Source organism: Anolis carolinensis, chromosome 3 (assembly GCF_035594765.1).
Source record: "Anolis carolinensis isolate JA03-04 chromosome 3, rAnoCar3.1.pri, whole genome shotgun sequence".
NCBI lineage: Eukaryota > Metazoa > Chordata > Lepidosauria > Squamata > Dactyloidae > Anolis > Anolis carolinensis.
This window is the reverse complement of record NC_085843.1, coordinates 231,092,879-231,361,073: the sequence shown is the minus strand read 5'-3', so window position 1 is coordinate 231,361,073 and position 268,195 is coordinate 231,092,879. Positions and strand designations below refer to the sequence as shown.

The window sequence follows — 268,195 nt, the reverse complement described above, 5'->3', positions numbered from 1 at the left end:
AAGAAGTCAGTTTAGAGACTTCAATAGTTGCTTATTTTAGAGACCACATCCAGCCCAACCCCTTTCCATGCAGGGAAAGAACAATCAAAACACCCCTGACAGATGGCCATCCAGTGTCTGTTTAAAAGCCTCCAAAGAAGGAGCCTCCTCCACACTCAAAGGCAGGGATTTCCATTGTTTAACAGCTCTTACAGTCAGGAAGTTTTTCCTAATGTTCCGGCTGATTCTCCTTTCCAGTAATCTTAACCTATTGCTCCATTGAGGGCCCTTCCACACAGTCATATAACCCAGAATATCTGCTTTGAACTTGTTTATCTGAGTACATACTGCCAAATATTCCAGTTCAAAGTAAATAATGTGGGATTTTGTATTGTCAAAGGCATGAAATGGCCGGAATCACTGGGTTGCTGTGAGTTTTCTGGGCTGTATGGCCATGTTCCAGAAGCATTCTCACCTGATGTTTCACCCACATCTATGGCAGGCATCCTCAGAGGTTGTGAGGTCCGTTGGAAACTAGGCAAGTGTGGTTTATATATCTGTGGAATGTTCAGGGTGGGAGAAATAAGTCTTGTCTGTTTGAGGCAGGTGTGAATGTTACAACTGGTTATCTTGATTAGCTTTGAATGGCCTTGCAGCTTCAAAGCCTAGCTGCTTACTGCCTGGGGGAATCCTTTGCTGGATTTTATTCATCTGTGTGGAGGGGGCCTGAGTCAGAGTCTCCAGGGCAGCAGCAAACAAGCCTGCTCCCTCTGCCTTATCCTTTCAGATATTTAAACATGGCTATCATGTCTCCTCTTGACCTTATCTTCTGCAGGCTAAACATGCCCAGCTCTTTAAGCCACTCCTCATAGGGATTAATGGTTCCTAGACCTTTGATCATTTTAGTCACCCTCCTCTGGACACCTTCCAGCTTGTCAATTTCCCTCTTGGATTGTGATGTCCAGACACAATGTGATTCCAGGTGAAGTCTGACCAAGGCATAATAGAGAGGAACTGGAAACAACTGGTTGAGGCTCAGCTCGGTCCGCTCTGGAGAGTGAGGGATGAAGTGGCTGATGGAATATGCTATAGCTAGCAAACTTGCTCTTCTTCCTTGTATCTGGATGCTTTGGTTAGAACATATGGATTAAACACAATGGTCCTTAATCCTTCTTTAGAGTAGTTAGGGCAGGCATGGGCAAACTTTGGCCCTCCAGGTGTTTTGGACTTCAACTCCCACAATTCCTAACAGCTGGTAGGCTGTTAGGAATTGTGGGAGTTGAAGTCCAAAACACCCGAAGAGCCAAAGTTTGCCCATGCCTGAGTTACAACAACTGCACGTTTTAGATCAGGGTGAGCAATTTTGGCAGGCCCAGGTTCAATATTTTGTCCTTAGAACATTCTGGGGTAGCATAGACTGCAAAAAAAACTGGGAGGGGAAAAACGAAGTGGCAAAAAAACCTGTTTTTTAAAAATGTGTAAAACAACATTTTTTCTCCATGTTAAACAACACAGGGATGCTCAGGATCCTATATCTAGTATGTATCATAGTGTTGCCTGTGAATATTGTATCTTATACTTTATTGTACTTATAACTAACTGATTGATTGTATTGTATAATAAAGCTTATAACACTACAGCTGATAGAGTAGAGAGCTGCATTTTTTAGTTAATGAGAAATTGGCACCACTTGTTAGTATTAGATATCTGGGAGGAAAGGGGAGTTCAGTCTGGGAATATGAATGTCCTGGGATCCAAGGTCATTCTCATGATATTCAGACAGAATGATAATATAACATTTAGATTAATTGGCCAATTACAAAAAGGCCACAAAAGGAATAGTGCAGGGTGTCCTCTGGGCAAATGGGATTTTGATGTGCAAAATGTTTAAATGCTAAATGTGTGCTCCTAGCAATCCTTAGTTGTGACAACAATAGTTGCAGTACCTGTATTGTACTTTTCAATAAAGTTCTGTTGCCAAGTTGGATTTTTTTCCAGCTGACATCTATGGCCTAATTATAAGATAACTTGCTGTTTTTGAAGTTTCCAGAAGAAGCGTTTTACACTTTTGCTACGAGAAAGAAGTGTCATTGCAGGAATGGAAAGCAGGTTTTTTTAAAAAAAAAATTGGTTTGAAGGCTGCATATACCCTGAGCTAATATTTGCCCACCCTGCTTTGAATGGACTATGAACCCTTGGTGGTCTTGACTAAAAGGAAGCAGTGTAGACTATTGGTCAATGTCCTCTAATAACAATGACATTTGATCCAGAACTCCAGAATATGTGCCAGAAAAGAAGTTAGTCATAGCTGATATTTTGTATTAAAAACCCACAAGGCAAGTAAGCACTTGCAACTTGGAAAATAATGTTAATATATCCCTGCTTTGTGAGGTATCTAGTCTGTAACTGTTTCATTAGTCTCACCAGGATTCATAATCTGTATATTTCCATTCACACCCTCCATGTGACTTCATTCTAAGTGTACGATAATATTTTCAGGATTTTTCAACTAAGGTTCTTGTTCCCTATGCACTTTGATATTTTAAAAAGATAATATAACCGTTTTTGCCTTCAAATATTATGATAGGACACAGGAGCCTATAAAAATTGGCAAGGAATAAGGCGTTCTCTGCCTTTGCTTTACCAACCGGATTTATCAGAAGGACCTCCTGGATAAGAATAAGCATTATTCTTATTAATTGCTGTCTGTTGAACTTCAAGTTATCACAACCTTATGAATGAGAGACATCCAAATCATTCTGTTATCAAGTGCCCTATTCTGGTATTCAGCCAAGAGCCAGGGCTTGCTTGTTTTGTCTCTATACAATGCAAAGGGATCTTGCAGCACCTTTGAGACAAGCTGAAAGAAGGTGGTAGCGTAATCTTTGGCCTTGGAGTTTCTTCCCCAAGAAAGTCTGTATAGCAATGTCTCTGTTGATTTTAAGAACATTCTGAAGTATAATTATAAATATTTATGTTTATCCCATTTTAATCACTTGATTGAGATGCAAAGTGGCTGACAACACTACAAAAATGCAATTTAAAACCCACAACATGCAAATATATCAAAAGGTTTAAACAAATCCAACATTTCAAAGGCTCCAGGATTCCCATACATGCTACGTACATTTTTTTCTGTCTTCTTGCTCAAAATATACACTCCTTCTGGTGGTTTTACACAAATAAATTGATATACAGTAGACTCTCACTTATCCAACATTCGCTTATCCAACGTTCTGGATTATCCAACGCATTTTTGTAGTCAATGTTTTCAAAATATCATGATATTTTGGTGCTAAATTCATAAATACAGTAATTACTACATAGCGTTACTGGGTATTGAACTACTTTTTCTGTCAGATTTGTTGTATAACATGATGTTTTGGTGCTTAATTTGTAAAATCATAACCTAATTTGATGTTTAATAGGCTTTTCCTTAATCCCTCATTATCCAACATATTCGCTTATCCATCATTCTGCCAGCCCGTTTATGTTGTATAAGTGAGACTCTACTGTATATGCTTCTGTATCCAGTTTAACCACTAGGGAGTGGTATAAAACTCTGTACAGATAATAAAGCAATACTTCTTAAGCTATTTGTTGCATAGTAGGGCTTCCCCCCATATCCAGTATAACAGGCACTGGCACCATATTTGTGTCCAATGGCTCCAACTGTTTCTTTCTGTCCTGGAAACCTGCCACAGATAAATCTTTGTGCAGTTAAGCCAATAGTTATTAAATACAGAGTTGGTCCAAGATATTTTACTTCCTAAATGACACCATCACATAGTTGGTGTGGACTTGCAAATTTACTTGAACATTTCTAGTTGAATAGGGTCTACCATCACAAATTTAGGAGAGATTGTATGTCATACACAACTTTGTCCTAACAATTTGGAGAGTTGAGAAAATATCAAACCACTCTGGAACCCCCAGCGGCGCAATGGGTTAAAGCCTTGTGCTGGCAGGACTGTTGATCTGAAGGTTGCTGTTTCGAATCCAGCCTGGGAGAAGAGTGTGGATGAGCTCCCTCTGTCAGCTCCTGCTCCATGAGGGGACATGAGAGAAGCCTCCCACAAGGATAGTAAAACATCAAGAAACATCCCAGCATCCCCTGTGCAATGTCCTTGCAGATGGCCAATTCTCTCACACCAGAAATGACTTGAAGTGTCTCAAGTCGCTCCTGACATACACACAAAAAACACTGAAACCATCCATCTGTGCTCCATTAAAACATGTTTTGAATAAAAAATATTTATCTGGTTGGTGAGAAGAATAAAAAAAGAATTAAGGGAACGGAAAAATCCTGAAGGTGAGGAATAGCCCAAAATAATTGTTACAACCATGTAAGCCTTGCTCTGTGCCTTCTCTTAACTCCAGAGGAAGCTACAGACTTTTTCGAACTTTATTCAATGGTTGCTTCTCCTAATCCCCTATGAAATCAACTAGTCCAGGATGTGTTCCTGCTATTTAGTTCTGGATATATGACTCAGCCCTCCACATTCACTAGGATCAGGGGCATAGGTCTAATGTGCATAATGTATATATGAAAAATATGTGCATTCATTCATATTTAGATATGGGCCCCACCTCCAAAATATCTATATGAAAGAATTAAAAAACCAAAAAATATATATCTAAAATATAAAACACTTCTAATCCTAAGCATTTTGGATAATGGATATTCAACCTGTACTCCAGACTACCTAAATACTGTTTCTGGCAGCAAAATGAAATATAAAAAACATTTCATATAACATTTGATTAATCAGCAGTCCTCTTCAGTATTAATAAGACCCTTTCTATCATACTTACTAGGAAGAAAGTGCCATTCAGCAAAAGTCCCTTCTACTGGTTATCCAAAGCTTTTTACATGTACTTCTGTTGCTTTTATTGCTGATTGCTTTTGAAATTACAGCAATTACGTAATGCCCCCTTTTTACCTTTTAGTGCTGGTTCTTGTTTTTGTTGCTGTAGGAATTAATTGATTCTCATTATAAAATAGAAGGGAACAGACCCAGCAAAATGGGACTCATTATACAAAACCATGTGTAGGACTTCTAACAAAAGGTTGGCAATGTGATTTATTCCTCTTGAGGGTGCCAGTGAGTCAGCCTTAAGGATACTCAATTCAACGCCCTCTATGAACAGTCAGTGTTCTGCACCCGATGATCATCCTTAGCCCTCATGACATTACTCTTGCAATAGGCTTGCCTTGGGGTTGCCATAGGTCAGAAACAATCTGATGGCACATAGTAACAACAACAATGCTGATGCTGCGTTCAACTGACAAAAGTATGTATTTCTAGTCAAACAAGTACAGGAGATGGTATGTTTTACACTAGCAAATTATAGTTGTTTGATAGCCTGCAACTCCTATGGTGAGAGGTATTAAATGTGATAAAGGCACCAGAACCCAATTTCATTCTTATTTGTACTGTATGTTGTGTTTATATTGGCTGTTTTGATAAGGCCAATTGACCAATCAATGAAAATCATTTGTTTGTTTATTCGTACAGTAGAGTCTCACTTATCCAAGCTAAACGGGCCGGCAGAAGCTTGGATAAGCGAATATCTTGGATAATAAGGAGGGATTAAGGAAAAGCCTATTAAACATCAAATTAGGTTATGATTTTACAAATTAAGCAGCAAAACTTCATGTTATACAACAAATTTGACAGAAAAAGTAGTTCAATATGCAGTAATGCTATGTAGTAATTACTGTATTTATGAATTTAGCACCAAAATATCACGATATATTGAAAACATTGACTACAAAAATGGCTTGGATTATCCAGAGGCTTGGATATGCGAGGCTTGGATTAGTGAGACTCTACTGTATTTGAGAACTTTGGGAATTGGTCCAAATCTTTTAGACAAAAGGGGAGAAATCACCAAAGAAGAATTCAAACGTATAGCCAACACCTGCAGGGAAAAGGTTCGCAAGGCTAAAGCGCAAAATGAGCTCAGGCTTGCCAGGGACATAAAAAACAACAAAAAAGGCTTTTTTGCTTACGTTGGTAGAAAAAGGAAGAAAAAGGAGGCGATAGGGCCACTGCAAGGAGAAGATGGGGTGATGGCGACAGGGGACAGGGAAAAGGCAGAACTGCTTAATGCCTTCTTTGCCTCGGTCTTCTCACAAAAAGAAAGCCATCTTCAACCTCAGCAACATGGAATGGACGAAGGATTGGGGGAAATCCAACCCCAAATAGGGAAACAAGTTGTCCAGGAACACCTGGCCGCTCTAAACGAATTCAAGTCCCCAGGGCCAGATCAGCTACATCCAAGAGTATTGAAGGAACTAGCGGAAGTTATTTCAGAACCACTGGCAAATATCTTCAAGAGTTCTTGGAGAACAGGAGAAGTCCCGGAACATTGGTGGAGGGCGAATGTGGTCCCTATCTTCAAGAAGGGAAAAAAGAACGACCCAAACAATTCCATCCGGTCAGCCTCACATCGATACCAGGAAAGATTCTGGAAAAGATCATTAAGGAAGTGGTCTGCGAACACTTAGAACCAAATGCGGTCATTGCTAATAGTCAACACGGATTTACCAAAAACAAGTCATGCCAGACTAATCTGATCTCTTTTTTCGATAGAGTTACGAGTTGGGTCGATACAGGGAATGCTGTGGATGTAGCCTACCTGGATTTCATTAAGGCCTTCGACAAAGTCCCCCACGACCTTCTGGCAAACAAACTAGTAAAATGTGGGCTAGACAAAACTACGGTTAGGTGGATCTGTAATTGGCTAAGCGAACGAACCCAAAGGGTGCTCACCAATGCGTCGTCTTCATCATGGAAAGAAGTGACAATTGGAGTGCCGCAGGGCTCCGTCCTGGGCCCGGTTCTGTTCAACATCTTTATTAACGACTTAGACGAAGGGTTAGAAGGCACGATCATCAAGTTTGCAGACGACACAAAACTGGGAGGGATAGCTAACACTCCAGAAGACAGGAGCAGAATTCAAAACGATCTTGACAGACTAGAGAGATGGGCCGAAACTAACAAAATGAAGTTCAACAGGGACAAATGCAAGATACTTCACTTCGGCAGAAAAAATGGAATGCAAAGATACAGAATGGGGGACGCCTGGCTTGACAGCAGTGTGTGCGAAAAAGACCTTGGAGTCCTCGTGGACAACAAGTTAAACATGAGCCAACAATGTGATGCGGCTGCTAAAAAATCCAATGGGATTCTGGCCTGCATCAATAGGGGAATAGCGTCTAGATCCAGGGAAGTCATGCTCCCCCTCTATTCTGCCTTGATCAGACCACACCTGGAATACTGTGTCCAATTTTGGGCACCGCAGTTGAAGGGAGATGTTGACAAGCTGGAAAGCGTCCAGAGGAGGGCGACTAAAATGATTAAGGGTCTGGAGAACAAGCCCTATGAGGAGCGGCTTAAAGAGCTGGGCATGTTTAGCCTGCAGAAGAGAAGGCTGAGAGGAGACATGATAGCCATGTACAAATATGTGAGGGGAAGTCATAGGGAGGAGGGAGCAAGCTTGTTTTCTGCGGCCCTGCAGACTAGGACACGGAACAATGGCTTCAAACTACAGGAAAGGAGATTCCACCTGAACATCAGGAAGAACTTCCTCACTGTGAGAGCTGTTCGGCAGTGGAACTCTCTCCCCCGGGCAGTGGTAGAGGCTCCTTCTTTGGAGGCTTTTAAACAGAGGCTGGATGGCCATCTGTCGGGGGTGCTTTGAATGCGATTTCCTGCTTCTTAGCAGGGGGTTGGACTGGATGGCCCAGGAGGTCTCTTCCAACTCTACTATTCTGTGATTCTATGATTCTGTGATCGAGGTGACCACCCTCCCCCCCCAGGACTTTGTAAAAGATAGTTCAAAAATCAAGACTTTATGTTCTATATTCCATATATTTATAGTAGAAGGTGATTGAGACTTTTTACTGGAGTTTACTGTGGATTATCCCTGCACTCTGAGGCTAAAACTCCACTTTTATGAATTTCCATGCTGGGTTCTCCAGATGTTATGAACTTCGTTCTTATCAAATATTTTCAATTGTTTATATCATTCATGATTCCCCTTTATGCAATGTAACTCACTTTTATGGATTCTCCCTTATTTCCATGAAAGCTATCTATCTGCCTATATGTATTTGTACTCTTTGGGATCCCCGGAAAATATGTATTTTTCCCAGCATGGTTTATATTCCAACTTTATTTTATTTTTCATTTTATTTCATATAATTGTCAAATCATGAAATCAAATAGGAAATATTTTGAACTCAACATGAACCCCATTTCCTATAACCCAGGCTTCCTTTCCCAAAAACAAAAGGATAATCTGCCACCGCTAAACCCAATCAAATTCAAATTGCATGGACAATATAGGGCTTGAGTCGCCGAATTCGGAGTGTTGACCTAAAGGTGATTCGCCCCAAGGCAAACATTGTCATATCTCACCCAAAGGAAAATCCAGGACACCTCAGGAAGGCGCCCTGCAGAGCCTGTCAATATGGCTCATCACCACCCATCTTTTCTTCCACCTCTGACACCCCAAGGCATATCTAAAATCTGTATACACCCTTGATCGCTGCCATTAATAAATTAAGCACCCTTTTAGAAATCGGTCTAGCAGGACTTAATCCGATAGTTCCTGCCCTGTCACCTCATTGTTTCAATAACTCCCGCCTTCTCTTTCCTGATTGGCCCGAGTAGAGACAAAAGGCAGCTTCCTATTGGGCCAACGGAGCAAGGCGGGAAACGAAAGCCCGCCTCGTTCAACCTTCTAGCCTATCAACGATCAGATGGGCGGGGGAGCAGGGCGGGAAATTCAAAGGGCTGTCAGACTGAAATTTTGTATAAATATGGCTTTATTTTGATTGTATGGTACCCTAGTAGACCGAATGATCGCTACTAGAGTCCTCTTCATCTGAATTGCTCAATAAAGACTCCTTGGCGGATTTTCCTTCAACTTTGGCGGACCTTCTTCATTTCGGCTTCAGGTTGTATTGCGGCTCATATTTTCCTATTAGCTCAGCCAAGGTCCGTTCTCTCAGGACCGGATCGGGTCTCTCCTTAAGGGCCCCGATCCCCTAAAACGCGGTCGACAACAATTCTATGCCATAGTCCATTTGAAGTAGTGCAGGGATTCGAATCCTCTTCTCCATAGCTCAATGCTCAGATCACCAAGCAACACTGTTTTTCAGATTTACAGGTATAGGGAGAGCCATTTACCATATCTAAATACACTAACGCTTCACCAAACTACAAATCCCAAAATTCTGTAACACTGAACTATGGTAGTCAAACTGGACCAGTAGTGCTGCAATTGTGTAGTCTGTCTTCTGGAAGTATGGATTGTAACATGATTACTATTTGTCATTTCCTCAGTATTATTTACCCAGCTCTTCACATTGCCCTGTTTGTAATCTCCTCACATTTCTGATATGCCTCCATACTTTTTGAGAAATAGGAAATTTCCCTTTCTCCCCAGGAGTGGCAGTTCTTAGGGGAAGATGTTGGAATGATGTGTTTTCCAGGAATCCATAGCAAGCTGAAACAGGAGTTTGTTTTTTTAATGTACCTTATCTTTTAAAACAGTAATCCACATATTAACTGGCATCTGGCTGGGTGGTCCTGTAGCGGAACCTTTGTGCTACGGTCCTTGTGAGCGCAGTGGGAGGAATTGAAGACGGACAACTGGAGTCTTTCCAAGAAAAACAGTTTATTGGCAAGCGGCCGCTGGGGTTCCCCCTAGCACAACACGGTGCTTCCCAAGGGAGAACCCCCAGCGGTGGGCTGAGTAAATATTTATACAAATTACAGGGTTCGGGTTATGCCCGCCCACAAGCAAATTCATTGGCTTAGAGTTGTGACGCGGCTCGACTTGTATCCAATCAGCGCCGACCAGCAGCCCGGGCGCACTCTTTCTGTGTCATGTTCACAATCACTCAGAGCACCTGCGTGCGCACGCGCAGTTTGTCTATTCTTAGCTTTCATTTCTTCAGAAACACGTGATTTCCCAGAAATCACATGTTTCTGTGAGCTTATGCACCCGGCTCACTAGCCGTCGCCATCTCTGCCCATATATGGCATTTCCTGGGGTTCTTTAACCTCCCGCCTCAGTCCCAACTGGGATAGACCTATCCAATACATTGTTGAATTGTGAGCCAACACATGTGTCAACACATGTGACTGAATGGAACTACTCTCATCAAGATTAACAACAGTAACTAAAGGTGAGGCATTTGGGTCAGGGTGCATCTGGAGCTGAGAAACCACCAAATAACAAAGTCTTAGGGAAAATGTTATGTTAAATGAACCACAGAAGGGCAGATTTGGCCCCAGGGCTTGAGCTTCTCCAGGTCAGCACAGAGAGCCAGGGGGACAAAATAAATATCAAACAGGGTTATTGGCAATACAGTTTCAAGAGGAAAACAAAACTCATTGTTCTGTTGTTATCTGATGGCTAATGTCAGCCCAGGTATGAGAGATAAACACATGCACACACATTTATCCCACCTTTTCCTTTGATGAGATGAACTCAAAGAACCTCTCAGGATGCAATATATAGAAACACATCCAATATAAAATTATAAATAAAATTACCAATAAACCCAATCCATTATAGAGTTAACAGCATTGACAAAGGCAGGAGAAAAATCAGTTGCAGGTCAATGTTTTGCTGAAGATTTTCACATCTTGAGGAATGACTAATTTGCCTTGGAAAAGCTTTCTGCAAAGTCGGTGGACTCTGTCCCAGAAGACCTCTTCCAAGTCTATGATTCTATGGCTGTATTGAGTCCAAAAATGAAGAGGAAACCAATGGAGATCAAACAAGATGCTCCTAGTATGTTCTAAACACCAAAACCCAAGTGAGTAACCTGGTGGCAGCATATTGCACTATGAAGTGCCTAAATACTTATCAGGAACAATGCTACATAATACTGGTTTACAATTCTTTAACACATATTTAGAGCATAGATGGGAATGGTGAGGTCTGACTTTCTCAGGAAATGTTATAATTGGATCAAGTACTATGTGCCCTGGTGACGCAGCAGGTTAAACTGCTGAGCTGCTGAACTTGCTGACTGAAAGGGCGGTGGTTCGAATTCAGGGAGTGGAGTGAGTTTCCAATTTTAGCTCCAGCTTCTGCCAACCTAGCAGTTTGAAAATATGCAAATGTGAGTAGATCAATAGATACTGCTCCGGTGGGAAAGTAACGACGTTCTATGCAGTCATGCCGGCCACATATCCTTGGGAGGTGTCTACGGATAACACTGGTTGGGTTGCCGACCTGAAGGTTGCAGGTTCGAATCCAACCCGGGGAGAGCGCTGATGAGCTTCCTCTGTCACAGTGGTTCTCAGCCTGTGGGTCTCCAGGTGTTTTGGCCTACAACTCCCAGAAATCCCAGCCAGTTTACCAGGTGTTAGGATTTCTGGGAGTTGAAGGCCAAAACATCTGGAGAAATACAGGTTGGGAACCACTGCATCAGCTCCAGCTCCATGCGGGGACAACAAAGAAACCTCCCACAAGAATGGTAAAAACATTGAAACATCCAGGCATCCCCTGGGCAACATCCTTGCAGACAGTCAATTCTCTCATACCAGAAGCGACTTGCAGTTTCTCAAGTCGCTCCTGACACACAAAAATCACATACGTTATTCACATTTCCTGTGCAATTCTTCACTCATTATGCACAGCAGAAGCATTTCTGGTGATGTTACAAAATCTATATTTTTTTATTAACTTGTCAGTCTTAGGAAAAATATGCCCTCTTTATCTTGGCATTCCCAACACTGATATGAAATATTTTTAGGCATTTTTTACAGTTTATTTGTTGTTAAGTTCCATCTGTACATCATCTTATACATGTTTTATTTTATTGCACAAAGTAAATTTGCTATCTTTGGTCCACATTTTTCCTATATGTTCATGTGAACATTTTCATGTACTCTTTGATAGGCTTCTGTCTGTAATTTATAGATAGATACAGTAGATAGATAGATAGATAGATAGATAGATAGATAGATAGATAGATAGATAGGTAGTTCGTTAGTTAGTTACATGGTCATCTTTACACAAATTTAAGTACAACTCATTTTTCTAGACTCTATTGCTGCATTTCAATAAGCTGCACATAAACAAACCAATAAAGGAGGCCGGGCTTTAGCACAGCAGGTTAAACCGTTGTGCTACAGAAAAATTCTGCCAATTGAAAGGTTAGCAGTTCAAGCCCGGATTGGGAGTGAGCACCTGCCGTCAGTCCCAGCTCACTTGCCCACCTAACAGGTTGAAAGGAGAAATGTGAATAGATAAATAGGTACTGCTTTTAGTGGGGAAGTAATAAAGGCACCCTTAGGACATTGATTGGAGGAAAGCTTCTCGGCCGGAAGATGGAGCAACAGCACCCAGCCCATGGTCGGAGTTGAGCACAGCCTCTAAGATGCTGGAAATAAAATGGGGAAAACTGCCTTTACCTTTTTGTGTTGGGTATCCTTGTTAATAGTATAATATGCATGAATGTTTGCTGTATGTGTGTTTTGTAAGCCGGTCTGAATCCCCTTCGGGGTGAGAAGGGCAGGGTATAAATACTGTAAATAAATAAAGACCTTTGCCTTTCTTAAGAAGCATTTCTCTTTATTTAAACTCCCAGCTGATCAAAATACAAAAGGTAAGTAAGTAAGTAAGTAAGTTTTTATTCTATTTTAGTTCATTCCCGAAAAAAAGACTTCTTGCAGTAAAGTAACTAATATTATTTTAGGAAAAAGTCTTTACCGTATACCACACTTGGAGAATAGCCTTTCTAATGCTGTACACAATTACAATTCACCATGTGCTTTAACTTTATCATACTAAGATAACCATGCTAGTTCCTTGAACCTCTCATCTCTAATATTATCCATTCCTTCATCCACACAAAACAGCATAATGCAATGTAATATTTGAAATTTCCAAACCACCGCTTTCTTTCACAGCATGCAATGTTTTAAATTTTCTTCTGTGTTGCTTTGCCTGCCAAGCAAATCTGGTCATTTATTTCTGCCCTTGAAGAAATTATATTCCATTTCTTAGAACAAGGATTGCTTGAAAATAGGATAAAAAGTCTTGGCAAAGCGTTTGCTTTTATAACGGCGATCCTTCCCACAGCAAAGATATTTTAGAATCAGGGGTTTTCCATAATGACGCAATGAAATTAAACCTTCAGCTCAGATCTGCACAGACAGGGTTTTCAGTGTTCTTGCTCATATCCCATCAGTAATAGAAGCTTTACAAAAAAAAGTTAGACCATAAAAAATTAAAACATCTTAATTAGACATTGACATTTTGATGGTTTCTATTACACTTACTAAGTCATACCTTATTCCTTAAATCTCTTCATCAGACAGGATGGGCAATGTCGTGGAGGGTTGGTGCTAAAGCCATCTATACAGCAAAATTCCACATTGAACTGGGTTATATGGCAGTGTGGACTCAGATAATCCAGTTTAAAGACGATATTGTAGATTATCTGCCTTGATATTCTGGGTTATATGGCTGTGTAATCTGCATTGGTCACATCCTTAACACATGGCAATGGCCCATTCTACAGTGCCATATAGAATCCAGATTATCTAGTTTGAACTGGATTATATGGCAGTGTAGACTCATATAATCCAGTTCAAAGCAGATAATGTGGATTATCTACTTTGCTAATCTGAATTATATGGCAATCTGTAAGGGGCCTTAGGAAAATCAATGAGCAATATATACAACAACAACGTCAACAATACACACAATAATAATAAAATTACAAAATAAAAGGCACAAAAATACCCAAAACATAATGATCTGTAAATTAATATTCCAAACATTTAAATGTCTATTTAAAAAAGGAATGTTTTGATATTCTTTTATGTTTATCTTATCTCATTTTGGAGGATATATCAAAGAACCTAATTAGGTTACCCTCTTCTGGGTTATAAATTAAAGTGGTGAAGTTATCAACTGGAGACATATTGAATAGCATTACCTATCACAGTGTTTCTCAACTTGGGGGTTGGGGATGTCAGAGGGGTCGCCAAAGACTATAAGAAAACATTTGGGCCAAGTTTTGTCCAGATCCATAATTGTTTGAGTCCACAGTGCTCTCTGGATATAGATGAACTACGACCCCAAAACTCAAGGTCAGTGCCCACCAAACCCTTGCAGTATTTCCTGTTGGTCAAGGGAGTTCTGTGTGCCAAGTTTGGTCGAATTCCATCGTTGGTGGAGTTCAGAATGCTCTTTGATTGTAAGTTAACTATAATCCCAGCAACTACAACTCCCAAATGATAAAATCAATCCCGGCCAACCCCACCAGTATTGGGTGAATCGGGAATTTGTGCCAAATTTAGTCCAGTGAATGAAAATACATCCTGCATATCAGATATTTCCATTACGATTCATAACAGTAGCAAAATTACAGTTATGAAGTAGCAACGAAAATAATTTTATGGTTAGGGGTCAACACAACATGAGGAACTGTATTAAGGGGTAGTGACATTAGGAAGGTTGAGAACCATTGACCTAGCGGTTGGAGAGAGTGTTTCCTCAAAGAGCAAAATTCCATTTTAGGGACCAAAAATCCTCTTTCTCTAGTTTCAGGGTTAGAGGTTAGCATGTTTGAGGGGTACTTCACACATTATGCTAAACGTGTTCTAGATCTATCTTAAATAAACAAAAGTTCGGCCCTGGAACTCTCTGCCCCAGAGTGTGGTTGAGGCTCCTTCTTTGGAGGCTTTTAAGCAGAGGCTGGATGGCCACCTGTCAGGGGTGCTTTGAATGTCATCTTCCTGCTTTTTGGCAGGGGCTTTAACTGGATGGCCCGTGAGATCGCTTCCAACTCTATGATTCAATGATTCTATGTAACAGAAAAATATCCTGTTAGATATTTTATTGAATATTGCTGGGCTTCGTCCCCATGTGAGCCGACCCGAGTCCCCTCGGGGAGATGGGGCGGGATACAAGAATAAAATTGTTATTATTATTATTATTATTATTATTATTATTATTATTTTATGACACAGCAAACAAGATAGATATGCTGGATTTCGTATCACAAAATCACAAGTCGAACACTTCCCAAGTGTCTAGGAATGTGTGATGTATTTTCGGATGATGCGTGCAGATCCCAGTAGGGTGGCCTTTTGCAGTTGGCAGATCTTTCCCTGCAATGTTTTGATCATTGATATTGTTGTTGTTGTTGTTGTTGTTGTTGTTAGAGCAAACATGTCTTGGTTCTCTTTTTTAAATACATAGAAATATTAGTGGACAACTTTTTGCTTTTTTTCATTTCAAGAATGACTTGAGAAACTGCAAATCACTTCTGGGGTGAGAGAATTGGTTGTCTGCAAGGACGTTGTCCAGAGGACGCCCAGATGCTTTGATGTTTGTGTCCCCGCACAGGGAGTTAGAGCTGACAGAGGGAGCTCATCTGTGTTCTCCCTGGATTCGAACCGGCAATCTTCAGGTCAGCAACCCAACCTTCAGGTTAGCAGTCCTGCAGTCACAAGGGTTTAACCCATTACTCCACTGAGGGCTCCTATTATTTTTTTACTATTAAAAGGCAATACGGTAACTGTTAAACAGTCAACTGCCAGAGCTGGTTTGATAAATCTTGCCATCTATGGAAGCAAGTTCTATTCATAAAAGAATAGCAGAGCAAAGGTACATAGCATGACGAGAAATGATTGTTTTAACAAAGGGTAGCCTCCTTCCAGTTCTCATGTTGGATCTTGCTGCCATTTGAAAAGGTTCCAGCTTCATAATGCTGGTTTTGGTAAATGGGATCAATCATAGTCCTCCCTTCCTGTGCTGTCACAGCATTTTCATGTTGCAATTACCATTTCCAGTTCTTCCTTAAAGGATGAATTACACTGAAAAGAAGACACCTTTACAAAAACTTCTTGGGTTTTTAAAAATACTACATATCCAGTGACAAATTGAACCTCAATCGCATAATTGACTACCGGGGAGAGGATGATAAGCTAAAAAGACTAAAGTGCTACTCAGCATTTAAGAACCCTGGGTCAAATCCTTGTTTGCATCACATTTCCCATAACCTGATGTCTTGCAAAAAAAAGTTGTAATACTCCCTAAAACAGTTACTTGGAACGTGTTATTCAGCATTGTGGTTTCCTCTCTACCAGACTAGACTTCTTACAATTTTTTATTAGTTCTTTGTAAGACTTAGCAGCTTGCTCTTTTAATTAGGGGCTGCTCATGATTGACCTCTTAATTCCTGTTTTAGGAATTAGTAAGGGTTCTTGGTTTTGGAGCCAAACTACATACTACATGGAATTCTGATGACTTTTAGTAATTAAAAGCAGCTGCTGAAGGATACAATGTGGATAGGAGGAAAGGTTTGCTTGAAGCTTTCGCTACAGAGGAAAATGCTGCAATTGCTTGAGTATCTGGGTAAAAAATGTAAACAGATTTATCTCTACCATTCCTCCTCTCTGTGGGTGAACAGCAGTTGGAAGTGGAGAGCAGACAGGGAAACAGCCTAAAAGATAAAGTGAACTGAATCCTTTCCAGCTGTGGTTTCTCTGGTCCAGCCTACAGAAACTGATTATTATTATTATTATTATTATTATTATTATTATTATTATTATTGTAAAGGTTTCCCCCTGACATTAAGTCTAGTCGTGTCCGACTCTGGGGGTTGGTGCTTATCTCCATTTCTAAGCTGAAGAGCCGGTGTTATCCGTAGACACCTCCAAGGTCATGTTGCCGCCATGACTGCAAGGAGCGTCATTACCTTCCCGCCCGAGCGGTACCTATTGATCTACTCACATTTACATGTTTTTGAACTGCTAGATTGGCAGAAGCTGAGGCTAACCGGGAGCTCACCCCACTCCCCGGATTCCAATTGCCAACCTTTCAGTCAGCAAGTTCAGCAGCTCAGCGGTTTAACCCACTGTGCCACCAGAGGCTCCATTATCATTATTATTATTATTATTACCTGACACACACAAAAAATTATTATTATGTTTATTTATACCCCACTTTATCTCTCCCGAAGGAGATTCAACATGGCTTATATTAAAAGTATAACCACACAATTTAAAATAAGCAAATATGCAAACATTAAAACAGAATTAAACGTAACAGTATTTTAAAAATCACAGTTAAAAATCCATTAAAATATATTCAAAGCTAAAAAAAGCACCCCCTGACTGATCTTAAAAACCTTCAGACTACGCCAAAATGGGAGGGATAGCTAATACTCCAGAAGACAGCACTGGAATCCAAAAGATCTTAACAGTTTAGAGAGATGATTGGCCGAAACTAACAAAATGAAGTTCAACAGGGACAAGTGCAAGATACTCCACTTGGGCAGAAAAAATTAAATGCAAAGATACAGAATGGGGGACGCCTGGCTCAACAGCAGTATGTGTGAAAAAGATCTTGGAGTCTTTGTGGACAAGTTAAATATGAGCCAACAATGTCATTTGGCGGCAAAAAAAAAAGCCAATGGGATTTTGGCCTGCATCAATAGGAGTCTAGTGTCTAGATCCAGGGAAGTCATGCTACCCTTCTATTCCACCTTGGTCACACCACACCTGGAATCACACTGTGTCCAATTCTGGACATCGCAATTGAAGGGAGATGTTGACAAGCTGGAATGTGTCCAGAGGAGGGAGACTCAAATGATCAAGGGTCTGGAGAACAAGCCCTACGAGGAGCGGCTTAAAGAGCTGAGCATGTTTAGCCTGCAGAAGAGAAGGCTGAGAGGAGACATGATGGCATGTATAAATATGTGAGGGGAAGTCATAGGAAGGAGAGAGCAAGCTTGTTTGCTGCTGTCCTGGAGACTAGGATGTGAAAAAACAGCTTCAAACTACAGGAAAGGAGATTCCACCTGAACATTAGAAAGAACTTCCTCACTGTAAGAACTGTTCAGCAGTCAAGCTCTCTCTCTGCCCTGGGGTGTGGTGGAGGCTCTTTCTTTGGAGGTTTTTAAGCAGAGGCTGGATGGCCATCTATCAGGGTGCTTTGAATGCAACTTTCCTGTTTCTTGGCAGGGGGTTGGACTGGATGGCCCACGAGGTCTCTTCCAACTCTTATGATTATATTATTATTCTTTAAAAACCTTCTTTAAGTTTTGCTGCTGTTGTTGTTGTTGTGTGCCTTCAAGTTATTTCTGACTTATGGCAACTCTAAAATGAACCTGTCATGGATTTCTTAGTAGAATTTGTTCAGAAGCATTCATCTTGCCTTCACCTGTTGCTGACAAAATGCGAATTGCCCAAGGTGACCCAGTGAGTTTCCAAGGTTATCTAGCCTTTGCAGGGCAGAAGCACTAAATTTACAGGATCCTTTCAATGCTTGTTCAAATTTCTTCAGTTTTTAAACGCCAATTAAAAACTTCTAGTAGATTACTGATGATTAAACATGATCAGTGGATGAAATCAATATGTGAAATAGAATTCATGGGATTCTGGATTTAAAAGGCAGAGATATTAATGTAGGTAGCCAAGAAACATAACAGAAAAATCAAATAACAATCAAATTGTCTCCACTTATTGATGTAGTAGGACATTTGGCCGAAATATTCTCCTGCAAGAGCCCACTAAAAGTAGTGGAAATTAAGGTTCTTGCAGTTCCATGGATCTGCTCTAGGTCAAATTGGTGTTTATTCTGAACTCACTGATGTTATTCTCCCTAAAGTCATTTTCGACCTATAGTGACCTTATCACAGGGGTTTCTTGGCAATACTTGTTCAAAGGGGTGTTGTCTTTGCCTTCCTGTGAGGATAAGAGTCTCAAAGAAACCCATTGGATTTCATGGCTGAGTGGAGATTTAGACCCAGGTCTGCAGATCATATTCCAACATTGAAACCACTACACCACACTAGCAATCTCTGGTCCTCCTACTGGTGGCCAAATCTGCTATGGAAAGTGACCACTTCCCTGTACCTCATAATAGAGCCACTACCTGAAGTCAAATAATAGTGAACCACATTCTGAATCTGCACACAAACTAATTTAGGAACCCAACAAATAAACACTTGCTGCACATAGTACGAAGACGATAACTTTATGACATGTAACATTTTTCACAAAATAATTTTAGATTTCATTTGTGGGTAATTTTTCAGAATATCTATTAACCAGTATTTGAAATTAAAAAAACACAATAACATGAGGAAAGATACTTCTGCTTTAAATTTTTTTTTAAATACGATCTCTGAAGGGAACTGTAACAAAGGAAAGTAAGGTGGAAAACCCCTGTTCTTCCCCTTCACTCCAGAATAGAGCAGAATAGCTCTGCTTGAAGCAACCTGTCACTCTCTGTCTATTGTGGTAAGAACCGATTTTGTGAGCAGTTTCCTCTCTTTTAACAGGTCAAGAAAGTCTCCTTTTATATACACTAATTATATTAATTTCAGCATTAGATGAATTCTGTGGTAATCACAGCTAGAGTCAACCTATTACATAAATTATATTTACTGGTACATAAACATTGAGCCTGAGTCAGTGGGTATACACTGTTTGAGACAATTAATGGGAATCATACCATAGACTATGTTGCTGTGAGTTTTCTGGGCTGTATAGTCATGTTCCAGTAGCATTCTCTCCTTATGTTTCACCTGCATCTCTGACTGGCATCTTCAGAGGCCTGTTAGCAGTGAGGCAAGTGGAGTGTATATATATACCTGTGGAATGTCAAGGGTGGGAGAAAGAACCTTTGTCTGTTTGAAGCAGGTGTGACTGTTGCAATTAGCAAGCTTGAATAGCCTTGAGTAGCCATGAAGCTGCAAAGTCAATCGGTGGAAGTATCTGCGTAGAGGTAGCCTGGGTTTTATTGTCTGAAGGTGCCCTCTGTTTGGGAGTTGTTAACTGGCACTTGATTGTTTGTTGTCTGGAGTTCCCTTTTCTCAGTGGTGTCCTTTATTAACTGTCTTGATTTTAAATACTGGTAATTGGATTTTGTTGATTTCATGGTTTTCTCATTTCTGTTTAAATTGTTCACGTGCTTGTGGATTTTAATGGCTTCTCTGTATAGTCTGACATAATGGTTCTCAGAGTAGTCCAGCATTTCAGTGTTCTCAAATAATAATCTGTGTCCAGGTTGGTTTTATAGTTGATTCTCTGGTTGAATTAGTCTGCAGTGCCTTTTATGTTATTTGATTTGTGCTTGGGCGCTGCATTTTGTGGTTCTTTTTCTCTACTTTTTAAACTTGGAAACGGATTGAGGGAGGCGGGAAAGGTGGACAATCCCATCTCTTGACCTCACTTCTGTGCCGGAGTGCTAGCACAAAAGCATAGGCAGTTCATTGCACAGGTAACTCCAGAAACTATGGCACAATCAGGATCTATTGATGGATTTTGCCCATCTGTAGCAGCATAAACTATGGATGAGAGAGCCGGACCATAAAGAAGGCTGAGCGAAGGAAGATAGACACTTTTGAACTGTGGTGTTGGAGGAAAATTCTGAGAGTGCCTCAAGAAGATCAAGCCAGTCCATACTCCAGGAAATAATGCCTGACTGCTCACTGGAAGGAAGGATATTAGAGGCAAAGATGAAGTACTTTGGACACATAATGAGAAGACAGGAAAAGATAATGCTGCTGGGCAGGCCCGTAACCAGGATTTTGATTTTGGGGGGGGGGGATTTTGATTGGGGGGGCTGGGATTTTGATTCGGGGGGGCATGTCTGAGTGAGAGAGGATCTACCCTAGCACACCTTTTGTATCGTTATCCCAATACCCCCATGCATATTGGATATATTGAGCATGGTGATCAGATCATGATATGAATAAACATAACAGTTTAAATAATAAATGTAAGACCTTCTCGCGGACCACCCAGAGAATTTCGGGGCGGGGAGGCTGAAGCCCCTCAAGCCCCCCCCCTCCCCCCGGCTACATGCCTGATGCTGGGGAAATGGAAGGAATAAGGAAGAGGGGCTGATCAAGGGCAAGATGGATGGATGGCATCCTTGAAGTGACTGGCTTGACCTTGAAGGAGCTGGGGGTGGCGATGGACAGGGAGCTCCGGCGTGGGCCGGTCCATGAGGTCACGAAGAGTTGGAAGTGATTGAATGAATAAACAACAACAGCAGCAGGGATTAGATTTATCACAGGGACATGGTGGACTAGCAATGAGTATTGCACAACATTGTACAACAGGGATGGTCCTGCTTCCATGCCTGCATAAGTTATTGACTGACCTAAGAAACAAGATTAAACAATTACTAGACTATTAATGTCCCTATTTGCCAACTACTTCATTTTTTAAACTACCAATTGGGTGGGAATTGGAATGGTGCAATTTGTAAAAAAAATTGTCTCAGGAACCAACATTGCTTAAAAAAACCTTTGCTCTAAAATCCTGGCCTGATGTTTCCCAACTGACTGGCCTGTGTTACTGCTTCTGTATCTTAAATAGCTTATGTAAATCATGTGGTGGTAAGTGTGGGGAAGAAATGTGAGTGTTTGCTGATATTTCTGTTTCTCATCCACCCCTCCAAAGACTGGTTCATATATGTGTATGTTCTTGTTCATACTTCCTAGTCTGATAAAAAGCTCAGGAGTACTTTAATTTCTGTACAGTCTTCTGCCATTCTAGTTTGTTATCATGAAACTATTACTTGACTTTGAATTTTGTTTTATTAGAGTTCTATATTTCATAAGAGTGATTACATAATTTGATTTTTTCCCAATAGCATCACTCTACATTTAAAAAATGACTCATCTGAATGCTACTCTGAAGATCTGTTATCAAACCTCAACTATATATTATGTACATAGTAGTACATAAAACTGTGGAGGACACTGTGAGCAAAAAAAAAAAGTTGCTGTACATCTTCTATCCAAAATTCAGAATACAAGTTCTGAGGAACCATGCCCTTCTCAACCCAAGTGTCACTGTAAAGCATCAGAATTCTTTCTCTACTCATGATACTCTTTCCATCCCGTCTTGAATATTTTTCTTGCCTCCATTCAAACTGTTTCTGTGCTTCCTCTGAACTAGATTCCAGGAAGTTTCTAGTTTTCTTTCTTCGATAAACAATAGGCTTGCATCCTTCCTGAGGAAGGTCACTAAATGAAGGTTATTCTTGTAGGATTATTCTTGTCTTCATCAGATATACAAGGTAAGAAAAATATTAGAATGGCTGTCATGCAAGCTAGCTGTCCTTAATCTGGTTCCTCCTTTTAGATGTAGCCATTCTCAATATTATAATAAATATATCCCCTTTAAGGCTCGGTCATCTTGGCCCATAATCAAGATTTATGGGAATTACAGCCCAAAATATCTGCAAGGCACTAGATTTTTTATTCTTTTGTGGATTGAAACGTTAGAGATAAACATATAGAATTCCAGTTGTAGTCTTACATGTCATTGTAGACCTAAGTTAGGGCTAAAGAATCCAGAAACAGTTGAACCTCTACTTAGGAGAGACCCAATAAGTGTTTTGACTTAAGAGCTGCATTTTGAGTCAAGAGCTAACAGCAGAGGGAGTGCTGGTGCGAGAGTACAGAGTTTTAGGGCTTCAAGGGAGCAGCCTCTGTGCCTCATGCTCTTGTCTGCTTTGGAAGATTGCTGTCTGCTTTTCTCTCGTCCACTTTGAGGAAGTTTGGGTTAGTTGATTCCTACTATGTTTAGCTTCATGAAGAGAGAGAGGAAAAGAGAGCAAGAGGGAGGAGGCTGGAATGAGTACAGTATGAAGAAAACAATGCTTCTGCGCTTTGTGCTTCTACCATTGTGCCACAACTGTGTGCTTCTACGATATTAAAGTTAATCTTTCTTTTTTATTGTTCCATGGGATGTGCAGCTTTTGCCTTGCTGTTGCACTGGCCAACATACATTTTCTGCCTCAAATGTGTTTCCTTGCCACAACTTTGTACTTCTACAATTTTAATGTTGATCTATCTTTTTTGTTGTCTCATGTGAATGTGCATTTATATGTTATTTATTATTTATAAAGTACAGTTTCTTCTTTAAAAACACATAACAAAAAAGGGGCCGTGGGCGTTGGGGTCTGGAACAGATTAATAGCATTTCAATGGGAAAATTCACTTTGAGATTAAAGTGTTTTAAGAGCTCAATCAGGGAATGAATTAAATTCTTAAGTCAAAGTTGGAAACAGCAACCTTCTACAAACCTCCTACAATAGTTATTTGTTATTAATATAATTCAGATTGCTTATTGTATTGTATATGTGTATATTGGTATGCAGTTTTTCTTATTTTTGTCTCTTGAGAGCATGATTTAAAGCCAAGATATTTTATGGCAGAGTAGATTTTTTTTGTGCAACTGAAAGAACACTTCTGAAACTCTACTATATATGTATGTGTGTGTATGCACGTGCCTTTTGTGCATCGGTATATCTTTGATCCTAAGCGTTCAAAGAGATATCCAGGTATATCAGTTTAACAGCTGAGAAACCTACTTGCCTTGAATGAATACTAGTGGATATTTACCACTAAGGAGAAGGTTGACTCAAGCAAGTTTTTAATTCTAATTAGGGAGATTCCTGATTTTCCCAAATGGTAATGAATGCTATTTTCCCAAAAGGTTATGATGTCATTTTTCCAAAAGGTTATGTTTTCTAATAAGATCATGCCTTTCTAAAGATAATAATTTCTCCAAAAGGTTATAGAGATTTCCATTTTTCCAACAAAAAAAAAAAAAAGGTATCACTGTAGTTGGCAAGGAGGAAGTCCATGTTTCTGGTGAAGCAGACCTAAAAAGCGTGTCAATATTAAGAAGTACAGTGATCTACAGCAGTTGCACCGTTTTGGAAATGTGTGTGAGAAAAAGGAGATGCAAAGCTCAGTGAGATGACAGGCGCTGCCAAGGCCTGGAGTGATCTTTCTTTCCCAATGAAGCAAGGCAGGCAAGAATGCTTTCCTTAGCAGAAGTGTCTCACTGCCCTCCTGCTCACCTTTCTGTTTCAAGCGTGCTTTTGTACTCATCTGGAAGAGGCAGCTGCAATGACAGGTCCAAGAAGTTTCTTGTGAACTGGATCCTGGCAGCCTCTCTTCTGCGGGACGGGACGCTTGACTTGCCCTCCTACGCTTTCCTCATTTCTCAGAAAAGCCTGGAAACGGGCAACGGTTGAAAGGAGGGGCAGTGGAAGTTGCTCAGACCATGTGCAAGCCTCAGCAGTCCAGGAAGAGAAGTGAGTCTATCGCTTGTCATATTTAAGTGGCTCTGGCAGTTGCCTCCCCGCAGTCTAGAAAGAAACAGCTGGAGTCACTGCAGACAAGAGCCGAGAGGTTAGTGCTCTTTCTGTATCATTATGCTTCTGATTCTATTTTGCAAGATACAACTGGGAGGGTGGTAGTGTTGGACAGCACTGTTCAATGGAAATCCTTGTTGCTAAAGACTTTTTAACTTTTTTTGTTTGAACTAGACTTTGCATGTTTAAAATCTGGTTTGGGGTATTACTTTAAATACTTTGAAATGCAGCTTAGGTCATGAAGAAAGACAGTTTCAGATTTCTAATATTTGGGTGTGGGTGGAGTTTCCTTTTTTTATTTTATGAGCAGTTAAGGATGTGTTGTCAAAGTCTTTCATGGGCTGCTGTGAGTTTTCCAGGCTGTATGGCCATGTTCCAGAAGCATTCACAACCTCTGAGGATGCCTGCAATAGATGTGGGTGAAACATCAGGAGGGAATGCATCTGGAACATAGCCATACAGCCCGGAAAACTCACAGCAACCCAGTTAAGGATGTGTTTGGGAAGCTGAGATCTGTTGTTTTCTGTGGACAGTAAAGGAAGGACAAGAGGTGGGGTATATTTCAAATTCAGGAAGACAGAAAGTTTAGGTTAAGGAGGGAGAAATCTACACTTCCTGGCTGTAGAAAAAGTTAGACTATGGGATGCCTTGACAAAATGAAATTTAAGTAGTTTGCATAAGCTTCAATTATGGAAGCTCTGGATAATGGATATAACTAATTCTATGACGTAGTAAACCTCAATGAAAAGAAGAATTTGTACTTGATTTAGAGTTCAAATACGGTCTCTGTTTCAGCTCTGGTTGCTTATTGCTTCCGGCAGGCCGACCCAGTTAATTTTAAGTTGTGAATTTCAATCTGGATTTTAACTTGTATTTTAACTCTGTGTATCTTGTTGTGTGTCTATTCATAGTGTTTTATCTCTTGTTTTAATAATATTATATCCCACCTTATAGCCACTTTATTCTTAAAGTGGCTATAAAACAGTAGTTATATATTTTACGGAAGCAGTTTAGTCAAATAACCATTATGCAGAACTTTAAACACTGGGGATGTTCATGTGAATAATCACATCCTTTCCAAACATACGAGAATGGTTTAGTACACATGCATTTTTAATATATAGGGAAACTTTATACTAATGGAACTGATGCAGCAGTTATATAGCACTCTGCTATATAACTCAGTATTGGCACAGTTATATAAACATCTAAATCCACATTCTTCTAATTTCTATACATCGTTAGTAGAGGAAGCATATCTAAATTATGCTGCTTTTATCAAAAATAGAATCGCTTTTGAAAGTATCATGCCAATGCCATCCTTCATTTAAATAAGGTTAAAATACTTTTTGCTCCACTCCCACAAGGGAGATCCATTTGTAGAAACTATGATGGAAGATGTTAGCTACTCCGAGGTCATTCTAGTTCAGATTTTCATTGTACCATCATCTTGCCTTATTCAGAGAATATTAGGAGTGGTTCAGATAATATCTATCCATTTTTAGCTCACCATTCTTTTAGTTTTGTTCCTTTCCAGCAGAAGATCCAAAGGGAACCACAGAATAGCAGTAGTACAGTCGTTTTCAACCTGTGGGTCCCCAGATGTTTTGTCCTTCAACTCCCAGAAATCCTAACAGCTAGAAAACTGGCTGGGATTTATGGGAGTTGTAGGCCAAAACACCTGGGGACCCCCAAATAGAGAAACACTGCAGTAGAATGCCTTTTGACTGGCCGAGCCAGGAGCTATCCAGATTAGGCAACAAAGGAGTCATATAGTTGGATGTAGGGTATACATACAGACCATGTCTCCTGATGTAGAAGCACCCCAGGTATAGAACTAAGGTATTACTGACTGTGTGTATGCATCTGGATATGTTAGGAGATATGGAATTTGCCTGAAATATAATGGACCCTTGGTATCCCATGGTTCTAAGACCCACCCCATGGATACCAAAATCCATGGTCCCATTATAGACACTGCTATCATAAAATTGTATTCCTTACGTAAAATTCAAAATCAAGATTTATGTTTTGGTTTTGTAAAAAATATTTCAAGCCATGGAATCCGCTGAAGGCATGGCAAGGATCTTGTTTTAAGCTATGTAGAGACAGGCTGTGGTATTTTTCAACTGGAGACTATGGAACTCGCGGTGACGCAGTGGGTTAAACCCTTGTGCCGGCATGACTACTGATTGACAGGTTGGCGGTTTGAATCCGGGGAGAATGGGTGAGCTCCCTCTGTTAGTTCCAGCTCCCCGTGGGGGACATGAGGAAAGACCCCCACAGGATGGTAAACATAAAAACATCTGGGCGTCCCCTGGGCAATATCCTTGCAGACAGCCAATTCTATCACACCAGAACTGATTTGCAATTTCTCACATCGCTCCTGTCACGAAAAAACAAATACAAAAACTGGAAACTCACTCGGAGTTACTTCAAGCACTGTAATCCTAAAGGACACACTAATCTAATTCTTGAGAACCTTGTTTTCTTACCAGAAGCAAAAATGGGAAAATTAGGATAATTTGTGATGCCCCTCAACTTATTTCTATAGAGTGAATGAGGTTCCAAGTGCACTTCAACCATTATAGACAGCATAATGAGAATTAATTAACATGCTCATTTAAAATCATATTGTGAGCAGGGTCTCTCTCATGGAGCTTTATTCCTTTCCAGCCAAGTTCCACATTAATATTTCTGCATTACCAAAGTAGAAAAGAATTTCGGAAACCATTTTATTAGATCAGCCTTGTTAAAAGTATGGAACAAATACAAAAATTATTTTTATACAAAAACTCCCCTGTGGTTATCACCCTTAGAGGCCAACCAAAGAAGGCTTTTAGGTTGGAAAATTGGCCAACCTACAAGGAAATCCTGAACAGAGCCAATACAAGAGAAGAAACTCCCCCAGTTAAAGACTTAGAGGAAATTAGGAAACACCATAAAAATCTATCATGCCTGCAATATAAACAAATCAAGGAATTCTATAAAAAAGACAAAATAGTAGGTTTTAACCTGGAGAATGGATTTTGGGACAAACGCCTCCTAATAAAGAAAAAAAATATCAATATTATATAAGAAATTATTGGAATGGGCAATAGAAAAAGAAGCAGTTACAAACTCGATGATCCAATGGACAAAGAACATAGGGAGGCCCATAGGCTTAGAGGAATGGGAAACAATTTGGAAAAAGAAAATGAAATATACATATGCCACTGACCTCAAAGAAAATTGGTTAAAAGTAATACATAGATGGTATTTAACACCGAAAAAATTAGGCCTAATGTATAAAAATATAACGAATAGATGCTGGAAGTGCAAAGAGCCGTAAAAAAACTGAAAAATATTGGAGAATAATGCATACAGAATGTAATAAGATTCTAAAATTAGACTTGATAATGAAACCGGAACTCCTTCTGCTAGGGTTATACAATCCCTTAGATAATATTCAGGCAAATAAGGACAAATTGTTTACCTTCCTTATAACAGTAGCCAGAATTACGCTGGCAAAATTTTGGAAACTGGAAGAAATACCTACTAAAGAACAATGGTTAGATAAAATTATAGAAATTAAAGATATGGATAAATTAACATTTTTAATAAGAAAGAACTCTGGCAGAGCCATGAAGGAAACAGATTGGACAATTTTTGAAGATTACCTTAAAAAAGAATACGAATGAAGAAAGAAAAGAGAAGAACGGAAGAGAAGAACGGAAGTCACCCCCCCCCCCCCATACACACACCAATCCCCCTTATTTTTTAGGTTTTCTTTCCCCTGGCAGGTTGGATTATGGTTGTATGTGTATGAAATGTAAATCAAGTGTTTTCTGCTGTTAGGCAAGAGTGTGTGTTTCAGTAATGAAACAGTTAACAGCAGGCTAGTTTTGACTGACAGTCTGCTATGACCTATCAGGCATGATTTCTGGCCTTGGAGGTCGGGGATTTCCTTCGGACTGAGCTTTCTTATCTCTGTGAGTGTTGAGCTGGTGCTTGCCGAGGCAAGAAGCTATAGAAGAGAAATGCCAGCTCAGAGCGATGGCTTTTGCTGTGCTTTGTAAATATGTATTATAGATATTGAATAAATGTTTGGACTTCAGACTACAGATGCCTTTGAGTCTGACATTGAACAGGAATTGGTGAGGCAGACGATTGCAACCAATTCATCAGGGTGCTGGTGTGCAGAGGATCGATAGTGCTTGAAGAAACCCACCTGGCATGCACCCTGACCTCCACGCCGACACTTTTGTCCCATCCCCCATTCACCCATTAGCTATCCCCTCCCCCATTTCCCCCCCTTCCCTTCCCCCCCCCAGCCACTATCCAATGTTTTCCCCCTATCCTTACCTGACTATTTTTTCCTTCCCCACTTATCTTTTAGCTCTTAGTAGCAATGTATTAGAAAAGCATCAATAAAAATTTATTTAAAAAATATTTTTGCATTACTTCCTCAAAGAAACAGAAATATTTAAAACTGTTTTCTCTGACTTCTGCCATTAATCTCTAATTAAAATGTTTCCATAAGGCAGCTTGCTTAATTTGTTTAAAGGTTTTACCTATACATTTAATATTCTTGAAAATAGAATAAATACCATTATTTGAAAGTACTGAGGGATATTCAACTTTGTCAGCAGTTCAATGTTCTCTGATGGAAAATGCCAACTCAAACTCTTCATGGCATCACTGGAAAGAACTCCAGCATCATGACTAACTTGATAACAACAACAACAACAACTTTATTTTTATATCCCCCACCATCTCCCAATTGGGACTTGGGCGGCTTACACATGGGTCAAGTGCCCCTAGATACAAGTACAAATATCCATCAAAAACAAAAACATAGATAAGAATAAAAACAATAGAGGTAACAAAATGGTTAAAAACACTATTTCAATAAAACGTAAGAATATCAAACAGCCATGTGCAGCGAAATTGCCATAATGCAATGGGCATGGTCAGGATATACAAGGGCAAAGGCATGACGTAGTGCAAGCACAGTAGATAGGGCTGGGTATTGGATGAAGTGAGCTAGTAACTTGCATTTCTTTTTCTCTGATAGATGGTGGCTTCAACCGGGAGGAGACCTACATGGTTGCCTAGCTCTGAGAACTGAATTCCATAGGCTTTAGAATAATTGAAACGCCCCGTGGATTCAGTTCTACAGCTAGGCAGCAACTAAACTCCAGAATGCTGCCAAGCCACACATATCCTCATGTGTCATCGATGGCCATCAACAAGACTGATTGCTCTACAGACCCGCCCAAGCTGAATATCTGCCACTCCTCTGAATCACTTGGGCAACAACCGCTATTCTTCAATACTTACACTGGCTTTGTTTTAAGCACTTACATGTACATATTCCATTTCAGGCCTCTGCAGGCTAATGTTCTAATTCCTTGCACCATTTCGATTTAGTATATCCAGGTTGACCTTATAGTTCCAGTCAGCTTCTGAGCTCTAATAACTCACCTTTACCTTTTGCTTTCAGGATCCCTTTCTGGATTTGATATCACATGTCAAGGGACCTCTAAATTAAACAAGTAGATGGATTGACTATTGTGGCAATTCACGAGGAATATTGTGTTGTCAAAGGCTTTCATGGCCAGAATCACTGGGTTGCTGTGAGTTTTCCGGGCTGTATGGCCATGTTCCCAGAAGCATTCTCCTCTGACATTTCACCACATCTATGGCAGGCATCCTCAGAGGTTGTGAGGTCTGTTGGAAACTAGTCAAGTGAGGTTTACATATCTGTGGAATGTCCAAGGTGGGAGAAAGAACTCTTGCCTGTTGGAGGCAAGTGTGAATGTTGCAATTGGCCACCTTGATTAGCATTGAATGGCTTTTCAGCTTCAAAGCCTGGTTGCTTCCTGCCTGTTGAGATTCCTTATTGTTTAATGCCAGGGAAATTCCAGGTATAAAACAATCAGGGCCAGTTAACACCTTCCAACAAAGGATTTCCCCAGGTAAGAAGCAGCCAGGCTTTGAAGCTGAAAGGGCATTCTATGCTAATCAAGGTGGCCAACTGTAACATTCACACTTGCCTTGGAATCAGATAAAGTAGCACCTTAGAATCAGATAAAGTAACACTTCCCCTGAATCCTCTCCAAATTGACATATCCCCAGACTCTATTTAGTTCTCTTCCATTCCTCTCTAACTCTAACTGCTCCTATCTAACATTTCTATAGACAAGCCATTGGGTTTTATACGTTCCCCCACCATAGGTCTCTGCCCCCAGATTTCATGACTTGGGATTGGCTGGCATTACCCAGCTTCTTGCTTCAGAACGACACACCAACTTTCCACAAATAAAATTCCCACACATGTATGAAGGGCATTATGGTGTAGCAGAAAGCATTTCTTTGAATACTTGAGGATCAGGACAAGCCAGATGCGGAACTGCTCAGTCGCAAAAATTGTTAGAGGGCTTTGGAGAAATCATTCTATTTCAATCTAACCAACCATCAAATAAGATTTCAGGATTGTAGAAGTATGATTGAATGTAAGCTTCCTTGAACACTCTTGTATAAAACACCCTGCTTTACCAGTTGTTTAGTACATCATCCACAATGGATGTGAATCATTGTTTATTTAAGGATCACCCAACTTGCCAAAACACATAAGAGTTTAGTGTATGAAACAGTCAATGCCATTGTGTGATTCCGTACATCCTTAAGGCGGGAACTCAAGAACTTAAAGAACTACCATTGTTCACTAAAACAAAGTATTCCAATGCAGTGCTCCTTTAGATGTACACTCAATCATTTTCAGGCTTATTTAACTTATCACTATTGCTATATAACAAATCAGGCCTGAGCTCTCCCCAGAAGCTAAGATGACTAAACTGTGACTGCTATACTTTAAATATAGCATAAAAAGACATGAATTAATAGAAAAGACAATCATGCTTGGACGTAGGAAAGGAAGATCAGGAGATCACATTCCAGACTCTATCAATGAAGCCACAGCAGTGCGTTTGCAAGTGCGAAGCAGGGCTGTTGAAGACAGCATGACTTGGTGGTCTCTCATTTAAATCAAGGTTAAGAGCAGTTAACAAAACGATCATTCAGATATATTCAGCCTTTTAGTACAGATCAGACTTTCTCCAAGCAACTGCCCTCTGAATGTGCTGCAGCTAGAAGGTATGATATGGTTAGCAGGCTGTAATAGCAAATTGGTCATCCAAAATTTAGTTCCAATTCTATTCCAGCATTTTCCACTACCAATCTTTCCTGCTCCCCTCCACAACTGATGCCACCCTGATTCAAGCTATTGTTTGAGTACGTTTTAATGTATTATATGTTTTACGATTTTATGTTTTTATGTTTTACATGTATTTATGTGATTGTATTTTATTGTGTATTGCTGGGCTTGGTCCCCACGTGAGCCGTTTCGAGTCTCTTTGGGGAGATGGGGTGGGATATAAGAATAAAGTTATTATTATTATTATTATTATTATTATTATTATTATTATTATTATTATTAATTGGACACACTAAAAAGGTTTTTCCTGAAAACTGTCAATAAAGAAGTGAGGGTTTTTTTTGTTTTTGAAAAACAAAACATAGAACCAAAAAGAAATTATTTCAATGTGTTCTTTTATGTTGGAATGGAAGTGGGTACAGAATTTAAGGAGCCCGTCGGTGGCACAAATTTGAGTAGATCAATAGGTACCACTGTCGGGAAGGTAACAGCGCTGCATGCAGTCATGCCAGCCACATGACCTTGGAGGTGTCTATGAACAATGCCGGCTCTTCAGCTTAGAAATGGAAATGAGCACCAACCCCCAGAGCCAGACACAACTAGACTTAATGTCAGGGGGAAAACTTTACTTTTCCTACCTTTCAGACTTTAATGCTTATTTTTATTTAAAATGTCCCAAGTTGTGCGTACATACTAACATTGTAGCCTGATTACCAAGCACAACTCTCATGAGCCTCTACATTACTGGTTTCACTCACAGACTATAAAAGAACCAGCAGTTGTGCTTCCATGTTGTATGTTTCTTTCAAGATCCAAGTAATTTCCATTTGTTTTCTATAGTTACTTAGTTAAATGGCCAGTGATTTCTCATTCACCAGCATGTGGTAAAAGAGATCCTCTTCTGAAAGGAAATAGTGAAAATTTACACTGTTGTATTGTAAAACAATACTTCACAAGAATTCCAACTATGAACATACAGTTACATATTGAGCTGAAAATATGCAATGAGCCAACAACTGCTATTAACCCAGAATCAATGAAAATATCCTAGAATGCAAGACAAACTGTGTATATCCATACGTGTATAAACCCAAACAACATTTTGATCAATAGCTAGTAAAAATGGTTTAAAAAGCTATAAAATATTAAAGAATATATTTCCTATATTTCTGTCCCATGCATATAATTCTATTTGCAGCATTTGCCATCTCTGAATCTTTAAAGCTAAACAAAATGATACCACTTCATGCAGTGTTGTTTAAACCAGTTGTGTTATCTCTTTGATTTCTTTTTTCTCTTCCTGCTGAGGTCTTCACTGCTTTCTTCAGCTTCACTAGCAGTTGGAGTAGGTTGTTTTCTGATGATTTTCTTCTCTATCTTGTATTCTTGTTCTCCTACTTTAGGATCCCCCTTCACAATGAATTCCCCATTGTGATAAGTGATGGAAATATCAGTCCTTGGATAGGTACCATAGACCCTCCTGAGATCATCTCTCACAAACTCTGGCACGTCCCTCTTAGGTCCTACAATCCTCTCAAGTCTGCCCCAATGAAGCTCCCCTCTTAGGGTGAACCCTTGCGGCCATACATCCCAGCCAGGTCTCTGGTATGCCACATAGGGATGATAGTTAGCATAGGGGTTGTACAGAGGAAATGGGCTCATCTGAGAAAACTGCCAAAAGGGATAAAAGTTGGGGTTTGCACCATAGACATGATGGTACTCCATTTGGTGTACTGAGTTGTCACTGTAATTGTTGTTATGGTCCATTATTACAGTGAAAGGTCTAGTGTAGAAGTTGGTCATCTGGACAGGAGGGAACACAGTGGCGTGAGGTGTTTCAGACACATGGCTTGTTCCTAGGGGCAGATACAGAGGAGGAAAGGTCTGCATCATGCCTGGGTAGTATTGAGCCATAGTGGTTGACAGGCACACATGCAGTTTCTTCTCAAGCTAGTGTCACTTTCTCTTGTAGCATGTCATTTAGGCGTCTCCTGAGCTGTGGAGACAAAATAAGAGCTGCTGAACAACGCCAAAGATAAACATGTAAATGTCTATTTATACAGCAGAAACATTTGCATCACTAGTTTTAAAAGTCAAGGGCTATATCTCACATATACTGTAAACAGAAGGAACTGGTCTTAGATTTATCCACAAGACATCTATTTCTATATGTGAGCTTCAATTGTGAAAGACTGAGAAATGCTTACACTGGGTAATATATACCTTTTCTACAGCAAATTATCAAATTATCCTTGACTTCAGATTATGTTAATGCCATTCCACCTTGGCTGTTGAGATTTTTCAGACAAGGGCAGATACGTGCGCAAATCATGATAGGTACAGGACGTCTGACATCATATACTGTACAATTTGTATATCATTCTCACAGGGATCAGGTCAGGATCATGCTAGCCCCCAAGACTTCCAGGCCAAAACCTAAAACCTCAGCAATGGTCCTTTTTGATATCCTGGGACAGATCCTGGTGATGTTGGCTGGAATTTTGTATAAGCTACTTAATTAAGTATATTATTGCTGTGTTCAGGCATTGAATGTTTGCCTTTTGTATTTGGAATCCGCCCTGAGTCCCTCCAGGGAGATAGGGCGGAATATAAAGTTTATTATTATTATTATTATTATTATTATTATTATTATTAATAATAATAACAATAATAATAATAACAATAATAACTTTATTTTTATACCCCGCCCCATCTCTCCGAAGGGACTCGGGGCGGCTTACATGGGGCCTAGCCCAATATTATTATTATTATTATTATTATTATTATTATTATTATTATTATTTAAGGACAATTTACTCTGTTTGAACTGATTTAACTATTCACAGCTTTAAACCCACCCCAATAAAAATTAAAAAAACAAACTTTGATTTTATCTCAACGACATAATACACTATTATTATGCCGCTGGATATAATGGGACTTGAACATCCACTAATTTTTGGTATTTTGGAGTGAATGGGTGGGTGGGAGGTGTTTATGCAATCAAACTATGGCAGATACCAAGGACTCTCTCTAACATCTCCTGGTCTGACCCAAACCCAATGGAAACATTCAATCCTGCTCCAATTGCCAAAGGAATGGACCTTCCTTTTGTTATGCAGCTGAAGCTCAGTACAGTAATGGCAGGGTGGGGCTATGATCATGCCAATAATGTTAAAATCATGATTTAGGCTGAATCCATAGGGAGGCTGTATCCCAGCTCCAGCGTTATCATGCCTCAGTTTGAATCTGCTAATAACATTTATCTGCTTAAAATCAAACTTAAAGTGATCTTGAAAGCCACACAGTTCCCCTTCCTTGAAGCCACCTCAGCTCAGAAAAGAGTATTTAAGGCATATTCACTTTATTGGATTACTATAGGTCAAATTATCGTAGTTTAGGTTTTTTTTCCATCCTGTCTTGCATGTACCTATCAACCAATAGCATTTCCAGTTTTCCTGTCAATCTTATCACCCATCTGCACTCCCACTCGATGACTCTCCTGTCTGATCCCTTTCCTCTTCTACCTGTGTAAGTGAACACGGGAACCTTAAATGATGTGTCCTAAACTGAATGAGGAGCCTTTAATTCTCCTGACAGCCACAGACCCATGGGGCCGAGTGTGGGTGGTATATGGATTGACAGTGAAAGGGCAATGGGAAGAGACTTCAGAGGTAATTCTTTGTCTCCCCATCACCTCCCTCCATTGGTCCTGGAGAATCACACACCTCCTTCTCTCCCTTAATCTAATCCACAATGAGTCAGCGAGCAAGCTAGTGGCTGATGGAGAAGCAGAATTGCCCATTTGATTCCCTTTTCCCCCTGCCTGCTTATCCCAGTGACTGAGTGATTGAGTGAGTGATTGGGCCAGTATAATTTCTGCTTCTGATACTCTTGCCTTCACCCACCTTCCCCTGTGAGTGAGCAAGTAAGTCAGTGATGAGTTGGGAGAGTAGTATTCCCTTTTCCACATCCGCTTGCTCCAGTGAGTGAGTGAATGATGAGTCAGGAAAGCATGATCTCTCTCCCTCTGATCCCCTTTCTTCCTGCTTGCCCACCCACCAGAGTGAGTGAGTGATTGTAGGAGTGGGCACATGTTCTCCTTCTTCCCAACCCCATCATCTAATCCTTATTACCTCTTCTAGGCATCCACCCTATTGAATGAGCTGGGGCCCCCTCACCCGAACAAACATGAAGAAATGCCTGTATATAATAAAATGTAAAAAAATGCAATCAAATGTAAAGCATACACCATTCACCTTGCAATCAGAATACAGCTGAATGACATTTGAGTCCCCACCTATTTCCCAGAGGTGATTCATGAGAAATAGGTATTGCTTTGAAATCTGGCAACCCTACAGTATGCAATCAGTGATGAACTCCCTGAAAAAGGCCATTCCTCCTTGGCTCAAAAAATGCAGGAGATGCTAACAATTTTCTGCATTTCTCCCTGGAAATGCAATGTGTCGTCTGCCATAAGGGCAAATTTGAAATTTATCACAGTTGGTCAGAGATAAATGCATGTCACAAATCTGTATTAGCACAAAGTGCTGAATTAGCCACTAGTTGTATGATGTGAAACTTGGGTTTTTTAAAACTATTAGTAAACTCATACAGTTTTAGAGATTTGTATGAATAAAATAAAGCCAATTATCATCATCAAAAACATTATCTCTATCCTGCCTTTCTTCCCATAGGGACTCAAGGCCGCTAAAATAATCATATAACACAACCTACTAGAAATATAAAATAAAACCAATACTAACAATTTTAAAAAATCAATATTTGCAAGTTTTGGAAAGCCATGACCTTTTTAGAGATCGTAACCTTTTGGAAAACCAGAATCTCCATAGCTATTTGGAAGCATGACCCTTTTTGGAGATCATGGTATTCATACTATTTGGATGAATCATAACCTTTTTGTAAAGTATGATCTTCCTGAGAAGAGCTCAAAACTCATTGAGTCAATCTTCTCAGTGGTAAATATCCACTAGTATTCATGCAAGGCAATTTAGGTTTCTCAGTTGTTAGACTGATTTCCCTGGTTTTCTCTTTGAACTGCTAGGAACAAAGATGTGCTAATGCATAAAATACATAGCAGATCTTCAAAAGTGTTATTTCAGTTGCCCAAAAAGAAACATCTACTCTCCCATAAAATATATTGCTTTTAAATCATGCTCTCAAGAGACCAAAAAATAAGTAGTCTTCATTAAAAGTTAACATATAGTAGTTTGTTTACTTACAAAACTTCATGTATTCAGCATACAGCTACAGTACTGTACTCAACTGACCACATACTGTATACAACTATACTGCATACATACTTAACTATATGACTTCTTAACTTAAGACTTCATACTTAACTGACTTCTGCAGCACACTTAACTGTACTGTACTTCTAAAATGGAGTTTCAGTCTGAATACTCCCAGATCTGGTCACATGGTTTGTAAATCTGTAAATAGTATGTAAATCCTCCCACAACCTCAAACAACATAAAGTTAAGGGAAAAACTGCGTAACAATATATACATACAATATAGTAAGCAATCTCAATTATATACATAACGAATAAATAGTATAGGAGGCTTGTAGAAAGTTGCTACTTCCAACAGTAAGTGGATATAAAGTCAAAATATAGCCAAAATACAATAAATAGAATTACAATTACATCTAACCCTCACCATCCCCCCCCCACCCCCCACCCCCCAAATCTCACCCATAAATAACCTCATCAGCAGTGTGCCCCTCATCCTCCTCTAAATGCCTGCTGGCACAGAAAGGTCTTGACCTTGTGGAAGGCAAACAGGGATGGGGCCATCCTGGTCTCTCTTGAGTGGGTGATGGGACAGAGAGAAGGCTTTCCCCAGATGACTGTAGATTTCTAACAGGTTCGTAGAGAACAATACAGTCCTTCAAGTAAATTGGACCTAAGCCATATAGGGCATTATAGGTCAAAACCAGATGTCTTTCTCTCATACACACACCACCTTTTCCTGCTAATAAAGATGACTGACAATAGCTAGTTAATCTATTTATGTGATATGTTTTTTCCAAAACTCACAATATATCATACAAATATAAAATATCACATGCTTAAAATCATTAAAACACAACATTTAATGTTGCAAAATCAACAATTAAAATAGGTCAATGCACACATTTAATCTATATATATAAAAGAGTGATGGCATCACGGCAGTGGACAAAACAACAAAAGTAAACACCCCACATCCTCGAAAATTGACAGTACAACCTCTCATCCATGCCTCTAGGTTGATACAACAAAAAGAAAAGAAAAATAAAGTCCTAATTAGAGGGAGAGGAATAATTGTTTTTATCCAATTGCTGCCAGTTAGAAGGCTAAGCTCTGCTCGCTTGGTCTCCTTGCAACACACTCAGCCCAGGGGACCCTTTACCTTAACTACCACCAATTCCTCAATACTTTATTTCCCATACCACCATACTTCACCACAGCAACGCGTGGCCGGGTACAGCTAGTGTTATAATAAAATAGCTTCCTATAGACCACACTGCTAGTCAAACAGCAACATATTGTTGTTCTTTTCTAAACAAACTGATCTCATACATGTTTAAGCAAATCCTACTGAGTTCAATGGGACCTGTGAGTGAGATGCTCATGTTGCATATCAGGCTAAGCATTTCTTTGTTCTACTCTCAAGAACCTGCAAAAGTTAGCAAGTCAAACTGAGAAACGAAGGCTTGCTGTTTTGCTAAAAGAATGTGATGAATACCAGAGTGTATCACATGCTTAACCACAAAAGACTATGGAACACTTTTGACAAACAAAGCTTTCACAATGACATGTCCCATACAATATATTACAGTATTCAAGTGACCGTGGAACCCGTTGGGGCCTGTCTTGCTTACTCCTGTTGGCTTTGACTGATAAGCAGAAACTAGGAAGCATTCATAAAAGCATGTTTTATACATCAGCCTATTTACATTCACCTGCTTTGCCAGGATACAGGGATTGCAATAAGACAATGCACAGAGATAACTCATTTTAATGTCAGAGAACACAGGCACAGAGCCAAACTAAACACAGCTTTTATTCTGTGGTCTGACATAGTGTAGCTGTGTTGTCCTTAACTAATAGCCATTGTGGTTCCCACCAAGCGAGACTAAGATCACAGTAGAGGGGAACTGGCTTGCAATCTTTTGCCCTCCCAAGCCATTTTCAGTGGCAGATATTAATTTGAAATAGCAAGTGTGAGGGAGCCTGAGTCTGGCCAGGATGAAATGGAGACTAAAATGTATAGCCCTTTTCCCTCACTCTGGCCCCTCCTACACTCAGGGGCGGTTCAACCATTAGGCGAAGTATGCGGTTGCTGAAGGTGCCATCCTCTAGAGGGTGCCTAGGGGCACCGTTGAGGCACCTCCGCCCAGGCGTGGCCTTCCTGCCGCCGTGGCCGCAGCCTGGCCTGGCCTCTGTGGTGGCCGGGCCACCATGGCAGTTGAAAGTGGTGCCGAGGTGCCTTCACTTTAAAGCAGAGGTGCAGAGTCACTTCCTTCAAGTGCTTCCCAAGCTTTGTGGTGACTCAGTTCCCACCAAACTCAAGCATCAGCCAAAGCAGTGAGGCTATTGGGAGTTGAAGCCTCCTCCCTGGGGGCGTGGCCTGAGGAGGAGGCCACTCAAGTTCGGGAGTGGTGGCCGCAGCTTGCTCCCAGCGCTGGCGAGGAATGGAGGGAGGCGGCATGGAAAGCGGGGGCCAGGGCGACGGGGGCACCTATGGAGCGGCCAAGGCGGGCAGCCCCTTCGACTTGTGGTGCTTCCTGCAGCAGCCCCAAGTCCTCGCCCGACTCCTCAGGGCCATAAGCCGGGACTCAGGGCAGGTGGGGTGTTCAGGAGGGGGTTGAAGGAGCTCTCCAAGTGCTTCCGAAGAGGGCTGAGGTGCAGCCTCCTGAATGGTTGCTTCAGATACCTGGGCTTGAGGGAGGGAGTCACCAGCCCAAAGGCCTTTTGAAACTCCCAGGATTTTATAGCATTGAGTCATGGGAGTTAAAAGTACTGCCAAGTTGCAAACTTCTGCCCTCCAGTTATTTTGGACTTCAACTCCTACAATTCCTAACAGTGAGGAGCAACCATGAAAACTATTTGCTCAACTATCTATGGCAGGCATGGGGCAAACTTCGGCCTTCCGGGTGTTTGGACTGCAACTCCCACAATTCCTAACAGCTGGTAGGCTGTTAGGAATTGTGAGAGTTGGAGTCCAAAACACCCAGAGGGCTAAAGTTTGCCTCATGCCTGATCTAAGGCAAACAATTGGCATAATAAAGCATACTGGGTTCAAAGAAGCAAAGAAAATGGGATGATGGTCATATGGGGAGTCAAGGCTCTTCTGGACTCTTGGACCGGTTCTTAAACACGCTTCATGTATTCCAAGTAGACGGAAACATACTTGTGGATTATCTGCCTCAGGGCTCTTCCACACAGTCATATAACTCAGAATATCAAGGCAGAATAACCCACAATATCTGTTTTAAACTGGGTTATCTGAGTCCACACTGCCCTATATCCCAGTTCAATGTTTGGTGCTAAATTCACAAATATAGTAATTCCTACATAACATTACCATGTATTGAACTGCTTTTTCTGTTGATTTGTTGTAAAACATGATGTTTTGGTGCTTAATATGTAAAATCATAATGTAATTTGATGTTTAATAGGCTTTTCCTTAATCCCTCCTTATTATCCAACATTTTCACTTATCCAACGCTTTTATTTTTCAGAGATTGGTTTGGGGGGGGGGTGCTAAAATTCTGTTTGCTTACACTTGAAAATTACCTAGGGCCGGCCCTGTCTACACTGCCATATTAAATCCAGATTATCTGCTTTAAACTGGATCATATGGTAGAGTACACTCATGTAATCCAGTTCAAGGCAGATAATGTGGACTATCTGCTTTGATAATCTGGTTAATATGGCAGTGTAGAAGGGGCCTTAATCTCCCTCCATTGGCAGCTTTTCACTATTTAAAACCATCTATGCCACACCAAAACTATTTTACAAAAGTCATATCTAGCTCCATTGAATAACATGCTTTTTGAAGACTTCTAAAGACAGGAAATTCAGCAAATGTGTGGTAACTAGTTATGAAGGCACATACTCATTATTACACCTGTACCATTAAAAGACTTATGTCATTACAAGTTCAGAATATCAAGGCAGAATAACCCACAATATCTGCTTTGAACTGGGTTATCTGAGTCCACACTGCCCTATATTCCAGTTCAATTTTTTTAAAGATCTTTGGGCAATACAGTTAGCTTTTCATATCCATAGATTCAACCATCTATGACTTGAAAATATTTTTTTAAATCCAAAAAGCAACATTAGGTACTTCTTAATTGCTGTGAAAAGAAAAATTCTTAAGCTTCTTTGTTTTGAAAGTAGCAACTGAATCCCAATTTCACCTTCTGGAATAATCTAGGATCGCCATATGATGCTAAAGAGAAACAAATACCTTAGAAGTAACCTTAGAGCCCTGGTGGCAAAGAACATTAAAGCACTGAGCTGGAGACCGAAAGGTCCCAGGTTCAAACCCCGGGAGCGACGCGAGCGGCCACTGTTAGCTCCAGTTCCTGCCAACCTAGCAGCAAGCTTTGATTTTGCCATTTTATATAAGGACCGTAATTTATTATGCCATTTTATATTTATATAATGGGATTTTAGCATCCACAGATTTTGGCATCCACATATTTCAATTCTAGAACCAAACCCCAGCAGATATCTTTTCTATTATGCTAGTCCATTATCCTGTCCACACTCTATATAGGACCCACATGCAGAATAATAACTTTACCCTTTTTTCTCTTCTCAGTTTGTTTCCCTCCCTTTCCTCAAACATACGTTCCATCTACTTTCCTCCACAGAATGATTACTCTCATGGCTACAAAGCTTCACAATTCCAATTGTGTTATAATATTAAAAGTCTGCATCCTTAAGCTTTCTGGCAAAAAGTAGTGGCCACACGAGGCTGAAATTCAACACTGAAAAGTTTACCCAACATCATCCAAGTAGTGTTTGCAACTTTAATGGAGATTCATCCTTTTTTGGGCCCAAATACAACTCAAAATCAAATGTTAAGATTTGTTGTCAAGAGAATGGGATACAAAAATGGATAGGAATAAGGGAGAGGACTGTTCCAGCTAGGAGAATTTTGAAATACTTACATTGCCTTTTAAAGATAGTAGCTTACCTCTTGTTGAAGGACTTCTAAAGAATGGTGTTGAATGCGAGACTGGTTGGACTGTAGTAATTTACTTAACTCCTCCCAACCAGGCCGTGTTCCAACTAGGGTTTCTAGGCAAAGAGGAACACAAATCTGATAAGGCACTGGTAGCAAGAATAGGTCTAGCTTCTCCTCACTCCATCCATGATTACCTAAAAAATAATGTCCCTCTGCTAGACAAGTGCTCCCCTTGAAAGGTAAAGACAAACAGAGTCTACGGTATTAAATTGTAATATTTTTCTCTATTCACATTGGATTATTTGAAATAAATTGGACCTTCTAATTTCTCCCTTTTGTGCCTTAATCTATGCATCACTGTCAAATGAAAAAATTCTTTTGGAACTTGATTTTGATTTATTATATTTAACAAATTACTGATTACAAACATTTTGATGACCCTCTGGAAATTTTATGACATTTTAATAAGAGAATGATATGGATAATAGTAATGGGTGATAGATTAGAGCTCCAAAATTACTAGTAGCTTCTCACTGGAAGATAAATCTTCCTCTTCTTTTATCAAAAGAGGTGGATCATTAACACATCATGGAAGGGTCAGCTAAGGAAAATTCTTATTTATCATGATATGGATACTCATTTCTACGCTATATATATGTGCATGTCATCTATTTATTTATATATATTTGTGTCAGGAGTGACTTGAGAAATTGTAAGTTGCTTCTGGTGTGAGAAAATTGGCTGTCTGCAAGGACGTTGCCTAAGGGACACCCGGATATTTGATGTTTTAGAATCCTTGTGGGAGGCTGCTCTCATGTCCCCGCATGGGAAGCTGGAGTTGACAGAGGGAGCTCGGTCACCAGCAGAAGGGTTTAACTCATTGTGCCACTAGGGGTTCCTATCTAGTATTTATATTAAATGTTGTTTTACATTCATAAACCAGAGACGAAGTGGAGCTAGCCTGTAATTTCAGCACTGCTGTAGAAGCACATTTTGAGCACAAGGTGGACCTCTTGAGAAGGAAAAGGTAATTATAGGAAGTCCCCAAGTTACAAACAAGATAGGTCCTGTAGGTGTGTTTTTAAGTTGGATTTATATGTAAGTCGGAACATGTACATTGGGTTGTTGTGAGTTTCCTGGGCTGTATGGTCATGTTCCAGAAGCATTCTCTCCTGATGTTTTGCCCACATTTATGGCAGGCATCCTCAGAGGTTGTGAGGTATATTGGAAAAACTAAGCAAGGAAGGTTTATATATCTGTGGAAGGCCAGGGTGGGAGAAAGAACTCTTGTCTATTGGAGGCCAGTGTGAATGTTGTAATTAATCACCTTGATTAGCATTAATGGTCTTGCCAGCTTCATAGCCTGGCTTCTTCCTGCCTGGGGGAATCCTTTGTTCGGAGGTGTTAGCTGCCCCTGATTGATACAGTGCAATTCAGCATAAACAAGAACTAGGTTTGGTTTTGGCTAACTACCTACAACCTCCTTTGCCCCACGAGTAAACCATATGGAAGAAGCACTCTTCCCATTATCCCAGCAACTCACCTGAGCTGCGGTGGTGCAATGGGTTAAACCCTTGTGCCAGCTGAACTGCTGACTTGAAGGTTGGTGGTTTGAATCTGTGAGACGGGGTGAGCTCCTGTCTGTCAACCCTAGCGTCCCATGCAAGGACATGAGAGAAGACCCCTTGCAGGATGGTAACACATCCGGGCGTCCCCTGGGCAACATCTTTGAAGACACTGATTCTCTCACACCAGAAGCGACTTGCCTCAGTTTGCTTCTGACGCGATAAAAACACAGGAGAGATAACAGCATATATGTTTGAATTATCTTGTATTTGCAGAAGGGTAACCTTGACATTAACAGCTACATCAAAAAAAAAAAAAAAAAAGAGGAGGAAAAAGAAGCCTCTGGCATCTTAACATCTTAAATTTATTATGGCATAATGACACTTCCACGAACTAGAGTCTACTTTGTCAGATGAAATGTTATCTAATTTATCAAGGAGGAAAGTTAAGAAAATGATGAATGTATTACTCAGGTTTATTTTGACCCAGAAAACTCTTAAAATGTTTTGCTTTGATTACAGATCTGATTATGACTATGACTACTCTGAGCAGCAAACACCTTATGCCACATAATAAATTTTATTCTGTGAGCCCAGTGAAAGTAGTGTGAGATTACGATTACGTTCTATCTTGCCACATCAGGGTGTATATGCCCCAGAGTGTTTAAAAGCCTCCTTATTTGGAGGCTTTTAAACAGAGGCTGGATGACCATCTGTCAGGGGTGCTTTGAATGTGATTTTCCTGCTTCTCGGCAGGGGGTTGGACTGAATGGCCCACAAGATCTCTTCCAACTCTATGACTCTATAACTATATTTTCTCCCCAATTATTCTTTCTCATCTTTTTAAAGTTTAAAGGCTTTATACACAAGCAGGAGTTGAAACGCCAGTGAACTCTATTAAGATCATAATGTTTATCCAAAATACTTTGGGAATTTGCTATAGTCCCTGGTTGTGACAAGTTGGGTGAGTATGTTTTGAAGAAGAGAAGACTCAGGCTGGATCTACACTGTCATATAATCCAGACTATCAAGGCAGATAATACACATTATCTGCTTTGAACTGGATGATATGAGTCTACACTGCCATATAATCCAGTTCAAAGCAGATAATCTGGATTTTATATGGCAGTATTGAAGGGGCCTTATTTAAAAGACAAACTGATACTCTTGGAAACTTTAAGCTTTTCCATAGAAAAGAAGAAGGGGAAACCTGGGTGTATTTTTTGGGTCAAAAACAGTCTTGTAGGACCACACTTAGTTCCAAGGTTGTCCTCTGCTTGCTCCTATAATAAAGAAAGGCTGTCTCTATCTTCTTTGTAGATCTGAAACAATGGATCTTGTATGGCAGTAAATATGAAGTTTGCCAAAGAGCTTATAATACTTCATATTTCTAGTATGTTAATAATGTTTAAACCATTATCTCAATACTTTATTAAAATACAATCTATCAAGTTATCCCTAAATTAACACTTAACTATGTTTTATAACTTTGTATTCTGACTCTATTCTTCCATGTCATAACAACACACAAACTTTTATGCTTCTATAATTTTAAAATAAAGCTAGTGTTTGTCTTATCCTTTGTAATCCAGCAACATCTGTAATTTTTCCATCCTCAGAGTCAAAAGAGAGAATGATGTCTTGAGAAACACAAAGCTTAAATATGTTCAAATACACAATTTATTAATACCAACCATCAAAGACATAGGCTATTAAACTACAAAGTAGCAGACTTTCTGTGACTTCTTATGGGTTGGTTTGAGTTATGTGATATAGCCTCTCCGTGGCTGTATTTAAATGATTGTCACAAAGCAAACGTATGACACCCCAGTTTGGGGAAATGGAATATGTGAGTCACTAATAACAGCTGATAATAAAAACATACCAAAACAATATTCATGGGCCTACGCGAAACTTCCTCTGACTCATGCATGATGCCAAGGTTTCAGGAAAAGCTAATAAACATTCAATAGGGCTGTTATTTCCTTTACCATTGTCTCCCATCCTTTTCAGGCTGTTTCCAAACAGTTCCATTGAGTTTATTTCCACATACATCAGTGTGATTCAAGAATATTTCTGACTCTGTTGCACTGTTTACTAATAGATGGGTAACATTGGCAACAATTTCAATAATGGTCAAATAAACTTTGATCTTTTGTTTTGTTTAAAAAAGATATCATTGATGGTGAGTGAAAAAGTAATAAAATAATTTCAATCAATCGGTCAAGACATATATACAGCACTGCTCGGATTAAACAATTTGTAAAGTTATTTATTGGAAATACCCATTACAGTAGAGTCTCACTTATCCAACGTTCTGGATTATCCAACGCATTTTTGTAGTCAATGTTTTCAATATATCATGATATTTTGGTGCTAAATTCGTAAATACTGTAATTACTACATAGCATTAATGTGTAATGAACTACTTTTTCTGTCAAATTTGTTGTATAAGATGATGTTTTGGTGCTTAATTTGTAAAATCATAACCTATTTTGATGTTTAATAGGCTTTTTCTTAATCTCTCCTTATTATCCAACATATTCACTTATCCAACATTCTGCTGGCCCGTTTATGTTGGATAAGTGAGACTCTACTGTATTTGCTATTCAATTTTATGAATAGTCCTCATTAGAAAATGAATGTCCATATAATGGGATCTTTTATAAATGTATAAACCTGATGGTGTACACATACTGACACAGACTGCAGCCAGGAAATCAGAAGACGTTTACTTCTTGGGCGGAGAGCAATTATCAATCTCAATAAAATAGTGAAGAGTAGAGACATCACACTGGCAAGGAACATCCACATAGTTAAAGCAATGGTATTCCCTGTAGTAACCTATGGATGCGAGAGCTGGACCATAAGGCTGAGTGAAGGAAGATAGACACTTTTGAACTTTGGTGCTGGAGGAAAATTCTGAGAGTGCCTTGGACCGCAAGAAGATCAAACCAGTCCATCCTCCAGGAAATAATGCCCGACTGATCACTGGAGGGAAGGATATCAAAGGCAAAGATGCGCCAGCTGCGCCCGTTCCTTGGGAGGTCTGACTTGGCCATGGTGGTCCACGCTCTGGTTACATCCCGTTTGGATTACTGCAACGTGCTCTACGTGGGGCTGCCTTTGAAGACGGCCCAGAAGCTCCAATTTGTACAACGGACGGCAGCCAGATTAATAACTGGGGCGGCTTACAGGGAGCGCACAACCCCCCTGCTAAGCCAGCTCCACTGGCTGCCAATATGCTACCGGGCCCAATTTAAAGTGCTGGTTTTGACCTACAAAGCCCTAAACGGTTCTGGTCCAATTTACCTGTCTGAACGCATCTCCTCCTATGAGCCCACGAGAACCTTAAGATTATCCGGGGAGGCCCTGCTCTCGATCCCACCGGCCTCACAAGCATGGCTGGTGGGGACGAGAGACAGGGCCTTCTCGGTGGTGGCTCCTCGGCTGTGGAACTCCCTCCCCAGTGACATCTGGCAGGCTCCATCCCTTCTGGGGTTCAGGAAGAAGCTGAAGACCTTGCTATGCGCGCAAGCGTTTAATGAATGAACTCAGTTAGCATTGACATGGATTGGATTTAGGCTTTTGCACAAGGTCTGATGGATGATTGGTATATATATTTGGTGTTGCATTGTGTTAAATTTTTATATATTGTATTTTACTATGTTATTTAATTATTTTAACTGTTTTATTCTTATTGTATTGTATTATGATGTACTAGTAGTGATCCTACCAGTTGTGTAAGCCGCCCTGAGGCCCCTTGGGGAGAAGGGCGGGGTAGAAATATTGGAAATAAATAAATAAATAAATACTTTGGCGACATAACGAAAAGACAGGAAAGCTTGGAGAAGACAATGATCCTGGGGAAAATAGAAGGAAAAAGGAAGAGGGGCCGACCAAGGGCAAGATGGATGGATGAAGTGACTGGCTTGACATTGAAGGAGTTGGGGGTGGCAATGACCGACAGGGAGCTCTGGCATGGGCTGGTCCATAAGCTCACGAAGAGTCAGAAGTGACTGAAAAAATAAACAACAACAAACACCTGATGGGCTGTAACTCCCATTAACCCCAGATCTTGCCAGTAATGAAAGGACGAAGGCATAGACATCTCCGGCCCATCCTCTGTTTAGGTATCAGCCAGCATGCCAATGTCTTAAATCAAGAACTAGCTTTTTAAGATCTACAGAGATACTCGCAGGAACACCTCAGAAAGCGAGAGTCCAAAAGTGGCATGCTAAAACCCGGAACCTCAATCTCGGTTTTGGAGGGTATGTGTTCCAAGTTTGGTCCCAATTCACCGTGGGTGGGATTCATGTGGATTTCCAAATGTGGCTGGACTACAGCTCCCATCCTCAATCAGTCCTGCCAAAATCCACCAGTTTTTTTTTTAACTGTTGGATCATGATGGGTATTTTTGGTCCAGATCCAACAAACTATGTAGGGGTTTTTGTGAGTCAAACATACATACACACTGTGGCTTTTATAGATACATACACACATATAGTAGAGCACCCATGGGCAAACTTTGGCCCTCCGGGTGTTTTGGACTTCCACCCCCACAATTCCTAACAGCCTACCGGCTGTTAGGAATTGTGGGAACTGAAGTGCCTGCTGAAGAGTCTTCCTACAGAGCCTAAAGACAAGTAACTGAAACAATAAAACTTAATAATAAGCAAGATAATACAAACAGCTGAAGACAGATCAAAACAAGCTGGTAAAGTCCCACATTAAGAAACTCCCATAGGAACCAGCTTCTGCTCCTTATTCTGGCAAAAATAAATGAATCGCTGAAAAATCTAACTGTCCATGCAAAATGATACAGGAGTGATGCAACCATCAACATGAAGCCCAAAGTGGGCGTCCTGAGTTGTTTTCCAGAATACAGATGTTTTGCCTGGAAATGGTACAAGGAGGTGGTTCCTGTGGAATGTTTGTGGCTTGTTTCATTGCGGCTCTGTAATCTTGCAATGTAAACTTCTGGATTTGGAGAACATGACTATTTGGGAAACAGACATTTGGGGCCTTTTAGGGGCATACAGATGGCTGCAATGGATGCTAGAAGGCAGTTCCTTGGGTCTCTTTTTAGAGAGATAAAATGGGATATTGTTATTATCATCATCATTTGGGGGCTTGTAGCATCACTTCCATTTATTATTATTATTCCATCAATAATAATAATAATACTACAAAACTCAGCATATACATCATTTGCTGTGTCATACTCTGTCTTTGTGTCAATAACAATAATAATAATAATATCACATTTTAAGACCGAAATGCAAAGTGGCTATCAAGGCCCCTTCCACACAGCTGAATAAAATCCACATTGAACTGGATTATATGGCAGTATGGACTCAGATAACCCTGAGCATTTCCACACAGCCATATAACCCAAAACATCAAGGTAGAAAATCGCACAATATCTGTTTTGAACTGGGTTATCTGAGTCCACACTGCCATATATTCCAGTTCAAAGCAGAAAATGTGGGGTTTTATTCAGCTGTGTGGAAGAGGCCTCAGTTGAAAGCAGATATTGTGCATTATCTACCTTGATATTCTGGGTTTTATGGCTGTGTGGAAGGACCCTTAGTGTTGTGCCTCAGATGAAATTTTCTAAATGTTAGTCTTTGGAAAATGGGCTGTTTTTATGGAATAGATATCATAAACACACATGCAATAGATAATGGAATGTGGGTCCTGTACAATTTCAGTAGCTTGTTGCATCACTCTCTACATAGGATTATGTCTTCTGAATTTAGTATATTTTAAATAGGTTTTAACTATTCAACTTTATTTTCAGTAGCTTGTGGTTTAACTATATTTTAATGTTTATATTCTTTAGGTTTTAAATTGTATATTGCATTGTTTTTAACCACTGTTCACCGCTTTGGGTTTCGTTAAGAGAGAAAAATACAGTATACCAATAATAAATGATAATGATAGAAATATGTAACAATTTTTTTTAAAAGTTCCTGGTTTAAACGTGTTATTTTTATTTATTTGATTGTTTGTTTGTTTATATCCCGCTTTATCTCTCCATATGGAGATTCAAAGCGGCTCACAATCAAAACCATTACAATTTCAAATATACAAATATACAATAATAAAACAGTGGGTTTTCATGGTTTCCTTTTTTCTGTTGTAATTTTCCACATGCTTCCATAGGGACCAGCAAACGCAGCATTGCCCAAACACAAATCGAGGAACATGAAAGGGACTGCACACTAACTCAACCAGAGAAGTCAGCTACTGCAGAGCATTTGATGAACCAACAGGGACACAGCATATTATCTGAGAACACAAAAATACTGGACCACTCTAACAACCTCCATGTCAGACTACACAGAGAAGTCATTGAAATCCACAAGCCTGTGGACAATTTCAACAGAAATAAGGAAAACATGAAAATGAACAAAATCTCATTACCAATATTAAAAAAAAAACTCTAAAATCAGGACAGTAAATAAAAAACAACACCCAGAAAACAGGGAATTCTGGACAGGAAACAATCAAGGCCAGCTAACACCTCCCAACAAAGGATTCCCCCATATAGGAAGCAGACAGTATTTGAAGTTGAAATGCTATTCAGTGCTAAACCAAGCTGGCCAATTGCAACATTCATATTTGCCTAGAGTTCTTTCTCCTACCCTGGACCTTCCACAGATATATAAACCCCACTTGCCTAGTTTCCAACAGATCTCACAGCCTCGGAGGATGCCTGCCATAGATGTGGTTGAAACCTCAAGAGAGAATGCTTCTAGAACATGGCCATACTGCCCGGAAAACGCACAGCAACCCAGTGATGCTGGCCATGAAAGCCTTTGACAACACAATAATAAAACAGTATACATATTGGGTTGTTGTATGTCTTTCGGGCTGTGTGGCCATGTTCCAGAAGCATTCTCTCCTGACGTTTCGCCCACATCTATGGCAGGCATCCTCAGAGGTTGTGAGGTATGGAGAAAACTAAGCAAAGAGGTTAATATATATCTGTGGAAAGTCTAGGGTGAGAGAGGTCAGTATGAATGTTGTGTAGTTAATCACTTAAATTAGCATTGAAAAGCTTATCTGCTGTCTTCTTCCTGCCTCTGGGGCATCCTTTGTTTAGAGTCGTTAACTGCCCTTGGTTGATTCATGTCTGGAAATCCTCTGTTTTTAGAGTATTGCTTTTTATTTACTGTTCTGATTTTTGAGTTTTGTAATACTGGTAGCCAGATTTTGTTCATTTTCATGGTTTCTTCCTTTCTGTTGAAGTTGTCCACATGCTTGTGGATTTCAATGGCTTCTCTGTGTAGATTTTCTTCGTGGGTCTGTAGATAGTTTGTAGGTTGTGTAGGTAAAAAGGGACACCACATCAAAGCTGATCAGGATGTCCTTGGTGCTTGGTGCAACCTCAATCTAAGCACCAAGGACATCCTGATCAGCTTTGATGTGGTGTCCCCTTTTTACCAAAGTCCCAGTAGCTGACACCCTCACACTAATCAAACAAAACTTCCCAGAAGACATCACAGCCCTGTTTCACCATTGCCTCACCACTAGCTACTTTCAGTGGGACACTGGATTCTATGAACAGAAGGATGGAGTGGCCATGGGGTGCCCTCTCAGCCCAGTAGTAGCAAATTTCTATATGGAATACTTTGAAAAACAGGCCCTAGAAACAGCACCAAAAAAGCCAACTGTTTGGTTCAGATACGTAGATGACACCTTCACAATTTGGAGCCATGGAGAGGAAGAACTCAGCAAGTTCCTGGACCATCTTAACAGCATCCACCCAAACATCCAATTCACCATGGAAAAAGAAAAGGAAGGAAAACTGCCATTTCTAGATGTTCTGGTCATCCGCAAACCCAATCAACAATTGGGCCACACAGTTTACAGAAAACCTACACACACAGATAGATACCTTCATAAAAACTCCAACCATCACCCAAGTCAAAAAAGGAGCACAATCAAAGCCCTGACAGACCGTGCACAAAGAATCTGCGAACCTCACCTCCTCCAAGGTGAACTCAACCACCTTAACTGGGCTCTACAGGCCAATGGATACTCCACCACAGACATCAGAAGAGCTGCAAGGCCAAGAACAAGCCATGAGAGTCAAGACAAAGATCCACCCAGAGGAAAGGTGTCCTTACCATACATCAAGGGAACTACTGACCGCATAGGGAAACTGATGAAGAAGCACAACCTACAAACTATCTACAGACCCACGAAGAAAATCCAACAAATGCTACGGTCAGCGAAGGACAAGAGGGATCCTCTCTCTTCTGCAGGAGTCTACCGGATACCATGCAGCTGTGGACAAGTCTACATAGGGACCACCAAACGCAGCGCCCAAACAAGAGTCAAAGAACATGAAAGGCACTGCAGACTAATTCAACCAGAGAAATCAGCCATAGCAGAGCATTTGATGAACCAGCCTGGACACAGAATACTATTTGAGAACACAAAAATGCTGGACCATTCTAACAACTATCATGTCAGACTACACAGAGAAGCCATTGAAATCCACAAGCATGTGGACAACTTCAACAGAAAGGAAGAAACCATGAAAATGAACAAAATCTGGCTACCAGTATTACAAAACTCAAAAATCAGAACAGTAAATAAAAAGCAATACTCTAAAAACAGAGGATTTCCAGACATGAATCAACCAAGGGCAGTTAACGACTCTAAACAAAGGATGCCCCAGAGGCAGGAAGAAGACAGCAGATAAGCTTTTCAATGCTAATTTAAGTGATTAACTACACAACATTCATACTGACCTCTCTCACCCTAGACTTTCCACAGATATATATTAACCTCTTTGCTTAGTTTTCTCCATACCTCACAACCTCTGAGGATGCCTGCCATAGATGTGGGCGAAACGTCAGGAGAGAATGCTTCTGGAACATGGCCACACAGCCCGAAAGACATACAACAACCCTGTGATCCCGGCCATGAAAGCCTTCGACAACACAGTATACATATTATATATTATTATATATTATCAGTAGTATCATATCTAATATATTAGTATTGTTATATTACAATATTATTATATATTATTATATTGTATTATTAGTAGTATTATATTGTATTACATTATTATTTCCTGTATAACTGCCTGGTATTTACTTTGAAAGTAGTTGTTATATTCCAAAACCCTCATTTTTTGGCTGCCACAAATTAAGTTGAATTGGTTGAGACTTTATAAAATATTCATTGAAAAACCACAGCAAAACATGCTGCATGATATCTCCCCAGCAAAAATGTTTTTGCAGTTTAATAAACTTTCCCCATGTTTTATGGTAGAATTAAATAGGAAATGACTTTTATAACCCAGGAACAAATATGGTGTTATAGTGTAATAATTGACTCATAAGTTGTCAGATATGCCAGTTTTATTCTCATTTGGATGGTTTCTGAATTTTAAAGGGTTAATAAAAACAACCTATTGGGTTTGCTACAGTTGTGAAATTGGGGTGCCTCTCTACACTGTAGTATTAACAGAGTTTGACACCACTTTAATGGCCATGGCTCATTTCTATGGGAGTTGGGAGTTTCATTAAGAGTTAAGTGCCAAATGGAGGAAGGTAAAAACTTTCAGGGAAACATCTATTTCTGTTTCATTGACTTTACTAAAGCCTTTGACTGTGTGGATCGTAATACACTGTGGCAAGTTCTTGGTGGTATGGGGATAGCAAGTCACCTTGTCTGTCTCCTGAGGAATCTGTATAACCATTAAGTAGCCACAGTAAGAACAGACCACGGAACAACAGACTGGTTCAAGATTGAGAAAGGAGTACGGCAGGGATGTATACTCTCACCCGACCTATTCAACACATCATGCGACGTGCGGGACGTGATTAATCCAAGGCTGGAGTTAAAATTACTGAAAGAAACATTAACAACCTTAGTTGTTAGATATGCAGGTGATACCACTTTGATGGCTAAAAGCGAGGAGGAGCCGAGGTGCCTTATAAACAAGGTGAAAGAAGAAAGTGCAAAAGCTGGGTTGCAGTTAAACATCAAGAAAAACAAGATGATGGCAACCTGACTGACTGATAAGTGGCAAACAGAGGGAGATAATGTGGAGGCAGTGTCAGACTTTGTATTTCTAGGCGCAAAGATGACTGCAGATGCAGACTGCAGCCAGGAAATCAGAAGACGGTTACTTCTTGGGAGGAGAGCAATGGCCAACCTTGATAAAATAGTGAAGAGTAGCGACATCACACTGGCAACGAAGGTCCACATAGTTAAAGCAATTGTATTCCCGATAGTAACCTTTGGATGCGAGAGCTGGACCATAAGGAAGGCTGAGCAAAGGAAGAAAACCGCTTTTGAACTGTGGTGTTGGAGGAAAATTTAGGGAAGATCCAACCAGTCCATCCTTAGGGACCGTCTCTCCTTCTCCCACCATCGGAGGTCGCAACGACCATCCCAACGGGACTTACTTTATATACCGGGTCCTAGAGAAGTGCACTTGGAAAGGACCAGACGCAGAGCTTTTTCTGTTTTCTGCCCCTGCCTTATGGAATGCCTATATGAGATCTAGGGCCTTTTACCCTAGCACTTAAGACCTGGCTTTTTACTAGAGCTTTTGATCTATGTTAATTTTATCAGTATTTGTATGTATGTATTTTTATCCTTTCAATTTAGCTTGTAAATCGCCTAGAGCATCTTGGATGGAGGGCGATTAATAAGTAATTAAATGATGATGCTGATGATGATCCTCCAGGAAATAATACCCGGCTGCTCACTGGAGGGAAGGATACTAGAGGCAAAGATGAAGTACAGTAGAGTCTCACTTATCCAACATAAACGGGCCGGCAGAACGTTGGGTAAACGAATATGTTGGATAATAAGGAGGAATCAAGGAAAAGCCTATTAAAAATCAAATTAGGTTATGATTTTACAAATTAAGCACCAAAACATCATGTTATACAACAAATTGGACAGAAAAGTAGTTCAATACGCAGTAATGCTATGTAGTAATAACTATATTACGAATTTCGCACCAAATTATCACACTGTTTTGAAAACATGGACTACAAAAATGCGTTGGATAATCCAGAACGTTGGATAAGTGAGACTCTACTGTACTTTGGCCACATAATGAGAAGACAGGACAGCCTAGAGAAGAGAATGATGCTGGGGAAAATGGAAGGAAAAAGGAAGAAGGGCTGACCAAGGGCAAGATGGATGGATGGTATCCTTGAAGTGACTGGCTTGACCTTGAAGGAGCTGGGGGTGGCGACGGCCGACAGGGAGCTCTGGCGTGGGCTGGTCCGTGAGGTAAGGAAGAGTCGGAGGCAACTGAACGAATAAGCACCAACAAAGCTTGCTTTGGAAGAAGCTGGAGCCCTATATTCTTGGGAATGCACAGCCCCAAAGGAAAAGAGCGCTTCCTCCAGCCAGAGTTCTCTGTTTCAGCCATGATTGACTGATTCAAACCCAGACGGGAAGGCCAACATGGCGACCACGTGGGCGTCTCCTGAATCTGTGCCGGAGGGAGGCTGGGCTGCCTTTGATAGCGGAGTGCGCATGCGCACAGCTGAGAACCAAGGGACTGAATACAGAGGCGCAGGTAAGGCTCCGCGGAAAGAGAGAGGGAGCGGGAAGAAAGGGGGGCTATAAACAGAGGAGCAGAAGGAGTTCTCCCTTATGTCCCCGAGTTTGGTTGCTCTTCCTCCCTTTCCCCTTTAGCCTGCTTTCTTTTGTGTCACGCTGCTTCTCCATTCATCGACCATGCAGGAAATGCCACCAACCTCCTTTGGGTTAGACGCTGTGTTCCCCGAACTCTCGCCCTCCAGGCGGTTTGGACTTCAACTCCCAGAGTCCCTGATCGTTGAGCGAAAGCGCTGAGGCTTCTGGGAGTTGAAGTCCCAAAAATCCGTGGAAGGGCAGGGTTTAGGTTCTAGGAAAACATCACGGGAGATTTGGGTTTGATGGGGAACAAGCACTCTTCGACAGCGAAGGCTCAAGACCTTGTAAAGCTACAACTCCCATGATCCCATAGCATTCGGCCGTGGCAGTGAAAGTGGTACCAAACCGAATTAATTCGGCAGTGTAGATGTACCCGAGCTACAACTCCCACGATCCCATAGCATTGGGCCATGGTAGTGAAAGTGGTATCAAACCGAATTAATTCTGCAGTGTAAATGTGCCCACATGTGTTTCATCTTTCCAGAGCTTGAGCTTGGATAGGAGCAAGCAGTGGAGAGAAAGTCTCCTTCACTTGCATTGCATCTACACTGCAGTTTGATACCACTTTAACTGCTATGGCCCAATGTTATGGGATCATGGGAGTTGTAGTTTCACAAGGTCTTTGGCCTTCCCTTCCATGTTTGCTGGTTACTGTATACCAAACTACAACTCCCATAATTCCATAGCATTGAGCCTTGGCAGTTAAAATTTTGCCAAGTTGAATTCTGCATTGTAGATCAAGCATGGGCAAATTTCAGTCCTCCAGGTGTTTTGGACTCCCAACTCCCACAGTTCCTAATAGCCTATCTGGCTGCTAGGAATTGTGGGAGTTGGAGTCCAAAACACCCGGAGGGCCGAAGTTTGCCCGTGCCTGCTTTCGATGCATTGTTGTGTGCCTTCAAGTTGTCTCTGACCTATGGCAACCCTAAGGTGAACTTATCAAAGGTTTGGCCTGATTTGTTTGCCTTTGGCTCCCTCTGAGGCTGAGAGAGTGTGGTTTGCCTAAGATCATGCATTGGGTTTCCATGGCAGGCTGGGCATTGGAATCCTTGCCTCTGGAATTGTGATCCAGCATTCAAACTACCACCTCACCTGGGTTCAGTTTCTTGTGTGAAGAAATAATTGCAGGACGAGTTAGGTGACATGGCTGAGAAATAAGGGAACCTATTTATTTGTTCATCCTTCTCGGTCGGTCTGTTTTGTAATCTTCTGATCTCATATTTCGTACCAGCCAATTTGACGTGTGAATCTTTAGTACATAGGAAAAGAGATTCCACCTAAAAATCAGGAAGAACATCCTGAGGTAAGAGCTGGTTGACAATGGAATATGCTGCCTGGGAGTGTGGTGAAGTCTTCTTCTCTGGAGGTTTTTAAGCAGAGCCTGGATGGCCATCTGTCGGGAGGGCTTTGATTTTGTCTGGCAGAATGGGGTTGGACTAGATGGCCCTTGAGGGTGTCTTCCAACTTTATGTAGGAAAATACTGTACATTTTTCCATTATCTGCATGTTAATGTCGTTTTATGTGCTGTCGAAGGCTTTCATGGCCAGAATCACTGGGTTGCTGTGAGTTTTCCGGGCTGTATGGCCATGTTCGAGAAGCATTCTCTCCAGATGCTTTGCCCACAACTATGGCAGGCATCCTCAGAGGTTGTGATGTCTGTTGGACACTAGGCAAGCAGCAAGTGTAAATGTTGCAATTGATCACCTTGATTAGCATGGCCTTTCAGCTTCATAGCCTGTCTGCTTCCTGTCTGGGGGAATGCTTTGTTGGGAGGTGTTAGCTAGCCCTGATTGATTCATGTCTGGAATTCTCCTGTTTTCAGATTGTTGTTCTTTATTTACTGTCCTGATTTTAAAGTGTTTAATACTTACTGGTAGCCAGGTTTTATTCATTTTGATGGTTTTCTTCTTTCTGTTGAAATTGTCTACATGCTTGTGAATTTCAATAGCTTCTCTGTGTAGTCTGACAGAGTGCATGTTAGAGGCAGGAAGCAGCCAGGTTTTGAATCTGCAACGCTATTCAATGCTAATCAAGGTGATCAGTTGCAACATTCACACTTGCTTCCAAGAGACAAGAGTTCTTTCTCCCAACCTGGACTTTCCACAGATATATAAACCTCACGTGCCTAGTGTCCAACAGAGCTCACACCTCTGAAGGTGCCTGCCATAGATGTGGGCGAAACATTAGGAGAGGATGCTTCTGGAATATGGCCATACAGCCCGGAAAACTCACAGCAACCTAATGTAGTTTTACGTTGACTATATAGAATTGGAGACTAAAAATGCACATGAATTTTTGAAAATAATATTTCTTCAAATAATGATTGATAAAACTGTCTGTGTGAATATTTCCAGCGACTATTTCCAAGACACTGTGCTCTTTTCTGAAGTTCCAAGATGCTACACAATGCAAGATTGTGTTCTTCCGATGTGACCAATCTAGTGCCTTTGGTTTAAGAGAGTGACTACTCTGATGTGCATCAGATCTTCACTGTGTCTTCTCTGCAAGGTCTTGTATCTCATTTATTTCATTTAATTTTTTTCTTACCCGTACTGTGTGCTGCTAAATCAAGGCCTAAAAATAGCTGCTCACTGGTGGGAATTGAGATGTCCTTGGAAGCTGTGCATGAGATTGTTTCTCTTTCCCTTCCCTGAGAGTGAAATGGCTCTGTGGAAGAAGCAACCTCTTACCTGAAAACTATAGGCTGGGCCCTGTGCTGAGAGTAGGAAGGAGGAAGTGGGTGAGATAATGAGCCATATGATGTACTCTCTTTAGAATTAAACCTTCTTTGCAAACTGGGAAAGATACACTCCAGTGGAATGCTTTTTCGTTCTGTCCTTCTGCCTTGCACAAACAGATTGCAAAAGAAATCCAGTCCAGCCACTCCCGGTATGTTCCCTAAGCAATTGGAGCAGATTTGGATATCTAACCCTTCTGAGACTGTATAATAACAACAATAACAACAACTTTATTTATATCCCGCTTCCTCTCCCCACAGGGATTCTGAGCTGCTGAGTGGATCTACACTGCCATATAATGCAGCCATATGGTCAGTGTATCTAGACCCATATAATGCAGTTTGAACTTAATTGAACTGCATTATATAGGTCTACATTGAACATTTAATGTAGTTCAAACTGCATGATGTGGCAATATAGATCCAGCCTAAGCTTTATTCTTTCAAGGACCAGGCTGTGGTGCAGCTGGTTAGTAGCCAGCTGCAATAAATCACTATTGATCGAGAGGTCATGAGATTGAGGCCTGGATCGGATTAAGCTCCCAACCGTTAATAGCCTAGCTCACTGTTGACCTAAGCAGCTCGAAAGGCGGTTGCATCTGTTGAGTAGAAAATTTAGGTATTGCTTTATGCGGGGAGGCTAATTTAACTAATTTACGACACCATAAAGCCTCCCAGCAGCATGTGGAAAGGAATGAGGAGGTAATCGATCAAGGACTCGGTGTCACAAGTGGACAGTGAAGCGGCAGCTCCCCCTTTGGCTGGAATCGAGCATACCCTCATGAAGCTGGAAGCTGGAAAATGTTAAATTGCCTCTGTGTCTGTCTATATGTCATATGTCTAATGGCAATGAATATTTGCTATGTATATGTGCATTGTGATTCTCCCTGAGTCCCCTTCGGAGTGAGAAGGGCAGAATATAAATACTGTAAATAAATAAATAAGAACCAATTTAAAACTTTCCTTTTTAGACAGGACTTTAGTGAAAGAAACTAATCTGGAGTGTTAAGAAACACCATAATGTTTACAGACTGGAACAAAGTGCAATATAATCTAACATTATGCCACAAGAATGTGAATGTATATTATTGTTATTTTAAATTGTTTGTTTTATGATGTTTCATGCATATTATTGATGTCTTTGGATTGTTGTTTACATGATTTTAATATATTATAAGCTGCTTTGGGTCCCGTGAGGGAGAAAAGCAGGATATAAATAAATAAATAATAATAATAATAATAATAATAATAATAATTATTATTATTATTATCTATATATATAAAAGGATAGAAAAATTTCGGCCTAGGACAAAAAAAAAACTACATGTCCCAGAAACACTAAACTTGGCAACACAACCCCTCATCCATGCCTCTACGTTCATACAACAAAAAGAAAAGAAAAATAAAGTCCTAATTAGAGGGAGAGCAATAATTGGTTTTTATCCAATTGCTGCCAGTTACAAGGTTAAACTCTGCCCACTTGGTCTCCTAGCAACCTACTCAGCCCAGGGGACAGCAACAGTTAGGCCTCAGGCCTCTTCCACACTGCCTATAAAATACAGATTATCTGATTTTAACTGGATTATATGGCAGTGTAGACTCAAGGCCCTTCCACACAGCTATATTACCCATTTATAATCTTATATTATCTGTTTTGAACTGGATTATCTTGAGTCCACACTGCCAGATAATTCACTTCAGTGTGCATTTTATACAGCTGTGTAGAAGGGGCCTCATATAATCCAGTTCTAAGCAGGTAATATAAGATTATAAATATACAGTAGTCTCTCACTTATCCAACATAAACAGGCCGGCAGAACGTTGGATAAGTGAATATGTTGGATAATAAGAAGGGATTCAGGAAAAGCTGATTAAACATCAAATTAGGTAATGATTATACAAATTAATCACCAATCATCATGTTATACAACAAATTTGACAGAAAAAGTAGTTCAATACGCAGTAATGCTATGTTGTAATTATTGTACAGTATTTACAAATTTAGCACCAAAATATCACAATGAATTTAAAACATTGACTACAAAAACATTGACTACTAAAAGGCAGACTGCGTTGGATAATCCAGAACACTGGATAAGCGAATGTTGGATAAGTGAGATTCTACTGTAGTATGAAATAATTACTGTGGTAATCCAGTCCAACCCAATTCTGCCATTGGACGATACAGTCCAAGCACTCTCAACAGATAGCTGGCCAGCCTCTCAATAATAATAATAATAATAATAATGAGAAGAAGAAGAAGACGAAGAAGAAGAATATCATACAATCCTAAGGTTAGGAGACACCCCTAAGGATCATCCAGTCCAACCCAACTCTGCCATTGGACGATACAATCCAAACACTCCCAACAGATGGCCAGCCAGCCTCTCAATAATAATAATAATAAGAAGAAGAATATCATACAATCCTAAGGTTAGCAGATACCCCTAAGGATCATCCAGTTCAACTTCCTTATATCATGCTGGAGGACAAAATCCAACCACTCCTGACAGATGGCCATCCAATATCTGCACAATAATAATACACATCGAATCATAGCATCAGACAGTTAGGAGACACCCCTAAAAGCCATCCAGTCCAACCCAATTCTGCCATTGGACGATACAATCCAAGCACTCCCAACAGATGGCCACCCAGCCTCTCAATACTAATAATAATAACAACAACAACATCATAAAATCCTAAGGTTTGAAGTGACCCCTAAGGATCATCCAGATCAACTTCCTTCTACCATGCAGGAGGACACAATCCAAGCACTCCTGACAGATGGCCATCCAGCCTCTACATAATAATGATGATGAAGATGATGATGATGATGATGATAATAATAATAATAATAATAATAATAATAATAATAATAATAATAATAATAGAAGCATAGAATCCAAGAGTTTGGAGAGACCCCCTAAGGGCCATCCAGCCCAACCCTTTCTACTATGCAGCAGGACACAATCCAAGCATTCACAACACATGGACAATGTATAAATACTATACAATACTACACAGGGACATAGACCCCCCTCTACCCTCACCACTTTCACAGTACACAAACAACCAAATGCATACTAAACATAAAGACAACCATACAACAGACATTCAATACCACCACTACCTCAACAAGTTCTCATCAACACCACCAGACAAGCCACAGCAACGCGTGGCCGGGCACAGCTAGTGGTCCTATAAAACTTAAATTCACTGAAGTGGCCAAGCTATTTGGCAACCTGTGTTTACAATGGCCTCTTGCTCTGCATATTCATTTAACCAATGGTGTACTTTCCCCCTGAAACACGAGATGTTTAGACTTGAGCCTGCCTGGCATCCTTCAGCCAGACGCAGCTTGATCAGTGGGCAGGAATGATAGGAACTGGTCCAGAACATTTGGAGGCCATCTGGGCATCCTGATGTAAATCATGACTGCAAATCCTTTCTTTTCTAATTATTTTGAACTACACTACCTTCTCCATTGGTTTTGCTAGCCAATTCCAAAACTTTTGAAAGGGGAAAATGCAGGCAGCAACAGGCTTACTTCAATCATTAGTAATAACCCTCTTTACTGAGCAGTTCATGTTAACCAAGGTATAGCTCTGTTTTCTGCAAGCCATATCTCCATTCAGGCCTTTTAGTTCTGTTTTGCCTTTTCACTTTAGGCCAAAGGTATCAATTTATCTTGGTCTTCTACAAACAATGAAATGTTGGCAGCATATCAAAGCACTGAGGGCATTTGTTTCAGTGCATAGTACAACCATGGAAGTGTTGTAGCCTGCTGTGATTGTTGTTGCCATACGATAGCTTGGCTTAGTAAAATTACTTTGTCACTGTAAGACAGCCTTAGCCTTTAAATCCTATTACAATCAATCCATTTTGGTATCACGCACCAAAACTGTCTGCTGTGGGATTTATTTTTGAAAGCCAAATAGATCCGATTCTTTGAAGGAAGTGCAAGAATGAGTCAAATCTAGAAACGGAACCATCTATATTTGTTCTTGTTGATTCTCTCTAACAGAGGTAACAATGATTTGGCCTCAACCACGAACTTGCTGGTGTTGGCAGGAGAGACCCAGTTGGAACTGGAGGTGATGTGGGCAGCCAAAGGATTCTGAGCCAGCCGCCATGGGTTTCAGGCTTTTAGCCTGTCTCTTCAACCTGCCTGTTGCTGTCATCTATGGTTCCTTGTCGCTTTTTATTTCTATTCTGCACAATGTATTTCTCCTTTACTACGTGGACACCTTTGTTTCTGTATACAAGATTGATAAACTTTCCTTTTGGATTGGAGAGGTAAGTTTTGGATCATGGGAATAATCGTTTGATCTTGCATGCCAGCTGTGCCAGAACTATGAATTAACTTGTGACATTTCTGAGAGAACTAAATGTCTAGATTGTATAGAAAAAATAATCCAGTATCAGATGTGTGAACTGATTTATTTAGATGGTAGAGGGGTGTGTGTGTGTGTGTGTGTGTGTGTATATATATATATATATATATGTGTGTGTGTGTGTGTGTGTAAATAGTTAGTATACACATATAATACACACACAAACAAATACACAAAATATAGTTACACATATATTTGTTGTTGTGCACCTTATCATTTCTGATTTATGGGAATCTCAGGGCAAACCTGTTGCAGGTTTTCTTGACAAAATGTATCCAGGGGTGGTTTGTCATTGCTTTCCTCTAATGCTGAAATAATGTGACTTACCCACCCCATTGGTTTTTATGACTGACTAGGAATTTGAACCCTAGTCTCCTAGGAGACTTAGGCACTCAGAAAATTGCATTGAAGTAAGCTATCTCACATATGTACCTGCATTTACTCAAGTCTAATGCGCCATTGAATCTATTGCACATTTTGTTAGAGTTTAGATATAAATAAATAGAAGCATTACCACAGTTACTGAGCCAATTTACAGTATAATAAAGTGTCACTCAGGTTGTACAGTAAGTAACAGTAACTTTTCTTGAGTTCAAAAGGTCAAACAGGGCAACAATATATACAGCAGTCTCTGAATTCACACAGAAACTGAGGAATGAACAGTTCCATTATATAGTTTTTAAATATGCCTCATTTGCCTTATAAATGATCAGTTGGCAGCCATTTCCTTCCTGACAGATTTCAGTCAGTCCTTTCTTCACTGTCCACAGTGAAAGTGGCAGTTAAAACCATTTGTTTCAGCACTAAGCTAGAGATAGCAGCCAATCAGAATTCTGGCGCCTGGCTGGCTCAGCCAATCAGCTGTCTCCACATGCCTTTCCAGTCAATCCATTCTTTTCATGGCGCCTCCTTACAAATCCTCACACATCTCAATTTTAAAAAGCCCGAAATCAAAAAAGGTATTTGCTGCCAAATGTAATGCTCAGCAACAAAAGTGCGCTCTTTGTAATTTGTCCAAAAAAGGTGTGCATTACTGTTGTTGCCTGCTTATAATTCCTTCATTATAAACAACTGTGTTAGTACATCAAAGCTTCCAGCGATGGAAAATAAAACTTAGGGGTGCATCTATTCTGTAGGATGAATCCACTTTAATTGGCTTGGTTCAATGCTATGGAATCCTGCGGGCTGTAGCTTGACAGGTTTTGAGTCTTCTCTGCCAAAAGGTGTTGGTGCCTCACCAAACTATACATCCCTGGATTGCACAGCATTGAACCCTGGCTATTTTATTAGAGATGAGATCCCTCAAAGAGGGGTTCCTGGTACACCTCCTGAAGCAGCTCCCCTTTTGCTTTGCCTCAGCATGAAATTTATCATATTACACAAATCTAATGCCTCAATTTTGGCAAGGTCACTTAGCCAAAAAAGGTGAGCATTAGATTTTAGTAAATACGGTATATTGAAATATACACACATATGTATATTGAAATATGTAGAACAATAAAGTGAAATAGTAATGATTGTCACGACCCAGGCTACAGAGCACCAATAACCATACGCAGAGGCCAGATTCTATCTAATATCTTTATTAAGGAAATATATAAAGTTAGTAAAAGCAAATGTAAAAGTTAGTCCAGAAGCAGACCTTTCAGGAAAGGTCACAATTAGTCCAAAGAAACCATGTCCAATATGAAATATTAAGGTCCAAAGTTGTAATCCAATAACCGAAACACTCACTTTGCCAGGCAAAGTGAGGGGAGATGACAAGGTCCTTTAGTCCATGAACTTGAGCAAGGCTAGGAAATAACTTGATACTTGAAACAAGGCTTGAAACGTGGAACAAGGTAACGAGGAACAAGAACAAGGTCCGTGAAATAACTTGGTAAAATCCGTGAAACAAGGCAAGGGTTAGTCCTGGGAAACAAGGCAAGATCCGTAGGTAAACAAAGGCTGGGAAACAGGAGCGAAGGCTGGAAACAAGGCAAGGCTTGAGCAGGAACGAGGCTTGAATCGGAGCGCGCTGTCCAGACACAACTCGCTCCGGAGGCTGACGAATTGACTCCGCGAAGTTACTACGCGGGTAAAACACCTATATAGAGTCTAACTTTCCCGCCGAAGCAGTTCTCTGGGAACCAGAAACGAAAGCTAAACTCTGAGACCAGATGTCTGACTCCTTAAAGATTCTCACGAAAAGCAGACTTAATTGGGTACATTCTTAGCTGCTATCCTCGCACTCCTGCGCGAAGCTGCTTCCAAACCCCTCTGTTGTTTACAAAACTCATGGCGAGAGAACACGGGAGATGTAGGTTCAGGGTTTGTTTGACATACTTCTGGGACACAACTTTCTTGCAGGTGCAAGGTTCCCAGATCTGCCTGGGAAAGATCTGGCTGAGAAGATTCCAGTTCTGACTGGGAAGGTAAAAAACCCAAGTTTTCTTCTTCATCAGGCATTACAATGTCATGAGCAGGACTACAAGGCCCATGAGTCATCACAATGATATACAAAAAGTACAGTCTGTGATCATACTATGTAAAGTTTAAAATGAATGTTGTTTCACTATAGCAAAAACTAGTGTGGAAAAAATAGACAATAATATGCATAGAAAAGCTGTTTATGTAGATGGGCATTTCAGTTATTGCTTGTATATAGTTGACTGGTAATAATTTCCAGAGAGTTAGACTATCAGGCTGTAATAAAAGAAAGCAATGAGTCATTTTTGTACCTTAGCAGACAGTTTTATTACAGCATATATTTAGAAAATTGAGTTTGAAAAATGTAACCTCAGTTTAAATCTCACTGGGTGCCTCATTTTTTCCTCTAGACAGTGTTCTTGATCTGGAATAGCCTCAATGACCCTCTCTTTGGCTGGCTGAGCGACCGAGCTTTCCTTAGCACACAACAGTAAGCAGAATTTTCCACATTGACAGTTAACATGGTATAATATTTACAAATGGAGGAGCAATCCCATTTAATGAACATGTGCAAAAGAAATGGTTCATAAATGAAGGACATTTCTCTGGATATGAAATTCACTTTGTAACTTGTCCAGTCACTCAGATAGAGTGTACTCAGGCAACTGTTCTTGTTACATTTCATTTCATTTCTTTTTTTTCTATTGGATACCATCTAATTCAGCCCGCGGTGGCACAGTGGGTGAGCTGCTGATTTTGCTGACTGAAAGGTCGGCAGTTTGAATCTGGGAGCGTGGTGAGCTCCCGCTGTTAGTCCCAGCTTCTGCCAACCTAGCAGTACGAAAACATGCAGATGTGAGTAGATCAGCAGATACTGCTCTGGCAGGAAGGTAGCAGTGCTCCATGCAGTCATATGACCTAGGAGGTGTCTGTGGACAACGGCGGCTCTTCAGCTTAGAAATGGAAATGAGCACCGACCCACATAGTCGGACACAACTAGACTTATGTAAGGGGGAAACATTTACCTATCTTACCATTTATGTGTTAGATGTTCTGCCTTGTTGTTAAAAAGGTAGTGTAAACAACTAAAAATATATATATGAAATAAATTGATAATTAAAAATACGATTTAAAGGGCATTATTAAAAAAAGAAAAACAACGAAAAAGTGCTGCTAACTTTCTTCAAGAGGAATGTGACCCTACTGATTACATGTTAAATCTATGTTTCCTGATCTGCCCTATGTTAGGTATAATTTATTTAATAGGTTATGTTTCATTTAAATTTTGATGCTAAGTTATAATTTGATTTTATATGTTAGGTTATTTTTTTCTATTACATTTGTATTGGTTGTTGTAGTTAGGGATCGAATGTTTGCCTTTTTGTGGTTGGAATCCTCCCTGAGTCTCTTCAGGGAGATAGGGCAAAGTACCAATAAAGGTTTATTGTTATTATTTTGTATGAATTAAGATTACTTTTTGTTTTCTCAGGCTTTGGTTCACAACCAGAGCAGCTTCCTTGGATTTGGGTGGGATGGAGATTTGTGGAAGCTTATTTGTTTTGGTAGCTATTTTAATTACCTTATGTTCTTTGTTCCAAAAGTGGGACTCGAAGCAACTCATTGCAAGATAGGAAAGGGTGTAACTAAATATGGAAACTGTTATACCATTAAAACAGGATTAAACAATTATATGGTTATTGCATGACTGAATTGTCAACAGTGAAACAGCACATCAATGTAAAGCACAGCACTGTGTTAAAATCCCCGTACCTTAACAGGCAGCTGGTTGAATAAAAAGGCTGATGGAGTGGGAGCAACAAGGAGGAGGCTAGGCGAGTCTACATTGGAAGGGAATCCCATAGACTGAGGACTCACCCTTTTTAAAGCTGACCTTACATATTCTGATGAGATTGTGCAAAAAAGGAAAATGCAAAGATGGATGAGTAACACACAGTTTGCAAGGAGGAAGTTCACCAAACTGAAGGCTTTTGGGTGCTCTGTTTTAATGGACAATGTTTGTTTGTTTTTTTGCTTGTAGATCTGGAGTAGAGATCTCCAATCCAGAAGTGATCTTAAAGAGATTGAAAGCACTGAGCCAGAATGGACCCCTCTTTGCTATATCATTCCTGGCTTTTTGGATTGCGTGGGCCCATCCAGGCTTGCAATTTCTCATCTGTCTCTGCCTGTATGACAGTTTCCTTACTATGGTGGATCTCAACCAGAATGCCTTGCTTGCGGACCTTGCTGTATCTGCGAAGGACAGGACTGGTCTCAACTTCTATTCTTCACTCTTCAGTGCCATTGGTTCCCTCTCTGTATTCATGTCCTATGCTGTGTGGAACAAAGAGGACTTCTTCTCCTTCCGAATATTTTGTGTGGTGCTGGCTTTTTGCTCGGCCATTGGATTTACAGTGGCCACATGGCTGCTGAGACAAAGATTTCAGACTGAGGGACGAGTGAAGTGGGATGAAAATGCAGCTTTAAAAGAGTGAGTGATCTGGTAATGTGTTATTCCTGTCCTTGTTTTTAAATGCACTTCTTAATGAGCACAATGCACCCATTGATGGTTATACGAGCCATGTGACCCTGAATGTTCCCAGTCTGTTCTGATTTTGTAAACTAAACCATGCAGCTAATTAGTATTTGGAGGGAAAACCAGCAGAGAATACCTGGGGATCTCTAGACAGTGCTAGGATGATTTCTGTTTAAATTCCTGGAGAGCTAAATATGTGGATAACTGCCAATCTCTGTTGGCAAAACTGGACCAGCTGGATCAATGGTCTGACAATTAAAGGCAGCTTCCTGCATTCCTGAGGTATCAATTGCAGGTGGATGGCATCTGCTTTCTCAGCCATTTCTGGAATTTGTCTGGATTTCTGTTACTTGTCTTTTGAAATAGTTAGCACAAATTATTCTGACCTGGCATACATTTTTCAGAGTATAGGGAAGCACCCAGGCAGCCTTCTCTGTGGTGGCCTCCTGTCTCTGGAACACCCTCCCTAGGGAGATTAGGCAAGCCCACACATTGTCTTTCCTTCGTAGGTACCTGAAAACCTGGATATTTCAGCAACTTTTTGGGAATGACTAGTCCCTAGCCCCAGTCCTTGGGTAACCAGGTAGCACTCTGCCCTGCACTTCATCCATTTCCCCAGCCCTTTGATACGCTGTTGCATTATCCCTTACCCAGCCCTTTTATAGCTGGCCACGTTCATTTTGTAATCCTGGCCATTGGTTTGCTGAACCTCTACTGCTGAAGCTACAGTGAAATGGGCTTTTTAATATTTTTAATTTTTACTATGCTTTAACAGGATTTTGGTTTTTATTATTTTGTTTAAGTTAAATTAGGTTGTGTCATATTGTTTCTGGCAATTGAATATTTGCCTTACATTTTGGAAACCGCCCCGAGTCCCATTATTATTATTATTATTATTAGTAGTAGTAGTAGTAGTAGTAGTAGGAGTAATAGTGGTATTATTATTATATTACTACTATATTATTATTATTATTCTTCAAAGGCGGCTTGCCATTGCCTTCCTCGAAGGCTGAGAAAGCAATTTTCTCAAGTTTGCCTAGGGTTTTCCATGGCTGAGTGAGATTTGAACCTTCGTGTTCAGGCTTAAAGCGCTATACCACCTTGATTCATCTAAGAGTTACTCCATTTTTGAACAAATGTAATGTAACTTTTGTTGTTTTTAATTTTGTAACGTGGCTTAAAGTACACCTTCTTATGAAAAAGCAAGTGATTTCCATGATGAACTTCTGCTATTCATTCCTTTCCTCCTTTTACAACATGTGGCTTTCTCTTCATTGTACATTCAGACTCAATAGGGGGAATTAGATGGTGAGAGTCACATGCCAACAACAATCTTATGAACTTTGTAGATTAGAAATTTGAATTCGGTTCCTTATCCACTACAGTATACTGGGTGATTTAAATGTGGCCATTACTTCCTCCAGACTGTATGTTGACCATCCCTCTGGACATCAAGAGAAGAGGATCACTCTGGCTGAGTACCTCAAGCAACTGTCCAAGCACCACAACTTTCTCTGGTTTGTTTCCATGAACCTTATACAGGTAAGTAGACTATGGTCTTTCTGTAGTAATCCTACAAAGTTCACCTAAAGTCAACAACCATACCCCTCACCCAGCAGAATCTTGGTGACTTTCCACGCTACTCAATTTGTTTGCTTTGATTGGGAGGCTAATGACTTACCTGCTGTAGCCCATAAGCATTTGGCAAGGTGTATATTGCAGAATGAATTGATTTTTTTTTCTCATGTCAGGAGTGGCTTGAGAAACTGCAAGTCGCTTCTGGTATGCAAGGACCAGATGTTTGATGTTTTACCATTCTGTGGTAGACTTCTCTCATGACCCCGCATGGGAAGCTGGAGCTGACAGACAGGAGCTCACTCCGCTCCCAGGATTCGAACTGCCGACCTTTCGATCAGCAGTCCTGCTGGCACAAGGGTTTAATACTTAAGAATTAGTATCTTCTTTAGAAAATTTTTGCGACACAGTTTCTAGAATGGCTAAGGAATATGCTAACTGGGGGATTCTAGGAGTTATATTCCAAAAATAATTTTTCAATTTTGCATCTCTCTGTCTAGGCTACAAAAATGCTTAAGAATTATGTGAAGTGCCTGAATTTATCTCATCTAGAGCAAAGCAAGGCCTTTTTTAATTTGGTGCTTTCTTTGAGATAGGATATGAAGCCATCCTTTCAGAGGCAGCAGCACAATCTCTTTACCTGTTGTCACTATAGCTTTGATACAAGAGGGAAAAACAATGTCACTATTGGTATTTTCAAACATGAGTGTATTGTGTAGTGTGGTACCAGTTCTGTTGTTGATATCCTCCAGATTTTATCACAATGACATTATTTGTTGATTGAATGGACTCAGTGGTGATTTTTTTGTGTGCCGTTGCAATCTATATGGTGAAACAAGAAACCCATGTACTATGGAGTGAGATGTAACTGCATCTTAATATGTATTGAAACATTTTAGTATGGAGAGAGTGTGATACCAAACCAGTGGCCTGTAAGAGAGCAATAACATCCTTCTATCCTCCAACACAGTGGTTGTTTTCTTCCAAGTCTCTGCTCAGGATTTGTTGTGCATTTGAGCATCCTGGCAGAGCATCCCCAGATGATTCCTTGTTTTAAAATTCCCTCATTAATTATCCTTGTAGTAAATTGAGTCGACAAAAGTACCCTTTAATAATAGCAAGGGCTTGATAGATTGGTATAAAACATTTTTTAAAAACTGCTTTTCCAACTAACAAATTCCATAAAGCAGCTTATGTGTGTATGATTACTTTCATGCTTCCTATTTATGATATGATATATAATTTGTTATTCTGCTTACTGCAATTTTAGCAGCCTCTGGAATTCCTTCTTTTTGCAGGTTTTTCACTGCCACTTTAACAGCAATTTCTTCCCGCTCTTCCTTGAGCATCTGCTGTCTGATCGCATCTCACTTTCAATGGGATCATTCCTGCTAGGTGAGTCCAAGATGGCAACAAGGGGATGTATTACTCGGTTTTGGATTCTTGCTTTCTGCAGCTTAATTAGAGAAAGCTTGAGACTGGTGGAAATATATGACCCTCCTCTCAACTGGAACATGGCTCTGGCTTGTGCTACCATTTTGTGGAAGGAATTTTTCTTGCTTCTATAGAGGGATGGAATGTTATTTCTGTTCAAAGGGCTCATACTGTATGAATTGAATAGATCCAGAATACAGATAAGATGGCTACTGATGCAACTCAAACTGACATGTTCTCGCCCTCTTTGAAGATAAATAGCAGTGCAGTCATTGGAAAGCAGGGCTGTGTGTGAAATCATGTTGCCTAATTGAAACATGTAGAACCTGCAACACATCACCATGTGGAGTGCTCCTGTTAGTACACAGAGAGCAACACGTATGTATGTTAGCAGAGATGGACAGGTACACACTTTCAGGACTTACTTTGTCTTCTTTACTAGAACCCAAGATCCGCTAACCAGACACAAATGAAATCTGAGCCCAGCTGGTTGTTTTGAGCACAATAAGTAGTTCTAATTAGAATAAAATGAATTCACTAAACCAACAGATTCAAATCACAGGAAAATAGATTCCAAGTAAATATTGAGGAAGATTTCAGTGACACTAAGAGCTGCCTGACAGTGCCTTGGAGGGTGGTAGACTCTCCTTTGGAAATCTTTAAACAGAGGTTGGATGGATATTTTTGGAAGTAATTTGTTCTGCCAGGGATTGAAGGAGGGCCCTTCAACAGGTAAAATATGTGCTTTGTCACCGAGTAATGCTCTCCAGTCTCCTACCTTATTACTACAGCAATGCACTGCTACATGTTTGATCTTCCTGTAATTAATTTGCCTTTTTTTCTTAGGTGTTTCCTATGTTGCTCCTCATCTCAACAACCTCTACTTCCTCTCTCTTTGCCGGAGGTGGGGAGTATATGCCGTGGTGCGAGGACTCTTCTTCCTGAAGTTGTTGCTTAGTGTGATTATGCTCCTTGCTGGACCAGACTCAGTTTACCTGCTTTGTTTCTTCATAGCTAGGTATGCCACTTTGCTAGTATATCACTGGGAACAGAGAAGGGAGTGGACATTGGACCATTTGTATAGCGCTGTGATTATTGATGCCATCTAGCAGAAGCTAAACTCCAGAGTCCCAATTCTCAGCCTTGTTTTGGACTATCTGCTGAGAGTCTTGTTTTCTCTTGGGAACATCCAGAAAGATTCATCAGAGGCAGTTTATTCTTTTATCAACAAAGGAGTGGCTAGATAGAAGTATGAACACATTTGAGCATGAATTCTGAAAAGCTTATGTTTTAAAATCAAATTCTACTGGTACTTCTTAAAATTTGGGGAATAACTTTAGAAAAGAAATCTGAAGTGGTGTGGAACCCGAGTGAGAATTTAGGTAAGACAGGACATGGCCTTTTGCTTCCATGTTTCTCATTGTGGATTTATTCTGCATATGAAAAGGAGCCAGTGTGGGACAACAGTCTGAGCATTGAACTATGACTCTGGAAACCAGGGCTCACATCCCATGGAACAAGTTACATTCTCTTGCCGTCGTAGAAAAGCAAATCTGGAATAGGTTTGCCTTTGTATCATCTAACAATGTAAAGGAGGGGTGTCCCTACACTGATGCCTCCAGATATGCAGTACTATACTTCCCATTATCTTCAGTTAACGTAGCCTATGCAATCTGCTGTGTTGCATTTTTACTAGTTCTGTATAGAGCACTGAGTTAGCCACTGTTTGTCTGCAGACCTTCAGATCTGTGTCTCAGCTTAGTATCCTCACCTCCCCCATCCTTTTCTCCCCAGCAACCGTGTTTTCACAGAAGGGACGTGCAAACTGCTGAACTTGGTGGTTACCGACCTGGTAGATGAAGACTTGGTGCTGAATCGTAGGCAGCAGGCTGCCTCAGCCCTTTTGTTTGGCATGGTTGCCTTGGTAACAAAACCTGGCCAGACCTTTGCCCCCTTGATTGGCACCTGGCTGCTGTGTTCTTATACTGGTAGGTGCTGGGCAGGGCGACAGTATGGGACTGGGCTTGAGAATTACTGCTCATTTCTCTGGCCTGAGAGAATTGGCAGACAATTGCTAGTAATTTAGGTGATGATAGATATTAGAGGAGGGCCCAAATCCTGTTTTATCTGTTTCTTTCGTGGTTTTGTACTGTTCCATCCATTTGGGTAGCATGATGGATGGTCCCCTGAGAATGAAAGAAGCAGTGAAACAAAAGAAAAAGGGGAACGGTAGCCATTTGGTCAGCTGAATTTCAGCGCTTGGCTGTAGGCCCTGGCTGGCAGGGCCTATAACCAAGTGCCGGGTGCTTGACGTTCATAGGCCCAGCTTGTAGGGTCCTCGACTGCAGGCCCTGCAAGTTGGGCCTTCGAGCCATTAAGCACTCAACATTCGTAGGCCCTGTCTAACTGTAAGTCAAGAGATGTTGTTTAAAAAATGATCCCCAGTCTCCAAACAAGCCCCCACAAGCAGCTTTTAGCATAATTCGTTCTATGTTTGGAAAAAAGGTATTATCTTCTGCCTTGCAAGTGAAATCTTCAAAGATGTCTTCAAAGGAAATGTTCTCACTAGTGGCTAAATATAATGGGCAGAAGGAGTGAAAAGTAAAAGCTATTGTGGATGTCTGGCTTAAGTATAAGAAAATTTGCAAAATGAGATGTTTTCAAGGGGTTTTTAAAAGCTTAATTGAGCCTGTTTTGTTTTCTCAACCACTTCCATTGTTGTCCTAGGTTACGACATCTTTCAACGGCATCCCCTGAGCAACACGGTGAGTGCTCAACCAAAGCTGGCTGCCAATGCTGCCTGGGAGCCAACGCTACGTCAGGGGTGCTTCTACCTCCTTGTTTTTGTCCCCATCACATGTGCTTTACTCCAGCTTCTCAGCTGGTCACAGTTCACTTTGCATGGTAGGCGCCTCCAGACAGTCAAATCTCAGCGTCAAACCTTCACAGAAATACATTCCCAAGAGATTAAAACCATCTAGCTATGAGTGAGCAGCATGGTGATTCTAAAAAGAATGGTAAGAGCAAGGAGAAAAAGGATAATAGATGCATTCTTAAAAGGTTGGGGCTGATTTGAGAAAAATAAAAACTCAAGCTATCTTGAACTCCCTGAAATGCAGGTATGCCTGGGGTCAGCCTTGAAGAGTTCCTGGTGACTTAAAAGCTTGCAACTTTTGATGCCACCCAAAGGTGGTTCAGACAGTTATCTCCTTGCCTTAAAAACCCATGTCAACAGGTACTTGCTAATCATGCCAGTATTTATTTGTTTCCAGAGACAGCTGGCTTGCAAGAAAAGTGACCAGGTGGCAGAATATACATACAATGTGGGTGGGGATGGGTCAGTAATGTTTTAACCCTTCGACCATATCTTTTTCTAGAACTGTTTGCAGATAGGAATTGCTTGGGATGGGAATAGTACTCATGTTCCCTCCTCTTACCACACTTACTGTATGTTGTACTCACTTTCCCTCAACTTCTTTTCTATTTACTGTGAACACAACTAGACTACCTTCAGTATGTTAGACAACAAGAGTATTCTGTACTTGCAGAACAGGGTCACTGTATGAGGAAGAGACTTGCAGTGCTTTAATTTATCCTTTTTCACAAGAGTATAAACACCATCAAATTCTTTCAGCACAAATACAATAATGAAATTGTGCTGGAAGGGTAGACTTTGGAGCATGTTTAGGACTGGGAGGAATCCTTCTCACATTGAAATCTGAGGCCAACAACTGGCCAATGCTTAGATTAAACATGTTGTGTAAATTGCAGTTTTCAATAACTGTTAGATTGATTGACTTTCTGAAAAAAAAGTCTACACTTCTTTATTTGGGACTGTCATCTTTTAATTCCTGCTGCAGCAGTTTTTAAAATGGCACAAGAAGATCTAACTGTGCATGCAAGAGATCAGTTGTATTTATACAGGTGGTCTAGTTTTGCTACTTTTCCATGAGAGTACAGTATGGGGCTCACTCACCCACAGAAACCTCTGGGCCTGGAGGAAGGATTTATTGCCTGCAAGTTCAGGTTAAAGCACAGTATCAGGTACAAGTAGCAGTTGATCATTTCCTCTCTCATAGATTATGACCAATTGAGGTATTAGAAGTCGACTGTGTAATTCTTGCAGGCTACTCAGGGGTCAGTTTACCTGTTTTGGCCTACTTCTGCAAGTAATGAAAGGTAAGCCAAAAATCCTCTGCTTGTTCTGTTCTCATTTGCTGACGAGAGGATTTATAGAGTTCCAGGCTTCCTAGATGTGATTTTGGTGTGTCTCTAGGGAACTGAGAATCATATACTACCATCAGCAAGTTGAGACCAGGAAGACATCTTATACTAAATCCTTTAATGAAATAAAAGGGGAAACAATATGTGACAACCCTCATTCTTTGCTCGTAGTCCAATACCCTTTTCAATGTTATTATAGAAAAATGAACAAATGAACCAGAGCACCTTGGGACCAAAATACAACCATCTCTTTGTATGTTGAAGCACATGTCACTTCTGGAGTTTTCCATTTTGTTAGGCAATTACTTGGGTAACAGCTGAGAAATGATTGAGGTAATGATGGTAAATTGTTTACAATCTAAACTTTTGTGTCTGTTGAAGACTAAACTGTAATTTATTCATATCATTTCATTAAAATTTAATTCTTTTTTTGAAACTACTTGTGGTACTAAATTATGAAGATGTTTCTAGGAGTATCCTAAATATATACATCACTACATCCCAAAGCTTACCTATGCCTATCCATGCTGGCTGGGAGATTCTGGGATCTGTGGTCCAGAAGACTAATATTTCAAAGGTCTCGTTTTACTTACCCTCCAAGCCAGTTACACATAGAGGTCTCCTGTATTAAACCATATCAGTGAGCTGTGCTGGAATCTGCCAAATGTTATGAAGTTTCTCCAGCCAACACCTGGAACTGACCAATATAGCTGTAGGAATCTTCCCGTTAGAAAGATCATCTAGTAATTACTGTTTTCACACATGTAGTCTGTGTATGTAGTGTCAACCTTGTTGCCCGCTGAGACAGGACTACTCGTGATGCTTTCTGCTTCCCCTTCCTCATTTGTTCAATGACAACCTTCTCCCCTGGAAATCTTGGCATTGACAGATGAAAGCCCAAGTGAACCAACTCAGAGACTTCTTACAAGGTGAAGATGAACTCTATTTATGTAGCACATTAGTGAAGCAGGAACTCTGGCTTTTGAGATTTAGTTGGATGACTGGTGCCGAGTACTTACCAGGTTATTAATACAAAGCTGAAATGGCTAGAATCCAGGATTATCTTTGACTATTGAAAAAATAGTTTACATTTCACCATCTTTGTTTTCTCACTGGGGTCAAGTTAGCAGAATAATTTTGCTTTCTCCCTTGACTATGCCTGTAAATCTTCGGAATGGTTTTTTCCCTTCTTCCTAAATTCAACCTTTTCTGTAGGTAAGGGATCTTGCAGTACTTTTGAGACTACCATAAAGAAATTGTTGCAGAAGTTTTCATAGACTTGGGCTACCTCCTCAAATGATGCATTTGAGGAGGTAGCCCAAGAGTCCCCATTGGGGAGATGGTGGCGGGGTATAAATAAAGTTTTATTATTATTATTATTATGAAAGCTGATGCTACAGATTGTTTCTCAATGGTAATCTCAAAGGTGCTACAACAGGCATGGGTAAACTTCGGCTTTCCAGATGATTTGGAATTCAACTTCCACAATTCCTAACAGCCAATAGGCTATTAGGAATTGTGGAAGTTGAAGTCCAAAGCACCTGGAGGGCCTAAGTTTGTCCATGCCTGTGCTACAAGATTCCTTTGCATACAGCTATTCCAGGGTATCATGGTTATGTCTTTGAATATGACCTTTTCTGGTTTTCAGTTGATCCCCCTTCTTGACCATCTTTCACCCCTCTTTTTAGGATTTTTACCATATGTTTTCTGAAATTCCCATCTCTGGCAGAGTAAACATTGCATCTAGATGACTGTATCCTCTCTTCTGTTAGTGGAAGGATGTCTGTACTGAAATCTTTTTCACAATGAGTTGCTTCTTTTTCACAATGAAATACTTCTTAATTAATTTATTCCTCAATATTAGGCCTCTCAGGCTTGGACTTTAAGAATTCCATTTATACTCCCATCCACAATTTGGGGTTGTTCTTAGTTAAATGCACCTACTGTATCCTCCTCTCCTGCAAGTTTGAGCTACCATATCTTCTTACCATGTTCTCGGACACTTGGCTGAAACTGGAGAGATTGTGGTCCAGAGTAACCTTAAACAGAGTAACCTTTAAACCTTAAAATGCTGTGCCATGCAGGTAGTAGTTTCCTATTTCAACTGAGGCAAGAAGGGTGACTCATGATAGAGTAATCGTATTCTTGTTCCTGCTGTAACAAAGGTAGCTGCACCCACAAGAATGAAGAATAGCGTTTCTTGTTCATTGGTGCTTAAAACCTGGCTGATTTTGGGGAGCTATTTGGCTAGTTTTGGAAGACTTCATCTGTGTGTGTACTATTCAAATTGGAACTTTCAAAGAAGCAGTTGCATTTATTCCTATATTTTTGCTACTATTTCTTCTACATCAGAAGCTGCAATTTTAAATTTAATTTTTTAGCCTACTAGAGGTCCAATATGTAGAAGATACAACTGATTTAAATTCCATACAGTGTGCTAAATTCATTAAAGCTAATATCAGTACTTCATATAAAAAGCATCACATATGTGGACTGCACTCATTGTTATATCAATCAGTTTACTCAAAATAAAAGGCAAACATCCTGGTTTCCCTCATAGGAAACTTATGGTTCCATCAAAGAGAGAGCACACTGTATATCAACAACTTTTATTTTAGTACATTGGGCAGCACCCAGCATTACTGTGCACATATGTGCAAAGTATACCACCAGTCTCATAGAACCAACATTAGGTTACAGAAAGCACCTGTCAAGATTGTTTGATACTGCTTCTGATAACTCATGTCAAGCAAGGAAAAAATCAACACAGAATTTTAAAAGAAGCCCAGGAGTCAACCTGGAGATATTTATATCTCACATCTCTGTCCTCGCACATAATCACTGCCCTAAACGCAGACCACACACAGCTAGGAGTTACCTACGGTCCCCTCTATCAGTAGAAGCTGCTAACACTGGTTCCCTCATTCCAGAATTTGAAAATATTTTTGGTTATCTCTCAGAATCTTCCTGTGGCTGGGTTTTTCTGAGAGGTGGCAGTCCACAAATAAATTTCCCAAACTGTTCTATTTCCCCATGATTGCAACTGAGTTGTTGCCACCCTCCATGAAGCAATTATGAGAAAGTCTATCAACATTACTTTAGGCCAATGATTCTCAACCTGGAGTCTCCAGATGTTTTTGGCTTTCAACTCTCAGAAGTCCTAACAGCTGGTAAACTGACTGGGATTTCTGTGAGTTGAAGGCCAAAACATCTGGGGACCCTAGGTTGAGAACCACTGCTTTAGGCAGAAATCGAGCAAGAATCAAGGCCTCTGCAGTAATAACCTGCCCTGGGCATGCATTTCAAACAGTAGACGGCTCAAAACAAAATAACATTCCTGTAACATAAGGCAAGAAATATGGGTCAACATCCTTTCCCTGTGGTAATAGGTTAGTTGTGTGAGCTTCCCTAAGTCAGTCCAGGCTACCCTATATATACCTTTACCAGAGAAGACGTTAGTAGTGAAAGCTACTGTACTGGTAACTGATCAGTCTGTAAATATCTCTACAACAGAACTCATTCATGTGTCTCATAATTATACTATGTAAAACAAGTTTAGCCTCAGGCTGCTGCTAAATGACTAAGCAAAGACTCATCCTGCACGCAAGTTGAGATCGATTGCTCAAGTCTTGATCTCCATGACATCAAAAGCTGCTTGAGCTTGGGCCAAAAATCCAAACAGTTAAGACTAATAGGAAGCAGACCATCTTACCAAGATCTCAACTCAGCATTGCAACAAACTTTTAAATCTAGCATCAGCAGAGTCTGGAGTCGACTCACGACAGTAAGCTGCTGGGTTTATTCAGTGGAAATGTCATCTCACTTGAAGTGAAAACCAAAATGATTTGATAGAATTTCTGGGTTAGAAGACAAGTATCTAAATTATCAACAGAAGATGTGCTTTCCTTGTAGTGCCAGCTGACATAGTTGCACATCTGAGACAAGCAAACCCATGGCAGCTAATGAAAACAAGTAATTTTGGGAAGGAAAACCCAGAGGGCATGTTCATTCCTACATGTTAACAGTATCTTACACTAATACAAAATGGCCTCTTACTCTCAGTGCTTCCACAATTCATTTTCTATGGAAACTTAGGACACAGACATTGCTCTATGCTACCTTTTAGTGATCAAGTCCTAAGACAATAATTGTACATAATGCCTTAGCATTTCCTGCCAGGGTAGAATCTCTCAAACTTCTGTTTGGGAAAACTTTGCAATGTACTCATGAGCCATGTTCTTTAAAACAAAAAATAAGGATATCTTGTTCAAATTCTGATAAATGTTAGCATCATCCATCCATCCAGAAGTCTGGAAATTCCCACTGAAGTAGCAATTGTCTTTCTAAACTCCAGACAGAACTAGCATATATAGCCAAAGGAGAACTGAACTACTTTTGCCAAGCTATGTCAGTAATTTTCATCCCAGATAAGTCACCAGAGGTGCATCTGTTCGTACACGAGGAAGGGACAAGGGAAAGCTTACACAGACAAAGCTGCTATCTCATATGTTCATTTGCATGAATTACACACTGGTTGTCCTCTTTAATACTATGGGGATATTGCATAATACACAAGATTGCATTGTATTTTAACAACCTATCAGTTCTCTATTCCTTGGGGAGAGCGGGATCAGAATTTTCCTGCTTTTGCATGAGACACAAGTCTTTCAGCTCAAACCACTGAAACAGATGCAACATACTACTACATATCCAATTTGCATACTCTAGTCCCAAAAATGCTCTCGGAGAACACTGATCCTTGAGCCAAACAAAAGACTTGGATCGAAAACACAACTGGACCACGTTCAGAATAATTCAGCAGCAGTGAACAAGACAAGACTTTTGCCCCCACAATCAAATCCCTCAGCTCTCACTTCCTACTGCAGTTTCTTCTTCTGTTGTTTGACTACTGGCAGAGGCAAGGCACATTTCCTGTTGCCATGTCTTCTAATACTTAAGCGGCCAAGGATGTGAAATATTTGGTCTTCAGCAGCAGCATTAACAAAACAAAATATTTAAAAAACCCTGAAAAATAAGCACCAAAATGCTTTAAAAACCACAATCTTATTTCAAAGTAAACTGTTTTTTTCCTTTCTGTAACAGTACAGAAGCAGTTGAAAAGGCATTAACACTATGTCAGAATTACAGCTTCTTTCTGGAGGTTACTACTCTTGACACGCGCTAATGGAGTTTATTGTTCGTTTGCATTGTGGTGCCTTCACGAAAACAACCACTTCAAAGAGTGGAGATGGTTTCAGGGCTGGCCCAACTGTACCACATTAAGTGCGCTGTTAAAACATCAGTGCTAGTGATAAATATTGGAAAATGTAGTGAAGCAGGACAAAAAGACAGGGTAACTAACCCTGAGCCCCAGTTAGTAGTTCAGTTACCACCAAAACGTATCAATAAATAAAGTTAATACTAAAAACAATTAAGCAGCTTCCCAGCAACCATAGCTGGGCAACCCCTACAGCAGTGCTTATGATGTCGGCATAAAGCCTTCAGCTTTCAGAGAAAGTCAACATGTAAACCTTTAGACGATGGAGGGAGTGGGGAGACAGCGATAGGCAGATGGAGAATAGAATGGGCCTCAATACTCTTTAGAGTTGCCCCGGGGCACTTGACTGTATGACAGCTGACTGCCTCACTACTACCAAGTGCCAAGGCGAGGACTGTCTAGAATAGAATAAAGGAAGTGTTACTGCTCTACACCATGCATCACAAACTAATTCCTAAAATTAATTGCTCTAACTCTCTTGCCATGGTCCAGATTCTCACACACCAGCCTAAGGATTTTTACACATACACACACATGCACACACACACGGGGCTTTAACAGCTGAAAATGTACTTATTTTCTTTATACGTTGGGTTTAAAAAAGTAGGGGAGAGAAACTATGAAGTGGTTGTCTAAAAAATAAAACTTTTGCTAGGCAAATGACCAGAAATTAGGTAACAGCTGATTTCTGTGCCCTGAATTTTTATGGTAACCTTCAGAACTTCAGCCTGGCCCATTGTCTTTACTCAGACCTTCTGTTTCAAGCCCAAACATGGGCTGTTTTACCAGATGCTCATTTCCATTCCACTAAGTGGCTTGGTTTCCAAGTCATACTATTTGCCGTCGACACAGAGGTAACGTCAAAAGTTCAGTGACCCAATGAAAAAAGGAACAAATCTCTCCAACTGGTTCATTGCCAATTTTTACCTGCCTCTCACAAAACCAATCACCAATCAAGTCAAACTTCTAGACTTCCCATTGGCTCTGGGAAGGTCTCAAACATGCTGCACTCACCTCCTACCCATACACAGACACACACAAGGGAGCACCCCAGACACTCTGAAAAGTGAGTTGAGGGAAAGAAAGAATCCCCAAGGAGACACCAGGATGCTCCCGGACTAGAAGGTTTTTCGATGGATGGCCCGGGCGCTGTCTTCCTCATATTCTTTCTTGGAAACCCACATTTTCTTAAATGTGTCCAGTGAAGCCAAGATGGAGCCACTGCGGGGGAAGAAAGCCAGAGTTAGATATCCAACCAGAAGGCAGCTAATTCCCTTTCCTATTAGGTACTGAAGTATAATTATTTTATCTGCACTGAAGAGCAGGGCTATTGCTAAAATGTTCACTCAGATATAAAAGGTTCTGAGTGAACTAGGGCCAGGCTTTAGCACAGCAGGTTAATCACCAAGCTGCAATAATCTTGCCAACAAGAAGGTTGACAGTTCGAAGCCTGGTCAGGGTGACCTCTTGACCTTTAGTGCAGCTTCTGCCAACCTAGCAGTTCAAAAACAAATGTGAGTAGATAAACAGGAACTGCATTAAAAGCAGGGAAATATTTATTTAGGCTCCACATTTTGATCAGAAAAAGGAGGAAGTTTACGAACAAAGAAGCTCTTCGGCAGGGAGAGGGAGCCACAGCATCCCCTAGTGGTCAGAACCAAGCATAGCCTCCAAAGATGCTGAATGATGGGCAAGCCTATATACCTCTATCTGTTGTCTGTCTTGTCAATGTTATAATTGGCATTGAAGGTTTGCCATCTATGTGTTCAGTGATCTGCCCTAAGTCTCCTTTGGGGTGAGAAGGAGGGAATATAAATGCTGTAAATAAATAAATAAACTACTGTATGGATCCCAGTGATCCGTATATATGATGCACAGGGTCCATGAAGAAGAAGCATGCAGTTCTTCCTAGGCTCCTAAGAGTAGTGGTAGAGAAGAGGGCCACTGCAGTCTCTTCATGTAATGCCTATGTGCCTACATTTGGAGAGAAATAAGGTCGAACATTGTGAAAGCCACCCACTGCATGACTATCAGCCTCCTCCCACCAGACTCAAATCAAGGAAGGGCTTCATGAGAACCACCACTCCTCTTGATGTTCCTCCAGCAACAGCAAGAGTGTCCCTCTGGGCAGCTAAACCAGGCATTTCTAACTGGATGGCCCCCCATAAGGGTCTTCCTCCAGGGGCAAACCAAGAATGGGCAACTTGGAAGTCCCTAAACAGACTCAGAAGCGGAGTGGGCAGATCAAAAGACAACTTGGCAAGGTGGCACTACCTGGAGGAATCCTCCACCTTGTGTGATTGTGGAGCAGAACAAACAACTCCGCATATGTATGCTTGCCCACAATGTCCTGCCTCATGTACGGAGGAGGAGTTGTTTAAAGCTACGGACAATGCGGTCGCTGTTGCCTGCTTTTGGTCTAAAACTATTTAGTTGCTTGTGATTTCCTTTATTTCATCACTTTTAAATTTATTTATTATGCAATGCTTTTGACACGAAATAAATAAATTTGGAGTTTGTTTCCAAATCCAAAAAAAATATATGGAAAATGACTTATAACTAATAGCACATTGTTAGTTAGAAGTAGAATATTTTGTGCAATCAAAACTATCAAAATGTATCAAATCACTTTGGTACAGGGCTTGGAAAATGGCATTTTATAGCAAAAGAATGCACATTCTTTCCGAATCCTGTAAAATTTGTTCAGGTGGATTTGGTATCTTTTGGAAGCAAGGTCCACCAATTGTTTTCCATATTAGCTGTGCAAAATCCCCCAACAATTCTACATCATACAAACACTCTTCAAGAAACATAACAACAGGTATAGGATTCTCTCAAGGCTCATAGTGTGAAAAAGAGTAGGAGTTGCTTATGTCACCACCATCAAGAAAAAAGGCAAATACTACGCTAAGCTTCCAATTTCTTCACCCAGTATGGTACCAACAAGTATGCTCCAATGAACAACTCCATGAGTGGTACTATGTGTCAGATACAATGAAAATTCAAATTCTCTTCCTATATCATATCTGAGTCATTTCTTCTCTCTGAATTAGTGGGAACAACAATGAAAAAGACAACCAAGACTAAAGTTTCTGGGACAAAAGGAGTTAACTTGTACACACCCAATCCATGTAGAATACAGTCTCTCTTGTGGAGCAGATATCTGGAGATGAGAAAGAGAAAAGGGGTGGAGAGGGGAGCAACATTAATTCTTCATGCACTAAGCTCACAGAGTTTTTCCCTGTTATTTTACATTCCATCCGACTGGTCTGGAGACAAAAAAAAACAAGTACTGTGCGGATTTCATCTAGAGTACAGTCACTTCAAAGGATATGTACCACTTTGCATCCAAAAAATGAGCTCTGCCCAGAAAAACTTGTCACATAAAATTGTAGCCATCTTTCAGGTGACAATCCTTTCTGTTGGTTTTTCTGCAGTGGACAAACAGGGAAGACATTATTCTGAATATGTTAGAGCAATGGTTCTCAACCTGGATCCCCAGATGTTTTTGGGCTTCAACTTCCAGAAATCCTAACAGTTAGTAAACTAGCTGGGATTTCTGGGAGTTGTAGGCCAAAAACATCTGGGGACCCCAGGTTGAGAACTACTGGGTTAGAGCAAAAAGTGGAGTGGGCAGTTACAAGGCACTCTACACATCACTGTAAACATTTGCGGCAGATGAGAGCACTCAGAGAAACAAAGAGAAGCATACATGATAAAATGCCATTACCCTGGGCAGACAACTGTTTAGGTATTGTTGAAGGCTTTCACAGCCAGAATCACTGAGGTATTGTGTGGTTTCTGGATTGTATGGCCTTGTTCTAGCAGTTTTCTCCCAGTGTTTCTCTGGCATCTGTGACTGGCTGGGCCGTAGCTTGGGAGGGGGGGATTAAAAGTTCAACCCCCCCTCCAGAAATGTGTCAGTTTTTAAAAAGTCTGGTTTACTCATAAATTGGTTAACCAGTTAAAATGCATGAGTATACCAGGTTGGGGGGAGGGGGTTGAACCCTTAACCCCTCCCCCCCCCCCCCCCCCCCCCCAGCTATGGCCCTGGTGGCTGGGGTCTTCAGAGGATCTTCTGAAGATGCCAACCACAGATGCAGGTGAAATGTCAGGAGATAATGCTGCTGCAGCATGGCCATACAGCCCATAAACCACACAACACCCCAACTGTTTTTACATTTTTATTGTCAGGTGTTAATTGATTTTTTTGAGCTGCCTTGAGTTCTACTCTGGGAGAAAGGCAGCATCTGAATGAGTGAAACAAAACGAAATGAAACAAAATAGATGCTTCTTTCAGAGTCAGAAGGCAGAGGAAATTCAACTTACTCTGATTTTGACATCTTTGGGAGCTAGTTTCTTCACTTCAGTAAGAAGCCTATCACCAAAACCTAAATGGAAGGCAAATACCAACATCATTTTTAAAAGATCACAGATAAAGTTAGAGTTATTTTTCAACTTGCTAAAGACACTAGATTTCTTTTTATTTCTTTTCCCAACCACCAGAGGTTTGAAGGGGGACGTCAAAAAAGAAACATTAATATTTGGGTTAGTGCTATAATTCATTTGTTCAACACATGCATTTCAAATCTAAACATATTACAGCAAACTTCTCTAACCTATGGTCCTCCAGATGTCACCCTCCCCAGTCGGAATAGCCATTGTACTCTAACAATTCTGGAGGTTCTTGGTTAGGAAAGATAAGGGTAAAATAAGTGTCACCTGTCTACAAATTTCAGTGAAAAAAACAGTGAAGTGGGATACACTTGAATGGCGTCTTTTTTTCTTTTAAGAGAGAAAGCAGCATAGCTAGAAGCGATCACACTATATTCCAAAATATCAAGTTTTTATATGTCTGTTTCTCTCTGCGCTGCAGATTTCCACCCATCCATCATCCATCCATCTCGAGCTATGGCAGAACAATGTCTCTGGAAACTCAGATTCTCCTGCTCTGCCCAGAAGGCACTTGAAGGCAATTGTGCCAAAAAAAAAAACCTCAAACATTTTCCAATGTTTAAAAAAATAATGATAATTATTATTAATTACTTCATTTATATCCTGCCCTTCTCACCCCAAAGGGGACTCAGGGCAGCAATTCAATTCCAAACATACATAATATAGAAAAACAATAACTTTAAAATCACATAATTAAAGCATATCAATCTTAACACCATTATTTTTTTAAAAATCACACAATCCAAGGCAAATCCCTGGAGCCATTCCAGTGGTCAATTGCAAAAGAAGCTACAGAAAAGAGCTTGAAATCATTTCAGATAACAAAATGTCTCCCAAAAAACAAAGAAGCAAACAAACTGATGGAACCTTTGAAGAGTGTTGAGCCTCCAGAGAGGACAATGTTAGAGAAAAGCGTTCGCCTCAAGTCCATATCAGACTTCTGAATTGCAAAAACCAATACTTCATGTAGCCCCTCACACTCTTCCCCAATCAGATCTGGACGGAACAGCAACTCTGGGGCACGGAACCGAGCTGGGCCAATCTGCAAAAATGACAAAAGAGTCAATCTTTTTATTTCTGCAGAAGTGAACTTTATACTGCCACAAGAAAACTGTATACTATAATATTCATGTATAAGTTAATGTATAATAAAATGCAGATTTTGGGAACCAAAATTATGGATCTTTATGTGACTCATGGCGAGGAAAAGCATTAATGACATCTCACTGCCCTTTCTCTGCTCAGTCATTCAAAAAGGCCATGGCAGATTGCACAGAGAGGAATGGTGATTCTTTTAAGTGCTACCAGGATATACTAATCTCTTTCCTTTTGCCACTGAACTCAAAGAAGAGGATTGTCCCTTTTTTGTGTTAAAGTACAGTACTCATGTTGATCCATGGATAAGTTGACCCAGGTTTTGGATATTGATTTTTAGACTAAAATTTCCATACTTATCAAGGAGTATATAGGGTGCATGCAGAATCTCAAAACTGAAGTCATCTGACCTCCATCTTTCTGAACAGCCAAACTCAAAACACATTTGCCTTATAAAAAGTAAACTACAGAATCCTGTCTAAATTATAAGAGAAGGCTGCAAAATGTTTCACCTGCCATGAAGAGTGATTGAAATGCCATGCTCCTCACTGATGCCCCTCTGGAATTCCTTAGCTCACTTTTTAGTTAGATGAAGCCAGGGGTATGTGTTTTCTGTGCTAAAATACAACATTCTGCAATATGTACACAGTTTGCAAGTGAGCATAGTTATGTTTCTTTCCCATAATTTGCTTTTCTTCTATACAATGTTTAAAAAGGAAGAAACTATCTATGGGAACTTGGAAGTTACACCACTTAATTGATAGATGTCAAATTTAGTTCACTTCCTTTCATGCTTATTTCTGCTGATAAAATGAGTAGGAAAGAGAGCATGTACAATCTTTAAGGCTTGTTCAATAACTTTAAGGCTTATTTAAATACAGACTGCAGGTCTGTACATATTTCATTCCCAAGGAAAACACCCCTATGTTTAAGAACCAAGTTTATAAAACAGGTATTGCTTAAAATATGTTTTAATAAAGTATTTATGAAAACATTTAAAATACTTCCATGAAATATATTTTATGTTATACTAGCTGTGCCCGGCCACGCGTTGCTGTGGCGAAGTATGGTGGTATGGAAAATAAAGTATTGAGGAATTGGTGGTAGTTAAGGTCAAGGGTAAAGGTTTTCCCCAGACATTAAATCCAGTCGTGTCTTACTCTGGAGGTTGGTGCTCATCTCCATTTCTAAGCCGAAGAACCGGCGTTGTCCGTAGACTCCTCCAAGGTCATGTGGGATGACTGCATGGAGCGGCGTTACCTTCCCACCGGAGCAGTACCTATTGATGCACTCACATTTGCATGTTTTCGAACTTCTGGGTTGGCAGAAGCTGGGGCTAACAGTGGGGGCTCTCTCCGCTCCCCAATTCAAACCTGTGGCCTTTCGGTCCAGAAGTTCAGCAGCTCAGCGCTTTAACACGCTGCGCCATCAGGGGATATTATTTCCTAAAGGTTGTGAATATACAATATTTCTGATTGTTTTTTTTGTTTGTTGGAGGCAAGTATGAATGCTCCAATTAGGAAAAATGATTAGGATGTAATGGCCTTGCAACTTTAAAGCATGGCTGTTTCCTCCCTGAGTGAATTTTTTGTTGGGAGGTGTTAGCTGGCCCTGATTGTTTCCTGTCTGGAATTCCCTTGTTTTCAGAGTGGTGTTGTTTGCGATATTTTATGTGCTTCTACTGTCTGTGGCCCTGAGAAAAGAGGATTTGCCAGACTTTGATGATGGGAATACTTTGTTGGGAGGTGTTGGCTGGCCCCGATTGTTTCCTGTGTGGAATTCCCGTTTATTTACTGTCCTGGTTTTAGAGATTATATTGTTCTGCATTATTCTATCCCAGTAATTATTTCATATTAAAGAAGAATCTCACTTATCCAACATTCGCTTATACAATGTTCTGGATTATCCAACGCAGTCTGCCTTTTCATAATCAATGTTTTTGTAGTCAGTGTTTTAAATTCATTGTGATATTTTAGTGGTAAATTTGTAAATACAGTACAGTAGAGTCTCACTTATCCAACATAAACGGGCCGGCAGAACGTTGGATAAGCGAATATGTTGGATAATGAGGAATTAAGGATAACCCTATTAAACATCAAATTAAGTTATGATTTTACAAATTAAGCACCAAAACATCATGTTAGACAACAAATTTGTCAGAAAAAGTAGTTCAGTACACAGTAATGCTATATAGTAATTACTGTATTTATGAATTTAGCACCAAAATATCACGATATATTGAAAGCATTGACTACAAAAATGCGTTGGATAATCCAGAACGTTGGACAAGCGAGAGACTACTGTAAATACTACATAGCATTACTGCGCATGGAACTACTTTTTCTGTCAAATTTGTTGTATAATATGATGTTTTGGTGCTTAATTTGTATAACGATTACCTAATTTGATGTTTAATTGGCTTTTCCTGAATCCCTTCTTATTATCCAACATATTCACTTATCCTGCCGGCCTGTTTATGTTGGATAAGTGAGACTCTACTGTATATTGATAATCTTATATTATCTGCTCAGAACTGGATTATATGTGGCTCCTTCTTCACAGCTGTATAAAATGCACACTGAAGTGGATTATATGGTAGTGTGGAGTCAAGATAATCCAGTGCAAAGCAGATAATATAAGATTATAAATGGGTTATATAGCTGTGTTGAAGGGCCTTGAGTCTACACTGCCATATAATCCAGTGCAAATTAGATAATCTGTGGAAGAAGCCTAAGTAAGGCCTAAATCTGCCTGTCCCCTAACTGAAACCTGGCTGTCCCTTGGTTGCTAGGCAACCAAGTGGGCAGAGATTAGCCCTCTAAACTGGCAGCAATTGGATAAAAAAAATTATTGCTCTCCCTCTAATTAGGACTTTATTTTTCTTTTCTTTTTGTTGTATCAACCTTGAGGCGTGGATGATGGGTTGTGTTGTCAAATTTTGAGGTTGGGGGGCCTGTACTTTTGTTGTTTTGTGAATTGCCATGATGCCATCACTCTTTTATATATATAGATCTATATTGATTCATTTACAAACTCCTTTGAAGTTCTGATTTTAAATACCTTGTTTTAAGGGTTTTGTTTCTATTTATAATTCTTTAATCCATTTTATAGCACAATTCCACTTAAAAACAAAGGTTTCACTCCCCTGCTTTGTTTTCAATTAAAATAATGGGAGGTTGGGGTGTGGCAGCAAAGTTAGTGGTCTCCTCTATTGGGCTGGAGGGAGACCTAATTTCATGCTCCACAGATGTGACATTGTGCATCCCTCACCTAAAGCCTTTGGACAGTAACAACAGTGTCAATCTGCAGGAGAACAGTTAAGGACTTATTTAATAATAATTTGCTTCCAAACAGGCCTTCACAAACCTCAATGGTGCTTCCATCTGGAAGGTAGTACTGAGCCTTTTCAGTTTCTAAGGTCTCATCCTTCTGTGGGTTTATTGACAGGTAACAAGCCCGCTGTCAAAGAAAGACAAGAAGAGATAAGACAATCATGATATCTCAGGGAATACTGCTGTTAAACACAGAATGTATTATTCACTTCTGGTACATTAGGAGTACCACTATCTCCATGCCAAAGCCTTGTAATCCTCAACCAAACATGAGAATGAAAAACAAGCGAGGAAATGTATAAAAGAAACCAATGAGCTCTGGCAGAGAGTACTGATCTAGTACAAGTATTTGTTTGAAGGGCAGTTAAGTTGTTAAGTTATCTGATTTCTTTTGTAATTTATGAAGTCTTTTATTTTGTAGAATAGGATGCAATTTTCAATCCAGGCGATAGATAAAATTTGGGAGTGATAAAGGTTTTAGATACTCCAGTCTATCAAAAGAAGCATCAACAGTACTATAATAAAGCACCCTATTTGACCTTTACAGGTGACTTTGTGTCAGGTGACAGCTTGGTGTTATAAGCTATTAGGTGAACTCAATGAATTAATGATATGCTGGGAATGTGCAGTTCATTAGGTAGGTTAACCTTTGCCAAACTGGCACCTCCAGAATTGAGCATCCCAGTTAACACAATCCTTGGCTATTGAAAACCAAAATCCTCTTTGATATTTGGTAGAACACCCCTGGACACAACAGAATGCATGGGGCTGATGTTGGAGGTATTCTTTATGTGGAAAAAAAAACATAAGACACATTCTCCCCAGAGTGGATTTTTATGGAGACACATATATTTGAGACTCATGTGGTGAAATTTTCTTGGAATTCTACCAGCTCAGAAGGTGGCATTTATGGAGAAACATGTCTGAGCATGTCCCATTTCATTACAGTAGAGTCTTGCTTATCCAACCTTTGTTTATCCAATGTTCTGTATTATCCAATGCAGTCTGCCTTTTAGTATTTAATGTTTTTGTAGTCAATGTTTTCAATACATAAGTATGTTTTGGTGCTAAATTTATAAATACAGTCATTACAGCATAACATTACAATGTATTGAACTGCTTTTTTCCTGTCAATTTGTTGTAAAACATGATGTTTTGGTGCTTAATTTGTAAAATCATAACATAAATTGATGTTTAATAGGCTTTTCCTTAATCCCTCATTATCCAACATTTTCGCTTATCCAACGTTCTGCCAACCTGCTTATGTTGGATAAGTGAGACTCTACTGTATTTTGAAAAAGCTCTCCTTGTCTATGGAAGGCTAGTTGTTCCATTTATTTTTTCCAAAGGCTAATTTTCTTAATGCTAATTATTTTTGTCAAGGCACAACGTTTCTCCCAGCCAGTTTACCAGCTTTTAGGAATTATGGAAGCTGAAGTCCAAAACACTTTGAGGACCAAACTACTGAGTCAGAACCTTTCCAATTTGAATTCTTGCATTTACTTTCTGAAGTAATAGCACAGTTCAAGAAGAATCTGCGCTAGGATGTATTGTGCAATTTTCCAGAATATATTATTTGAGATCTTCCCTTTCATTCTGAAAAGTGATTTCAGTGTGATGGGACAGGGTTGTCCAAGAGATGAGAAAATATGGTTTTGCATTAGAGCTTAACGTACATCTTGAGCAGGTATCTGGAATTTAAACTACCCTCCCTCCTCAGTCTGTCCTGTACTCTGGACTGTATATATATCACTGATAATGCCCATATGGGATGTGTAATTTACAAAATACACTTTCCCATGCCCTGCAGGTATCTCAAGTGTAGCAGCCCAGGCTACATTCAGTTCCCTCACAACTGAAGACACCCCAAATCAAAGACAAAGAGACACCCAGGCACCTCTTTGATAGTTTTGACGATCTCAAACTCAGAAGATGTATGGAAGTCATAGCCTTCCTTCCGGAGATAGAGCCGAAGGAAACGGGAGACATCGCGGCCAGCTATATCAATCCGCATGATGGAGTGGGGCATGGCAAACCCTTCATAAATAGGAACTGCGTGTGTGACCCCATCTCCAGAGTCTAACACCACTCCTGTTGTTCGCCCAGTCGCATACCTACAGAAAGGGTGATATCTTTCAAAACAACTCACACAAATCAATCTTGGAGAAAATCAGCATTATTTGATGGGCAACCAGCAGCTCCTCCCAAGGAGGATCTAATTTGAGGACAAACAAGTTTATCCTGAGTTATCCACATACAATTAAACAAATACTCCAGACTCCCCAAGGGATGGTAGCTGTTCCTTCACTTAAGGGAAACATTTACTATTGTAGATCGAACTCTGAATAGGAGAAACTAAGAAAGATAATTCATTTAAAAATTACAGGTACTCTACTAATACATAGTCAACAACGATCATTTATACCAATAATACGAATCTAGGCATGTAGTTAACATGCAATACATTCTTGGAGGAGACAGTTTACATAACTAATATTCTAATCCTCGATATGTTTCTTTGGGAGTAAAACTCCATTACATAAAATAGGAATTGTTATTAAATAAGCATGGAGATTTGTTTTCTTTAAATTACTCATCTAATAAGTATAAGCAGTTCCCAAACAAAATGATGTTTTGCACTAAAGGCAATGGATGCTCCTCCAAGGTGAGTTCCTAAAACATTGGAAGTCATATCTGTCTGTAGAAATTACTCACAGGCTAAGTACAGCTTGCATGGAGATGAACAAGGCAGGCACATTGAAAGTCTCAAAGAACACTTCAGCTGCTCGCTCACGGTTCTTACGTGGATTCAGCGGCGCTTCTGTCAGGAGAACAGGATGCTGTGGGCAAGAAGGCAAAAGATTCAACTATCTAGAACAAGTGTAGGCAAAGTTCAGTTTTAGGTTCTCATGTGGCTGTTTTTGTGGACCTTAAAACCCTAACCAATTTGTTTTGGTCAATTCACCTTTTAAACAGACTGGACCCCCACTCACCCTTTAGCATTTTTAAAAATACACATTCTTCCAACGGTTTCTGATCATTTTTCTTTTTTGGTCTTTTTAATAGCTCATGTGGCCCACAGATGTTTCTAGCGGAGAAAAGTGGGTCCAAAATTATTGTCCACCCCAGTGTAGAACTGCACCAGGGACAGCCCATAGGGACTTGGCCAGTGAAGAAGTGACTAATTCCTGAGTGACCACAATATATTTGCAGGAATCTGTAAAGGGAGGAAAAGAATTAGCCACCCCAGACAACAGGTCCTCAGCCTTAATCACTGTTCAAATTGATAAGTAAGGGAAGTGAAGGAAGGCAAATTTATTGTACTAAATAGCTGCATAGGAAACATCTGGACAAAAATATTTGGCCAGGAAACTGCCTTGAAAGGATTTGATAAACTCAGTCCTTGGGAGAAACACCAGATGAGAATCATGAAAACCACTCAGAAGAAGAAACAACACAGAAATTAGTTGTTGTGAGTTTTCTTGACTGTATGGCCATGTTCCAGAAAGCTCACAGCAACTGAGTGATTCCGGCCATGAAAGCCTTCGACAACACACTGAACACAGAAATCCTGCCCGAGCATCCCATAGCTGAGTTTTTCTGCACTGTGATACATAGAAAAGAATATTTAAGACGAATGACATCAAAAGCCATCTCTTCAGAGTTGCAATGACCTCACAGAACTGCCATTTCTGAAAGGGATGGATTTTCACAGAAGCACCAATGCGTCATTAAGTGTATCAGTCCACAAGACTAAATGGCAGAAATGGACACAGAGAAAAATACCTTCTGTTCAAGTACATTTTCAAAATTTCAAAAGTGTAATTCAGTAAATTTTCTTTAATTTAGTGAGTATAAGCAGTTGTAGGCAGTAAAAATAGCCATGGAAGGCAATGAAAAGGCTATCCAGATGTTTATAATGGAGCATAACAGGACTCAAAAGCAGCTGTCCCAAACACCAATGAAAGAGCTTGCTTGGCATTTGAAGAAGCCAGCTCACCTCTTCCGAGAAAGTCTGGAGTTGGTCTTTGGAGTACACATACTGCCAAATGCGTTCCATGTCATTCCAGTCCTTCACGATGCCATGTTCCATAGGATAGCGTATGGAAAGAAGACCCCTATGCTCCTAGCCAAAGTAAAGAAACAAGGCAGCAAAGCAGTCAAAAGAAGGGCCAAATAAATCACTCATTACAGTAGAACCCCGGTACTCCGAGCTAAACCGGCGGACCGCAACTCGGTCAACCGGATAACTCGGATTCCCAGGCGGGACGAAGGCTGGACTGGGAGGCGCTGCAAACGCCTCCTGAATCAGTCCTCGTCCCCATGGAGAGACCTCTCCATGGGGACGAAGGCTGGATCGGGAGCCCCTGTTTGCAGCGCCTCCCGGTTCAGCCCTCGTCCCCATGGAGTTTGCAGCGCCTCCCGGTCCAGCCCTCGTCCCCACGGAGAGGCCTCCCCGCGGTTGGGAGAACCCCCGCAACGAAGGGGCTCTCCCTCCCTTTGGCGGAGGCCTGGAGCCAGGGAAGTGACTCTCACTTCCCTGGCTCCAAGCCTTCGCCAAAGGAAGAAAGCCCCTTCGTTCGGTGGGTGGGTGAACATGGAGGGCCACAAAAGCCCTCCCCGTTCACCCCCCCCCCCGCCCGTGCCTCGGCTCCTTTGTCCCGCCGGGGCGGCAACACCCAGCGAGGCGAAGGAGTCGGACGTGCGTGTTGCTAGGTAGATAACAAGCTACCTAGCAACACACACAGGGCACTCGCCCCTTGGGAGGTGCCTCCTGCGTGTTGCTAGGTAGCTTACTATCTACCTACCAACACGCAGGGGCCACCTCCCAAGGGGCGAGCGCCCGGTGCATGTTGCTAGGTAGCTTGCTATCTACCTAGCAACACGCACGCCAGCGAGCAGGTGAACGGGGAGGGCCTTTACGGCCCTCCCCGTTCACCTGCTCGGATTGCACGGAGGCTCGAACGAGCGGGGCTCGAACGAGCGGGGTTTTACTGTATTATAATCTGGATCCAGGGAGGTTTTTGAGAAATGGTTGCAAAATTGCAGTGGCCAGCTCCACACAAGTAGAGAAGTATTAACCACCCTTTGGCTCTACCCATACAACTCCCGACAATGAACCTGAACAAATCAAGTATGATAACATCAGGAGATGTATTTGGTTGCATTGCTGAAAGTATCTTCTCTAAATCTTCATGCTACATCACTACAAACTGATCCCACAAAATCTGATAAGACGGCCGCATTTGGACTCATTTCAAATTTGGTATCAGAACTGGCGTGGAGACAAATGCCTCTATTCTCAACATGCCTAGCAAATTAAGTACAGCAGGCTATGTACATATTAAGCAAATAAATATTATTTAGTTTTGCAGGTAAGATACTCGCTAATCTTAATACAAGTCGATCATTTGACTGACATCCAGTTCCTAAACCTATACACTAAGGTGACAACTAAGTGGTTTTCCCAATATTGATGGACTGTAGCTCCCATCATCTCTAAAATGACAAAAGATTGGTAGGAACTGCAGTCCAACTACATCTGGAAGGCTGTATGGTTCCCATCACTGCCTAATACACATCAGGCATTGGATGTACACTGGAAATTGTAACACAAATTAAACAATATAACTACAAGGATGATCTATCATTTAACACCACTGTGCAAACTTTTTTATGTATGAGGATGAGTCAAAAATTACCCACACTCTGGCTGTGGAATTTATTTTAATCAATTTTCAGAAAATACATCACTTTTGACATATTCTTCCTTTTTTTCAATATACTTTGTCCAACTATCAACAAGCTTTCATATTCCCTTATTAAAAATGTTTTAGGCTGAGCTGCGAATCACAAGTGCACTGCCGTCTTCAGCTCTTCATCAGACATACATCTTCATCCTCATAGGGTTTCTTTTAGGTGACCAAAGAGGTGATAGTCCAATGTGGCAAGATCAGATAGGGAGGAGCTTTAACGTTTCAAAATGAAGTTTTTGGAGAATGTAGACCAGGGGTCCCCAAACTTTTTAAGCAGAGGGCCGGTCCACAATCCTTAAGACTGTTGAGGGGCCGAATTATCATTTGAAAAAAAATACAAACAAATTCCTATGCATACTGCACACATGTCTTATTTGTAGTGCAACAACAACAATAACGAAAGAACAATGCAATATTTAAAAATGAAAACAATTTAAACCAACATAAACCTATTAGGATTTCAATTGAAAGTGTGGGCCTGCTACTGGCCAATGAAATAGTCAAGTTAATTAGCATTGTTGTTGTTGTTGTTGTTGTGTGCCTTCAAGTCATGTCAGATTTTGGCCAAGCCTAAGTCTAAAATTAATTATTTATTTACTGCATTTATTTACTACATTTATATCCCACCCTTCTCACCCCGAAGGGGACTCAGAGCAGCTGTATGTACATACAATATATTATATTATTAGCATAACACAATATTAGCATTGTATATTACTATATTGAACTATACCACTATACTATTATATAATATGTAATATATAACATATAATTAATATTATTATATGGTATTATTAGTAGTATTATATTGTATAACATAAGATTATTATCAATATTATATGTATATACAATATATTATATTATTAAAACTGATATAAAAATATTATATTATAAAACTGAGGGCGGGGGCCAGGTAAATGACCTTGGAGGGCCGCATCCGGCCCCCGGGCCTTAGTTTGGGGACCCCTGATGTAGACCTTATGGGCAGCAGCATGCAGGTATGCATTGTCATACAATAACAACGCCCTTGAATAGCATTCCTCGTGACAAAACACTTTATCCAAACTATGCAAAAAGTCTTTGATAAATATCGGCATCAGATACACCCTCAGATTAAAAAAAACAAAAACCCTGAATCGCTACTATTCTTTTGTGCACATCGAAAGGGGGACAAGTGATGTAACACTTTCAAAACTGCACAGTACTGACTGGGGAGGCAGCTACCTCTTACAGAATGTGGTGTTAAGACAGTGTGGCCAACATAAGTTTCAATATAATCAGAGTGTGGATAATTTTTGACTCAACCTCATATATACCGAATAATCAGATATGGATCCCAGTAATTACATTTCACATAACTCATTGTTTGGATGAAGTTGCCCTGTCTTGTTAAGAGAAGGAAATACAATCAAAGATTAGAACTAGATTGATAATGTAGACAGGTGGGGTTTATTAAATATGGTTGACATACCTCTGCTTTTGGTCCTATAAAAATGTCACCTTCCAAAGCTCCAGCCATAACACGAACATGCTTTGGTCTGCCCACACTGAAAGAGATTGTGCACAAAATGAAGGCTGGCTCTTGCAAGATAAGGCATAGAGCAGAGGTCCCCAAACTTTTTAAACTGGGGGCCAGTTTACTGTCCCTCAGACTGTTGGAGGGCCGGACTATAGTTTTTAAAAAAACTACGAACAAATGTATATGCACACTGCACATATCTTATGAGCCTGCTTTTGGCTAATAAGATGGTCAATGTCCGGTTCAATATTTGATCCCCCAGGCAGGAATCAGCCAGGCCTCGAAGCTGCAAGGCTTTTCAATATTAATCAAGGTGGTCAATAGAAACATTCACATTGGCCTTTAACAGAGAAGAGTTTTTTTCTCCCACCCTGGACCTTCCACAGATATATAAACCTTCCTTGCCTAGTTTCCAACAGACCTCACAGCTTCAAAGAAATTTAGCAATGTGTTTCCTTTAGGAATACTGCTGTATGACTACTATTACAACAGCAGCAGCAGCAACAACAACAAATACTAATAATAGTATTTTAAATGTATGATAAAGCTCAACTCAGTATTTCTCTTTTTTCAGAGGCCCCTTCCACACAGCCCTATATCCCAGAATATCAAGGCAGAAAATCCCACATTATCTGAGTGTGGACTCAGATAACCCAGTTCAAAGCAGATATTGTGGGATTTTCTGCATTGATATTTTGGAATATAGGGCTGTGTGGAAGGGCCTGTAATATGTGAAGAAAGGTGACTTAGGCCCCTTCCACACCGCTGTATAAAATCCCACATTATTTGCTTTGAACTGGGTTATATGCCAGTGTGGACCCAGATAACCCAGTTCAAAGCAGATATTGTGGATTATCTGCCTTGATATTGTGGGTCACATGGCTGTGTGGAAGGGCCCTTAGTGGCTAAATGCATTGCGTAATTATAGCAGAGTGATGTCACTTTACCTGCCTTGGTTCCATCCTATGAAACACTGGGATCTATAGTTTGGTTTATAACCATTTCCCATGTTGATCACCTTTGCCTGGACACCTCCACTGTGTCAATATACTGCATTTCCTGGATTGACTTACTAGAAGCAGCTTTGTTTAACCCAGTCTGGGAAAGACGCATGTGGCTTTTGTGGCTTTCCCCCAAAAGTTTGATTTCATATTATTTTGTTTTATCCTATTTTCCCTTGCAGTTTTTATATTAATTTTCAACTTTTAATTTCCTCTTAATCTATTGCAGTGTGGGAGGAGAATTGTATAATTATGTTATACAACCAATTTTAAATTACTTTATAGCAATTTTTGACATGCTAAATGCCCCTAGTTGATTCCTGTCTGATATGGGTTGAAATTCTGTGTTCTTCTTGAATTGGAAGGCTTTTAGTGATTGTTAAGAAAGGTTGTTGTGAGTTTTACAGCCTGTCTGGCTATGCTCCAGAAGCATTCTCCCCTGACATTTCACCCACATCTATGGCAGGCATCCTCAGAGCCTCTGAGGATGCCTGCCATAGATGTGGGTGAAATGTCAGGACAGAATGCTTCTGGAGCATGGCCAGACAGCCCGGAAAACTCACAGCAGCCCAGTGATCCCAGCCATGAAAGCCTTCAAAACAATGTTTGTCTTGATGACTGAAGCAGCGGGCGGGGGAGGGACTTTAGGGGCCCAATCGCCGTTCTCCTTTTCCTCTCCTTTCTTCCTCATCTTCCAAAGCGGCGGGCAGAGGAGGGCCCGCTCGTCGTTGTCCTCCTATTCCTATTCCTCTCCTGCCTTCTCTTCCAAAGCGATGGTGGAGGTTGCTTCGGGAGAAGAGGAAGGAAGGCGAGGAAAAGGAGGAGAGCGAGCAGGTCCTAAAGTCCCTCCTCCGCTCGCCTGCTGCCAAGCCAGCAGAAGCAGCACCGCTTAAGAAGAAGCAGTACAGTAGCAGCAGCAGCCTTCCTCTTCTTGGCTGTTCCTCCCTCCCGCCCAGGGTAGGCCGCGGGCCGGATAGATGGCCTCAGAGGGCCTCATGTGGCCCGCGGGCCTTAGTTTGGGGACCCCTGGCATAGAGTAAACAATTAATGGAGAGACATCACTCATGAAACAAGAAGGGAACAGTAAGGAAGCTGCTGGATTATTGCAAGGTAAATGAACAAAAGGGCTGCAGTTTACTTACAGTTTCAGGGAACACCTAATGAAGAGTAGCTCAGGGTCCAAAATATCTCAGCGTTGAGGGAATGTATTTTATAATATAGACAAATTATTAGGTCATCAGAATTACCACGAAAAGCTTGCGTGCTTAAACCAAGCACAGATTTAGGGACCCAATGGCTCCAAATGCATAATGTAATACACACTTAATATGGAATGCATGTCACACCCATGAAATCCCCAAGTAACACCAGAGTACTTACTAGTTTGGAAAACAGTACTTGGGTATTTGATCACCTGCAAAGCCAGCTTTAATCATGCCAGACCCCTGCCAAGAGAGAGAGAATAAAAAATAACCATCATGTTAAAATCACTCTTTCATTGACCATGAGGTTACATTTCTACAGCTGTAATATAAAAGTTTGCAGAAGGGACCTTATTAATCCCTCAAACATTGTACAACTACTCAATCCCAGAAATATCAGGCTCAAAAATGTTGGTTGGAATGTCAGTGTCTTTCAAAGACTACTAGAGGGAAGACATTCAGCTTTTCACTCTTTCCCCAAGTGTTAGACCACACAAGCAGAATAGTTCCTTTGAACAGCTTGTTAATTCTTTTTCATATCAAATAATCGAGAAACTTCTGCTGGCAACCTGACAAGGCACAAGAGAGATTTATAAATAAGTTCCAGAGGAGATGCAAAGAACAAGGACAATCCATATTTCTGAGAAAAAAGGGCTTACTACTCCCCACTCTGCATTTCGCTTTTAGAAGCCTTTTGGAAAAATGTCATGTAAGGCATTACAGAAATAACAGAACTACCCAGACTTTAATCTGTTTTCCTTTGCTCCACCCTTTATTCCCTGTTTGATCTCCCCCATGATATCTCATTTTTTACTGGTTATCAGTGAATATTCCTCAGTGTGAAGATTTTGGCATGAGAAAATGCTTCTTTCAACAGTATCTTTCAATAGCTGTCAAAAAAACCAAAATAGAACTCTTTGGTTCTGCAGATGTTTTGGATTTTCATTTTGAGAAACTGCAGCCAGCGCTGAAAGTGGTAAAGAAGTAATCCAAACATGAGATGGGGGACATTTTCCAAACACTAGAATAAGGAACAAAAGAAAGTATTTTCAGCTCAACTAAATTCTGTTAAGTTATACTGAAACCCCTTTGAGTGCTATTTTGGGAGAAAGATGGGATATAATAAAGATAATAAAGAGAGCCTTGAACACAATTGTTACTTTGAAAATATCTGTCACATGAACAGCATGCAAATTGAGCTACAGTTAGATGGAACAAGTTGGACACATTCAGAGGTAGAGAAGAAGAAATTTAATTTGTAAGGTATATCTTTCAAAGCAAGCCTTAGCTATGTGCTTATTCCTTGCCCCCCACCCCCCCACGCACAAAAGAACTCACAGCTTTGACAATGGAGAGATGGCATTCTTGTGCTGTCCTCTGTTGCTGATAAGCTCTTTAACCTTCTCTACCAAAGTATGCTGGTGCCTTAGCAATTCCACAGCATTAGGCCATGGCAATTAAAGTGGTGTCAAAGTATACAGTGTAGATCAGGGGTCCTCAAACTAAGGCCCGGGGGCCGGATGCGGCCCATCGAAGCTATTTATCCGGCCCTCACGGCACAAGGACAGAAGGGGTTTGGACTAAATGACCCAAGGGGTCTCTTCTTCTCTTACAACCATTATTATTATTATTATTATTATTGACACAACGACGTTGTATGACACAGCAAACAAGATAGATATGCTGGATTTCATATCACAAAATCGCATTATTATTATTATTAATATTATTATTAACATTGAGGCTGGGTGGCCATCTGTCAGGGGTGCTTTGCTTGTGCTTTCAGTGCACAAAGGCAGAAGGAGGTTGGACTAAATGGCCCAAGGGGTCTCCTCCAACCCTCTTTATTATTACTCTTTATTATTACTCATTATTATTATTATTATTATTATTATTATTATTATTAACATTGAGGCTGGGTGGCCATCTGTCAGGGGTGCTTTGCTTGTGCTTTCAGTGCACAAAGGCAGAAGGGGATTGGACTAAATAGCCAATGGGTCTCTTCCAACCCTGTTTATTATTATTATTATTATTATTATTATTATTATTAATTAACATTGAGGCTGGGTGGCCATCTGTCAGGGGTGCTTTGCTTGTGCTTTTGGTGCACAATGGCAGAAGGAGGTTGGACTAAATGGCCCAAGGGGTCTCTTCCAACCCTCTTTATTATTACTCTTTATTATTATTATAATTATTATTATTATTAACATTGAGGCTGGGTGGCCATCTGTCAGGGGTGCACAAAGGAAGAAGGGGGTTGGACTCAATGGCCCAAAGGTTCTCTTCCAACCATCTTTTTTTTAATTATTATTATTATTGTTATTTATTATTATTATTATTATTATTATTATTATTATTATTACTCGGTGGCCAACTATAGTCCGGCCCTCCAACAGTCTGAAGGATTGTGAACTGGCCCCGTTTCAAAAGTTTGGGGACCCCTGGTGTAGATGCACTCCCAGTTAAGACCAGTGAATTTCAACACAAGAATATATCACAAAGAACACTTGAGCTATTATGCAGATTTTTAGGTGTTCTACACAGTGCTGCATGGAAATAGTCAGGCTTCGTTACTATTTAGAGTGCATCTTTACTGACACTTTGTCCCAAAAGAGCAGGAGGAGCAATCAGTTATGTGCCAGTTAAATGATTTTGCACTGAAGTAATTGGGGGAGGGGAGCAATAGGAAGAGAAAAGTAGAATTCACATCTAATGACAATAAATCTGTAAATATCTTGTTGTTAAGTGGTTATATATCCAATATATATATAATATTGGAACTGTATCCAGAAAGAGAATGTAGAAATTCATTCTGAATTATTCTTTGAGCTTTGAAGGACCTAAAGACACAAACCTCCTTATTAGTATCCACCTTATCGCTTCTGACTTAGTTGTTGTTCCATCTCCAAGTAATTTCTGACCTATGGCAACCCCGAGGTGACCCTATTACAAGGTTTGATTGGTGAGATTTGTTCGAACAATATTGGGGATATGTTACTGAACTACAATTCTTATTAGTTGCCCAGCAGTAACAGACTATGTAAATTAAAGATCTAAACATTTGGAGAACTAAAATTCCCCACCCCTAGTTTCTCTAAGAGATCAGGTTGAGCATTTCTTATCCGGAATTTTGAAATCCAAAATTGTGACTGAGATAGCGAAAGATCAGAAATCCAAAACACTTCTGGTCCCAAGCATTTTGGATAAGGGATACTCAAAAAGCAGTGTGATGAGGCTCTGTTGTACAAAGTATTTTCTCAAAGCAATCATGGAAGAAGTACAATAGTTTATGATTATTATATATATTTATACCTTGTTTTTTCTCTGTCAAAGGAGACTCAAAGTGGCTAACACTGAAAACCGTATATGTTTTTAACTGATGCTTTCATTGAATTATATTTTACTAGCTGTGCCCGGCCACGCGTTGCTGTGGCTTAGTCTGGTGGTGTTGGTCAGTCTACATTAGGTTGTATTTATGCTGTGACCTCCACCTTCTTTATACTCACATTAGTAGTAGTATTTGAAGTCTGTTACCTTCTTCAATTTTTGTGTTGATTGATAATTGCTTGAGATCCCTGTTGTCTTTGGTTTGTTGTTAGTTGTAATGTCTGATTCTGCTGAGTGCGGTTTATATTTTTATTGTGGTACAATAGTCTTTTTTTTTTGCCTGTGTAGGTGTTTATTATTATTGTTGTTGTAGTGGTCATGAAGGTTGGATAAGTTAGATGCTACTGTATTTTTTGGAGGCCCAGTGTAGCACTGACTGGCCTCTCAGCCTCAGTGCCTGGCTGTTTCTTGCCTGTGATGGTGTTGATTCTTATTGTTGTTGTTGTTGTCATTGTTATTATTGTAATTGTTTTTTTGGAGGCCAAGTGTGAATGTAGGGATTGGGGAGGTGGATGAGTTGTGTTGTCAAATTTTGTATTTGTTATACTCACAATGCGTTGTTGTGAGTTTTGTGGGTCCGGATTGTGGTTTTGTGGTGTGGTTGTGTTGTTACAACTGAGAGGCAAGGCTTTTGTGTTGTGTTGCCAAGTTTTGTATTTCTGGGACGTTTAGTTGTGTGCCAAGTTTTGTATTTCTGGGGCGTTTAGTTGTGTTGTTATAGTCACGATGCACTGTTGTGAGTTTTGTGGATCCGGATTGTGGTTTTGTGGTGTGGTTGTGTTGTTACAATTGGGAGGGAATGCTTTTGTGTTGTGTTGCCAAGTTTCGTATTTCTGGGGCGTTTAGTTGTGTTGTTATAGTCATGATGCGTTGCTGTGAGTTTTGTGGGTCCAGTGTGGTTTTGTGGTGTGGTTGTGTTGTTACAACTGGGAGGCAAGGCTTTTGCATTGTTTTGCCAAGTTTTGTATTTCTGGGACATTTAGTTGTGTTGTTATAGTCATGATGCATTGTTGTGAGTTTTGTGGGTCCGGATTGTGGTTTTGTGGTGTGGTTGTGTTGTTACAAATGGGAGGCAAGGCTTTTGCATTGTTTTGCCAAGTATTGTATTTCTGGGGCGTTTAGTTGTGTGCCAAGTTTCGTATTTCTGGGACGTTTAGTTGTGTTGTTATAGTCATGATGCATTGTTGTGAGTTTTGTGGGTCCGGATTGTGGTTTTGTGGTGTGGTTGTGTTGTTACAAATGGGAGGCAAGGCTTTTGCATTGTTTTGCCAAGTTTTGTATTTCTGGGGCGTTTAGTTGTGTGCCAAGTTTCGTATTTCTGGGGCGTTTAGTTGTGTTGTTATAGTCACGATGCATTGTTGTGAGTTTTGTGGGTCCGGATTATGGTTTTGTGGTGTGGTTGTGTTGTTACAAATGGGAGGCAAGGCTTTTGCATTGTTTTGCCAAGTTTTGTATTTCTGGGGCGTTTAGTTGTGTGCCAAGTTTCGTATTTCTGGGGCGTTTAGTTGTGTTGTTATAGTCACGATGCATTGTTGTGAGTTTTGTGGGTCCGGATTGTGGTTTTGTGGTGTGGTTGTGTTGTTACAACCGGGAGGCAAGGCTTTTGCGTTGTGTTGTCAAGTTTTATATTTCTGGGGTGTTTAGTTGTGTGCCAAGTTTCATATTTCTGGGGCATTTAGTTGTGTTGTTATAGTCACGATGCGTTGTTGTGAGTTTTATGGGTCCGGATTGTGGTTTTGTGGTTTGGTTGTGTTGTTACAACCTGGAGGGAAGGCTTTTGCATTGTGTTGTCAAGTTTCGTATTTCTGGGGCGTTTAGTTGTGTTGTTATAGTCATGATGCGTTGTTGTGAGTTTTGTGGGTCCTGTGTGGTTTTGTGGTGTGGTTGTGTTGTTACAACTGGGAGGCAAGGCTTTTGCATTGTGTTGCCAAGTTTTGTATTTCTGGGGCGTTTAGTTGTGTTGTTATCGCATGATGCGTTGTTGTGAGTTTTGTGGGTCTGGATTGTGGTTTTGTGGTGTGGTTGTGTTGTTGTAACCTGGAGGCAAGCCTTTTGCATTGTGTTGCCAAATTTCGTATTTCTAGGATGTTTAGTTTTGTTGTTATAGTCACTGCGCAAACAACTTTATCATTTTATATATATAGATAACAGATTGTGGGTTATGCATTTATAAGTGATGGTATCCATTGTATTTTAATACATTGTTGTTGTCTTCCTGGATCCTTGAGGAGAGATTAGCAAATAATAATAATAGTAATAATACTCATTACACCCATGTAGTAGGAACCCCAAGTGGTGCAATGGATAAAAGCCTTGTGCCAGCAGAACTGCTGACCAATAGGTTGACGGTTCAAATCTGGGGAGAGTGGGTGAGCTCCCTCTGTCAACTCCAGCTCCCCATGCAGGGACATGAGAGAAGCCTCCCACAAAGATGGTAAAACATCAAACATTTGGGCGTCCCCTGAGCTACGTCTCTGTAGACGGTCAATTCTCTCACACCAGAAATGACTTGCAGTTTCTCAAGTCGCTCCTGACACACATAAAAAAAACTCATGTAGTGATGTTGACAGATATACCTGCCCAGAAAATCAGGAGGCAGAGGGCTCCTGCAAGTGAAACAAATGGTAGAAGAAGAGAAACATGCACTGGCAGATTATGTGAAATACAGTCAAGAACCAACATAGATGGGAGTCAATAGTAGAAAACTGTTAGAAAAAGTAGAAACTGCAAAAGATAAAAAGTGAATACTGTAAAAATACAGTGCAGAGTGGAAGAAAAAACTGGCAAAAGAAGCCTCTCCATGGACAGTTCCTGGGAAAAATTGAGAGCAAAATTGACAAGGAAACAACATGGATCTGGCTCCCAAATGGAACTTTGAAAAAGGAGACTGAGGACCTGATTCTTTGCAGCCCAAGAACAAGCAATTAAACAAATGCCACCAAAGCCAGAATTGAAAAGTTGACTGCAGATTCCAAGTGTAGCCTCTGCAAGGAAGCAGACGAAACAATGGATCACATACTCAGCAAGATTGCACAGATGGACTACAAGCAGAGGCATAATACCGTTGCTGAAATGATCCACTGGAACTTATGCCACAAATACCATCTGCCTGTGACAAAGAACTGGTGGGATCACAAGCCTGAAAAAATTATACAAAATGAACATGTAAAACTACTCTGGGACTTCCGAATTTAGACTGACAGAGTTTTGGAACACACAATACTCCTGACCTCACGATCATGGGGGAAAAGATCAGCATTGTGATCTTGTTTGCTGTGTACTAATCTTGTTGTATATCTAATAATCATCATCATCTTGTTGTGTATCTAATAATAATAATAATAATAATAACAACAACAACAACAACAACACCACACACGGAGATAATAGACAACAGCTGCCTGGGGAGCATCTACAGCAGGCATGGGCAAACTTCGGCCCTCCGGGTGTTTTGGACTTCAACTCCCACAATTCCTAACAGGCTGTTAGGAATTGGGGGAGTTGAAGTCCAAAACACCTGGAGGGCCGAAGTTTGCCCATGCCTGAACTACACTGTAGAATTAATACGGTTTGACCTCAACTACGGAATCATGTGATATGTGGTTTGGGGAGGTAACAACACTCTTTGGCAGAGAGGGCTAAAGACTTTGTAAAACTACACCTCCCAGGACTCACTCCATAACAGTGAGTCCTGGCAGCCAAAGTGATGTCAAACTGCGTGAATTTTATGGTGGAGATGCACCTTCGGCTGTTGCTAGACTCGGAGAACTGAGTCACACCTTCTTTTGCCTGTCTACAGCCAACCAATCATAACGAGCGACGCAAAATTCACAGGTCAAGAGCACCTATAAACACAACCAAAGAGCCAATAACCGCCTACGGACGCCGAAGAGGCGGGCCAAAGGAATCTCGAAAGGCGACTAGCTCACTGGAAAAAAAATGGCAACAGGAGCAGCCAATCAGGAAGCGGAGAAGCCTGAAAGGCGTATCTTATAACTCGGGATTTTATGCCACTGCACTTCAGAGAGAACGGTTCGTTACTGAGTGACAAAGCAATCGGCCAATGAGAGTGTTGACTCAGTCATCGAGAGGGAGAAAAGAAAAATCAGCCTCGGCTAGCCAGTGAGTAGGGAAGAAAGGCCGAATGGAACAGTTAGCAAGGCAGCCTCTCCGGAGGCAGGGCTTTGAAGCGGGAAGCACGACTCCCCATAGCGATTGGGGCAGCCCTCCCCTCTCCCACCGCCTCACAAGACGCCCCCCTTTCTGGGGGATGGACTCACATTGTCAATCACCACCGGCTGGTTCGCGATCACATCATAGGACTCCATGGCGAGCGCCCGCGCCGCCACCGCCGCCTCAGTCGCTGCCTCAGTCGAGCTCGGAAGCAGGGCGCATGCGCGGAAGGGACGCGGCGCAAGGAATGCCGGAGAAGCGAGTCTTTGGGGGGGAAACTGAGCCCCGCCCATTTCCCCGTTGCCTGAAACAGAGGCCACCATTTCATTCTATGTCATTTCGGAGTGATAGGAAATTTCAGAGTATACAGAAAGTAAATATAAACAGAAAGTTAAGATAATTAAGGAAACTACTGAAGTAAAAAATACAAATAACATTAAAGATACTACTAAATGAAGTGGATGAACCTAGTCCACTGTTACTGATTTATTAATGTTCAGCTCTATTTTTGTCAGCAGCATGAATTGCCGCTTTAAATACTGATTGGTCCACTATTAACTGCTTGTTATACAGTTCAGAAACAATCTTGATAGGGGAATTCCAGAGAAGAAACAATCAGGGTCGGCTAACACCTCCCAGCAAATGATGCCTCCAGGCAACCAGCAACCAGGCTTTGAAGCTGCAAGGCCATTCAGTGCTAATTAAGGTGGCCAATTGCAACATTCACACTTGCCTCAAGCGGACAAGAGTTATTCTTCCCACCCTGGACCTTCCACGGATATATAAAGCCCACTTGCCTAGTTTCCAGCAGATCTCACCTACAGCCTCTGAGTCTGTCTGCCCTAGATGTGGCGAAATGTCAGAAGAGAATGCTTTTGGAACATGGCCATACAGCCCGGAAACACACAGCAACCAAATCTAGATTAGATTTCATACATGTCACCTATGTATAGTATTGTATTACAAAGAGGTCTTTACACAAAACACATTCCAGTCAATGCATGTGGGGCTTGACTACTGATGGGCTGTAACTTGAATTTTGTCTTTTCAGTTGGAAAATAAAGTAATCTCTACAACCTTAACATTGTGTTACACAACAGATGAAACGTGTAAACGGTTTTTCAAAAATACCTTCTTAGACTCATAATGTAGTGCCATGCAATGAAGCTTGAAACAGCATTATATGGTCAGCGTAGACTCATATACAATGCAATGCAGTGCCATGCAATGCAGCTTGAAACAGCATTATATGGTCTGTGTAGACTTGTATAATGCTGTTTCAAGTTGTATTACATGACACCAGTCAACGTAGACTCATATAAAGCAGTGTCATGTAATACAACTTGAAAGGGCATTATATAGTCAGCGTAGAGTCATATTGAGGCGGGAGTTTAAAGAACCCCAGGAAATACCATATATGGGCAGAGATGGCGACAGCTAGCGACCCGGGTGCATAAACTCACAGAAACATGTGACTTCTGGGAAATCATGTGTTTCTGAAGAAATGAAAGCTAAAGATAAACAAACAGCGCATGCGTACGCAGGCGCTCTGAATGATTGTGAGCACGGCACAGAAAGAGTGCGGCCGGCCCGCTGGTCAGCACTGATTGGGTCCAAGTCAGGCAGCGTCACAACTCTAAGCCAATGAATTTGCTTGTGGGCGGGCATAACCCGAACCCTGTAGTGTGTATAAATATTTACTCAGCCCGCCACTGGAGGTTCTCCCTGGGAAAAGCACTTATTTTGTGCGAGGGGGAACCCTAGTGGCCATTAGCGAAATAAAACTGCTTTCTTGGAATTATTCCAGTTGTCCTTCTCCAATTCCTCCACTGCGCTCAACAAGGACCGTAGCACAAAGGTTCCGCTACAATATATAATGCAGTGCCATGTAATGCAGCTCGAAATGGCATTATATGGTCAGTGTAGACTCATATACAATACAATACCATGCAATGCATCTTGAAATGGCATTACATGGTCAGCCTAGACTCATATATAATGCAGTGTTATGCAATGCAGCTTGAAACGGCGTTATATAGTCACTGTAGATTCATATACAATGTCATGCATCTTGAAACGGCGTTATATAGTCACTGTAGACTCATATACAATGCAATGCCATGGAATGCATCTTGAAAGGACATTATATGGTCAATGAAGACATATATAATGCAGTGTCATGCAATGCAACTTAAAGCAGCATTATATGGTCAATATAGACTTATATGTAATGCAGTGCCAGGCAATGAAGCTTGTAATGGCATGACATGGTCACTGTAGACTCATATCTAATGCAGTAGGGTTGTTTTCTGCTGCCCTGGGGACTAGAACACGGAACAATGGGTTCAAATTACAGGAAAGGAGATTCTACTTGAACATTAGGAAGAACTTCCTGATTGTACAAACTGTTCAGCAGTAGAACTCTCTGCCTTAGAGTGTGGTGGAAGTTCCTTCCTTGGAAACCTTTAAACAGAAGCTGGATGGCCATCTGTTAGGGATGCTTTGATTGTGCTTTTCATGCATGGCAGTTGCTGTCAACTGTGAGAGAAATAAGGTTGAACACTGTGAAAGCCATCCACTGCATGGATATCAGCCTCCTCCCAGTAGACTCAAATCAAGGAAAAGTTTCATGAGAACCACTACTCCTCTTAATGTTCCCCCAGCTACAGCAAGAGTATCCCTCTGAGCAGCTAAACACGGAAATCCCAATTGGATGGCCCTCCCATGAGGGTCTTCCTCCAGGGACAAACCATGAATGAACAACTTGGAAGTCCCTGAACAGACTTAGAAGTAGTGTTGGGAGATCAAAAGATAGCCTGTCTAAACAGCACTACTTATAAGAATCCTCCACCTTATGCAACTGTGGAGCAGAAAAAGCAATTCAGCATTTGTATGCTAGCCCACAGTGCCCTGCCTTACGCACAGAGGAAGAACTGTTTAAAGCTACAGACAATGCAGTCGCTGTTGCCCGTTTTTGGTCTAAAATTATTTAGCCGCTTGTGTTCCCCTTATTTTATCAGTTTTATACTTGTTTATTTATGCAATGCTTTTGACACAAAATAAATAAATAAATGCATGGCAGCGGGTTGGACTAGATGGCCCATGTGGCCTCTTCCAACTCTATGATTCGTGTTGGGGGAAAGAGAAGATTTAATATACTAACTGTTGCATTGACCCTAGACACAATCTTCTGGAAGCCCTTTTGGAAGAAATGGCAGCATGGCAACAGTCAGCAGTTATCTCTGACCTGTTAGCAGATACTCCAAAAATATAACATTAAAGGCTGTGACATTTGCAGCCGTCGCCAAAAAAAATCCAAGCGAAATTTGTAAAATCCTCAGCGGAGGCTAGAAATAGAAATGGAAATAGTTTGCGATAGTATAAATCAGATATTGTTATTGTTATCATGCCTACAGAGATTGTCACTGCTATTGCAATTTTAAAGAGCCAGTTTGCAGAATAAGTTGGAATGTTTACAGTGCTTCCAATTCCCAAACCCCCCAGGTGTTCCAGGATACTATGGTTGATGGTATCGAAGGCCACTGAGAGGTCTAGAAGCACCAACAGGGACACACTCCTCCTGTCAGTGTTGAGACGGAGATCATACGCTAAGGCAACCATAGCAGTCTCAACTCCATTTGCTGCTCTGAAGCCAGTTTGAAATGGGTCATGGAAGTGTGTGTCATCCAAGACTGCCCAGAGTATCTGGGCAACAGCCTCGTCAATCACCTAGCACAAAAAGGAAGGTCAGAGACTTGTCTGTTATTATTAAGGATTATTGATAATTAAGATGGGCCAAATGCTTGCTCCAAAAGCCAAGTTTTCACATTATTTGGTGTCATGGCCTATGGGTGGTACTATAAAAAATCAATTCATTCAACTCTATAATTTACACTTGAGAGATAATTTTCTTCATTTCTGCCAGGGATCTTCTGTGCCATGGGAGTACAGTAGTCTCCCTTATCCAACATTCATGTATCCAACATTCTGGATTATCCAACACAGTCTGCCTCCCACTCAGATCCACAGCTGTTTCTCTAAGTAGCAAGGACTGAACTTTTTATGGATTTCATTTCCAACCAATTTACTTAATTACTGTAAGTTCATCTTAAGCAATTCTATCTTTATTTGTAGTCAATTTGTTAGTAGTCAAATTTTTTGTAGTCAATGTTTTCAATACATTGCGATGTTTTGGTGCTAAATTCGTAAATACAGTAATACATAACATTACCATGTATTGAACTTTTTCTGTCTATTTGTTGCAAAATATGATGTTTTGGTGCTTAATTTGTAAAATCATAATGTAATTTGACATTTAGTGGGCTTTTTCTTAAGCCTTCCTTATTATCCAACATTTTTGTTTATCCAACGTCGTGCCGGCCTGTTTATGTTGGGTAAGTGAGACTCTAGGTAAAGGTAAAGGTTTCCCCTGACGTTAAGTCCAGTGGTGACCGACTCTGGGGGTTGGTGCTCATCTCCATTTCTAAGCCGAAGAGCCAGCGTTGTCCATAGACATCTACAAGGTCATGTGGCCAGCATGACTGCATGGAGCGCTGTTACCTTCCCGCCGGAGCAGTACCTATTGATCTACTCACATTTGCATGTTTTCCAAATGCTAGGTTGGCAGGAGCTGGGGCTAACAGCGGGCGCTCATTCCGCTCCGGGGATTTGAACCTGGGACCTTTTGGTCCGCAAGTTCAGCAACTCAGCGCTTTAACACACTGTGCTATCAGGGGCTCAAGTGAGACTCTACTGTAATACAAAACAGAGATGGAGCCCTGCTTTCATCTCCCAGTGAACTAGTGAGAGGGGCCTGCCTTGCAACGCCTCCCAGCTGCCGCTAGGGGTCAGTCACGCAGAAAGGGTTAAACGTGGTGTATGGAAGGAGAAGGCGGGGCGCGCGCCGGGTCCCGCCGGACTTTCGCTGCGTCGCGATTGGCGGAGCCGCTTGCCCATCAAAGCCGCGGGAGCAAGAAGGAGTGGGGTGGCGATTGAGAGCGCGTCTCCTGCTTGGGGTCTCTGAGGGGAGTCTGGAGCCTCCATTGGGCCTCCGCTTCCGTGGAGGAGGCTGAGGCTGAGGCGGGCGCTCTCTCCCTCCCTCCTTCCCTCATGGAGACCTCATCCTCTGCCGCCTCTGCCGCCTCGGGGCCCACGCCGGGCCCTTTCCCCCCGCTCTTCCCGCCGGGGCTGCACGGGATCTACGGCGAGTGCCGGCGCCTCTACCCGGAGCAGCCCAACCCGCTGCAAGTCACCGCCATCCTCAAGTACTGGTGAGTCAGGCCGCGAGAAGGGGCCAGACAAAGGCCGGAGGGCACTCCGCAGGCGCCCCTTTGACCCAGGCTGTGTCTACACTAGGCCTGAGTAAAGTTGGGCCCTCCCTCCGGATGTTTTGGACTCCAACTCCCACCATTCCTAACAGTCTCAGGCCCTTTCCTTTTCCCCCTCAGCCGCTTAAGCGGCTGAGGGGGAAAAGGAAAGGGCCTGAGGCTGTTAGGAATGGTGGGAGTTAGAGTCCAAAACACCCGGAGGGAGGGCCCAACTTTGCCCGTGCTTGCTCGACACTATAGAATGAATGAGCTTTGACACCACTTGGCCTGTAGTTATCCCATCCCCTGTATTGAGGCAGTAGCACTTTTTGGCAAGATCTTGTAAAACTGCAATTCCCATGATTCTTAAGGTGGTGTCAGAGTGCATGAAGACTACACCCTTGTGGATTTCTAAGGTGGCTATTTATTTTATTTCGTGTCAAAATCATTGCATAATAAGTTTTTTAAAAAGTGATAAAATTAAAGGTATCACAAGCAGCTAAATAAGTTTTAGACCAAAAAAAAATACCGGCAAGAGCAACCGCATTGTCCTGTAGCTTTTAAACAACTCTTCCTCCATATGAGGCAGGACATTGTGGGCAAGCGTACATATGCTGCGGAGTTGTTTGTTCTGCTCCATAGTCACACAAGGTGGAGGATTCCTTCAGTTAGTGCCATCTTGTCAGGTTGTCTTTTGATTTGCCCACTCCGCTTCTGAGTCTGTTCAGGGACTTCCAAGTTGTCCATTCTTGGTTTGCCCCTGGAGGCAGACCCTCATGGGGGGGCATCCAGTTGGGATTGCCTGGTTTAGTTGCCCAAAGGGAAACCCTTGCTATTGCTGGAGGAACATTAAGATGAGTGGTGGTTCTCATGTGGCTGAAGCTTGTTTTCTATTTGTGGGAGGTGGAGGGTTTGTTGGAAAGCTAGTGTTGGCCATGTGGAGGAAGTGCACTGCTTTGAATTTATATCTGCCTCTGGTGTTTGAATGGGAGGGGGTTGTTTTGAGGGAAAAATTGAGGGGTTTGAGGATTGAAGGGAGTGGCAAGAAAGCTTGCAATACTGAAAGGGGGTGGCATTTTATTAAATACACAACCAACATATATACGAATAAACAATCCATACACTATCAATATAAACACACCAAACACACACAGAATCATAGAATCATAGAATCAGAATAATAGAGTTGAAAGAGACCTCACGGGCCATCCAGTCCAACCCCCTGCCAAGAAGCAGGAAATCGTATTCAAAGCACCCCCGACAGATGGCCATCCAGCCTCTGCTTAAAAGCCTCCAAAGAAGGAACACTAAATCGATATCGATATAAAGCAAAACACAAATCAAGGAACATGAAAGGCACTGCAGACTAATTCAACCAGAGAAGTCAACCATAGCAGAGCACTTGATGAACCAACCTGGGCACAGCATATGATTTGAGAACACATACATGCCAGACCACTCTGACAACCACCATGTCAGACTACACAGAGAAGCCATTGAAATCCACAAGCTTGTCGACAGTTTCAACAGAAAGGAGGAAACCATGAAAATGAACAAAATCTGGTTACCAGTATTTAAAAAATCTATTATCGGGATAGTAAATGAAGATCGATACTCTGAAAACAGGAAAATTCCAGACACCTCCCAACAAAGGATACCCTCAGGCAAAAAGCAACCAGACTTTGAATCTGCAAGGCCATTAAAGTGATCAGTTGTAACATTCGCACTTGCCTCAAGCAGGCAAGAATTCTTTCTCCCAACCTGGACTTTTCACAGATATATAAACCCCACTTGCCTAGTTTCCAACAGACCTCACACCTCTGAGGATGCCTGCCATATATGTGGGTGAAATGTCAGGAGAGAATGCTTCTGGGACATGACCATACAGCCTGGAAAACGCACAGCAACCCAGTGATTTCTGGCCACGAAAGCCTTCAGCAACACATCAATACTGATATCCTTCAAGTGCCTTCAACTTAGTCTTCCACTTATCTTCATTGTCTACTCATATTATTCTTAACAGCAAATATATAAATTGCCCTTGTCATAAAATAAACTCCTGTCATGTATTTACCAGAAAACATATTTTGCGATATTGTCGCCTTATTTGCAACAAAATTTATTGGACTGCTCTCAGACTCTACCCAGGTTAACCAATAGAAAGTTGTGGTACCATCAGATTTCCTAATTTGTATCTCAGAAATAAAATCACACATCAATCTTTTAGTTCTGTTTAATGCCGTTGGTTTCATCAATGTTCTTCTTTCCATCACCCCATGTCATTTATCATAAAATATGTTAGTAGCCAATCTTTCCAAGTTTTCTTTAAGTCAGACACAACTGCCAGTTATCTTGAAATCTTTGTATTGATTTAAGAGGCAAGAAACTTTATCCAGTACCGTTAATCTGTTTGTCGAACTTGGCATCTTTCAAGTGGGTGAAATGTCCAGATTCGGATCTGAATTGGGATGTAGGTTTTAAGAATTTGGAGAGGTTCCTACATGTGTATGTTGTATACAGGAGACAGGTTGATGTGGCATGGGTGAAAAATTGCTGGGTTTGCTAGGAAGCGGCCTGAAGGACTAGTTGTTATGGTGAAACTTGACAGATCTGATGGATTGAAAATACAATCTTTCTTTACTTTGGTGATAAGTATTAATCGTTTTCTCAAAGTGTGTAATAGACTAATAAAGGTGTAAGTAATGCCTGTTAAACATCTTTGAGGGTTAGCTGGGGAACTTTACTTTTACTGAGGATAAAACTAATAAAACACCCTAAACATTCTCTGAGTTTTCTGCACATTTTTCACAAGTGAGTGCATTAACTTTGAGTAGCTCTGTGCATTAAGTCTCTGCAATATCTTTTGTGATATCCCATGTCATACCTTTGCAGAAACATATTTTCTCTCTAGCCATTTCTCACTATGCTGCTTTCTTTTCCCCCTATACTTCTCTTACAAAGAAGAGCAGTGTGTAACCCACTTTAATACAGATTTTCTGTGTTTGATAGTATGCCTGTCAGTGATGATTTGTGTTTAGCGTACAGAAATTATTTCAACAACAATGTTAGTTAACAGGTACATATTTATTCAGAAGTATACACTATGATTGTGTTTGTGCCTTTCAAGATGCCTATAAACTTATGGTGAAACCATGAATTTCATATGGTTTTCTTAGAAAAGTATACTCAGGTGGTTTGGGCAGTTCCTTCCTTTTAAAGGTAACCTACAGCCCCTGGTATTCTTTGAAAGTGTTTCATCCAACTCCTAACCAAGGCTGATCTTACATAGCTTCCAAGATCAGAAAGGATCTAGTACCTTCAGGATATTTACTGCAAGCCTCTCTCCATTTACACTTTGATATTTCCTGTACATTTCCTGGCTTCTTTTGCTATCTCATTTGCTTTTCCATCCCATTAACTATCTCTGACTTGACACTCAAATATGCTTTCTGATTGAATAGGCAGTTATGCTGGACCTCTTAGTTTTTTTAATGAAAAATAAGGCATGGCTAGAATTGATTGCTGCTTGTAGAGACTGATGGACTAACATAAAGAGGAATAGAACTGTGTGTTTGATGTGCCAATTAGTAAGTTGAGAAAAGCAGTGTACATATGTATATTGGAGAATGTGGGGCAAGAAATTCATGCCGATTGCAAAGTGTATGTTTTCCATTTGTAACTGGCTATTAAGTGTTCAAGTATGTATTTTGTGTGCTGATAGACTGCAAAGATCATGGATATGCATTAGCTTATGGAGACATCCAGGTGTTTAGGACAATTGTATGTATATACCCAACAGCATAAGTGTGTGAAGAAACAGTTTCTTCTCTAGTACAATAGTTATCTGTGTTTCTATAATTGTGAAAAGGAAGTGATATGGACCTAGGTGGAAAGGGGGAACAAATAGTCTTTGGGATGAAGCTGGTTGAAGAGTGCCGGGGAATACTGAGATTCAGGGGTCTGGCACATTACGTAGCATATGTGAAGATGTGGATAGGGGGTCAGGGAGGCACAAAACCTCTCAGTGCTTCTCAGACTATCTGATGTGGGGGTCCAGCAAATATTTTTCCATTGTGCCATTTGAGTACAATTTCTTTCATGAAAACTCTCTATAGAGATCAGCAATCAATGGTTCACTACTTTAAATAGAGCTGCCTTATTTGATACAGAGAAAGGTTGGCCTGAACTACAATGGCAGGTTATTTGCAAATGCCTCTGACTAGGTTTTCAGAGCTAGAAGGAGCAAGGATTATAGTGTTAAAGCAGAATTTCTCTGCTGGGGACAGTACCAAAGATGAAATGTACTGAGAAATCTTGGAAGTCATGGATTGTGGTATGTTAGTAATAAGCGGAATAGAAAGTACAGTCCATGTGAGAATGGGTCATACCCTTTGCTTTGTCTTGCAAAAAGTTGTAAATACAAGCATGGCTAATTGTTGATTGCTTTGGGCCAAGCATTTTACAGTCAGAAAGGTGTCCAGTCAGCCATATGGGAGTTACTAGGGAAGATGTAGTAACTTGGGTAAAGGTTAAGGTAAAGGTTTTACCCTGACATTAAGTCCAGTAGTTTCCGACTCTGGGGGTTGGTGCTCATCTCCATTTCTAAGCCGAAGAGCCAGTGTTGTCCATAGACATCTCCAAGGTCATGTGGCCGGCATGACTGCATGGAGCGCCGTTACCTTCCTACTGGAGTGGCACCTATTGATCTACTCACATTTTCATGTTTTCAAACTGATAGGTTGGCAGAACCTGGGGCTAACAGTGGGCGCTCACTCAGTTCCCCGGATTCAAACCTGCGACCTTTTGGTCCGCAAGTTCAGCAGCTCAGTGCTTTAACACACTGTGCCATTGGGGACCCCCCACCTAGTAACTTAGCTTCAGCTAAAAAGAATCTAGACAGAGTAAAGGCAGAAAATGAAAGAGCTCCATGTTAGCTGATGGTACCAAATTGACCCTCCAATACAAGGGTGTCAAACTCATTTTTAGCAAGGGCTACATCAATCTTACGGTTGTTTCCAAAGGGCCATATGTAATTGTAAAACTGTATTAAATGTAGCTCTGTTGCACTGGCATTAAAAGCCACATACAGTTACATCTTGGGCTGGATAAGGCCCATGGGCCTTGTGTTTAGCACACGTGCTCTAGCATGTGTGTTGTTATCCTGGACCAAACGTTTATAAGCCTTTACCTGAATATCTCTGCTATGACTGTCCTTTCCGTGTCTGATTCACAGAATATTCCATTTGAGCTGGAATCACTCACAATATTGTAATTCTAGGTTTTGTGTGTTCTTTTGTGGATTTGGATTTTCTTTTATTCTGGGTCTTGTTGATTTTTTTTGGGGGGGGGGGAATGCCTCCCAGGGAATATTGAACAGTAATGCTTCTTTTTAATGAAGGGAGAGTGATTCGTCTGCAAATAGAAGTGAAATCAAATAATCTCATCACATGGATAAGGAGCCCCCGGTGGAGGAGAGGGCTAAAGCCTCGAGACTTGAAGGTTGAGTTGCTGACCTGAAAGCTGCCAGGTTCGAATCCCACCCGGAGAGAGCGCGGATGAGCTCCCTCTATCAGCTCCAGCTCCATGCGGGGACATGAGAGAAGCCTCCCACAAGGATGGTAAAAACATCAAAACATCCGGGCGTCCCCTGGGCAACGTCCTTGCAGACGGCCAATTCTCTCACTCCAGAAGCAACTCAGGTTGCTCCTGATAAGAAAAAAAAATCACATGGATGAGGGCCCGTGGGGCGATTTGCCACCACCCATGGCAGGACACTTAATTTGCCTCATGTGATGAGACTGATAGGGAAAGGATAAAGGTTTTCCCCTGATATTAAGTTTAGTCATGCCTGACTCGGGGTTGGTACTCATCTCCATTTATAAGCCGAAGACCTGGTTTTGTGCATAGACACCTCCAAGGTCATGTGGCCATCATGATTACATGGAGACAGAAAACCTGATACAGCACTATTTTGGGATTGTATCATTTATATTTTTTTCTGGTAATTTTTGATAGGGACCAGAATTAGGAATTGGGTTATGATCTATGAAACCTTCTTTGGAAAGTTAGATTTTTTTAATCAAATGCAGTTTTTACTAAGTGCTGTTGGTATGCATTGTAACAGTGAGTGCCAGGGTTCAAGCTAAGCAAACTCTTTGGAGTTTTCAGTAAACTAACTTTTTTTTCCAATATACCTTAACTTGACATTGTTTTGTATTCTATGGAAGTCGTTATTAGTTCTGCTTTGGCTGAATATAGACAATTTTGTGACCATTTTCACATGTAATAACATTGTAGATTTGTCAAGGGTTCTTAAGAATGAGACAATGTGTTTGTGCATACTGTCTGATTGCTGCAGGTGGGAGCTCTTGAACAAACATGCTGTTCATTTTTTTAATGTTCTGTGATGTTCAGTAATGGTAATCTGATCTGTTTATCACCCAACAAACCAGAGAAATAAACCAAGCAAAAGCCATGGGTCTTTCTCTGGATTGAGGGAAAAGAAATGAGCCAGATTTCTGGACTTGCTTGTCAAGGTTTTCAATGATATAGTATATCTTGACACTCAGGATCTTGTCCACATCTTTTATAGTTGCCATTCCAAGTCTTAGGGTTCATCTACACTAAAAATGTAATTTGACAGCACTGTAACTGCCATTGTTCAATGCTATAGAATCATGGGAGTTGTAGTTTGGTGAGGCAGCAACATTTTTAGCAGAGAAGGCTAAAAACCGTGTAAAGTTACAGTTTCCATGATTCCATAGCATTTATGTGTGGCAATTAAAGTGGTGTCAAACTGCATTAATTCTATAATGTAGGTGTATCTCCGGTCTTTTTTTTCTGTTTCTTTAAAATGAAGTTTCCATTCTGATTAATGACTGAGCCAAGGTATGGAAAATCTTGAACTGTTCCAAGGTCTTCATCACATATTTTAAAGTTATGTAAATCACCTGTAGCCTTTCTTTTTGTTTTCTTAATGTTTATGTATAAAGTTGTATTTGTGTTTTATTTCTTCACTTGCTTCTCTAATCCCTCCAAGTCTTTACTACTGTATTTTCTGCTGATAGTATGATGTTATTTGTATGTCTCAAATTGTTGATGATCCTTCATCCAGTGTTCATGCCGTCTTCCTCTAATCCCACTTTATAATTCTATAAATGTATTTGTTTTTATTGTTATTCATTGAGATAATAATAGCAATGAAATGTCTTTTATCGATAGTAATAGGATACACATAGCTATGAAGTTAATAATGATTTATATAAAAAGACTGGAACGTTCACACCTCAACCTGATTTTGTTCCGTATTTCTCCTGTTTTGTATTTCTATTCAGGAATTCATAGAGAACTTATAAGAGGAATCCGATAGAATATTAACTCCTATAGCAATTTCACTGCACTAAACACCTTCCATATAATTGAAGTTTTCATGACTGAAAAATATTGTCCAACAAACAGCAAAATCTGGATAGGAGGTAAAAGTAAATTTTAATGAGAGAGGTTGTTTAACAGAGACCCCTTTAGGTTTTTTTTTTTCATAATTATATTGTTTAATTTGGGATATCAAGATTATATCAATCATATAATTATAGAGTTGGAAGAGACAAGAAGATCCTTCCAGTCCATTCCATTTTACCATACAGGAACACATAAGCAAAGCATTCCTGACTGATAATCATTATGCTTTATTCAAAAACCTCCAAAAAAGGAGACTGCACAACACTCTGAGGCAGCCTATTCTGCTGTCAAACAGCTCTGACTATCAGGAAGTTCTTCTTAATATTCAGGTGGAATCCCCCTTTCTGCAGTTTCAATCTACTTCTCTGCGTCTTGGTCTGCAGAGCAGCAAAAACCAAGCCTGCTCAAACTTCAATATGACATCCTTTCAAATATGTAAACATGGCTAGCATTGGACCATGACTCTGGAGACCAGGACTTCAATGCCTACTTAATTATGGAGACCCACTGGATGACCTTGCATAAATCACACACTCTCAGTCTCAGAGAAAGGCAAGCTCCCTCTGAACAACTCTTGCCAAGAAAACCTCATGATAGGTTTTATAGCCTTATAGTAACTATAAGTTGGGAACGACCTGAAAGCACACAACAGATACACGCAGGCTTAATTATTAAATCTCATATGGTTAATTGGCTTAGACTTTTGACTAGCATTACGAGTCTTAGTAAATGTTGTGGAACTTTATATTCTTCATGTGCCATTCATACCTTATCATTCCATGTATATAGAACCCATGGATACAGGATAGATTGCAGTTGTAATGACAGAGGGCAAAATTCCTATTTGCTGTTTTCCTGAATGCCTCTGTTTCTTAACACTGAGCTGCAACTTACTATTTTCTTTCTTTTCTTAATAGGTTGGGTGGACCAGATCCTTTGGACTATGTCAGTATGTATAGAAGTTTAGGGAGTCCAACCGAAAATGTTCCTGAGCATTGGCACTATGTAAGCTTTGGATTAAGCGATCTATATGGTGACAACAGAGTGCACGAGTAAGTCTTTCATTTTTGTTTATGGTATATGCACAGAAATAAAAGTAGCTTTGCTTAAGGGATTTCTCAGGAGAGGTCTCCCAGGACAGTATGTTTTTAACAAAACAGCTTCATTAGTTACTACTGTTGCATTTGGGTGCTCCCTGGGTGTTGGGGACCAGGATGTCTTCGAAGAGACATTCTTGAAAACCTCTATGATCCCCTTATGTGGGTGCTCATTGCAGCTTCTTGCAGGTAGGAGTATGACAAGAGGTCATTCATTCCTTAAAAAGAACTAATAAAACAATAAAAGGAATGGAGTGTGGAGGGTTTGTTTAAGACATCAGTTCTTAAACTGTGCTCCGTGGAGCCCTAAGGACTCTGCAAAGGATACTAAGGGGCTCCATGCTTTCCTCCTCTTCTCTCCAAGCTTTCCCTCCTCTTTCCGGTTCCTCCTCCTCCTCTACCTCCCACGCTGCCAAAAGCCTTTCCCCACTTCTCTCGTCACTCTGACCCTTTCCCGTTCACTTTCCTTGCTTCCAGGACCCTATTTCCATCCCACTGCACAGGGAGTGTTCTTATGCGCCCAGCCCCTTGATGTGCTTTTCAAAAAATGGCAGCGACCACTGAGCTCAGGTCTGCTGCTGAAGCCGGAGCTGAAGCCTCTGGGAAGGAGGCTCCTAGCACTGTCCAACAAGTGTCCGCTGCTGCTGTGAGGGGGAGACCCCATAGGGAAGTAGCAGGAGGAGGAGAGAGAGACAGCAGACAACACATGGAGCCCGAGAACCAAGGGGAGGATTCCTACCTTCAGAAATGATTTGGGACATAGGACGTCTCTATAGGTCTTATGTGCGTGCCTCCAAAGCAGCCTCCCCTGCCCCTATGCCTTTGTGCATTGTGTAAAGGAGGCATTCAACCCGAGGCTCCCAATAGCCCAATAGGCTATCATGTCTCCTCTCAACCTTCTTTTCTACAGGCTAAACATGCTCAGCTCTTTAAGCCACTCCTCATAGGGCTTGCTCTCCAGACCCTTAATCATTTTAGTCGCCTTCCTCTGGACGCTTTCCAGCTTGTCAACATCTCCCTTCAACTGCGGTGCCCAGAATTGGACACAGTATTCCAGGTGTGGTCTGACCAAGGCAGAATAGAGGGGTAGCATGACTTCCCTAGATTTAGACACTATACCCCTATTTATGCAGGCCAAAATCCCATTGGCTTTTTTCGCCACTGTATCACATTGTAGGCTCATGTTTAACTTGTTGTCCATGAGGACTCCAAGATCTTTTTCACACGTACTGCTGTTGAGCTAGGCGTCCCCCATTCTGTATCTTTGCATTTCATTTTTTCTACCTAAGTGAAGTATCTTGCATTTGTCCCTGTTGAACTTTATTTTGTTAGTTTCGGCCCATCTCTCTAATCTGTCAAGATAGGTTTGAATTCTGCTCCTGTCTTCTGGAGTGTTGGCTATCCCTCCCAATTTGTTGTCGTCTGCAAACTTGATGATCATGCCTTCTAACCCTTCATCTAAGTCGTTAATAAGGATATTGAACAGAACTGGGCCCAGGACAGAACCCTGCGGCACTCCACTTGTGACTTCTTTCAATATGCAATGCAATACTGTGTCACATAATTTTGAAATAGGAACATCTGGCTTGAAGTAAGTTCTTTGTATTGATTAATACTGGAATTGCACACAGGTCTGGCAAGTTAGGTTTGTATGTTAATGACATTTTGTTTTAATAAGACCCTGCACCCCCTTGCTTGCAGATATTTCCAGGCAGAAGAGAATGGTTTTCTTTCTCTGATTAAATTCTCGTGCGTGTTTCCTCACAAAAGAACCCTATCATGTGGATGAATTTATAAAGGAGATGTCCTATACATTGAAGAATAATTGAAGAATCTGCAGATTTAAAAATCTTTCATCAGTGCAGGGTGAAAATGACAGCTGTGGAATTAATCTTGTGAAAACAGATTGTTTTGCTAAAATTAATAAGACACCTATTAAGGCACTGGTGAATTCTCCAATTGTTGTATATGAAGAGATGTAGAACCATACCATATCATGAAACAGAACAGTAATGAAAACAATCAAACAGGAAGAGGCAAGGCAACTTAACTTTATTTGGATTTTATGTCTGTGATTGATAATAACAGTCTTTCTGGTGGAAATTGTTTAGAATGTCCCTTTATTTTATAATCCAAAATATATTATTTCCAGCATTGTATTCAGCTTCCTGTATATCCTTCTCTTTTTATTTCAAGGGGAAAGAGAATGGCTATGTCCTACTGATTCCCAATTTTCTAGAACAGTTTTATGCATCTAAAATATTCAGCCACATATCTCATACACAAATCTTGCCTCCTTCATGCATACTATCAAGTTACTTTTTTATACTTCCTATTCTCTGTTGGTGGTAGACCTCCCCTGCAGCATGACCACCTTGTGGATTTTCTCTTTCTTTTTGGTCTGGTGTGTGTGTTTGGCTTTAAAATGCCATTTGTATAAGGTAGTTAATGTAAGAGACGGGCCACCTACAGAGAGGCTGCCTTGCACTGTTTAAACTTACACACAATTCTTGGAACTAAAACACATCTTTATTGTTAAAGGTTTTGGAATTAAAGTCTTTTTTTGAAGCATGGAGTACGGCTTGTTTTGTTTACAGCACAGTAGTTGAATTTACAGAGACTGCTGTTTTTAATAAAGGAATGTAACTAAATTTGGCTCTGGGTAAGCCTAGTCTGCCTGTGATTCCATGGATAAAGAAGTATTCTGCTTTCCTATGCAAAAGAGTTTTTAAATGCAGAATTAAAGTTTTGGATGATAATTCAGATTAGTAAAACTGGCAACTGTTTGAATAATTCCTCATTCATCCTCTGTGAATGCTGGATATAAACTCAGAAGCAGATCTCCTTGCTTCTGAATTGACTCCTTTGGCTCTCTCACCAAAAAAAGATCTTGGCAGCATTATAGCTCTGGAAAAATAACTGTATTTTTAAGACTAAAAACAGGGTGTGCAGTTTCCCTTTCTTTAAAGATTTTGGAAGACTATTGTCAGAGACCTCTCCTCCCAAATTCTAACTCCCATACTAAATATTTCATAAAATTATTTGAATTCTGTACCTCTACCTTAACAGAACCAAAGCTGCTTGCTTTTCCTTTTCCATACTATTCGGAGTTAAGTTTCAGCACTACTAATCACTCACTTGTTTCTTAACTGATGAATCTGTATTTTATGGATGTAATGCATTTCTCTCTTTTAGAATTATTTATATCCAGTAAGGTAGTTCCTCCTTTATTGAACTTTTCTTTACACAACAACTACCAAATATGTTTTATCTACACCCACTGTCTGATTTACCTGGACTATTGGCAAGTACAAACATTTCCTGATTTACAAACATCCGACTTACAAACTACTCATAGTTACAAATTGGGGTGAGACAACAGGAAGTGAAGTTTATCCCTAGGATGGGAAATTAATTCCTGAAAGAGTCATCATGTGGAAAAGGTGTCTCAATTAAAGCTTTATCACCAATCTTGTTTTCAAAACAAGCCAAATTTTTCAAAATCCAATTATCACAGTGACAGAAAGGGAGGTGAAATCTTCAGATCTCTTTTTTAAAAATCTATCCTGAACCAAAAGATAACGTCCCTTTAGCCCAGGGGTCCTCAAACTAAGGCCCGTGGGCCAGATGCGGCCCTCCAAGGTCATTTATCTGCCCCCCCCCCAAACTCTTAGTTTTAGACTTAGGCTCTCCCTAAGTCTGAAACGACTTGAAGGCACACAACAACAATCCTAATGAACTTGACTATCTCGTTGGCCAGAAGCAGGCCCACACTTCCCATTGAAATCCTGGTAGGTTTATGTTGGTTAAAATTATTCTTATTTTTAAATATTATTGTTCTTTTGTGGTTTTTTGGCACTAAAAATAAGACATGTGCAGTGTGAGTAGGAATTTGTTTTTATTTTTTCTTCAAACTATGGTCTGGCCCCCCAACACTCTGAGGGACCGTGGACCAGCCCTCGTTATCTTTATCTTTTGGTTCAGGATAGATCTAAAAAAGGAGATTCAGCCATTAAGCATGATATGTTTAACGGATCTGGCCTACCTTACAAGGTTGGTAAGTGGCTCACTTCGCAGGATTGGTGTGCGGCCATTTTGTGAGCAGGGTTGAGTGTGCAGCCATTTTGTGGGCCTTACATGCAACAGCTCAGCGGAGCAAGGAGGGAGGAGCAGTCAAGCAGCCATTACCATAGGTGCAATCTGATTGGCTGAATGCAAATGAGAAGTTGCTTAGCAATTGAAGATGGGCGGAGCCAAAGTGATAGAGCCAGGGATTCTTTTTCAGTTAGCAGTTAAGGGTTGGAATCCAGTCAGTGAGCAGATAGGAGTTGGTTTTTGGAGTTCAGTCAGTTGGGAACTGTTGTTTTGAGAAGGAAGCCTCTGCTTAAAAAGTTTGAGGACCTCTGCTTTAGCCTATGAATTTTGTCTTCCATTGAACAACCAGAAAGATTGTTCTGTCAGTTGGCTGTTTCTATTTCATTGTTTCCTATTTTATTCTTCCCCATCTCATGTCTTGGAGAGAAGAGAAAACTTTGGAGTATTAGTTACCCAGAGTAAACCAAAAGATTTATTTATTTCGTGTCAAAAGCATTGCATAGCAAAATACATTTAAAAATGATGAAAAAAATAGAGGAAATCACAAACAACTAAATAGTTTTAGACCAGAAACGGGCTACAGCAACCGCATTGTCCGTAGCTTTAAACAACTCCTCCTCCGAACCAAAAGATGGTGGCAGTAGTAAAAAAAAAAAAAAAAGAACCAAAAGATGGTGGCAGTAGTAAAAAATAAAGTCCTGCGCACTATATTTTGCCAAACTGCTGGTTGCTTTATAGGCTCTCTTGTAACAAGTAATTGATTTGACAAGTTGCAGCTTTCCCAGTGAGGCCCAAGGAAGACAGTTTTATCAGCTATAATGTGGTCTCCTTTTGCAACAAACCTCTGGAAGAAACATCAGCCAAGACTAAATAGAATGGCATATTTTAATATAATATGAGTTTCATACATTTTACAAATACCAATGTGGTCTGTGTATTGTGTAGTGTAAAAATACCAAGAGGAGATGTTAGGAATATTTACTAATTTGAAAAATGTGGAGTGTACTCTGATCTTGCCCACCATTCAGAAAAATGTGTGGCACTATCTTCAAAATGTGTGTGAGAGTTCACAGAAGTAGAAGTAGAAAGCTCCAATTAAGAATTTAGCAATGAAATTGGACTATGCATGTTTTGAGCCAAAAAGCAGATTGAAGAAGAGTTAGACTCCCTAGCTAGTGGTAATATCTGTTAAGGAATTCTGGAAGTTGTAGTCCTAAAACATTTGCAAGTTCTGCATTTGACTGTAAAACACAGGCATTCTCCAGGAACTGTGAACATCCTAGCCTCATTTCCAGAAATCTGAATCTGACTGTAGAATAGTAAGTGGAAAAGAGCCTCCTGTCATCCTCCAACCTTTTTCGTTTTCTTGTTTCTCTCCCTCTTCCCATTCTGCAATCTCTTCCCTCTCATATGAGTGATGTTTTGTCTCCAACCTTGTGAACATTTAGGGCCAATTGTACTGTGCAACGTCTGCCTGTAGCTGTATGCGGGTCACAGGACTAACACATTTGAGAATCAATGGGCAGACAATTGTTTAAAAAGTTGGAATTCAATCTGAATAAATGTGCAGATCAGCAGTAGATGGGGTTGGAGTAAATGTTGACTGAAACCCATGAAGCTAGGGGTAACAACTCAATGATTAAACCTTTTTCTTCTGTTGTGTTCATTCAAATAGTTTCTGATTTATGTCAGCCCTAAATGCCATAAATCAGTTACAAGCTGCAGAAAATCGTGGGGATTCTTAACTAAAGGGTGTTTGTCTTTGTCTTCTGAGACAGAGCGAATGTAACTTGTGCAAGGTCACCCAGAGGATTTCCATGGCCAAGTGGGGATTTGTACTCTCGTCTCTAGAGTCTAGCCTAATATGCAAATTACTGCACCATGGCTGCCTTTTCTTCAGTGCAAAGTCATCCTTATGCCACTGCTTTTGGACATTTGAGGAAGAAAGATAGCTTGTTTATCTTTCAGTGAAAGTTTGATAAAAGAGTAATTATAAAATGGAAAGAATCTGAAACGACAGGGTTAAGCAGCTTCTTTCCTGCTTCCCTCAGGGCAGTGTAGGGCATGCTGTTTTGGATTAACATAAACAAGGCACCATGGAGGAGACAATCTTAGAATGCCATGTAATGTCTAGTTTGAGCCTGAGAGACCAAAAATAGTGCAAAGTAAATGTCTAACATTATTGGTTTCATGTAATTTGGCAGTTTGACATGCATACCTTAATTTTCAGACCACATGTTTGGGCAGCCTATTTTGAGTTGTTAGTTTTGCAGTAATACATGAGAAAGAGTGCCGCTTAGTTGCTTCCAAACAGTTCTGAAACATTTTTAGTTCTGATCCCTGAAGTAGCTTGAGAAACATCTGTCCCCACATTTTATCATATTTTCTGCAAGGGTATCATTGCTTTACTGCGTCAAGACATTCTGCACCCACAATACTCCCCTTATCAATTAACCTCGTAGTTTATCAAAGTAAGAGGTAACATCACTCTGTGTTCTTTCTGGGAAGCCCAAGTTAGCTCAAAATCATAGCATTTTAGATTGTTACATGACAGCATTATTTTCTATGTACAATATTCACAAACCTGACTAGTGTTCCCTCACTACTTCGCGGTTCACTTTTTGTGGATTCGCTGTTTTGCAGTTTTTAATAAACTCTAAAAGACTATTATTAATCATAAAAAATTACAAATTACGGCCTAAGGAAGGGAGGAAGGAGAAGCCAAAGGGAGAGAAAAGGAGCCCAAGCGGCAACAGGTGGAGAAGGAGGTGATTTATCAACACACGATTGGTTGATAAAGACTTAAAACAGTGTATAACTACTAAAATAATATATAAATATTAAAATAAATACAGTGTTCCTACTTCGCGGATTTTCACTTATTGCAGGTGGTCCTGGAACCTAACCCCAGCGATAAGTGAGGAGACACTGTATAAACTTACTGCCATTTTGTCTATCTGAGAAATTGAAGGCAGCCTATGTTTGCTTTTTGGTCATTTTTGAAGATGGCACCAACATTTGCGTACCCCCAGTGTACAAGAACCTTGTCTGCTCTTCAAAAATTCTTAAAGATTTTTTATAACGATTCTGTAGGTACCTCACAAAAAGTTCTTTTTGTGTATTTAGATCACGTTCTTCTGGCTCAGGAGATTTGAATTTATTTAAAATAGTTAGTGATCTTTTTTTAAAAAAAATTACCAGCTTGAACATTTTTTTCTTTTGGGGAAACGACCAAGATAAAGCAGATATTGAACAGTACTTGTTTCATTTTTTACCTATCCAAAATTCTTCATCTGCATCTTTGCGTGGATTGCGTCTTTGTTTCTCCTTTTATTCCAGATAAATGCTTTTTATGATGCTTGATCTTGCAAGTTTGAGCTCATCCTTAACTTGAGTCCTTCTGACTCTTCTCTCTACAAATATTGGCTACTCATTTCTTCTCTTCCTTGGTGATTTATACCTTCCCCCATTTCTTATACATGTCCCTTTCTAATTTCAGCAAAACATTCACTCTGGCTTCTTTTAGTGCCACCCACTTTTCTTTTTCATTAGAATTGTTTGCAGTTGTGCTTTCAATGTCTCATTTTGAAGGAACTATTGCAGTGGTCTGTGTATTAATCAACCCATGTTTTTAAGTCAATTTTCAGACAAAGATATTAGTTATATACACAAGCATATACAGTAAATGTGATGCTTCTATTCTCATTTCTTCCAATGAACTCACAGCTACTTAAACGGTTTTTTCTTTCACTTTTTATCCTCATGATAACTATGAAGGGTTAATGTGTTGTTGAAGACTTTCATGCCCGGAATCACAGGGTTGTAATATACCTCACAACCTCTGAGGATGCCTGCCATAGATGTGGGCGAAGTGTCAGGAGAGAATGCTTCTGGAACATGGCCATACAGCCCAGAAAACACACAACAACCCTATGAAGTGTTGGGTCATGTTGGAAAAAATGTCTGTCTTACTCAAGATCACCCATTTCCTGGCCAGCACTGACTTGACACCACACTGTCTTTCACTAATGCTAATGTTTTTAGCACCCTGCTTTCTGGTAAAGAATTGCAGGCAACTATTCAGGGTCTTTGAAACAGAATAATTTATGAGTTAGCTTGCCGCATACTAAGTATTTGCTATTGTTAATGCTGAAAATTTGCATTTTAACTTCTTTGTATTTCATATCAAACTAAGTTGGAGTAGGATCTACACTAGGTTTATTCCTGAGACAAGAACTGTGCTATAAAAGAAGTGAATAAATAGTTATAACATAAAGTATGTCCCAAATCTGTATTTAGGACAATGTTCTGAGCAATATTGCATAGTAATATTTTCTTTCTTCCAAAGTATTTTTGTCCTTCTCGTCTGTTTCATAATTTTCAAGAGTAGCTGTCAATAAATGCATTATAGAGCATAGGTTAAAATGCATGTTTGAAATATAGCACAGCAAATAAAACAGATCAAAATATGAAGGCAAAGAACTTTTGAAGGAAACTAGTGAAAACATCAAGCAGACAGAAAGGGTTTTCCATTATGACAGCAGAAAAGTCCCTTCTCATTTTCAGTGAATTGTTTCAGTAATTTTTTTAATTTTTTGAACTAGCAAGACAGGAAATGAGTTTGTGGAAGAACTCAAAGAAGTGGATATGTATAGCCAGGGGTGGGCTTGAAGTGTTTGGGCAGTGATACAGAAGCTGGAAATGTTGTGTTTAATGACTCAAAGCTTCAATGATCCTTAAGTTTCCAAACTGTCAGGGATGCTTGCTCAAACTAAAAATTCTTATGTAATTTCCCAAAGTGATACAATTAGTCATTTTTGCAATCGGCAGAATAGTAGTGAATTGGTTTTGGTGGGCTGACTTTCATTTTCTACAGATGCAGCTGTCTTTAGGCATGGGGGAGAATTTAATTTAATAAATGTTGGAAAATTAAAGCACTGGTGGTTTTATAGTTGCATGCATTCAGGTGTACCTACATAGTCTGGATTAATGTCAAATTCCTCCTAAATTCTATCTTTACATTTAGTAGTGACTAGCTTGGGGACCCGGCGGTGCCTGGGTTATTTGAAAAAGGCATTATTTGTATTTGAATCTTAGGTATTCTCAGTTTAGAGTGGGTGAACTACAATTCCCAGAATCGTGGTTCAGTCCTCCCCAAACCCTGCCAGTATTCAAAGTTGGCCATTTTGGGTCTGTGTAGCAAGCATGGTTCAGATCTGTCGTTGGCTGGTCATCGCCTGGCTGCAGTGCTCTCTGGATGGGGGTGAACTACTACAACACCCAGATTCCCGGGGCAATTGTCCTGAAACATCTGGCAGTATCCACAGCAGGCAATGTTCAGTCTGTGTGCCCAGTTTGGTCCAGATCCGTCATTGGCTGGGTTCAGTGGTCTTTGGATGCAGGTGAACTACAACTCCCAAAAGCAAGGCCCATTCCCACAAACCCCTGCAGTATGTTCAGTTGGTCATGAGGCTTCTCTGTGCAAATTGTGGTCCCGATTCATTGTCGGTGGGGGTTAGTGTTTCCTGGCTGTAGGTGAACTATAACTCCCTTTTCCCCAAACTTGTCCAATATGTTGTATTGGTTATGGGGGCTCTTTGTGCCAAGTTTGATCCTGGTTAATCATCGGTGGGGTTTGAGTGCAGGTGAACTATAAATCCCAGTACCTACTACTCCCAAATGTCCAGGCCAATTTCCCTCCAAACCCACCAGTATTCAAATCTGGGCATATCGGGGATGCATGGCAAGTTTGGTCCAAACTCATCATTGTTTGGGTTCATAGCGTTCTGGGTGTAGGTGAACTACAACTCCTATAAATTCCCCAGTAGGAGTCACAGTGCTAGGATGAAACGGTCCCCAAATGAAAGCATTCCTTGGATGGTGGGCCATAGTATTTGGGGAGGACATTGGCAGGGGTTGGGCTACATGTTCATGGAACTTGCTGTAACTGCAATGTCAGTGGATGGGAGTGACTTGCTGTCTTCTCAGCACTGGGAACTAAAGCCTGTTTGTGGAGGCCAGAGGCTGTCTGTGTGAGCGGACACCCGTGCCACATACACACATATGGGTTTTCACTTTTATTATGGACTAGCTTGGAGGCCCGGCGTTGCCCGGGTCATTTGAGAAAAGCATTGTTTGCCTGTGTTCCAAGTGTAGGCTATATCCAATGTCAGGTGGGTTCAGTGGGTGCGGGTGAGCTCCAACTCCCATATGCAAGTTCCATTGTCCAGTGTCCATCCCTGTCCAAACAGAGCCAGTATGTAGAGTAGGTCATGGGGGCTCCATGTACCATGTTTGGTCTTGATCAGTCATTTGTGTGGGTCACGGTGCTGTCAGGAAGTGAGTGAAGGTATTGGAAGTCCCATCGTCCATGGTCCATCGTCCTCCAAACTGCACCTGGGTGTAGAGTGAGTCCTGGGTGTTGTCTGTGTGAAGTTGGGTCTTGATGAGACATTGATGGGGGTGACAGTGGTCTCGGGAAGTTAATGAATATACTGCAAGTCCCATCATCCAAGGTCCAAGCTCTTTCAAACCTCAGCAAGATGTAGAGTGGGCCATAGTGGCTGTATGTGCCAAGTTTGGTCTTGATCAGTCATTGGTGGGGGTCACAGTAGTCCCAGGAAGTGAGTGAAGATAGTGCAAGTCCCATCATCCACAGTCCCTCTTCCCCAAACTGCACCAGGATGTAAAGTGGGCTATCCTGGACGTGCGTGTCAAGTTTGATACAGTTTTGTCATTCATGGGCATCACAGTGGTTTCTGGAAGGTGAATTGGATGAAGGTACTGCAAATCCCATAATCCTTGGTCCACCCTCTGTCAAAGTGCTGCAGCATGTGAAGTGTGTCATTTGTGATATGTGTGCCTGGTTTGGTTCAGTTCTGTGATTTGTGGCAGTTGCTGTGGTGTGAAGAAGTGAGGGAAGGTACTGCAAATTCCATCATCCTTGGTCCATCCTGCCCCAATATACATCAGGACGTAAAGGGGGCCACAGGGGTTCTGTGTGGCAAGTTTGGTCCATTTCCATCATTGGTGGGCATTGCAGTAGTGTGTGGGAGTGAAAGTGTTTGAAAGTAGTGCAAATCCCATCCTCCATGGCCCATCATCCCCCAAACGGCACCAGGACATAAAATGGGTCATAGGGGTTATGTGTGCCAAGTTTGGGCCACGTCAGTGATTCCTGGCAGTCACAGTGGCCTGTGAAAGTGGCGGCCAATCAGAAAGCTGCCACATACTCGCAAACAAACATTGACTTTTATTATATACTAGCTTGGGGACCCAGCGGTGCCCGGGTTATTTGAGAACTGAATTGTTTGCCTTTGTTCCAAGTTTAGTCTCGATCCAGTGTCAGTTGGCTTTAGTTGGTACGGGTGAACTACAACTCCCATATGCAAGTCCATGGTCGATCCCCCTCCAAACAGCTCCAGGATGTAAAGCAGGTCATGGGGACTCGATGTGTCAAGTTTGGTCTTGATCAGACATTGGTGAGGGTCGCAGTGGTCTGGGGAAGTGAGTAAAGGTACTGTCAATCCCATCATCCATGGTCTGTTGCTCCCTCAAATGATAGGAGGATGTAAAGTGGGCCACATTGCACCTATATGTCAAGTTTGGTACAGTTTCATCATTCATGGGCATCACAGTGGTCTGTGGGTGTTGAATTGGATGAAGGTACTGGAAATCCCATCATCCTTGGTGCATTCTCCTGCAATCCACACCAGGACATAAATTGTGTGACATTGCACCTGTATGCCAAGTAAGGTACAGTTTCGTCTTTCATGGGTATCACAGTGGTCCGTGGGAGGTGAATCGGAGAAGGGTACTGCAAATCCCATCATCCAAGGTCCATCCTACACCAAACCAGATCAGGACGTAAAGGGGGCCACATTGCACCTTTGTATCAAGTTTGGTACAGTTTTGTCATTCATGGGAATCACAGTGGCCTGTGGGAGGTGAATTGGATGAAGGTACTGCAAATCCCATTGTCCTTGGTCCATCCTCCCCCAAACTGCTGCAACATATAAAGTGTGTCATTTGGGATATATATACCAGATTTGGTTCAGTTCTGTCATATGTAGCAGTTGCTGTGGTCTCAAGAAGCAAGTGAAGGTACTGCATGTCCCATCTGTGTGCCAAGTTTGGTCCAGTTCCGTCACTGGTGGGCATCGCAGTGGTCTGTGGGAATCGTAGCGATTGAAAGTACTACATATCCCATCACCCATGGTCCATCATCCTGCAAACGGCACCAGGACATAAAGCGCATCATGGGGTAGGCTCTCTGGAATTGTGGGAGTTGGAGTCCAAAACACCTGGAGGGCCCAAGTTGGCCTGTGCCTGGTTTAAAGGCTTCCATACAATCCTAGAGTTAGAAGGGGTGCCCACCTAGTTGAACCCCCTTCTGCCATAGAGGAAGACACCATCCAAGCCCTCCTGACAGATGGCCATCCAGTCACAAATACGATTGGGAGATAGATAGAGTCCTAGATTTGAAAGGGGTCTCTGAAGGTCATCCAGTCCAGCCCCATCTGCCACAAAGGAAGAGACCATTCAAGCCCTCCCGACCGAAGGTCATTCCAACCATACATACCATTGAGACATTTATTTATTTATTTAATTCTGATATTTGGCTTGCAAGGTCATTAAGCCACGTGCTAACATCCACCATATAAATAAAACATAAAAGTAATGTCAAGCAATAGTAGTATAAATAAGACATAGCAGGGTTCAGTGGGGGCAGGTGAACTACAACTCCCATATGCAAGTCCATCATCCATGGTCCATCCCACTCCAAACAGTGCCCGGGTGTATAGTAGGTCATGGGAACTGTATGTGTCAGGCCTGTTAGAGTTAGTAGGCCCAAGCCTGCTCTGTGGTAGTTTTTTGCCTCAGTAAAAACGGGGGGGGGGGGGGGGGGGGTAAACAATCCTTAAAAGGAAAGAATAAAAAGATAGTCATTATTTTCTCTTTAGTCGGCTGTGAATAGTACTGTGTCCCAATGAGCCAGGGAAAACCTGTCTTTGGAACAGTATTGAGGGGGGAAGATGGCCCCCTCCTTTGCGGCCTAGCAGGGCCTAGCAGCCTGCAAAGGCCTTGGCCTGTCAGTAGAAGCGCTGAAGGGGTGGGGGGTGAGGTGAGGGGGTAGAAGTTTTCATAAACAAAGGAAGCATTAAAACATAATTATTTTCCATCATTAGTTGGATTCAGAATGCTGTGAATGTGTGAGTGGGCCAAAAGCTGTTAACAGTACCAAAGCTAGCTTCGTTCTGAGGAGATAAGTAGGCCGAACGAAGCCAGTTGGTAGTAGTTTTTGCCTCAGCAGTCCCAGTGGCCTGTGAAAGTGGAGGCCAATCAGAAAGCTGGCCAATATTCCGGCCGGCCAATCAAAACGCTGATACATATTCCGCCAGGCCAATCAAAACGCTGATACATACTCCGATACAAACATTCACTTTTATTATATACTAGCTTGGGGTCCCGGCGGTGCCCGGGTTATTAGTAGACGGCATTGAGTTGTTTTGGATATTATGAATGGGCCCATTGATGCAGATCTATGGCCGATGGGGTTTGCAGTAGTTTCTGGATGGGGTGAAGGTACTGGAAATCCCATCGTTTGTGGTCAATCCTCCAAAAAACCTCAGCAGTATATAAGAAGAGTCATGGGGGTGTGTGCCATCTTTGGTACAGATACATGACTGAGGGGGTTAGGAATAGTCTCTGGATGTGGGTGAAGGTACTTCAGATCCTATCATCCATGTTCCATTGTTCACCAAATTCTCCAGGGTTGAAAGTCATAGGGAGTTTGTGTTCCAGGCTTGGTCCTAGGCTGTCATTGGTGGGGGTTGTGTGGTCTGTAAAGCAGGTGATGGTACTGCAAATTCCTTCATACGCGGTCCATCCTTGTCCAAACTGCTCCAGATGCATCTTTTATGGGGGGTTGCAGTGGTCTGTGGGAGTCAGATCCCAGGGCGGAAGTATACACCGCCGCATACATACATACATACATACATACATACAAATAAACATACATACCCACAAACACTGACTTTTATTACTATATACCTGGTTGGGTACCTGGCGATGCCCGGGTTATTTGAAAAGGGATTTTAATTTTTTTTAATGAATTATCCCATTAATAAAATGCATAAGGTTGTAGATGGACAACATCCACAACATCATGTGGCACAGGCTCGTGAGCAGCTTGCTGCAGTAAATCACTCTGACCATGAGGTCATGAGTTCGAGGCCATCCCGTGGCGGGGTGAGCACCTGTCAATTAAAAAAAAATAGCCCCTACTCGTTGCTGACCTAGCAACCCGAAAGATAGTTGCATCTATCAAGTAGGAAATAAGGTACCACTTATAAAGTGGGGAGGCAAATTTAACTAATTTATGACGTTGGAATGAGGAAGTGCCGTCACAGTGGATGATGTCTCGGTTCTGTGTGTATATGGGCATTGAATGTTAGCCATATATGTATATAATGTGATCCGCCCTGAGTCCCCTTCAGGGTGAGAAGGGCGGAATATAAATACCGTAAATAAATAAATAAATAAATAAATAAATAATGTTGTCTGAGGGGATGTTCGATTCTGGCCACGGGGGAACAGCTGCTTCATCATCCACTGTGACAGCACTTCCTCATTCCAACGTCGTAAATTAGTTAAATTTGCCTCCCCACTTTATAAGTGGTAGCTTATTTCCTACTTGATGTGGTGCTACAGTAGAGTCTCACTTATCCAACATAAACAGGCCGGCAGAATGTTGGATAAGCGAATATGTTGGATAATAAGGAGGGATGAAGGAAAAGCCTATTAAACATCAAATTAGGTAAAATGGCGTCCTGTTTTGAGGCTTGGGAGGGCGGGGCCAGCCTCCTTGGCCTGCAAATATGTGGCAGAAGGATCAAGGGGGGGTTGGATTGGGGGTTCGTGGGTTAGAAATGTTCCTAAGCATGAAAAGGCATCCTTTAAAAGATAAGAATGAGGTTCTCTTCAGTCTGTTATAAACAGTGCTGTCTTACCTTGTAGAAGGGGACTGCTGTTTCCCAATGAGGCAGGGAAAAGCTGAAGAGGTAAAATGGCGTCCTGTTTTGAGGCTTGGGAGGGCGGGGCCAGCCTCTTTGGCCTGCAAATAGGTGGCAGAAGAGACACAGGCAAAAGCTGCTCTGTTTGGAACAGGGAAGATGGCTGCCTCTTTTGCGGCCTAGCACAATGGAGCCAGGCTGCAAGGCCTGAAACGTGTTAGCAAAATGATCAAAGGCGGCTTGGATTGGGGCTTTGGGGGCTAGAAGTGTTCATAAGCATATCATTAAAACGATAATAACAATGTTCTCTGATGTCTTTTGAGGAAAGTAGGGCCTTACAAAGAAGTTGAAAGCTGATGCAAGATGGCGTCCCCTTTTGGGCCTAGCGGCGTGGGGCCAGCCTGGAAGGCCTTAAACATGTCAGCAGAGGGGCCAAAGGGGGCCATCTGTTGTCAGTGGGTTCATGGATCGTAGGGGTGATGTGTGTCAAGTTTGGTCCAGGTCCGGCCTTCCTGGTGGTGGCAGTGGTGTTTTTTATTACCAAAGTGTAGGCCGAAAGCTGTTAACTGTCCCAAAGCTAGCATAGTTCTGAGGAGATAAGTAGGCCGAACGAAGCCAGTTGGTAGTAGTTTTTCCCTCAGCAATCCCAGTGGCCTGTGAAAGTGGCGGCCAATCAGAGCTGGCCCATATTCCGGCCGGCCAATCAGAAAGCTGATCCATATTCCACCAGGCCAATCAAAACGCGAGCACATATTCCGCCAGGCCAATCAAAACGCTGATACATACTCCGATTTCACTTTTATTATAGATATAGATATAGATATAGATATATAGATAGATATATAGATATAGATATAGATAGATATAGGTGTAGATAGGTAGTAGCAATATTCCCACTTTATTTTCAGACATATATTAGTAGGAGAAATTGTGTGTATGGGGGCATAAATTTCATTGTGTCCAAAAAGATTTATGCTCTGGAAATTTAATTTAGGATTGAGTTTTAATGAACCTGTTGTGTGGGTTCTGAACTCTGCCTGCTTTATTGTTTCCTGCTCACAGTGCGGAAGCTAAATCTCCTCACTTCTTTATATACTTATTATGTAACTCCTTTTGCAGCTACTCTGTATAATTCTGCACATACCATGATCACTACCAAAGCCTGGAATACAAATAAATGTATTTTGTAAACTTGGATTAATCAAAGATTTGAACCTCAGTCTATTAGTTTCCTTAATTATACTTTGAAGTAATAACTAAAATGTTTTTTTTCACAATTTTGCTTTTTATTTCGTGTCAAAAGCATTGCATAATAAATAAGCTTAAAAGTGATAAAATAAAGGAAACATAAATAGCTAAATAGTTTTAGACCAAAAGTGGGCAACAGCAATTGCATTGTCTGTAGCTTTAAACAACTCCTCCTCCGTGCATGAGGCAGGGCATTGTGGGCAAGCATACATATGAGGAGTTGTTTGTTCTGCTCCATAGTCACACAAGGTGGAGGATTCCTCCAAGTAATGCCACCTTGCCAAGTTGTCTTTTGATCTGCCCACTCCACTCCTTAGTCTATTTAGGGATTTCCAAGTTGCCCATTCTTTGTTTGCCCCTGGAGGCAGACCCTCATGGGGGGCCATCCAGTTAGGATTGCCTGGTTTAGCTGCCCAGAAGGACACCCTTGCTGTTGCTGGGGAAACATCAAGAGGAGTAGTGGTTCTCCTTGATTTGAGTCTGGTGGGAGGAGGCTGATAGTCATGCAGTGGGTGGCTTTCAAATGTTTGACCTTATTTCTCTCACCGTTAGCAGCAACTTCCCGTCACACATCAGGGGGGGCAATGCCAGCTTATAGAGTTTATCAACAGGTATAGGTTTAAGGCATCCTATGATTATTTAATTTTGCTAGAAAAGGTAGAGCATCTTTTATTCTGAAACAGATTCTGGCAAGTTCCTCTGTGGGAATTCCTATTCCTATTTTCCTCTTAGCTCAAGAAAATGATTGCAGTTCTGCGTGTTATTTCTTGGTTGTAAGGCTTAGTGAATTTAATATTGACTTATAGGTCTTCAGTTTTTTCAGTGGTTAGTGGAAAAGCCATGGATATAATAACATGCATTTTGAAAACTCCTTTCCCACCAACTGTTGCATAGCTCTCTTTCTCACCTTTAGCAGCAGCTGCTCAAAGCAGATCAAACTCTTGTGCTGCTCCATCTTGCCCTCTTCCTCTCCATCTCCTTTCCTGGCAGCAGCTTTCCCACCATGGCACCATGACATCTCAGATTTCGCGTATCCTTCACTCTAGGACATGAAAGCTGATTTTAGCAACAGGTAGCAGTGGATCAATCTCTTACCATCCCACTTCATTCTTCTTCCCCCTCCTTCTGTTTCCTCCCCTGTCAACAGCCCCAACCCATATTTCCTTTTCCACCCTTGTCACAGTAATGCCTTAGCCAGATTTTCAAAGCCCCTCTGTTTCCTTAGAACACCAAAGCTGATTTTAGTGGCAGCACTTGGGAGTGGAGAATTGACCTCTCCCTCCTTCCTCCCCATCTCCTGCCCTGTTACCTTCCCCAACCTGTAGCTCCATTTCCTGCCTTGGTACCATCAGATTTTGAAAGCTCTTTACCTCCATAGAACACTTAAGCTGATCAATACACCAGCTATTGGTGGTGGGCAAAAGCAGACCATAGAGAGGGGTGATGGAGAGATTGATCTGCTTCTACTGATAAAATCAGCTTCAGTGTCCTGTGGAAGTGGAGGGACCTTGAAAATCTGGCTGAGGTGTCATGGTACAAGGTGGTAAATAGGGAGTTTTAGACTGGGGCTCTTAGCAGGTCAGGCGATGAGGTGGTGGTGGTGAGGAGGATGAGGTAGTGAACCAACAGCTGCAAACCTGCAAATGATCAAATATATGTATGATAAACCTGCAGATGTGGAGAGCTGACTGTTACTCACTTTTGAGCTGCTGTAAATTAGATTGTACTGTGGACATCAGTGGCCTTTCTAAACATTCCTGATTTTGATACTTGAGTATGAAATTTGCTCTTTAATTTCTTCTAGATTCACTGGACCAGATGGCCCAAGTGGCTTTGGATTTGAACTGACATTCCGACTTAAACGTGAAACTGGGGAATCCGCACCACCAACTTGGCCGGCAGAGTTGATGCAAGGCTTAGCCAGATATGTTTTCCAATCAGGTACTATGTAAATGGTTTTCTTTTTGTAAGTGTGTTTTTTAGGAAGAAGGGGGTCCTTTTTTCATTTTTAGCAGCATGTTGTGGCAGAGCTACTTTACTGTATATAATAAATGTTCATTTTGTTGTTATAAATGTGAGCTCTTCTTTATGGAAAAATAAGATATCCCCTGAAAATAAGACCTAGTGCATCTTTGGGAGCAAAAATTAATATAAGACCCTGTCTTATTTTTGGGGAAACAGGCTACATAGAGATGGCAAAAGCTTGCAAGGGGTCAATGCCTATATCTGTAGGAGAGTTTAACAAATATTTCATGGGAAAATGCTTTCATAAAATTTAATGAATATATATTTTTCTTCTTCCTGACTTGCAAGGGTGTCTTTCTCTTTTCAAAACATTCCCTTGATTAAGAGCGAGGAAGGCTTTGCAAAAGAAAACACACTGATAAGGGAGAAGAGAGAAATAGATCACATATTGCAAGCAATAGCCTGCAGGCTCTGTTCCTGACCTTGACCCGATTATAAGCCGGGGGAGGCTTTTTCAGCTCATAAATAAGGGCTGACAAACTCGGCTTATCTTCAAGTATATACGGTACTTAACCAAAATAATATAGCTTAATTAAAAAATTGCTTGATTTTTAAAATGTAGGAATTGATTTGCATTCATCTCTTATCTTTCCTTGGAGAGATTAACATTTTTCCATGAAAAAATGGAAGACACTTGCTAACTTTTCCAAAAACATTCCCAGTAAGGAAAATCACAAAAATATCTTGAGTTTTTAAATTACACTTGAAGCATTTTTAAAGTAAACTTAAATTGGAAATCATGTGGATTGTAAACTTGAAAAGATGTATGTGTCATGACTTATTCATGTCACAATTATTGCAGCTTTTCAGTTATTTTTTTAATTATACATGGTTTTCCTAGGTTTAGTCAAACTTGTACACAACCCGTCATTATGGAGAATTTCTCCTACTCTCATCTCTTTACTGGTGTTCTTTCTGTAATGATGGAACATACTGCACAGGGCAAAATTCTTTTAAAATTTCTCAAAGACGGTATACTTAGAACTACAGTGAAAAAAGACCTTAGCAGCAATCTATTTAATTGTTTTGTGTTCGAATCTTTAGATGAAGCAACAACAGAGCACAACACACTTGTATTATTTGAGCATGTATTGGTGTACTTTATTGAACAAAGAACAGAGGATCCATTCTTCCTCCTGGGGAAACCCATTTTTTAACTCCTCCTGAGCCACAAATCAAAAGAGATTTGCAGCAAACCAGGAGGAAGGCAATGCAGAGAAGGCAAAAAACCCGTTTCCACCCAGAGCCAATTTGGGGTTGACGGGGAAAAATTCCTTCTCGGCTCCAATTCAGGCAACCAGCCGCAGCCTGCATTGCCAGGTTAAAGGATGGGAACACTGAGAACCGATACATTATGGTGCCTTGTATTCCTCTTGTGTTCCAGGGAACTGCTTGGTCTTGAATGTAGGTCTTCAGCTTCATCTCCTCCTTCGGTTTCAGCCATTTTGGAGACCCAAGCAAGGATGGAATTAACCTTCCCTTTTTTTCCTTTTTCCTTTTCCTTCCTTCTTTCCTTCTTTCCTTCTTCCTCCAGTGCCTTAACCTTCTAGACCTGAAAGAAGGGGGATGGATCCCATGCATACTACCTCATCCAATCTAGACGACAGTTCAGCCCGATGGGGCTCACTTAGGGCATGGGATTCCACTAAAGTAGCTGAAGCCCTGCTGTTTTGGACTACAACGCCCAGAATCGTGGTATAGAGTGCATCCTGGGAGATGTAGTCTAAAAAGCAGACTTATCCCAGCTGGGACATACTTACCTGCGCTTTGAAGGAAGGCACTGGAAATACTTATCTGGATGGTAGCAAGTTGGCAAAGGAATGTCTAAGTGGGAAATCACTTGCGGATTTTTTCAGATTTTCCTCAAAACAGAAGGAAAATTCTCATCCCTCCCTAGATTCCAGTAAACATATTTCTGAATTTCTTTTTCTTCTTTTAAGTTGAAGGTTTTCATCATCATCATCATCATCATCATCATCATCATCATCAATAATAATAGATTTTCTGCAATAAGCCGCAATTGAGACTGTAGTGAAACATTTCTTGCCTGTCCAACATCCCAGCAGGAAGTCATTGTGGGCCCAGAAACAGAGATGTTTATACATATATGGTTGTATTATGACTTCAGGAGGAGTCTATTGTGATGCTGGCCCATTGGTGAATTTGCAGGTGCCTTACATGTATTTCATATTACTGTATTTGAAAGCATCTGTGCATAGTATTGTAACATATTATTGAATCCCCTTTTGGAATATTTTTGAGCCTCGTTTAAGAGAGGACAGTACGATAAAAATAAATATAATGATAACTAAAATAAATGGCTGTGTTGTGATCTCAGGGTATTATTATTATTTCCCCTATTTTTATCCTTTCTTTTCCAACTGTGATAGAGTTCAAAAACATAGCTAAAAGAAATTCATCAGAGGAAGTAGACTATGAAGGATTATGCTACCAGATTCTTTCTTTCATTTGGTCTGTAAGGAAATTCAAGACACCTTTGCATACTGATATTTTTCCTGTCTCTATGTCTGTATGTCTATCTATCTATCTAATCTATCTGTCTTATCTATGAAACATTTTTTCCATTAATAAAATGGAAGCCACTTACTAACTTTTCCAAAAAAGTTCCCAGTAAGGAAAATCACAAAAACATCTCAAGTTTTTAAGTTACACTTGAGGCTTTTTTAAAGTAAACTTAAATTGGAAATCATGAGGATTCTGAACTTGAAAAAATGTTTGTGTCATGACTTCTTAATGTTGCAATTAATGCAGCTTTTGAGTAATTTTAAAAAATTATATATGGTTTTCCTAGGTTTAGTCAAACTTGTACACAACTCATCCTTAAGGAGAATTTATCCTGAGCTCATCTCTTTAATGGTGGTCTTTCTGTTATGATGGACCTCACTGGACGGGGCCCTGTCGCACTATAATCAGCCTTCCACATTTGCAAGTTTAACCTTTAAGGATTCGATTATTTATAGATTTAATTAATATATTATCTCCAGAAATCTGTAGATCTTCAAGGCTGTCTCTATGGTCAATTTCTGTCGGAGGTGCACTCTAGAAGTCGTGCTGGAGGACCTAAAGAAAACACTTTTCTAGGAATCCCAAGTGCTCTAGGTGTTTTGGTAATTAATGGACAAGCTAGAGCTTCATAGAATTGTTGCCTTGTGGTTCCCCTCTTATTTCTATAGCAAGGTCATGTGGGATCCTGGGGTATATTGTTAGGGGGAGTGCATTTTGAATTCTAGAATATTGTGCTCTGGATTCCATTGGATATAACCGTTATGGTTTAGTCTCTTTCAGCATGACTTCTCTTGGTTTATCATTTCAAAGTCCACACATGATATTAGCCAACACACATTTAAAGGCTACAATGTTAGTTCTGATTCTGAGTATATCTGAATTACTGATTTCAAAAATTGCATCAGTTCTCCCCTATGAGCTCTAATTTGTGATGCACTGATGGCATCTATTTATTTATTATTTATTACATCACATCTACCCCGCCCTTCTCACCCATCAGGGGACTCAGGGCGGCTTACAATATGAACATACACATTAAAAACAGTTTTCATCAAATTTAAAAATCCATCAAGATTAAAAATTACAATAAAATTAATAATATCCATTAAAATATACATAATTATACATTTAAATATACATTTAAGGCGCTTTCCATGTTCATGTGGGGTCTGTCAGTAGGTCATATATTCTTATCTCATTTTTGCTGCTACTCATGCTCAAATGCCTGGTCCCATAACCACGTTTTTGTCCTCTTTCGGAAAGACAGGAGGGAGGGAGCCTGCCTGACTTCAATGGGGAGGGCGTTCCATAGGCGGGGAGCCATCACTGAAAAGGCCCTGTCTCTCGTCCCCGCCAGCCGCACCTGTGAGGCTGACGGGACCGCGAGCAGGGCCTCATCTGACGATCTTAAGCTTCGAGGTGGGTCATAGCGGGAGACACGTTCGGACAGATAAGCTGGGCCGGAACCGTTTAGAGCTTTATAGGCTAAAGCCAGCACCTTGAATTGTGCTCGGTAGCTAATTGGCAGCCAGTGGAGCTGGCGTAACAGAGGAGTAGTACGCTCCCTGAACGCCGCTCCAGTTATTAACCTGGCAGCCTCCCGTTGGACTAATTGAAGCTTCCGAACAGTCTTCAAAGGCAGCCCCACGTAGAGTGCGTTGCAGTAGTCTAAACGGGATGTAACAAGGGCGTGGACCACCGTGGCCAAGTCCGGCTTCCCAAGGTACGGTCGCAGCTGGCACACAAGTTTTAATTGTGCGAAGGCTCCCCTAGCCACCGCTGAGACCTGGGGCTCTAGGCTCAACAATAAGTCTAGGATCACCCCCAGACTGCGCACCTGCGCCTTCAGGGGGAGTGTGACCCCATCCAGCACAGGCTGTAACCCAGTACCCTGTTCGGCCTTCCGACTGACCAGGAGGACCTCTGTCTTGTCTGGATTCAATTTCAATTTGTTGGCCCTCATCCAGTCCGACACAGCGGCCAAGCACCGGTTCAGAACCGGGACAGCCTCCTTAGTGACAGGTGGGAAGGAGTGACAGAGCTGGACATCATCTGCGTACAGATGACACCGGACCCCGAAACTCATGATGATCTCTCCCAGTGGCTTCATGTAGATGTTAAACAACATGGGAGATACACAGAGCCCTGCGGGACCCCACAAGTCAACGGTTGTGGGGCCGAGCAGGCATCCCCCAATGACACCATCTGGGACCGACCCTCCAGGAATGAGTGGAGCCACTGCAAAACAGTACCTCCAAGTCCCATTCCCGCGAGGCGTCCCAGAAGGATACTGTGATCGACGGTATCGAAGGCCGCTGAGAGGTCCAGCAGAACCAGCAGGGACACACTCCCCCTGTCCAGTTCCCGGCGAAGATCATCGACTAAGGCGACCAAGGCTGTCTCGGTACCATGCCCCGGCCTAAAGCCAGACTGTGCCGGATCCAGAAAATCAGTGTCAACCAAGAATCCCTGGAGCTGCGAAGCAACCACATGTTCCAAGACCTTGCCCAAATAGGGGAGATTGGAAATAGGCCGAAAGTTTCCGAATTGAGTGGGATCCAATGATGGCTTTTTCAACAGCGGCTTGATCACAGCCATTTTTAGGCTCGCTGGAAACTTGCCCTCCCGAAGGGAGGCATTCACCACCACCTTCACCCACTCGGCCAAACCCCCTCTGGCTTCTCTCACCAGCCAGGATGGGCAGGGGTCTAGGATGCATGTGGTCGGTCTCGCCTCTCCAAGGATCTTGTCCACATCCTCAAGCTTAACCAATTGAAATGAATCCAACAAAACTGGACAAGCAGGTGCACTCGTTACATCCTCAGAGACTGCCGTTAATATGGTGTCAAAAGTCGGAACGGATCAGAGTGACTTTTTCCGCAAAGAACCGAGCAAATGCTTCACAGCGGGCTGCCGAGTTATCAGGGCTCCCACCTTGATTGGTGGGAGTTAACAACCCTCTGATGACACGGAACAGAGCCGCCGGACGGTTCTGTGCGGACGCAATGTTGGCCGCAAGGTGGACTCTCCTTGCAGCTTTGATTGCCGCGGCATATGCCCTAAGATAGGAGCCTAGCTGTGTTCGGTCTGACTCGTTATACTCTGATCGCCACATGCACTCTAGTTCCCTCTTCTTTCGCTTCATCGCTGCCAGCTCCTCAGTAAACCAAGGAGCTGGTTTAGCTCAGTTACTCAAGAGGGGACGCTCCGGAGCGATCGTGTCTATTGCCCTAGTCATCTCTCCATTCCAGAGAGAGACCAGAGCATCAACAGGATCACCTGCCGAGGAGGCGGGAAATTCCCCAAGAGCCGTCAGGAATCCTTCTGGATCCATAAGTCTCCATTTTAGGTCCACCACCCCTGCAGAGGTTGGGGGGCGCAGTAAGTCTAAACCATAGAATCATAGAATAGTAGAGTTGGAAGAGATCTACCAGTCACCATCTGCTTGCCCATAAAAATCATGGAACTGTATGTAAGAAACTAGAGCAGCTGCAGTCTGTGCAATTTTCTGAATCAGCATCCAAGAGTATGCCAAAAAGAGGTCTAATAACCAAGACACCAAGAATATTTTTTGTTTGGCCTGTGTATTGCTTTCAGAGATCCGACTGTACTGTTATTTCCATTGGGTTTCATCCCTGGACTGCGCAAATCTTTGTATCATCAAGTTTCTAGTGGTCATTGAGTAGCTAGTCTAGAGACAGGGACAAGCTCAGGGATTCCTTTCCCTACATTCTTATGTCATGTTTTCCTAAATGGCTTTGTCTTTTCTTTTCTTTGCAAGCCACTGTCCCCTCCCCTTTTGATGAAGTAGCAATGGTATTCTGTAAGGGAACTTCCTTTTAAGTTGAAATTGCCCCAGGAAGCCCATGCTGTCTCCAACATTCTGACTTCTGATTTTCTTTCTCCCAATGAGGACGCATTTTGCCTCTCTGTAAGCAAAATGTCGCTGCATGGAATCTTCTTATCTTTTACCTACTTTAAAGAATGTATTTCCTTTTACTTTAATAAACCTTTTTGAACCTAAAGTTCTGACTCTGCAGTCCAGACCATCTGACATAGAGGGCCATCCCTACTCACTGCACATAAGTTTCTTCTAATTATGGAGTTTACTCCTGGTGCTCTGCCATATGTCGGGGATGCTTTAAATGCGATTTCCTGCTTCTTGGCAGGGGGTTGGACTGGATGGCCCATGAGGTCTCTTCCAACTCTACTATTCTATGATTCTGCAATATTCTGGTGGAATTACCGTACCCGAGGGTTATGTTTGAGCCTAATAGCTCAGATTCCCCAACAATGTCTAACTACATCAGCTGCAGTAAAGTTTTCCATGGTTCATAAAATGCCCCTAAACTTAATACTAAATAATACTAATATCCTTTAAAACAGTGGGTCCAGCCTGTGGGTCCCCAGGTGTTTTGGCCCCCAATTCCCAGAAATCCCAACCAGTTTACCAGCTGTTAGGATTTCTGGGAGTCGAAGGCCAAAACATCTGGGGACCCACAGGTTGAGAAGCACCGCTTGAAGAGGTCCACGTTTCCATTTTCCAACAGGGCTGTGCTGAATATTTTATTTATTTATTTATTTCATTTCATTTATATACCGCTTTTCTCACCCCTGGGGGGACTCAAAGCGGTTCACTTCAAATAAATGGCAAAAATTCAATGCCTCACATACGATAAAAACAGTATTATCACACATCTAAAACAATAACATAGGACTATAAATTAAACCATTAAAACTATAAACCATCAAACATAAACATTTTATGCAATATTTACATAAGCTTCTTGATGACGGTTTGGGAATTAGGTATTTTCAATATGCAAACTGCAGGTTATCTTTGCCACCTGAGTCAGAAGTGTTGCAATAATATTTGGGAACAATAAAAAAGACTGGGTGAAATTCAGTTGAGACATACCAGAGGCACTGTTGGTAGATCACCTGCCTATTCTGGAAGGTGGAGACAAAATCAGGTTCTTTTTTGAAAAAGGTGTTTTTGATGAGAAAGGTAAATTTTTTTAAAATGTATCAAAGATGGTATACTTAGAACTATGGTGAAAAAAGGGTTTGCAGCCATATATTTTATTTTCTGTGTTTGAACTTTTAGATGAAGCAACAACACAGCACAATACACTAGTATTATTTGAGCATGTATTGGTGTACTTTATTGAACAAAGAGAGGATCCATTCTTCCTCCTGGGGAAACCCATTTTTTAACTCCTCCTGAAGTGCAAATCAAAGGAGATTTGCAGCAAACAGGAGGAAGGCAATGCAGAGAAGGCAAAAAACCCGTTTCCACCCAGAGCCAATTTGGGGTTGACGGGGAAAAATTCCTTCTCAGCTCCAATTCAGGCAACCAGCCGCAGCCTGCATTGCCAGGTTAAAAGATGGGAACAGTGAGAACCGATGCATTATGGTACCTTGTGTTCCTCTTGCGTTCAAAGCGTGCTTCCTTTCCAGGGAACTGCTTGGTCTTGAATGTAGGTCTTCAGCTGTGTCTCTTCCTTCGGCTTCAGCCAAGCATGGATGGAATTAACCTTCCTCCCTTTTTTCCTTCCTTCCTTCCTTCCTTCTTCCTCCAGTGCCTTAACCTTCTAGACCTAAAAGAAGAGGGATGGATCCCATGCATACAAACCTCATCCATCACGACGACTTCATGCCCGTTTTGGGCTCCGCCTGATGGGGCTCACCTAGGGCATGGGATTCCACTAAAACAGCTGAAGCCCTGCTATTTTGGACTACGACGCCCAGAATCGGCCCTTGGTATAGAGAGCATCCTGGGAGATGTAGTCTAAAACGCAGTCTTATCCCAGCTTGGACATACTTACCTGCTCTTTGAAGGAAGGCACTGGAAATACTTACCCGGATGGTAGCAAGTGGGCAAAGGGAAGGGCTAAGAGGGTAAAATCACTTCCATGTTTGTTCCAGATTTTCTTCAAAATAGAAGGAAAATTCCCATCCATCCCTAGATTCCAGTAAAGACATTTCTGAATTTCTTTTTCTTCTTTTGCCGTTGAAGGTTGTGATCAATAATAGTAAGAATATTGGATTTCCTGCAAGTGACCATTATAAGCCACAAGTGAGACTGAAGTGAAACATTTCTTCTTTGTCTAACATCCCAGCAGGAAGTCATTGTGGGCCCAGAGACACGGGTATTTATACCTATATGGTTGTATTATGACTTCGGAAGGGGTGCATTGTGGTGCTGGCACATTGGTGAATTTGTAGGTGGCTTATATTTCATATTACAGTATTTGAAAGCAGCCCTCCACATTTGCAAGTTTTATCTTTAAGGATTTGATTCTTTATGGATTTAATTAATATATTATCTCCAGATTTATATCTGTAGATCTTCAAGGGTGGACTCTATGGTCAATTTCTGTTGGAGGTTCACTCTAAAAATCATGCTTGAGGACACAAAGTTTCATAGAATTATGGCCTTTTGTTTCCCCTTTTATTCTCATAGCAAAATCATGTGGGATCCTGGGGTTTACTGTTAGGGGGAGGGCATTATGCTCAGGATTCCATTGGATATAGCCGTTACGGTTTCATAGAATCATAGAATAGTAGAGTTGGAAGAGACCTCATGGGCCATCCAGTCCAACCCGCTGCTAAGAAGCAGGAAATCGCATTCAAAGCACCCCTGACAGATGGCCATCCAGCCTCTGCTTAAAAGCCTCCAAAGAAGGAGCCTCCACCACAGCCCGGGGGAGAGAGTTCCACTGTCGAACAGCTCTCACAGTGAGGAAGTTCTTCCTGATGTTCAGGTGGAATCTCCTTTCCTGTAGTTTGAAGCCATTGTTCCGTGTCCTAGTCTGCAGGGCAGCAGAAAACAAGCTTGCTCCCTCCTCCCTATGACTTCCCCTCACATATTTGTACATGGCTATCATGTCTCCTCTCAGCCTTCTCTTCTGCAGGCTAAACATGCCCAGCTCTTTAAACCGCTCCTCATAGGGCTTGTTCTCCAGACCCTTAATCATTTTAGTCGCCCTCCTCTGGACGCTTTCCAGCTTGTCAACATCTCTCTTCAACTGTGGTGCCCAAAATTGGACACAGTATTCCAGGTGTGGTCTGACCAAGGCAGAATAGAGGGGGAGCATGACTTCCCTGGATCTAGACGCTATACCCCTATTGATGCAGGCCAGAATCCCGTTGGCTTTCTTAGCAGCCACTTCACATTGCTGGCTCATGTTTAACTTCTTGTCCACGAGGACTCCAAGGTCTTTTTCGCACACATTGCTGTCAAGCAAAGCTTCCCCCATTCTGTATTTTTGCATTCCATTTTTTCTGCCGAAGTGAAGTATCTTGCATTTGTCCCTGTTGAACTTCATTTTGTTAGTTTCAGCCCATCTCTCTAGTCTGTCAAGATCGTTTTGAATTCTGCTCCTGTCTTCTGGAGTGTTAGCTATCCCTCCCAGTTTTGTGTCGTCTGCAAACTTGATGATCGTGCCTTCTAACCCTTCGTCTAAGTCGTTAATAAAGATGTTGAACAGAACCGGGCCCAGGACGGAGCCCTGCGGCACTCCACTTGTCACTTCTTTCCATGATGAAGACGATGCATTGGTGAGCACCCTTTGGGTTCGTTCGCTTAGCCAATTACAGATCCACCTAACCGTAGTTTTGTCTAGCCCACATTTTACTAGTTTGTTTGCCAGAAGGTCGTGGGGGACTTTGTCGAAGGCCTTACTGAAATCCAGGTACGCTACATCCACAGCATTCCCTGTATCGACCCAGCTCGTAACTCTATCGAAAAAAGAGATCAGATTAGTCTGCCATGATTTGTGTTCCGTAAATCCGTGTTGACTATTAGCAATGACTGCATTTGTTTCTAAGTGTTTGCAGACCACTTCCTTGATGATGTTTTCCAGAATCCTGCCTGGTAGCAACATGAGGCTGACAGGACGGTAATTTTTTCCCTTCTTGAAGATAGGGACCACATTCGCCCTCCTCCAATCTGCTGGGACTTCTCCCGTTCTCCAAGAACTCTCAAAAATGATTGCTAGTGGTTCCGAAATAACTTCTGCTAGTTCCTTCAATACTTTTTGGTGTAGTTGATCCACCCTGGAGACTTGAATTAATTTAGAGCGGCCAGGTGTTCCTGAACAACTTGTTTCCCTATTTGGGGTTGGATTTCCCCCAATCCTTCATCCACTCCATGTTGCTGAGGTTGAGGCTGGCTTTCTTTTTGTGAGAAGACTGAAGCAAAGAAAGCATTAAATAGTTCTGCCTTTTCCCTATCCCCTGTCAGAATTTCCCCATCTTCTCCTCACAGAGGCACTATCGCCTCCTTGTTTTTCCTTTTCCTACCATCATAAGCAAAGAAGCTCTTTTTATTGTTTTTAATGTCTCTGGCAAGCCTGAGCTCATTTTGCGCTTTAGCCCTGTGAACCTTTTCCCTACAAGAGTTGGCTATTCATTTGAATTTTTCTTTGGTGATTTCTCCCTTTTTACACTTCTTGTGCATGTCTTTTTTGAGTCTTAGACCAGTTAGAAGTTCTTTGGACATCCATTCTGACTTCTTTGCACTTGTCTTATTTTTATTCTTTGTTGGCACTGTTTGCATTTGTGCCTTGAGTATTTCACTTTGGAAAAACTCCCATCCATCCTTAACTCCCTTGTCTTTTAGTACTGGCGTCAATATTTCCTTCATTTTTGGGAAGTCAGCTCTCCTAAAGTCCAGAATGAGAGTTTGACTTGTCTTCGTTTCGGCCTTCCTTTGTATTGCAAACTGTAGGAGCACATGGTCACTTGCCCCTAAGGATTGGACCACTTCAACTTCATTGATCTCGTTCTGTGCATTTGTTAGGATGAGATCAAGAGTAGCCAATCCCCTTGTTGCCTCTTCTACCTTCTGGACCATAAAATTGTCTACAAGGCAAGCGAGGAATTTGTTGGACTTTGTACTCTTGGCCGAGTTCGTTTTCCGGCCGATATCAGGATAGTTGAAATTGGCCATGACCTACTTTAGAAGATGAGATTTCGCGAGATAGCTCCAAGACCTTTCTGTCAAGAATGTATTTCTTCTTACTTTAATAAACCTTTTTGAACCTAAAGTTCTGACTTTGCAATCCTAAACCATTCTGAAGATTAGAGGGCCATCCCTTATCACCGCACACACATCCCTTCTCATTACCGAGTTTAGTCCTGGTACTCTGCAATATCCTGGTAGTATTACCCACCGAGGGTTATTTTTGAGACTAACAGCTCCCCAACAATTTCTAACTACATCAGCTGCAGTAAAGTTTTTTATGGTTTTTAAAATGCCCCTAAACTGACTCTTAAATAATACTAATATCCTTTAAGACAGTCGTTCGCAACCTGTGGGTCCCCAGGTGTTTTGGCCTTTAATTCCCAGAAATCCTACCAGCTGTTAGGATTTCTGGGAGTCGAAGGCCAAAACATCTGGGGACCCACAGGTTGAGAAGCACCGCTTGAAGAGGTCCATGTTTCCATTTTCTAACAGGGCTGTGCTGAATATTTTATTTATTTATTTATTTATTTCATTTCATTTATATACCGCTTTTCTCACCCCTGGGGGGACTCAAAGCGGTTCACTTCAAATAAATGGCAAAAATTCAATGCCTCACATACGATAAAAACAGTATTATCACACATCTAAAACAATAACATAGGACTATAAATTAAACCATTAAAACTATAAACCATCAAACATAAACATTTTATGCAATATTTACATAAGCTTCTTGATGACGGTTTGGGAATTAGGTATTTTCAGTATGCAAACTGCAGGTTATCTTTGCCACCCGAGTCAGAAGTGTTGCAATAATATTTGGGAACAATAAAAAAGACTGGGTGAAATTCAGTTGAGACATACCAGAGGCACTGTTGGTAGATCACCTGCCTATTCTGGAAGGTGGAGACAAAATCAGGTTCTTTTTTGAAAAAGGTGTTTTTGATGAGAAAGGTAATATTTTTTTAAAATGTATCAAAGATGGTATACTTAGAACTATGGTGAAAAAAGGGTTTGCAGCCATATATTTTATTTTCTGTGTTTGAACTTTTAGATGAAGCAACAACACAGCACAACACACTAGTATTATTTGAGCATGTATTGGTGTACTTTATTGAACAAAGAGAGGATCCATTCTTCCTCCCGGGGAAACCCATTTTTTAACTCCTCCTGAAGTGCAAATCAAAGGAGATTTGCAGCAAACCAGGAGGAAGGCAATGCAGAGAAGGCAAAAAACCCGTTTCCACCCAGAGCCAATTTGGGGTTGACGGGGAAAAATTCCTTCTCGGCTCCAATTCAGGCAACCAGCCGCAGCCTGCATTGCCAGGTTAAAGGATGGGAACAGTGAGAACCGATGCATTATGGTGCCTTGTGTTCCTCTTGCGTTCAAAGTGTGCTTCCTTTCCAGGGAACTGCTTGGTCTTGAATGTAGGTCTTCAGCTTTGTCTCTTCCTTCGGCCTCTACCAGTTTGGAGACCCAAGCAAGGATGGAATTAACCTTCCTCCCTTTTTTCCTTCTTTTCCTCCCTTCCTCCCTCCCTTCCTTCCTTCCTTCCTTCCTTCCTTCCTTCCTTCCTTCCTTCCTTCCTTCCTTCCTTCCTTCCTTCTTCCTCCAGTGCCTTAACCTTCTAGACCTGAAAGAAGGGGGATGGATTCCATGCATACAAACCTTATCCATCACGACGACAACATAGCCCGATGGGGCTCACTTACGGCATGGAATTCCACTAAAACAGCTGAAGCCCTGCTGTTTTGGACTACAACGTCCAGAATCGGCCCTTGGTATAGAGAGCATCCTGGGAGATGTAGTCTAAAAAGCAGTCTTATCCCAGCTGGGACATACTTACCTGCTCTTTGAAGGAAGGCACTGGAAACACTTACCTGGATGGTAGCAAGTGGGCAAAGGGAAGGGCTAAGTGGGTAAATCACTTCCAGTTTTGTTTCAGATTTTTCCTCAAAATAGAAGGGAAATTCTCATCCATCCCTAGATTCCAGGAAACATATTTCTGAATTTCTTTTTCTTCTTTTACAGTTGAAGGTTATGGTAAATATTAATTATTATTTACTTCAGTTGACAATGATATGATTCTCCAATCTGATATCATCTTTGTATGAATCTCTTTCTTTGATGCTCCTAAATTGTCTGAAAATAGGAAATTACATGCCACAGTTGAGACTGAAGTGAAACATTTCTTGTCTGTCCAACATCCCAGCAGGAAGTCATTGTGGATCAAAACAGAGGTATTTTATACATATTTGGCTGTATTATGACTTCAGGAGGAGTCAGTTGTGATGCTGGCACATTGGTGAATTTGTAGGTAGCTTACTTGTATTTCATATTACAGTATTTGAAAGCTTTTGTGCTGATAAAATATTACTGAATCCCTTTTGGGAATATTTTTGAGTCTTCTTTAAGAGCAGACAGTAGGATATAAATAAATATATTAACTACAGTAAATGCTGTGTTGTTGTTATTATTATTATTATTATTATTATTAACTTTATTTTAACCCTCCTTTCTTTGCATACGGACTCAAAGTTAACAATGGCATGACACAACACAACACAATCTATATATATAAAAGGGTAATGAAATTTCGACCTAGGACAAAACAACAAAACTACACATCCCAGAAACACTAAACTTGGCAGCACAACCCCTCATCCATTCCTCTACGTTCATACAACAAAAAGAAAAGAAAAATAAAGTCCTAATTAGAAGGAGAGGAATAATTGTTTTTATCCAATTGCTGCCAGTTAAAAGGCTAAGCTCCGCTCACTTGGTCTCCTAGCAACCCTCTCAGTCCAGGGGACAGGCAGAGTTAGACCTCACTTAGGCCTATAAAATACAGATTATCTGATTTGAACTGGATTATATGGCAGTGTAGACTCAAGGCCCTTCCACACAGCTATATAACCCATTTATAATCTTATATTATCAGCTTTGAACTGGATTATCTTGACTCCACACTGCCATATAATCCACTTCAGTGTGCAGTCGGACACAACTGGACTTAATGTCAGGAGAAAACCTTTACCCTTTACCTTAACTACCACCAATTCAATACTTTATTTCCCATACCACCATACTTCGCCACAGCAACGCGTGGCCGGGCACAGCTAGTAGAATATAAAAAAGGCAAATACCTATACATATGAATATCAAAAATTAAAAAACATTTAAATGTTGGTATTTAATTCTAGATTTCATGTTTTGTGGACTATATCACACCGATAAAGCACAATCATGGCAGTATAAAAAGCATCTTTTGTTGGGATTACAGTAGAGTCTCACTTATCCAAGCTACATGGGCCGGCAGAACCTTGGCAGAATCTTGGATAATAAAGAGGGATTAAGGAAAAGCCTATTAAACATCAAATGAGGTTATGATTTTACAAATTAAGCACCAAAACATCATGTTATACAACAAATTTGACAGAAAATGTAGTTCAATACGCAGTAATGTTATGTTGTAATTACTGTATTTACGAATTTAGCACCAATATATCATGATATATTGAAAACAGTGACTACAAAATGCCTTGGATAATCCAGAACTTTGGATAAGCGAGTCTTGGATAAGTGAGACTCTACTGTATCTCATAAAATTAGGTCTCTTCTATAATCATATTGCAATTGTCCCTTTTCATTTGGTTCAGAAAAGGCTCCTGGTTTCCAATCCCAAAAGAGACCAGACGTTAGGCTAGGAGGGTAAAAGGAATGAAAAAGCCTTGGGAAGATATTTTGAAATTATTAATGTGAAATTACTTCAGATATTTGGGATTTCAGCTCCTGGAATTACATCAGATATTTGGGATTTCAGCTCACCTATCTAAGAATCTCTAGGTCCTCCAGGTATTACGGACATTCTTGAAAAACCTAGAGAGATGTTCTCTCCAGTTAAAATAAGACTTTTTTAAAAAAACCCACAATATTCCTATTTTCACGGGGGCTTTGCACCCCTAGCCCTTGTAAAGGCAGACGGTCTACCATACAAATTATTGTCTTGTGATTCCCCTTTAATTGCCATGGCAATATCCTGTGAGATCCTGAGGTTTACTGTTAGGGGGAGGGCATTTTGAATTCTGAGATATTGTGCTCTTGATTCCATTGCATATAGCCATGACAGTTAAAGCGGATTCATAGTTCTATAACTGTCTGGCTTTAAAGGGTTCTTCAATTAAATAAACTTTTATTGGACTCCAGTATGACCATTCTGATGTTATCATTTCAAAGTAAACACAGATAATTCATTTGTGGAGATGTGTTTTATATAGAAAAGAATCTCTGTAGTTAGAAAGTTGCAAACGTTGTTTTTGAAAACCATACCGCTGTTCATCTCTCCACATTACGCCGATGATGGGATCAATAGCAAGATAAGTATTTTACTTGGGTAAATCATCAAAACTACATTTGAAAAGTTTAAAGAATGACTGGATTTCATGAAAGTGCAAAGGTTAAACATCTTTTCAAGTTTTGCCAGCATAATGGAAATAGCCATCTCTTTTCCCCCAAAAAATTCATTTTTCAAAGTATTAAAAAAGCTATTATTTTACACTGCTGGTGGGTTTTATATTTCTCAAGGATTTTAACATTCCCATTTTTCGCTACTACAGCTTCTGAAGGTTCTCCTCATGTTTTACTTTTTCATAAGGCTGTTTCTTAGGTGTCTATAAACTTTGGGGTGGGGATTATGCTAAGGAATGCCGGGACTTACAGTCCAACATTATTTGATTAACTATGTGATTCCCACCTGTTATTTAGATGATGCCAACCTGCAGGTCTCAAATTGCTTATCCACATACAAGAAGGCACACACTGGTCCCCACCATCAGAAGAGTCATGTCATAGTCCCTGTTGCCCAGTGAAATTGTTGTACTGTGTCTTCAAATTGTTTCCAGTTTATGGCAACCCTACAGTCAACTTATCCCAGGGGCTTCTTTACAGTTAAGTGTTCAGAAGGGTTTTGCTCTTGATTTCTTCTGGGGCTCTGAGAGTGTGGCTTGTCCAAAGTTACCAAGGGTGTTTCCATTGCTCATTGGGGATTCAAACCAAATTTGTAGTCCAACGCTCACTATACCACGCTGGCTCTCCTAATTGGAATTCGGCCTCCCTTTTTTAAAAAGTATTTTTATTAAATCATTTTCAAAAAGATGTAAAATGTGCATACATGGGGGTTTTAAAGCAGAGAAAGTAAGGTGAGGGGAAAGGGGTATGGGGAAGGGGGGGGGGGTAAAAAACAATAGGGAGTGGAAAAGAAGGGAAGGGGGAGTTGGTAGATTTCCAATTCTCTTTGCCGTGCTATTTAGAAGCCTGTTTCTATTCTGCTTGTTACTTTCTAGTTTCTTTCCTTTCTAGATCTCCACGGGTGTTATTTCTTTTCAGTATATAATCATAACATTATCTTCATTTTTTTCTTGTTTTCATGTAATTGATCAATAAAGACCAGTACGTGCCTTTCTTGAAAGTTCCTTGCCGATATGCTAATCGATGTTTTAGTTAATCCATGTTCATAACTTCCACCATTTTATTAACCATTCATTTATTGTAGGGGTTTCATTTCCTCTCCAGAGTTGTGTATACAGTACACTATTCTGGCTGCTGTAATTGCTTGGGTGGGCAATTTTTCTATGTAACCTAAAGTGCAGTGATTATTTCCATTATATATCCCCTTCTTCCATAATGTCAGGAGGTCTACATGTTTCCTAACATGTAGCTATATCTAAAAGTTTCAGTAGTCTTTAAAAGAGATTAAATCGACTCCAACATTCTAACTATACTAGGAGCCCGCAGTGGCACAACAGGTTAAACCCTTGTGCCGGCAGGACTGCTGACCGAAAGGTTGGCGGTTCGAATTTGGGGAGTAGGGTGAGCTCCCATCTGTCAGACACAGCTTCTTATGCGAGGACATGAGAGAAGCCTCCCACAGGACAATAAAACATCTGGGCATCCCCTGGGCAATGTCCTTGTAGATGGCCGATTCTCTCACATCAGAAGTGACTTGCAGCTTCTCAAGTTGCTCCTGACATTAAAAAAAATCCAACTTGGGAGTTTCATCTTTTGACACTATCATTTCTTTTTGGATTGTCTCATCCTAGTGTTTTTGTGTTAAAATATCTTCAAAAGGAGATTTACCGTGTCTCCCTCTGTGTAACACTAACAAGTGTTAGCTATGCTGTCACTGCCCTGATTTTAAAACGTAAAATAAATTGTGCTTCCAAAGGGAGCTATATCTAAAAGTTTAAGAAGTCTTTAAAACTCATTAAATTCAATCCAACATTGAAACCACTATGCTGCCCTTATTTTAAAAAGTAAATTAATTAATAAAATGAACAGGATACAGTATGGACCACTCTTCCATGGCTGAGGGGAGCATACATTATTTATTCACAGTCCAAAGTATTCCTCAGAAATAGAGCAAAAATTCTATATATTCTGCAGTACAATCCTACTCCTGGAGCTATTTATGGTGGTGACTGGAAAAACTGCACTGAATAGACATGATTAGATATGATTATCATGGCTTTTTATGGGCTAACAGAAGAAGAGTGGGTTATAAACACATGTTGTTTCTGAAAATTGATGGTAATAATCCCAACAAAAGGTGATTTTTGTCCTGATGGGATTGTTCTTTATTGGTGTGATAAAAGTCCACAAAATGTGAAATTCTACAATTTAATACTAAAATTTAATTGTTTTTAAATATTGGTATTCATATGTATATGAAACGTTTTTCTATTCTATTGTGTTGGATTGTGTTATGTTAGCTGCATTGAGTCTCTACGTGAAGAAAGGAGGGGTAAAAAAAAGTTGAGTAAGAACAACACCAAGAAAACTTGAGATCCTAACCAGCCATTTATTTGAGTTATTATATTTATTTATATCCTACTATCCAATTTTTTAAAAGTCTCAAAAATATTCCCAAAAGGAATTCCATAATATGTTATCACCACAGGAGCTTTCAAATACTGTAATATAAAATATAAGTAAGCCACCTACAGATTCACCAATGTGCCAGCATCACAACAGACTCCTCCTGAAGTCATAATACAACCATATTTGTATAAACACTGTTTCTGGGCCCACAATGACTTCCTGCTGGGATGTTGGACAGACAAGAAATGTTTCACTTCAGTCTCAGTTGGGCCTTATAATGTTCACTTGCAGGAAATCCATGATCACGATGATTACTATTATTGATCATAACCTTCAATGGAAAAAGAAGAAAAAGAAAATCAGAAATGTGTCTACTAGAATCTAGGGATGAATGGGAATCATTGTATTTTGAGGATAATCTGAAGAAGACTCAAAAATATTCCCAAAAGGGATTCAGTAATATTTTATCAGCACAGAAGCTTTCAAATACTGTAATATGAAATACAAGTAAGCTACCTACAAATTCACCAATGTGCCAGCATCACAACTGACTCCTTCTGAAGTCATAATACAGCCAAATATGTATAAAATACCTCTGTTTTGATCCACAATGACTTCCTGCTGGGATGTTGGACAGACAAGAAATGTTTCACTTCAGTCTCAACTGTGGCATGTAATTTCCTATTTTCAGACAATTTAGGAGCATCAAAGAAAGAGATTCATACAAAGATGATATCAGATTGGAGAATCATATCATTGTCAACTGAAGTAAATAATAATTAATATTTACCATAACCTTCAACTGTAAAAGAAGAAAAAGAAATTCAGAAATATGTTTCCTGGAATCTAGGGATGGATGAGAATTTCCCTTCTATTTTGAGGAAAAATCTGAAACAAAACTGGAAGTGATTTACCCACTTAGCCCTTCCCTTTGCCCACTTGCTACCATCCAGGTAAGTGTTTCCAGTGCCTTCCTTCAAAGAGCAGGTAAGTATGTCCCAGCTGGGATAAGACTGCTTTTTAGACTACATCTCCCAGGATGCTCTCTATACCAAGGGCCGATTCTGGACGTTGTAGTCCAAAACAGCAGGGCTTCAGCTGTTTTAGTGGAATTCCATGCCGTAAGTGAGCCCCATCGGGCTATGTTGTCGTCGTGATGGATAAGGTTTGTATGCATGGAATCCATCCCCCTTCTTTCAGGTCTAGAAGGTTAAGGCACTGGAGGAAGAGGAAGGAAGGAAGGAAGGAAGGAAGGACAGAAGGAAAAGAAGGAAAAAAGGGAGGAAGGTTAATTCCATCCTTGCTTGGGTCTCCAAACTGGTTGAGGCCGAAGGAAGAGACAAAGCTGAAGACCTACATTCAAGACCAAGCAGTTCCCTGGAAAGGAACGCAAGAGGAACACAAGGCACCATAATGCATCGGTTCTCACTGTTCCCATCCTTTAACCTGGCAATGCAGGCTGCGGCTGGTTGCCTGAATTGGAGCCGAGAAGGAATTTTTCCCCGTCAACCCCAAATTGGCTCTGGGTGGAAACGGGTTTTTTGCCTTCTCTGCATTGCCTTTCTCCTGGTTTGCTGCAAATCTCCTTTGATTTGCACCTCAGGAGGAGTTAAAAAATGGGTTTCCCCAGGAGGAAGAATGGATCCTCTCTTTGTTCAATAAAGTACACCAATACATGCTCAAATAATACTAGTGTGTTGTGTTGTTGCTTCATCTAAAAGTTCAAACACAAAAAATAAAATATATAGCTGGAAACCCTACCAGCTCAATATCAGATTATGTGACTGCAAGCAGAGATTTTTTAAAAATTTACAGTATAGGCAGAGGCCTGTAAAGTATAGATTATAGGCCATACACGAACTCAAAGCTGTTTTTGTGCCACACGGCATTTTCCCATTGTGCTTTCCTGTTTTAGAGCTTGAAGGGACTCCCAGATTTTAAAAAAATGAAACTATAAATGATCAACCAGGTACTTCCAATTTCCAGTTTTTAAAAATAATTTTTTATTGAAAACTTTTATCACAGAATGTGAAACACAACAATTACTCAAAGTGGGGGGGGGGGGGGGGAAGAAGGGTAAAGTAAAGGTGACCATTGACCCAGACACAAACATTAAATGTATGTGAGGGGGAAGTCGTAAACAAAGGCATACCACAAATAAGATGGCTAATTTAGTCTCTTCGATTCTGCATGATTCTGATTTTCTCTACAACAAAATGCTCTTGTCTGAAACAAAATCTGGAAATCTTGTGGTAGAGAGAACCCTTGTTATCTACCCTCATCTTTCCTCCAATAGCCACATTTTTAGTTACAATCTCAATTTTTAAAAAATATGAATGTTAGAGGTGCAAGATCATACTTAATAATATAATAATAATAATAATAATAATAATAATAATAATAATAATAATAATAATAATAATAATAATAATAATAGGAATTCATAGCAGAGAAGTAATTACCTGTAGCTTTAGTACCTAAACTAGATAAACCCTAATTTACATTCAGGATTACATGTTATGCTATGTGTGTGTGTGTGTGTGTGTGTGTATAAAACATTTTGTTACTAAATTCTTAGTTTTGTAGTGAAGATTCCAGTTGGCTGTATCGTTGTCTAATCTTTGTAAGAACCACTATATGGTGAAGGGAGGATTGGGTTTCAAGTTTTATACCAAATTTACTGGCCATTTAAATTGACCCTCATTATTTTTCAAATGGGTGGTTTTCTGTAGTAAATTGAGCAGTCAATAGGAATTTTGTGGTGTGAGGAAAGAAACTTTTAAAAAGTTTCCTTGCAGCCGAATAGACACAAATAGGTGGGTCTCCAACAGTGATATTAGCATTTGAAAAACAGCTCCAACTGCTGGGATTTCCTGGGAGAAGGAGTCCGACAAAGATTAATCAGCATGGAATTGAATGAACGTTTGACATGTTGAATATTGTGACAGGAAGACAAGGCTCAAGAATAAGTGTCTTTGTAGCTTTGTTTTATTTTAGGGAACTGTGACTGTGAAGTTTGCATCATTAACACTTTTCGTTAATTAGAAGAATCTTGTCTGATAATCTATCCAGCCTGGGAAATAAAGAATGTAAATTGTGGAATCAAAATCTGAGCACTGGAAGAGCAGTATTTTTTCTTCTTTCTTGCAGTTCTCACTTCTGAATTCATAGGTTGTTAAAGGCTTATCTCCCTTTTTCTGCAGCTGATTAATTATATGCAGCGTCAAGCAACACTTATCTGATACTTTTCGTTTCCACATTTGCTTGTTTAATTGAGAAACATTTCCTTTCCTTATGTCATCATTTTGGTTCCTCACACCCTAACCTCTGGCCACGTTGCTTTAGCTTGGTAATGATAGATCAAGGAAGGTATGGAGATTTTCTATTGGAAGAGAGAAATCTTCTCTGGCCGGTGAGTGATTTAGCCTGGAGGCTAAATTTCTCAGCGCTATGGATCACTGGGAAGAACAGATACATGTGCTAACCTTAAGTATCACAGAGAAATATTGTTCTCTTTTTGTATGGATTCATGCATATTTTCATCTTTGGACTTGACGTTTAAGAAGCCTTTAAACTTTCTCTGGACCTGCATACTCTGTATGTTAGTTCTTCCTAGCATTGCTGTTGTATTTCTAATGACAGATTTATAAAAAGTAAATGAATTATATTGGGCATATGTCTTTCTTTTTATTTTACTATTAACAACTATCAGGTTTGGATTTAGGTGTATTATTAGGGAACCAGTTATGTGTTGACTTTTTAAAAAGAACAAAAAATAAAAATAATTTTTAAAAAAGAGACCTAACAACAACAACAACTTTATTCTTTTACCCTGCCAACTATCTTACATGTGGGCCAAAATGCCCATAGACAGAAATACAAATAATAATCAAAGCAAAAACATAAGTAAAATTAAACATAATTAAATATAACAATACAGTTAAAAGATAATAGATAAGAAAGTGAGGGTGCCTGTTAGTTGTCCATAGTAACCATAGTCTCTCATTTGAGAATTTAAAAGACTTGAAACAGTACAAAAGCACATAGAATATTTATTGCTAGTTACCAATCTTCTGTCACTTGCTGAAGAGGAGAATCCATAGAGGATTTTATGTTCGAAAATTGAAGGTTTCTTAGACCGGCAACAAATTATGTTGTTGTTCTGTACCATCAGTTGGTTTTGCTTTCAAGGCACCCTATTTTTAATAGCCCTGCTCAGGTCTTCCAAGCTCAGGGCCATTGCTTCATTAAGTCAATCCATTGCAATGAGGTCTTTCTCTACTGCTTTCATTTTACCAAACACTACTAGGGGGAGCGGATTCCTGATGAATCTAGTTATCTTATATGTCTTAAGTACAACAGTTGGTTTTTAGTGAGAGTTCATGCTTGAACCTGTTTGTATCCATGGAACTATATTCTTGCACTTTCAAATGAATTGATTCATTTCCAGTCAGCTTTTCATTATCCAGCTTTTACAGTAATATATAGCAGTGGAGAAACCTCCTGTTTGCTTTTTAGATTTGACAATCTGTTACAAATACGATTAAACAGTAGTTTTAAAACAAATCATGTGTTTTAAAAGGGGTTCTTACTTTCTTCACCTTGTAGTAGTAGATCCCTCTGCCCCCTGCTGTTCAGATATTGCGTCTCACAATAACTATTTTTGATTCAATAATAAAAGAAGAGATTTAGTTGCTGACTCGTATTTGGTTGAATGTAACTGATTATTTCATCTTACCTTATGAAAATAGTACAAGTGGGTTAATTCTTACTTGTTTTACATTTCATAAAAGTTAAATTCAGGTGGCTGGTTTTCTTGGTTACATTTTTATGTATTTGCCCTTTTTTAAAATGTTGCCGTAAAATCAAATTCTAGTATCTGTTCCCAAGGGGGTTATCACATAACTTCCAACATTTTGCGTACAGGGCCAAGTTTTGTAGTGAAATTGAAAATTTCTAAAATGTCTATTAAAACCAATGGGATCCACTAAAAGTTGTAATCTGCAACAGGGTACCAATTTCTAAAGTCGAGAAGCAAATTTAAATAATAGTATAGTGATCTTCTCTGTGCTTATAAATCTCCTGCCACCAGCTAATGTACACAGTGGATTGTGTACAGAGAATTTTTGTTTCAAAGGACAATAAATACATGAATGACAGGTATAGAATTCAAAATGCATGTAAAGCATAAAATAAAAATAAATGTGATTGTGCCTACGCATGTAAAGTAAGTGAGAAAAATGCTGAAAATTGTCAAACAGATCTCTCCAGGATGTCCCAAAAATCACATATATAGGGAAAATGGGAAATTGTAGCTAAATGTACCTTTATTTTCAAAATATTAGTTACAGAATTTCACAAAATATTTACAAAACTATATACATATATTAAAATATATAATATACAATAAAACATAACAAAATTTTACAAAATATTTACATATAATATTACATTTATTAGAATATTAAAATATAATTTTAAATATAAATTTGTTAATTTTTCTGATGAATGAAAACTTTAGGGGCTGCGGTGGCCCAGCGGGCTAAACCGCTAAGTAGCAGAACTTGCTGACCGGAAGGTTGGTGGTTTGAATTCACGAGATGGGGTGAGCTCCCGCTGTTAGCCCCAGTTTCTGCCAACCTAGCTGTTCGAAAACATGCAGATGTGAGGACATCAATAGGTACCGTTTCAGCAGGAAGGTAATGGCGCTCCATGCAGTCATGCCAGCCACATGACCTAGGAGGCGTCTATGAACAACACCAGCCCTTCAGCTTACAAATGGAGATAAGCACTATCTCTCTCCTCCCCCCCAAGAGTAGGACTCAACTAGACTTGAGGGAAAACCTTTACTTTTACATATAGAATCTTTGGGGACACTCTGTAGATGTATAGTCCAAAACATTTCTGCCGACTCCCAGCTTCTCTTGTACATTGGTTCATTTCATACGGAAACCATTCAAAATAAAGCCAACAAACCTAAATCTCAAGGAACTGTGATGTAGTGTTATGTGGGTTGAACTAAAAAAAACAAATTAAGGGCAATTTACAGTTTCAGAGGAATGCAATGGCAAACTCCCTCTCAACAGTATACCTTCAGTGTCTCGTGAATGGGGCCTAGAAAACCCCATGATGAGTTTACCCTAAGGTTTCTACAAGTCAGAGATGACTTGAAGGCACACACTAACAGCAAAGAATAAATTTTATGGAATTCTTTGAGCAGACCTGCATAATATCTGTTCATATGTAAGTCTCTCCCCTCTGCTTCTCCCTCAATTCACCCACTCTTTTGTTCTGCCCCATTCACTTGACTCAGTTTGCTGAAGATACTTTCATTTGTGAGTTAAAAAAATTGGATACAAGGTAGGGAAGATAAGTAGCTGCTGAAACTGCTAACAGATGGCAGTTAGGCATATAAATTTGAGGATGAGTGAGGCAGATAGGCTATTGTGCTGTTTGTGATGCAGTGAAACCTAAACCAGCCAAAAGACAATTACTTAGCATCTTTTTCATCTGCCATATGTTGTACTTCTCCTTCCTGATTGATAGAAGGTAAATTAATGCCCCAGCTGTATGATATTCGTTTTTTAAATGAAAAAGGGGAGGCAAAGGGCACTTTTTCTCCTAAAATAAAATTGTGGCAGCAACACAAGTAAGATGAATATTCTAAGAACCTCAAAAAGTTGATTCTGGCTGCTTCTGCTTACACCTTTATGGAGTGAGGATAGTTGTTTTGCCTAATCTGTTCATTCATTGTTCCAATATTATGTCACTGCTTCCTGTTTTGATGTTATTTATGGGAATGGATAACTTGTTCTGTTTTTGCTGTCTTGGAAATGTATGCACAATGAAAATGAAAAAAAAATCCCATCTGTTTCTAAATATTATATGTAATATTTAAAGATCTTTTTTGTTATGCTTGGTTATTTTCTGACACTTGATTTGTGCACATGTCATCAGTTTGCTTCCATACTGTAAATCAGACTTCGGAACAATCTGTGCATAAAAGGATACATTAACAGAAATCTGACTTTTAATAACAGCACTGCTTGAAAGTGTTTGGCAGGCACTTCTTTTCATAGAATCATAGAATAGTAGAGTTGGAAGAGACCACATGGGCCATCTAGTCCAACCCCCTGCTAAGAAGCAGGAAATCGCATTCAAAGCACCCCCGACAGATGGCCATCCAGCCTCTGCTTAAAAGCCTCCAAGGAAGGAGCCTCCACCACGGCCCCGGGGAGAGAGTTCCACTGTCGAACAGCTCTCACAGTGAGGAAGTTCTTCCTGATGTTCAGGTGGAATCTCCTTTCCTGTAGTTTGAAGCCATTGTTCCGTGTCCTAGTCTGCAGGGCAGCAGAAAACAAGCTTGCTCCCTCTTCCCTATGACTTCCCTTCACATATTTGTACATGGCTATCATGTCTCCTCTCAGCCTTCTCTTCTGCAGGCTAAACATGCCCAGCGCTTTAAGCCGCTCCTCATAGGGCTTGTTCTCCAGACCCTTAATCATTTTAGTCGCCCTCCTCTGGACGCTTTCCAGCTTGTCAACATCTCCCTTCAACTGTGGTGCCCAAAATTGGACACAGTATTCCAGGTGTGGTCTGACCAAGGCAGAATAGAGGGGGAGCATAACTTCCCTGGATCTAGACGCTATTCCCCTATTGATGCAGGCCAGAATCCCATTGGCTTTTTTAGCAGCCGCATCACATTGTTGGCTCATGTTTAACTTGTTGTCCACGAGGACTCCAAGGTCTTTTTCGCACACACTGCTGTCAAGCCAGGCGTCCCCCATTCTGTATCTTTGATTTCCATTTTTTCTGCCGAAGTGAAGTATCTTGCATTTGTCCCTGTTGAACTTCATTTTGTTAGTTTTGGCCCATCTCTCTAGTCTGTCAAGATCGTTTTGAATTCTGCTCCTGTCTTCTGGAGTGTTAGCTATCCCTCTCAGTTTTGTGTCGTCTGCAAACTTGATGATCGTGCCTTCTAACCCTTCGTCTAAGTCGTTAATAAAGATGTTGAACAGAACCGGGCCCAGGACGGAGCCCTGCGGCACTCCACTTGTCACTTCTTTCCATGATGAAGACGACGCATTGGTGAGCACCCTTTGGGTTCGTTCGCTTAGCCAATTACAGATCCACCTAACCGTAGTTTTGCCTAGCCCACATTTTACTAGTTTGTTTGCCAGAAGGTCGTGGGGGACTTTGTCGAAGGCCTTACTGAAATCCAGGTAGGCTACATCCACAGCATTCCCTGTATCGACCCAACTCGTAACTCTATCGAAAAAAGAGATCAGATTAGTCTGGCATGACTTGTTTTTGGTAAATCCGTGTTGACTATTAGCAATGACCGCATTCGTTTTCAAGGAGATTTTCATTAAGAAAAAAAGTCAAATGACTATTGGAAAGAGGAACAGCCAAATCGCTATATCTTTACAAATTTCAGTACATTCGTTGAAGGGGTTGGGCATGGGCATAGTGAATGCTTGGCACAGTGGAGTTTTTGGTATTGGGGTTCCATAATAGTTGAGCTTGCAACAAGGATTCTCCACTTTGAAGGAGCTCACTTTTTAGTCATTTATATGTATTTCTTTCTTTGAAATCACAAATGGCAGCCCAGCTGCTTCACAGACATTTTTTTAATCTCACAGAAGTCTTGGAAGGTTTGAGGCCAGTATCACAATTTGTATAATTTTAAATCCCATTAAAATCCAATCCTGCTTATTACTGCTGTATTATTGCTTAACAACATAATGTTATGTATTACACATTGATAGTTTTAACATTAAAGCCATCTGTCTAACTAACTAGAAATCCACAAAAGCTAGTGAAATAAATAATCTTCCAAACTCCTTGCCATTTTTTTTTCTACTGTGTACGGTGGTGCTATTACCAATTGACGAGGGAAATACATATGTGTATGTGTGCGCGTGCGTGCGTGTGCATGTTGTGTTATAAAAATCAAATTGTGGAATTTGGTTCCAAATCCAAAAAAACAATGGCACGTTGTTGGCTAAGAACAGGATATTATGTAGAGATGAAAAATATCAAAGTGCATCAAATCACTTCGGTACAGGGCTTTGGAAATTGCATTTTATAGCAAAAGCATGCATATCCTCCGCACTTTTTTTTCGATTCCTGTAAAATTTGTTCAGATGGATTTTGTACCTTATGGAAATAAGCTCCACAATTGCTGGAAGCACTTTGACAGAAGTAATGAGAGTGTCCAAGAGTCAACAGGACTGAACCAAAAGGGAGGGAAGCCATGTGACCACAGTGAGGCAATGGATAGGGATGAGGAAAATCAGTGGACTCTAGAAAGACTCCTTGGTCCTGGGAGAGTTCATAAATTTGCTTGTCCATTTGGTTATGTATTATGACTGAAAATAAATAAGGGTATGCGTAAATAAATTTTAACTTGATTTTCTACAGTTTTTTCAGCCACTCCTCTTTTTATAGATACGCAAAGAAATATATAGGAGTACTAGTTAACAATTCCTCTCATTCTCCTCCCATTTCTTTTCAACAGAAAATACATTTTGTAGCGGTGATCATGTATCATGGCACAGTCCATTGGACAACAGTGAGTCTAGGATCCAGCATATGCTTCTGACTGAAGATCCCCAAATGCAGCCGGTTCAGACACCATTTGGGGTTGTTACATTTCTGCAGGTACAGTAGCTGAACTGATGTTCTATTCATTGCTTTCAAATAATAATCCTACAGTATTTATTCAAATTGGTAATTGCGGATCTGTGATTCCATTTCATTCTTTTAGAAAATTATTAACATTAGATCACATTTTATTTTAAATGTAATTATATAGGTGGCTGAAGACTGGCAAACATTTGTCATAATGTAAAATTAGTCTCACATTGCACACTATTATGGCAGTTTGATCTTGGTGTCCTTTCCATAATTTCAGTTTTATCCTGAATCTTTCTTAGTCTGGTAAAAACCTTTGAGAGTTCTGTGCAAATACTTATTATGGGTTTAGTAATTTTTTATATTTTTGCCAGTTATATTGCATTTAGGCTTTTGTCATTCATGAATTGTAGTCTTTTGTAATCTACTTGCCAATATTTTTTCTTGCCTTCTTCAGTTATATCAGGAGATTATTTTTGTGATGTTAGCTGTCACAAAATTGCAGATTGTGTGAAGGATTTCTCCCCAATGTTGATTTTAGATATGTATATACAGCCTTTAAAAACTATAGCGTTCTCGCATAGAATTTTCACATTTAAATCTTCAAAAAATAAACAAAAATACAAAACTAATACCTATAATTCAACTACGATTTTTTCAAACAGTGGTCAAATCTGGCATCTATTAAAATTTGACCATTTAAAAACACAGGCCAACTTTTGTTAAGTGAAAGCAATTATCCAAGGCAATTGGGGTTTATTATTCCAGCCTAGCTTGATGTATCTATGTCACATTGTGTTGGAAACTTGTTTAACTTAAAAATAATGTATTGGCTTTCACTGCACTAGCAATGCATTCAGTAAACAGTTGGCTTTGTATATTATTCGAAACAGGATAATCTAGTCAGCAGACTGAAGTAAGGCAGGCACAAATTTGTTGCTTCATCTCTGTAGTTTGGTTGTAGAACCCAGCTTGCCAAAATAAATGAGAAGCATGTATGTTTACTGTGTCCTGGTCTATATTATCTTAGGTAGCAACTTAAAGAGTTGATGAAAAAATCAGATGTATCCTGTGGAGGGGGTGGTGTCACAGTCTCTCTTGGACTTAAAGTCTTTAGTTCTGGATTTCTTTTCATTATTGTTTGCCATGACATCCAGACTCGAAAGCTGCAGTTGATGTTGATTTCCAAATCATGGCTCATTGAGATGAATAAGAAATAATGTAAAAGTATTGTTTGATAGTATGCAAACAGCAGTGAAGAGCATCATGTGTTCACATTTTTATTTCACTATCCCTATCTTAAAACATATGGAATCTATGTGTCTAGTTTGCTACTTTGCCTATCGACTGACTTTGCATAGATGGAGTGGACAGGGCCAGGACTAAAAAAAAATTGGTAAATGCAAAGCCATACCATGGTTTGGCATTGCATTTGTGTTTGTAATATGCCAGTCCTAGAAAGGCATCTGGCTGAGTACCAAAGTTCTTAAGCTATTTAAGCAGTATTTACTCTATGTGGGCATGGCATTTCTGCAAGAAAAGTATGTTGAATATTAAATTACATGATGACAATGTCTGAAATATTAATTTATTTCTGTTGCATATACATTTATTCAAATTGTTATAATCTAAAGCAGGGGTGGAGAAAATGTTGTGGGCTGGAAAGTGATACAAAAATATTACCATCACCACCACCACTACTACTTATTATTATTTTGTTTTTACTGTATTTTGAGGGCCTTCTTCCCCACCCAAATGGTAGAAATCTGTCATATTTTGGTCCGTTACTTCAATTAAAATGGTCTTCTCCTCACTTCCAATATCAATTTGGCCTGTGGTGGTGGTGAAATAGCCTTGGCTCCCTCCACAGTTATTCACTCTCATCTAATGTAATAGGGCCTCTTTTGAATCTAGGCTCCAGTGTATAGCTGGGATGTATATTAGAGGTGACTACTGTCCCATCCTTTTCTTCTTATTTAGATTGTTGGGGTCTGCACTGAGGAACTTCATGCAGCGCAACAGTGGAATGGGCAGGGCATATTAGAACTTCTGCGGACAGTTCCTGTGTAAGTATGGCATCTTCAGACAACTTGGAAACCATGTTACCATTTAAGAAAGAACATTACTCTGTATTAAATACAGCCATATCATCAAATGTTCCAAATTCCACAGTTAGCATGTATTATGAAACTAGGGGCCTATGTATATATTTATTTTCTGATTCCATCTTTTTACTTGAATTTGCAGTCTTTTCAGTTAGCATTTATGAAGGATTGATGAAAATGAGTCTCAGGATAGCTGAATATAATGATGCCAGCCTTATACTGTATCAAAATAGACCTTCTTGTATATCCCAACAATCATACTTCATAAGGTAAAACACATAGAAGAGCCTCCTTAGATGACAAGCAAATTTGTCGTAGTATCATTATTAACTAAAGTATGATTGTTGGAACATACTGCCTACAAGATTTGTCTATCTCCTGTTATTTTGCTTTAATTTATCTAAAATGTATTTATACACTGTCTGCTGCCTTTTGTATGCATCTATTGATTTTTTAAAAAAAATATTTTGTTGCTTATGCAACCTACTTTAAGACCCTCCGTATTAGAAGTGTAGGTTCTGTGTAAAAATCCTCAAGTAAATAAACTGAGAAGAGGTTACACAGGTTGAATATCCCTTATCCAGAAAATCCAAAATCCAAAACAACTCAGATAGTTGATACTCAACCTATACTGAATGGGAAGCTCAAAATGTCAGGAAATAAGGGAAACATTAGAATATTTCAGTATATTTGACTTTAGACACACAAATATTTATTGGCCAATATCTGTTGTTTTCCTTTAAAGCAAGTGTCATTTTAACGATTAGTCCTAGGAATGTATTTGTTCAAAAGTATGAGGTTCTGATTTAATACAGTCCCCTCCATCCATACTAGTTATCGGATTCTGTGCTATTTAGTACTTGCAGATCTCAGAAGAAGAAGCCCGGAATATTTACCATATACAGTTTAATTCAAGATAATCTTCCCTTTATAGGGAATTAGATTCTCCTAGTTACATGAACAGTGAAAATACGTTGTGTGCATAGTACAGTACATGTATAGACATAAAATATTTTGCTAATTTCAAATAAGGGAACAATTTGTGTTTAGGAAACATAAATTCTATCCATAAAAGTTGGTGTGTTCCAATCTGTTATCTGCCTTGGTGTGATACTTTTTGTTTCATTGATTTTCTGTAAACATTTTTTCTCCAAGTACCAGGAACAATGGGGTGCTTCCTTCATCAGTCTCTTGTGTATATGCCTTTAGGTTCCCTGTCAGCTTATGGCAACTGCACGAATTTCATAAGGCTTTCTTAGACAAGGAATATTCAGAGGTGATTTTGCTATAACGTATAGAGCCTGGTATTTGTTGATGGTCTCCCATCCAAGTACTAACCAAGCCTAACACTGTTTAGCATCAAAGTTCAAATGCCAATCTGGTGCCATTAGGTAGTTAGGCACCTTTATTCATAGTCTGTTGGAAAACAATATTTCTATTCTGTTAAAATCTATTTTTACCATTATCTTGAATGTGTGAATGTAAATTTTTATTCTTTCTCCCTTCTGTTCTTCATTGTATCCTAGACAACTTGCAACAGTGATAGTAGCACTTACTGTTTGGTTTTGTGCATTTATAGAGCTGGGGGCCCATGGTTAATAACAGATATGCGACGTGGAGAGACAATATTTGAAATAGACCCACATCTGCAAGTATGTTTTAACTATTCCAGACTATTATTTTTTTGTGATAGCTGATGGTTCTTTTGCTTGTTGTAGTAGAACATCTCAATTCTCTTCTCTGAACGTTCTCAGCACCTTGCAAGAGCTTGAAATAAGAATCCTTGGGTTCAGAGTAACTGGAGATAAGCTTTTAAATAATGAGGGTGTGCTTGACTTCGCTGAATGCATTTCAGCTGTTTACGTTGGGTACTTTGCAATAGCTAATTGTCCTGTTCTCAAACATGTCAGAGCAGCTCACACTCTCCATTGCTTGGGACAGGAAGCAGAGCGCCACTCTGTCTTTTAATCACACAAGGAAAGGAAAAGAACCTGGGAGTTTTGCAAAAATTTAGCATGTGTAGTCTTTTCCTGTTGTGCATGTAGAAGTCGACTCTAATGAAATCTGCCTACATGTCCATTAAAGATATGGGAACTAGAGATGTGCGCGAAAAGTTTTCCTTAGTTTCTTTCGTGCTATCATTTCATTTCAGCCATTTGTCTACACAAAACAAATGAAGGCATTTTCGTAGGAAACGAGAGGCAACACGAAAATCAAATCCTCACAGTCATCATGCTTGCTTTCGTTTTCATTTTGCCCCGTAACAGTGAGCAGGTACTGACAGAGGGCTGCTTTCCCATTACAGCTGATGTGTACCAATGGGTGTTAATATTAATCTTAATAATGATAGTTACTCTGGTATCCTAAGCTGAGTCTGAGAGAGGTCTGCTTCCCCATGACATCTGATGTGTACCAATGGGTGTTAATAATAATATTAATATTAATAACAATAATTATTCTGGGACCCTAAGCTGAGTCTGAGAGAGGGCTGCTTTCCCATGACAGCTGATGTGTGACAATGGGTGTTAACAACAACAACAACATTCTGGGGAAGATCCAAACATTTAAAAAGGTCTTGGGCTAAAAGGGGTCGAAATGCCCTCCATGTATGGCGATTTTCACCCCTCTAGCCTAAAAACCGAGCCGGGGGGGGGGGGGGGGGTGAGCCTCAGAAGCCCTCTCATTGCAGCCAGTAGACCAAAAACTTTTGGGGTTTTTTCGTTAGCAAGACGAAAATTCTGTTCATATAGGCATCCCATTTTCGTGAGCGGAAACAAATACGAAAATGAAACGAAACTACACAAAACAAAGAGCAATTCTATACAAAAGCACAACACTAGTGGGAACGCTCTGTGAATCTAGTTGCCACCGTTGGAATTTACCTGAAGCATGCCAAACGTTGAATCAGCTCAGCAGAGAAAGAAGCTTCCTAAATGCAGTCCTGAGAAGACATGTGTGTTTATACTTGGATGTGAAAAAAGAGAGCCTGAATGAATGTTCTCTGTTTTGTACATTATTTATAGCTGCATCTGTGAGGTTTAGCTTAATACCACCATCTAGTGGTAGGTGTTGGAAGTGGAGACAGGTAATTTTCTTCAGTTACACACTCTTTGTAATAATTAGTAACTTGTATGATGCAGGAGAGTTATGTTCTAATTTTAGGTTTCAAGTCTGGAAAATCACTAAGGAGCAGATTATGTTTTTTATCTCACAGAAGAACTGAGCACTGCAAAAAAGGAAGAGACTTCGTGTGATTTTGAAAAATGAAGCACACTAAGAGAATGAACCATTGCTGATTGATTAGAACCCATTTTTCATTAAATACTTCGTAATTTAGTTTTGAATTCAAATTTGTGGCTCAGATAGTGCGTAGCAAACAATGAATAATAGTTCAATTGTCTGCATGTCTGTTTGGAACTGGGCAGTGTATTGCCTACCAATTTGGTATGGTATATTTTCTTTTGTGCATGTAGGAAAGTATTATAGTTCTTCATTTGTTAGGTGCTAATTGTTAACTAAATTGTAAAATGACTGCAAGATACTAGTGTAATAGCAGGATAGGACCATAGACTCAAAGGACTTGGCTGTTTTGAATCCCTTTAAGCAGGACAGAGTTGATAAAGGGATTGAGACAGACGGCTCAAACCTGAGTGGTGTCAGTGCTAAATGTGCCTGGGATGATCTCAGCCGTCCACCAGAAGATGATGAAGACAGTAGAAGTATCTGCATTGGCTCACATCCCCGGCGATTGTCAGGGAAAGGTAAGAGACAATTTGATCAAGCAATCAGAAGTTTGTTTTCTGGGCATTCCAACTCAGCTAATACATTACATCTGGCTTAATACAATGCCTACCATGTAAGTTAATACAAAACTGAGGTTAGTTTTTCAGAAGTTCACATTTTACATTTGGAGCACACTGTGGCCTTCAACTGTAACAATTTTCCCAATAAAACTTGCATCACTCCTGATAAAAAAAGATGGGCATTTTCCTATCTATGCATGTAGTCTAGTACTTGGGCAACATCTTAAATATGGGTTGTTTTTTTTTGGCTTTATATAAGGTAAAGGTAAAGGTTTTCCCCTGACATTAAGTCCAATCGTGTCTGACTCTGGGGGTTGGTGCCCACCTCAATTTCTAAGCCAAAGAGCCGGCGTTGTCCATAGACACCTCCAAGGTCATGTGGCTGGCATGACTGCATGGAGCGCCGTTACCTTCCTGCCGAAGCGGTCTGGCTGTAACACTGCTACATTGAATATAAATGAATACACCCAAAACAAACTAAAACCTGAATATGAGAAGATTCAGACTTTAATTCACCCTAGATGATATGGCAAGATTTTTGTTTGTTTGTTTGTTTGTTTTTTTGGGAAACCCCCAAATCGATTTGGTTAAATTTTAGAAGTTTCCCTCTTACTTCAAATCTATAGTTTTGACAGTTATTTCTAGTATTTTCCCCCAAAACCAGATTTGAAGATTGCAGCATACACCGTTATTTCTTATTACAGCTTTGCTTGAAGGGCAGCCACTAGACACAGTTTGCAGTTTTTCACAGCAAATCATAATTAATACCAAGCAGAAAACAGAGGGGGAAGCCAGATGATGGAGAAGAGTAGTGGACAACTCATTTGGGGTCTTACAGTTATTCTTTAGCAGGTCACTATTCTTTGGCAGTTTTGTTTATTTTTAATTGTTGTTATTTCAGATACAGAACAGATCCGAGAAACTCTGCGAAGGGGGCTTGAGATTAACAGCAAGCCTATTCTGCCACCAATTAATACTCAGAGACAGAATGGGCTGAACAATGACAGAGCACCGTAAGTTATGTATTGTCTTTTGACCTTCAGGGTGAGAGAGGACATTTATCTAAATTAATTATATTTTATTTATTTTGTGTCAAAAGCATTGTATAATAAATAAATTTAAAAGTGGTGAAATAAAGGAAATCACAAGCAGCTAAATAGTTTTAGACCAAAAGCGGGCAACAGGAACTGCATTGTCCGTAGCTTTAAACAACTCCTCCTCTGTACATGAGGCAGGACATTGTGGGCAAGCATACATATGCGGAGTTGTTTGTTCTGCTCCACAATCACACAAGGTGGAGGATTCCTCCAGGTAGTGCCATCTTGCCAAGTTGTCTTTTGATCTGCCCACTCCGCTTCTGAGTCTGTTTAGGGACTTCCAAGTTGCCCATTCTTGGTTTGCCCCTGGAGGAAGACCCTCATGGGGGGCCATCCAGTTAGAATTACCTGGTTTAGCTGCCCAGAGGACAACTCTTGCTGTTGCTGGAGGAACATCAAGAGGAGTGGTGGTTCTCATGAAGCCCTTCCTTGATTTGAGTCCAGTGGGAGGAGGATAATAGTCATGCAGTGGACGGCTTTCACAATGTTCGACCTTATTTCTCTCACAGTTAGCAGCAACTTCCCGTCGCACGTCAGGAGGGGCAATGCCAGCTAACTTGTAGAGTTTATCAACAGGTGTAGGTTTAAGGCATCTTGTGATTATTCTGCATGTTTCGTTCAGTGCTATGTCCACCTGCTTTGCATGGGCAGACTTGTGCCAGACAGGACAGGTGAACTCAGCAGTTGAGTAAGACAAGGCCAGGGCTGATGTTCTTATTAATTGTGGGTCTGCACCCCATGCACTGCCAGTAAGTTTCCGCAGGATGTTGTTGCGTGCAGCTACTTTGTGCTTGGTGTTTCATGCAGTGTTCGATCTAAGGTGACACCAAGGTATTTAGAATGGAAACAGTGTTCGAGCTCTTGGCCTTCCCAAGTAACTTTCAGTTTCCTGTTGACTTCACGGTTACGTAGGTGGAAAGCACACACTTGTGACTTGGAAGGATTAGGCTTCAGGTGGTTCTCTTTGTATTAATTATATAGTACCACAATATGTTTTTAATTCTTGGAAAAAAAATACTTTGGCCCAACTCACAATCTAAAAGACAGAAATTAGGAAGGGGGATCTTGCACAAGGGAGGGTACTTCACATACCAGCATATGATAGAGTTTATTCAGAATTATCAGCTGTTGACTAAGACAAATATGTAGGATATTTATTTCATCTAAGACATTATCTCCCAATAAACTTTTGGCCAGGTAGGAGATAACTGTTTATGGGTCTGATCAGTGTGTTCAGCTTCCCATGATTAGGTGGTTGCCCCTCCACCCAAAATCCTACCAGGGACTTAGCCTTCCTGTTGCAGCCAAAAATCACTGTGGCCACTATTTCATTGCTACTGCACAATTGGGAAACATGGCATGTGCAGTTCAGACACTTTGTTTCTGACAGAATTAAGTTTTCAGCAGTCAGTTTTGACCATGATTCTTCTGGGGCGCAAAACATGTTTTCTTTGCAACAAAATAATTGACTTTGATCACTATGTAGAAATAAACAAGGATTATATATTGCATACCTCTGGGTTAGTTTAGTGAGGCTTTGTTGATCATTGATTTTATCCCAAAGGTGCAAGGCAAAACATAGGCCTGATTGATAGTAGCCTAGTAGCAGTCCAGTGCAAGAAAAAAATGAATTGAGATCTGCTACTTTGCCACTAATAAACAGTTGGTGTCCACTATATGATTAAATACATAGACTTCCTTATTATAAACTGTATTTAGAAGCTTCAGAATATGGGACAGTTTATCCTCTCCTGAGCTCACAGCTTCATGTAGAGCATGATGCAGTGACATTTTCTGAGCAGTGTCTTTGAAGTAATAAAGAGCAGCCTTGATCTATACACTTTTATATATCTGTTGTAAAGCGTTAGTCTGTTGACTTCCCACCTCCATGAAATTGCTCTCGTGACTCATACTTAATTTTGGTTAATATTGCGTAGAAGTTGGTTCTTCGAATACACTAAAACATTATCAGATTCTGCTTTCTCTAAATGGCTGTAGAGGTAGGTTTTTAAAAATAGTATCTTCATGGAGACAAATATAGTTGTTATTTAGCATGCAATGGGAAAACCACATTGTCAAATGCCCATGAAGACTATAACATGTCATGGGACTTTTGTGCTAGTGACTATATACAAACTGGCAAGCCACCCTGAAAGACATCAGCAGACTTACTTCCCTTTGGTGTGGAAATCCATTATGTGAAACACTAAGTCCATTCAGTTAAAAGAATTAATAAAGAATTCCCCTAGGGTCTACTTCATGTGTCTTACCAGGTGACGTGCCATTACAAGAATTAGCAACTTGTCATCTTACCAGAAGTTAGGAACACTTTGTTTTGAGAGCAAATCAGTTCCCCCTTGGTGAGCAGAATGCCAGCTTGTTCTTAATACTTCACATTCTGCAGGCCACTTTGGCCTTCAAATGATGGCTCTCGTTGATCTATGTTCTTCGGAGTCACTGAAATACAGTACAATCCTCCAGTTATTATAAGATGAATCAATAGAAAGAGTCAGGACTTTGGTTGTTTAATTGGTATGCATTTCCTTGTAAACGAATTTAATAATTTGCCATTCAGATTATGAAGAAAACAGGCTTGTTTACCTACTTCTGTTGGATTGTTTGTATTTTACTTCATTGTTCTTTTTTTAGGAATATAAATGACTTGAGCCATAGCTTCTCAGTGGTGTGAAGGAACTAAAGTAAAAACACTACCTCTTTCTGTGCCTTCTATATAGATTCATGAAGGGGAGGGATGTATGGAAACTATATATTTAGTCTGAACAGAGAAGTGCATTTCAAACAACAGGGATTAATAGTATATATCTATGTCTTTGTTTTATATTGAGTTATATAGAGTTATATTGATCTCTGAATAATCAAGCAGTGTATTATGATGTGTACTGGAGATGATTAGCTTAGAATCATAGAGTTGGAAGAGACCATGGGCCATCTAGTCCAACCCCATGCCGTGCAGGAAAAGCACAATCAAAGAGAGCCCCCTTCGGTTAGATAAAAGTGGGGTATCAATAAATATGATAATAATAAAGTATCCCTGACAGATGGCCATCCAGCTTCTGTTTAACAGCTTCCAAGGAAGGAGCTTCCACCACACTCCAGAGCAGAGAGTTCCACTGCTGAATAGCTCTTAAAGTCAGGAATCTCCTTTTCTATAATTTGAACCCATTGCTCCGAGTCCTAGTTTTCAGGGCAGCAGAAAACAAGCCTGCTCCCTCTTCCTTATGATATCCTTTCACATATTTGTAAATAGCTATCATGTTTCCTCTCAACTTTCTTGAGTGGAATGATGCATAGACCTCAGAAGGAACTTTGCTCTAAAATGAGTTATTTCCTGCTGTATGTTTTGCATTTCTTTCCTAACTGCTTGGATGGCATTTACGATTCTTCTACATGCATCACATACATTTTAAAGAATTCTTACAACACTAAAATAATACTGTATTATAAATTATGGGGACTGGAAAATAGTAGCTTGCTTCAGACCACCTGGGAAGTTCTTGATTGAACAGAGACATCCTGGGGATCTTAAGCTTGTAGAAACACTGTTCTGTACTGGCTTTTTTTTTGAAGAACATTTGTTTTTAAGTTTTTACATTTTTCTGTCTTTGTGAAGTTCTGTTCAACAAGAGTTGGTCCAGAATTTCTTTTATAATGTGGCTAAATTATAATGGTGTAGAGCAGGGATTCTCAAACTTTTTCAGCCACAGAACTTTTTTTGGAGCAAGAGATTATTGTGGAGCCCCAAGACATGTTTATATATTATATTATATATAATGTATATGCATCAGGCATTGCAGACTTTTTGATCAACATAAACCTAACAGTATTTCAGTGGAAGGTCATTCAGCCCAACCCCTTTCTGCCATGCAGGGAAAGCACAATCAAAGCACCCTCAACAGATGGCCATCCGTCCTTTGTAGTAGTAGTAATAGTAGTACAGTAGAGTCTCACTTATCCAAGCTTCGCTTATCCAAGTTTCTGGATTATCCAAGCCATTTTTGTAGTCAATGTTTTCAATATATCGTGATATTTTGGTGCTAAATTCAAAAATACAGTAATTACAGCATAACATTACTGCGTATTGAACTACTTTTTCTGTCAAATTTGTTGTAAAACATGATGTTTTGGTGCTTAATTTGTAAAATCATAACCTAATTTGATGTTTAATAGGCTTTTCCTTAATCCCTCCTTATTATCCAAGATATTCGCTTATCCAAGCTTCTGCCGGCCCGTTTAGCTTGGATAAGTGAGACTCTACTGTAGTAGTAGTAGTCGTAATAATAATAATAATTATATAATAGCAGCAGAAACCCCAGGGGCCATCCAGTCCAGCCCCCTTCTGCCATGCAGGAAAAGTTCAATCTAAGCACCCCTGAATGGTGGGAGGGAAATAGGGTTTTGGAAGCAATCAAGGCGACATGGAAAGGACTTGACTGTCGAGGAAGGTGAGGAAAAAAGGCTTTTGAGGGTGAGGGAAGTTAGGAAAGGGGCTTTTGAATACAAAGGAGGCGGGGAAAGCTTTTGGGAGCAAGGGAAGCAGTGGAAAAGGAAAGAGCAAGAAAGAGGAAGGAAAGCTTAGAGCGGGAGGGAGAAACCATGGAGTCTCTCAGTATGCTTCGTGGACTCCCAAGGGCTCCACAGAGCACACTTTGAGAACCACTGATGTAGAGGGTGGTGGATGGGCATGTGCATGTGTATTTCCAGAAGTGAACTTTGCTTTTAGCATGGGAAGTCATGATTTTTCAATTTCAGGTCTTCCCCTTTCATTCAATGAATATGAATAATAATGCAGTTGTATGGCTTGCTATTCATCAGATGTTCAGAAATTGTTGTGTTGGGTGTATACCTGATTAAACTACAGAAACCTGGAGCACATTCAATCACATTGAACTGGCTCTATAACATTGCTGTGTAAAGCAGTGCATATTTCTCCTAATAGTGAATTCATGAAGTGAATACTGTAGAATTATAGTTGAAAGGGGGCCTGTGAGAAACACAATGAATATATTAGTTTGACCAAGGAAACAATAAAATTGCATAATTACAGTTGGAAGGGGTAGCAGAGGGCACATCTACAAACAATCCCACTATTTAAGAATGTTCAGTAGCAGTAGAATGAGGAGTAATAATTGATGGTTGAGAAAATTAATTCTATCCTTAGAGGAAATGGCTGACTTGAATACAGAACATTAGACTATTTTGTTGCATGGCTTCTCCTATAAGGACATTGGTCTTTTAATGTAGCAGCAAGTGAGTGTTGGCATGGTGATTGCTGCCATTCTCCCGGATGTTCTTGGTCCAATGGGAATGACAGATCATCTGTGCCCTTCTGAAGACCTTATTGCTGTCAACAGACTGAACTGTTGTTTCCTCTTCAAGCAGCAATGGAAATTCTTTCTTGCATTCTGCTTTCCATTGAATGCCATCACTTCTCAGTTCTCTAGAGGTACATATACAGTTTGGTAGGTAGCAGAGCAAGATTGTCACTGGTTTTCTTCCCTAGAACTCAGGAGTCTCCAGGTTTGCAAAATGCATTACAGGCAGTTCCCAAGTTATGAACCATTTAGGTTCTGTAGGTTTGTTCCTAAGTTGAATTTGTAAGTCAGAACAGGTACATTTTATAGTGTAACTCTAGCCAAAAATATATATGTTTTAGCTTTGGATAGCATAGAAGATTTCACCTCCCGTCCTGTCCCTGTAATAGCTGGATTTTGAGAAAAATGTCTTGTTGTGGAAACAAGGATTGGTGAAAAAGCCTCAGTTTAGACAACTTCTCCCCATGATAACTCTTTCTGGAGTGAATTTCCCTTCCTAGAGGCAGATTTCTCTCACTTCCTGTTGTCTCACTCCCGTTCTTAACTATTAGATGTTTGTAAGTTGGATCTTTGTAACTCAGGGACTGCCTGTGCATGTTTTCTGTCCTTCTAATTAAATCATTAAATGAAAGATAGGTCATTGCCTAGAGATATAGGCATGTGTAGTGTTGGGGACAGGTAGTTCTGCAGAAGTTTCTGGCCTTCATTTCTCATCAACTCTGACCAGACTGGTAAAAAATCATGTGCCTTACTGTTCAGCGGCATATGGCATGCCACATATTCTTCATCCCTGCAATATTGGGTTGATATTTGGGTTAACCTTATTGTATCTGAAAGTAAACAATATATGAAAACATATTTGCCTAATTTTAAATCCTAAAGAAGCCCCTACCCACACAAAACACAACTGCTCCTCAGGCCCATGTTTGAAGCATCTGGCATTGGCCACAGAAGTTTACTGTTCTGGATTGGACTCTAGACTGGCGAGGTTTTGCAGCATGTGGTAGAAGTTTTATAAACTTTAAGTCAGCCACAGGATCACCATCAGAGAAAGATATTTTCATTGTGTGTGGTCCTAAATCCTCCAAAGCATATTAAAGAGAGTTATTTCTGTCTCAGATGTACCTTTTTTTCTCAGTAGGCTGGTAATTGGAGACATTTGCAGACATTACCCATGGATAGGTTTGGTAATGCTTCCTTTAAAAAAAAAAGTCCTCTTCGGGGGTTTATAGTTGGACCATGGAGGGCAAAAATGCCGAACACACCTGCTAGACCGTACTTAGGGGCAAATGCTACAAAAAAAAACATGTGGGTTACATGTTTAGAGTTAATGATTTGCCTAAGTTCAAGTAGCTTTCTGTATAGCAGAAGAAGGATTTGAACTCTGGTCTTTTAGAGTCCTAAGATGAAACTTAAATCAGTATCCCGATTTAGCTCACTTTGTCATTCAACTATTATGCTATCATTATCCAGTTGTAATTTCCCTTCTTGCTGGATTATACAGCTCTTGGTGCTGTTATAGAACTTTTGGTGATTACAGAGTCCCCTTTAAAGCACTAAACTAGTTTGTCATTCAGTTTGCAGGTACTGAATTTGCAGGTTTTGCTTTCTTTCATTTATGCCAATAGTAAGCCTTAATTCGCTGTTAGTGTAGAATGCAAATTAGAATCGGAAATTATGGTTTTACTATGGCTTCCAGTTAATGGCAAAATCAGACCAGAGTTAGTTAAAATAGTGAACTATGATTTGCTGCAGAAGTAGAAGTTATGGAGCAGAAAACAAATACACATAGAAATCTAACTTTCTCAAACCATGTTTTGAAATGTGAAAATACATGATGGATAAAATTAGTGGAGCGGTCCAGTATGGTAAAGTGTTTTAGAGATAGTGATAAACTTTCGAAGATTTACCTGACTTACTGGCTACACATCCCAAAGTACATTCAAGAAATCTATATGAGTTCTGTCTAAGTACTAGAGCTGGGATTTGTCTTGTCCACACCCCATCTTTTATTTTAATAAACCAAGAGTGAAACACGCAAACATTTACTAAACATTGCTTTCTCTTCAGGAGCCCTAAAATGGATGCTTATTGGCATTAAATTTTTGAGTGGCAGTTGATAATCTCTAACATGGAAAGAGCCAAACTTGGGCCCAGGTTTCTGCATCTGAGCATGGCATGCTTTGACCTGTTGTTCTCACAGGTCTTTCAGATATAATAAGGGTAGAAAGATGACAGGGTCTAGTGTTACTGCAGATTACCAGTGTGGCTGGCTCTGCAGCACAACCCCAGATTTTTAAGTCTAGTATGGCTGCGGCGAACAGCACTGCGGCTAACAGCACTGCTGTTCATCTCAATTCACAAGATTTAGAAACCTATTCAGGCTTTGGTAAGAACAGAAGATGAGGGAAGAAATAGTTGAAAGTCAGCAAAAGTCACCTTGGTAACTGCTGCATTACGCTCACTCAGAATGAAGAGACTTCAAACATGACTACAAACAGCTTTAAAGAAACAAAAAGAATTTAATCATCTAAAGAATTAATCTGACAACTGCCCACACTTACACCTCCCACAATCCTTCAATCACTTGGGAATGAGCTTTAATCTCAAATTCCCCTCTAGTTGCATAAAATGCTAGATGTGCAGTCTTCAAACTGGGGCATTTCCGACACATTGCTCTCATGCAAATGCTCTCCCTCTCCCTAACACAGCAGCCTTGCCTTTTGTCAATTTTTTTGTTTCATTTTTTCTGGATGCAAACTGAGAATCATGAATTATTTGTGTTGGTAGATAACACATTCAGTCTGGTGAGGCCTTAGCAATATTTTATGTGCTGATTAGTGCAGTCTTAATTGTAAAAATTAAAATTTGAGTTATTTTTCTAAATAGGTCTGATTAAACAGAAAGGAGGATGTGTGTGAAAAAAATCTGAGATGAAGGCTGCCCATGAAGTAAAAATAACAAATACTAGACACGCCAAATTTTCTGAGCTAGCCTTTTTAAAGCTAACACTTGGAAGGGAAAAAGTATAGTAATTACGTATTGTCCCATCCTCTTTTTTTTAAAAAAGTAAGGAATCCCATCATTCTCTCATCCATGTTGTCCTCTTTCCCAAGGACTAGGCAAGAATTTTCATTCAGGTTAAAAAGAATGTGCAAATCTCCTGCATACTTAGTGCTTTACTCAGCTTAGCATAGGTTATTGAAAACCTAATATGTGGGTGGCCCTGCCAGTACCCTCCCTTTCTTAAGAACTAGCAAGGCAAAGAGTGGGGTCTTCATTTCAGAAACAAAGTAGATGGGAACCCCTGAGCTTTCAGGGTCACTCAGTAAAGAAAACCTCAGTGTCAAGAGCTAGAGCCAACAGGTCTCAGTTAAATATAGATTTAGGGGAGCTTTTCCAAGGCCTTGGGGTAATCTGGTCTGGAGAAGTAGCCCAGCAGGATGTAGTCAAGCCAAAAAATGAGGACAAATGAAGTTCATAGCAAAGGAACAGACTCTTGAAATATGAAACTGGCCAAACATTAAACATTCCTACTTACACTAATAGTTTATTTCATAGAATCTTGAGGTTGATGCTGAGATATAACAATTGTAACTTGATCAAATTACATGACAACATAATTGTAACACCAGTATAGCTGTACTCTTGACAGAAACAGAAATGGGACATTTATGCAGCATGTTATGTGCTGGGTATTCTATGGTTTTCTCCAGAACCAGCTGCATAAAATTCATAGCATTACTTTTTGGCAACAAGTGGTGCTTTATTTGTGAGTTGTCGCTCTGTCAAAATCTGCTGCAACCCTTCCCTAGTGAAACTCTGGATTGTCATTTTGGGGAGCAGTTTGGTTAAACGAACAATGTAGCACAGTTCATGTTGACACCAATTCAATCTGGCATATGGGTAGTGGTAGGTAAAGGTAAAGGTTTCCCCTGACTTTAAGTCCAGTCATGTCTGACTCTGAGGGTTGGTGCTTATCTCCATTTCTAAGCCGAAGAGCTGGCGTTGTCCGTAGACACCTCCAAGGTCATGTGGCCGGCATGACTGCATGGAGCGCCGTTACCTTCCCGCTGGAGCGGTACCTATTGATCTACTCACATTTGCATGTTTTTGAACTGCTAGGTTGGCAGGAGCTGGAGCTAACAGCGGGCGCTCAAGCCACTCCTGGGATTTGAACCTGGGACCTTTTGGTCTGCAAGTTCAGCAGCTCAGCGCTTTAACACACTTCGCCACCAGGGCTCCAAGGGTAGTGGTAGAAGTATAGAATTCTCTATATACACTGATAGGTCAGTTTTTATTTCTCGGGGAAATTATAATTTGTATGGAACCTCTGTACATAATATTTTACAGAATAAAACAACAATTAGAATGTTTGCCAATCCTGTCAAAGACATACAATCTAATTTACATGCACACGCACAGAGGAATGTGAAAGGAGCATTCCCTCGAATAAAATGTGTGATTTGATACCTAATTTTAAGACTGCCTACCATGGACGGAAGGTACAAAATTCTTTGCTGTGTTAACATATTTTCTCAACGTTTATATCCATTTAACTGTGGAATTTTGTGTGTGCCTATATGCCTTTAAATTGCTGTTGACTTATAGCAATCCTATGAATCTCATAGTTTTCTTAAGCAAATGAATACTCAGAGTAGTTTGCCAATTCCTAGCTCTGAAATATAACCGAAAGCACCTAATATTCATTGGTGGTCCCCCTTCCTAGTACTAACCATAACTGACCCTGCTTAACTTCCAGAAAAAGACAGAATCTGTTGCATCTACAGTCTTTGCATTTTCCAAATGAGTTTGTATAGTTATATTTCATAATCTAAAATTTTGGGTCTGAATGGACTGGTCCTTATCTTCGTTTTTTGAGAACATTATCTGTTGTATGATTTAAGTGAGTTTATAATTCTGGATTCAAATGCACATTGTTTATCTACAGGTGTTATGAATAATGTTGTTCTAGGAGCAATTGAGTTCTAAGGACAAAACAGTTGAGAGGAAGAATGAGATGTGAAAGGATTTTGTTGTTCAAAAGTATCTGTTTTCAGTCATATTGTTACAGTAGAGTCTCACTTATCCAACGTTCTGGATTATCCAACACATTTTTGTAGTCAATGTTTTCAAAACATCGTGATATTTTGGTGCTAAATTCCTAAATACAGTAATTACTACGTAGCATTACTGCATATTGAAATACTTTTTCTATCAAATTTGTTGTATAACATGATGTTTTGATGCTTAATTTGTAAAATCATAACCTAATTTGATGTTTAATAGGCTTCTCCTTAATCCCTCCTTATTATCCAACATATTCGCTTATCCAACATTCTGGCGGCCCATTTATGTTGGATAAGTGAGACTCTACTGTACTTAGTAGTTTAAAAACATTGAAGCCTGGAATAAATCATATCTTTATAAAATAAGCATGATCATATTTGAACCCTAGAAAATAATACTGTGATTTTAAAATCATATGTGCCAGATTTCTTGTAAAGAACAGGGAACAAAGTGTTTATAAACCAAAACCACAGGATCAAAACTAGATGTAATATGATGGCAGGTGAAGTTGAAGGTAAAAATAATGGCAACAAATAATCATTTTTTGTGTTTCTGGGAAACTTTAATTCATTTACCACAGTTGTTTGGTGTTGTTTGGGTTTGACATTGTAACCCATAATTGAGTTTCCCTCCACAAAATTTCTGTGCAGCAATAAGATACTGGTCTTGGGGCCTAATTGCTTATGTTTTTCTTTCCCTTAGAAGTCGCAAAGATAGTCTAGAAAGTGAAAGCTCTGCAGCAATTATTCCTCATGAGCTGATTCGCACAAGGCAGCTCGAGAGTGTGCATCTAAAGTTTAATCAGGAATCAGGAGCATTAATTCCACTTTGTTTAAGGTAAGCGGCACTTCAACTTTTCTCAGGAAACTGCAGCTGGGATGTCAGTTCAAGCTTATATTACTAAGCTTGCAAGGACTAGCCTGAGATATTGTGTGCATACCTATATGGCATAAAACACATGATTTTGTTTTAAAGTTAGAGCATAGGCCTGAAAATGCTCTGTCTTCTGAAAATAGTTAATATTTCTTTGTAAAATGTTCTTTGCCAATGCATTTCTAGTTGCCTTGTGACCTATTATACATCAGAAAATAAACTAGTGGCAGATCTCCTCCTGACTTCCAATATATCTAGGTACAGTAGAGTCTTGCTTATCCAACCTCCACTTATCCAACATTCTGTATTATCCAACGCAGTCTTCCTTTTAGTAGTCACTGTTTTTGTAGCCAATGTTTTCAATACATTGCAATGTTTTGGTGCTAAATTCGTAAATATAGTAATTACTACATAACGTTACGGTGTATTGAAGTGCTTTTTCTGTCGATTTGTTGTAAAACATGTTGTTTTGGTGCTTAATTTGTAACATCATAACACAATTTGACATTTAATAGCCTTTTCCTTAATCCCTCCTTATGGGTGAGTGAGTGAGGGACGGAGGGCGGGCTCGCTGGCTGGCTCCTTCTCCAGGTCGGGTGCCGATGCTGCCGGCCCCGCCATGGCAAAGGCCCTCCCCGTTCACATGCTGCCGGCCCCGGTGTTGCGAAGAAGCTGAGCCAGCAAGCGGGTGAACAGGGAGGGCCTTTGCAGCCCTCCCCATTCACCCGCTCGCTCACTGGCTCCTTCAGCAAGCCGGGCACCGGTGCTGCTGGCGCCCCACCTGCCGAAGGAGCCGAGCCAGCGAGTGGGGGAACGGGGAGGTTGCAAAGGCCCTCCCCGTTCACCCGCTTGCTCGCTGGCTCCTTCAGCAGGCTTTTCCTTAATCCCTCCTTATTATCCAAGATTTTCGCTTATCCAAGCTTCTGCTGGCCCCTTTAGCTTGGATAAGCAAGACTCTACTGTATATTGTATTTTTTCTTGCATCCGCTGCTTAAAATGTGAAATAGAAAGTAATAACTTATCTTGACGCCTCTGAAAATGTTCCAGCACACACCTTGACTTGCTACTCAGAGAGAAACACTTCTTTTCACTGTCATACATTTTATTTGGCAAGGAAAAGTAAGCCACCATAGTTCAAAAGTGTAGGTCAGGTGTAAAATCATATTTCTTCCATTTGTGTATTTAAGTAGGAACTGATCTCCCCATATCTTAAGCTCATGAGGCTGCAGTGTGTTTGTTAATATTGGAACTGCATAAATCTAATTTTAAACTCAGGGCCATATTAGCAAGACTCTTGATCATAAACAACCATGGTCAGTTTATGTTCACTCCACCCACTGGTGGCCAATGGCCATCTCCACTGCAACCGTTCTTTTCTAATCATTGAGCTTTTGAGTATAATATGTAGATCTTTTGAGATGGGTTTGTATTTGTGATGGCACAATGTTAATCAGGTTACAGTCATGTTTCTGTTTACTCCTCCAGAGGCAGATTATTACATGGACGGCACTTTACATACAAAAGTATTACAGGGGACACAGCAATCACTTTTGTATCAACAGGAGTTGAAGGAGCCTTTGCTACGGAGGAGCATCCCTATGCGGCACATGGACCCTGGTTACAAGTAAGAACCCACTGCCACGTTCCTCCTTTCTACACTTCCTTTTTATATCTTGAAATTATATTTTTACTTGGTTTTGCTGTATTATTTTAGGCTTTAGGAAACCTTTGCATCCTTATCCAGTTTTCTTTTGAAGTGTTTAGAACAGGGAGTTATTAGCTAAGAAATAATGACAGTTTCTAATACTCTTCTGTGTAAACAGCAATTTGCTGTCCCAAAATCCCAGAACTTTTACATACTCTACATCCTTTCCTCACCACTGCAATGCAGCTTACCTCTGTAGTCACTGTTGTTTTTGAACAGCATCCTGCATCCTAGGATGCTAGGTTACACTATTTGTACTCATGAAAAACTGAAAAGGATAATCAGAGCTGCAAAAGTTGGAGCCTTGCACAATATTTTACCTTAGTGTAAACTGTGATAAAACGTCCGGGCTTTTGATGCAAACTCTAAGAAAACATAACTGATTTTAATAAACTTCCAGGGCATAATCTCTCCAAGTAACAATTTGAGCAAAGTGCAGTATTGACATGCAGTAGCAGCTTTGCTTCCAAGCATTACCTTTACGGTTTCCAGTTCATGAATTGTTAGATTGTCCTGTATACTGAGTACATGCTTTCTAAAAGCATGTCATCATGACTGCATGCATCCTTTAGGATGAGATAGTTGGTTCTGGAAATAGAAATTAAAATACAGTGTAGCTTTTCAAAGAGAAGTGATGGGGCAGCAAACAGTCTCTGGAGGAATGATTAAAGTGGCTGAGTAAAATTCATGCCCACAAGGAATGGAGCCATGTGTTGGTTCTGCATCTCTCAAGAACTCATGGTTAGATCAGATCTCAATCTTCTCTGGAAACTCATGTAAAAACTGCTGAGTTTTGTATATCACATATACCTCCTAGCACAAACATGAACCCAATTTTGTGGCCATTTTGAAATATATATTAATTTATATGAACCCTCCTGTACTTTGTTCCTCTAGGTGTCACAATTGGCCTGGAGATAGATAGATAGATAGATAGATAGATAGATAGATATATACACACATACATACACACACACACACACACACATATACACAGTAGAGTCTCACTTATCCAACATAAACGGGCTGGCAGAATGTTGGATAAGCAAATATGTTGGATAATGAGGGATTAAGGAGAAGCCTATTAAACATCAAATTAGGTTATGATTTTACAAATTAAGCACCAAAACATCATCTTATACAACAAATTTGACAGAAAAAGTAGTTCAATACGCAGTAATGCTATGTAGTAATTACTGTATTTACGAATTTAGCACCAAAATATCACAAAGTATTGAAAACATTGACTACAAAAATGTGTTGGATAATCCAGAACGTTGGATAAGTGAGTGTTGGATAAGTGAGACTCTACTGTATATATATACATATTTATCACTTCACATTTTTTACATTTTCTTCAGGTACATGAGTATGTTAATGTTTCAAAACAATTTGAAAAGCTAGATTGGAGAAGGCCAGCTTGTTTTTTGAGAAACTGGTTGAATTTTCCAGCAATGATTTGAAGGATCAAATCCATGTTCAGGTTTTTCACTATCCTCTTCAGTCGTGCACAGCTATTTAGGATTTATAAATGTATGACAATGTTTTGAAGAGTAGAGTTTTTAGACTAATCCCATGGGTGTGGCCTTCATGGGAATGGTCTTTTATAGACCTCTGGCCATCCTTGCTGCAACCTGCCGCATAATTTAAGCACTGATGATAAAGGCAAGAGGCTAGGCGAAATATTTAGAGCCTTCAAGGAAATGGAGAACTGGACTTGTGATAGAATTCAAACATCATAAACAATAGTTTTTCAAGTAAATACAGTTCATATTTTAGGCTGAGAAGAAAAAGAGCACAGTTCTAAAAGATCTAGCAATGACAGCTGTTCTGCACAGTCTGACCAAGAATGCCTATATCACATTTGTCATTTTGCTTGTTTGCAAAAATGCGAGTTTAGTTCACCAATATCTTGTCTGCCCATAATGGTTCACTTTCATAGCTTGATCTGCTGCATTCTTGTCTAGCCAGGACATGCAAGAACTGTGAAAGTGTAAACTAAGGCCTCTAAATAAGTATTTTTCCATCTTTGACAAAACTTATTAGCAACAGAAGGGTGTTTGGCTGTAAAAGGTCTATTTGTTTTGGTTAGCTATAACAGAGGAGAATGTACTAATATGCTATGGCTCTCTTCCTCCTCATATTAGGAGGAAATACCACTGAACCTAGAGGAATTTTTATTTTTCTGTTTATGATTTTATTGTATTTTGTTGCTAATGTAGCTGATAACTTCCTTTAAAGGATAGATATAAACATAACAATAAGATTTTTTTAATGTGTTCATACTGAAGTGGATTGGTAGTTGTAGTTTTTTCTTTGTTTTTAACAAATTGGGGATAGCATAGTCACAATGAGAAACTGCATATATTCAGCTGTTTGTGAATATAGACTTTTGATCCCTGAGACTTTAGATTTTTTCTGTTCAGTTTCAATTTGTGTGATGTAATGTTATAGGTTACACAACATTAGTCTAAATAAGAGAAAGAACAAAACATGACTCAAGTAAGGGTCCAAACAAGTGGCATTATACTTTTCTCGATTGTGATCATACTGAAATGAAAGTGGAAATTATGAATAAAAGGAACCTTGCATTCTTACAAGGAAGATCCTTTATAAGGAAGATCCTTGATTTTGCAGTCAGCAAGCCTTGTATTGTCCAGATGTGTGCTCTTGACACAGAAGCCAAACCAGTATTTCATATGTCTTCTTTTGAAATAAGACACTAGTGTCTCCAATGACATTTTTCCTTTTGATGTTCTTTTACCACCCAATACAACAGACAATGCCAATAGCCTTCGGGGGTATGCCTATGCTATAGGAACAAGAGTGTGTTTACCAAGATCTGAGTAGCTCCAGCTCAGCTACTAATCTAGCCAAAGTGAAGCTGAGTTTCAACTGAGCAAGAAAAACCAGCCCATCCCTTCTTCAAGAAGCTCAAGTGAACCTATCCATAGTGAAAGTTCTAACAAGCTTGTTCAAGTTATAATATGTCATCATTACATGCTGTAAGTGTTGCATAATGCATACAGATCCAATCAGATACCATACCTCATTTTTTAGCGTGATAACATGCCTTTCAGTCAAATTGAGCCCATTCCTTGGCCATCATCAACCTAACTGCAAATGGGTGTCAAAATAGATGAAGACCTCTGGCAGTCTTAACTTGGCCTCAGGTTTATATGGGTGAAGGATATACAATGGGGAATAGACAAAAAGGAGCTATCAGAATTATCAGGGACTAGAACTACTCCCCTCTCCAGTAAGGAAATATTATAATATTTGAGGCTTTTAGGTTAGAAAAATGTTAAGAGTATGACAGATTTATAAAATATTATATGATAGAAGTGAACAGGTAGATGATTCCTCTCTTGGAGCCTCTGGTGGCCTAGGGGATAAAAGCCTCGTGACTTGAAGGTTGGGTTGCTGACCTGAAAGCTGCCAGGTTCGAATCCAACCCGGGGAGAGTGCGGATGAGCTCCCTCTATCAGCTCCAGCTCCATGCGGGGACATGAGAGAAGCCTCCCACAAGGATGGTAAAAACATCAAAAAAACATCCGGGCGTCCCCTGGGCAACGTCCTTGCACACGGCCAATTCTCTCACTCCAGAAGCAACTCCGGTTGCTCCTGACACGAAAAGAAAAAAAATTCCTCTCTTGTAATGATAGAATCCAGGTTCAACCTACATATCAGAAGGGTGGGAGATTCAGGGCAGATGTAAGGAAGTTCTGTTTCCCATAGTTCACAGTTAAGCCACATAGATTCCATAGCAAGAGCTACCAGTCATAAGAGCTTTGGTACTAGAAACACAGTACCTCTGAAAAACAGTTGTTAGAGAATAGCAAAGGGGTGGGTCTATTGCACCTGTGTCCTGCATGTGTGATTTCAAGTGGGCATCCAGATGACCACTATGAAAAACAGAATATTGAATTAGATAGATAGGCCTTTGGACAATTCATTAGAGCGATCAAATCTAGTCACTCCTGCTACTTTGTAAAAAGCCTTTTCTAGTCCAAAACAGACCTGGGGGGCAATATTACATTTAAATGTCAAACCACAGAGTGTTCTATGGTTTGATATTTTATTTTGGGTCCCCTAGATCTGGATGTCATGGGGCTTGGTCATAGGATAAATCTTTTTATTTTGGCATACCTCACAGCCCTCTTCAAGATGTTTTGGAGCTTTGTCCTTCTTACTCTGCTTATTTTATAGTTCCCAGCTCTTGTTCGAACCCATAACTTTGAAGACCGCCATTCTCAAAACACAAAAAAAGCAATTAAGTGTTATACAATATGTGCAATGTATAGGAAAATTGGAGACCTAGTGTAGTCCAGAATACAACTCTGGAGACCAAGGTTTGATTTTCTGTTTGACCATACTGACTTTAGGCAAGTCATACCCTCTCAACCTCAGGGGAAGGCAAACACAAACCTTGAACAAATATTGCCAAGAAAATTCCATGATAGGTGCACCATAGGATCACTATAAGTTAGAAATGACTTAACTAGGATAATTACATTTTTCTTCCAGAGTTTTCAACATTAACATTTAGGTTCTTGTACATGTTCTTCAAAAACTTCCTATGCTGGCCTGATCAGAGCTACATTTCAATATTTCTTGTATTAGCCTAACTTTATTTCTTAAAACCTTCCCGTCTCTAGTATTGTTCAATAAGAAAACCATTTTGAGCCACAAAGATGCAAACGTAAGTGAGAAGTCTCATTTGTTAATGCTAAGCTTCTGTTTGCCTGTTAGTTACCAAGGCAGTATCTCTGATGTGTTACACTCGTGTTAATACTGTAAATGATCAAAGGCTTCCAGCAACGGTTTTACCTCCTCTCGAATAATGACTGCCAAAAGCACCAGAAAATCTTTCTGAAGATAATGCTACAGTAAACCACTTCCTAGGGGCAGTCAACGCTTCAGGTGAACACGAAAGCAATTGTTCTAGGTCAAACAAATAGCATATCAAGCACAATGGAGACTCATGCATAGATTGACAGTATCTGTGTGTAATAAAAAGAGTTTTTCAAAAAACAATTGCGCAATTAAGTAGTATAACATATATAGCAAATTGAGTTATTCTCTTCACTAAAATAATTGAAGGGCTGTTAACATCTCAGCAAATATGCATTTGCTAATGCATTTAAAGGTGAAAGGGACCACAGTTCTCCTGACTTTGCTTCTTATTATATTTGATTTTATAATAGAACTATTGGAATTATTTCAGTGTCTTCATCATCTATTTTAAATTTGTGTGAAACATCTGTTGCCATTATTTTTGTATTCTTAATGATCAGATGTAAACCTGTCTGCATTTCCTTGATTTTCTTCAGTAATGGTTCCAAGTTTATACTATTTTCTGCTAGTAGTATGATGTTTTCTACATATATTAAATTGTTGATGGATTGTTTTATTTCCTTTCTGTATATATGGTATGCTCAGCATACAGGTTAAGCAGATTAGATGATGTAATGTAGCCTTCTCTGACCTCCTTTCCTATTAGAAACCATTCCATTTTCACCGTATTGTGTCTTGATGGTAACATCTGAAGATGTTTTGTTGACAGATTTTAGTTAGAACTACAGTAATTTCTATCTGTGTAGCTTGAAGCAGCTCTATTGGTATACCATCTGATCCTGATCATTAATTTATCCCACATGTTCTGAGTGCAGCTTCCTTACTAAAATTGTAGGTTGATCTTCAAATGGTCCTTTTTTAAATTAATCTTTTATTCTTTCATCTTTTGTATATTGTTTTTCAGTGTATTCTTTTTTTGTTTGTTTTACTTTTCATGTAATATGTTCCCCTGCTGGTCATATAACATTCTTACTTATGATTTAAATTTCCTTTATGATTTCTTAGATCTTGTAGAAAGAGCCTCTTTCATTTTTGTTGTTGTCATCTTCAGTTTCTCTGCATTGAAATTCTTAAATTTTCCTATAATTTTGGGGTTGTTGTATGTTTTCCGGGCTGTATGACCATGTTCTAGAAGTATTCTCTCCTGATGTTTCGCCCACATCTATGGCAGGCATCCTCAGAGGTTGTGAGGTATGGAGAAACTAAGCAAGGAAGGTGTCACGACCCAGGCTGCAGAGCACCAATAACCATACACAGAGGCCAGAATCTATCTAATATCTTTATTGTAGGAATATATAAAGTTAATAAAAACAAGTGTAGAAAATAGTCCAGAATTAGACCTTCCAGGAAAGGTCAGAATTAGTCCAAAAAAGCAATGTCCAATAAGAAATATTAAGGTCCAAAGTTGTAATCCAATAACCGAAACACTCACTTTGCCAAGCAAAGTGAGGGGAGATGACAAGGTCCTTTAGTCCATGAAACTTGAGCGAGGCTAGGAAATAACTTGATACTTGAAACAAGGCTTGAACGTGGAACAAGGTAACTAAGAACAAGAACAAGGTCCGTGGAATAACTTGATAAATCCGTGGAACAAGGCAAGGATTGATCCTGGGAAACAAGGCAAAGTCCGTAGATAAACAAAGGCTGGGAAGCAAGGCGAAGGCTGGATAGCAAGGCAAGGCTTGAGCAGGAGCGAGGCTTGAACCGGAGCGCGCTGTCCAGACACAACTCGCTCCGTAGGCTGACGAATTGACTCCGCGAAGTTACTACGCGGGTAAAACACCTAAATAGAGTCTAGCTTCCCGCCGAAGCAGTTCTCTGGGAATCAGAACCGAAAGCTAACTCTGAGACCAGATGTGAGACTCCCCAAAGATTCTCACGAGAAGCAGTCTTAATTGGCCACATTCTTAGCTGCAATCCTCGCACTCCTGCGCGAAGCTGAATCCAAACTTCTCTGTTGTTTACAAAACTCCCGGCGCAAGAATACGGGAGAAGTAGGCTCTGGGCTTGTTTGACATACTTCTGGGAGACAACTTTCTTGCAGGTGCAAGGTTCCCAGATCTGCCTGGGAAAGATCTGGCTGAGAGGAATCCAGTTCAGACTGGGAAGGTAAAAAACCCAAGTTTTCATCTTCATCAGGAATTACAATGTCCTGAGCAGGACTACAAGGCCCATGGGTCATCACACTATCCCCCTCCTCAAGGCCCCTCCCAAACTGGGGCCCTCTCCCCGAGGCGCGAGGTCGCGGTTTGGTGGGATAGGTCTGATGAAAGCGACGGGTTAGATCAGGAGCATGGACTGTGGAGGCGTCTTCCCAGGAGCGTTCCTCAGGGCCAAAACCCACCCAGTCAATGAGATATTGTAGGCGGCGGCGGTGAAAGCGAGAATCCAAAATGTCCTCAACCTCGAACTCCTCCTCCCCATTCATCAAAACAGGAGGGGGGGCCGGTTGGTCTGTATCAGGACGCACACCATCCGCCGGAAGGAGCAGGGAACGGTGAAACACTGGGTGAATGCGCATTGAACGCGGAAGTTGGAGTTTGAAAGTCACGGGGTTTAATTGCGCCACCACTGGATAGGGGCCAATGAAACGGGCATCTAACTTCCGGCAAGGGCGGTGGGAGGGCAGAAAGCGAGTGGACAGGAAAACCCGATCTCCTACCTTGATTTCGGGGCCCGGCTGGCGATGTTTGTCGGCGTGGCGTTTATAGTCCTCCTTGGCTTGGTCCAGTTGCTGGAGCAAAAGTTGTTGCACCGCTGTGAGTTCCTGCAGCCAATCCTCTGCTGCGGGAACCTCTGAAGTTTCAATGACAGGGGGAAAGAAACGTGGATGGAAGCCGTAGTTTGCAAAGAACGGCGTTTCTTTTGTAGAAGCTTGAACTCCATTGTTGTAGGCAAACTCAGACAGTGGTAACAGAGAAGCCCAATTGTCCTGTTGATAGTTTACATAACAGCGAAGATACTGCTCCAAAGTGGCATTGGTGCGCTCCGTTTGCCCATCTGTTTGGGGATGATGAGCTGAAGATAAGCGAGAGTCTATGCCCAATAGTTTTTGTAGTGCCTTCCAAAAACGAGAGGTGAATTGAGATCCACGGTCTGTGACTAAACTCTTGGGCAATCCATGTAGTCTGAAGACATGTTGAAGAAATAGATCCGCAGTTTCCTTGGCCGTGGGGAGGCCTTCGCAGGGAATGAAATGGGCTAACTTGGTGAATAGGTCCACCACCACTAAGATCGTGGTGAATCCACAGGAAGGTGGTAGGTCAGTGATGAAATCCGCGGAAATTATTTCCCATGGGCGAGATGGGGTAGGAAGGGGGTGTAAAAGCCCTGAGGGCTTCTCCCTTCGTATCTTGGAGCGCTGGCATACTGGGCAGGTGTTGACATATTTTTCCACATCCTTGCGGATCTTGGGCCACCAAAAATCCCTTAGGATCAAATGCATAGTTTTAAATAGTCCGAAGTGTCCTGCTGGTTTGCAGTCATGACACAGACGAAGCGCTTTTTCCCTGCCCGGTCCGGGTGGGATATAGACATGATTTCTATAGCAGAGCAGCCCATCTTTAAGCGAAAAGGGAAAATGCAGACCTTGGCGAAGTTGGTCCTGCGCCCAGGCATCTGCTTGCTGACTAGCCCTGATTTCTTGAGCACAGATGGGTCCTGGAGTAGGGGAAGTTGAACCAATGGGAATGGATTTGGTGTTCCCCACCGTGAGCGTGGCAAAGTTCTCAGGTTGTAGCAGTTGGGATTCAAAGGTCTCCTTGCGTCCTGCAGCGTATTCCGGTTTACGTGACAGGGCGTCTGCTTGCTTGGTTTGGGCTGGGGTCACATAATGGATCTGGAAGTTGAAACGTTCAAAGAATAAAGCCCAACGTTGCTGCCTCTGATTTAGTTTGCGGGCAGTTCTTAGATGTTCTAGATTACGATGATCAGTGTGGACTTCAATGGGAAATTTGGCCCCTTCTAGCCAATGTCTCCAAGTTTCAAAGGCTGCCTTTATGGCCAGTAGTTCTTTTTCCCAAATGGTGTAATTCCTCTCTGGTGTGGTTAGTTGACGAGAATAAAAGGCACAGGGGTGGAGGTGATCTCCCACCGGTTGTAAGAGTACAGCCCCAATTGCCACATCAGAGGCGTCCGCTTGCACCACAAAAGGGGTTCCAGGATTTGGGTGCTGTAGAATTGGCTGGGAGGTGAATAGTTTCTTTAGTTGCTGGAACCCTTTCTCTGCTTGATCAGTCCAGCGGAAAGGCTGCTTTCCACGGATGCAGCTAGTGATGGGGTCGGACCAGCGGGCAAAATCTGGAATGAACTTGCGGTAGTAGTTCGCGAACCCCAAGAAACGCTGCACCTCTTTCTTGTTAGTTGGCGCCCGCCATTCCAATACTGCTGAAACTTTGGCTGGATCCATGGAAAGCCCTAGAGGCGAGATGCGGTAACCGAGGAAATCTACCTCTTGTAGATCAAAAGCGCATTTTTCCAGCTTGGCATAAAGTCCATGATCCCGCAATCGTTGTAACACCATTTTGACGTGGTTCTCATGTTCTGATTGTGATCTGGAAAACACCAAAAAATCGTCCAGGTAGATTATCAAGAACCTGTCTAGATAGTCCTGAAAAATGTCATTGACAAAATGCTGGAACGTTGCGGGGGCTCCGCATAAACCGAAATTCATAACTCGGGACTCAAATAATCCGAATTTGGTCTGGAAGGCGGTCTTCCACTCGTCCCCTTCCCTGATGCGAACTAAGTTGTAAGCCCCCCGAAGATCCAGCTTGGTGTAAACCTTGGCTCCTCGAAGCCGATCCAGTAGATCCGAGATTAAAGGCAGGGGATAGCTGTTCCGCTTGGTGATATTGTTCAATGCTCTGTAGTCCACCACCAAGCGTAGTTCCCCTGACTTCTTCTTCACAAACATCACTGGGGAGGCGGCTGGGGATTGAGAGGGTCTGATGAATCCCTTGCGAAGGTTTGTCTCTAGGAATTCCCTGAGAGCTTCTTGCTCTGGTTCAGTCAGGGAGTAGAGATGCCCTCGCGGGATCGGGGCCCCCTCCACCAAGTCAATGGCACAGTCATAAGGTCTATGTGGGGGTAATTTTTCGGCTTCTTTCTCATTGAATACATCCCAATACTCGGAGTACTTCTTTGGCAAGGTGATGATGGGCTCGGTGTCTGTGGCATGGCATACCTTGGCTACGAGGCAATGGTTTTGGCAGTACGGTGAAGCAAACTGCAGTTCTCTGTTGGACCAGGAGATGTTAGGGTCGTGGAGAGTCAGCCATGGAATTCCCAAAATCACAGGGAAATGGGGGACCTCGGTAACAAAGAAGGAAATCTCTTCCATATGTTCCCTTATCCACATCCTGGTGGGTTCCGACCACTGACTTACGGGGCCCGTCTTGAGGGGACGGCCGTCTATGGCTTGCACCACACGGGCATTCTTGAAATCATGATATTGTAATCCCAGAGAGTCGGCATACTCTCTATCGATGAAATTGTTGGTAGCTCCAGAGTCTATCATGGCGTGGATCATGACGGGTCCCCTTTTTGCTGACCATAATGTGACCACGAGAAGGAACAGGACCCCGGTTGGCGGCTCTTGGATGGATTTTTTGACCGGGTTGGCGAGCCCCTCTACACCCGGTCGTTGGCTTCCCCCGCCGGCTGTGTGCCAGTCGGCTCAGACGCCTTCGTCTCCGTGGAGGACGCCGCCGCAAGACGGGCGGTAGGCTTCCCTTTGGCTGGGCACTCTCTGGCGAAGTGGCCCCCGTTCCCGCAGTACCAGCAGAGGTTTAAGCGTTGACGACGGGCCTTCTCGGCGGCATCTAGTCTAGGACGCACATTGCCCAACTGCATCGGCACCTCCTCGCCTCCTCTGGGGTATGGGGTTGGCGGTGGGGGTCTCCACACCGGACGTGGCTGAACGCTGGCGGGAGCGGGGGGTTTTGCCCCGGCTCTACTGCCCTGGCCTCGAACCCACTGTTTCCTGTTGGCAATCATGACTTCAGCCCGTAAACATTGATCAATGAGTGCCTCGAGGGTCTGGGGAGGATCCACCTTGGAGATTTCTTCCAGCATTTCAATGTTGAGACCCTCCCGGAATTGTCCCCTGAGGGCTACATCGTTCCAGCCGGTGTTGTGGGCCAGCACTCGGAACTCGGCTATATACTGAGACATAGGTCTGTCTCCTTGGAAAAGGCGACGGAGTTTGTGACCGGCTGCCTCCAAATTGTCCTCGATTCCCCAAGTCTCCTTGAGGTGGTCCAAGAAGTGTTGCGCTGATCTTAGGTGTGGAGAGGCTTGGTCGAACAGTGCCGTCGCCCAGCTGGCCGCTGGCCCGTCTAGAAGACTGTAAACCCATGCCACTTTGATGTCTTCTTGGGGAAACTCGGCAGCACGGGCCTCCAGATAAGCTTGACATTGGCGACGGAAGACATGAACCTTAGAAGCTTCTCCAGTAAACTTGGTTGGCAACGCCATGGCCGGAAGACGAACTCCGCGTTCCTTCAAACCCCTTATTTCTCCATCCTGTGCATTGAGCTTATCACGGATTCGGTCCACCTCTTCCTTGTCGATGGTGTAGGTAATCGGCTGGCCGCTCGGCCCAGGTACGGTTCCGGTAGACATTCTGGCCGAGGTTAATTGGTGCTTAGGGTGGCGGAGTCAAACTGTCACGACCCAGGCTGCAGAGCACCAATAACCATACACAGAGGCCAGAATCTATCTAATATCTTTATTGTAGGAATATATAAAGTTAATAAAAACAAGTGTAGAAAATAGTCCAGAATTAGACCTTCCAGGAAAGGTCAGAATTAGTCCAAAAAAGCAATGTCCAATAAGAAATATTAAGGTCCAAAGTTGTAATCCAATAACCGAAACACTCACTTTGCCAAGCAAAGTGAGGGGAGATGACAAGGTCCTTTAGTCCATGAAACTTGAGCGAGGCTAGGAAATAACTTGATACTTGAAACAAGGCTTGAACGTGGAACAAGGTAACTAAGAACAAGAACAAGGTCCGTGGAATAACTTGATAAATCCGTGGAACAAGGCAAGGATTGATCCTGGGAAACAAGGCAAAGTCCGTAGATAAACAAAGGCTGGGAAGCAAGGCGAAGGCTGGATAGCAAGGCAAGGCTTGAGCAGGAGCGAGGCTTGAACCGGAGCGCGCTGTCCAGACACAACTCGCTCCGTAGGCTGACGAATTGACTCCGCGAAGTTACTACGCGGGTAAAACACCTAAATAGAGTCTAGCTTCCCGCCGAAGCAGTTCTCTGGGAATCAGAACCGAAAGCTAACTCTGAGACCAGATGTGAGACTCCCCAAAGATTCTCACGAGAAGCAGTCTTAATTGGCCACATTCTTAGCTGCAATCCTCGCACTCCTGCGCGAAGCTGAATCCAAACTTCTCTGTTGTTTACAAAACTCCCGGCGCAAGAATACGGGAGAAGTAGGCTCTGGGCTTGTTTGACATACTTCTGGGAGACAACTTTCTTGCAGGTGCAAGGTTCCCAGATCTGCCTGGGAAAGATCTGGCTGAGAGGAATCCAGTTCAGACTGGGAAGGTAAAAAACCCAAGTTTTCATCTTCATCAGGAATTACAATGTCCTGAGCAGGACTACAAGGCCCATGGGTCATCACAGAAGGTTTATATATCTCTGTGGGAAGTCCAGGGTGAGGGAAGAACTCTTGTCAGTTGGAGGCCAGCATAAATATTGCAGTTAATCACCCTAATTTGGATTGAATGGCTACATCTACTAGCTACTTTCTGCCTGGGGTTGCCATAGATGTGGGAGAAACATCAGGAGAGAATACTTCTAGAACATGGTCATACAGCCCAGAAAACATACAACAACCCTGTGATCCCGGCCATGAAAGCCTTCGACAACACATTCCTATATTTTTTTTGTTTCCTCCTTTTTTATTCTAATCACCTATGACACACCAGGTCCTGTTTCAGTGTGTGATCAATTTCTGAATCATGAAATTTCTTCTGTTTCTGTATTTGGAGCATAAACTTGGATTACAGCTATATTGACAAGTTTTCCTTTAAATTTTCTTGATATTATTTGGGTCAGACTTTGCATTATATATTTTGACTGCTTTACTACTCACTTTACTATGAATCCTATTCCATTTCATCTTAGATTTTCATTCTCTGAGGGAAAAAAATTCTAGAATTATCTGACTCGAAATGTCCCATTCCTGTCCACTTTAACATATTCAACCCAAGTTTTGCAATGTTTATATGTTCCAGTTCTTGTTTTACTATATCTTGTTTCCCTTAATTCCATTTTTCTATAATACGTATTGTGCAGCTTCAGACTTTCCTTTCACCACTGAGCACATCAACACTTGAATGACCTTTTAGCTTGGATCCAGTTGCATTATTCATCACAGCAATATTTGCCTTCTACTGTACACCAATAGTTTGTTGAGTACCATTCAACTTGAGAATTAAGCCCCCGGTGGTGCAATGGATTAAACCCTTGTGCCAGCAGGACTGCAGACCGACAGGCTGACGGTTCGAATCCGGGGAGAGCAGATGAGCTCCTTCTGTCAGCTCCAGCTCCCCATGTGGGGACATGAGAGAAGCCTCCCACAAGAATGGTAAAACATCAAACATTTGGGAGTCCCCTGGGAAACGTAGTTGCAGGTGGCCAATTCTCTCACACCGTAAGTGACTTGCAGTTTCTCAAGTCGCTCCTGACACACACAAAAAATCCAACTTGGCAGTTTCATCTTTTGGTACTATCATTTCATTTTGGATTATCTCATCCTAGGGTTTTAATGTTAAAATATTTTCAAAAGGAGATTTACCATCTCTCCCTCTATTCAGCACTAACGAGTGTTAGCTATGCTGTCATTGCCATTTTCTGTAAGAGAGCCTCTGCCAATATCACCTCCCCTCCTCCCCCCAAACACTCATACTCTACTACTGTTGCCCACTACCTCTGTGGCATGTTTCATCTGGTTCTTTAGCAGAAACCTATCAGACATGAGAGGCCCTATTAGAGAACTGCTGGTGTCAACATAGCCTCTTGCCTCACAGGAGCACACAGTCCCACCATCATGGAAAGGTAGTGCCATCAGATGAGCTCAAATACCTTACCAATACCTTTTTTCATAGCATAAGGGAGAAATTAGAAATATTGTAACAATGCTGTGAACATGATTGCTGAGTAATTTTCAGTTTTGTCATTGTGAGTTTTCTTTAGGAGAGGAAAGTGGGATATAAATAAATAAATGTTAGTATCATTTTGTTTCTCATCTGTCCTATCAGATCCTTACATCCCACTTGACTATACTTAAACAATTTAATATCAGTTGTGCATCTGCCACTTTGTCTAGCTAAGCAGTTCCTATATTATTTGACCCACCCTCCCAATAACCACTCAGTTTGAAGGTGTGGCCATTTCTGCTTCCTACTTGACATTTTCTATAGATCGTGACTTTGATTCTTACCATTTGGAGCATGACATACATTTTGAAAGATCAAAGTGAATATATAATGCATATAACGTGCATTGGATCCAAGACTCATTCATGAGGCAAGCGGACTGTACCTTACCAAGGAGAGCAGAGGGCAGATTGCATCCATGTTGCCACGAGGAAAGAAACTGTTAAAATTTTCTACTCCTAAAGTTATTGTTGTATCCTATTTGGATGTCCCTTATGTGTGTGTTTTGTACCTTCAACATTTTCTTGCACTATAGATAATAATTTCCTTTTATAAAAATTCAGGTGGGTTTTTAAAAATTAAATGTTTATTTCATAGTAAAAATTCAGCTTTCTGTTGTACAGTGTCCAGGATCACTTCTGGAGAGCATGTTTATAGTTAGCTTTAGAAAAAGAATTATGAATAACTGAGGTTTTTTTAATCATAAAACTATCTTAAGGCTGGTGACTTGTTGGCAATACCAATATATGTTACTGAGTTGTGTTGGGCATTGGTTGGGCATGTTGTGTCACATCAAATCTCTCTTATGAGGAACACATGATGATGGTGACACATTTCACTACATCATTACCACAACCCATCATTTAGAACATTGGTGTCCAACTTTTGGTTCTCAAGGTGTTTTGGATTTCAACTTCCAGAATTCCTGATTATTGGATATGCTGCCCATGGCCTCTGGGACCTGAAGTCCAAAACACCTGGAAGACCAAAGCTTGGACATCATTGATACAGACCGTAGCTGTTTATTAAGCATCCTTGACAGGCAATTGCGGTGCCCAGAATTGGACACAGTATTCCAGATGTGGTCTGACCAAGGCAGAATAGAGGGGTACCAGGGAAGTCATGCTATCCCTCTATTCTCCCTTGGTCAGACCACACCTGGAATAATGTGTCAAATTCTGGGCACCGCAGTTGAAGGGAGATGTTGTTCCTCTGGAATGTGTCCAGAGGAGGGCAACTAAAATGATCAAGGGTCTGGAGAACAAGCCCTATGAGGAGCGGCTTAAAGAGCTGGGCATATTTAGCCTGCAGAAGAGAAGGCTGAGAGGAGACATGATAGCCATGTATAAATATGTGAGGGGAAGTCATGGGGAGGAGGGAGCAAGCTTGTTTTCTGCTGCCCTGGAGACTAGGATGCAGAACAATGACTTTAAACTATAGGAAAGGAGATTCCACCTGAACATCAGGAAGAACTTCCTAACTGTGAGAGCTGTTCGGCAGTGGAATTCTCTGCCCTGGAGTGTGGTGAAGGCTCCTTCTTTGGAGGCTTTTAAGCAGAGGCTGGATGGCCATCTGTCAGGGGTGCTTTGAATGCGATTTCCTGCTTCTTAGCAGGGGGTTGGACTGGATGGTCCATGAGATCTCTTCCAACCCTATTATTCTATGATTCTATGATTCTAAGCAGTTGTCCAGCCTCTTTTTGAAGACATCCAGAGAAGGACACCCCATCACTTCTCTAAGAAATTGATTCCATTGCTGGACCACTATTATTTCCAAGAATTTCCTTCTTATTTTCAATTAAAATCTAATTTCCTGCAACTTCAAACCATTAGTCATTAATAGTCACCTATTTCCTAGCTCTGTTAGTGAAAGTTTGAATTTAATTTAAATTGAACTAGTTGTATGCTAACTCATTTCCTCTTTCCTCATGAGTCTTAACATCTACATGTGGCAATTAACAGCACTCATTCTTGCAGTACAATGAATAAGAGATATTGCCTTGTTACTTATTTCAGAGGTGGTGGTCTCAAGAGGAGGAGAATGGTTGGACAAGAGGTCATTAGAAACTGGAGATGGTAGGCCCTAGCATGAAAATCATGTGTTCTTGTATTGATCTTTGCAGCCCATAATTCTAAGTGATTGGGACAGTGTAAGATGTAGGTACTCAGTAAAACATAAAAATATTTTTCATGTTTAGAGGCATTTGAATATTTCAGATTAAGAATTTCTTCCTTGATTCAACAACTGATATTTGTAGCCATTTTGTGGTCCTCTTCAGTATTGTCCTGTGAGTGGAATAAAGATTTTTTTCCAAACTGGGGGATGATGAAGATGAGGTATTTGAAGTGTGAATGAGCCACATATATGTTGGTAAGTCTGGAAAGGAGAAATATCGTGTCAGATTTGATTGAAATAGGTTGTTGTTGTTGTTGTTTACTTACCCACTTATTTTATTTATACCCTGCCTTTCTTCCTATGGGGAGAAAGCACCTTTCTGCAATCTGACAGTTTCCAGTTATTCTGCAAATCCCACCAACCCCACTCATCAATCAGACTGTAGCCTTTGTAATACAATGCATCTAGAAGGTTTCAGACTGGGGAAGACAACTTTAAAGTGACAAAAACAACACTTTGAATGAGCCAATAAGAAAACTAACCAGTAGGAGGCAGCAGCAACAATCAGAAATGCCATATTTTGCCGTTCCCGTGATTTCTTTTTTAAAAAGGCCTAAATTTAATTGTTAAGCCCAACTACATTACACCAGCTAAATAAGTGAAAATCAAAGCTGAATTCAGTTGGCGCTAATAACTAGATTTGGCTAATAACTAGATACAACTAACATAATCGGTACATTACCTAATAATAACTTAACAAATTTAATTTCACCCACTTAATGCTAAAAATGAAAATTAATTTCCAGATTTTAACTATCATCATAATGTTTAGAACTGGTATTCCAAATTCTGTTTACAGGTATATGCATTGGAGACCTTGTAGAGCTGGGATAAATGCTGAGAAGTGGAAATAGATGATTAAGGGGATGAAGCATTATTCCTGCAAGGAAAAATCAAAGTGTTTGTGGCACTTTAGTTTAGGAAAAAAAAAATACAACCAAAGGGGGATATGATGCAGAGCAATAAAATGTACTGACAGATCTCAAAATCCGAAATTTCTTAGTCCCTGGCCACCTTGTGTTGCGCAGAAAGATCTGATGGTGGGTTATCTAAACATTTCACTTGAATGTGAATAGAATTCAAGCATTTCACTTGAATGTAAACAGAAGCCCCCATCCAGTCAGGACTCCTAATCAAGCACAGTTTATGTTATTAATTCTTGGTTTGCATAATAACAAATGTTTTCTGGTAGATTGCCAAGCGGCAGACAAACAAAATACTGTGCAATACAATACAGTTTTAAAAACTAACAAAAATAGGGAAAAGATGCAGAAAAATAGCCAGAAAATCTAGAGTTTCCAACTGCATATACTTTGTGCTCATTCAAGACTAGTAGATCTAGAAATCCCATCACACATCCTTCCTGATCAACCTGAGGAATCAAGGAGAGAAAGCATAATGGTACAGAGGCCAATTTGAACATATTTACAGTTCCCTGTCTAAACATGTCACCTAAATAAAGCTTTATATAACTGCAATATTTGTGTGAGTGTGTATCTGGACATTCAGCTCCTAACCCAATTAGCTGATGTTGTGAAAGCCCACTGCTTTGTCAGAAGCATACACAGTATGAAAATCCAAACATGGATATTTCTTTTATCGGTTGCTAATGGCAGAGCACCCTTGTAATGTAACTCACTCTCTCTCTCTCTCTCTCTCTCTCTCTCTCTCTCTGTCTGTGTGTGTGTGTGTGTGTGTGTGTGTTTTGCAAACAGTCTTCATACAAAGTCAGAACCATGTCTTAGCATGAGAAGCCAGTTACAACAGGCTGGTGGGGTGGGAACTATTTACACAATGCTGCCAGAACTATGGAAATGTTGTAGTGTTTCCAAGGCCCCATAGCAAATGCCATCTGATACTCAGGGGTCTGTTTACTGTCTTAGTTGTAGATGAAAATTTCCCTTGGAGAACAGTCCTCTTTGATGAGAGTTTTGAATACACATGAAGCAATTTCACTTGGCCTCTGTATATTACAAGCTTTCCTCACTACTGCCTTAGACAATTCTACTCTTCTGCAAAGTCCTGTTGCTAGAGGAGTTCTTAAACATTCTGGTACTCGGTTCAAGCTGAATTTTTTCAAAGAACAAATTTGTTCAATTTCAGCTTCTAAGCTTCTGAATCCCACAAGAAATTAAATGAGGCGCCTAGAGCTATGACAGCCTCTGATGTTGATTTGCTGCAGATGTCACCTTTTAATATCAGGCTCATCAAATGTATGTGATTTCTAGTGTACTGGGGTGTTGTCACTGCAGGAGCAGTTCTGAATTCAGTGAGTACTGTGGAAAAAATATGGATGATAATTGCTAACACTCAGTCACATTAAAATTGTGCCAAGAAACACTTGAGGGTGGATTGCATCTTGGCGGCAGAGACAGGGGGCTTGTTTTGCCTCTATGCCCTTGTATATTTGGTTAATCTGACCCTTACAAAGGAAACTTGATCTGAGCTGGGACAGGTATTAGTAAATCCCTTTTCTCTCAATTCCCATCAATGCCGGTCACAGAATGTGCACTGAGACTGTGGACCTGGTTTAGCAAAATTTTACAAAGGTTAGATTGTTTGACCTATTTGCCAGGGAAAATATTTTCAAGCTCATAGTATCTGCTTCTCTTTTTCCTATCGTTATTGAGGCCTAGGGCAAGCTTTTGGTATGTCATATACAAAGCCTATCTTTTCTCCTATTGCCTGCTTTTTCAGATAACTTGATCTCTTGCTCCGTTTCTTACCTTTTCTTCCCCATTGAATCAAAGCCTTTAGTTGTTTTGACACAGGGAAATAATTGATGATACAACTGGATTCCATGATAATTGCAGCATTTTGTATGTATTAAGGAAGGAAGCAAAGCAACCTCCGAGGCCTGTATGAATCGCTGTATGAACAACAGTACAGTCGTTCTCTGTGCACTAGCAAGGAGTTTGTTGCTTGGCAATTAGGTGAAGCTTGAAGCGTAAAAGAATAAAACTACTGTCTCTTCTTTCGCAGATCCTGCTGACTGAAGAGTTTGTGGAAAGAATGCTGGAAGACTTAGAAGACCTGAATTCTCCAGAGGAGGTATGTCTGCTTAGCTCTAAGCCCCAATGCGGCACTTTCTGCATTCAGCAGCTTGACTCGTTCACGTTGTTGTCATGGCCTGGTTTCCTGACTCTAAATTCGAGGCATCACTTTTATTTGCTGTTTGTATCCAATCCCTAGAAGTTTTCCGTGTGAGGAAGTATATATACCCCAGGATTATATGGCAGGAACAACTGGATTTGGCACAGATTGCATGTTCTTCAGAGCATCGCTCTAGCCCCACCCACTAGCAGTCCATAATCTAGTTAATTTCCTTTAGAGTTTCTGCCCCTGGTATCCTTCTGAATGTAAATATGAACTCTGACCATTATAATGACATTTTCTGTAATTTTCAAGAATGACTTTCTGTTTGGGCAACATTACATTACAGTAGCAGGTTCAGTCAACTACAGTGGGGGGGAAAGTATTTGGTCAGATACCAAGTTCTCCCACTTAAAAAGGTAAGAGAGGCCTGTAATTGACATCATAGGTAGACCTCAACTATGAGAGACAACATGAGAAAACACATCTAGAAAATCACATTGTCTCATTTTTCACAAATTTATTTGCAAAATATGGTGGAAAATAAGTATTTGGTCACCAGCAAACAAGCAAGATTTCTGGGTCTCACAGACTGTAACTTCTTCTTGAAGAGGCTCCTCTGTCCTCCACTCATTACCTGTAGTAATGGCACTTATTTGAACTTGTTATCAGTATAAAAGACACCTGTCCACAACCTCAAGCAGTCATACTCCAAACTCCACTATGGTGAAGATGAAAGAGCTGTCCAAGGACACCAGAAACAAAATTGTAGCCCTGCACCAGACTGGGAAGACTGAATCTGCAATAGGCAAACAGCTTGGTGTAAAAAAATCAACTGTGGGAGCAATACTTAGAAAATGGAAGAGATACAAGACCACTGGTAATCTCCCTCGGTCTGGGGCTCCACGCAAGATCTTACCCCGTGGGGTCAAAATGATCACAAGAATTGTGAGCAAAAATTCCAGAACCACATGGGGGAACCTAGTGAATGACTTGCAGAGAGCTGGGCCCAACATCACAAAGGCTACCATTAGTAACACACTACGCCGCCAGAGACTTAGATCCTGCAGTGCCAGATGTGTCCCCCTGCTTAAGTCATGTCCCGGCCCGACTGAAATTTGCTAGAGAGCATTTGGATGCTCTAGAAGAGTATTGGGAGAATATCATATGGTCAGATGAAGCCAAAGTAGAACTGTTTGGCAGAAAAACAACTTGTTGTGTTTGGAGGAGAAAGAATTCTGAGTTGCATACAAAGAACACCATACCTACTGTGATGCATGGGGGTGAAAACATCATGCTTTGGGGCTGTTTCTCTGCAAAGGGACCAGGGTGACTGATCCTATACATGAAAGAATAAATGGGGCCATGTATCGTGAGATTTTGAGTGCAAACCTCCTTCCATCAGCAAGGGCACTGAGGATGAAACGTGGCTGGGTCTTTCAGCATGACAGTGATCCCAAGCACACCGCCAGGGCAACGAAGGAGTGGCTTCGTAAGAAGCATTTCAAGGTCCTGGAGTGGCCTAGCCAGTCTCCAGATCTCAACCCTATAGAAAACCTATGGAGGTGGTTGAAAGTCTGTGTTGCCCAGCAACAGCCCCAAAACATCACTGCTCTCGAGAACATCTGCATGGGAGAATGGGCCAACATACCAGCAACAGTGTGTGCCAACCTTGTGAGGACTTACAGAAAACGTTTGACTTCTGTCATTGCCAGTAAAGTATATATAACGAAGTATCGAGATGAACATTTGTTATTGACCAAATACTTATTTTCCACCATAATTTGCAAATAAATTCATGAAAAATCAGACAATGTGATTTTCTGAATGTGTTTTCTCATGTTGTCTCTCATAGTTGAGGTCTACCTATGATGTCAATTACAGGCCTCTCATCTTTTTAAGTGGGAGAACTTATACAATTGGTATCTGACTAAATACTCCCCCCCACACACACACTGTATATCACTGCTATGGAGGACTACAGCAATAATGTTTTTCATGGGCATGTTGTTAAATTATTCCTCTACTGTTCGTTCACTTTCTGCAAAATTGTAATGCTTATTCTTATAGTTCCTGTTGACTTTGGTCAATCTTTATAATCTTGCAGAACAGCCATCACCACTTCTGTTGTTCAGAAAGCATCCTTTTGCTTCCAGTGTTCCGTGCAGCTTATTGCTGAAGTTATGTGGTCTTTGAAGAAGAAGACCAAATCGTCAAAGATGTTCTAGTAGTGCTTTTCATATCAATTAATCATCCCTCAGTAGATATTGTCACTTAGCAAATTTAATGGATTTTAAATTTGCGGGAATGACATACCAAATGTCATTCCCACATGCTGCAGCAACAAATCCCATAAATTAATTCTGTGTAATTCAATGAAAAAAGTGTTTTCTTGTCTGCATCCTGAATCTACAGCCATTCAGTTTCATGAGGTGACTCTGAGTTCTAGTGTTACATGAGAGAGAAAGATCTTTCTGTTCACCGTTTCTGCACCATTCATAATTTTTATGAATGGCTGTTAAGTGTTCTCTTAGCTACCTTTTTCTAAACAAAAAAATAAACAAAATCCAAGCACTTTACCTTTTCTCATTTCTGTTCCAATGCCTTGATAGTTTTGATTGCCCAGATATTAAGCTTTAGTGGCCTGTAATTTCCTGGCTTCCTGTAGGATCTCATTTTTTTAAAAAATGAGTATTGATGCTGAACAGGCTATCTTCCAGTTTTCTATAAGACAACTCACTGTTGAATTCAACTTTTACAAGTGAGTTTGTTTGATCTTTTCTAAGCAAGAAAAGATAATTTCAGAAGGTTGGATGAACGACTGGCAATATGATGATTAGGTGAGTGGTGAAAATAAGAATACTTATGCCATAATATTGCCCCTTTGGGGAAAACATCTTTGCTTGTTAGCTTAAAATCTTGGCTCTTAATGATATTGCTTTGTTTATTTGCTTGTAAGTGCTAGATTGTAGTAAAGTATACCAACTAACAACTAATTCCCTTGCCTTTTAGTTCAAACTCCCAAAGGAATATAGTTGGCCTGAAAAGAAACTGAAAGTCTCCATCTTGCCTGATGCTGTATTTGACAACCCGCTCCATTAAAGCCAACTGACACAGGCAAGCAGCAACTTAACTTTATGCTGCCCAGTGACTCATGGGATAATTTAGTACAGCGAAAGCTCTTCCTGGAAATGAGAAACGTTGCTGCATAACCACTGCAAGCCGAGGAGGAGTTACCTAACAGTAGTCCAGCCAGAACTGAACTCTTCTGGTACACCTGGCATTCTCCTTTTGCATCTTGGCTGAACTCTGAATACCCTGCGAATGAATGAGTGTGAGAGTGAAACAAAGAGAGAAAAGTATTTAACTATGAAAAGTAGTTGTAAGAATTCTTTCCCTATTTTGACTAGCTCCAGAGCTCCCTGCAGCTTTAGCTCAGGGTTCATGTGTCTTGTCTACCTTTGTTTGAATCACATATTTTTCAGATGTAAACACATATTCTGGTAACTAGATGTGTTTTTGTATCTTCAAAATTCTTTTGGCTATCTAAGCTTCTCTTTTATTGTAACTCCCTTTTACTCTGGAAAGGCTATGTCCTCCCTTGCTTGGCCGCACACATTCACACATCATGATCATCTATGAGAGACTGAATTCAGGTGAATCATAGTCAACTGGTTGCAACCATGTCCCAAAAATCACGTGGCCTTACAGCCCAGATAATGCAAGTACCTTACAGCCCAGATAATGCAAGCCTAAATATGTGCTTACTACTTTGATCATATTTGTGAATAGTGTAATCCCGAAACAGAAGTTCTTTGAAACTCAAGTGTGTGGTTATTTACTTGGAAGAAGTGAATCTTGTGGGTTCTACTATCTAGACCAGTGGTTCCCAACCTTTGGTCCTCCAGGTGTTTTGGACTTCAGCTCCCACAATTCCTAACAGCTGGTAAACTGGCTGGGAATTCTGAGAGTTGAAGTTCAAAACAACTGAAGGTTGGGAACCACTGATCAAGACAGTGTGGGTTAGATTGCAATTTTAAATTTCTCTTTCACTGTTTTCTGGGGGCAATAGACCAAATCAGTGTTTCTCAAACCGTGCTCCTCCGGGTGTTTTGGTCTTCAGCTCCCAAAAATCACAGCCAGCTTACCAACTGTTAGGAATTGTGGGAGCTGAAGTCCAAAACATCTGGAGGAGCACAGTTTGAGAACCACTGGACCAAACAAACCCAGGCTTCTTGTGATAAGCTCAACATAAAGAGCCTTTTGTTTGATGTCTAGTAAAAGGGACAAATAAAGAGGGTTAATGAGAATTAAAGGGTTTTCTCTTTGGACATAAAAAACTACTGAATGAGTTGGTAGTTTGTTTGATTTATTAGTTTTGATAGAACCACCTTTTGATCAAAATTCCTGAAACTTCTTTGTGATGGTTCTTGCAGACTTTTTGCTTGTTTCAGATCGCAGAGAGCCCACTGTGAAGCAATTCATGAGCTGAGCTGAGAGATGCATGTTGTCCTGTCTTTCCATATTGCTGCTGAAGTAATATTTTGGCTTTTTATTTATGTCTTGAATATATTCTAATAGATATTGAATTAGGCAGTTCTGGAATGCCTTGGGAATCATGCATTATCTAGTCCTACAGATGGAAGGTGAACAGTTGCAGCCTAATTTTGTGACAGCTACACTATGCTTCTTACAAAATGTGACAATATGCTATAGAGAGTTAGACTAACGTCTAAGGACAGGGAAGAAGTAACATCTCCTTAGCTCACTAGAAACAAAGTAGAAATCTTACACCTTGAAACTAACTTCTGGATGACAAATGCATTTGTGTAACGAAATACCTCTATTCTCTCCCGATCTATTTCTTGACAAGGAAGAAGTTCTTCAGCTGACCTATCATTCTAAATACTGGGTCCCTCTTGGTGTTAACTAAAGTTTTATTTTCTGAAAAAAATATAAAAGGTGAGAGGAGCCATAAAGAAGAAAATATTTTCCAACACTGGTCTTCCAAAGCCATAATCCTGACCCAAGATGGCAGCTTTTCTTACCGTTTTTTAAATAGGAAAGCTAATTCCAGACTCCACGTGTTCTGTTATCCTCATGTGGAACTTAAAGTCCGGCGCAGAATCTTGTTAATCAAAATAAATGCATTCTATGCAGCTTCTATGTAACTGACATACATTCCCTTTAAATGAGTAGATATGTGATGATGATTTAAGTACAGAGAATGGATACTGTGGGGAGCATGATGGGGAGCCAGTGTGTGATGTTAGCAACCTATAGAATCTGTGTGGTCCAAACCCATTTTTTACCCTTGGGATACCCACAAAGTACCTGGAAGATCCCCCCCCCCCCCCCCCCCCCAAAAAAAAATCACTCAAAATTTCCCAAACCACTACAAATATGCATCCAACTGAAGCAGGTTGTATTTTTTACCAAACAAAAATTGTACAAAACTAAAACTAACACAAAACAGGAAGTGACTTGACTTCCAGTTTTACTTTAGCCTTATGTTCAGGGTCAGACTGTCCCATCAGGGGTACAGGTGTGAAAGTTGATCCCTAGCTCCAAGAAGGGTTTTTTGCATTGTCATATTGCAGGAGTCTTCACAATTCACGTAGTAATTTGAGGGTAACACAGAATTCTAGTTTGTCTTCTGTATATGGATCACAAAGAAAAAAAGGCTTTACATTCTAGAATAGTTGTGTCAGTTACGCTTTTTGTACTGTGAAGAACACAGTCCAGGTTTGTGTGCTGACAAAGCACAAACAGTTCAGTACACTGTATGGAAATCCAGATGGGGTCCTTCTTTATAAGAGAAACATTTTAGAATTCACTTGGTGTATTGTTATTCAAATGTTGCTGCCAGATATGTTCACAATGATATCCTAGCTTTCCAGCAGCAGCTGAAATGGTATATCTGTTTATTTACTGTTGTTCTACAGATTGTAATGACATCATAATTAATTTGCATAGATGGCTGCCCTATCAGAAAGTAGATGAAGTTAGAGCCTTTTATCCCTGGAGTTTAAAATAGATATAGGACTTATTTCATAAGAATGTGAGAGCTCTATGCTAGAGCAGGTCAAAGGAATTTCAAATCTAGCATCCTGTTCCCACAGTGGCAAAGTAGATGCCTCTGGGAAGCCCACAAGGGCAGTAGTACATTCCCACTAATATTTTCCAAAAACTGGTGTTCAGGCGGCATAGAGTATTAGAAATAATGTCATCAGACTGTTACAGTTCGTCATGTAAGCCCTTAGGTAGAATTTCTAGAGACTGAGTTATCCAGTGCAGTATTATTTCCTAGAACAGTACTAGTCCCTGAGCCATTGCCTGCTGGATCCTGGCATGTTTACAGGACAGAAAGAAACAATTATACCCAGTGGACACAATTTAGTGTTGGTCTGTGGCACGTTGGAAAATAATAATTGTCAATTCCATGCCCATATTAGATAGCCTGAGAAGCACTGGTCTAGTGCATCTGAAGCATTAAAGAAAGTAGGATGGGATCCTAGCTGTAACTTTAAGATTGACTGATCTATTTTAGCATAAGCTTTGCTTTATATTTATGTGGATATGTTTTATGGATACTTTAGATAAATTGGTCTTAAATATGCTGCTAAGTTCCCTCCTCCTTTTTTCTCTCTTTCATTTTTATGCTCTGACAGACTAACATGACTTTAAAAAAATAAGGGTATCTAAAGTTCATCTTAGAAATTTTGCAGTTCATGATACAAAATGCTAACCTGGAATTTCAAAACCCTGTGGGTTCAGAAAGGATCTGTGAATTAGAATCAGTGTTTTGTCCTGCATGCACATTCCTTTGGAGGGGAAACATGTCCTCCAGCCTCTATTTATTTAAAGTTAAAATGAGTTGTCTCATATGACTTGAGAAACCATTCAGCATTCATATCTGCTTGGAACTGTCCACAAATTATTGCCTAGATGTATATTTGTTTAATCAGTAACAGTTTGTGGCAGTTACTGCTGAAAATTCTTGTCGGCTCTCTAGAGGACTTAATGGAATTGGGCTTAGTCTCTCAACTTTTTACTGGAGACAAATACATTTCATGGGCCAGTCGTGCTGACCATTTGCCTCACCGCGGCAAGATGAGACAGGAAGGATTCACCTTGCACTTTTGTTCTCTCCTTGTTACTCAGTGAAATGGTAGTTTGCAGAGAATTGGAGCTTTGGCTGCTTTTCAGTTGGTTTGCACCTGCTGTTTAATCCCTCAAGCACCTGGAGTTGTAAACACCAGTTCTGGGTTGCTGCAACAATTATTAACTTTCAGTGCAGCTGTTCTGCCAGCCATTTGCCGGAATAGTGCTCGCCTAGCCATTAGACCAAATGTAACAAAAGGACCATTCTGAAGGCTTCCGACCTAAACGTGAAGGCAAGATACAGGAAGCAGTAGACTTTTCAAGTGGAAGGCTTGCTATAGGTGAGAGAATAGGGATTTCATTGTTCTTCAAGCATCTGGCCCAACCTAATGTTATACTCAGGAATTGCACCCCATGAACATTGTATGGATTTTTATAATAGAACAAACTTTAGTATAACCCCCTTGTGTTTCTCTTATCCGATCATGGTGCTAACATTCATAGAGTCTAAGCAAAAATGGGAACCACTCTGGTCTTCAAAGTCTGGTTTATCAAGTTGCTGCCACACTAATGTTTCAAAGATTAAATGAGGAGTGGTGGTGAGAAAAAATATTATTTCTTAGTTTGAAGCAAAAGGAGAATTGCAGAGTCATGATTAGCTGGATATTGGTGACAGTCTCAAAACATCCTTTCCATTCCATAGTTTTTCAGCTTTGAAATGAACAACCATATTACTTTGAAGAGTAATAAAATCATGTAAATCTTGCATTATTTAAATGTCTAGTGCTACATTAAGCAGCACTCTAAACATAATCCTTGTCTCCAATAGGGGACAACCCAACAGAAACAGTGAAAGGGGAAATTAGGAGGAAGTTAGCATTTATGTTCAAGGAATGTTTATGCTTCTGATGAAAAGGTGGAGGATAGACTGACTTAGTCTAAGGAGGGCAAAAATGTGGTGGCCTTTGATTTTATGCATCTCTCTGTACACCTTTTATGCATCTCTCTGTACACATCGAGCTGGACTTTGCCTCTGGATTGGATCGTGAATAGTATTTCTGTATCTAATCCTTTGCAGATCATAGAGCAGAATGTGGTCTCATGAAGCTCTGTCATCTCTCACCTTTCAGATCTCATGTTCAGCTGCAGCAGTAAAAGGTGTGCAGAGGAGCACCCAGTTCTGTTTTTGTTGCAGCCCCTCCACACCCTTTCTCTGTCTCTAGCAGCACAAAACTGAGGAATGACAATCACTGTTGAATGTTGGGGTTGGAAGTAGAGGGAGGATAAATACCTAAGCTTCATTTGACAGAACTTCACAGTACCTTGTCCTGCTCAAATATGTGTTAAAGCTTAAAGTTACAGGAACTGCATCAAGCATCTGGTCTGGCAACCCTAGCCTTTTCATCAAGACAAGATAGATAGTGGTTAGAGATGTTGTATATGCACTATAAGCCTCTGAAGCATGATTTGCATTGCTAAACTGGAAGTCCCCTTTCACACTGCCCTATATCCCAGGATTTGATCCCTGATAAACTGCTTTAAACTGGATTATATGAGTCCCTGCTGCCAGATAACCTAGGATAAACAGATAACCTGGGATCAGATCCTGGAATATAAGGACAGTGTGGAAGGAGCCTAAGTTACTTATATGGCAAATGAGAGCCTCACTTTGACATCTGCAAGGGTGCCAATAGAGTTCAGTTGCTCTGTAATTCTTATCCCAGATAACTCAGCTTTCCCAGCAGCAGGGGAAAAGCCATGAACTGCTTTGTAGGGGAATCATTTACACATGATCTATATACATAAAAGCAAAAGAAGATTTAGGTAAATGTATTTGCAGAAAGTTTTAGTGACTTAAGGCAAAATATGTGTTCATGTTTAATGTTTCTCCCTGACATTACCACCATGGTTATTTATAGGGAAAGGAAGAATGCTTCATATTTTAGCAAAATTGTGTTACTAGGAGGTTTCCTTTCCCATCTCTGTTCTGTCTTTTTCAAACCCTTCTTTGTTGGCCATTCAAAATGCCAGAAAGAAAATGAGCCTGTAGCTGATGTAAGTTTTAAAAGGATCCGTAGGCTGACCTACCTCTCAGGCAATTAACCTATGGGCATTAGGCACTTTGCTGCTTTTTCATTTAATATACAGTTCTTTTTTTTTTTACCCTTCTCAAATAGCTTACAGACCATAAAGTCATAGTAAGTGGTACATTAGCTTTGTAGTATCATTCCAAGGCTGTCATAAAGGTGTGCCTTTCCTTCTTTAAGCCAGTCAGCTAATAAGGTGTTTGAGTTCGTATTTGGGGGGGGGGAGGGTGCTCTCTCCATCTACCTGCTTTTAGAGTCACACTGCTGAAATGTGAACTCTTCCAGAGCAGAATGACACAGTGAATGCTAGTGTGGGTAAATGCCTTAAAAACTCATCAAATGCATTTTAATTTCTGAAAGCTAATTTGTTTAAAAGCTCAAACAGGAATTTTCTTGCCAGCTGACTGGCTTTACAAACACTTCTCTCTTTTTCTCTCTCTCTGCTCCCCTTCCCCCTCGGCCTGATTCTTCCCTTCCTTTTTTCCAAGTGAGGATGAAAATCAACATGTCTACTGTTGTTTTCTTCCCTGGGGTCCTAATGGCAAAGGTCTGCATTCATCACAGGGCTTCTGCATAATGGAGGGAGGGGATACCAATCTTGTGTGAGCCCTGTTCATGGTGTATTTTATAACAGAGCAAGCTCTGCAGTATGCAGAGATGGCCACAGCTCAGTCCTGGTTAATATTCTGGAGAAACACAGGAGTGTCACAAGGCCGATTGGCTCAGGTTTAAGCTGAATATCCTTTTCACCAGTTCCCTTTCACTAGTTTCCCTTTCAATGATACTGAACAGAATCTCAATTCTGAATAAAAACCTACCTTAGGGAAAGCGAAACCTATTAAAGTGATAAAACCAAGGAGTTAATTCAAAAGATCCTGTGATCTGATTGCTGATGAATGACAGTCTGAGACTTGGCTGTTCTGGAATCACAATTTACTTTTTAATAGTTTTAGAATGTCATTGTGGAAAGGGTGGGAGGACACCTAAAAGCCAAGAGCTTCACGACTTTTCTTCTTTTCATAGGAGTTTTCCGTTTACTGGGTCCTTGGCGGAGAGTTTAAGAGTGCAGCATTGATGTTCAGTTCTAGTAGGTCTGAATGTCACTGCCTCTAAAAAAGTCAAATTAGGTCTTTAAAGGAATAAATGGAAATTATGTCACACTACAAATGGAAGAGGGATCACTTTTCTAACTGAAACTGTTTAATCTCCAACCAAACAAGAGTTCACTATTAAAGGAAAGGGGTCAGTTTGCTTCCTTTTTTTTCAAGGGGTTGAATGCTTGTGAATTATTTCTATATTTTGGATGGTTTTAGTGATAGAAAATGTTGAATATGTTTGTTTTTGCTGTGGAGGGCCCTGATCTGGACCTGTTCGGTTTTTTAAATAATGACTGCTGATGCTTCTTTGATAAGCTTCAGCCGAGATGAACCTTTTTGTAGTTCATCTGTGTGTGAGTATGCGTGTGTTTCTACAAAAATGGTAAGGACACTGCAGAAGGTGTCTCAAAATGGTTTGCCGTTCCTGCATTGAGATTTTCAGTACTTTGTAGTATATCCTTTTTCTACCAAAAGAACAATGGAAACCTAAACTAGCAGAGGTTTTTAAAATATTTTATATTAGTTTCTAGTGTATATTCTTACATTATTACAGTGCTGGTGTGCTTACCTGCACAAAACTACGTTTTGTAATATTTTTGTGAATCACAAAGCTTTGTTTCCCTCCTGTGTATTCAAAGTGCATTAAACTTGTTTGCATAGTTGTGTTTTGTGCGTGCATTTATTATGTGATTGCAGAGCTGATAAATTAGGTTTCTTTCTTCTATGTTTAACTTTCTTGTTCCAAATATTCTTTGCAAACTCCAGCCTGGTCTGAGGGCCATTGGGGTGCACACATAACATGAGCCTAGGCCTCAGCATTTTCTTATCAACCTTCCTCTGATGTGGTTTGTTTCCTTTTATACAGTGTGGCCTGACTCAGGAAAAGGCTTGTGTTTGTTAATAATAATTCCTGTAGCTCTTTTATGAAATTCTGGGTGCTCTTCTACTCTTATTGCTTTTGTCATAACGATGGTCTGAGCTAATATGATGCTATTTGCATGTTTGTGTTGTGTTTGGATACACTGTAGTTCCATAGCTGGAACGTTGTACTCTGACTTTGATTTCAAGTCACACCTCTGCAATAAAACAACCCCTGTCCACAATTTTTGCCTATCTTGTAGAGGTATGGTGGAATGATCAAGTGGGTTCAGAAGTGATCACAGTGATGCTTTGTCGGGACATGGTGTTTGTAGTACACCAACCCCTAAAAAAGACCTCCCTGAATCTGAGGGATGGGCCCTATTAAAGTAAGATGCTCAAGTATGTAGTTGTTGCGCCAACTATATTCTTGGTGAAAACAGATTTATCAATTTCACACTGATTTCAAGTCCGAGCCTGACAACTTGAACAGTTTTGTCTGGTCTGGATGACAATCTTAACTTATGATCACTCACAAATATCATTGACAATCATATTCTATTAGCTCAATTCTGTGGGAAGCAGGCCTGGTGCAACGTGGAGGCCATTGAAGCGGCTGTGTCGGGTTCACGTCGGGGGGGGGGGGGGCGCTGTCGAGGCTTCGACAGCGCCCCCGTGTAAATTTACCGAGGAGGGTGGCAATGGTCCCGCCGCCGCCTCCACCCTCAGTGAACGGGTAAGGCCTACTGAGGCCTAGGTATTCTCGCGAGGTTTCGCGAGACCTTGCGAGTAAAGCTAGGTCTCAGATAGGCGTTCCGTGTTCGCCAAGGAGGGAGGCGGCGGGGACCATCGCCTCCCTCCTCGGCGAATGCGTAACGCCTTCACTTGGGAGGGAGGTGATGGTCCTCACCGCCACCGCCGCCGGAGGTATGTGTGGGGCCTTGGTGGTGGGGGGTGCAATTTCTGGGGGCGGGGGCGGCCACTAGGTTTGCTCACAAAGCAAAATTATCTAGGGCCGCCCCTGGTAGGAAGCAATGTGTTATAGCAATATAGCGATTCTGTGCTTATCTACAATGCCAGACAGTAAAATGGGGAAACTTTTGTTCAGTTCCAGAAATATAAGCTGTATGGTGCTTGCAGGTTCCATTCAATTCACCATACTGCTTCATATTGATATCAAACCGCAGAATAGTGTCATTAGAAGTTGGGAGTGATCAGTATGCTAGCATACTTAGCTATACTTCTGCTTCTATGTGGAATCAGCTAGGACTGGCTGCTGTAATGGGCTGGCTGGTAACATGAAGCTGAATTCTAGTAAGGCAGGGGTTCTGTGGAACGGTTATTCCCAGACATTGCATAAGAAGCTTGTCCTGGAAGGGATTGCTTTCCCCAGAGAAAGCAAATGTGTTGTTAGGGAATATTCCTGGATCCTTCTTTGTTACTGGAGGTCCCAAGTGGACCCTGTGGCTCAGAGGTCTGTGTCCAGGTTTGACTAGCCCACTAACTGCAGTCTTCCCTGAACAAGGGACAATCTACTGCAGTTTTTTCTTGTAATTTCCTAATTAGACAACTACAATGTGCCCTGTAGAGAGTCAGCAGGGTATAGTGATTTGAAATCTGAGCTAGGACTCTGGGGGACTAGGATTTGAATTCCTGCTTGGGTATCGTAGGCCACTGGATTACCTTGGCAAGTCACACTCTCTCAACCACAGGAAAGTAATGGCAATCCCCCCCCCCCCCCGGTAGGCCAAAACACCTGGGGACCTACAGGTTGAGAACCACTGACTTAATTGAAGATTCAAGGTCAATTTAGACTATAAATCCTCTATTTAGAGAAGACCCTACTGCCCCGCGGTCCAAAAGCATTCTTCTTCCTCCTTGCTATATCTTTGAGCCCCTGCTAGTGGGTATTACAGGCTGTGGGAGGATATGGGGAAAGTCCCTTTTGCAGTGGTGCCCCAATTTGTACAGTGCCCTTCCTTTGGAGGCCCAATTCATGCCAATGTTGGCTTCATTCTGCCATCAAGTTAAAACGTGGCTTTTTATCAAAGCCTTCGGGTCTAGATTTTTGTACAGGGTTTTGTTTTAGTTCATTTTACATGGTTTAAATTGTTTAATATGCTTATAGACTTATACATTATTTCTTGTTTTACATTTTTCTAATTTCTTTCAAATTGATTTTATTTTGTGCTTCCCTGAGATCTTGTGATATAAGTCTGGATATGAGTAAATAGATAAATAAGGTAGCCTCTATACATCTTCATGTTTGGAAGTGACCCCTGGAATCACAGATGGGGAGTGATAGTGAAGCATGTAGGGAAAACCAATCTATATACTGGTACATGAATTTAGATCCCAGCATACCAGCATGCAGGTAGTTTAATCTATGATCTCACTCGTATAACAGCTTATTTTCTATCACTACAAGAGAAAGGTAAAAGTAAATATGTTTAATATGGCATTTACAAGATCAACGTTCCTTGTAAAGTATCTTGCTAAACACTTGGGTTTTATGCAGTTTTATTAAGGCAATCGCAGGAAGAAATGACCTTCACTGCTTTGCAAATGTGGGCCTCATTTGTACACATAAAGCTATTGTTTATCCAGTGTCAGACTTTAAACAGAGCTTCCATAGGGGTCCTAAATACCCCGAGGATATTACACTTTGCTGGATAGGACTGTATATTGGGATTTCCCTCCTGCTGGCCTATATCACTTCAGTCAATCAGCTGAGGTCTTTATCTCCCATAAGACTGCACCAGTTCTGTGATTCTTGAGGCAATGGAACAATAATCCTGAAAAACAACTGCTTAATCTCACCTTTGCCAGCCAGATCTCTAGTTGCTTTTGCTGCCCAAATTCTGATTCTGTGGATTACCGTTCTGAAACAAACTGATCTGAAGACCTGGAGATCTGCATCTTTTATTTTTGCGGCTTCACTGACAACCAAAGGAAGTGCACAAAAGGAGTTTCCACATGTGATGAGAGGTCAGACCTTCCTTGACACATAGGCGCATATAGATGAGGGGTGTATAGGGAAGCTCAGAATAATACCATGAATGGGGCAGTGATTTACTCAGCCATTTAAAGAGAGAGTTCTGTGCTTGATACCCCCGGGCACTGTGCATCTGGCCTGTGGCATACAGTTAATATTTCAACTGCTTTGAGGTTGGGCTGAATGCTAAATATCCACTGAGTCTGGAGGAGGCCCAAGGCAGTTCCCTGGGGCTGGCCATGTTCAGTTTTGCCCTTGCAGACCAGCCAACTCTTGCTACTTTCAGCTGAGCATGGAAAAGTTAGCTGTTTTGGACTCCTACTCCCAGAACTGTCCAGCTAGCACAAGAGCAACATTTTCAAGTTCTGGGCAGCAGCAAGCCCTTATTGGGGGGGTAAGATGCTATCCTTGCCATTTCTATCGTTTCCACAATTTCAAGTTGACTTCTAGCCTTTGATTCATGTAAAAAAAGCTCTCAACAGCTTTTTTATTACTCCTACTGCTTTTAAATCTGAAGTTGCAAAAGCTGAACTGTTTAGTCTGTTTTTCCTGCTACAAGGTTAAATCTAAATAAAGTAAAATTGGGAATGGCAGCGCATTTAATGTTATTCTAGTAGTAATGGAAGCATCAAACTATGAGTTATTATTTTTAAATTAACAATACTTCAGGAGTTAAATATCATGCTACAGTAGTATTAATAGTAGCCATATTACCTAGGTAAAGGTTCCTAGAATATCTTGTCCTATAGAAACATAATGTGCCATGTTGTTGTTTATTCGTTCAGTCGCTTCCGACTGTGACTTCATGGATCAACCCACGCCAGAGCTTCCTGTTGGCCATTGCCACCCCCAGCTCCTTCAAGGCCAAGCCAGTCACTTCAAGAATACCATCCATCTTGCCCTTGGTCGGCCTCTCTTCCTTTTTCCTTCCTTTTTCCCCAGCATCATGATCTTTCCCATGCTTTCCTGTCTTCTCATTATTTGGCCCAAGTACTTCATCTTTGCCTCTAATATCCTTCCCTCCAGTGAGCAGTCAGGCATTATTTCCTGGAGTATGGACTGGTTGGATCTTCTTGCAGTCCAATGGACTCTCAGAATGTGGCATATCTGGGGGGGGGGGGGGGGGACACCATTTGTATTTTTCACTATTAATCTGTATTGGTGCAAGTTGGCTGAGTGGATGCAAATATCAGAATACCTGATCTCTAAATGTTCTGGTATGAGGTATGAGAAACCATGGGATGACCATCTATGTTGCAAGAGAAACCACCCCAGTATGTGAACACTTTCTTTTTAAAGAGTGTATCCTTTCATCAGCAACACCACCAGCCATTGCAGAGCTGGCTGTTCTCTAATCTCCAAAACCAAGGTTCTTTCTCATCTTGGCATATATTATACCATTTTTTTCCAAAGGTAAGTGGGGACTATTGACCCTATTCAGTGTATCAAAACTTGGTTTTTTATCAGGTAGGAAGAGCAATGGTACTTTTCAAAGGTAGAACCAGGTTGGTTACCAGACCCATAGAACTAGTTTTAAGAACTCAACATTCACAAGCAGGTCATTTTATCAACTTGGCAAACACATATTTCCAAAAACAATTAAAACACTGAATAGTTGCATTAAAATAACAGCAAACACATAAGGCTGGTAACGATCTCTCTATCATGAAAGCAATAGCAAAATAATTGATAAAGTAAATAATTTAGTAAATCTATACACATAATAAAAGAGAAGATCTGTATGTGTGTATGTGGCAGGGTGTCCACTTCCATGGATAAGCTCCCACTTCCACAAAGAGCTATAGCTCCTACTACTCAGGAGACACCAATGGCCCTCCCTCCAATTACATTGCTGGTTACAGTGAGTGCCGTAAACATGTCCAAGAGCCCTGCCAATGCCCTTCACAAACGCCAAACTGCCCACCACCCACGTTAATGCTTTCATATGGGCACAATTTCATCCTAGATTTTCTGGTTTTTGTCCCTCCGCCACAGACATCCTAGTGTGTCTTGTTCTCTCCGTTGTTGTGGAATTTGCATGACCCCGCCCACTGCCTCTCCCTTAACCCTTTCCTATTATTTTCTATGGCACACAGCAAACAGAGGAATTGATCCACAACTGATTATACTGGAGGACTTCAGGAGAATTCACCATGATTTATAGGAGTTGTAGGTACTGGGATGTATAGTTCACCTGCGATCAATGAGCATCTGAACTCCACCAAAGTTGTAATTGGACCAAACTTGGCACACACAATCCCCATGACCAGCAAAAAATTTGGGGGATTTGTAGTTCACCTACAATCCAGAGAAACTGACCTCCACTGATGATGGACCTACCTGGTCCAAACTTGGCACAGAATTCCCATGACTAACAATCTACTGGAGGGGTTTGAGGGGACTGACTAATCATAGTGGGAATTGTAGTTTAAACAACATTTGCCCGCAAACACAAAGATATACAAAGCCAATGATAAATCAACTGTTGTATACAGTATAGATTAGTATTACATAAAGTACAATTGATACAGAATTTACAGTTACAGTGGTATTGCTCTGTACATCTGGGTAATTTCTTCTAACTTAAACAATATGTGTTCTTTGCATAAACTTGCAGCTTGTAAAATCAATGTTGTACCAACGAGCATGGATACCACAACAGGTTTCGACTTTAGGTCTTCCTCAGGTTACTTTATCTGTGAATACTATATTAAATCCACAAGAGTTGTAGAACCCCACCGATTATGCATCCAGAGCAAACTTGCCCAACATAACAAACTTTAAATACTGGTGGAGTTTCTCGGGGTTAACCTGGCATGATGTCAGTTGTAGTTCACCCACAACCTTATGCATTTTGTACAATTAAAAAATGACTTTTTCAAATAACCTGGGCAATGCCGGGTACCCATGCTAGTAAAAAAATAAAAACAAATAAATTCAACTAATATGTCAAGCAATGAGGAAACATGCATGATCCTGTAAATGAACACAGAAGTGCCCATATAATTTTCTAAGAAATTGGCTGCTCTACTACATTACTTCAAAAGCAAAAACTATAGCGACATTAGAAAATACCGAATTGTACACAATAGTATAAAAGAAGTGGAGTAAGATGCATTTCTCTGAAGCCTCAGGTATAAAGACTGTTCTGATATTTTAAAAAGCTGGGGATGAGATAAATAGTGAGAAGGTCACATTTGCCGATTATGATAAATTATTTATAGTGATGGGAACAAAACTCCAAAAACCTCTCTAAACAGCAAATGAAAATTCAATAAAACAATTGTGAAATGATGCATATTGGAACAACAAATCAAAACTTCACACATAAACTGATGGATGTCAGTTGGAAGCAACTGACCAAGGGGTCTAGGAGTCATGGTTGATAACTGCTGGGAAAAGTCACCCAGTGTGCAATAACAAAACAATCACATTGTTAGAAAAGGAATTAGAAACAACACTGCCAATATCATACTATTTATACAATGTTTTGATGCCATAATAACTGGAATAGTAAAAGGTAAAGGTTTTCCCCTGACATTAAGTCTAGTTGTGTCCGACTCTGGGGGTTGGTGTTCATCTCCATTTCTAAGCTGAAGAGCTGGCGTTGTCCGTAGACACCTCCAAGGTCATGTGGCCGGCACGACTGCATGGAGTGCCATTATCTTCCTGCTGAAGCGGTACCTATTGATTTCCTCAGATTTGCATTTTTCGAATTGCTAGGTTAGCAGAGGCTGGGGCTAACAGCTCACCCCACTCCCCAGATACGAACCACCAACCTTTCGGTCAGCAGGTTCAGCAGCTCAGCAGTTTAACCCATTGTGCCACCGGGTGCTCCTAAGACTGGAATATTGTTTGCAATTCTGGGACCTGCTCACACAAGGATGTCTCTGAATCAAAACTCTGGTGGGCTTTTTCATCTATGGAGGAAAAGCAACTGTTGCAAACTCACTATTTTCCAACTTTGGAGGTAAGCCTACATTTAGTTAAGTGAAAAAACTCTTAAAGAGAGTATCAGTGCAGACCAAACATTTAATCTCCTGCTGTGATCTGTATTTTCCAACCATGGCGTGACAAGAGCTATCATATTACTAGAGGGAACAATCAAGAGGAGTGCAAATTCTCCTATTAACATTAAATCATTCTTGATTATTAAAATCTTATAAATACAATGTGCACTCAGAGGTCTTGTGTTACTTAGTGTGTAAGGTAAAGGTAAAGGGTTTCCCCTGACGTTAAATCCAATCGTGTCTGACTCTGGGGGTTGGTGCTCATCTCCATTTCTAAGCCGAAGAGCTGGCATTGTCCGTAGACACCTCCAAGGTCATGTGGCCGGCATGACTGCATGGAACGCCGTTACCTTCCCACCGTAGAGGTACCTATTGATCTACTCACATTTGCATGTTTTCGAACTGCTAGGTTGGCAGAAGCTGGAGCTAACAGCGGGCGCTCACTCTGCTCCCCAGGTTTGAACCTGGAACCTTTCGGTCTGCAAGTTCAGCAGCTCAGTGCTTTAACACACTGAGCCACTGGAGTATGTACACTTATATAAATGTACATAGGATAGACTCTTTGCAACCTTTAGTATTCCTGAGAGGGTTCAATTATAATAGCTATCGTAAATTTGTGTGTGTATGTGTGTGTTTCCTTGATTATTTAGTAAATGTCAGATTTCTCATTCTTAATTAAGCCGAACTATTATTAGTCATCCAATTTTGTCTAATAATTTCTCAGGAAGGTGCTCAATCTCCCCTCCCCATTCCCGGATCCATGGTACAATTCCATCTGGTTTGTATCTCCTAAGTTACTTTCCCTGAAAACCCATGCATGCTCAGTTTTCATATTGTGGTTTTCCTTTTCTCAATGATTTTTTTAAAAAATATATAAATTATTTGAAAACCCACATCTCGGAAAACAACACGCATGCAAAATAAAAATGTCAAGTTGCAGTTTGGATTTAAGTACATTTTTTCTGGTTTGATGCTCACAAATTCAATCACATTCTTTGATTAAACAGGTGCCTTGAGGATACTTCATGAGAACTATGTGTGAATAAATTCTAATTCTCTAATGCTTTAGAAGAAAATCCCTGTGGTTCTGGTGGCAGTTTTATTTATAATATGTTGCTTAGCAAAGCTTTTAAAAGTTACCTTTTGGCTGGGGGTATTTTTTTAAAGGCATAATTTTTAAATTCTGATTTCTAGCCTTCGTGCCGCTAAGTACAAACAATGCCTGATACAGGAAGCAGGAATGAGCATGGAGGCTTTGTCCCTTCAATTCCTGATCAAGATGTCTTGTTTGCCCTACAAATACAGCACCAAAGGTTCCCCTTATCATCTCTCAGAAGCATGTTTTAAATTTTTTTATTCATTTCCATCATCAGCAAAAACAGATGTACCAAACTTCACCTCTTAACTTGGATAAAACCTTTTCTGTTCATAAAAAAAGATGCCTATGTACAGATATATCTTTTCAAGGACAGCCAAAGTGTAGAAATTCTCTTTATGGCACTTATTCTTCTAGGAGGAACCTTTCCTTGCAATATGAGCAATATCATGAGCCACAACCTGTAATTACACATGTAGGGTGAGCTGAAAATATACTTTTTGGTCTTAGAGCTTCAGAATCATCAGGATGCAAACTGCAAATCCTCATTAATTTATTTCCATCTCTCTCTTTCCTGTCTTTCAGCAGACTGAATGTGCCGCGTGGCTGTTTTCTCAACTCTGCCTACACAAGTTGTGTTTGTGAGGGCTTAGCCAGATTACTAAGTAACACTTCCTGGAACTTGCTATAAGCATTTGCTTGGCCCCCACACAATCTTTGGTTTCCTGCTTAGGCTAGTCTGAAATCCATTAAGAGCTTTTACATGCAGATTCTTCTGTTCCACAAAAAACAAAGCAGTTTCCGCTCTCGTTCTCTCCTTCTCCCTCCTCTTTTGGGTTCATAGTCCTGGTTGGGATTGCTAGGGATTTAAGATTTTAATTTTGGGCTGTAAGAGGCCAATATGCAAGTTGGACATTTCTCCAAAGAAAATCTCTGACTCTCTGAAAATATATTCACATGACCTTTAAGACTCATGTTAGTGACAAGAGAAAAAATCCTGTGCTGTCAGTTCCTAGACCTGTAGTATTGCCATGTACAGTATTCGATGATCACACACAAAAAAGTTGTGTATGTATGTGTATTCTTTCAGATTACATGTCAGCATAAAGGTAAAGGTAAAGGTTTTCCCCTGACATTAAGTCTAATTGTGTCCGACTCTGGGGGTTGGTGCTCATCTTCATTTCTAAGCCAAAGAGCCAGTATTGTCCCTAGACCCCTCCAAGGTCATGTGGCTGGCATGACTGGATGGAGCACTGTTGACCGTACTGCTCCAGTGTGCTTTCGAACTGCTAGGTTCGCAGAAGCTGGGGTTAATAGCGTGAGCTCACCCCACTCCCCGAATTCGAACCCCTGACCTTTTGGTCAGCAAGTTCAGCAGCTTAGTGGTTTAACCCGCTGCGCCACCGGTGGGCTCCACATGTTAGCCTACAGTAACCCTTTTTTAAAATCATGTCAGAAGGGACTTGAGAACAAACTAAGTTGCTTCTGGTGTGAGAGAATTGGCTGTCTGCAGAGATGTTGCCCGGGGAATGCCTGGATGTGTTGCTGGTAGGCTTCAATCATGTCTCCGCAAATTAGAGCTGACAGACAAGAGGTCACTCTATCTCGCAGATTCAAACCGGCAACCATCAGGTCAGCAGTTCAGCCGGCACAAGGGTTTAACCCATTGCACCACCGTGGCTCCTAATAATCTCATTAATTTCACAGGGTTTTCTTAGGGAAGGAATACTCAGTAGTAGTCTTGCCAGTTCCTTCCTCTGAAATATGACCTACAATACCTGGTATTCACTGGCAATCTAATTTTCAAATACTAACCAGGCCTGATCCTGGTTGGCTTGCAATTGCAGATCATTCCTTTTGTAGTACGTCAACATCTGTACATGGTGTCCATGACAGGTCATGATAGGATATTGGGCTTATGTGAATTTTCTACATCAGGTGAATGGCTCCAGGATATAGTGTTTCAAGGTGTTACGATAAAAGATAATGTTAAGTGAAGTGGAAGGCAGTACGAAAAGAAGATGGTCGCACTGGACACAAATGGATTCAGATAGAGAAGCCACAACGCTTGAGTTTGTAAGACCTGAGCAGGGCTCTTGGAGCTCATTCAGAGGGTGGTCATAAAGCAAAACTGGCTTGATGGCAAATACAACAATAAATATAGCCATAGATCATTGAGAGGTAGGGAGGTGCTTACAGAGTATATAGGCACATAAGAATTGAATTCATCCCAAAGCAAACCGTCTTCCCTACTGAGGGGTGGGCTTAATTGGAACTGGAACTGTTTTGTGACTCTTGACACACCTTCTAGGTTCCTGGTGCAGTATCTTTTTTCTAGTCAAAACAAAAAAACCCCTGGAATGGCAATTGATATTTTAAGTGGTATGCAGGGACTCTAGTACTGTACTGAGTAACTTCATTTTTTCAAAACCAGAAGTAGACTTCCAGCTACTTCCAATTTTTACCAGTTGATGTGACAACCCTGTGATAGAAAATTTGAACATCAGATTAACCAAAGTTGCCAACCTACAATGTATCCCAGTTTTATTTATTCAGTTGAGGCTCTGCAGGATCCCAGCCAGATGTCTCCCTTTTCATCTTCTATCTGCGTCCTGTCTTTGACGATACCCACCAACTGGACTTAAGGTCTTAGATATGTAAAGAAGGTCTTCTAATGCTGCCCGGTGGTTCTCAACCAGTATGAGGAGCTGGGCTTATGTGGAGAGTTTAAATGGCTCAAACCACAGTGGGTTTGAGTGGCGCAGTGGGTTAAACCCTTGTTCCGGCAAGACTGAAGACTTGAAGGTTGGGTTGCTGACCTGAACATTGCCAGTTTGAATCCAACCCAGGGCGAGCGTGGATGAGCTCCCTCTATCAGCTCCAGTTCCATGCGGGGACATGAGAGAAGCCTCCCACAAGGATGGTAAAACATCAGGGCATCCCCTGGGCAATATCCTTGCAGACAGCCAATTCTCTCACACCAGAAGCGACTTGCAGTTTCTCAAGTTGTTCCTGGCGCACACACACACACACACAAACCCCACAAATGCATTCTGTGGTAGGACTAAGGAGCCTAGAACCCCTGTAGCTACATTGTAAAAAAATCTAGCTTAGCATGGATCTTATGTTTCATTTTTCCTGTGCATGATTTATTCCCAAAAGCAAAAAAAACTAGCTCTTTTGTTGCTTTTTTTTTTTGGTACCTTCACTTTCTTTTTCCTCCCCCACCCCTTCTTCCCTTCATTTTGCTTCCCCTTGGATTTCATAATGAGAATTCTTAGTCCTTTTTCATCTTCAATGAGCTTAGCAAACATTCTCTAATTAACCCAGAGGTTAAGCCTAAACTTGAGTTAATTTAGGTTTGGAAAGCAGTTTGTAATTTTTATGTGCATGCGCATGTTTAAAAAAAATAAGGAGAGGGAGACATAGACAGGAAGTTAATGTGCCTTCTCTGGTGTTCTGTTGCTAAAACTACTTGCATATATCTGCACTGCATTCGAAGCTGTGCCTGCTCTTTGCCAAAGGTGAAGCTGTTGCTTGACTTGTGAATTTTGATGGAGGGCCATTGGGCTGACCACCATCCAATGTTATTTTTGTGCAGAAGGCACTATAGAGAAGAACATGTTTACCTGGACTTCCCTTCCTCCTATGAAATACTTCTCACTTTTTTAAATGTCAGGAGTGACTTGAGAAACTGCAAGTTTCTTCTGGTGTGAGAGAATTGGCCATCTGCAAGGACATTGCCCAAGGGATGGCCAGATGTTTGATGTTTTACCATCCTGTAGGAAGCTTTTCTCATGTCCCCCATGGGAAGCTGGAGCTGACAGACAGGAGCTCACCCTGCTCCCTGGATTCGAACCGTCGGCCTTTTGATCAGTGGTCCGGTCGGCACAAGGGTTTAACCCATTGCGCCACCAGGGGCTCCTATACTTCCCACTGAATGAAATAAGATTGTTAACATTTAGTTTTCAAAACTAAACTGTCCGAACGTATCTCCTTCTACCGGTATGAACCAGCTCGGAGACTAAGATCATCTGGAGAGGCCCTGCTCTCAGTCCCACCCTCTTCGCAGACACGACTGGCAGGGATGAGAGACAGGGCCTTCTCGGTGGTGGCCCCTCGGCTATGGAACTCCCTCCCCAGGGAGATTAGATCAGCCCCTTCCCTCCTGATCTTCTGCAAAAAAGTAAAGACGTGGCTCTTTGACCAAGTCTTTGGAAGTCTGGTGCAGTAATAGATTTGAAAGATATGGATTCGACCAATGGAACGGCCCGGACTATGTGCTTGGATCATGTGATTTACTCTGTTGTCAGAAGTAAATATTGTTTTAATTGTGTCCTAATTGTATTTTAATGTTTTATTATTTAAGTGACGCTTTTGTATTTGTTTTTTAAAAGGCATTGAATTATTGCCACATTGTGAAGCCGCCTTGAGTCCCCTCCGGAGTGAGAAAGGTGGGGTAAAAGTATTGTAAACAAACAAACAAACAAACAAATAAATACCACTCTATGACTCTAACATCACAAGCCCGTAGGGTCATGAACAGGTTAGATAAGCTTCTGCCTAAAATGGCTTGTCATTCATTCCTCTGACTTGTATTACTGATCTGATTGAAGACTGGGTTTATATTCCACTGTCCACCCTGAATTGGGACGGAAGGTAGACATATGGCCATATGTCAGGAGTGTCTTGAGAGAGTATTCCTGCATGGCAGGGGGTTGGACAGGATGGCCCTCATGGTTTCTTCCCATTTTTATTTTTCCATGGTAGAAACTAAGTTTTAAAATTGCCTGAAATGCTCTCAAAATACTCAAATCTTCCAAAATACATCTTCCAAATACATTAATACAGAAAATGCAACACGCATTCTCACAATCCACTCAGGCCCTTCTACACTGCCATATAATCCAGATTATCAAATCAGATAATCCGCAATATCTGCTTTGAACTGGATTAAATGAGTCTACACTGCCATATAATCCAGTTCAAAGTAGATAATCTGGATTTTACATGGCAGTGTAGAAGGGGCCTCAGTTTTCCAAAGCCCAGCATAAAAATATTTTCTCAGAGGGACAAGAGAGAATAAACCAGTCTAGTTTCTCTCAGTCAGGTAAGTAGTACAGGGCTTGGTTGACAGGATTTTCCCTTAAAGCCTAGTGGCATCTGACTCAAATTTGGGTTAAACTGCTGTGAACAAATGAGCAGATCTTTACCCACTGTCCCTTCCAACAATACAGCTACACTGGTGTCATTCAAAACTGAAATAGAAATGGACAAGGAACTAGTTCAAACCGACTTTGGGGCCATCCAAATGGTATTAGACTGTTGTCAACAACTGATAGCATAATAATTGTTATTTTTTGTGTTTGTGAGAAGTGACTTGAGAAACTGCAAGTCGCTTCTGGTGTGAGAGAATTGGCCGTCTGCAAGGACATTGCCTACCCAGATGTAGGACCAGGCAGTGGCACAGCTGGTTAGTAGCCAGCTGTAATAAATCACTACTGACCGAGATGTCATGAGTTCAAGCCAGCTCGGGTCGGAGTAAACTCCAGACTATTTAATAGTCTAGCTTGCTGTTGACCTATGCAGCCAAAAGACAGTTGCATCTGTCAAGTAGGAATTTAGGTACCGCTTATTCGGGGAGGCTAATTTAACTAATTTACAATGCCATAAAATCTCCAGTAGCCTGCGGAAGAATGAGGAAGTACTCCATCAAGGGCTCAGTGTCACGAGTGGACGGTGAAGTGGTAGCTTCCCCTGTGGCCGGAATCGATCATACCCTCATGAAGCCAGAAGCTGGAACGTTAAATTACCTCTGTGTCTGTCTATATGTGTCTGTCTATATATGTCATATTTCTAATGGCATGGATATGTGCATTGTGATCCACCCTGAGTCCCCTTCGGGGTGAGAAGGACGGAATATAAATACTGTAAATAAATAAATAAATGTTTTACCATCCTATGGGACCCTTCTCTCATGCCCCTGCATGAGAAGCTGGAGCTGACAGAGGAGAACCCACCCGCTCTCCCTGGATTCAAACCACGGAGCTGTTGGTCAGCAATCCTGATGACACAAGGGTTTAACCCATTGTGCCACCAGGCAATCAATTATAATAATTGATAAGAGGTGGTCTAACAATTGTTACAAAGGGCCACAGGTTTGCCCACTCATAGGTTAAGTGGAATGACCATATTAGTAGTTCCCTTGCAGTTTGATGCCATCTTTTGATGCTAGGGAGTCCTGGGAGTTGTAGTTTGGTGAGTACTCTTTGCAAAGAAGACCAAGGACCTTGAAAAACCACAACTTGCATAATTCTACAGTATTGAGCCATCTCAGTTAAAATGGTGCCAGACCGCATTACTTTTACAATATAAATGCACCCAGAGATGCATTGTAGAGCATATACCAGCAAACATAATTTTCCAGTTGTGCAATGGAGCGTGAGCTGTGCACATTTTATAGTAATCCATATGTGTTGAACTAAAGTGGTATCCAGTATAGTGGGATGCATAAAGCAAGCAGAATCAAACTCTGATGGTGGTTATTTATACAACACTATAGTAATTCAGGACCTTGGCCATACTCCCCCAGAAGAACATTTTTCAAGCACTGGTGTCTTTTAGGACTCTGGTGCTTTCACAAATTAACAGCAAAACCTCAATTCAGTTCATCAGCTGGAATGCATGATGGAAACTGTTCTGGTTTGAATGTGAGAAACCAAGGGCCATGCATAAGCTGTTTTTTTGCCTTTGAAGTTCAGTGGGTGGCCTCAAGCAAGTTGTGCTTCCTTTCAGGCTAACCTACCTTTCAGCCTTGCTGCAAGGATAAATGAGGCAAAAACTATAGAGCTCTTCACACTTTGAAAAGTGCAAGAGAAGTAAGAGATGAATTTCATTTCCTTCTGGACTTGAAGGTTGAAGAGTGTACACACTTCGCATGCTTAAGGGCTGCACGTTCATCTCCGATTTAAGGTGAGGGAGGAAATATAGAGCAGCAGTTCTGAGAAAGGCACTGGCTTGAGAATAGGAAGTGCTAGTCTCTCCCCAGAAACCAAAGCCTGTATGTCAAACATGGGAAACCTGAATCCCTCCAGAATTTGTTGACCAGCAGTTGCTCTCATCTGTAGCTGTGCCAGCTGGGGCTGATGGGAGGTGGAGTCCAACAACTTCTGGAAGATGTGTTGTCGAAGGCTTTCATGGCCAGAATCACTGGGTTGCTGTGAGTTTTCTGGGCCGTATGGCAATGTTCCAGAAGCATTCTCTCCTGACGTTGCACCCACATCTATGGCAGGCATCCTCAGAGGTGTGAGGTCTGTTGGAAGGCTCCCCACCTTGGTGTTCAATCCTTACATCTGTCCGTCTTTCATGGTCAATGGGGCCTAGGAAAATGGAAAAATAGACCGGGGTCACACACAAGTCTCAAAAGAAATGAACTCCCCAACACAAGAGAACGTCCTGCAAGCAATGGATTTTCTTTCATAGTGTAAACTACAAAAATATTTCATCACTTTATTACACTGATGGTTGCTGGCATATGAGCTCTTGTATTAAAAGGATGCTTATCAGGATGCTATGAAATGAACATTACTATTTAAAAGCCCTACTAGAGTCTCTTTCATATGTGGGTTCAACTAGATTGGGAGTGAATGAGCAAGCATCCCAGGAGACCTTGGAAGGCTGTACTCCTAATGGTATTTTGGGCACATTTTGCACCCCCAGGCCATTTTAGATTCAACACAGGCATTTTTTAACATTTGAGAGTAATGTAGAGGTCACTTTCTGTTTTTTTTGTTTTTTTGGTCTGGCTGGAAGGGATGTGCTGAAAATGTTTGCATAAACCCAGAAGTAATTTGGTGGCTATTTTTCACCTCTGGGGCCTTGTGAGCCACAAAAATGGCCCCAGAGGGTAACTTTTCCCAGCAATGAATTAGGTGGTCTCTGGAATTTTTGTTACCGCTGTTGCTGCTGTTCCATTTGTTGGTATCTGGGCTTGCTCAATTAATAACCAAGGAAAGGGTTACCAGTTGGGATAGGTACAAGTGGAAATTGCTGAGAGTGTACTCTGTAAGGTAAAAGTAAAGGTTTCCCCTTAACATTAAGTCTACCCTGTTTCCCCTAAAATAAGACATCCCCATAAAATAAGACCTAGTAGAGGTTTTGCTGAATTGCTAAATATAAGGCCTCCCCCGAAAGTAAGACCTAGCAAAGGTTTTGTTTGGAAGCATGACCGCCAAACAGGACACCAGAGCATGTAGGATCGGTAAATGTATGTACCATAGAGTGTTGTACATGGAAATATTGGTAGTAACACGAAATTTTTGATAGGATTCAGTTTGTCTGGTTATGCTGGTTTGTGATGACAACTACTGTACAGTATATAATAAATGGTCATTTTTTGTTCAACAATAAATGTGAATTCTTCTTCATGGAAAAATAAGACACCCCCTGAAAATAAGACCTAGAACATCTTTGGGAGCAAAAATTAATATAAGACACTGTCTTATTTTCGGGGAAACACGGTAGTTGTGTCCGACTCAAGGGGGTGGTGCTCATCTCCATTTTTAAGCCGAAGAGTCAGTGTTGTCCATAGACTCCTCCAAGGTCATGTGACCATCATGAATGCATGGAGCTCTATTATCTTCCCTCTGGAGCAGTACCTATTGATCTACACACATTTGCATATTTTCTTTTATATATATATATATATATATATATATATATATATATATATATATATAGGAAGGAGAATAAAGGGGTGAAGGGGTTGAGGGATGGAGGGAGTGGGTGAGGAGAGAGGGGGAGGGGGGGAGTAAAACATTCGCTTTCAGGTCTACTCCAGAGGGGGAATTCCTTCTGCTCAGTTTCTTCTGTACATTATTTCATTCGCTTCCATCCTGTATTTCATCAATTTTCTCCTTTTAAGGCGGGGGGAGGTTTGCATGTTTTTGAACTGCTAGGTTGGCTGAAGCTGGGGTTAACAGCAGGCACTCACCCTGCTCCTTGGATTCAAACTGCCAATCTTTCGATCAGCAGGTTCAGCAGCTCAGCGATTTTACCCACTGCACCATACTCCAGAAATTCTAGTAAAAAAAAATCAATCCAAAAAACCTAGGTAGACTTATCCATGGGACAATGTGAATACTGAACCATAATGCTTATTAAAGAAAGAAAAAAGTAACCACCCCTTTTCTTATAATGGTAAAGGGTAAGATCTTAGTGAATCTCGGGAGAACTGAAAACAAGCGTAGACAATTTTAGACTCTACAATGGAACCATTTGTGGTTTTTTTGAATGTTTGCTTGAGGAAATGGTCAGAGGCTGCTGGCCCTTGAGGTGTCATTGGTCATTTCCCCTCTTTGCAGAATGACTCTTGGCTTTTCCACAGGTCATATCAAAATCCATAATTTTGGCCCCCAAACCTGTCCTTGACTTATACATAAAGTCAATTCATACATGAGCCTGTATTTTGGTAGTTTCTGGTTTGCAGTATGAACTGTGTGCCATTGTAAACATGACAATGGCACACAGTTTAGACTGCGACCCAGAAATGGAGAATTGATTCTTGAACCACTTGCAGCCATAGAAGTATCTTATGGGAAATTGTGAGGCTACTGGCTTTGTCGCTTTGCCGAGAGGCAGCAGTGGGTGAAGGGATCAATTTTTTTTTTTCTGAGACAGCATTAATGTGTTGCTAATGATCTGGGATTTTTAATGGGTGGCCTAGATGAAAGAGCTAATCCTACGGTGCTTGACCCTTCCCAGACAGCGACCCCATGCCACCAAAGGAAAGATTTGGGGATAGCTCCTCACTCCTTCCATCTCTGTTTAGCAAAGGTCACAACCTCCCCATATTCATTTGTGATCCCCCCAAAGGTCATGACCTCGAGAGTGAATGTGTTGGCCAAGGGAATGAAAATGCCGGATGTTGGCAGGGAAGAGGGGAGGGCTTTTTAAAAATTCTTTCCCATCTTAATTAGTCTCCCTTGATTGACTAAAATTCTGGGCACCCAAAAGGGCCTTAGTTTTGTAAGAGCCCTCAAGAAAAAAATAGGTTCTCATTGGGAACGTACAGTTCTGCAGCCCAAGCTCCAAGTCCTTTCGCTGAAGCCTGGCCTCAGCCATTGTCTAGGATCCATTGAGCAGAAGGGAATATATGAGTCACATCAGTCTCCGGCCACTGGGAAAGTTCTCTGGAGACTGGGAATGGAGTCTTGTTAGGGGGGATGTGACCCCAGGTAGAGGTCGTGTGTGTGTGTGTGTGTGTGTGTGTGTGTGTGTGTGTGTGTGTATGAGAAAGAGAGAGAGAGAGAGAGAGAGATTAAACTGGGGCGACAGGGTCTAATTGCATTTCATTATTGGGGCATTGAGTGAATGGTATGACATTAGGAACATGTTGGGTTGCTCTATGAGCCTTAAAGCCCTTTAGTGTTTGCTATGAGGAACTGTACTGCTGTGGCCCAGCTGTTTCTATAAAAGAGATCCTAAAGGGGCTAGTCTCCTTTGGTGAATGACTGGAAGAGTAAGGTCCTAAAACCTCCACGTAGTACAGTATTCCTCATCTGGCAGATTGAAAACAACAGGTCTTTAGAAGTTTGGTTCCTGAGCCCTCTGTGGATACCAGCAGCTCAAATTCCATTATATACAATGGTGTTGTAAAATGTTGTCCCTTACATAAAACAGCAAAATCAGGATTTGGTTTTTGGAATATTTTCAAGTCATGGGTGGTTGAATCCATGGATATTGAAGGATGACTGTATCCACAACTTCTCTTCTTTAGTGAATAAAGCTGGCTACAAATTACATGTTTTCAAAAATCAGCAGTGCTTCTGTCAAGTAAGGTTTAGGACAGGCTTCCCCAACTTGGCTCCACCATCCTGAGATGTGATGAACTACAGTTCCCATGATAGATTGTAAACCAGTGGTTCTCAACCTGTGGGTCCCCAGATGTTTTAGCCTTCAACTCCCAGAAATCCTAACAGCTGGCAAACTGGCTGGGATTTCTGGGAGTTGTAGGCCAAACATCTGAGGACACACAGGTTGAGAACCCCTATTGTAGACAATTGATGGAAACCATAGTCTAACACATCTGAAGACTATAAAGTTGAGGGAGCCTGGGTTAGAACCTTGGTCTGAGGAGAATCAGGTTTCCATTGGGCCCAGGCTGTGGCGCAGGCGGGAGAGCAAGCCAGCTGCAATTAACTGCAATGAATCACTCTGACCAGGAGGTCATGAGTTCGAGGCCCACTCGGAGCCTATGTTTTGTTTGTCTTTGTTCTATGTTAAAAAGGCATTGAATGTTTGCCTATATGTGTCATGTGATCCGCCCTGAGTCCCCTTCGGGGTGAGAAGGGCGGAATATAAATGCTGTAAATAAATAATAAATAAATTCCCAATCTGTCAGGAAGTTCTCTCTACTTGAATGTAGGCTAGTCTTGTTACTCTTCCAGCCAAATCTACTTCATGGTTGTTATGAGGAAAAGGTGAGAAATGAAATGAACACGAGCTCCTGAGAGGAAAGTAAAAAAGTGATAGTGTTAACACACAGCATATTGACCAGCCTTCTCTAACCATAAGACCTCCATATACATTGCTTTACAACGTCTATCATCACCAGACTGAATTTCCATTTGTCATTTTTCTGGGAATAATATCACTTTAGAACACATGGTGTCACCCATTCGGAGCAGATTTTATTTTTTTAGTTGAAAAGAGATGTTAGACTTGAATTTTATTTTATTTTCCTTTCTTCCTTTTTCTTGATAAGGGCTAAGTTCAAGCCAGTGTACATGAGATGAAAAGGATATGATTTTTTAATCCCTTTCTTTGTAGCTATAAACATTATCTCATTAGGATAAATAGCCAAGATCCCACAGTATTGCTGGTGGAATGCAAATTTCTGCCTGCATGCTCGTACTGAGGTTTTACTGCTGCTGGGGAACACAGCCAATGAGTACACAGTTTCAGACCAGCCACATAACATGGCAATATGCAAAGCTGCACATTTAAAGGACACAATTTTCAAAGTTTTCTCTCAAACAGCCTCAAAAGGCACTCTGAGCAAATGCAAGATTGCCAAGTGAACTTCCATTCAGGCACTACTGCCTCATCCAAACACCACCACCAGATTCAATTTCCATATTTTCAAACTGTCACCATGGGCTCATGTACATGCTCTGACCTACACGAAGCCCTGCTTGAATACCAAGCAAAAAGTGGATGCTAGAAATAACATTATACAAAAGCTGACTGGCATAACCAGGAGATCACAACCAGGTACAGTGAAGACATCTGCCCTTGTGCTTTGCTACTCTGCTGCTGAATACACAGGCCCATTGTAGAATACATCTCACCATGTTAAAACAGTGGATGTGACTCTTAATGAGACATGCCACGTTATCACAGGATGTTTATGGCCTACATCACAGGATAAATTATACTGTTTTGCCGTATTGCACCACCTGCTATCCGTTGGGTAGTTACAGCCAGTAATGAAAGGACCAAGGCATTGACATCTCTGGCCCATCCTCTGTTCTGATATCAGCCAGCATGCCAACACTTTAAATCAAGAAACAGTTTCCTAAGATCCACAGAGATACTCGCAGGAACACCGCAGCAAATGTGAGTCCAAAAGTGATAGGCTAATACCTGGAACCTCACAGAGGACTGAGCGACTGTTAAGGCACTGAACAGACTGTGCTCTGGTGCCACTGGATGCAGAGGCAATCTTAGGAAATGGGGCTGCAAAGTTGAGTCCACGACATGCGAGTGTGGAGAAGAGCAAACCACAGACCACTTACTACAATGAAGTCTGAGCCCTGCCACATTCACAATGGAGGATCTTTTTATAGCAACACCAGAGGCACTCCAAGTGGCCAGCTTCTGGTCAAAGGAAATCTAGTATAATGCCAAGTTTTAAAACTTTGTGTTTTTAAATACATTATAACTGTATCCTCAGTTTGCTTCTGACACGATAAATAATAAATCTAAATGGCAGTATAACCCCTACTCAATGTGAGTTTGATCCTCGTGATGATTTTGCACTTCTAGCAGGAATAGCAGGGTCAACTGCGTTTATCCAGTTTAGTCTCACATTCAGAAAAGTCAAAGAATCCTGTTCCAATGTTTGGAACAAACCTTGTAGACACTTACAGCAGATTTGGATCAAACCTGGACTTTTCTGCTGTCCAAATGGGGAACTGTTTCTGTTTTCTTTCCCCCTGCACTTATTAGCGCAGGGAAAAAGGGACTAATCATATCTGTATTGCCATTCCCAGATGATTGCAGAGCTTTGTGTGAGCTCCTGGCCATTGCAAGCCCCAGCACCGATACCAGCTGAGGCATCTATGCAAGCAGGAATATTGTGGGAAGATCAGTTCCCTCCATCTTCATGGTTACCTGGGTGCCTTTGTTGGTGTCAGCATGGATTACCAGCAATGGCCAGAAGCTCACATGGAGCTCTGCGACTGTCTGGGTGTCACATGGTGACATAGATGGTAACGAGGCATCCAGCTGGACCACAGTGGTCCCAGCCTGACTGGACCGCCTGGACCCCAACCCGCAGCTGCCCTGGGTTCAGAACAGTGCACGTGGCTGCCTTCAGTGTAGACATAGCCTATGAGGATTAGAAACCCTCTTGTTATAAGTCAATATTAAAATACATCACATGGGAATACAGTATCTACTGATTCGGTCCATGTTAAATATATTGTCTTCCCTATATAGTGTCCGGTAAGTAAGAGTTTTGATTGTAAGAGGGCTGCTTTGTAAAATAAGCTCTCACTTTTTTTACTGAGTACCTTAAGCTCAGCCATGACGAACTATTGCACTATAGGAAATTATCTTTAAACTGCAGTGTGAATGACCGTCCATTTCCCATCCTTGCTCTGCTTATGTTCAGATATGTCTGGGCTGTTTCCTGTGGCTACCAGAGTCTTAATACTGGTCTCCACAGCATTTTTTTCCTATGCAGCCCAATATTATCCATTACAAAAGTAAGAGCAAACCTCAAAAAACATTACACTTTTAGACTCCTGGAATTCTTGTGCCAACATCGTCACCAGGATTCTAAGAGCTATAGTCCAAGAAAGTAACTTTTCTAAGCTTTGAGAGAAAAAGCTGCCTAATATCCGTGGGAAAGCAGTGAGACGGCAGCCCCTGCAGTTCCCTCTCCACCTCCCATCTGAGTTTCATTAGGAACAGCTTCGGGCAAACCAGTTTCTCATTAATATTGGAATAGTTCAGAGCAGGTGCTCATCTGGATGTCCTGGATATCTATGCGAGGGGTGCCTGTTGAATGTTTGCATTTTGCTGCAAGCGATTCAGTTTTATAGGATTCAAAGAACAATCGCCATGGGTAAAGCTTTATCATGTGAAAGTGTAAGAAAATATGTTTGTTTTCTTTGCGATGACTTGGCTCACCTAGATATATACAATAATTAAACAGGAATGATCCCTCTTGGTAGTCATTTTATTAGCTCCGATTTTGCAAGCTTCTAGCCCTTTTAGTGGAATTATAAATAATAAAGGGTGAAAGGATCCTTTAGCACAGTGTTTCTCAAACTGTGCTCCTCCAGATGTTTTGGACATCAGCTCCCATGACTCCTAACAACCTGCAAGCTGGCTGGGATTTCTGGGAGTTGAGGTCCAAGACACCTGTAGGAGCAGGCCTAGCATATTCAGAAATGAGAATGAAAGATCTTCAGCTTGTAAGAAATATTAAAAATTAACTACGGTAGGTATTTTTAATTACAAAAATGTGAGTCAAGCACTGAAAGGGTTAAATAAGCTTGCATCACCCTGAAGAGAGTAGGCCAAAGCATGTTAGAGTTAGTGGGCCAAAGCTAGTGTCGTCCAGGGGAGTGTGAATACACCTCAGTGTTAGTCAGCCTCAGAGAGAGAGAAGGCCTCTGTGGGAGAAGGCCTGGTGTGAGAAGCTTTGGTGATAGAAGCCCTCGGTTGAAGGCCTCGTATGTGAAGCTCCAGTGTGAAGGCTGCTGTGTGCAAAGCTACTGTGTAAAGCTCCTGTGTAAGTTTGGTGTGAGAGGAGGCTCTGTGAGAGCGAAGCTGTTTATCTGCATGTGAAAGAAGTCCAGCATGGAAGCAAAGAAGTATAAAGAACTTCATTTGTTTTATGGAAACCTTGTTTCTGTAAATAGTGTAACCATATTATTTTGCTACAAAGAAAAGACTCCAAAGGAAGAGAGAACATTGGTTCTTTTTCATTGTTATTTTTATCAGTTTTGGCTACTGGGGCTGGGTTGCTGCTAATAAGTTACTCTGCTATACGTTTATGGGGAGGGTCTTTTGTTAATAAGCCCACTCGCCCAACACAGCTGACACACCTTGAGGTTTATAAGACTGCCACATACTGACAAGGACCAGTATGGACCATAGTGGTTTGAGCACTGAATTATGACTCTGGAATCCAGGGTTCAAATCCCTGCTCAGCCATTGGGTAACTTTGGGTGAGTCATACACTTTCCGCCCTGGAAAACCCGATGATAGTTGCTTTAGGGTTGCCATAAATTGTAAATGACTTGAACGCACACAACAACAATGGCAACTTGTAGTGGCAAACCTCTAGCTTAGTATTATCTATTTTCCAAGGTTTCAATGATCTTTTCTTAGCCTTCCCATGTGAAAATCTTTTAACTAGAAGTGCTAGAAACTGAGAACACTAGATTATTTGCTTACAAAGTATTGTTTTTCTTCTGTACATTCACATTGACTCTGATTTATGAAGATCCCATACCAGGGCTTTATTGACAAGATATTATATGTGGAGGTTCGCCACTGTTTTCCTCTTAAGATGAGAGGGAGTCACTTACGCGAGATCATCCAATGGGTTTCCATGGTTGGCAAAGTCATAGTCTAACACTCAAACTGCCATGCCATCTCGTCTCCTATGCCAACTATATGTCATGCCAATAATATATGCGGCAGCCTTCCCCAAAGTGATGCTCCTCAGATGTCTTTCCTTTCATCCTCAGCCATCTTTAAGTCTCCAGACTTGAGAAGGCTGTGTTACAACCCTATGTATATATGCATGTATGTATTTTCTCTTCTCTAAGACAGGTAATAAGTCAATTTTATAGTATGTGTTGCTTCCCATGTGTTTAATCCTGTTTGAAACTTCAGGGATTACTACTTCTCCCCTCTCACATTAACTTCATAATATTTTATCAGTAGGCTGTCTAAGATGAAAACTTTTAATGTCAAGTTTAGTTTTCAGTAATTTCTTTGCTATGACTGTGGCATCCAAAGGGAGTTAATTACACATGAAACCCAAACCTACAGGGTGGCAATATCTTCATTAGGACCAATTAAAATTCCATGGAACTGTGCTAACGTCAAATTCTCCAGAACTCTTCATCGGACAAGGTAGTCCAAAGGGGGGGGGGGGTGGAGGGAGGGAGAAGAAAATGAGAAATAAATGGAAGTAGGAGAGAAAACAAGCAGGGAAGAAGCCTCAACATTTGGCCATATGTTATAGCCAAGAGGCTTGTAGTTAAATTCATTTCCAAGATGGGAATCACAGACTGAATGAATCAGTGGTAGGTGTACAGGAGCAGTATCCAAATTTGTCTACCAGGGTATAATTGAGGAAAAAAGGAAACCGGATGTCTCCATTTTTGGAAGAAAAAAAAACTAGGCTGGCTTCAGTTTAGAGAAGCGTTTCTCAACCTGGGGGTCAGGACCCCCACGGGAGTTGTGAAGTTGATGTCAGAGGGGTCGCCAAAGGCCATCAGAAAGCACACATTTCTGATGGTCTTAGGAACCTCTCTGGTTATAGCTGAACTATAAATTCCAGCAACCACAACTCTAATGTCAAGGTCTATTTTCCCCAAACTCCACCAGTGTTCACATTTGGGCATATTGAGTATTCGTGCCAGATTTGGTCCGGATCCATCATTGTTTGAGTCCCCAGTGCTCTCTGGATGTAGGTGAACTACAGCTCAAAACTCAAGGTCAATGCTCACCAAACCCTTCCAGTATTTTCTGTTGGTCATGGGAGTTCTGTGCCAAGGTTGGTTCAATTCCATTGTTGGTGGCATTCAGAATGCTCTTTGATTGTAGGTGAACTATAAATCTCAGCAACTACAACTCCCAAATAAAAAAAGCAATCCCCCCAAACCCCACCAATATTCAAATTTGAACGTATCAGGTATTTGTGCCAGATTTGGTCTAGAGAATGAAAATACATCCTGCATATCAGATATTTACATTACAATTCATAACAATAGCAAAATATGAGTTACCGGTATGAAGTAGCAATGAAAATAATGTTAAGGTTGGAGGTCACCACAACATGATGAACTGTATTATGTGGTCGCAGCTGCGGTGGTGCAATGAGTTAAACCGCTGAGCTGCTGAACTTGCTGACTGGAAAATTGGCAGTTCGAATCCATGGGATGGGGCGAGCTCCCACTGTTAGCCCCAGCTTCTGCCAACCTAGCAGTTTGAAAACATGCAAATGTGAGTAGATCAATAGGTACCGCTTCTGCAGGAAGATAACAGCTGGCCATATGACCTAGGAGAAGTCTACGGACAACGCAGGCACTTCAGCTTAGAAATGGAGATGAGTACCAACCTTCAGAGCCAGAAGAGGAATCCTTTACTTTTATCTGTGTTATGGTTGTTTCTAGGCATTAACTGTTTGCCTTTGTGTTTGTGTAAGCTGGAATCCACCCTGAGTCCCCTTGGGGAGATAGGACGGAATACAAATAAATTATTATTATTATTATTATTATTATTATTATTATTGCATTGTATTTCTATTTAAATTATAATAATTATTTTTAAATGTTTCTCTGGATATGCATGAAGATTTGTACATTCTATGTAAATCTGCAAAAAACAAAACAAAAACTCTCATACACACTTTTTAAGACCACTTTACTTTGCCTCACCACATATCCAGCACTTTTAAAAACAGTTGTCTCAACCAATCCTAATTCTTTGTTCTCCCTCACCCTTCCCCTTTGTTCATGGAGAACTTTGTTCCTATTCAGTATATTTCTCCCTCAAGGAGAATGGTTACATGAGTGGCTCAAGAATGATTGAGGACCCTGTGGGTATGCTGATTAGAAATACTGTATGAACTTTCCTTTAGAAATACATGGCTTCGGGAGAACTTGGCAAATGCTACATTTTTGCCATATTTTCCCCACCCTACTTCACTTTGATCCACCCAACTTTTTTTTTGCAGGGAAATGGGTGGGATGGTTTAAAAGTTATAATATAATTGTTGTTTATGAATAAAAAAATTGATTAACAGGGGAAATTATAATTTTCCTTGATATTCTCCAGATTGTATTACTTGTATTTTAGGCTGATGCTAATCCAAGTGGTGCTCTGTTGACCACTGATAATCTGCAAGCCATCAGCTGCCAGACTGCAATCAGATTCCAGGAGCAAATAATAATATAGCCAATGGGTGCAAATATTTGTCCCTGGTAAATTGAGGGAGGAATGCAAGTCTTCTGCATCAGATAGAACGAGAGACATTGTCATAGGTAATTCTTGCCTGTATTTAAACTGAGCTGAACAAGCCTTGTATGGGTCATTCTATCCCACCCAGTATGATTTGCAGAGTCCTAAATTTTTCCAGAATTCTATTGTCAGGTTTGAAATAATGCATTCAAAGTACGTATACTGATGCAGCATATGCAGTTTCACCCTGTCCAATCCATCAGGGATATTGATTTCTATAAGCTATTTTGAGTGCAGAATTGGCAACAGCAACCATGTGAGAAGGTTGTGAGAAGTGTTGGCTGGTACAAAGGATGAACAGTTTTGGATATCAGCGTTGTAGTTCCCCACTTCTTGTTCCCACATTGTAGAGTTTCGTCCCCTCCCTCAACCACAAGAAACCATGGCATTTCCTTGTGAATTTGAATGACATTCCTTTGTTATATATTTAACATCCCCCTTTGCCCCAGCCCTGTGATTCAAAACAGCTTCCAAATCTTGAAGCAAATCAGTAATCTCATCAATAAAAGCATGTGAAAAGATAATGTGTAATTAAACCCTAATTAAACCGTAAATAGATTCAGAAACCGCTTAAGAACGTATGTTAAAAAGCAAGAAATAAGAACACAATGGAATAAACAATAAATCCCAACAACAAAAAATAATCTTCCACCATGGAATGAGAGTAGCCGTTCTCACCAAACATTTCTATGAAGGTGGTGGGCTGGAGCAGTGCTTCTCAACCTGTGGGTCCCCAGATGTTTTGGCCTTCAATTCCCACAAATCCTAACAGCTGGTAAACTGGCTGGGATTTCTGGGAGTTGTAGGCCAAAACACCTGGAGACTCACAGGTTGAGAACCACAAGGCTGGAGGCAAAGAACCTCCCCTGAAGATCTCGAAATTCAGGCAGGTTTGTATGGGATACCACAGTCCTTCAAGCAAGGTAGACCTGAGCTGTATTTATCACTTATCCTATAAATTGGGTTGGGTTGCTGACCTGAAGATTGCCGGTCCGAATCCAACCCAGGGAGAGCACGGATGAGATCCCACTATCAGTGCCAACTCCATGCGGGGACATGTGGGAAGCCTCCCACAAGGATGGTAAAAACATCCCAAAACCCCCCAAAAAGAATCTGGGCGTCCCCTGGCAACGTCCTTGCAGACGGCCAATTCTCTTACACCAGAAGCGACTTGCAGTTTCTCAAGTTGCTCCTGGTACACACACACACACACACACACACACACACAATTCTGAACCTATGCATCATGTAGTCTCCTCTTAACCAAAGGCAAATGAATCCATAAGAGACCGGGGAGTTATAGCAATCACCCCTACCCGCATCAGAAACCATATCAAATAACAGATGTCCTGGTCAGTCATATCACTCCACAATACTTATTGTGAAATCATTGAATAGGCCTATTTACTAGTAGGCATAGCCAAACCACTGAGTCCTGTTATACTTACAAAGGATGCAGAAGAGGCCTGATGGGACAAGTGTAGCAACCGTCCTTAGGCAAAGTTGTTCCGGTTCCAATGCGTGCCTGAAAGCAGGGTGGCATGGGAATCCTATAAATTGCATCAGGTTCCATGATGGAAGCACAGTAAACCAAAAATATAGCTAAATAGCCACTGCTCTTAAAATATATTAGGCTAGATCAGTGGTTCCCAACCATGTTTTGACCACGGCCCACTTGACCAGGGACCACTTTGACCAAGGACCACATTGACCAGGGACCACTTTGACAAGTGACCACTCTCTAACATTAGTGCCAAAATGGTAACAAAGCAGTTTTTGGTCAACTTTAGATTTAGTTTGGTTATTTGGGGTGCTGATTCTAAAAATTGTATTGGATAGACCACTTCAGCTCTAGTTTCTGATACAGAACATGCCATCCAGTAGTCGCCATCTGCTCGCCCATAGAAAACCATATTTAATAATCTAGAGCTGAGGTGGTCTATTCAATGCAATGGTCTGCTCTGCAGAAAGGAGAGGAAATAAAATTAATAAAATCGAATAAATAAAGAAGAAGAAGATTTGCGGATGGATTTTTGTTCTCGCAGGCCACTGCTGGGCCGCAGCCCACTGGGCTAGATTCTCTCTTAGTTCCAACTTGAGTAGAGCCTTTGAAATTGGTGGGAATTATGTAAGTGGCAAGAAAAAAAATTCTATTTGTTTAGCTCATTGTTGCCTTGGTAGCAATTAAATTTTTAATGTATTCATACTATCATTAGAGCTGGAAGGGATTTTTGACATCATCTAGTTCAACCACCTGCTCAGTCCAAGAGCAGGCCTTTGAAACTTGCCGAGAAAGCACCCCTCTAATAAACTTCCATCTTCTATAAAGTAGGAACAGCTCCAAGGCCATCATGAAGTTAACTCCATGTAAACCAGGGATGGGAACTACATGGCTCTCTGGTTTTGCTGGACTGGGAAATCATGGTCCTCCAGGTTTGTCAAACTCCGCACAGTCCTAGCCAATGGTGGAGTATGCTGAGAGCAACAATCTGACAGCTTTTGGAGGGCCACATAGCCCCTGCCTCTTCTGTAGAGGAAATCTAATCATCCAGACCTCTGGAGGAATTATTGGACTGTGAAGCTGAGATGTATAACTGCAGCTGCCGTGCACATTCTTAGTTACATATTGATAAGACCTATACTTTATTTATTTATTTAATATATCATATTGCTATCCCGCCTGACTTCTAATGAACTCTAAGCTGTCCACCTCCCTGACTAATTTCCATTCCCTACTTTTATCCTTGTAAGAGCAACAGCCTTGCAAGGCCGATCAGCTTGGGACCATGGGTGATCAGCCCAAGGTCACCTTGTGAGCTGCAGGGCTCAGTGGGAACTAGAACCTTGATCTCCCAGGTTTGGGAGCCATGCTCCCAACACCACACTGGTTCCCATTCTGTGCATTTATTTAATTTCCAACTCTTGTCCAGTTCTGCTCCCCCAGCTCGTTTCAGTCTCTCGCGGCTTGCTTTGAACTTTTAATTTTCAAGCAATGCTGGGGTGATCTGCAACACAGCTGGAGCCCCACCAAAAGTATGAGTTTTGCATATGAAATACAGAATCAATCAATCTCCTTTTCCCTCTCTCTCTCTCTCTCTCTCTCCCTGCATCTGAAGCTGTCTAGCATTTCAAGGAGACTGATATGCCCACAGCTATACTGCACTCTCAGATTCTGTGAATATCATTCATAGGAAATGTGCTCTGTCCAGCAAGCACTTTATATAGGAGGAGGAACTGACCCGACATCTTATTCTCCCACTGCAATACAAGAAGAATCTTTGGTTTAAGTAGTTCAGGTCTTGTGGTTTTACCTTATAGAAATCCAGCACAGGACAGACTCAGTTGCCCTTTATTCAAGAAGGTAGGTTGAATGTCTTGATCTCAGTATACTACAAATAATGACACAAAATAACCAGACCCTAAGTCAGAGGTAACATAGGGCTATCATTCCCAGATTGTGAGTGGATTCCTATACCTATCAAGAGTTGCAAAGAAGAGAAAGTCATGTGTTGGTAATATTTTGTTAATCATCTATCTATATAAAATGTAATGTTTCTTTTTAGGATGCACATAACTAAAAAATTTCTGGACGAAATGACACCAGATTTGGCCACAATACACCTAGCAATCCAATGTGTGACCACCACTCAAAAAAATAAATTAAAATAACCCGGCAAGGACTTAAACCCCAAAAAGCAAGAAGACGTTAGAGCACATGCGCGAAAACGACTGTCCTGGCCCTTCCCTCTCTTGCACGAGGGGAAAAAACACCAGCCATTTGTTGCAACAAGAGCCAGACACTGAGTGAGGCCTAGCCATGGAGTTAGGAGGGACTTGAGGCCTAGCCATGGAATCAGCTGCTTCTGATGTGGCAAAACTCTTTTCTGCTTGAAGCAAGTGGGCATGTTGCAATTGGGAAAACTACTGTCCTGGCCCCGCCCTCCTCCTGTGTGAGGGGGAAAAAAACACCAACCATCCATAGCCTGGCTTCTTCCTGGCTGCTTCCTACCAAGGAGAATCCTTTGTTGGCCAGCCTGAGTAGCATTGAATAAACTTGCAGATTCAAAGCCTGGATGCTTCCTACCAAGGGGAATCCTTTGTTGGGAGGTGTTAGTAAACCCAGATTGTTGCATGTCTGGAATTCCTTGGTTTTCTGAGGGCCATGGCCTTTCTTTTTGTGTGTGTGTGCTCAGAGCCGTCTTTAGGTAATTCTCTGTAGTAGGCAAAGGTAATTTGGTAAGGGGGCGGAGCCACGGGGGGGCGCGGCGCGGGGGGCAGGGCCAGGTGGTGGGGCCAGGTGGGGCGGGACTGTGCGGCGCAGGGGCGTGTGGTGCAGGGGGCCAGGCTGAGAGGCACGGGAGGCAGGGTCAGGCCACGCGGGCCGCGGCAGGAAGGCCCCTCCCCACGCGCCACGTGGCCCAGCCCCCTGCAGAAGGCCCAGAAAGGAGGAGAAGGAGGTGGGGGGGGTGGCGCCATCCTCAACAGCACCCCTGGGATGATGATGCCACAGGCAAAAGCCTATGTCGCGAGGCGGTTGGACCGCCTCTGCGTGTGCTCCAGCACTGCATACACTACATCTACATCTACACAGACAATAGAAGAATATGTTCCAGAGTAGGAAAACCAAACAATCTCTACATCAACATTGACAAAGGAATAACAAAAATATTGTTTATCCAGAAGCATTAAGAAATAACATATATTAAATACCAGCACTTTTTATTACTTTATTTTCCATACCACCAGACTACGCCACAGCAACGCGTGGCTGGGCATAGCTAGTAGCCCATCATTCTGTTGTAGTTATGAAGCAGGCTGCATATAGGATCCCGCCAGGCTCTTGATAGTAGATGATTCTAGAGCAGTGTTCTCAACTTGTGGGTCCCCAAATGTTTTGGCCTTCAACTTCCAGAAATCCTAACAACTGGTAAACTGGCTGGGATTTCTGGGAGTTGTAGGCCAAAACACCTGTGGACCTACAGGTTGAGAATCACTGTTCTAGAAGAAAGATGAAAATCATGTCGTCCTCCAGCTGGTATTGGACTGCAGCTCCCATGAGCCTCCATTATTGTTTATGCTGACAAGTGTGGGGGACGTTCCAGTTCAACCTTATCTGGGTTGCTGTATGGTTCCCACCCTGATTTATATGCTCCCAATATTAAATTCAGGCAGAACTTCCAGTATATACATTCTTTCCTAAACAGAGCATGTTTTTGTGTGATCACACTCTGCTTGACCACCTGCAGATAAGTCTTTTTTCAGAGAAAGTATATATTGTATATATTTCTCTTTCCTTTCAAAAAGTGTTGTCAATTAACAGTTTCACAAGTGTTGTCTGGATAGCTTTATGAGGCTACAAAGGTGCCTCGTGGTACCATTTTTAAAACTTGGTAAATGCAGATAATCTTTGAGCATTTTCTAATATCAAGGGTTTTAAATAGCACTTGCACCTGTGGTAAAATGTGTGTGTTTGTATAGTATATTTAGAAATTGGAAATTTGTTTTAACTTGAAGACTTCAACTACCAAAGCCAGCACACCCACTGAGAGATGCAGACAATTGTAGTCCTTTAAAATACCACTTCCAAACTCATAATAGATGCCACTGCAGGGAACCTTCAATAAGCCTCACCATCCCAACCATATAATGGGATTTTTTTATCTTAGCCATCAAGCCTCTGCATATAGCACTTCCCAACCATATAATGGAATTTTTTTGTCTTAGCCATCAAGCTTCTGCAGATAGCACTTCTAGTCTTCTAAGATGTGAGTTGTTGTTGTGGGCCTTCAAGCCGTTTGTGATTTACGGTGACCCTAAGGCAAATCTATCACATGGTTTTCTAGCCAAGATTTATTCAGAGTGGATTTGCCTTTGTCTTTCTCTGAGGCTGAGGGAATTTGACTTGCCCAAAGGCATCTAGTGGGTTTCCATTTATGAGTGGGAATTTAGATCATGCTCTCAAGAGTCATAGTCCAATTCTCACACCATTATACATGCTGGCGCTTGTTTACTTGAGATAAATTTAGCTCATTTTTGACCTAGGGAGTTGGGTATGTTTACTCTGGAGAAGCAAAAACTGAGTGGTGACATGATAGCTATCTTTAAATATTAGGAAGGATGTCAACTAGAAGATCAAGTAAACTTGTTTTCTGTTGTTCCAGATATTAGAACAAATCACAACAAAATATATTCTACCTAAACATGAGGACGTATTTACTGTAAGAACTATTCAACAGTGGACTAGACTGCCTTGAAAGGTAGTAGGTAGACTCTTCTTCTTTGGAGGTTCAAACACAGATTGGATGGACATCTTTCAGAAGTGTTTTAGTTGTGTATTCATGCATGGCACAGCATTGGATTAGATGGCTCTTAGAATCCCTTTCAGCTTTATTATTTTGATACGTCCATTCTTGCATCCTCTTGTCCTGCTGCAAACAATGGATTAGAATGAAGCATTGGGGAAAGGGAACATTGTAATTGGTCAATTTAATAATTGGTCAATTTAATAATTGCCCAATTTAACAATTGCCTCAATTCAGTCAAATATCCTTCATGTGCAGACAACAGCGGACCTCTAAAAAGCTGAGTGGCTGCATGTTTTACCAGATTTCTCCAAGATGGCAGTTTCCAGGAGTGTTGGATTACCAGCTGTGTTGTCTTTAGCCATCACATGCTGGTTGTGTTGATAGGGATGGAGATCATCACATCTAGACTACTCCACATAAGGGTGAGGCTAAGTAGATACAACCATATTTTGTGCATGTGTTGACATAGCTAGGAGTCTCCTCAGGTGAAGTGGGCTCAAGCTTGACCAACAACAACAATTATGTAGGCAAGACGAACTCTCAGCCTCCTGAAATTTTCAGTTTTGTCATTTACCAGGTCTGCCAATTTGCGGTGAGGATGGAGGTGAGATTAAATACCCAGAATGTGTGATTCTAGGTGTGTGTAAATCTGTTCTATTTTAATTTTTAACTTCAGGTGCCCCCCATTCTGTTTTCGGGAAGATTCTGGGAGATTGGTGGGGTGCGTGTTCAGATTTGTGATTTGAAACCCTGAGTCCTGTTTCCATTTCGGAAAGAATCTTCCCAAAAACAAAATGACTGGGGGGTGTGGGTGGGGGGACACCCAAAATCAGAACGAAAACAGAATGCTTCTGTGCCGTTTCGCACACCCCTACAGTGTTTTGCTTCTTACCTGCAAGATTTCAGTATACTTGTTAAATGGTTCTAATTCTAAACAGAGAAGCAGCCCAGCGAGACTAGGTATTAACTGATCTACGTTCATTTTTAAGACGTTTCTGTTTTTAACAAATTAAAACAAAGGTCACGTTCAAGATGGTTATTTTGTGTAGTAGAGACTGAATCAGATTCTTCTTGTATTGGGTTTCCTGTTAACAGGACTATCCAAACTCACAACAGTGTCATTCCACAGAAAGTAGTTTCTATAGCTTCCCTTTCAACTTGTTTTATGGGTAAATTGAGTGGTTACACGAGTGTTTGATTGGTATAATGTATAATGTTTTCTAATTGCAGTATATGTAAAAGCTCTGTTTTAGCAACATCTTTCATATATTTTGAAAGATATATTCTATGGCATTCTCTTCTCAGTTCCAAAGTTACAAAAACTAAACAAGTTGCATGAAGACGAACACAATGGCTAGAATACAGTTTCTGAAATATACTTGTGCAACCCCCCCCCCCCCCCAATCACAACAGCTTTGTTGGCACTGAGGAAGGAGGTATTTTGTAACTTCTACCACAATCCCCTTGACCCAGTTGTGCAACAATAGTTAGGGGTCTCCCTAGCCTAGGCATGTTCTGGCTGCCTTTTTTGGGCAGAAGGACCAAATTATTCTGAGAAAGAAACTTTCTAATCTCTGGCAGGTATGTGAAATGTATATCTTACAACTCCCTATAGTCTTTATCCTCACCAAAACAATTTGGTGATAGAATGCCAATCTGGGCTTTAGTGGCAGGAATGTTGGAGCAGGTAGTTTCTCTTTCATGCTGCACATTTCTTAGTGGCCAAGGTTAGTGTCTTAAGCAAGAGTTATATTCTGTAGTTCTCTTTAGACTTCTTTTATGGGTTAAAGTCAGTCATTGCCCTGGTGTTTAGTCAAATACAGCACCACTTAACATTGTTCCAACTAGCAGGAAAATACAAGAGTGTTATCGAAAGCTTTCATGGCTGGAATCACTGGGTTGCTGTGAGTTTTCCAAGCTGTATGGCCATGTTCCAGGAGCATTCTCTCTTGACCTTTCGCCCACATCTATGGCAGGCATCACCAGAGGTTGTGAGGTCTGTTGGAAACTAGGCGTGGGGTTTATATATCTGTGAAAGGTCCAGGGTGGGAGAAATAATTCTTGTCTGTGGGAAGAAAGTGTACATGTTGCAATTAATCAGTTTGGTTAGCATTTAATAGCCTTGCAGCTTCAAGGTTTGGCTGATTTGTGTCTAGGGGAATCCTTTGTTGGGAGGTGTTAACTTGCGCTAATTGTTTCATGTCTGGAATTCCTCTGTTTTCAAAGTGTTGTACTTTATTTACTGTCCTGATTTTAGAGTCTGTGTACACAGAGAAGCCATTGAAATCCACAAGCATGTGGACAATTTCAACAGAAAGGAGGAAGCCATGAAAATGAACAAAATTTCATTTTCAGTATTTTAAAAACTCTAAAATTAGGACAGTAAATAAAGTACAACACTCTGAAAACAGGGGAATTCCAGACATGAAACCATCAGTGCCAGCTAAAACCTCCCAACAAAGGATTCCCCCAGGCAGGAAGCAGCCAGGCCTTGAAACTGCAAGGCCATTAACTGCTAATCAAGGTGATTAATTTTAACATTCACACTTTCCCCCAGCAGACAAGGATTCTTTCTTCCATCCTAGACCTTCCACAGTTATATAAACCTCACTAGCCTAGTTTCCAATATACCATACCTCACAACCTCTGAGAACACCTGCCATAGATGTGGACGAAATGTCATACAGCCCGGAAAACTCACAACAACCCAAATGCAGAGTACTGAGACTTTGCAAGGGAGGAAGTTAGCGAATTGCATGCTTTTGGTGTCGTAAGTCAGCCCCACTAGAGCCCATCAGCAACCACTGAATGAGCCATCTTTGGTGTGGTGGCCGAGTGTATTGAATCTCTACAGGAAATCCTGTACAATCCTGTACAATGTTGGAGGCTACACAATTTGGCTGGGGGGCATCAAACATAAAGAGAACAGATGGAGGTGACATTTTAAGAGTTGCCGAACCACAGAGGTAATCTAGTAGCGCTTTCTCTGCCTCTTGGTGGGCTGGACCGGCATTCAGTTTGCAGACATCTGTGTCTATAATGCAAGTTCCAGTGCTGAGCTCACACCAGGCGTGAAGAACCAGCTGTCTCTGCTCTTAGATCTTTCAGCTGTCTTCCCCTTCGGCAGTGAAAACACCTTTAATATTTTCCATCCCTGACTTGGAGAACAACTTGACAAGTGGGTTCAGAAGAACAGCTCAACAGAAGGAGGCCTACCAGCAGAAGGAGGAGCCTGTGGTGGTGCAGTGGGTTAAACCCTTGTGCCGACAGGACTGATGACTTTAAGGTTGGGTTGCTGACCTGAAGGTTGCTGGTTTGAATCTAACCCGGGGAGAGCGCGGATGAGCTCCCTATATCAGCTCCAGCTTCAAGCAGGGACATGAGAGAAGCCTCCCACAAGGATGGTGAAAACATCAAAACATCTGGGTGTCCCCAGGTAATGTCCTTGCAGACGGCCAATTCTCTTAACACCAGAAGTGACTTGCAGTTTCTCAAGTCCCTCTTGACACACACACACACACACACACACACACACAAAACAGCTGATGGAATCTCTAGATCTATTTTATTTAAAGCTGTTCTCTTAATTCAAATCAGAATTGCAACAAAAATGTTTTATCTGACCTGGTGCCCTCCAGATGTGTTGAATGGTAACTCTCCTCATCCCCTGCCAACATGACTATTAGTTATTCTAGCTGGGAAGATTGGGAGTTGCAGTCCAACACATTTGGTAGATGTCAGTTTGGAAAAGAAAGACTCTGAACTAAACAGCCATCCTCCTGAACTAGAAATACATCATATTTTAACAGAACGTGTGCATGTGAGCTTATTCTCTTTCTTTCTTTCTTTCTTTCTTTCTTTCTTTCTTTCTTTCTTTCTTTCTTTCTTTCTTTCTCTCTCTCTTTCTTTCTGAACTTGGTGCTTGCAGACCTTTGCTTGCCTTCAATTTCCTGCTTTCAAGGCTGTCGTTCAACAAATATACTTTGATCTCATGGCACCTCAGTAGCCAACATTGAGTTAACACGTCCCTTTCAAAGCAAAGTGGAGCAAGACTGCTAAAGTGAGGGTTGTCTTTCCTGCATACACACCTGCAAGCTGTTTACAGCTGAACAATAGTAGTGCAAGTTGTTTCACATGAGCTCTCTGTGTGTGCACTCATGCACATGTTTTAGAGAGGGTCAGAGAATGAGAGGCAGAATGTGTGAATCTATGTTGAGCCTGATGTTAATGTATTGATTCTAGGATATATCTGTATGATTTTTGGCTGTTGTAACTGCTCCATGCAATCACTTTAATAAGTGAATGCCTACCTAAGTAATTGGCAAATGCCTCAAGGTCATTGAGAATACAACAATCTATATCTGTCTACCCAGAAGTAAATCCTATAGAATTTCCAGGTAAATGAATATAAAATTGCTATTTGAGCCATCCCAGGGCCCGTCCAGATAGTGCCTTTATCCCAGGAGCTTCCGCAGCAACCAGGAGGGTGGCCAGATGCTGTTCCCTGTAAATCCGAAGCAATTGCTACAAAAGGCAAAAAACACGAGATTTCCAGGTGTGGGAATATCACAATTTCCCCCCGAATACTCAGATCTTTGCATGTCTGTATGTCCCTGCAATCGGAAATCACCGAATTTTTTATCTGGGTTTGTTCCCAGGTTTTAGATGTTTGTTCCTGATTGGTCAGTTCCTAAAAAGAAGGTGACACTTGAGTAGAAGGCAAAAACTTTGTCATAGGAAGAGAAACTTTGTCCTTCACCTGTATAATGAAGTCTGTGGCAGAAAAATGATGGGGTGCAACAAGTACATTCACATTAAGTAGTATATAATGACACAGGAACAGACATTTTCAAACAAGAAACAGAATGTCATCATTACTGTAATTAGTCAGACCTTGTTGTATGGCCATCTGTGCAGACAGATTTCGTGGTGTACTTGTGCCAGGGAAAAACAGAATGATGTTGCCAGGTAATACATGTGGTTCCTCATTGGGTGTATGCTGACAACATGGGCACAATTTAGTAAATGGCAAAAACTTACTACTGGCTGTTGGGACATGGATGTGCTGGAGAAGAATGTAAATACAGTAGAGTCTCACTTATCCAACATTTGCTTATCCAAGGTTCTGGATTATCCAATGCATTTTTGTAGTCAATGTTTTCAATACATTGTGATATTTTGGTGCTAAATTTGTAAATACAGTAATTACTGTGTAGCATTACTGCGTATTGAACTACTTTTTCTGTCAAATTTGTTGTATAACATGATGTTTTGGTGCTTAATTTGTAAAATCATAACCTAATTTGATGTTTAATAGGCTTTTCCTTATTATCCAACATATTCGATTATCCAATGTTCTGCTGGCCCGTTTATGTTGGATAAGTGAGACTCTACTGTACTGAGAGCCAAGGTCATGCTGGAGGTTAATAGGAACAGGCATGTATAACCCAGGAGCAGCACCCCATTGTTCCAGCCAGTACACAACCAAATCTGTCTGGACAGATGGCTAGGCAGTCAGGCTCTAAAAAGTGTCAATAATGACAAAGTTCTGTTCCTGGCTTGAAAGTGTGTGTTCCTGTTTCATTCTGCAGTGCTGACTTGGGCAGAAGTGGTCCTACATCATTAAGTTTGTGTGGCAGATACTTCATGAAATGTCTGGAGGGCACAGTTTTTCTGCCCAGGACAAAGAACTGAACTTTTGCAGTGATTTGCATATCTACATATCTATATCTCTGCATCCCAGGGCTTTAAAAAAAAAAAAAAAGCTGTCAAGGTTTCCAGCAGATGTCCTGTGTTGGCCATCTTGGGACCCTCTAAATCTTGGAACAAAGCAGCAAGTCTGGACAATGGAGGCAGAAATCCCAGGTCTAACAGATCTGTATGTGAACCTCTTCTGAAGTCCTGGGATTTTTTGCCCCTGTTTAAAACCTGTGATTTAGCGTTGTCTGGAAACACCCCCAGAAGCAAATAAAATTGGACCCAAATCCAGGATTCTTGACAATGGAAGCGGAAAGAAGCTATGCAAACCCTTCTGCAGACAAAATGCATCCTGATCAGGGCTGGAGAGAGAAGGCAGTGATATCTGTGGATGCTCACATTAACCACGTCTCACTGAGATGACAAAGTAGAAGGCGACATCACAACTGGCACTGTATTGCCGAGGGAAAGGAAGCTTTACTTTCTCTTGCCTGTCTGCAAAGGCTCCCACTGGGCCTGCTTTCCTGCGCTCATGGAAGATTTCCTACTGTAAGGCTGTTACCTCCCTTGGGAACCATGGAGCCTTGTGAGCTTGCTTGCTTGATAGTATTGCTGCATCCCTGGCATCCAGCGAAGCCTGGCAGCAGAGCAAGCTATGCTCTTTGGGAACAAGGAACTCATCTCAAGACTGTCTCAGGGCTGCAGCTGGGAATTCATAGACAATGGGGAGAGAGATTGAGAGAGAGAGAGAGGGAGGGAGGGAGAGGGAGAGAGATTATACCACCCAAAGAGAGGGAACTTTTACCACCTGGCTTGGATCAAAAGGCACCAAGAACCGTTTGTTCATGCCCTCCACGAGTGATAGGGAATTGTATGACTCATTTATTAATTATTTTTAAATTGCACCTTTCCTCCAGTGATCTTCTGGTGGCATATGGCTTTTTCCCATCAAAACACCCTTGTAAGATAGTTGAGCCAGGTTGGGGGTGCATCTCCCTGGCAAAATTGATGCCTTTTGACACTACTTTAACTGTTGTTGCTCAATGTCATGGAATTCTGGAATTTGTAGTTTGGTGAGGCATTAGCACCCTTTGACAGAGAAAGCTAAACACAATGAAATACGATAACTCCCATGATTCCATAGTACTGAGCCATGGCAGTTAAAGTGGTATCAATCAGCATATACTTTTACAGTGTAGATGCACCCGTAGTGAAACACAACTTATGCCTAGCTCAGTGATTCTCAACCTTCCTAATGCAGTTCCTCATGTTGTGGTGACCCCCAACCATAAAATTATTTTCGTTGCAACTTCATAACTGTAATTTTGCCACTGTTATGAATCGTAATGTAAATACTGTATCTGATATGCAGGATTTATTTTCATTCACGGGATTAAATTTGGCACAAATACCCGATACACCCAAATTTGAATACTGGTGGGGTTGGGAGTGGATTGATTTTGTCATTTGGGAATTGTAGTTGCTGGGATTCATAGTTAACCTACAATCAAAGAGCATTCTGAATTCCACCAATGTTGAAATTGAACCAAGCTTGGCACACAGAACTCCCATGACCAACAGAAAACACTCGAAGGGTTTGGTGGGCATTGACCTTGAGTTTTAGAGTTGTAGTTCACCTACATCCAGAGAGCACTGTGGACTCCAAACAATGATGGAACTGGACCAAACTTGGCATGAATATCCAATATGCCAAAATTTGAACACTGGTGGAGTTTGGGGAACATAGACCTTGACATTTGGGAGTTGTAGTTGCAGGGAATTATAGTTCACCTACAATCAAAGAGCCCTTTGAACCCCACCAACGATAGATTTGGGCCAAGCTTCCCACACAGAACGCCCATGAGCAACAGAAAATACTGGAGGGATTTGGGTTCCTAAGACCATCAGAAATATGTGTTTTCTGATGGTCTTTGGCAACCCCTCTGAAACCCTTCTCGTACCCCCCCCCCACGGGGTTCCGACCCCCAGGTTGAGAAAACTTGTCTAGCTGAATATGTGGATATCATTGTGTTTGTCAAATAAAGACAACTACTAGGTAACCTGGATGCAACTTGGGGGACTTGATGTGGACTGGTGATTTTCTAAAGGTAAGAAAAAGTAACAGCAAAAGAAGAGACACAGGGAAATTAAAATACATGTATGTAGCTCTCCTACTCCAGAAAGCTAGCAAGTATTGTTGCATGCCTATTGAACCTGGGTACTATTGAACCCCAGCATTTAAAGTAGACTCACGTTACTGGAATGGGCAGCGATGTAGAATAAAAACAGGAATGGGCTATTTTCATCTTTACTGGGCTAGCACTGTGTACCGCACCAAGTTGGGAGCCATTTCGTCCTTTTAAACAACTGCTTATAGCATCCTATGATGAATTTACTTTGTCACTTTCACATGAAGCTATGTAATTGGGAAGGATTTATTGTGGATTGCTTGACCCTTCCCAGAAAAATGGCATCATTAATCTCTTAAATTGAAAACATAATACTTCCTCGGAAGAGTTTAAGTTGCTTTCTATGAAAAGAAGGGCTTAGGAGAACAGTGATAGTATGTCCCTCTGAATGCCATTGGTCATACATTGCAAAAGACTGGCCTACATTCCCCTGTAAATCTATGCTATAGGGAAGTCTTTTCAAGAGTGAGTTGAAATACAGGTATCCTGCCACTATAATGTATCTGGGCAGAACATAATTTTCCACTCCTTTTGGCTGAAAATGCGTACAGAAAATGTTCCTATCACAAACCTTTATGCTTAGAATTCATTCTAACTCTGTAGAGAGACAAGAATTTGTTTGGAACAGAGCATGGAAGTACTACTATATTAAAAGAATATTCTCAAAATACCCAGTTAATACGTTTCTGGGTCTGAAGCAACAGAAACAAGTTTCCCATTACAGTATGACCCCTGTACCCACAAAGTATACATTCCAAGACCCTCTAGATAACTGAAACAGTAGATAATAGTATTTATTTATTTACTGTTTTTATATACCGCTTTTCTCACTCCTAGGAGCTCCTGGTGGCGCAGTGGATTAAACCGCGGAGCTGCTGAATTTGCTGACTGAAAGGTCAAAGGCTCGAATCCGGGGAGCGGAGTAAGCTCCCACTGTCAGCTCCAGCTTCTGCCAACCTAGCAGTTCAAAAACATGTACATATGAGTAGATCAATAGGTACCACTCCGGCGGGAAGGTAATGGTGCTCCATGTAGTCATGCCGGCCACATGACCTTGGAGGTGTTTATGGACAACGCAGGCTCTTCCACTTAGAAATGGAGATGAGCACCAACCCCGGGTAGGACATGACTAGACTTAATGTCAGGGGAAAAACATTACCTTTACCTTTCTCACCCCTGGGGGTACTCAAAGTGGTTCACATAAAATAAATGGCAAAATTCAATGCCTTACATACAATAAAAACAATATATCGCACATCTAAAACAATTATGTATGATTATAAATTAGACCATTAAAAACCATGAACATAAAACATAAACATAAAACATTTTAACATTGCACTGATCCTGAGGTTGCCATCCGTGTGCTACACTATTGTTCTCATTCACAAAATGCTTGTTTGCATAACCAAGTTTTTAGTTGTTTTCTAAACACCAGGAGGGAGTAAATCTTATATTTCAACTATACTACGGCCAGAAACATACTATAGAATTGCACTGGAGACCTAGAGAAGCCCACAAACACTTTGACACCATCACAAGAGCTGTATAGACATACATCTCCGCATTAGTTAATTGCTCTGTTAAGGAAAGGTATATAGTTGCTTTGTTTCAAAGGATTGCATTAGTATCTGTAGTAGTGGGTCTTCATAATTTTACTTTAAAAGATCTTGCAAAATCATTGCCGGCTATAGCTGGCATCCTATTAGTGATATATACATGTGTAAGTTGTACTGCTCACATGGCACCAACTATTCCCTGTAGCACAATGGATCTATTCTGCTCACAGCAGTGGAAGAGGAGTTGTCGTTACAGCAGCGTTGTACATTGTGGTTACGCATTGCACAATGGCACCAGTCATGAACATGCGTTGTACAAAATTACTGTTCTGTGTAGTGCTGGTGCAGCATATCTCCATAGCAAAGGTAAAGGTTTTCCCCTGACATTAAGTCTAGTCGTGTCCGACTCTGGGGATTGGTGCTCATCTCCATTTCTAAGCTGAAGAGCTGGCGTTGACTGTAGACACCCCCAAGGTCATGTGGCTGGCATGACTGCATGGAGTGCCATCAACTTCCTGTTGGAGTGGTACCTATTGATCTACTCACATTTGCATGTTTTTGAACTACTTGGTTGGCAGAAGCTGGGGCTAACAGCAGGAGCTCACCTCGCTCTCTGGATTTGAACCACTGACATTTCGGTCAGCAAGTTCAGCAGCTCAGCTGAATTTAATTTAATCTGCTGAGCCACTGAGGGCTGCATAGGTGGATATTGATGCTACACCCAGGAGCAATATTGGATTGAAATCAATAATAATAATAATAATAATAATAATAAATACTTTATGTATCTCTCCCCAAGGGGACTCAAGGGCGGTTTACATAGAAAAAAAGGCAAATATTCAATGCCATTGTCAACATATACACACAAATCAAAACAATACAGAATAACATCAATAAACTCGAATAAAAAACTAATATTTAATATTTAAATAAAGCATAATTACACATAAAGACAAATGTGCTCTGGAAAGTTAATAAATACCCTGTATCCCCAAAACAAGACCTACTCTGAAAATAAGACCTATCATGATTTTGCAACATTTCTGAGGATGCTCAAAATATAAGCTCTATTTCAAAAATAAGCCCTAGATATAGTTCATTTTAAAAAGTCAATTTGGAAAAATAAAACTGCCCCTGAAAACAAGCCCTAACACATCTTTTGGAGCAAAAATTATTATAAGAGCCTGTTTTATTTATGGGGAAACATGTTTTAAGTTGGTTTTTACTATTATTGTATTGCTGTTGTATTGTATTACAGTATTTGATTTCAATGTGTTTATTTGGATGTTTTTACCTTGTTTTTATTTAGTTTCAGGCTTGGCCCTGTGTTAGCCGCCTTGAGTCCCTGTGGGGAGATGGAGGTGGGATAATAATAATAATAATAATAATAATAATAATAATAATAATAATAATATTAATAAAAAACTTTATTTATACCCCGCCACCATCTCCCCAACGGGGACTCGGGGCGGCTTACATGGGGCCATGCCCAGAACAATACAATATAAACAGCATATAAAAGAACAACACATCACAACACAGTGAACAATACAATAAATAATAATATCCATTACAATGCAAATCAAGGAAACAATAAAAACAAGGGCGGACCACATGAACATTAAGTTAAAACTCGGGGTGAGAAAGACATAAGAATAAAAAAGCACAGCGAACAGGGTCATAAGAAAGTGGTGTAGTCTAGAGGATAGATATTAGAGGGAGATAGAAAAATAAAGTTGTTGTTGTTGTTGGCAGAAAGGGGATGTATTTCTCAGCATCATGGGCAATCGTGCCAGTGTAAAGAGTCTAGAGAAGTTACTTTCTAAAACTACAACTTACAGAGTTGAATTTTACAGCTATTGGCCATGTGAGTTGTGGATTCTGGGAGCTGTCATCAAAGGTGTAACTTCTCTGTTTACAGTCCTTGCCACATTTCTGAAGACTTGTTTAGAGGAAAATAACTTCCTACAAAACAAAGTTCTGACAAAAGGATCACATGCAAGAGTGAAATAGTATTTCTATAACACTGTACCCAAAATCTTCCAGAGTTAGAGGACACATTGTCTCTATAACAGGCGTGGGCAAACTTTGGCCGTCCAGGTGTTTTGGACTCCAACTCCCACCATTCCTAACAGCCTCAGGCCCTTTCCTTTCCCCCCTCAGCCGCTTAAGCGGCTGAGGGGGGAAAGGAAGGGGCCTGAGGCTGTTAGGAATGGTGGGAGTTGGAGTCCAAAACACCTGGACGGCTAAAGTTTGCCCATGCCTGCGCTTATGCATCCCATTTTCGCACAGCCCTGTGAACTGGGAACTGCTTTCTGGACTGTCTTTGGAAATGACAGCATAGAAACAACTCTATCTGAACTCACATCATCCCTGAAACTTAGTTGGGTATATAAATTTAGACACCATGCTGCCTTTCCCCCCTCTTTTGTTTTATTTTTAGGCCTAGAGATGTCCCTTCCAAAGCTAATCCAACCAGCTTTGGCCTCTCTGAGCTTTTTGTTCCGCGGACCCTCCCAAAATGCAGATGCTGCTGGAAGAAGAAAGAAGAATTAGGCTTTTCTTTCCCTTCTTGAATTAAAAAAAGGATAGGCTTTTTTTTTTGCAATTGCTCTAGGGTTTGGGGCTGGGATTTTTTGTTTGTGTACGCGGTGGCTCTGACGCAGTTTCCTGAAATTCCTGCCTGGTCCTGCCAGGGACTAAACAAATGTACATCCCAGTGTACCCAAAGGGGAGTGGAGTGAAGGAAGGGGGAGAAGCACGACTTTGCCAAACTCGCTTGACCAGAATGTGACACAAGAGCAGGAAATGAGTCACTCCCGGCAGGGCAGCTGCTCTCAGCTATTTGCATGAAGCCAAGCAGCACCGGACCAGAGGAGGGGGAAAGGACACCAGGCCGCCCAGCCCCGGCCTGAATAACATCAAGGGCCTGGAGAAAGTTATCTTTTAGGATTGCAACTCTCGGAATTCATTGGAGATAAATAATCCCCTTTTATTAATCATTAAGGATGGGCTTCTAAGTTTCCTTTTATTAATCATTAAGGATGGGCGCTTGTGCTTTGCACTGGGCTTGTAATGTTAGTTCTTAAATGGGCAAACTCACCAGCAGATACCGTGTTTCCCCGAAAATAAGACAGTGCCTTATATTAATTTTTGCTCCCAAAGATGCTCTAGGTCTTATTTTCAGGGGATGTCTTATTTTTCCTTGAAGAAGAATTCACATTTATTGTTGAACAAAAAAATGAACATTTATTATATACTGTACAGTAGTTGTCATCATAAACCAGCATAGCCAAACTGTGAATCCTATCAAGAATTTCTTGTTACTACCAATATTTCCATGTACAACACTTTATGGTACGTACATTTACCAATCCTGCATGCTCTGGTGTTCTTTCGGCGGGCATGCTTCCAAACAAAAACTTTGCTAGGTCTTACTTTCGGGGGAGGCCTTATATTTAGCAATTCAGCAAAACTTCTACCAGGTCTTATTTTCTGGTGATGTCTTATTTTAGGGGAAACAGGGTAGGAGGATACTACAGAGGGCAGAAAAAGAACAGAAAAGTGTGCAATTCTTACCATATAATGGGGAGGGGTGTCCTAGCACTCTATTTCTTGCTATGCTACACTAGCCTTGGCATAACTGTGAGTTCCTTTAAGTTGCTTGTCAACTTACAGTAAGAGGAGTTGCCATAGGTACTGTATTTCCTCGATTCTGAGACACACTTTCACCCCCATATGAACATCAGTAAAAACAGGCTTGTCAGAATCACAGGTGCTTTATTTGTATATGTATGTATGTGTGTAGATATACCTTGACCTTGAAGGAACAGGGGGCAGTGACGGCCGACAGAGAGCTCTGGCGTGGACTGGTCCATGCGGTCACGAAGAGTTGGAGATGACTAAATGACTGAGCAGCAGCTGCAGTGTAGATATATATATGTATATATTTTCTGTTGGTAGCACTGAAATTAGTATGTGTCTCATAATAGATGGCATCTTAGAATCGATGACACACAGGAGCCCCCAGTGGCGCAGTGGGTTAAACCGCTGAGCTGCTGAACTTGCTGACTGAAAGGCTGGCAGTTCGAATCTGGTGAGCAAGATGAGCTCTTGCTGTTAGCCCCAGCTTCTGCCAACCCTTGTGCTGGCAGGACTGCTGACCAAAATGTTGGGCATTGACCTGAAGGTTGCTGGTTCGAATCCAACCTGGGGAGAGCGCGGATGAACCTATAAGAAGTGTCCGGTGGCGCAATGGGTTAAACCCCTGTGCTGGCAGGACTGCTGACTGAAAGGTCAGTGGTTTGAATCCAGGAAGTGGGGTGAGCTCCTGCTGTTAGCCCCAGCTTCTGCCAACCTAGCATTTCAAAAACATGCAAATGTGAGTAGATCAATAGGTACCGCTCCAGAGGGAAGTTAACAACGCTCCATGCAGTCATGCCGGCCACATAAGGAGCCCCCGGTGGTGGATTGGGTAAACCCTTGTGCCAGCAGACTGCTGACTTGAAGGTTGGGTTACTGATCTGAAGGTTGCCAGTTCGAATCCAACATGGGGAGAGTGCGGATGAACCTATAAGGAGTGCCCGGTGAGGCAATGGGTTAAACCCTTGTGCCGGCAGGACTGCAGACCAAAAGGTCAGTAGTTCGAATCCAGAGAGCTGGGTGAGCTCTCATCTGTCAGCTCCAGCTCCATGCGGAGACATGAGAGAAGCCTCCACAATGATGGTAAAACATCAAAAAACATCCAGTTGTCCCCTGGGCAATGTTTTTGCAGATGGCCAATTCTCTCACATCAGAAGTAACTTGCAGTTTCTCAAGTTGCTCCTGACATGTAAAAAAAAAAAAATGCCGGCCACATGACCTTGGAGGTGTCTACGGACAACGCCGGCTCTTTGACTTAGAAATGGAGATGAACACCAACTCCGAGAGTCGGACACGACTAGACTTAATGTCAGAGGAAAACTTTTATCTTTACCTACACACTACACTATTAAAATTAGGTGATTGTTTGTAATCATGGATGCTCCACAGTGATAATTCTGAGAATCATTATCCAAAAAAGTAACTTGTCCCAGCTCTCACAAATCAAATGTACTATCAGTCTGTTTGGGCCCTGTTCTTCTTCTCCTGCTGCTCGCCCTCCTTCAAATCTCAAACTGTTATATCTCGCCCTACAGACCCCAGACACTCAGGGTCTGGATCGGTTGAGTGCATTGCCTCCGAAGTCAACATGTAACTGCTTGCTTTAAACACACCACCACACACACACACCACACACCACCACCACCCAGCATCCCTGGCACACTAGGACAGGTCGGGGCAAGGCCATTGGGGGGCCCGGAGTTATTTCCCAGGAGGAGCCCTGCTAAGCTGGCTGCACAAGGACAAAGCTCTGGCAAGAGGGATGATACAGACATAAACTGCTCTAGCATTGCCCTCATTGTCTCCATCCATTCCTGGCTGCAAGGGGATTAATTTTCCTCTTACGCTGAACTAGCCCAACTAGGTCGGTGGGGTTCAGGGCAGACTGGGTGGGAGGCCCTTTTGTGTGTTGGGATTTTGACAGAGAGTGGATTGTTTTGGCTGCTTCGAAGTCCCCTTTTATTAATCATTAAGGATGGGTGCTTGTTCTTTGCAACTGATTGGTAAGGCTTGCTCTTAAAAGGGCAAATTTGCCAGCAGGTAGAAAAATACTGGAGAGGGAGAGAAGGAAAAAAAAAACAGAACAGAAGGATGTTCCGGGATCTAGTATCCTATTGTTTCTTGCTATAATCTACCAGAAGTTCAGGGAGCATGGGTTTGTACTGGACATTTTAAAAGCTAGATAGTTATTTTTAATATTGGATACTCTAGAATTTGACGTTAGGTGCAAGTGATGTCTTTCCTGTTTTGTTATTCTTTGCAAATTCCTTTAAATGAAAGGGCTTTTAAAAGAATAATAATATGCACATAGCAGAAGAGAAACCTGTCATGTGCTTTCAATGTTGTTTCCAATTTATGGTGATCCTAAGGTGAACCTATCCCAGAGGTTTTTTGGCAAAATTTGTTCAGAGGGGATTAAACATTGCCCATCACTGAGACTCTTGAGTGTGACTTCCTCAGTATCACCCAATGGGTTACTATGGCTGAGCAGGGATTTGAGCTCTTATCTCCTAAAATACCAGTCCTGCACTCAAACCACTACACCACACCAGTTTTCAGAATGGGAGTCTACTAGTTGTATGTGAGAAAGTTGAAAACTGATTCCCTAGTCTGCAAGAAGGACAGTGTTATGAACATGACAGGTAAAGGTAAAGGTTTTCCCCTGACATTAAGTCTAGTTCTGTCCGATTCTAGGGGTTGGTGCTCATCTCCATTTCTAAGCCAAAGTGCCGGCATTGTCCGTAGACACCCCAAGGTCATGTGGCCAGCATGACTGCATAAAGTATCGTTACCTTCCTGCCAGATCGGCACTTATCAATCTACTCACATTTACATGTTTTCGAACTGCTAGGTTGGTAGAAGTTGGGGCTAACAGTGGGAGTTCATCCCACTCCCTGGATTTGAACCACTGACCTTTCGGTCAGCAAGTTCAGCAGCTCAGCGGTTTAACAGGCTGCGCCACTGGGGAATCCTTATTCACAGAAAATGTTGATTAGTGGTGAATGGGGTAAAAAGTGATAGAGAAGTATCCAGCCATGTTCCTAATACTGGAGACACAATGACTGGCATGACCATGGACCTTCCCGTGGCCATAGAGAATGATGTCATTGCTATTTGTCCAGCTACAACAAGGGTCCTCAAACATTAAAATAGAGGGCTGATTCACGTTCCCTCCAACTGTTGGGGGCCTAGGTTACAGTTTGAAAAAAAAAATGAACGGATTCCTATGAGCACTGCACACATCTTGTTTGTAGTGCAAAAAAAAAAAAAAAACCTTGAAAGAACAATACAATATTTAAAATGAAGAACAATTTTATCCAACCCATGACCTCATCACACTAGAGCATAAAAGGTAAAGGTTTCCCCTGACGTTAAGTCCAGTCATGTCTGACTCTGGGGGTTGGTGCTCATCTCCATTTCTAAGCCAAAGAGCCGGCGTTGTCCATAGACACCTCAAAGGTCATGTGACCGGCATGACTGCATAGAGCGCTGTTACCTTCCCGCAAGAGCAGTACCTATTGATCTACTCACATTTGCATGTGTTCGAACTGCTAGGTTGGCAGGAGCTGGGGCTAACAGCGGGTGCTCATTCCGCTCCCAGGATTTGAACCTGCAACCTTTCGGTCTGCAAGTTCAGCGGTTCAGTGCTTTAACACACTTCACCACCGGGGTTCCCACAATAGATACACTTTAAATCCAGTTTCTGCTTCCTGCAGAATTATTGGGCTTGTAGTTTAGAGAGGGGTAGGTCCTGGACCTCACTAAACTACAAACCCCAGAATTCTGCAGGAGGAAGGAGGGGGCAGAAACCGGATTTAAGGTTTAGGGCAACGACTGGGTAAATGACCTTGGAGGGATGCATCGAGCCCACAGGCCTTAGTTTAGGGATCCCTGAGCTCTAAGATCACAGCGGGAGGCGTCTCTGCTCATCCTCCCTGCTCCCCAACGACTAATAAATAGCTGTGTTGGAGGTGTTGAAGGTGGTGGGCTATGGGGAAGCTGGTAATTGCAGAAACAGTAAAAGATGGCAACCTCTGCAACAACTTAAACAGTGGCCTGCACAGATGTAAGGCGGACTTACGTTTCCATAACATCTTAACAGGATGTTAGGCCTGCTTTAAAAAAATTGAACCGTGTACCCTGTGCTACTGTGGTTGATGCTTAATATATCATGTTTAATTATATGTTAAGGCTGGGGCACAGGGGCTATGCCTTACAATACTACCTTTGTAATATAGGATCATCGATCATAGAGTTGGAGGGTACCACAAAAAGCCGCTTTGCCCAGCCTTCTATCAATTCACTAGAATAAGCTCTCTGTATTCATGAATTCTGCATCTATGGATCTGCATCTATGGATTCAACTGTCAATGGCTTGAAAATGTCACACATGCACGCCCACCCCAATAAAAAAGCAAAACCATTTTTATCATGCCATTGTATGTAGTGAGATTTGAGTATGCAAGGAATTTTCATTTCCAGAAGCAAACCCCGGTGGATACAAAGGACTAGCTGTACTTACGTGCTGCAGAGATGTGGTTATCTAAACATTTATAAAACTCAAATAAAGGTGTTTTTTCTTTCTTTCACAAAGCATTGTCCCAGGGTTGTAGGTTTTGGCCCTGAAATCTCATGTTCTGGGCTAGTCCTGACCTGGAAACTCTCATCTGTAACCTGGAAATTTTTATCTTTGACCCAGGGCCCGTCCAGACAGTACCTTTATCCCAGGAGCTCTCACAGTAAACAGGAAGGTGGCCAGACACTGTTCCCTGTAAACCCGGAAGCAATTGCTACAAAAGGCAAAAAAAGTGAGATTTGCAGGAATATCATGGTTTTTAGCCAAATATCCAGATCTTCGCATGTCTGTATGTCCCTGCAATTGGAAATCACTGGATTTTTTAAATCTAGGTTTGTTCTTGAGTTTTAGATGTTTGCTCCTGATTGGTCAGTTTCTAAAAAGAAGGCAACATTTGAGTAGAAGGCAAAAACTTTGTCCTTCATCTGTTTAATGAAGTTTGTGGCTGAAAAATGAAGTTCCTGGGGTGCAACAAGTACTTTCACATTAAGTAGTACACAATGACACAGGAACAGACACTTTCAAACCAGGAACAGAATGCTGTCATTACTATGATTACTCAGACCTTGTTGGGTGGCCATCTGTGCAGACAGGTTTCGTGGTTTACTTGTGCCAGGGAACATCAGGATGATGTTGCCGGGTTTACCATGTGGTTCCTCATTGGGAGTATGCTGACAACATGGGTACAGTTTAGTAAATGGCAAAGACTTACTACTGGCTGTTGGGACATGGATGTGCTGGAGAGGAATGTAAATACTGAGAGCCAAGGTCATGCAGGTGACTAATAGGAACAGGCATGTATAACCCAGGAACAGTACCCCATTGTTCCAGCCAGGAGTACACAACCAAATCAGTCTGGACAGATGGCCAGGCAGCCAGGCTCTAAAAAGTGTCAATAATGACAGAGTTCTGTTCCTGTGTGTGTTCCTGTTTCATTCTGCAGTGCTGACATGGGCAGAAGTGGTCTTACTCCGTGAGATTTATTTGTGTGGCAGATATCTCATGAAATGTTTTGAAGGCACAGTTTATATCCCAGAATATCAAGGCATTTTTTTTTCCGTGTCAGAAGCAACCAAAGTTGCTTCTGGAGTGAGAGAACTGGCATCTGCAAGGACGATGCCCAGGGGACGCCCGGATGTTTTGATGTTTTACCATCCTTGTGAGAGGCTTCTCTCATGTCCCTGCATGGAGCTTGAGCTGATAGCGGGAGCTCATCCGCATTCTCCCCGGGTGGGATTCGAACCTGGAAGCCTTCAGGTTAGCAACCCAACCTTCAAGTCACAATGCTTTTATCCCCTAGGCCATCGGAGGCTCCAATATCAAGGCAGAAAATCCCACATTGTCTGAATGTGAACTCAGATAACCAAGTTCAAAGCAGATATTGTGGGATTTTCTGCCTTGATATTCTGGGATATAGGGCTGTGTGGAAGGGCCCTAGATCACAATCAAGTAGGCTATGTATAATAGATACCTGTAAATTTTCTCCCTAACCAAAATTCTCTTTCCAGTAATATCTTCTTACTAGCAGATGTCTGTCTCTTGGAGGTAATCTATTGTTCCTATGAAAAATAGCTGAGAAGGCGGATTAGTTACAGTGGGCCCCTTGCTATATG

The 268,195-nt window shown here is 41.0% G+C and overlaps 3 protein-coding genes, 3 long non-coding RNA genes and 1 other non-coding gene across 11 annotated transcripts; 4 read left to right on the top strand and 3 right to left on the bottom strand.

Annotated features, from left to right (window-relative positions):
- The first annotated feature begins 29,254 nt into the window (after positions 1-29,254).
- mir146a (microRNA mir-146a) lies at positions 29,255-29,339 on the top strand. The gene has a single exon (NR_129865.1). It is a non-coding gene; the product is annotated as a microRNA mir-146a (primary transcript).
- A 25,253-nt stretch (positions 29,340-54,592) lies between these two features.
- mfsd13a (major facilitator superfamily domain containing 13A) lies at positions 54,593-74,573 on the top strand. 3 transcript variants are annotated; one of them, XM_008106551.3, is made up of 10 exons: positions 54,593-54,708; positions 57,183-57,336; positions 61,593-61,864; positions 64,782-64,861; positions 66,410-66,859; positions 68,329-68,446; positions 69,778-69,874; positions 70,760-70,931; positions 71,708-71,901; positions 72,641-74,573. In XM_008106551.3, exons 3-10 carry the CDS (start codon positions 61,700-61,702, stop codon positions 72,892-72,894), a joined length of 1,530 nt encoding a protein of 509 aa, XP_008104758.1. In that variant the 5' UTR covers positions 54,593-54,708; positions 57,183-57,336; positions 61,593-61,699; the 3' UTR covers positions 72,895-74,573. The 3 variants fall into 3 exon arrangements, with proteins under 3 accessions (XP_008104758.1, XP_008104759.1, XP_062832394.1); XM_008106552.3 differs by lacking the exon at positions 54,593-54,708 and adding an exon at positions 55,658-56,130; XM_062976324.1 differs by lacking the exon at positions 54,593-54,708 and having other exon boundaries at positions 56,995-57,336.
- Positions 74,574-76,730: 2,157 nt separating this feature from the next.
- On the bottom strand, positions 76,731-105,568 carry actr1a (actin related protein 1A). The gene is made up of 11 exons (XM_062976323.1): positions 105,443-105,568; positions 97,954-98,018; positions 95,525-95,600; positions 92,298-92,423; positions 91,013-91,137; positions 90,195-90,411; positions 88,332-88,424; positions 84,738-84,912; positions 83,745-83,806; positions 82,538-82,578; positions 76,731-80,636 (listed from the first exon to the last, which is right to left on the bottom strand). Exons 1-11 carry the CDS (start codon positions 105,488-105,490, stop codon positions 80,534-80,536), a joined length of 1,131 nt encoding a protein of 376 aa, XP_062832393.1. The 5' UTR covers positions 105,491-105,568; the 3' UTR covers positions 76,731-80,533.
- A 4,678-nt stretch (positions 105,569-110,246) lies between these two features.
- Positions 110,247-215,822, top strand: sufu (SUFU negative regulator of hedgehog signaling). 3 transcript variants are annotated; one of them, XM_008106555.2, is made up of 13 exons: positions 110,489-110,605; positions 117,976-118,116; positions 119,017-119,151; positions 137,359-137,495; positions 165,474-165,616; positions 167,570-167,655; positions 169,274-169,346; positions 171,299-171,455; positions 172,399-172,510; positions 183,700-183,834; positions 185,356-185,494; positions 204,765-204,833; positions 207,888-215,822. In XM_008106555.2, exons 3-13 carry the CDS (start codon positions 119,051-119,053, stop codon positions 207,975-207,977), a joined length of 1,242 nt encoding a protein of 413 aa, XP_008104762.1. In that variant the 5' UTR covers positions 110,489-110,605; positions 117,976-118,116; positions 119,017-119,050; the 3' UTR covers positions 207,978-215,822. The 3 variants fall into 3 exon arrangements, with proteins under 3 accessions (XP_008104761.1, XP_003218526.1, XP_008104762.1); XM_008106554.3 differs by lacking the exon at positions 117,976-118,116 and having other exon boundaries at positions 110,247-110,605; positions 171,302-171,455; XM_003218478.4 differs by lacking the exon at positions 117,976-118,116 and having other exon boundaries at positions 110,248-110,605.
- LOC134297784 (uncharacterized) lies at positions 145,245-146,236 on the bottom strand. The gene is made up of 2 exons (XR_010004655.1): positions 145,968-146,236; positions 145,245-145,705 (listed from the first exon to the last, which is right to left on the bottom strand). It is a non-coding gene; the product is annotated as an uncharacterized LOC134297784 (long non-coding RNA).
- Positions 150,161-151,531, bottom strand: LOC134297785 (uncharacterized). Its single transcript, XR_010004656.1, has 2 exons — positions 150,958-151,531; positions 150,161-150,710 (listed from the first exon to the last, which is right to left on the bottom strand). It is a non-coding gene; the product is annotated as an uncharacterized LOC134297785 (long non-coding RNA).
- On the top strand, positions 154,338-157,204 carry LOC134297786 (uncharacterized). Its single transcript, XR_010004657.1, has 2 exons — positions 154,338-156,906; positions 157,154-157,204. It is a non-coding gene; the product is annotated as an uncharacterized LOC134297786 (long non-coding RNA).
- Positions 215,823-268,195: the final 52,373 nt, after the last annotated feature.

What these genes read in the sequence shown, in the direction of transcription:
- mfsd13a (XM_008106551.3), top strand. Translation starts at nt 61,700, where the DNA reads ATGGGTTTCAGGCTTTTAGCCTGTCTCTTCAACCTGCCTGTTGCTGTC. An exon ending in TTTCCTTTTGGATTGGAGAG is followed by an intron (nt 61,865 to 64,781) that starts GTAAGTTTTGGA and finishes TTTTTCCTCTAG; the next exon opens with ACAGTGTTCTTGATCTGGAA. An exon ending in CTTTGTTTCTTCATAGCTAG is followed by an intron (nt 70,932 to 71,707) that starts GTATGCCACTTT and finishes TTTTCTCCCCAG; the next exon opens with CAACCGTGTTTTCACAGAAG.
- actr1a (XM_062976323.1), bottom strand. Translation starts at nt 105,490, where the DNA reads ATGGAGTCCTATGATGTGATCGCGAACCAGCCGGTGGTGATTGACAAT. An exon ending in AGCCGGTGGTGATTGACAAT is followed by an intron (nt 98,019 to 105,442) that starts GTGAGTCCATCC and finishes CTCTCTTGGCAG; the next exon opens with GGGTCTGGCATGATTAAAGC. An exon ending in TCGTCAAAACTATCAAAGAG is followed by an intron (nt 88,425 to 90,194) that starts GTGCCTGGGTGT and finishes TTTCTTTGACAG; the next exon opens with CGGGCTTGTTACCTGTCAAT.
- sufu (XM_003218478.4), top strand. Translation starts at nt 110,445, where the DNA reads ATGGAGACCTCATCCTCTGCCGCCTCTGCCGCCTCGGGGCCCACGCCG. An exon ending in GGTGACAACAGAGTGCACGA is followed by an intron (nt 119,152 to 137,358) that starts GTAAGTCTTTCA and finishes AATTTCTTCTAG; the next exon opens with ATTCACTGGACCAGATGGCC. An exon ending in CACATGGACCCTGGTTACAA is followed by an intron (nt 185,495 to 204,764) that starts GTAAGAACCCAC and finishes CTTCTTTCGCAG; the next exon opens with ATCCTGCTGACTGAAGAGTT.